This window comes from Adelges cooleyi, unplaced genomic scaffold (assembly GCF_023614345.1).
Source record: "Adelges cooleyi isolate 19-005CV unplaced genomic scaffold, UGA_ACOO_1.1 ACOO_flye_CR_arks_rails_tigmint_CR_PRNA_2, whole genome shotgun sequence".
Lineage (NCBI taxonomy): Eukaryota > Metazoa > Arthropoda > Insecta > Hemiptera > Adelgidae > Adelges > Adelges cooleyi.
Window position 1 is genome coordinate 4,112,154 of NW_026095860.1, and position 288,358 is coordinate 4,400,511.

Here is a 288,358-nt window from a genome sequence, read left to right on the forward strand (position 1 = left end):
AATAATATTGCAAAACGAGACATTTTGCACACGTCTGATTTCTTTTCTGTGCGTTACATAATTCGTTATTCGATAATTGTCGCGAAAGTCATCTTATCCGCACTAATTAATCGGTGTGAATAAATTCCAATGTGGGTAGTTTTGTACAGGAGATTGTTAAAAGTCGTTTATTGTTTAACGCCATTACCTATAGGCGTTAACCGCCGCCAACGATAAATTAAACGTTTGCGGATTCCTCTGCTCGTTTACTGTACACTTATGAGAATATACACTGCACATATTGGTTTGATGAATTTTAGAAATATATACATTTGTAAGTAACAATAGAGATTAATTAAGTGTTGAACGAAAATGACGCTGTGACCGCGTTATTTTTTTTTCCTTCTAATGTTCATGAAACCCCAAGTGCTGACCATCACGTGCGTCAGTGTACATGGTGGACGAATAGCAGTTTTTGCTATTTGTCATTTGTCTTGTAAGGTTTCCATGGACAATTCTTGGTATAAACAACGGCGACACGAGTTTGATTAAGATGGCCCGTGATTAATTGCTTCAGCGCTTGTAGCTTTCGACCGAAACCAATATTATTATGTATTTATTTTATGGCATAAAAAAAAAAGATGCACACGGTTAAAATAATATTACCGAAATAGTTAATGTTAATTCGCGGGTAACATAATTTTGAAGAAAAAAATAGCTTTCGCATCGATATCTAAAACATCAAGGGAAACGGAAAGCGCTATTTATTAAGGCGCAAAGGATAGGCAATATTTGACAAAAATCTCGTAACCATTTTTAAGTATGCCGACTAATTTTATATAAAAAAAAAAAATATTAAGTTTTTCTAGTTATACACCTTTTAAAGTAATTTATCTCCGAATTATGGCGAAAGTTTGATAAAGAATGATTTTTGTAGAAGTGATCATTTTCCGCGTAGCTATTGGACGGAATTCAATATTATTTTTTCTTATTTGAAGCTTACTATTTTCTCTATGGAGGCAAAAAGGCCGATTTTTGATTAAGCTATCAGAAATTTGGTTAGATTTCTTGGAAAATACCATAAAAAATCGCTTATAATAGAATTTTGTAGACAGAAATAAATAATTGGCTTTTTAACCCCCATACTGTTATGCTTTGTAGCAAAAAAATAATTTTGAAATCTGTTAGGCAATCATTTCAGAAAGTGACTTCTTGTTTTAGTCTTTATTTGTATACAATTTGGTGCATTCCGTTCCCCTTGATGCTTCTGACCAAACTGGGTTATTATTATTTTTTTAATATAAATAAAAGTACCAACTGTAGTTTTTACAGTTGTTTTAATTTTTATAAATTACAGATATACCGGATGTTTACACTGAACGTGAACCTTCAGTAAAAAAATTAATTAAATTTTATGGTCAACTAGGTAATAACATTTGATAATAATAATTTATATATATATATATATATATATATGAATAGGTGTATCACAATTTACATGGATATAACGTGCGAGGTTTACACACAACCCACGGGGCCACGTTGCCACGCATTGTCTATTGTGTTATATAAATATTCAATTGAATCATAAATTATAAAAAAATGTATTTCATTTTATCAAATAACAGACCACATGCCAAAAAACTAGACAGTTACAAAATTACATTTGTTTGTTACCTCTCCAAACGGCTTCCAACCTCTTAAATACGAAACGTGTAAGCAGGAAATAAAACTTCATTGTTTTTTTTTTTTTGAACTTATAAAAATTAAGTTAACTAAAATAATAATTAGCATATAAGCACAAGTCGCAATATTGAAAGATCAATAAATTATACTAGAGATCTTCTCGAAGAGATTTTTAAATTTCATAATTTTACAAAAAAGTTGTACAATGAATAATAAAAAAAAAAAACAATTTTTCAAATCCCAATTAATACACACATTTTATAATGTAATATTTTTACACGTCATATTATACATAAAATATATATTACTAGGTATATTATATTTTATGTAATATTTTAGCATTAAATTAAGTTTTTGCAAAAAATTGTCTATGTAAAATGTATGTTTTTAAACTTAATAATTATGGAAAAATATGAATATATTATTATCATGCTCGACTTAGTAAATCTTTTGATATTGATGTAATAAATTTTTTTTTTTTTAATTATAATTTATTATTTTTATAATAAAACTTAACGTTTACAAGCAATAATGCTTTTTGGATAACCATAATTTTAAATTAAATTTGTATTTCCTATTTGAATTTGTATTTAAACAATGGTCAGGTTTGAATGAATATTTACTGTTAGTTATTTAGAGTAGTTATAATAGTTATTTGTTAAGCATATTGTCATGGTAAAATTTAAAAAAAATAGAATACACAATTTGAATATCAATTTAATGTGTGTATATATATAACTTATCTTATTATTTTATTGTAGTTCAGTTTTATTTTTGTATTTTATAATTGAACTAAACTTTTTTTTTTATACAACAACATTAATAATAACATAAAATGTGAATAACATAAATATATTAGATAATAAGTATGTTGGTCATTATTTTATCTACATAGTTGTCAACCTTGAAATTAATTAGTATTACCTATACATAAAATAACAGCTATAACAATATATTCATCATTTAAACTTCAACAGCTTCATTTTTAGAAACGCTTAGCTAATAAATAAATAATTACAAGTTGTGCATTCAATAGTCGTCAAATAGGAATGAAATTGCTATTTACAAATGAAACCAATCTAATAGGAATTTAATGTGGACTAATTAAAATTTTGCAACAAATAATTTAAAGTTTATTTTTATGTTTTCTGTAAGTTGTTAGTAATAAAACGTTTAAACATGGGTAAAATTTCAAAACTATCAATGGTTAAGGTAATTGTTTGCCAAAGAATTATTATACAGATTGTTTCGTTGCAATAAATGACTTTAAAAACAGTTTATAAATTATTTTGCAGTATTATTAAAAAGCCAGTGAGAAGAGCACTTCGATAATTATATATCGTTAAAGTATTTCTAAATCACAGTGTCTTATTTCGGGGAACTTTGATCGCAATTGCCATTCTATCCTGTCGATCTCTCCACCGATCATATCGATAATGCTTTCGCTGTGTTTCAACAGGAACGCCTCGGCACAATCGGCATTTTCAATAGCTTTCACCTCGGCCATCAATGCTACCGGGTCCAACCGGTCAAGGTATTGTTTGGCTAGTTCCCTGCCATCAAAGTCCAGTTCGGCCTTGTATCTAATCAGACTGTTTCCCATGTCGATTCCTTTGACGTCGTGGATGGCTCGTATCATAATGTCCGATTCCAGTTCAGCGTTGATTTTGTTTAAATACTCTTGGCTGATGGAACGGCCAACCAATGCGGCTGTGTTAGTGTAAATAATGAACGAAGCCACTGTGCCCAAAATTCCACCAACAAGCAGCGATCCGATGGCGTCTGGCAATGGGGTGTTTAGGTAGGACGTCAGTGACATACAAACAGTGGCAACGCCTATGGACAAGACGGCGGCACAATCTTCCAGCAGCACCACATTGACGGTAGGGTCGTGACCTCGTAGAACGTACTGCAAAAAAGTTACTTTAGATTCTCGAGAACGTTTAATGATGTTATTAACGGCCACTGCCAACGTTGCTCCTTCTGTTATTAGCGAACCGCCCAGCACGAAATACGCCCAGAATAATGAATCCAATGGCTCGGCGTGAATAATTCCGGTTACGCCGTGGTATATGGAAAGACCGGAACCAATGCAAAATATGCCCACTCCGGATATTAACGAAGCGACATACTTCATATTAGAATATCCATACGGGTGATAAGAGTCGGCGATCTGGACGGATTTATAAATACCAAAAGCGAGAATCACTTGATTTATGGTGTCGGCCATTGAATGAACGCATTCGGAAAACATGCTGTGACTTCCGGTGTACAGCCACGCTAACGCCTTGAACACCGTGTTCATACCGTTTATGAAAACTGCAGTTAAAACAACACGGCCCGAATCACCAAAAAGACCAGACGACTTTTGCGTTTTGAGATCATTTTTGTTTAAAGTTTGTCGCCTGTTAGTCCTACGACTAGCTTTGATCGTGAACATTGTTTGTTGCTTCTTTTTCCTTTCTATTTCTCTTTTAATCAGTTGTGTTAAAACGCCTTCTTGAGAACCCCATACTTCAGCTGCTTTGGCAACGACATCTTTACGCCAATAAACATTAATCGGTGGTTCGTCTTCAAATGGAGATCTTCTTTTTATGGTTTTAAGACCTTCGAGATCAGTCGATTTCAACAAAAACTCTGTCATAGCGCGTCTGGCAGTGATGTAATTTCGATCGACTGATTTTTCCGGTCTCTGCACTCTGTCTAAATCTTTTTCGAGACTTACTTTATCCAAAACTTTTTTAACGGGTACAGTTTTGAACAGCGTTTCTTTTTCTTTCTCCTCTACTAGTGGTTTTTCTTGTTTTAAATTGTTGTCATTTGTATTGCAATTCTCATCATTTTTGTCCGTAGTATAACAACGAAATGGCTTGATCGAGTATCGTGCAACAGAAATTTTGTAAGTATGTTGTTGTGAAACATATTGGGAAAACTTGCGTATTATCATGCGATCTTTGTATAATGATGAGATACATTTACACGAACCACCGAGATGTTTATAGAGCAACGCCATTTCTGAAAAGAAAAGAAAAAGGAATATAAATTAACATATTTTAAAATAATAAACAAAACATTTGATATAAATTAGATCTTCCTCAAAAACAATAAAATAAACAACATTAGTGAGAAAATATATTAATTTAATTAAAACAACAATTTTTTTAAGCAAAATATATTTGATGATGGAACGTGCAAGTGTTCCGAAACGTTGGCAGACAAATCAAGCTACTCAAGTGGGAGTATCCGCAAATTGTGTAAATAGTATAAAAAATATATATTTATTTAATAAAAATTATGTTTAAGCTTTGAAATAAAAATAATATAATTTATAAAATACGTACATTTTTTGTAAGCAATTAACTGTTCATATTGATAATGCTAATATCATTTTATTACTTATAGTTTAATTATAGCCAAATGTTAATTTTTTGATAAGGTATTAAAGCTAATTCTTGTTAAGAAAATAACGTAATTTATTTAATTTGACATAAATAATAAACAATATCGGATTGTTCGCTCTCAAAATTCACATAAAATCTTCGACTATTTATTTTGACTTTATACTTATTATTTTGTGTTTTACTTTATATTTACTTTTTTATACTAATTTTATATCAAGTTAGTATATACAAAGCACTAATACATCTATTGTGTATTGCACAAATGTATTTTATTTTATTTCATTATGAAACTAAATGCATTGCATACGTACATAATTGCATAATAACGTAAATTATTTTTAGTTTGTTACCCAACGAAAACTGTGGTTATTTCCTAATGTTTATTAATTATTAAGACATTTAAAACTGCTTGAATATTGTATAATTGATAGCAAATTTTCAAAGAGTTTAATTTTTACAAAAATACATGATATATTATATAATACAAATATTAAAAAAAAATAATTTAGGCATTTTTTAATTTTGTTAGTTTAGGAGTTTAGGCTGTTACAAAATGTTGTAATCTTTTTTTTTTCTTCAAATTTTAATGTGTTTGTTGAATATTTGTATAAGTATACGAATAAGTATTTAAAAAAACAATAATTGTCGAGTTCCAGTTATAGTACTTTGGGTTAGTGGCTAGGTATTATAAGAAAAAAAAAATTTAACTATGGGAAATGTTTTTGTTTACCCAATAAACTAACAAAACACCTTTTATTTCAATATTCAACATTAATATTAAATTATCGTAGCTTTACTACAAATCTTAGCTATGATTCCAAGGAACGACCAAAATTTTAGCGGCATACTTTAAAACCGTAACACTCCATTCATTATTTGGTTTTACACACTAAGTTATAACAACAGTGTTAGATAATTTATTTCAAATAAAAATAACACAATTGTTTTTGAAACAACGGCAAAAATGTTACACTTTAAAACTTACTACAATTATTTGGCGATGCTTGTAAACACTCAGATGGTAGATCACTTGTGGTGGAAAAAGACTGAACAAACCGCTGAAATTTTGCCGTCAATGATCGTTGTCAAAGGTATAATTATTATTACTTATTACTACATTTATTTCTCATTGTTGGCATTGCGCCTATATTGTTTTTTGTTTACAATTAATACATACTATTGTTTATTTGTTACAAATCATCATTATTATCATCACACAATCAATAACAACAATATTGAGGAAACAAAATCATATTGTATTAAAATTGTATAATAATATTATATTGTTACGTTATGTGAAAAAAATAATGCATTCGTTCTTATCAGCTGAAATGGTTTTTATCATAGAATAAATTTAAATTATCATTAAATTTATTCTAAGGGTTTTATGCTTTCTTCTAAGCGCGCCGGTGATATTGCCTGATAAAACAACTCGAAGAGTAACCGCTAGGTAGCAGTGCATATTTAGGCTAGAAATAAGTAAACAAATATTAAATATTAAAAAACAAAAACGCTTAGTAAAAAATAAAACGGTAGAATGTATGCAGCAAAAATGGATTCGCATTTCAGTATTTCTCAGTTTACAATTTAAATAGGGTTTGTTTTACACAATTCTAGAATGTCACTCTTTTCACTAATGCAAAATATGTCGTAAAACTTTATGTTTTATTGGTAAATAAATTTGATTTTAAAATTTTGATAATAATTATAATCTAGTTCAAAACACATTTAAGTAAATGAAGCTAATAATTATTTTGATGTGGTCTACAGTGATAATACACCACTTTTCCCTGTTTTTCATAGCGTAAAACACGATCACGGTAAAAAATATAAGTCAGATTTGAGAGAAATGTACAAATTACATTAATTGAAATAAAATGATACATTTTTTAACTGTTTTTTTTTACTTTGAAACAGTTGTATAGTTTCATTTATTTACAATTACTTACAATTTGTATCGAAACAATTTGATATTGATACACGTGTCAAGTATCTGTATGTAACTCTACCTGATGTCCTGGTCCTTATAACATCCTTAATCATTTCCGTTCAGTTCCAATCATTACTGCTACTATTTCCTTCCTTTCGAGCGCTGGTTGCACTATTTAGGTCATTACTTTTTCTACTTTTTGCTTTTTTTTTTGTACTAAAATAGTCCACTTATATTACACTCGTTTGTACCTATTGTACAGCTTTTTTTTCTCTTTTCTTTGTGCATATACATTTTCATTGATTTGTTTATTTTGACATGTCTAGTTTGTAATAGTTGAGCCGTCATGTTTCATCATTAAAAGCTATTAAAAAAAAATTAAAAAAACAACTACCTGTATTTTTTAGTACTACATGTACCGTGTATAGATGTACTACTCAATTCGCATATTTTATTAACCTTTTTTACCATCCTACTTTTTTTAGTTGTGATGTTTTGTATTGCTCAACTGTAGCTGTTTGATTCGAACAAACCGGCAGTGGTACATAAGACGGTGCACGTATTAAATAACAACGTATACGGGGGCGGTGGTGACTTGTAAACAAAAATAGTACCCTAATTTACATTGCCATAATACCGAGACGACTGTGAAAGGGGAAGCCCAGTTGTTTGTCAAACGTATACAAGCCACCGAATGCACACAGAGAGACAGTCGTTTCTTTGTTCCTGCATTCCGTTTTTGGGCCGGAAATAATTTGCCAAAAATATTATACCTACACTTTGCCGAATTTAATCGCACGGTTTTTTTGATATTATGTATTGTCTTTTTGTGATGTTGGCAGTTTAAGTAAACCGATGGGTTAAGTCCCGTTTTCGCAGTAGTCTCTCGGTATTATGGCAATGCAAATTAGTCCACTACGACGTCCCTAGTAGAGTGCTTTAGTAGTTTTGAATTTCTTCATTATTCCAAGTATAACGCTCAATACATAGTTTAGAAGTAACGACTATTTTAACATTTTTAAACGACTGTAACTTTTCAAAAAATCATTTTTTTTTTTTAAAATCGCACCGCCTTGCCCTCCGGAATATTGTTCTCTTTAAATTTTATAATGGGTACTTTTACTCTAAAACCAAAATTAAACGAGTTATTTTCAGTCTGTTTAAACATGTTTTTACCACTGAAAATCACCGGTGCGACGCCCTCTTAATAAAAACATAAGCTTGGCCTACTGGTTAAGACATCAGTGATTAACACTTACACTAGCGGTGTACTAACGGCTCGTGCTATTACAGAGATTTACAAAAAAAAAACTAGCTGTTGCAGTATTCACCTATATAATATGTAGGTACTCGGTGGATCCTTTTTTCCACTTAATATTATGAACAAGCATAAGGGTAGAACGGTGTTGTCGCGATTAGTTTGCGCCTTTTATCTGACGTTACCTGCCCACAAAGCGCGAGCAATGTAGGAGAACATGTGTAGGTACCTTTAACGTCACGTTACGGTTGTATTTCATTTACATAATATATAATTCAATTAGTCTGAGTATTATTCGTAGCAGATTAAACTCAATATAATAACGCAATCCGTTGCCAATCACGATAATTGTGTTTGCATCCAACCCGAGTTATGACGAAAGGACCGACAACAACGATTCATGCATAATACTACAACATTTATAACACCTACATAAGTATCATACATAGGTACATAACACAATGAGTTTCCTTTTTTTTTTTTTTTTTGTACGATAGAGTTATACTCTATAGTATTAGAAGAAGGTGAATCGTTATTCGTTTTTATATTTTACATCAAACATTTTCCAATCACACTTTTTCATGCGCATTTCCATTTTATTCCGTTTTGTAACATTACATTCAATTTTTCATCTTCAACACATACAATATGTATGAATACATATACTAATAGTACAGTTACATGTTTCAAATACTTAATAATACGACGATACAACAGCTCGAGTCCTACTTATAGTAATAATAATATATAATATGTATGGATATAAACTCGATTCATATGAATGTATTATTTATCGACAGGTTGTACGTCATGGTTTTTATTAACAGAAAAAGACTGCAGCGCAAAAACATATAATGTTATATTTTCAAAATAAAAGCATGAGAAATATTCTAGTCCAGTCGATTGATTGTACAACAATTTCGAAACATTATAATCAATTGTGAAATTTTTAATTTTGTAATTTTATACAAGTTGTTGTGTATTCTAACACTTAACGAATATGAAATTAAACTGCGGTACACATGATAGAATTCCGACTTACAAAAGTCGTCTAACTAAAAATACTTATTACGTTTATAAATAATAATATAATATTATGTCAAATGTATATTTGTTCAATATTTACCGGTAGGTATCCGTTACTTACACATGATATAATATATTACCTATACTGAACGTTAAATATTTGAAATATCACTTTATTCTGATAAAAATATACATACTTGTACTATTTTAATGGTAATTGTTTTTTTTTATTAGGTACTATTTAGGTATATTTTAATAAATGTAAAGAAATTTAAAAAATACTGGCATTTTAACTCGCGTCACTACATTTTTATCAGAATAAATCGTCTTCTAGATAAATAACACACGCTCGTATCTATAATATAACTAATTACGATAAATATGTTGCCAAAGGTCTTAAAATAAATATCATAAGCGCCGAGTCTAATATTTCAAGTTGTATACAGAGACCCGTTGCAGTAATTGTCACACAAAATAAAAATAAAAATGAATTTCCTTCGCCCCCAAAAAAGCTTTAAACTACGTCAGTATAAGTTTTATTGATTATTATAATAATTTGTTCGATATATTAATTGTTACTTATAATATATTATATCCTATATTTTATACAAGTCAATAATTTACAGACAATTTTTACACAATTTTTTTTTCTCGCATTTTCAGAGGGAACAAGAGAACGTTTAAACCTAGAGTAGGTGGTACATTAAAAAAAAAAAAAAAGTCGCTGGTCGAAGAGCAAAATAATATTACCTATACATATAGAAATGATCGCTTTTACAGCTGTTGGAAAGGACAACATTGATTATTATAATATATATATATGTATATATAGACAACATCGAGGTCGGTGCTTGTGGATTACCACGTGTTGAAATGCGCCTGAGGACAGTCTCTTGCACTCCCACACCATTTGGTCTCCAACAAAGGCGGACACTGTCGACCGGCGCCCCTCGGATGTTTGATGACTTCTCGCCTCCTTTGCATTTCGCCGATGCCGCAAGAAACGCTGCAGCCACTCCACTCTGACCAATCGCTCACTCGACAATCGCGGTACCCTGTAAAACCGCGGTCACGGGGGGGTTGATTATTATAAAAATCAATTGACTAGCAAAACCGGAAACGTGTGTTAGTTGTTACACGGAGTCGAGAAAATCGACTTACTCGACTTCTTGTGTAGTTTCTTATGTTTTCGGACGGGATAACTGTTGATCATGATGCTGTCCAAAAGGGCGTCTTTGTTGGTTTTCGGTACGAGTTGCGGCGCCGTGACGTTGGCAACGGAGACTTGATTATCGCCAATACTAATAAAACAATGTAAATTGACAAATGAATATGGCGCAGGGTAAGGTTAATGAAAACGCACACATTGCTACCGATTTAATTAAGCTTTTACCGGAGTATAATCGACCTGCTTAACGTACATATAAATCGTTTAAATTTCCAATCTGTCTGAATTCTGAACTTTGATATATATATATATATATATATATTATTTTAACACAAAATCCGTTGATGAACATTATGATTTGAGTATATGATGACGCAAGCATCAGCCGCTTAAGCTCGGTAGTGTCATAAACAGATTTTAATTAAAAATAATCCTATACGTTGATGTCTGATGATAATAGTTTTAATCTGACCTTATATGGTGACTAACCCTTTGAAATAAAATGCAGCGATTAAAAATTGAACGAATTACATTTTGTTAATATTAAAATTAACTGTCAGGGTAGGTAAATAAGGCGAATAAAAAAAAACACGACAATAACTTCTTTAAAAATAAAAAATCTATTTCAATGAACTTTGGAATCAATAATTTGTTTATAAATATGTATATATTACATTTTTTTTTGTAAATAACTGTTCATTTATTAGAAAAACGCTTATGATAGTTTTGTTTAAATATAGTTGTTATGAATTTTAGGGATCTTAAAAATGGAATTTATACCTGTTTATTCATCAATTAGTGCCTTTTTTTTTTGTTCTAGATTTAAATACATACAATAAGAGAGCTCAGGGTTTTCGAATAACGTTAAGTAGATCAACCGCATGCGTAGTCTCGTTAAAACTTTATGAATACCTAATTATTAACCGATTAATGGGATCGTTGCTCATCTCATCAGTCATCTTTTGGCAATCCCGGCAACGTTTAAACACGCAGTAAAGTGATTGTATTATACTATTATGACATTGAGCTATAGAGACGACCGTTGCCAACAATAATAATATATTGTTACATGATTAAATTTAGGTCGACAACAATCATTTCTTACTACCTCTTATAGTTGTTGTATTCCTGTTCCCGTCTTTGTTGTTCCATTTCCAATTGAACTTCCCGGTCGCTGTCCGTGTCGCCGTTCAACACTTTGATCACGCTTTCCTCGATCTTCACCGTAGGATCAGACGCTTGTCCCCTGCCGCCCAACGATTGGTCGTATTCTTTAATCTGACCGCGTGAAGAAAACATTCATCGAATAATATAAATAATAATTGTAATTTGCAGTGTGCGCAGCGATTGTGCAATATTGATTCTCACTTTTATGAATTGGAACGTGGCTATGGTGGGCAGCCGGCTGAGTTGTGGATAGTAAAACGAGCTGGCCGGGTGCGAAGGGTAATTGCTCTTTATCCGGTAAATAATGCCCTGCGGGTCGGTTGGCCAATTAGGCGCTGTAAAAGTGAACCCGTTGTCGCATCCAGCGTCCATCGGATCAGCCTGAAACGTTGAAAATATTATCATTGTTGTGTACATTAGTACATTTTAATATGGGGAAAAAAACTGTTCAACGGCGAATCAACCCATTATACATTGTACAATAAAATATCGCCCTTTATTTTATATTCACGGTTTGAACTGTCTAGGTACATACAATTCTATCGCAAACATCCCAGGACGGTGTAAACTGTACAACTGACATGTCATAAATAATGTGAAAATTCCAAAAAACAAAACAAAAAATGTATTGGCTCTATACAGTCTATAACATTTTATCACAGTAATTTGTACTATAATTTAGTGTACTGTGTGGTATATAGTATATACTCGTACATTTTTAGTCCAGTCTTTCTACACAGCCCATTTCTAAGGAGTAAAGTATAGGCAACTTTTGGCAAAATCTTAATTTAGATCTTGACCTATAGTGTATACCTATTAATACAGTAATGAGGATTCTTAATTGATTGCCAATTTTTTTTGTCAAACTACCACAGTGATTTCTATAGAATAAATTACAATTTTTTTTCCATCAAAACTGCTTTGCGCGGGACATGTATGTAAGCATTATAGCAGTTGATTAATTAAAAATGTTCACAATGTATAGGCAAAATCTTTATCTATCGTTTTAATTTCTTTTGTTATCTATACTTGGTATTTTTTATAAACAAAAGAAAAAAAATTAATTTTAGGTTTTTTTTTTTATAGTGAAACACAAAAGGAGAAACCGACTAAGTGCTAAATATTTTTTGCCTTTGACTCGATAGGTTGAATATATTTTATTAGTTTATGTCCAAAATACAAAATGCGTTCGGTGAAGAAAAAAAAACAAGCTGACAAAAATGTTTTATGAATTTTTAACACAGTTAAGGCATTTTCATCAAAATTGCATATAATATGCAGGCCAGATAAAGTTTAGATGGTACAATACTCATTTGAAACAACTTGGGTCGTTCAGTAAAAACATGATTTTCTGGTTTTTTATGTTTCCGAGCCAATCTTTTTTTAAATATGTCATTTTCCACGGTTTCACGCATTTTACAGAAGATTGGCTGACATCCGAGTCTAAAATATACAGTGCACACTACATGTACACCCGTGAATGTACAGAAAACGAGGCGATGACAAATGAAATGGGCTTAAGATTTTCTTGTACACGTTAATATACAAAATACGACCTCGCCATACATATTTCTGTCACGATTTCACGTTCGGTTTCAACACATTTGTAAAAATTATTACTTTAATAAATACGAAATTAATTTATAATTAAAAATGTGTTAATGTCGTTAAAACGCTCATATGTTGTCGAGTTTTTTCTCGGTTCGGATTAACTACATGTACATTTAACACTTAAGAATATATTTTTGTATTCATCAGGCGCCTCTTAATATCGTTCCTACCCACATTTAAAGAGTCTAGACATGAAATTTATGGTTTTGGCCAATTAAGAATAATATTTTGATTTAATGTAAACGAGCAACTTTTTTTTTTTTTTAATTTTACAAATTCTAGCTAGCTTATAATGTATTTTTTTAAGTATAAATTGTACATAATATTTACTTTGTGAAATTCATTTTGGATGTTTTTTAAGATAACCTAAAAAGTTTATTCGCGAGGAAGTTTAAAATTTAAAAGCAAAGTACATATATGTACATAGCTTCAGCGCCGATTACTGCGTGTACTGTGTTATCGGAGCTATACTATAGGTAATAGTAACACATACAGATACTCACTTCTATTGTGATGCTGTCCAGCCAGTTTCCGTTCACGCACAGATCAAATGAATCAATTCCGACAAACCAATCGGGCGATGGAATCATACGAGACATCAGAGACACCTAAAAAATAGTAACATTAATTAACGATTATATTATATTTTTCCTTATCTGTAAGTATTTAAGGATCACCCTATCCTTAAAATATTTTTCACCGATGAAATTTCAAAAAATCTCGCTCAACTACCATTATAACTAAGGTGTTCAAACAAAAATATGTTTCTGTCCGTGATTTGAGACTGATTTGCAGGGCTTGCGTTGTAGTATAATATTGTCACGGCCGTGGCAAGACAGCTAGTCCAAATAAAGGCCCAGATGGTCTCAATACATAAAGACGCAGTGCAGGGTCTATACAACGAATATCAGACTTCAGAGTGAATAAACTTTAAAAGGGGGTAAGTCGTAACACTTTTGAAACGCAAAACATTTCCTAGCTGCTGTACTTTTTTCTGGGAATCTGAGCAATTTTAGCCCGCGCAAATGTACCCAGAAATAAAATTAAATATTAAGCGTTCGCAACTACATATTATTTACATGGTATATTCTCAGGATAAGGTATTTCCCAACAGAGATATAAGCGTCTGGATATTGCAATGCTTATGACTTCCGAGACTTGTAGAGGGTAAATAAAATAGCACAACAAAACGCTTGTCTGTTAGCGTTATAAATCTTTTAATAATGTCTTATACAAACATTTATCTTTGTTTTGTTAATATAACGTGGGTACGTATACAATGGTTTGTGTCAATAGTTTCGTCATAAAACTGCCTATAATTTACTGCTTAAAAAATAGGTATTCCTTAAATGGAATTTTCGACGGAGCCTGCACGGCGGTTAATAAAAAAAAAAAAAAAAATTCTCTATATTTTTGAGATTTTAATTTGAAACTTTTTGCTTCCCTGTTTGATCAATAGTTATAGCAAAAATGCAATAATGTACCCAACGATTTCGGTCACTCAATGTCTGCATTTCTTTTTTCTTTTTTTATATTAAAACTTGTACTGTTTCAACGGTAGTACTGTTACTCGTGAACTTATCAACGCTATATCAACTTTATGTATATAGCTATTGTGAAAACTTGGTTATTATTTTATCATGGTGTATTATCATTGATTGATGTCAAATGAAGTGCATCAGTAACTAGGTACTAGGAACGTTAGATGCCAATGCAAAGCCAAAATCTATCAGCCGTCTAAAACTAGTACTTCCGCTGCACGCAAGTACATATAGGGACACGGCCGATATGTCTTAACATACAAACATATTAGAACCCCTGGTACTTGATTGATGTATTTAAATGTAGATCCCCCCTCCCATTTGACGCCTTCCTAATTCGTACTAAATGTTTGCCACTAATTTAGAGTGTTACGCGAAAACAATTGTGCGGAAAACGATTATGTAACAAAATTGGATCCCGTTTTTCGTTTCGTAGGTGTTTTCGAGCGACACGTTTAAGTGGGTTTCGCCGGCAGGTAAACGGAACGAGCCGGTATTGCACTAGAATACCATATCATTCCATAGGCGCGTGATGTCGTTATCGCCTGACAGGAGATAGGGTACACAAAGTTGACTATATATATATATATATATATATATATATACCGGACGGCGATGTCAGCGGAAGAATTAAGCGGGACCAGAGAACACATTCACTTGGCGAACAACAACAGCTACTCGCCGGTTAGGACAGCACACACACAGTATACGTGTTTGCAATACGGCGTAAACGGCCGTAAGTAACTTTTACGATTTTTCGCGATGATTCTCTTGTGGATTTTTTCAATTATACCCGACCGCCCCCGCCCTCCCCACCGACACTGCTGCTATGAGACCGGGGACGTCGGGTAATCGGCGGAAAATTAATTCCCGTGTATCCTGCGGGTCCTGAAGGAAATAAACCGTGCAATTATTGCAGAGACCGTGTAAATGCCGGATGCTTGTATTTTTTTTCCCTCCTAAGTCTTGCTCGGCGTTGCCGTACTATATATTGTTATAATCAAATTGCCAGCGCAGCCGACGGATATACGGCCTGGACGAGGAGTAACGGTTTCAAACTGTTATTGTTATTAAAAGAAAAGAAGGGGAAAAAATGTTCGAAAAATAATTTATACAAACAGCGCGGCGCGATGTAAGTTTAAAACGCGAATAATTGAATTGTGTTCAATATGGGTTTATATGTATATGTATATAAAATCACTCTACTGTATAAAAGCGCTTCACGATTTACCCGAATAATTGTAGATATATCGGTAACCGCGTTTTTATGAAATGTTTGCGGAGGAATATTTATTGTGAGTAGTAAAAAAAAACACTTTTTTTTTTCAGTTAAAAAGTCACATTTGTCAAGAGGAATTATGACGGCGGCACCTTTTTTCGTTAATTAAGTTTGCCGAAAATTTCGTCGTTTATTCTTTACTCGTGGGGTCGGTTTGTATGTATATATATATAAATGCAGGATGCTTCTTCTCAATTATTATTAAGCTCAGCGTTAATAATGATAAAACCTTCACCCCTGCCATTCTACTCCCCGTTTGCCTTCTCCACCTCATCCCTTATTGTTGGCCGACTGGCTCGGGCCGACCGTTAACCGCAACCTCGCGAGCTCGGCGATTAATCAAATTAAAACAGAAGCAACTACACTGTGTTCCCCGTGGCAAAGCATTGCCGGTAGGGGGCACAAATAAAGTTACTATAAAAAGTCAACTATTGCCTACGTCTTGAAACCCTATTGCTATACAACATTGCCCGTTAAACGTTATAGCAATATATTATTTATAATTTGCTCAGTCCAAAATGATTTTTATACTAATTTATTTTAAATTATATTTAGTTATTTTTTTCGCGGTTGGTTATCGTCAAAATATAGTTAAACTTATCATTTTTTGAGCGTAAATTCTTTTATTTTTGTAGGCCTACTCGGAAATATTTAAAGTACGACCAAAGGTTTTGTCGCATAACTTTTCCATTTCTCCTACAGGAGTGGCTGCGGAAGTCTGACAAAAAAATACCACCAACAAAGAATCCTCATGACTGTATTAATAAATAAACACCATATAGTTAAAGGTTTAATTTAAGACTTTGCAGAAAATGCCCTTAAAAAATAAGTGGTGTGGCATCCTCTTAATGCACTCTATTCTACCTCGTAGTTACAATCATTCTGGTGTCCACACTAACATTATTACTTCCAAGTCCATCAGAGTACCGACAAATGTGTGAATTCGACTATGGCGTTCGGTTGTAAATACTTTTATAGTGAACCGACAATAAGTATATTTTTATTGAGAACGTTGATAAATTTTTCTTAAGAATAGAGTCTTATAAAATGTACAATAGAATAGCGACGAACAACGTTATCGTTGGAAATCATCATTGTATTGGAGCGTATGACTCGAGTAAAAGAAAAGTGTCAAGTTCTTTGAAAACTAAGTACGTTTTTGTTTAAATGTTTATATAGATAAAAGTCACCTTTTAAACACTGCTGGCTACACTTTTATCTTGTTTGTTGTTTTTTTTTTTTTTTATAGAAATATTCTATATTTATATATATTCTCATAAAAAAAATATGAAAATAATTCCGACTACTTTTCAAGTAGCTTTTCAATTATAGAAAGTTTTCAAAAATAATACTAATAAATATTATGTGTAAAATAAGTCTTTTAAACCTCGTCTGCCTTACAGTAAAGATCGACTGCCGCCTGAAGAAATACGATAAGCGAATAGTAGTGAAAGTTGGCGAATAGGCTTCTGATAGGGTCGTAGATACTCGGAATCTGCAAATCCTTGTGCAATGGACTATATTGCATACAGACCAAGGTGTAATACTAACAGAATGTCAACAAGATGGCTGCCCTCATTCGGGATTAGATAATAGGTAGGTAGACATTTATTCGATAAGATTTAGTCGCTTAAACTTTCTAAAAAACAATACAAATTGTTTAACCAAACGACGAACATAAAGAAAAACAAATTAAAAAATAAGATAAATTATGTAAAATAAAAATATCTAGGTAATTAATTATTAGACTTATGAATTTTGTATCAATTCTATAAAAAAGTAATAAATGAAATACAATATTGGTTATTTATAAGTAACATAAAAAACTCTATTAGCGCACAGAGCTAAAAAAAAAATGTTCTTGTCAATGAAATTGGCGTTGTTTGCTTTCTTACGACCAACGCGTGTGATACAAAAAAATATATTATATTAAACGCTTGCCAGAAAATCACAACAACTTCAGCTAATTGAAAAACAGCCGAGCTCCAAAAAAAAAAATATATATATATATTATATTATGTACTATTTGTCGCTTGTGCGGAAATTTCAATATTAAAAAAAATATTCTTAATAACCACAAGTGTCATTCCACGAATTGGTTAACCCAAAAGAATTATTTTGTATTCCGAGTGAGTTTCATAAGAAGTATTTTAAAAGTACTAATGCCAGCGTATAGTTGCTTTGCTTGTTTCCAACTTACAAAGTCATGACTAGAATTTGTAGCACACATTAAACTGAAAACAACCGAGGATCAAAGAAAATTTGAGTTTATCTTCAAACAAGCTCGTATAGAGCTAATTCGCTATATTTGCGTTACTCAGTGTACACACGCGGAAGTGACTTGGTCGATGTCGCAATGTTTGTGAAACTTTATTAAGATCATACACGATAGAATAGTTAACCGTGATTTATGTTGAAAACATTGCATGCGAGTGTGGGTGGTTGTGTTTCTCAAATAGAATACATCCGACATATAGAAAAAAAATTAATTTAAAACATCTCAAATGCACAATATATAAATGCTATAATATCTTATAACATTTAACATGAACGTACATAACAACCATTATACATAAAATACAATATCTAATATGAATCAGAATACTATTATTGTTTCAATGATAAAAATGCAGTGGATAATGGATATCTATACTTGAGATTACAGTTTTTGTCATTATTATTTCCAAGACAAATTTAAGATATTCTCTGTTTACATCTCTGTGGACATATTTTCCGTGCAAACATAATGTGGACTTTAATAAAAAGACGTATATGTTGAAAACTTAAGTAACGACTTTTGAAATAATAAAAAAAGAAACTCTGCGAGCGGATCCCGTCTTTTCAAAAAGCTAAGAAAATATTATCTATCAGAATTTCCGGTAAAGTGTATGTTTTTTTTAGAAAACCGTTATTAACGAAGACTGCGATAGTGCAATAAAAACATAATTACCAATAAAGCATTCTTCAATGATGTTCTGATAAATTTGCAAAACAGTTTTAGTTTTAAATAGAGTTTAAAAAAAAAATGGCTTACACCGAACGCTTTGTAAAGTAATATAATAATAATATGTCGTTGTTAATTATTTCATACGTCAACACCAATTAAGGGGATGCGGTCTGTTCTTAAGGAGTTTCGTATAGGCAATTTCGCTACATCTTAACTTGAACTATATCGTATACTTATTACATTAGTGAGGATTCTTAATTGTTTGTCATTTTTTTTTTTTGTCAAAATATCACAGTAATTTCTGTAGGATAAATTACAATTTATCATAACTGCTTAGCGCGGGACAAGTATGTGAGGTGAACTTCAACTATGCCGTAAAGTTTTTATTTTATTTTTTTTTGATATCTAAACTTGATAATTATTTATAAAAAAATGAATCTCTACTAATAAATATTTTTGATCGCGTTTGAGCTATTAAAAAATTAAAAACGGTACGGCATAGATATTAAACTTCTTCTCTGTCCGTTGTACGCATTTTATACGGTTACTATAAGTACTGCCCTGACGACATACTTGTGCTGCATGGGTGTGTACGCAAGTTGGTCTGACCGCCATGACATAATAATAATTAAATGGAAAGACCGTGTGGTTTTGCCGCCAGAAGTAAAGACAAGTGGACGACTTAAATGTAATTAATTTTGGCCGTAACTCACTCTGGAATGATTTCCATCGACAAAGAATTGCGCTTGTGTTCTGGCAGCTCCGGTTGGCACACTCGGCGCTACAAAAGTGTCGAAAATGATTTCTTCCCCTCCTCCGCCGTCGTCCAGTTTGTCGCTACGGCCCGTCTTGGCAAACATCCGGACTCCTTCGGATGCCGGAGATCCTTCCCGGAACATAACATATCCTTTGGAGTGTGATTTGCCTGCAAAAGACAAAACGGCCAAACGTGAATATGCGTGCACTGATCGTGAAATCTTTTTTTAAAACCGATTTGATCGGGTCGGGTTGTACCGTCGGCGATGTTGATTTTCATTATTATTCAACAACGTTGCTGTTTTGTTCAAACAACGGCACGCAGGTAACACCCTCGTTTGTTTTCCTCTTTCTGGTTTTTTTATTTATTTTTACCCTACCTGAATTGATTAAGTCAGAACCGATGTTGCAGGTCGTTGCGTTATATTTTTTAATTAGGACCCGAGCAGATAAAAAAAAAAGGTCGGACGGAAAAGTGATTTTTTTTTTTTTATCATTGTTAGTCTCGGCATTCGGAATTTAGTAGCATTAAAAGGGTCAGCTCCGCGTACTCGTGTATTGTTATTACTATTTTATTTGTATATATATATATATAGCGCGACGATCCTGCTAACGTATAGCATGTCGGAATAGACGTTTGCAGGACAAAAGGCACAAAGGATCTCGCCATCATTAACCTGTATAGTGATGTACGGTGCTGCGGTATCTCCTCATTTTGCGGGTATTATATTCAAACAAATTATTGCTCTTAATATCCAACAGTCCGAGTCCGGGTTGATTTAAAGCGTGCAACATTATCGTCATGATACAATAATTATTATACTACCGTAATTAAGTTTTCGGCGCGTTAGAAGACTTATTGTTGTACTAATTGCGAAATAACCAATCCAAATGGTTAGTTATCTTTTTACGACACCCTTAACATAGAACAGTCGAGTGATGACCAATATTTTAAAGGTATGTGTAGCTATGAAATGTTTGAATACAAAGTTAGGCCCGACTACGCGTAAACGATTAACTTCACTGTCGATCAACCCGTGACGGTCAATACGGTTCGTCTCTATACAAAATTGCGGTAAGTGATGAATCTTTTTATCTAATAAATAGTTTTTAAAGTTAGAAAATTACGCAGTTATTAAAAAAAAAACTTTTTTAGGATTTGTTTTAGTTGCAAAATTGTTGAGCGAGTTCAATAGCGAGTTCTATACTTGTGTAGAGTCCTAAAAGTTGTCTTTTTTTTAGAAACTTTTGAAAATGTTATCATGGTAACTCACAAGAACGGATTCGAGGCTTAATAGTATTTTTCTTTGTAGGGAAATAATGCGATTGGCTCAGTTAATCGATAAACCCCTGCAGTATTCTTAATATTTTTCAGTTTTAACGGGTTACAACATCGCTAATTCATTTCACTCAGTCGTTTTTATTTTTGGCTTGTTACACGGCAAAGCAATTATGACAAAAGTTCATTTGCAGTACAGCAAATCACTACTCAAAATAACTGTCAGGTACTCGAAGAACTAAAAATATAACAGAAATTTAGCAATGCTAACAAATTGAAAAGCAAATCCAACGTGAAGCCTTAAATCATGATAATTGTAAGCTATTTAAAAAACATTAAAAATATATTTGTTTTGTTATCGACGATCAATATCCTGTACTACATTGATTATATAACAATGGTAACAGAAATACATATTGTATTTCTTATTATATCAGTTTCGTTGAATGCTACTGCACTCCAATCGGTTCACACGAGCTTTAGATTTTTTTTCAACGGCGACACAACTAAAAATATAATATAAAAAACACGATTGCCCTTTGAACGATTAAAACCATAGTGACAGTTGTAACCAAAACACGTTTTTTCGTAGTAAATAAAATAAAATTCCCCATTAAATTGGTTTTTCATGACCTCGACATCAGACGACAGTCACTACGAAAGCTCACGCGACGGTAAGCTGAGCTTGGAAATTATCCATTTGATATCCAAAGCAGATGGTAAAAACGATCGACGCACGTTGAACTTAAACAGATCCGCCATAACGGAATACTTGCAAAATGACATACGCTGTTCGGATGTCGCCGAGGTGCTGCTGTACATTGTCAGGGCAAACAGGATTCGGCACTTGGACTTGAGTTACAACAGTGTCGGAGACGATGGATTCCGAGACATCGTCCGCTTTGTCACGGCGGCGGAAAATAATATTCAGACTCTGAACCTGATGAACAACGCCGTCACTGCGAACGGGATGAAATCGTTGTCCACCGTCGGACACCTTCTCCGGCTGCGCGAACTGCGGCTGAGCGGCAACAAGATTGGCCCTAACGGCGTTTTGTCCGTGCTAAGAATGTTGCAGTTCAACACTAGCCTGAAGCATTTGGACCTGGGCGAGACGGACATGTCTGTCGACTGTATGCCTTGCATCGACATTGCGCTGAACCCTAACAACAACGAGAACGCCAACACTGCGCTGCGGGCTTTGAACATGAACCGAATCGTGAACCCGCTGAACGGCCGAAACCGAGAGGAGGAAATCGTCCGGTCCCTGAGGAACATATTCGTGTACAACCACGGCTTATTGGAAATACATCTACAAAAAATCGGCATGACCGACGACGGATTCCAGCTGCTCGTCGAGTACATGGCCAAGGGTAACGCTATAAAATACTTGGACGTCGGATGCAATCGAATAAAGGACACGAGCATGGACGTCTTGAGCCGTTACATGGGGAACAGCCTTTTGCACACTCTAATCCTAGACCACAATCAGATAACCGACGGCGGGATTAGGTTAGTGGCAATCGTCATGGATTGGCTCATTAAAACCTCATTAATCGCAGTAAATACAAATTTTAAATGAATGTTGTCATACACTTTTGACCTGACCCCTTTTAAATGTCCATACTTTGAACAGTTTTCACAATAACTGCTGACAGACGTTCTTGGAGTGTAACACAAAAATAATATGTACATCATTTTTATTACGTTGGTCTGGTTACAGATTTTTGTCGCGTGGACTGACCGGCTCGTCGGTCGAGTTTCTCGACTTGTCACACAACCGAATAACCGACGCCGGCGCTATCGTTTTATTGCAGTCGCTCATCCGAAAGCCCGTTAAGATGGCCAATCTCTTTATCTGCGGCAATCCCATCACGGACGTGACGGCGCTGTGGTTAAGCTTTATGTTCACCATCGGGGCGCTCAACGAGAACATCGTGGACATGAGGGCCTACCACAAACCGGGAGAAAACGAAAAATGGTCTTTGGCCCCGAATCCGTCCATCAACAGTCGCAAAGCTCGCTACTACCGCGGTATACACGCCGTTAGTCGTTGAGTTCGTTTACGGCATGATAAGAAATACATTTATTTAAAAAAAAAAAATATATGTCGCCTATACTTGATTATAGTTTATAGTCACTGCCGAAGAGGGGACGGGGTGAGGTCTGATATCGATAACCGAGCCAAATGGGCAACGTTCTTCTGTATGGAGACGGCGAGTGTTTACTGGCTCGGGGCCAACGAAAATCGTAAACCCGATATAGCAAATCAATCCAATAGGCTAATTAAGCCCTCCAGACGGTGTATGTGTTGGTCCGGAGCCATTCAAACGCACGTTCTTTGTTCAAAGCAAAAAACATCCCTTCCGCCTTTATTCGGGCACTCGTTTAATTTCCCTTTATTGCCATCCCCCCCCCCCCAACATGTACTTTTATATCTGATGCCGGTATAAATTAGCGTCGAAAACTAAAACATTATAATGTTTTACTTGTACACTATGCACGTGCAATTAATTAACTGGCTAATTGGCCAAACAAAAATCTGCCGAATTACTCAAATTTAAAAGATCAGCACAAACATAAAGTCATCGACATCAATATGCTATGCCAGCATTTATTTATTTTAGATTGCAGACCTTGAGGGACATACATACACGTCTTAACATTTTTATAGTGTTTAGGTTAAATTGTAATTTAATTACTTATTAATGATTACAATCAGTAATCATAATGTTAAATTAATATAACTATTAATCAGCATAGTATATAGTCATATGGTATGATTACAATAATTTGAATTTTTAACTAGCGATAACTCTTACTATCAGTGTTTTAAAATATCTAGCTTCACCTAAGTACGTTAATTATATATCAAGCTATAAATTATGTACTACATAATTTGTAGTAGAGCCTTAAGATAGCATAAAACAAATACAATCATGATTACTGTTGTAAAAAATTATTAAACGATGATATAATTTAAACATATAATAAAGTAATCAATTACGTCCAACACTGATCTAGCTGGCTTCTTAAAAAAGACTCTATATTTTATCGAAACACATACATCTACAATATTATAATAGTTTTACATAAAAGCAACTGTTGACCCCATCGTTTGGGGACGACTAGCAAGACTGTAAAGTGTCACCACCGAACTTTGTTTCTTCTGGGTAATCTTTGTTTTTCTCAAAAATTCGACAAATCTATTTTTTATTTTTTAGCGAATAGAGCAAATTATTTAGCAGCTGTCGAAAAATACTTAACATTATTTGAAAATTGTACTGCCTATACTAATGTATTTTGCAATAATCTTAAATCCCAACACAATATGAAACCTACATTATAACATAAACATTTCATTTGGAATATAAAAGTCAAAAACACGTTTTATGTCGTATATGAATTTGAAAATAACGCTTCTCTGAAATCGTGCAATGTATTGAAATGTTTGCAGAACATTAAAATAAAAAATTGAATGCTTTGTACAGGTAGGTATAATGTATGTACACATTTCCATACGGCGTGTAGTTTGAATAATATTACATATTTGAACTAAACAAATACAAACTTCAAACGAAATGATGTAAGTCAAATCTGTTTGTATGTGAAATGAACTATATGCGGGTTCAATATAAATCGAATTTATATATACGAGTATATATATGTATAGTATATGTATACTGGTAAGTCCCACAATGTACAAAAATTCTTTCTTGCCGTAACTAAAATACAAATTGTTATATTTTGTTTTATGAATACTTTTATTGAGGATTTTTTGATTAATCTTTAATGAATTTCCACAAATGTGCATATAATGTATAAAATATTATAAAATTTATTGTTAAAATATTACATAAAAAATAAGTCATTCGTTTGTTTTGGCTTCGGCGCTAAGCTGAAAAGGTATTTTTAATCGCTAATGTGTTTTTGTAAATTTCATTTGTAGGTTACTATTAATTATAGGCGCACTGTATTGTGTACACATTAATCGTGCACGCAAACCGAATAATCCATAATAAAAAATTGAAATTTTGAATGTTTATTAGGTCAAATAGTATGGTTTTCTGAGAGCAGGAGGGGGAGGGGGCTATTAATACATATGCACTGTTTTATGTATACGATAATGTTGATAAATGAATAAAACAGACGGCCTTTGTGGTTGAAAACTGTCAGCAACATTCGTTGATTTATGGAGCCTCCAGGGCTAATATATTTTCAAACCCAACACACTCATAATATAATGTATACACACTGTGCTGCACGCGGTCTATGTTTTTATTAAACCTCCACAAATAATATCATCCACTCCAGTGTGTATTATTATTTTCCTACTCACCTACCGGCGGTACTTTATCGGTCCAAAGCCAACAGCGAACACAATAATACAGTTTCCAAATGTTAATACACATTCGGTTTAATAAACGCTACCCAATTAGAATAGGGTCCGCCAATGAGTTATGACACTGAATTTCCCAATACGGAATATTCCCCGCTCCCCACCCCCTCGGTAACGTCACCATGTAAAGTTTTAAAACGGGCATTTTAATACTTCATTGAATTATTGCAAATGGAGTAATAATAACGATTGTCTTGCACCGCGTACCGTCGTGAACCAAATCATTTCGCTTTATGCACAATCGGTGTTCATGAATTCAATCAATGTTTAAGTTGAACCAATAAATCATCGTCAAAGCGTTTTGTCCGTTTATTTTTAATAAATTACGAGGTCATCAGTTTTGGAGTAGACAATAAATTTCACACGGTATAACGCTATAATATGTTGGCCGATTGTGTATAATAAAACATAATTTATCGTCTTCGACTTAACTCTAAAAATTGTCGCAATCACGGACGGTACAAAAAGAGACAGCAGGACTTAAGTTGTTAAGTATAGTGGCGTATTATAGTAATGTGTAGACCAACAGTTGTATATGTAATATAATGCACTATATATTTTATACCTACTACGATATTATGTATGTAATTCTTCGATATCAGTTACAATAACAAACCGCGAAAATTTTAGCCTGTGCCGTGTATAATAGTAATAATAATATTAGTAATCACTAAAAACCCGTGAACGGTGTTCGGTTCTGCACACGGTCGGATGTCTACACGGGCTTTTAAGACGGTCGGCCAACCCGTTGTTTGGTAAAGTTTATCGACGTAAATCACCAGTCAAGTGTGTGGTTGCCGCCGGATGTAACCGCTGGATTCCGGAATGTTGCCAACCCAAAAGGGAAGTGCCGTTTTCTTTTGTCAGACAACTGCAGCTCTCCTACCAGAGAGAGGTCCGGGCCGGGCGGTTTCGCAGTAATAATATCTTATGGCGTGCCCACCGTGGCCGCAAGAAGGGAAAAACATCCATTGTTTGAGAAGTTTCAACTTTCAGTGTCTAAACGATGGCTCGAACGTACACGGCCGGCCGCCGGTTAGTGTATACTTTGTTTGAAACTTTTATTCACGTCGCCGTGGCTTCTCCGCCGAGGGTTTCGACTTGTGGGGAGGAGGTTGTGATGGGGGGAAAAAAATAGAGGTTTTATTAACTCTCTCTCTCTATCTCTCCGAGACAATGGAGTGATTGATAGACGCATTGACTTGAGTAAATTGACGTCTCATAAACCAAGTTGCCAAACGCCTAGTCTGGTATGCGCATAACAATATTTTTACTGTAAACCGCAGAGACGTATAGAGTAAACTTTTGCCAGGGGCGCGTATAACTTTTATTACTCTGTATAATAATAATAATAATAATATATTAATAATATGTCTAAAGTTACCGATACAGCTTAAAACCCACCCGCATTTAATTATTTCGCTACTATACATATAGCAATATATTATATAGCAAGAAATTGACGTAACAATATGCTATAAATAAAGCGTCTTACTAAATATAAATTATAATATACTATATTAAATTAAACTTCTTCTACAACGCCGACCAATACAAAATTAGAGGTTTATTATTTTGTTTAACACTGGTTATTTTCACTTCAATAAAACAATTATTCGGTTGTGCCAAGCGGAATAATAATCATCAATTATTCATGTTAATAGCGAGCGCGTCCATTATGCAAAAAAATGCAATCACTCGGTTGGTTCAGAATTCCAAGAACCATTATTATAATTTATTGGCATGCAAGTCGCGGCATCGGAACAAGACCCTTCATAGTTATTAGTAGGTAAAACCCGTTGACGAAAGTGGTCACGTGGCGTTGTATAGTCGAACTTCCGGTATTTGGTCTGAATATAATACATAATCATATTCTTCGAGTGTTAATAATTAAATATTTAAGATCTAGTAAAACACTAAAACGCCATTTGTGAGCAAACTGGGCCGGAATGCTCGTATAGGCCGGTTATATAAACGTTCTTGACTCAACTGTGTTTTATAGAAATATAGAAAAATATTGTTAGAAATCGATATAAAACTATTCAAATAATGTACTCGCTAATTGCTAGTCGTTGTACACGTGTTTAAAGTATAATATCCGGCGATCCGAATTTCTTTGCTACCCATATAATAATTGATTTATTTCCTTAGCACACTGATCAAGTATTCGGTATTTATTTTATTATATAGGTAGTCGATTAGATCGGATGTCGTTTTTTATAGCTGGTTGACTTGGCTTACTTGTGTAAAGGGGTACAGGTTTGCATATTTTACCCGCCATACGCGACATTCGGCCGGTTCGAATTTTTGTTTTCTACTTGGTATACATAAATTTAGTACACGCACACACACACACTCACTAGTATATATATATGCACGAGTAAGTCGAACGGAAAAAAAAACTGCGGAAGGGTTTTTATCCGTAGGGGAAATTTACGAGCTTCATAATAATAACATCACCCGGGGACTAAAGGGAAACGCTGCCCTTGTGTGTGTGTGTGTGTATAAAGCGATGGAAAACTGAGGGTAATATTTTTACCGTACACATACCCAATCGGATACACATAAATAAGGAAACGACGACGACGAAGCCGTCACAAGCCATCTCAAAGGGCGGCCCTTTGTGCAGGTATATAGGTATCTCTCGTGCCATGAATATATAGCCTATAGGTGATGTTATATTATTCCCCTGCCGTGCACCGGTCAACGACGACCGATCCGCGCTGCCTAGAGAGATTTTCACTGCATATTAGTATTTTTATTTTTTTTATTATTGTCCGACCTAATTATAAATATTTCACCGAGCGTGTATACTACCCCGGAGAATGTATCGCTGTCCTCCGGAAATGTTGTTTTTACCGGCATAACATAATATATATATATATATAAAAAATTAAAAAATATATAATCACAACGCGCGAGGTCAGAATTTGGCCGATATAATATATTGAGCGATAGTAACGTGGACGATAAGATAAAGGTTTCCACGGTACTGTTATCATCATAGACAAGTATACTGTTATCATCATAGACAAGTATACTGTTATGTTGGAGATCATACGAGATTATATTATAGAGTTGCCTCTTAAATCAATGTATAGACGTTAGCCGAAATTGCCGGTATTTTCATCTCGCCAAACGCGCCCCTATAAAATATATACATAAAAATGATATCTCCTCTCCGTTCGATTCTTTTCGTTTCCTTATCGTTTTCAATCTCGATTTATCACAATGAAAAGTAAACCGTGTACACGCCGTAGAATTTCCAATGCTGCGTGCAGAGGCTGATGCATTATCCCCCTTTTTTTATTTTATTTCGGGCGAGAACGGGGCAAAACGAGGCGTTAGAAAAAAAAATCACCGCAGTCAAGTCAAAAACGAAGCCGCCGCTCACGGTGTGATTGATGGTCTCTTCTTTCATCTTCAGCGAAACACTATAATAAACTTTTATCTTCCGCCGGATGGGACGTGAAAAAAAAAATAAAACTTTGCACACCCGGTAAACACATCCCTAATTACGTCATAATGACTTGAACGTTTCAACTCTAAACCTAATTAATTTTCGCTTGTTAACATCTCCCAGCAAGAGAAAAACGGTTTTTTTTTTACAATTATTCTTCAACGCTCATCTGTTAACGTCAATCTGTTACGTTGTACAAAAAAAAAAAAATACTTTCATATCAATCGTCACTCGACTTGCACGAAGACCGATTGTCTTGTTGAGAATACATTTGAACGCAAAATTAGACTTAAAATGTATACACAAGTGAGGTTGACGGATGCTGTGAAAATTTTCAGTTATAACTAAAGCTACACTGACGCAAATCGCAAAAGTATCTGAGAAAAAAAATACCAATCGACTGATTTATGTTATTATTCCATTAAGAACGAATAGACGACCAAAAACAGAATTTACAAAAGAAGAAGAATATTGTTGAGGGTTTTTATTTCGTAGAAATAAAAAGTTATTTAATTAGTAAAAAAAAAATTCTTAGTCTAACATTTCCAACTCGGGTACGTGTAGAGGAATTTTCGCATTAAAGTAAATCGAGTTTTTGTCGTTGGGTCAGCTTAAATACATACATAATATGTATAATAATGAGTATCTACTGTAATAGGTATTATCTACCTATTAGTAGTTGTTCACTAGATTGACTGCGAAGAGGCCAATGACAAGTCGGTATGGTAATATACAATCAATCGATCGGCAAACGCTATTTAAACGGTAAACAATAAATAATTTCTTTTTTGTTTTAATAAATTTGATCATAATATGTACAATATATCAAACTCGTCGCTAAAATTATAAACACCTACAGGCTAGTGCATTGCAATACAGTACTAGCAAAGTGCGCAGAAGGGTCGATAAAGTAATCGCATTTTATTTTTACGCTGACGACGGATTTCACCGTACTTACCGCAAAAAAATGTATTTTTGGGAAAAATAAAAGCTAATATCAAAATATACGAATACATCCGAATGCGCGGTGTGATTTAATTTTGTACGTACGGTTTTTTTGGGGGGAAGGGGGGAGTTTTTTTTTTGTAGGAAGTGCTGTCGTAAAAACACTTTTTAACGGTACGCCTAAAAAAAAAGTTTCAAACGGCCGGTTCGATAATTATGATTAATGGACGGAAAGCGTACACAGCGGCAAGGGCGGCCGGTTACATTATGCGAGCCGGACGAGTGGGAAAACACCGGCAAGGGTTCCGGGGTCGCAAACCGAGGGGAGGGGGGATTGGTTATAAAATTGAATTTAAGCTCCGTCGAAGAGAACCGGCGCAGAAAACATTATATCATTTACCGGATGAAATATTCATCAGCCCCGGTCGTGGTGTGTCCGCGGACATCGGATTAAGCCCGGCATCGCCCGTACACAGGTTTTCCGCGCAAATCTCTTTATTTTTCCAAACGACGTTCTACCTCTGCCCCCCCCCCCCGTTTTGTGCGCCTCGCCGTTCCCCGGGATAATATACATATACAGCACGACTACCACTGGCACTGGTCGGATATAATAATATACTCGCCGTCGCACTGGCAAAGTGGTTTTCCATTAACGGCGACGGCGATTGCGGTGGCATGGTGTAACAGCAGCAGCAGCAGCAGAAGGCGACGGGAGACCGCCAGTCATTGCCGGCGAAATACATGCAAATCCAATCCGTTTTCGGAATAGTTTGAATAATAAAACATCGGCCGTTTCGTATCCGGCCAAAGAACTCTCTCCCGCACCCCAACCACACCCCCTCTCCCAGGCCAAATGTGTCATTTATACAGTGGCTGCCTTCTCCCGGTTCCATATATAATATCCAACCGTACCTATAGTACAATTTTCACCCCCTCTCCTCCGTGTGCGTTTAAGCGCCATCCCTGTTAACCGACGTGGGCCCCGCAGGAGAAACGTTTCCCGGTACACGACAAAATTGAAAATAGTGTTCAAACCCCTATGGCAGCGAGGGACTTGAATATTATGTGATACACGGAAATCGAATCATTCAATAATGTCTCGCCATTACGACTTGCTGTTTTCTGTGGAAAAATAAGCTTTCCAACTGTCATATACTGAAATATATCAACTCGAGTCGTAAACCGTGGATGCGCGAATCTTTTTCTTCTTCTTTTTGGCGAACGGCCTTCTTCAAGACCAGGCGAGACTGAACATATGCCGTACCATCTCTCTGTCTATGCATAGCCGAGCTCGTCGAGTTCCACCAGTTCTACATCTTTCTCGACCCGGTCTTCCACGTTAACCGACGACGTTCTAATGGACTTTTACTTATCAGAGTGTTGCGCTGTACCAATAGACCATCTTTCCGTCTTGCATGACCAGCCCAAAGGAGTCGTATCCATCTTAGTTCGTCCATAATGCCGGTTTTCGATAAACATCTTTAACCTTCTTGTTGTTTCGGAAGCCCCAATCGCTTAAATTAGCATACAAATATTGGTCCAATATTTTTACATCTAGAAGCGTTCCTATATGTTCTTCTGATTGAACGCATTTGTACCTGAGACGCGTTCATAAACCAAACTCCGGGTTGAATAGAACTTTGGTAAATATGATCGAAATTTGTTTAATTGGCAAGATCACATTTAGTCTTTCCCCTTAGTAATTATGTATGTGCTAGTCATTATGTTAAATTGGCTCTTACCTACTATAGTCGACAAACAATTCTGGTCTGTTATGAAAAACAATTCTGTTTGAATCTTCAAAAGTTGAAAGCAATGTTCATAGTTTTTCTTTACTTACTGTAGTCTTTAAACTTTAAAGAGTATTCAACCACCAGAACTTCTGTATAGTTATGGATATTTTAATTTCATATAATGTTATAATGTAGTCTAATGTGTAGAGGGTGTATGATGGGAACAAAACGAGAGTTAAGGATATTGGATGGGTTGGGGTTGATGATATCCAATGTGGAAAAAAAATTAAAACGATTATTTCTGTTAAATGAAAGAGCAGAACAACGAAAAAGATGAGAAAAATTACATCTAGGTAGGTTCTTCGTGTAAGGTTCAGTATAGTGAAGAATTGAGAGAAATGAGAAAAGAGAAGGCAGGAAGGAACAATTCAAGTGTTAAATGTTAATATTGTATTTTAGTTTATTCGATAAGGGCGCAACTAGAATTACACTATAAAACAGCGATTGTTTATAAGATGTACATTTTTGGCCTAATGAAAAACACACAATTAAAATTTAAACATCAACAGCTGTATTGTTTTTTACTGGACAATGTCTTTCAATGTGGAGTTTTATAGTTTATGTGGTTTGTTTTACTCTTTTCGACAGACTTGTGCGAGTGCTTGCGGGCGTATTAAAACGTAACGTTGTGTACTTCACACGGCTATAAAATATGTGTAATTATCATCGTAAACTATAAAAATGATGTATTTCCGTAACATAGTAAACCCGTCAAGTGAAATGCACGAATATCTTCTCCCTAGTACTAATAAATTGTCGTTGACCGTACATCCACACCAGTGACTTGATGCGATTTTTATCGATATACTTGCAACCATCTTAGTTCGCTTCTGTGAAAATATCATTATGCACTCCCGTTTAGGATCATTATTATTTCACCGGCATTAAAACGTTATAAACCTTTTCGGCCATATATATATATATATATTTACTTGGAAATTGTTTGTCTTACGGGCGCCCGCGTTGGTACGCGTGGATACGTTTAATACTTTAATGCGACAACTTTGGGATATGTGTGTGTACCGTTCAAGGGCAATACCGCGTATAGCAGTAGATAAATATACACCATAAAACAGAACGTTGGTTTTACACTGGAATTCTGTTGAAATTGACACGAGTTTTCGAGAGTTTGGGTCCCGGGTCAAGTTAAAAAGTTGGCGTCAGTGAAAGTCGCAGAGGGTAAAAAAGGAGAGGGCGGATAATTAATAATGGAATTTGCCCGTTAAACTGCGCGGAAACCTATAGTGCTCTCCGAAAACGGATGGCGCGGGTAAAACTTCTAACTCGGAGATTATGTCTGGCTGTCTGCTATATATGTACTGTTCTTTTGCGGATTTTAGATACTCCAACCATATAATACCTATCTAAACAAGTACACGCGCAACAAATACATAGGCCGCCGTGCCGGCGGGGGTATGACGGCAGGGAAAGGCCAACGTCTAACCTGACCCTCTTCGTCGCTATGGCGCAAACACCGGTAGAGTTACTTACCACGTATACTCGGTCAAAGTTGGTTTCTGTGCCGACTGTTTTATAGAAGCACAGCTCCCGGCTGATTTGGTCGTTGTACATATTATTATAATATACCTACATAAATTAGTAAAAGTTCTCTCCCAAGCGGTGGAACATCCAATTTCCTTGAGTATCTCTGTATTGGCATCTAGGGACGACCGCCAATCTAGAAGTGTAACGGATTTCCGGCGACTGCCGAGACAAATTACACATTATAATACCTATATAGTTTGATAATCAAACCGTATTCTTAATACACACGTTACAGCCGTCAGTATCGTTTCTCTTGTATATAGAGTTTTCCATACAAAGTTTATACTATATAATATATATATATATAGATACAGTAACTGTTGTTGAACCGCATACCCTTGTGTTATATAATTTAATGTTGCTTCAATGAATATTCAGTTTAATCAACGTTCATCGCGATTCGTTTGTGCCCTCGGCGGTCTGGCGCGCAGCCGAGGGTGAAATTTAAAAACCCGCACCGAAAGGTAATGGCTCGTCTTTTAACAATAATATATTATTATTTATTTTCTATTATATTCGAGTTCCGCCTTCGCGTATCTCCTCCACAAGTGTTAGTAACAAATGCAAATCGCGAATCTAATTTAACAACAGCTACATTGGCAGGTGAGGTTAAGTTAGACAGCGAATTCGGATTATTGATATATTATTAAATTCGCAATATGTAAAACCGTACACGCATTAGCACAACGCATTAGTTGATGTGTTGCATATTTATCTTGTTTTTAATATAATCGCACGATTATACGATTGGTTATTTTTATATATAAACCTTCGACAAAGTGGAGAAGTGAAAAAATAGTATATTATAATATAGAGTTGAGTGAAAAATCTCACCCGCCGCGCCGAACTACCGAGAAAATGATTTAACTCTCGCATAGTCATGATGTTGAATAATTGACTACATAATTCACACAAATCGGGTTATTCAAAAACAAAAAAATATATAAAAAATCAAACGCGAGTAAAAAATTACATATTTAACGAGCTTAACCTTTAAGAAAACATTTCAGAGAGCTTAAAAAATGTATTTTTGCCACTTCTCGATTGCGCCAGTGTTTTAATGGATATCAAAATAAAATATACACAACGACGGAGTATAAAATAAAAATAATAATTTACATTATAATAAAAACAAACCCTCAAGGCTATCGTGTGCTCGGTATTATATTAACGACGCAAGCATGTTACAATATAAACAATCCGTTATAAAAAGTATTTTAATAACTGTGTAGTGCGCTTTAATGCATAAGTTTAAAAATAAAAATTGAATATTTCAAAACTTATGTTCCAAAAGTTTTGCCCCCGGAGTTTTATTATAATACACCGTCGCGGCGATGAACATGCATAAAAATTACCACTTGGCGTTATACTCGAGTGAAAATAGCATTATACATTTTTGTATAATGCAAGAAATTGCAGAAAGCAAAGCTTAGCTATACTCAGCGACCCTCAATGTTGTGTGTACAATTATTATTACCGCAGTCGGCAGACAACAACTGCTGAGAATATTATTGCGAACGGGAAAAAAACTTAAACTTACTTTGGTACGGTCAAAAAACGCGCCCCTTGTTTTACCCGCGTTGACTTCTTGTACGAGCACAATCAACAACGTAGGTAAAACCTATAACCGGATTACTTTTGCCGAGCACATCAAGACCCTCTCCCCACTCCCCTCACCAGCACGTCGGATTCGTAAAAACGGAGGGAAAATATTTTTTTCCCTTGCACCCGGGTGACTCCGGTGTGTTTCCGTTTAGAAAAGAGAAAAGAGGCCACCGAAGAGGGGGCCAGCCAACCCGGCGGAAAGGTTAAGCGTAAGTAGTTTTAAAACTAATTTGGGATTCAGATCCAGTTGTAGCATAATAATATAGAAAGAATAAAAGCGACAAAGCCGGACGAGGACGGCAAGGATGAAAGCTGTTCATAACGGACGATTAACTTTGGGCAAAAAAGTTTTGACCGCTTAAACGGAAATTCCGAATAGTATGAGGAGAGGATACGCAGAAATTTCGGTTACAGATTAAATTAAACCGACCGTCTGGTTTCTTACGAAAGTACCAATAGATATGTATATGAGTATTTACATTAACATGATGATCATATTTTGTTTGCTCGAACGACATGGCAGTTGGCTGTTGTAGTGTGGAGCTCATCTCAAACTTTTCCCAGATGGTCTGGATCGCAAAATATTGTTTGGTGGCTTAATTAAAATCGAAATAATATGTAATCGAATGTTGATTATGATGTTTTCTTATAATCTTATCTCATAATTGAAATCAGAATTTTCCTATTTTCTCAAACTTTTACCGAATATACGTATAGGTATATTCAACTCGCTGTTCAAAATTTAACGCCCAATTCCGATTTTGCAAGAGAAATTCAAGAAACTCCAATGTATGTTCTTTCGACAAATCCGGTTTAAGTAATTTAACCTAGTATGATATTATAGTGTGTGTGTTTTTTAGTACTATAGTTAGTTTTGCAGATTTTGTTATAAATAAAACATTGCTAAGGAAATACCAATATTGTTTATGTACAACAAATGATGGAAATATTTAAATTGTTCCATTTCAAGTTTTTAAATGACTAATAAATGTAAAAAACTAAAATACAAACCACCGGGGAAATAAATACAAAATTTAACTAGTTAAAACATATTTTTCAGTGGCCCAAACGAAATGTAATTTACCGATCTGAGTTTAGAGCTGTTCCCAATCCGTTCTAATAGTACGTACAGTGGTACGTTCCAACCCTGTCGACACGAGAAAGATTATTTAATTTAAAAATCGTTGCCTAATCCGTTTGACGTTATTATAATGTACTTTCGAAAACCTCACGATATAATTCCTTTGCATAATCGCATTACAACAAAAACTAGTAGACACAATAATTGGAATCCGTGAATCATATTATATGAGAATGTACTGTATATATTGAAGTATAAAACCTTTGTTCGGTTTGGTTCAGCGAACTCGAAGCCCGCAAACAAAAGTATAAGTACTTGTTAACAGTGCATGTATGTGTGTACATACCTATATATATATTGTATGCTTCACGTTGGGAAATAACGAATCCGAAATACATCCAAAAGCCGTACACGCACCTACGTCATATGTATGAGAAACGAAAATACTCGACTTCGAGGGTTTTTCGATGCTTTCTCTTTTTTTATTTTTTTCTAATCCCAAATTCGTTAAATTGATTTTTGACACGGCCGACCTTTTGCGGTGCCAGAAGAGATAGTGCTCAGATTATTGTCGAAAACAAAAAAAGCGTTATGTCTTCATAATATTGTCCTAAACGTCGAGGCGCAACAAAAATATTATATTTTTTTATAACGGAACGACGTCTCAATAGGAAACTTTCGGGCCTCGATGAAGTTTTACATTTTCTTCGGAGTGCGCCTCAAAAGCAGATCACTCCGTACCGCGTTGGCCGCCAAAGTTGTTAATAAGTTTTAACCGGGTTACATAACTTTTGACATACATTATATTATATGTTCAAACCTCGGTGTACGGTGTACGGTCTAAATTGCGACGGTCTGCGAGGAGTTTTCGCCCAACAGACGTGGTAAACAAAAAAAAAAAATAGTAATAATATCGACAATCAAACTTCCTTAGAGCAATTCTTGTTCGATTCAAATCTAATTACACATGTCTTCCGGGAAACTCGTCTGTTGAAGTGTATGAAAGAGTACGAGCAGTAGACCTCCTTAAACCTAAATACACCTAAAGTCAATCACCCTGTACATTGTAGACTATATTTATATACATATACGTCCACACGTCTTTGGTCTTTGTCGGTCATTGACATAATATTATAATGATATATTGCTTATTCGTTCAATAAAATCAAACAAAAATACTTACCATTGAAAAACCGTGTTTTTCTCAAATTCCACGACGAAACGTCAAAATGTTATTTTGTTTTGCGATTGGGGTGTACAAATGCAAACAGGTCCACCTTAAAGAACAGGTATTCCCCTAAAGAATTTATATTAAAATAAAAAGTAGAAAAGCAAGTAAAACGCGTCCGACGAGTCAAAATATTAATATTATTATTATTTTGTTTACAACAAACATGTTTCGGAAACGGCCCAGTAATGGATTTAATAACAGTTTCTTGTATAAATTCTCATCGTGTTTTCAATTTTCACAGACATTCTCTCGATTCCTGTACATTATTATTGTGCATAAAAAAAAAGAATAAAAATAAATTATATAATATATAGGGATCCATAAAAAGTCAATTTTTCCTCGACGCCCCACAAAAGTTTCTAAATATGATAAAAACGAGCCTTAAAAAGACAAATTTCAAAATATTAATTCTAACTTCTAACCCATTGTCAACAAGGGTTGAAGTTGAATCAACGCATAAGTTTTCTTCTACTCCATAACTCGAAACTTTTTGTGTCGAACCCCTAAAAGTCGGTGACAAATTAATAGGAAAAAAAATACTCTTAATTTTTGGGAATTTCAATTAGAATCCGTTTATCTTCCTGTTTTAGTAAGGTGTTTAACATAAAATGCATTTGTGTTGCCAAACGATTGTCCCCTCTTAATGTATTTCTATAGCTTAAAAGCATTGTTAAAGTCAGATTTAGTCGGTCAAACTACAAAATTTTAATTTATTTAATTGTAAAAAAATGGTAAAAGGACTTCGTAAAAATTAATTTTTGTGTTTTTTAACAAAACTGTTATAATGGAAAATACATAATATCATACTTAGTATTTATATTAGAAGCATAAACCTAATTTCTATATAATATTATGTGTAAATGGAATAATTGCTAAAAATGAGTACTTGAACATTTATTTTTTGTAAATTAATTATTCATTCCGATGCTTTTAGTGAAGAAAATGCTTACTCAATATAGATATTTTGCTTTTTTAGTTAATATTTTCATAGTTTAGTTATTCTCAAAAAAAAAAAAACTGGTGTAGGCCTATACAATTATATTAAATTAATTATAACGCCTACAAGAAATCCAGTAGGAAAATTGATTTAAAATGATAATTAATTGTTACAATTTATGAAATGTTGCGAAAACATGCACAATCAAACAGGGATATAAATAGGGCTAAAGGGGAATATATTGAAGGATTCCAATAAAAAGATATCATTCTGTAAAAAAAAAAAATTAATAAAAACGATTTTATAACAATAGTAATGTATTAAAATATGGTAGTCAAATGTATTGTAATTTATGTAAATATAATTTAATGTAAATTTAATAATAATATAATAAAATAAGTATAATTTAATAAAAAAAAAAATATATGGTAAAAAAACATGCGAAAAAATGTATATTAACATGGATTTATATTTTAGATTACTAGTTTGAACTTTGATAATTTATTTTGGTTATAAAAACGTGGGCGCTTGTATTGTATGACTCAAATTGTGCTATCAACCGACGCCTGTATTTAATTTGAAAGTAAGTAAAATATTTGAGAATTACTACACTTTTTAGTCATTCGTCATTAAATTACAGCGCCCACGATTTTGTAACCAAAATAAATGATCAAACTAGTAGTCTAAAATATGAATCCATGTTAATACACATTTCTTTCCTATGTTTTTTTTACCTTATTTTTATATTGGTATAAAATCGTTATTTTTAAAAAAAATTGTATTAATAATTTCATTTTTCACTTTTTAGTTGACTTGGACCCCCGTTCAGCATTGCGTAGTTCCTGGGTTTTTTTTAATTTGTATTAAATGGTACCATAATATTGCATTGTCATCGGGTTTATCAATGTGTACCAAATTTCAACTTGATCGGATAATCAATCGGAAGCGAGTTAAAATTTGACTTCGGATTGTTGTACCAAAATATGTACCTAATAAAAATAATAGAAAAGCATTTTATTGAAAATAATAATTAAGACCTTGGAATCAGGGATTGTATCCATTCTCCCTCGTAATATTATTGCCGGCTTAACGACGAGACGTCGACGGACCTCTTTACAGTCTCGGTATATACATATAGACAGCATAATAATTAACAGTGAATTCGTTCTCGTTGCTTAGTTTGTTTTAGTATGCTAAACGCAATAAGCTTTTAATTAAAATTAAAGTCATCCGAATAAATTAGCTGAGGGTCGCGCACATTTATAAGTATACATATATAAATGACTTTTCACGCTCATGTTGATCGGCCATATATTAAACACATATGCCCGTAAGACGTTAGAAAATCAAATTGCACGACGGTAATTGATCCGCATGGAAAATACTACTCGAGCTAGTATGCCATCAGATATTATTATCTACCATGTAGAATTTTTAAAACAACTTTCATACCAAACGAGCTTTGACGTTTACATTTCCCAAAAGGGACCGCCGCGCCGTATCATGTCAACTGATCATAAGCGCAACTGTTTTCTATGCCAATTATAAAAATGGAATTTTTTTTGGGGGGGAGGGGGAAATAATAAGGACAATGTTAATTATAACCGTTATAGCTAGTTATATTTTATTTAACCCAGTCAACTTTTCTAACAGTAATTGTATTGAATATTTTTCTTTTTGTAGATTTTCTGACATAAAATCATCTGAATTTCAAATCTAACTGATTATTGTCATTATATATTTTGTTTTTAAAATAATAACTTTTATGTTTAAACATTTTTATAGGTAATAAAATAACCAATATGACCACCTCAATTCTGAAAACCTTTCGTCGTGAGAAATAATAATTCAGAAGCGGTTCTCGGTCAGACATTATTTGTGTTATGTTTGACACATTATAATCTTGGATAAATAAAACTATTGAACACTAGGCTATCCTTTTTTGATTATCAAAAGTTAAAGGCTAATGAGTATTGGTGAGTTGTCAAATTTTATACCCACATCGATGAAAATGTACAAAAATCAAACGGTCTACTACACCATTGACGATGTGCATAATATACTTTTATAAAGTTTAACTGTGACAAACGTTCAATAATAGATTTTCATATTAATATTGTGTTTTGTAGAAAATGTACCGAGTATATGTTACTGTCGGGTAGTCTAAAACCTGTTTCATCGTCTAAAAAGGTTAAAAGACACGTCGGACATTATCGTGACAGTATTTTTGACGAACGTGAATAAATAATTTACTGATATCGAAAGGCTTTCCCCTGTTTTTTTTTTGTCGGACGCCGCTACCGTTACGGCCAACAGAGTGGACTGCGTGGGCGCGTGTAAAATGTTTTATGAAAGGAAAAAAGCAAGTGGCAAAAAACTTTCGGCCAAAGTTTACTCCGATTCTCTGGGGTGTTCAAGGGCGACGTGATACGGCAACACATCGGTGAAATAAAGACATTTTTTTTTTTTTTTTAGGGAAAAAAATAAGGTAGCAGTAATAAAATAACGCGCGTTTTGACTACACGTGTTTTACGACGGTAAATAATTGTAAACAATATTTTGTCGGCGAAATTGCAACGCTGTAAATAAAAAAACAAAACACGGCCATTTAATAGTATAATATTATTATTATTATGCCCAAGTACATGCCCGGTGGCACAACAATAACCGCTGTACGTGAAAGCCGGCAAAGCACACCGACGATAATAGTGGGCGATTTGTAAGTTTCCAACCCCGGCAAACGAATCGTGTTTGAAACAACGAGGCCGGCCTATGTTTTTTATATAAATCACGAACCGCGTAAAAAACCAGGCCTAATCTGAGCCGCAGGGATACATTTTTGTTATTTGTTATTTTTCCTACATTGAGACCAAAAATATATAAATATATAATAGCTATATGTAAGAGCTGTCGGGACAAGTCAAAAGTTTTATTATATTACCACTATTCACTGTTAGTTCACCTCTAGTCTCGGACAAAAAAATATTTTATTAACCTACGATTTAATTCTACATTATATTACAATACGACAATTTTTCAGGACAGCAGTTTAAAAAAAACACACAACCACATTGGTACAATTTTCATTTTTAACCAGTCATCAAACTTAATAAACCAAAATAAAGTTAGAAAATATAAAAGATCAAAATTTAGTCAAATTAGTTGTTGAGTATTTACATGTTTTCCCTATTTCTTTGTCATTTATAAAAAAAAATGCTTTCTTATAATATAACATAGTTTATTTACAGTTATCACACATTGACAAATACAAAATATTCAAAATTCCAACCATCACTTATTGTCGAAAACCTCTACGACACTTATCGCGTTGGAAACTTATCAAGTACAATGCTAGTTAATTTATTCAAAAATTTACCAAAACTCTGTCATTTCGACACTCACAAACACTAGTTGCAAAAACAAACCTGTGCAAATCCCAAGAACCTGTATGATTAAGGCGCTCCTTTTCTAAACCAATTAAGAATCGCTAAATTTTGAAAATCTATCGTTTTGCCATAAAGCGCACTATCTGGTTTTTATTTATCCGGGCTATTATTATAGTGTCGTTGTTGCGGCGTCGGTACATAATTACTTCAGGTAATACTATTATTTTTCTGTTGCTGTCCGAAATTCCCCCCTCACCCCCCTACAAAAAAAAACACGTGTTTACCCTAAAAACGCAGATTAGTTAAAATAAATTACAAGAGCGTGCAGTGACGTCGTACACGAGTGTGCAACGCAACATCTGTTCATTTAATGGTATTTTATGTTTCCATTATAATTTATAGAAACATATTATGTAGCTACGCCGAAAAGAAGGTCCCGCACGAAAACCACGAGGTTAATTTCTCAAGGATCACATCTATTTTTTTAATGGAATTCAGTGCACGTGCACCGCGGGAAAGAGATATGGCTTTTCGTGCGCTGATTAGATTTTAGGATCGTGCTTTGGACTCCACAGGGTTGAAATGAGTCTATAGTGTAATACACGTGTCGCATGTGCTACGTAGGTGACGAAACACATTTTTTTTAGAACGCCGTAAAATAGAATTTAAAATAAAGCTCTAGTTTAATAAAAAAAATAAAAAGCAATTTTGATAAGCAATTTTTTAAAATTGTTCACAAAAATCTAGAACAAGGTTAAGACTTTGAAATCTAAGCTTCGAAGTACATCAGTGTCCATCACGACCTATACAACATACATATTTTCATTTAACTGTGAAACAACATGACCATAACACGGTTTAACTTACGGTCTCGAGCTACCTCAGAATGAGTATATACTTCAACCCTCGGCTGTAAATGTACGTACCTGCAAACAAAAAAAGTAATATTAAAATTTATACATGATTCTTAATGTATAAGAACACCATAAATCATCATACGCTGAACGTTGACGACCAACGAGACATATTTTTTACTTTTTACAAACATTAAGTTGCGTTTATCGAATCGTCTTTCAACAACGAAAACGTTAAGCCAATTTAACAGGAATACGTCCATAGCAAAAAAAAAAAAAACTAATTTGATTCGGTTTATTCAGTATGAGAAAAAATATTATACCGATAAGCATTAATCGAGTTAGCAACACTTCGTTTGAACAATTTTATTGGATACTAGTAGGATGATATAATATTCACTCGAAATGCTGTCAAAAGAATAACAGTGAACTTTCCATAAAATAATTAAACACAAAAATGATTGCTAACGGCGACAAAACGAACAGTTAACTTAATTTTCTCAGAACTATACACCTCGCTATTGTTTTACGCCCTAAGAGTAACAAAATAAGAACATTTTTCTAGGCTCACGGCCAAAAACTTCTGAATATCTTATCGCTCCAAGAGGTTCATTAACCATCTCTCTCTCTCTCTCTTCCTCATTAATTTCTCTTTTTTCTTTATCTTTCTAGTATAATATAATAATATATTATACTCGTTGGTATTTAATATATTGCCAATAAAGTTTTTACCCTAACGATAACGGAATTAAAGAAAACTTTTTTTCCGCCCTCTTCAAGTACACAGTAATATACATTCTAATTAACGGGCAAATGCGCTCGGAGATAAAAAAAGAAAAAAATATGTGCCTGACGCCCGTCCCATTTTCCGTCTTGCTTACCGAGTATAATAGTTATATAATATATTATAATAATACACAGTGCTCTGATAAAGATCAGTAAATTAAATCATCAACCCTTAAAAAAAAAAAATAATAATAATAACAATAAACATGGCCTGGTGGAACTAATGCGATTTTCAATTTGCCAATGAACTTTGCACCAACTCGGTAAGTTCACCGTCAACCAAACGTCAGCCGCAGCAAAACTAAGTTTTTGTTCCACATTTACTAACAGAATCACTTGATAATGGAAACGTAGTTTGCACAACATAATTATGCACGCTTCATAATTATATGAAATTAAAGTCGACGCAATCGTTTTTAAAATAGTTAATTCGATTCGAGTAGAAAAATCGTGCCGTCACTTTATTGTAAATAATATAAATTTCCCTCCTCCCTAACTTTCCCCCTTGGCGTGGTTTCGTGGTCTCCATCTTTCGCGTTAAGACATCTTCTTCCTTTGTCCGTTTAAGATTTGGACACAACTTTTTTGCCGCTTTCTCTTTCCTCGACTCTATATCAACATCCTATCCACACTGCAAGTTACCATCCACTTGTGATGTTCCTCATATCGAAATACAATATAATAATTAAATCGGTGTGTGTGTGTGAAGTGTTTGAAAATCTGTGGCCGATAGTAAACCAAAATACAACTATAAATATAAAAATCTCAATCATATTTAGTTTAACAGTTATTGCACTGGTCGCCGGAAGCGATTTTATTATATACACATAGCCATTTATTCATGATGTGTAACACACATTTTATTAATGCGTCCACCTACGCCGAAGTGAGGCATTAAAAAAAAAACCGAGCAGTGAACACTAATTTCGTTTAGATCGTTTAACCTAATTGTGTAACCACCGTGTTTCCGAATTGTTGGTATTTTTGCACGAAATGTGATGGTTTATTATTTTATAATGGTAAACGAGTTGTTGAGCGTTTATTTTTTTTTTTTTTATAAAACAGTATTTTATTTTACAATCACAATCGCCAAGTCAAACGAACATGGTATATTTGAAGGATGGCCGGATAAATCATAATGTACAGTTGGAATGTGTGCTTGCGCTTTTTTCCCCATAGAAACTTTACTAATTCTCCGTGAATAAATATGCTTTTTTTTTATTATTATTATTATTTCTAACACTGGAAATCCATGAGAGAGAGAGAGAGAGAGAGAGAGAGAGCGAGAGCGGAGAGAGGAGAAAATACTGGCGAGGAATAAAGAAAACTTTTACCCGCACAAAATCCATTTCCTGTAGGCGCCATATCGAAATGAACGGTCGGATATTAAAAACGGCGCAGTGACTTTTATTGTCACAGCATCTGTCACTAGCGTTCGACTGCGGAATTGAATTATATTTTAATATTTAATTTGTCAATATTAAAATCGAATGACGGACAGCTGGAGAACGTCGAAAAAGAGGAATACTATTCGTTTGAACGCTAATGCATACCTAACCGCCACCAGGCGGATTTCGATCGTTAAAAATTCCATTAGCCGCCAATACTACGGTAATATAAGCCGTCTTCTTCTAAAACTACTCGTCCCGGCCGAATGATGTACAAAATCGGAATATTATTTTAAAATACTGTCTTAAAACGATCAAACGAAGATGATCGTTCAAAAAATACCAATTAAATTTTCTTACAAAAATCGTTTAAATGATTATTACTCTAACAAAACAATAGTATGCGTACATACGCTGTATATGTACAATTTTTATTAATTTATAAAAAATAATTTTTGTATGAGCCATATACCTTAAAAATTATATTATTTTAAACACGAATAACTTCCTTCTGGAAGTTTTAATTATGTATAACGATCACATCAATGGACTTTCAGGAGGATTTTAAACCCATAACTCTATTGGTAAGAAACGTACATAATATGTATGTCATGTACTGTATTCCACTATTGGGTATGTGTTCATTATTCGGAGATATAAGTGCAGCTAGACCTATGTATTTGATTGTGATAATAAAAAACTTTCATTTACAAATTTGTAATGTTAACTTTTATTACAAAATTTGTATTTAATTTTACATAAAACATTAAAACTTAAAATAAAGTAAACAAGAGTGATTCAAAGTTTTTAACATAAACATTTATACCTGTTGTGAAATTTAAGTTAAAAATAATAAAAACTAATACTTTTTTGAAATATAAGTTAAAAGGTATTAGATTTGACCATAACAAAACCAATTTAACTGGATTATTTTAAAAGGACATTACGTGCCGTTACGGCAGTTATAAACTGATGAGTTAAATCCATGTTTTAAATTTAGACAAACTTTGTGACCACAGTACAAATATGATATGCCAACTATTAACGTGATAATCTCAAAACTGAAAAACAGACTTAACACTTGCTGCCATAACGTGCCGTAGATATTAACAAAGTAATAACAATTTCTTTTCGGAGTACAATTTTTTTTTTTTTTGTTGGACCGCCACAGCTGCGGTTGTTTACAGTGTATTTTCGAGAAAACTAACAGCTGTCTTTCGCTCTTCAAGTACACTTTAACCGCAGATTAAAGACTTACATAGTAGAGAATACTATATATAGCTTGGTTCACAAGGATTTGACAGATTTAAAAAAAAACAAAATGTTTGTAAAACTGACAAATCCTCCGTCCTCGCAACTTGCACTGTTCACATAGTATTTTAGAATTCCAATTTAATTTTTTAAAAAGCAAAATATCTTCCCCAACAGTGTTTTCCTCGATAATTTCAGTATTAAAAGAAAAAAATGATAAACATAATATATAACATAATCTATTCTGTGATAATATGATACGCTATTGATTATGGCCAATGGGTTTTATTTTATGTCTTTTAGTATCGTTTAGAATTGTTATTGTTATTTTTGTTTTGTATGTACACATTTTCTTACTATTAGTCTTACTCACTGTTTTCTTTAAGGTCAACCCTCGGGACCGATTTGCCGGTTTACGGTGTACGTTATCCTTCATCGGACTACCGTTGTGAACGTCTATCAATTTACAAAACTGCTATACAGCAAAGTCCACTGTCTTCTATACATACATTGTGGCATTTCCCCCGTAGGACATTCTAGTTCAAATGTTAAATAAGAACAGTCCCAAAACACATACACAAAACGGTGGTGTTATTATTATGTGTTATAAAACTTAATCGTAGCTTCGACGCATAGGCGATTGGTTTTACAAGATGTGTTTTTATTTTTGTATTTAACCAACATATTATCTTTGACAACTCGACCGATTTCAGTAAAGTATTCTCAACGTGAATATTTTATAAAATACATACTGTAGGTACCATACGTTTATGGAAAAAAAGTCACACATTTTTTTTATCGAGGAAAACCCAAACAATCAACTAACATGTTTCTAAACACGTTTATTGTCTATAAAATATGATGTGTGTATATCTTTAACATTTTTTTGATCATCTACAGTACCGCACCAAAGCATTTTCATGACGGTTAACTTTCAGTGATAACAATACCTTTTTTGTTTTTACATTTTTTTTATCAATATCTCTTTTGCACACAAAGCGAGTTTAATCTCCGACGCGGATTTGCTTCGACGAAGTCCAAAAAAACTCACAGTCGATGGCGGTGGGCGTTTAAATCGAACCGTTCCACCGGCGATGACGTCGTTACCGCAAGAGTAGTTTATGAACAAAAATATTAAAATATAATTGAATATATATATAAGGTAGGTATAATGATATTATGATCATTCGCCACACCCCGAAACGGTTTTCGTGTACGGTTCGCTTGCCGGCTGGGAAACCGCCTACTCTTTCGGTACACGGTTGAGGTTGTCAGTGGCAGATCCGGAAAAAGAAAATATCGTTAACGTTATCCGCGCGGAGAAAAATAAGATAAATTTACAAAGAATCCGCCTAACGGAATTCCGAGAAAAAACGCGCTCGAAGTGCGTTTGTGTATTTTTTTTAAAAAAGAACAGAATCGTTACCAAAATCATCAAAGCTTAGGGATTTTTTTTTTATATTGTGTGCGCAAGTTCCCACCGTGAATACAAAACAGTTCCGTCGATTATTGCTATTATTTTTCGCCAGCCTCGGCTGCTTATATTTTCACCCTCCCCGACCCTCTAAAGAGTGTATTTGCAAAGGTGGTTTATGTGAACTAACTTACAAATTAGATTTTACAGTTGTCGCCGCGGTAATACGATCTTGATTTCCCCGTGGTCGCGGTTATTTTTTATTATTATTACTATCATTACCTATTGTGTTTTGCACGAATCGTCTCCGCGCGTTTCCGGCCCAGCAGTTTTTCCCGTCTCCTGTTCGCCTCTGGCCGATAGCTATTGGAATACCGCACTTACCTCGGCGGCAAACAATCACAACCGGTGGCCGTCATTTCAATGTTTGAAAGGGGGAAAACAAACGTTTTGACCGGCCCGTTTTATGGAGAGAATATTGACCGAAAAACGACGCGGGGCAATTTGTATTACGCATAAATGTATTTACAAAAAAAGAAACAAAACATTAAAATTATATAACATTATACTTAAAACTAAAGGAATATAGAAGAAGGAAAGGCGGAACGAGTTCAAAATAATGACAAACGCCATGGCTAGGCGATAAAATCACTTTTAAACGAACGCTTCGATGCGAACTGTAAATAATAAAAATATTAAAAAAAGGTAAATTGATAAGAGACGTTGTAAAGATTATGTGCATAAAATCGAAGACTATGGGTATTATGTTGTAACCATACTCTTGATAGCGTTTAAATGGCTGCTATCGATATGGGTAAGGTAGGTTTGGTTACTAACCTGACACCGGCAAATGCTCCCCCAAAACGACGCCACTGATCACAACCACTCGGTAGACAGCAAAGGCCGTACATATACATATTATATATATATATATATAGGTACTATTGCTGGAAAAAACTACCCTCGGCGCCTCGGTCTCCGATTTTCCTTAAGAATCCAATTACTTGGTAATTTATCGGCAGTCGGAGAAAAGGAGAACAATAAACGAGCAATCCGGGACGACAGGTTTTTAATGATTTTCCAAAATGGTCGACGGCGACGGTGGACTAATTTGCGCGGCTAGCACGTAATTTATGGCGAACGAGGATGGAATATTTTTTGGGTTTCCGAAACTTTTCTCCACGGTATTTGTTGTTGCATTATGTTTCGGATCGACGGTATTCGTTCCTCCCTCGTACCTACCCCCACCGTCGCCCTGCCTCGAAGGCGGCTGACTGACGAGTACAGTATCCGCAGTGGGTCAGGTAAAAGGTTATACTTATAATAATAGCAATAATATGCAATAAGTACTAACGATACTATAATTTATAATGGTAAAACTTGCGGCCACGACGGTGATGATGCGCGATGAAAACATTCCCAAACCAAAAACTATTTACATTTTACCCAAAACAACGTTCCAACTTTTTCGATTTTAATTCCAACGTCTTGTCGTAACATATTATATTTACCGGCAGTGGGTACCTACAGTGCTGTACATAAACATGGGCGGATTGGGGTACAAGATGTCAAAATACATTTTCGGTACTAGTTAAAAGAAAAACATTTTTAATCAATATTCTAGCAGTGCATTAATAAACGTTTTGTTAATTCCTCGGATGATGAGATACTAAACAAACGCTTCTATGCAAAATGTAGACGGTAAAAAATGTTAAATATCATTACAAAATCTTGAGTTTTCCTCGATTAAAAAAATGTGAATGCAGAATTTTGAATCTTTATATATTTTACATATTGTACATGCTACTATAGATGTACACCAGACCTGAAATATTCAGACACCAAGTCTTTGAATTATTTATTGATGTTTTCTTAAGTTTTCACTGAATAACGGTACTACTAATTTGCTAAAAAATCCCACACAGGTTGGAAAGTAATTAGACTATTTTTCAAAGGAAAAAAATATGTCAATTTTTTAGTGTTTTCCGGTTCTATAGGGAAAGAGTAAAACCTTTTTTAATTTTGGACTTATTAAATACCTTTTAGGTATAATTTCTGATCTATAGACACGCTACACGAAGAAATCGGTCCAGTGCGGTGTGGTTAAAAATAAGGTTCAGAAAAAAATTGGGAAAAAAATCACAGAAACACGTCACTGTAAATATTTTTCGGCCTGCCACTAAAGCTTAAATGATAATACTAATTAAGTTAATAGTAATGAAAATATAATATAGGTAAAATTAACTATAATAATTTGGCCACGAAAAATATTTGAACACATGCATTTTTCACACTAGATTAAAAATTAGTGTTGGGTTTTGTGGGAAAAATAACGTGTTCTTAATTACTAATTAAAATCCTTGAACTATGTTTATCTATTTCGATGAGTTTTGTATAGATGCTAACCTAAGACAATAAAGGCTTATCTTCGATTCCATGCGCATCTGTATTGAATATTATATAAATATCTGTACAAAAATGTAAACTTAATATTTTTTCATGCATCATTTATATACTTTGACTGTGAAATTAATTTTACCAGAAAAAATTATGTTCTCTGCGGGTATAATTGCCCATAACAAAAACCCATATTGTTCTTCAGCCACAACGGGTAAATTAGATATGAATAATTAACGAGCAAAGCCGACAACATTCGTTTGTGGTAATAATGTCCTTCACCTACGTACGAATTCAATGTTTTTTTAATTTTTTTAAATCTTTCTCGTTCAAATAGCAAACAAAAAACAGACTCTGTACAAGACAACAGAGAAAATCTAACAGACAAAATCTTACTCTGCGAGGTATTGTTGTTTTTCTTGTTAGGCAGGCTGTTACTGAGAGCAGAAAAATAACCAACCCCTGATGATGTGTAATAATAATCTAATGGAGAGTTCTGGGAAATCAATTTTGAAATTGCTACACTCTCCAAATATGTCATGTGTCAAACGCATTAAATTGATGGGAAAAAATTATTATTTACCGAAATAAAAACAAACAATTGCATCGTCTGTGAATGTGTCGACCGACTTTGAAAACGTCACAATACTTTTACAGTTTTTAGCCAATATTTATTTTATGGTTAACGTGCCCCGAATAAAACACTTTTTATTTCTTTTAGCAACGATAAAACAAATTCGGTTAGTCGCTGAACTCCGTGTAAAGGCAAATTTATGTTTGGTCGTAAAAAATATTTAAATACAATATCCCAGGAACAAACAATTTTCAAACGTAGAAAATAATATAATATATATATATATATATCATTTTCAAGTAACTTTTATAAAGTAAATCTTTTAGGAGGTATGTATAACATTTGTGCTTATTTTCGTTTAAGCAATACAAATACCAACACCGTGGAATGGTATAGCGCTAGTCTAAATTCGGAAGAGTAAGGCCTTTAAAATAACTCAATAATTATTATAATGTACAGATCACGGTTATCTATCAGTTATACTATTTTGATCTGAGTTTGCTGTCCTGTGAAGTAAAGTTTTACGCGAACCATATTGATTAGAACTCGATAAAATAAATTAAATTCACAATAGAGTATAGACGGTGTTATTTTATTTTGTTAACTTTAATATTTTTTTATAGTAATAATTTTACTGGCATTTTATTAACGCTGTACATTTATTTTATTGGATTTCAGTAATAATAATAACAGTAAAACATATAACACATTATATTAGAAATGGTTCCTGTCTCAATATGCATATTCATGCAAGGACTTGGCAATTTCTTTGATGCGTGTATGTAGCTTACTATTTCAACTGTGAAGAGACAATTATGAATTTTAAATTGGATGATTTAAATAAACAACAAGCGAGAGACAATCAAATGTTTTCCTTAAACACACATGTGAACAGTTGTTTATGTTTATTTTTAATTAAATTTATATAGTATTTTATTTAACTCTATGATAATTAAATTTATCAAGTACAAGGTACTTAAACGTTGACAAATAACATACATAAAATAAATAAATGAGAATGTTGAAATTAAAAAAAACTCAATAAAAACGTTTATAAAATTATTACTAAATTATTCCTCACATTGGGTTCATAATGCAATATATTACAGTAACAGTATTTACTAAGAAGCCTTGTTTCTATACAAAGCAGGGTAAATCTCGACCGGGTTTACATATCAAACGGAAATTGATAAATCCTAGTATAACTAATGTTAAACCGATTAATCGAATACCTACAGTAACTAAAAGGATTATTTGCTATTACGGCAACCCTATGTTGGATAATTGAAACGTTTAATTAGGAACTGGGTCATTTAAATGGAATTATATCCCTAAGGCCAATACCGAACTAGTCTAAGACTACGCAATATAAATAATAACATTACCTATCCCATTCAGCAAAATTAATGTAAATCGTTTTAAAATATTGTCAACCATGTTTCTAAAAAGGCTGTGTTTGTAATAATTAAATCTTAAACTGATTTACTAAATTTTCACAAAAATTTTTTTTAGAATATTATTGATGCAAAAGTGTAGCAATTCTTCGATAGATCAAATCATTTTTGTCCATACATTTAATAGAAAGTAGGTTTTTTTAGTATTTTTTACTAACTTAAATATATATATATATATATGTTTTTGTTCGCAAAGTGTTTTTGTTGGTATAAAACTTACAAGACCCAAATAAGTAAACAATGTACTGATTTTCGGCAATGATTAAGATATCGAAGTTTTAACAATTACTCGCAGAAGTCGAAATGATCCTTATAATCCTTATGATTGATGCAAGGTACAAAATCTTGATAAATTCAAGTTTTGAACATAAGGTTTGATACATTCACAAATTATAATGCTCCAATAAAGTTACTTCCCGTTACATTTAATGACATCATAAATAATACATATTACAATGATAATAATATGTATTAATTATTAGGATTACATAGATCAATGTATTATTACTTATAATATTAGATTGAGACGTCAGACAAGTATTAATTAATGCTTTTTGACCGTCACTGCTTATACAACGTCCTTTTATCGTAAAATACTTAAATTTAATTCTAAGCCACCGCGGCTAATAAGTATTAAACGCATTTAATTACATTAAAAGTTCGCGCAATTAGTGGGATGGCTTTGGAAATCAACTGGCATCGTTTTAATATAATGAGATCACAGCCGTACAGCGGTGGTAGTACGTTAATCTTTATAGCTGGCATATACTCCATTGCAGTAAAATAAAGGATAGACGCATTAGGACATAAGGTCAAGAAAGCCCGGCCCGGCCGGGTAGTTTGACTATACTTATGAGGGTTTACACTTTACACACATAAACGTCATGTTTTATACCTTCAGGTTTTAGTAGAATAGTATAATTACCCATCTCGGGGCCGGGGCAGTGCGCAACTGTGTAGTTTATGAGCGAAAACATGGCGGACAAGACATACAGGCGTTATCTCTGATGAATAATTAACGTATCGGGCAACAGATACACCGGGGCAGAATTACTTAAGCTCCACTGCCGCCAGTGACTTTTAAAGCGAGCAAGACGTAAGAAAGTGCTCGCATTATATTATTCTCGTGTCCATCAAAAAACATGTGAAACTCTCATTGCCGTAAAGGGGAAAGTTTTTGGTGACAATAATAAATGCGAGAAAAAAAAATACTATGTTCTAAACCATAAAAGTATTGAAAAGAAGAAGCTGTATGACTTTGATTTTTCTAAAACGCTCTTTTCCTTTTCGATAGATAATAACGGCGAACATGCCTAATATTTACTTATTCGGTTTGTATGTACCTCTTTAATGAAGACAAAAACTCTACCTTAAGGTCGAATTCACTATTGTAATTACATACATAAAAATTGTTTCTTTGTTGGAGAACATTGTTAGGTACCTTATACTTTGCGCCCAGTAGTCAGATGTACTTGGGATTTCACGCATTTTGTGCTGTGTACAATGTTTTTTTATCGGATCGATCGATTCGGTAAATAAATATATAGGGAGAGGATTTTGTCCATGATGTTTTTTTTTTTTATTAAATAAATAAAGAAAAACAAACAAACAAACATTACGATCAAACAACAATCAAATACAATTGCAATAACAACATTGATGATTGAATGAAATATGATAAACAAAATTAATTGAAACACGTGGCGTTTTTTCAATTAATTCAAGTTCCATCGTCTATGATTAATAACAAGTTACGCTGTTTTATATTGTAATTAAATATATATGTACACCGTATATACATATATAAATAATTATAATATTAATATGACACTAACAACAAGTTTATTAACGGTCAAATGCATTAGTTCGAAAATCAAGCATCAACATTTTAAAATAAATCAACATTTTACATAGATATATGCAACAGAGGCGCATATAAGGTTGCTTTGAAAGTCAATAAATATGCAAATCATTTTTCTCTTCAATCTTCAAGAAAATTTTTCCATCCAACTATCTTATTACTGTTGTTATTTTTTTTTCCTTAATTCACCCGAGAGGGAAACTCATTTCAGAATAGACTACGTATAATAAAAGTTTGTTTTATTTAGAATAAGAAACAACTGCTCGAGATGTGATGTAAGTGTTTATTTGGAGTTACCCGCATCTTTACGTAAAAATATGATCATTAACTCTCAATTGGGTCCTCAGTTATTATCTTCGGGAAACTAAAAATATAATCTAATAATTTTTAGAACAATTTTTTTTTACTTTTTCGATAAAATATACCCTTAGAGCTAATTGACTTTTGTTTTTTTTGTTTTTTTAATCTGAGTTAGTTTATGAAAATAATATATTTAAACATTCGTCCGCAAAGTGTGCGGTTATGAATATTTTATGCTAAACCGTTGTATTTTATTGCCGTATACTATAACAGACAATTTTTTTTTTTGTAGTCTGTTTAGTAGTTCACTATTGATCGCTGGATAACTTTCACTGTACTTTATCCGAAGCGATCCATTATTGTGTATTTCAAATCGTAGAAATAAAATATATATATATATATATATCGTACGCTGCACGGCTTAACGGCTTCAGATACTATTAAGGATCTTCGTTATCTCCGCCGTTTCCTATCTGGCATTTTTTTAACCGTTCCTTTGCCGGTTTCGGCTAATGCGCATCCGGTACTCCGCGGCCGACAATACCTTAACCCTAATGATGCATTATTATACAGCGGGCTTTAACTTCTACTACTACTACTACTACTGCAGGCTGTACATAATATGCACTATATTATCCCGACTGCCACGTTTCAGCCCCAGCATAGACACGCATAGCCATATACCCAGTATAGTTGAGTGTGTGGCAGACGGCAGTGATGAAAAGGCATACAAAATTCTATATTATAACATGTACTCCGACTTTGCAAAATACTGTATAAAGTATAATATAGTTTGATATTATATGTTCAACGAGAACGGGAGAGAGTTATAGTAGGAACATGATGTAATAGGGAAAAAGGTCGCCATTGACATGTGTGCTCAAATTTGAATAGCATAATATAATATAGCCGCCGATAACGCGTTTCCGAAATAGTACACAGACATAATATTATAATATCGGTTCGCCTATAGTTCCATATATATATATATATATATATACAGCGTTTTTCTCGCACCGCGGCCATTGTGTAAAAAGTTATGAGTCGAGCTAGGTATGTATGCGTTTAAAGGGGTGGAGGCAAACACTAGAGCTGTGTGCAAACCCTTCATAATAGTATGGTGCAAACACACACAAACAGAAATATTACAGCAGTAAAAGTTCGGACAACATAATAACGCGCACATGTTGCCCGCCAATACTTTCCTTATGCTAACCTATAAACACGTGACTTACGATATGTACACACAGTATGACACCTCAGTGTATATTATATGTGTTTTGGACTGTTTCGCCGTGTAAACCGATCACGTGTATAATAACGGGCTATACCTACCTACACACGGTTGTTGAACAAAGTTCTCGAAAAGAGTTTAATAATTAGAAAAAACGACACTGACTAATAATATAATTACACGTTACAGTCAATTAGCGGCGTTGTGCATATTGTTAATTCCTAGATAAATATTGTTGTTTTATTTTTTATATTAAAATAAAAATACAATCTGTATGAAATGTACAATAAGTATTTGAGATAAAATAATATATACATAACTTGAATAACTTGTGGAGAGACCGCCCAGTGGCGGAACTCCTATTGACACGAGTAACTTAAACTAAATTACAATTACAATCATACTAACACTTATTGTTTATTGTTGAAGAAGGTCTCTTCTACACCAGTATCTTTTTAGGCGACGAGGAGGGTTATCTGGGATTGTGTGGGAGGACAGATTTTTAATACGATGGTTTGGATGATTTTGGAGACGGTTGTGAAAGAGTTTATATCGAGAGATAGCGGTTTGTTTTACAGTAGGGGAAGGCGAAGGTCGTTATAAATTGTTTCGTAAAAAAAAATAAGGTGGGGGCGTTAGGAATTCGGCGAAGGCACTTTGATTGGAGAACTTGAATTTTTTTAATGTTTGATTTTTTTGCTCCACCCCCAAATATTGTTTAGATTATTTTTTATTATTTTCTACTTTAATCCTAATAAAAACAATTTTTGCATATTTTACCAATTTAAACCAATACTGTTTGGGAATAGATATTTTCAATTTTTACACGCCTTATAAGTTGTCAAAGTTTTTTTACTAGTTATATAATTCATTAATTCTTAGGTAAATTACTGGTTATAAGTACTATAACTCATCACAAAAATAATTAAATTGATCGTTTCGTCTATTTGATTTTGCAGATTTGTCTATTACTAACCAGAGTCTACGGCGATCGCCCTTTGCCCTCCCCCCCCCCTTGGATCCGCACCTATCGCTCCTCTCTCTATTTACGTCTTGTACTGTCTTCATTTGTAATACTCCCAAGGGCCGCTTTACAGTTAGATTGTCATCAATTACTCATCTTATATTAACGACTCTTGCCACCACCGGGCCCACATACCCCAAATCTTATGTAGTTTAAACAAAATAATCTCTCAACTATTATCAGTATAATATAATTATTTAGATCTGAACTATTATTTCATAATTAAAATTATTAGGCTATATCTATATCAATCGAAAATAAGAGAGCTCTGCAATGAAAATATATTATTAGAATAATTGTTTATTATTTAATCGAACCTATTGTGTAATACCACACAAATACAGTATATGTTATAATAATATACAACTATCTCGTAGTATGATTTCCTTGAACACCAATATCGTATACAGGGTTAAGAGCTTTAAAAGTTTAGGCGAATAAAACGGCGTGGTCGGAAAGTTCACTGTGCAGATATATATATATATATATATTATGTATAAACGCATCACTTTGCCGCGCCTTGAAATTTAAATGCCCTGTATAACTTGCAGAATAATAATTAGCTACAAGTATACCATTCAGTATATTCAGTTCATTATTATATTTTGTCGTTTTAATGAGCGTTAAAACGATAAACACACAAACGCGGTTATATAGGTAAAGTTGAAACGTTTGTAATATAGTTTTGAACTATTTCGTTTGCCAAATGACAAAATCCGTGCGATTTTTACCGTATGAGTCAGCAAAAACAGTAGTGCCCATTATTTTTGAATTACACGTCATACAAAACTGTGTGTTGTAGCTGAACTATTGTACAACTTTAGGCCTGCTAAACGCGAAACATCTGCATGAAACTTACAGTTGCACACACGTACGCACTCTTTCAAAGTAAATTCCTGCTGCAAAGTTCCCAAGTAATTTAATACTGATAAAAGCCACTGTAGAAATAAATAGTAACTTTACACACTTCGTGATAGACACTACATAATATGTCGGCGGCCGCCCAATCTCTTTCAAAAGTTCTGAAAGCACATTAGAGAATCGGAGAAAAAACCTGCACGCAACTTGAAATTATTTATTATGTACTGTTCCATAACGTCACGTGGACCACGAACGATTCCGTACTCTTTTGGTGTTTCACATGGGACACGTCATGCCCTTCTAAAAATAGAACCATAATTATTGTCAATATGGATAGGGTCTCGTCCTGGATATCCAATGTCATTTGCCCCAAATTATAATACTGCGAGATAATCCGAACATTGTGACAGTGGCGCCGACAAGCATTTTTCATTGGTGGGGGCAATGAGCTGACAAATAATATATTTTATCGAAGGGGCACAATACACACAGTAAAAATTAAATTTTTTGAACCACAAGTGGGGTAAAACTAAATTTTTGTAGGGCTAATGCCGACCGAACCTGGTCGTTATTTAAATAGAAATTTGTGTAGTATAATCTTCTTCTTGTAAATAAAGTTGAGCCTCTGTGTGTTTGTTCTAACTTGGTGTAAGAACGGCTACACCGATTTTGATAGCGATTACTAAGTAATCGCTGTGACGTCCGGCTTGGGTTACAGGTTATATGACACATTCGCTAACTCCCGCTTAACAACTACAATATTAAACTACAAGTTTGCTAGCGCCTACGAATATCTATATAACAACCCCCTCCATTGGCGCAACTAGAGGAAGGCTATGGAAGTTCTAAACTCGTTCGTGCTCTGAGAAAATGTCAGCATGCAATCAGGCACAATCCCCAAGTAAGGTTTATAGTTTTTACTTTGTAACTCTAAGGGTGCTTTCAGAGTATTTACACTTCCTTAGGCCCTCCTTTAGTTGCGCCAATGACCCCCTCTCCCACATAGACCTAAAAAAAAAAAATACAATAAAAATGTCTATTTAATAATGTGGTTTTCTCGTTATTATACAGGGTTTCCTAAAATGTTTGACCCTTCCGTTTTTCATGGGTTTGTTTTTTTCATATTCATCTACACTTTTTCGGTTTATGCCGTTTATGCCGTACAATGTGATGAGCCGTGGGCTCTAGATCCGGAGATAACACTGATCGTCAGTGACGATGGGAGGGGAGAACGGTATAATATAACGCGGGACATATTTTTTTTTCTTTTTTTTTAATTTACCACTCGGTAAATATATGCACAACGCGTGTGTAATATAGCGTAGGTTTAATTTGGCAGGTCATTATCGTCGTATATGTTGCGAGGATGATAACGCGACAGACAAGGGGTGCTCTCGCCCCGGCCGACTGCAGTGTCATTTAAACGGCAACTGAGTTATTAATGAGTGTAACCGCAGCAGCAGCAGCAGACGAGGAATGGTCGCTATATAGGTGAGGGGGCGTACTCTGTGGCAGAGGGTAAAGTGGATTGGGAATTTTCCACCGGCTCCACTGTTGCGTTTTAGGCCCGAGCGCTCTACCCTTCAGCCGCACGCATTACAATATATACATATATATATATATATATATATATATATATATATTATATAATAATAATAATAGTACAATATAATACACCGAAAGTTCGATAGCGCCGCCACTATTCACTTGGATACCTGGGTCGTAAATTTCACAGAACGAGACTCAAAGTTCTACATTAATGTGTGTGTGTGTGTGTGTAGTGTATAATATTGTATATCTCAAACACACACACACACACATTACCTACACTTAGTTAAAGCATAAGTTCGGCGGAGACCAAAGCTGATAATGTTGTAGCACGACCGCCAGATTGTAATCGGCCGTGCCCGCCAACGGTTTATAGAGTATTTCAGTCACGTAGGTTGCACAGTAGTGCAATATTATATCGAAACCACGGTCAAATAATAGTAATAAGAATATCAATAACAATATTGATAATAATAGTACAAATCTCGGCCGTTACTATTTGCGCAGACCACGCTTTGGCTTTGTTATAATGTATAGTACACAAAAAAGACATAGGCACAATTTCAGAGCAGGTGCTGTAATTAAAAATAAAAATTGACTATCTGAAATTAAGAGTTAACATTTTCCCTCCGACACTAATTGAGATATAATTTCACAATACTAGCCTATAAAAAAAACCAATAGGAAAAACTAAAACAACATATACCTTTCAACTAAAAATAAAAATACCTAATAATACTTATTGTAACTTTATTACAAACTATAACACAATAGTGAAAACAAATAATTGGTCAAACTAACGCGAACATTTTAATACAAAATAACTCTTGATAGACTAACAATTTAGTAAATATTTTTTAAAAATAAATATTTAATGAACGAACTTAAACGAAGTTAAAAAAGTACTAAATAGGTTATTTTTGAGTTTTTTTTATAATATATACATTAGGCTGTATTTTTGAAATCTTAAAACAATTTAAACACAGGTTTTGAATTTTTCTCGGTTCATCGAATCAAATATTTTTTAAGAAATATAATAAAAAAACTTCCAAAGTATAAAGTTATAATTCTAGGCAAATTTGATATGATACGAATTGAAGTCCGTGACTTAGCAATGACGGAGATCAAACGGAGATTCTAAGAACCTTAAAACTTAAAATTAGCGCTACTTATATTTTTTTCAACAAATCTCTTACTAAAAAATAAATGTAGCTATTTTGAAAAACGCTAATTTTAAGTTTTAAGGGTTTTCGTATCTCAAGCCCCCCCCCCAGATCTTCGCCAATGCCATTTAGACCACAAAGATAGCACACAAAAAAAAAGCCTGCACATAATTGGAAAGCTTATTATCATAGTTTGCCTCGGCGCAGGTGTGCGTAGGTCAGCCAGCACGAATGGACTATATTATTACTATATTATTCAACACAAACGATGACAAAAGAGCTTTCGCCGAGTTATTTGCGTTATGTAAGGCTGTCGATAAAGATCCCTTTTGATTTGGGCTTACATTATTTTCGCCCCTTGCTCTTTTTACACACCGTCTAGCCATTTTTTTTTCACCGAAATAAAAAAGGGAAAACACATTTCCAGCCGTACCAGAGTATACCTAATATTATTATATACTCTTCATATTGTTATAGTACGCTTCAAAGTCACCTTGATATACTGCGTAACCCACCAGAAACAATTTCATTGCTGGCGCACGCAAAGAAAATCAAGCCGAAGTAAAAAAAAAGAAAAAAAAGAACCGCATAACCGTCTCAACGTCAAATTTAAACTAACTCGCAAATCGGCGGAAAATTAAATATTTCATATATTTTCATATGCTTTTATGCGTTTGTATTACATTTTTTTTTCTGCACACATCAGGTACAGGTATTAAAATAGATCCGCCTATACGAGTAATATAAGTTTCGAAACAAGCGGGTTGATGTGGAATTAACATTGTAAGCCCAGCTTAACCGAACACCACGTTGGAAAAATTCAAAATTATTTATAACTTTTCGTATATTATTATAATACTATTAGGGATTCGTTCATTTTTTTTAGTTTTACTCATAATTCAGTCTTCGTTCACGGTTATACATATTATGTAGTTGTAGACCAGTGACGCCTTTTTTAATATCTATATGTATATATATAATATTTATTTTACATCCGATATGAAAATCCGTTCTGTGCTTTTTTTTTACAAACCTTTATTTTTTACGAATACAGGTTTGTGTACACTATAAACGGTTATCAAAGTTGCCACATTTTATTTTTCGATTAAATTATTTCAAAACATTTTTTCTTTTCTTTTCTCCGACCGATCCATAAAGAATGCTAAGTGTTAAACTTTATTGGTTGTTCTCGAGTAATTTAATGTATACAGTGTACACTTTGCTATTCAAATTTATTATTATTTATTGGAAACGGCCACCATTTTTACAGTATATAAAGTATGTATTAATGTGAATGTTTAGTGGACTGACATTGCCCATTTTACACTCAAGATATAGAAATAATAATAGGTAGATTTATATTTCACGTTATTCATTTATTTAATCGTTTGTATCAATATATTTTTTTATAAATTATAAAGAAAGTTTAAACCATAACATGTGTTTTTTTTTTACCTTGATTTTTCTATTATCAAGACTTCGCACACAAAAATAATACTACTTAAAAATAAAAACGGTAGTCGGCTGATAAAAACGTGTAGGAAATGATTTAAAGTTAATTTTTATCGTTTGCAATTTCTGATTAGTCAATATGCACTATTTAAAGAAATTTTCCAGTAAAAACAAAATTACCCAACTTCATATTACGTTAAAATTAATTTTGTTGGTTTTGTATTGTTGTGCAACATTTTATTTTCGCCGAATTATGCAAATTGTTTATACTTTTTTTGTTTCCTAACAAGTTGCTATAGCAAGAAGAGAAATCACTAAACATTTTTTTTTAATACGTTATTCTGAAAACCCAACATTTAAATCGGATCATAATATGATTTAACGTTAAATAAAATAACGCGCATTTACTTTGCTCATAACACATTTATAATATATAGTATGCTCTGTTCATATTGTATTATATAATTTTTATCATTGTAGTCTTAAAAGTTTGTTTTAAACTGATTTAGTATTAACTTAACACTATATTTTGATTGGTTTATGAAAGCTTTTCACAGTACATAACAATAAACGTTGATTCCCATAATTTTAGTGTATTTTATAAATATTTAATGTAAATTTAATAATAAAAGCTAAACGTAATCGATTATAAGGCAAAAGTTAATCTCACTAAAATAATATTGTGTGAACATCTGTTGCTCTTTATACATTCTGTTAGAAGAAAATCCATATCATATTTAAATTTTAATATTTAACATACTGTCCTGCTATATTTACACTACATGTTTCAAACATTTGTTATAACTAGTAACAATATTATTATTATTCCGACATCTAAATTAGCATTTTACAAAAAACCGTTTCTACATTAAAATTAATCATAATTTTGGCTGTTTTAATTTTAAATTATATTTAATTGATTCCGAATAAATTAATGTTTGCATATGGCATTGCCAGTTTAATTTAATATAATATTACTCTTAAAAAGTAAACATTTTTTTAATGTTTTTTCAATAGTAAAATGGTTAACTTAAGTTTAGAAAAATGAATAACAAAAGCCTGTGGAGGGGGTGGTTAAGAGGCAGAAGTCGAAGGGAGCAATCACCTCTGTTGAAAGAGGGGTGTGAGGCAATTGAATATAATGAGTTGTGTACATTTTGTGCACGTTTGGCCAAGCAAACCATTTTAATAGTACAGTCGAACACCTTGACATGTGATTATTTCAAGCGCATTGAAAGGGTGCCAGGTACAGGTTGTTTCCAATTAAAATGTGAATCATTTATTACGCTGTACGCAGTCACTCGGCTATAAGCGACTGATGAAACAAAATTACAAATAAAAAATAAAGATTAACTTTTATGCCTAATTTTTGCAATGCGTTACCCTTTAAATGTGTTTGGACAACATTGTTATAAATTATAATAAAGCTATTCAACGGACATCTTTACACACTTTCTTTAGTGTTTACACCGCCAACGGTTCATTTACAATGTACCTACCAGACGTTTTATTACCTCTAAAATACAATTGTTATTAAGTTTTAAGACGCTAATTAAAATTATAACAAATGGTAGTTGTACGAATACACTTTATAATTTAATGTAAAAAAGTTATGGCAGTCGTTCAAAAAACAACTAAATCTTTAATTTAATTTTTTGTTACTTAAGTTGAAAATTAATTATATTTTTTTTTTCAAGCCAACACTGTCAGCATACAAATTAAAAAGTACAAAACTGAATAAAATAACTGCTATAAAGTACAATAATAGTACACACAAATGTTTATTTAGCCAAACGACTTGCAAAAGTACATTTTTAATGACAAAAAGTGAATACTTAAAGAAATAAAATTGCTCCAAGAGAATAATAAATAACTAATGTGGGTATTATGGTTCAAATATTATACAACGAATCTCTAGTTGCGAGTGTGCGTGAATCGGTTTGGTCTACAAAAATATAATTAAACTAATACATTTAAGAAGCAAACCATTTATCTTATTACATCGTTTAAAAAAAAATCTGGCTTTTTTAAACGGAAATCCAAACACATTTTTCCGTCTGAATCTGACCCCACCATTTTTCTAGAATATTTTGCAAATTTGTTTAATCGTCTCCAGAGGTTGTAAAAATTACCGCTTTGTAGTATTTTTATCGTTTTCTGTACGTTTGAATAATATTCGAAAAACTATTTCGAATAGATTTTGATAAATACATTTTTTTAATTGTTTTTCTAAATTCAAAATTTGTTTCAGAATTAATTTATAATTTGTATTTTTTTCATATACAAAAAGAAAATTAGAAAATTTTAATTTTTGTTTTTAGGATGCTTACAATTTGTGTTCGCACCGAAGAGAAACAAGTATATTTTGATACTTGCTTCTGGAAAAAAAGTCAAATTGTATTGTACGATGTAACTATCAACCTTTAAGGGGAATAGAGAATGTCAATTTTTTTACGAATGAAGACTTAAAAGCGTAGTCACTTTCTGAAGCGTCTACCGAACCGATTTCAACATTTTTTTTTGTTACATAGTTTAAGAGGACGCCACACCGCACCGCCCATTTTTAAGGAGTAAAGTATAGGCAATTTTTACAAAATCTTAACTTAAAGGTTTAACTGTATAATTATTATTTCAGTAGTTAGGACACTTTTTTTGGTAGTTAAATTATTTTTCGGACTATCTAATTCTGTTGAGTTGAGTTTTACGCGGATTAATTTTTCTGAGGCTTCGTATATAGTTAAGAAAAGAAATTCATACATATTATATATGACAAAATTATCTGTGCTTCAGCATCCGTATTATTTCGATACCTATACCTAATACAGCCGACGCTAAATCATTTTTAAAAAAGTCCTTTCTTATAATTCTTAATTAATGAATTATTCATTAACTGGTTGAAATATTAAAAAAGGGCAATGATTGAGCACAGATAGTGTTGTTGTCTATATTATGTGAACATTTGGTTTCTTAGTTTTGATTACAGCTTTTGTAAAATTAATCCGCGCAAGGTGGGTTATTCGAAGAAATGAACTGGTGTGTGACGTCCTATTAATGATTTTAATGTTGAATTTTGTTCCTGTTATATTTCATATTAAAAATTATAATTATTAAAACGCAGGTTATTTTATTTATTTTAATGTGATTTTTTCCATTTCAGTAAATTATTTTCTATCATTTTGTGCTCTTTTGTTAATATTCTAGGGCCGTCAAGTAGGAAAATTGCGCCCTGGTTTTCCCCCAAGACCTACAGGCTACATACGCCTATGCTCAGGTATATTATATAATTTCTCCTATAAAGTGCCCCGACCGTAAATAAATACTGAATCCGCCCTTGATAGCATTACTTACAGGTTAATTTTGTACATAATGTTCGGTGTAATTCAACTGTCAGGTTGGCCGAGCGGTCTAAGGCGCCAGATTTAAGCTCTGGTTCCCAAACGGGAGCGTGGGTTCGAACCCCACACCTGACAAAAAAAAATATGGTTTTTTTTTTTTTTTTAATTGCAATAAATTGGTTATCACTATATTATTATTATGCTCGTTCAACAAATTTTTTTTTTCCAATGTACAAAAGTTATATATATATTATATCGAATTTTGTTAGTATAATGGAAAATAGCGAATGTTCATTGCGCTCGATAGGGTGTAAAGGGGCGAACGAATAATGTAGAAACTGATCGTCCCTAGGTCTTGGGGCCTTCGGCGGTATTTGCAACCGGAATGTAGGCGCATTCCACTTTGGATAAGACTCAAGAGCACCCGGTCGGACGTCGAACGGGCAACGACAGCTGCGCGGCAAACGCACTTTATTGCCGTCTCTCTTTACATTTATACACTGGAGGGGGTCTTCCTTTAATCGAGTGAACCGTAAAGCCAATTTCGCGTAATCCAATATATAAATTACGCTGTACAAACAACCCGGCCGGGGCAGGGTAAGGCGGCGGCGGCGGCGGCGGTTCGTATATACATGGGGGACCTCAGGCCAAAACGACTTGGCACCGTTAACCCCGTAGCGACTATACACTCTCCGCAGAGACGTCGGTCGGCCGGTCTGCCGGGCTCCGCAGTTCCTGTGCGCGAGCAGCATCCGGACACTTTAGACGTCTCAACAATAAACAAACCGGGTTCGTGATTAGTAGTCTAGTAAGTTGTACACGTGTGCACAGTGTCGCGGTTTAGACCGTCTCGAAATTAGCTAACCATCACTCTCCGAGACGGATCACAATCAACTTAGACCCGTCCTCTGCGGTAATCCCGGTCGAGACTCCTCGGAAATTCCTATAAAACACTTGCGTTTTGGGTGTTGTTTCAAAACACTGTTGTACAGTGTTGTTATGATCAAACATGTTTAAGGGGGCTCCATACAGACCATTTTTAAGGAGTTTTGTATAGGCAATATTTATGAAAAAATTGGTTTAAATAAATTTACCGGTTAATTTGTATAAGCATCAAGGTATTATTTTTAATTTAAATCATTTTATCTATGAGTAAAAGCCATTTTAGTTAATATAACGTACATTTTTTGTGTTCCATCGCACAGGCTCAACCAGTGATCCGATAAGTAATATAAAAACAGATTTGTATTTGTCATGAAATTTACTTGAGATCGGTCAACGTACTTTTTTGATATCTTATTCCTACTATGTATAAAACACGTTTGAACATTTTATAAAATTTCAACATTTTAAAATAAAATTTAGAAAGGGTTAAAATTAAAAATTGAAAAAAGTACCTCGACCGATCCTAAGTAAACTTCATGACGAATTCAAATCTGTTTTTAGATTGCTTATCGGATCACTGGTGGTTAGGCCTGTGCGATGGAATGAAAATGATGTGTTTTGACTGAAAAAAATGGTCTGTATGGCGCCCCCTTAGTATAATAATTTACATTTTTTTTTGTACTTTCTACTGTTTAGATATATATATATTTTATATATATAAACTAGAATATTATTTTGTTAGTGCCGGCCTTTTGGCCGAATATTTTGGTCTGCTGTTTCCAGAGAAATTCTTTACAACCCTTTCGGGGTTTACTCATTTTTCACAGCTGTATCGAATGGGCGACAGCGACAAACGAGAAATAAAAAGCTTTGCGACGGCTCTGCGTGTATCGAAGAGAGCTATCGATGCACGCGTGACACGATGGCGGTCGCTGTGTGTGTTTCGGTTCTCGGCTGGAGTTGTTTTAAAGATTCTAAAATTTATAGCGTTTCCCCTATGCTGTGCTGTGCCGGCGCTCCCGGGGAACGGCACCCCGGAGAGACGATCCTGTGCGTTCACGGCCCATTTGTTCGGCCGTAGGTTTTCCTTATTAAGAAAAGCCAAAAAACGATTCACTCACTGCAACCGCCGCAACGATGCAGAGCCGATAAACCTCACACTGTATACAGTAGCTATACTCTATAACAGCTCGGGAGAGCGAGGCGGCATAATTATATTTAAAAAAAAAATTAAAATATAAAAAAAGAAGTAGTAACGAAAAATTAATACCGGTATTAGCGCGCATCTTTGTTTGCCGACAAAAACGCGTCCCACGACCACATAAGGGCGGTAACAGTCTCGGCGGTTTAACGACCCGTTAAGATAATATTACACTATTATATTATCTCTTCTGCTGCTGTATATACTTTTGGCCTCTCCTCGTGCCCGAATAAATTATTGTAATTGTTTAAAAATTACTCCGGTTTCTGTATAGTCCATAATATAACCGTATAAACTGGCCACTTTGAATTTAGCATATTATTATTACACAACGGTATGAGCACTTCATAGTTGTGCCCATTATGTTGCCATTATTGGGTTTTTAATTGCGGACAAGTCAATCAATTATTCGGATACGCAGTTAGGTTCGCTAAAACAGTCGAGCAATCAAATGTAGACAGAATTACTCGTTTTATACGTCTATTATAAAATATACTAGTAATGGGAATCCGATAATCCGGATTTTCACAAAAAACCTATTTAAGCTACTTAAAAATCATATAAGTGTTAAATAATTTTACAATATAAAGCTATGTACCTAAGTAAAAGTTGTTTGATAAATTTTTAAAAATAAACAAAACACCAAAAAGATAAACTGCTTTTGGATTTTGGATTTGTTGAAATACGAAAATACGGAATCCGAAAGCATTTTATAGACAAGTTTTTTGTTTAATTTTTTATCAACAAATTTTACTTAGGTACACATCTTTATATTGTAACAGTATTTAATATTTATAAGATTTTCAAGTGACTTAAATAGCGTTTTTTTTAATAATCCGGATTTTCGGATTTCCATCGCTCATATATACACTAAGCAAACCAATTACATTATCTTTAGGTGTACGGTCCACATTACACCTACCTTGCTTCCGGTTTTCATAGTAGGCGAGTTCTTGGCAGGGCTATAGGTGGATCATTAACTTTTATCTTGTGTCTTTTCCACTATAACCACGACCTCTGCGCATTATAGATTTTATACCTTTAAACTCACATACATATAGTCAACCGCCCCGAGACGTTTATACGTCTATAAAAATGGCTTACCGTCTTTATTACGTTTGCAGATCGTTGGCTCTGCCGTTTTAGATTTGATGCCGAACTATTGTGTGAACTGAGAGCATTGCACTAGTTTAGGTTCCTTAGTACGCTACCGTGACATGATCCAGTTGCTCGAGAAGTAGGTATAAAGGGTTTAAAAAAAACTTTATTACACCAAAACAACGCTAAAATGTACGATTTCAATCTACTCTATTCTCAATTACCGGTAAACATTTTTTAAACCATTTTGCTTGCCAATAAGTCAACATTATCACCAGCTTTACTTCAAAAAACATTTCCTATTTGATTTTATTGAATATTTTATTTTTAATTAACAATCTGGAATTTTATGATTCTCTCAACTGCAATAAAGTCAAACGCTATGAAATCAATTTTTATTTGTGGGGCTTCGTTTGAATCAGTTAGTTGTAAAATTGTTACTCAAATCATAGGTCAGGTTGTACACCTACAATGTAATTTAATTTCTTCTTTTATCGCGAAAGTAATCACTTATTTATTAGTTTTAGAGCTAAACAATCATTTCAACCGGGACGAAATTATATGAATCATAATAATTGTTTAAAAATACATTATTGACATTTTAAATTTATTAGGATTTAGGTCAACACTTTATTGAACTATATACTTTGCAATACCGTTAAGTTAAATTCGCTGGACGCCAAATCGATTCTTAATTAATAAGAAAGGTAAATCTACACGTCTAATAAATGTAGTTTATAGATGAGATTTCCAAAGATATGCGCATTGCTCTGTGTTCGTATTCATTTTGATAGTTAATTTACAAAAATACTATAAAATGTAATTATAAATATATTTTTACTGCATTACACACTATAAACAATTTCGACGCTTAGATGTAGCAGCATATAATGTACGTTGCTTAGAACTTGGATTTTTGTTAATAATTATTGTAATAAATTATAACTGTACAAGTATTGTTATTTTCAAGCTTCGAGTATCGAAACCGATACACAATTATTACTGAGCACTTCGAATGTACATTTTTAATTACTTTTTCATAGTGAATGTAATTGCAATTTTCGAAACTGTATGATGATGTTGAGCCGTCGACTGACAAACATTTCTATAGTCGGTCGTAGTAAACAGTGTTTGCGTTATTATTGGGACACATATTACATCTATGTAGCCGTTTCTGTTGTGGCAAAGTTCTTATTCAATTTATGTCTAGCTGCTACTCTTTACGTTTGTAGAAAGAAAAAAAAATCAATCGACCATTCGACTTCTTTTTTTTTTCTTTTCCGTTGCTTGTCCGCCCCTTTGTCTTTGCATCGCCACAGTAGACTATCCCGCCCGTCTTCCCGGGAACTTGGTTATCCGTCGGTTCCCCAAGGGAAATCAACCACGAAATTGTATTGGTCAATACATATTGGTAGGCGTGCAGGGGGGGGAGGGGGGAGGCAGCCACTTGGACGAGCGGACAAAGCCAACTGGGATAGAGAGCGTATCGCCGACTCCTAACCCGGTAATAATGTCTAATAATAATATAATATGTGTCGTCGAAGGCGCCTTGTTTTCAACTAACACGATTACGTTTATTTGCCGTTGCATTGGACCCATAAATCTTTGCGCGCCGCCGTGGTAATTGTACACTCGGCAGCACTTTAATGAAATCCAATAAAGAGTTGAAAATAATAATGCGATACCATAACCGGTAGAATTGTCGTTGTTTTCGGGCCTCATCAATCACACGTGCGGCTTTCTGACACGAGAAAATGATTGCGCGGTGCAGTTATCAGCAGTGCTCGAAACGAGGGGTGGAGTCGCCCTTTGTTTGTTCCTTAAGGTTGAGTGTCTTAATTTAATTATGGCCAACTCGTAAGGTTGTCACGTTTAGAGGGCGCTGGCTCCTAAAACTAAAACATGTCGAAGAGGAGTGCAGTTTATACGTCTTAGACAACGCCTAAATTAATTTTGTTCATTTTATCTACAGCTTGTGCTCTCGGTTTGTCTGTAGCTGAACTATTTTTAGTGATTCGTGTGTTTTCGCAAAAACAAATAATAAAAAACACTAGTTATTTGGTTAATATAAGTACACATTAATTATATATCTTTCTCAATGGGTCAGTTTAATTTTTATAAATAAAACAGCATCGATAAGAGAAAATTCCCTGGAAATTGTGGTTAGAACCGTTTTCCTAAATTTTGTTTATTGTATAAAAAATAAATTCGATATTCTACATGAAGGGCGATGACTTTTGGCTTGTGATATACATACATGCAACGCCTGTTAGGCTAAGTTCTTATTGGTAATAACCGCATAGATTAAATTTTAGCATGGCCAAAAAACATGAGCAGAAATAACGCTCTTCGTGAATCACTTGACACGCTATTCAAAATTGTATTTTTCCTTTTGATGAGGAAAGGGATAACTGTTTTGTATATTTATTCCACCCACGGCCCACCAGCCAACATAAATATAATTACTCGTTTTACAATAATCGCAACGAGAAAAGTATAATATTATAATAAGCGATCAAAGTTTACCATACAAGAATAACCGTCCTCGAATAGTGAATTAAGAGGCAGTTAACAAAAACGTTAGCTCTATTTTTTTTTTATGGTACACATACATAAACGAATTTATGTATTTTTAACAGTCTGAGTTGACATGTAAAAATTATGTAGTACATGCGTATACCTAGACCGTGTAACTTTACGGTTTAAAATATTATTAAACCCGTGTTACGTGTAACGTTCATTTTTTGTTTTTGTTATATTATGTTTTCGTAAAGTACATAAAACCGAATTAAGCGCATTATTAATGTGCGTTGAACATATTTTTTTTTTTTGTTCAAACGACTACAGTGGTTAACTTTCGCAAATGCGCATATTTTACGATGTTAGCGAAAGAATAATAATAATAATTCGTACATTTATTCATTTAGCGCGACAACTTTAAAAGCGCACCAAGACATTTATTATTAAATTAGGACGGGACGCGCACGTTTTGTAGACTGATATTTTATTCGTGTTATTATGCCAGTCGCACGGTACAACAAGTATTTGGTCATTGTTATTCGATTCGTGTGCCCGGTTAGGTCTGTGCTGGCAAAATCTGTTTCAGGGTTGGGAAAAATTCGTCGCTAATGACTCGACGCCGAACGATTAAACGGCGATTTCCCGCATTTATCATTTACCGACCCACTTCTGCCGCAAGTCATACTCGACTTATAATCCCATCGGTGCGCTTTTTACATAGCATTATACACGTCTGAGCATCCGTTCGAATTTATTTAACAACCGACGTGTCCGTCGGTGTTAGCGTCGCAGTGTAATAGTGATCAGTGTGCATATAATTTGTATTGCACTAGCAGCATACATTACCATAGTCTCGAGTGGTTTCCTAATACAACAGACGCAGAGACACGTTGATTTTCAAACAAATGACAGCCCACGTTGTGGGAACGGCTGATGTAGTTATTAAACGGATAAATAATGTACCGGCGATTGTAATGGTTTTCCGGGGGGACGACGATATCGATTATAAACACATTTCCGTATCGTCTCGCCCGCATGCATTTGTATATCTGCGACGATAATTTGAGAGCAAATGAGTTTAATCTTCGTACAGCCGTTATCGACAGGAACTGGACAGCAATTAAGTGTTGAGGGTGTGCGGCGTGCGCGGTGAAACGGAATAATAATTTCAATTTACTGTAAGATTTCATCAGGAGTCAGACCATACTTGTCTTGTTCCTTAATAACGGATGAACTGCCTTTATTGTTTGCCGATAAAGTTGGTTTAGCGTATGATAGTACAAAAGGAATTAAACTTAGGGAGGCGTTGGAGAAAAATGGCTTGAAAATGAACAAGTCTAAAATAAAACACTTAGAGTTTAACTTCGATAAAGAGAAGATTTCAGCAAGTGAAACAAGTGGTAAACGGAGTAGAGAAATTAAAGTATATTTGGCATTATTGTATGCAAGAGAACGATGGAATTGAAGAAGATTGTGGTGTGTAGAATTAAGTGTGGTTGGATGGGGTGGAAAGAGGACACAAGGGTGTTGTGTGACAGAAAGGTGGCATTTTAGAGTGAAAGGATAATTTTATAAAACGGCAGTAAGACCAGCAATGACGCGTATGAATGTGAGTGTAGGCATTGAATGTGAAAGATAAAAGGCAAATGGATGTAGCTGAATTGAGAATGTTGAGATGGATGTGTATAGAGACTAGTATGAGGGTAGCCGGGGTAATTGAACGAGATGTAGGAGTTCGAGCTATATGAAGGTGTAATACTAGGATTGGCGACCCCTATGTAATTGGGAGTGTACGGCGAAGATGAAAAAGAAGAAGATTTTGATTTTTGACCTAGAATAAAGGTACGCTACCAGCTCGCGTCTGGCTCTTGGACTTTTTTCTGAATTATAAATTATCAGTTATTATCAGTACCGTCAGAGAGTAGTAACTGTTGCCAATACATGTGTGTAATGTATGCCAATACATGTATAATAGACACGTAATAAAACAATCCATCGTATGGGATGCGAGAAAAAAAATTTTAATTTTTTTTTTAACGTTTATTGAGAATATTTACAATCTATACTATATGAGTAAATTTAGATAATTCAACGAGAAAATTAACATGACAAGGCAACGAGGAGGAAGCTCACATTAGAGCCACCTGTACTAAAATGTTTTTTACACAACATATTATTGTACACGGCAAGATTTTAAAGAAGAAAAAAAAACAGCCCTGAATCGTGTGTTGAACAAACTTATCTGCACGTCCCGTTTTCCCTGTAGGCCAATCATGGACGACATTTTATCACTGTCAGTAAACGCTGTTCAAATGGATGTAAATCATTTATTGTTGAAGGTCGCACTCTGCCGTTAAATGGGGTAATCGCAATCTGCTTGACATTTGATTGATCAACGCGGTCTTGTGAAAAATAGCACAAGACCCGCGACGCATGACAGTATCACCAAACTTATACTGTGCAATATGGTACTCAAGTTATATGACGAAAAAAAATCTGTTTGTACACACGTCATCGTTATGAACAATTGTCATCGTTATAATGTTTACCCGGAAAGTTGAAAGCTTATGAATTATTACAAAACTCAACGAGAGAGTTGTCGTGGATTTTATCTGCACGCAAAATGAAATGTTAAGTATAGTATTATATTTTAACTAGACAAATGATTGAACTGCGATACAATTGAGTAATCATTTTCGAAAAAACTATGATCTTTTTGTGACGTTGTGTTATGATTTAGAAATAGTAGTTTGTTAAATTTTACTTTTGAGCTGTAAACGCGTTTGTTTTAAATAGATGAAATTTGATTAAAAAAAAAATGATTATGTTAATTGTAGCTGTTATACTTGCAACATTTCAAACTATATTAAGAACGTATTGATTGATTACCGAATGGTTTTTTGTATGATCGGTTTAAATTTGTGCTAAGAATAAAAAAAAATTAAAAATAGGAGTAAAACAAAAGGGAAACCCGAAGTCGATTGAAAACTGTACATTATACAGGAATTGCGATTATAACGATTGACTGTCCAGTCGGGTTTACTCGATTAAATTAACATTTTGCACCGTCGTTTTAAGTACGTAATATAGTGTGAATATTTTGTACCCATCTGTCACAGAGGGGAGGATAAAAAAAAAGTATAACGTTTGAATAAATTTTTACCTCGGTAACGTGCCAGTTCAATCCCCTTGGGTCTCATATTTATGATGAAACGAAAACTACATTATTTCACAGAGTAGTCGAGTACATTAAATTTGTATTTATTATTCTTGAATAGGATATTATAAAAAATTAAAAAAATATAAAACAATAGGTGTATAGTAATTTTATAATACGTTATTCGGTTATTAAATACATTTTACCAAATTTTAATTGTAATATAAATCACCGAAAATCGATAGAAAAGAATAAGATTCTTCTCCGCGCCTTTATCCCAACTATTCGGGGCCTAAACTTCCACTTGACATGATCTCCCACATCATCCTCGCATACACCAGCAGTCCTCAGATCTTATCTTCATTACCATTCTTACTGCTTCCGATTCCTCTCTCCTAGTAACTTGCCTAAACCATCTCAGTCTAGTTCCCCTCGTTATGTCCGCTATCAAAACCACGTCTATGTTATCTCTAATGTAATCGTTCCTTATCCTATCTTCTTCCGTCACTCCACACATCATCTTACCTTTGCACATAAATCCCCTAACGCTTCTCTCCACTTGATCCAACCACACTTAATCCTATGTTTGACATTCTCATCAAAGCCACCAGTTATTTAGTACAAAAGATCCTGAATATTAAAAAATTCTCAACCTCGCCTACTACATCACCGGTAATTGTCTTATCCCGTCAACCTCTTGCCCTATACTCATGCGCTATATAATATTCTGTTTTACTTTTCAGGTCGAGTATTTTAAACATACATCGGATAGAAAATCTTTTATATCAACTCCAGCGCTCTTAAAATATTTTCCGAAAGCACACATCTAAAGAAATAAAAGCAAACCCATCTGAGTGTGAGTTTTGTTTTCACGTGTTTTAAAATAGATTTATAAAGAGCGCAGAAGAGCCGGAGAGCATAAGGACAAAAACCTAAGCCTTTAACGTTCCTTTTGACGGTGGTGACATGCCGGGTGGAAGGGAAACTTATAAGAAAAACCGCATCCCGGTGAAACCATAACGTACCGGTATTGTGCATGGTTTAACTTTTTTTCCCTGGTATATATTTTAGTTTCCTATTATAATATGTCACAAAATGGCGACCTAAACCGAAACTCTGCACGTTCGTGAGGATTTTATCAAAAGCTTGTGCAACTTAATCGCAGTAGCGTTTTCCGCATCGATATTCTGCACAAGACAATTTTTATCGTGTAATTTATCTTTACTCCATCGTGTGCCGCACTAATTAAGGGGGTTGCGTTTTCCTTTTTAACCCCAACGGACACGCAGCGCGGCCAGGTACGTACGTATACGGTCCATTATTCAAAATCATTCGGCGGCGGGTCAAACAAAAGGTATACACTATATACGGTCCCGGACGGTCTACACCGGAGAATTCAAATTATGTAAATAAAAATATGTATGCCCACACCAGCTAAAGTATACAGTTTGCACGGTATAAACGTGCACGTATATAATATTGGCCGTGCGTTTGACTCTAATATTTCATCTCTCGCGGGGCCCCGCCGGCAGACCAATACGGAATGGTAATGAAAAACTTTTCTGCGCCTCGGCTTTTCGGGATCTCAATTTTCCCGACGGCCGCCGGAAACGGTTGATTTAAAAAAGAAACAATAATAATAATAATAAAAACGTATACACAATATTTACGGCTAGAAAGATGCAAAGAAAAACGACTATGAGGTAGCGCACGTGCAGGTATAGGACAAAGACGCGGCAATTATGAAAATTAATTTTCACCTGCTTGGAGCGTCGCATAGACATTTGCCATCGGCATGTATACATACAGCTAGAGAAAGCAGTACAAGGGATGTTTCATTGTGTTTTTGTCAGACCACAAACTCTCCCTCGATTTGTGCCTACGTCAAGGAAAAAGATTCATTTAGTAAATTGCATTTTCGCAAGCCCGTTACCGCTGTTACGCCGAAGTTATAAGGGCGCACGTTAATGTGACAAAAACGTCTTACCGCTTTATGAAAGTGTATAGAAAGAAAAAAAAATGCACTACATTTTAAGAAAACTAATAACTACAGTTTACAAAAGCACATCAGCTGGCGGGTTTCCTTCAGAACACATCCCACATACTACTTTTTAAGGCTTTTGAGTTTTGATAAAGGAAACATTATGCAAAACCTTTACATTTAAAAGTAAAATTATTTCCTATTACTATCAGAATAGAATCGCGGAGACTTATTTGGCTAGTTATTTTTTATCAGACTGTTACAGCTTTCATTAATAACGATTTTCGAGGGAAAAAAACAGTCTCTCGCTTCTCCAGTACAGCTTTTTCAAAACTACAGAGAGGAAATATTTTCTTAGCTTTTATACAAGACAAGAACTTAAAAGAGGACCAAAAAGTAATTATTTCGGTTTTTTAACTTTTTTGTAAACAAAAAGATAACCATGAAATTTACACATAGGTCTTAATTTTTGTACTAATGCCGACATCGTGTTAACTCTTGTTTTTGCACCACACAACTGCATCTGTAGCGAACTCTTAACGATTTATAAATTATAACTGCAACCCTACTTAAGTCGGCCAGTGTTGGGCAAAGAAAAACAAGATTAACCGATTAGTCTATACATATCTATAGATAAGTGTATAAGTATAATTTCATAAATTTATGATGATTGAACTTCAATTTTGATAGGAGCTTATGCGTTGCTGTGAAAAATTAAACTTAACTGAAACAATGATGCTCATTGATGAATTCATAGTTACATTTTAATGATGTCAACATATTTACAACACATATCTTATTATTTATAAGGTAACTCGACAAACGGCTGTTGGTAGATTTATTTTGTTATTGATGAAAATTGGAATTATAATTTTCCAGTAGAAACGACGTTAAATGGCACGAGTAACCGGGTAAGTATTCGAATTATACGGAATAGAGAACGACGTATACTTGAACGATGCCAAGTAAGTATTGCAAATCGCCATAACTATGTCACTGTCGAGCACACGCGTGCGGCACCTGCTCGAAACTCGGTTATTCCTCTCGTTTATTATGTTTTGAACGTATATAACTCATCGTTTCGCCCAAGTCCAAGTACAATAACTTGATTTGAACTTGAACGCCACACGACACCCGACCGTGTTAGGACTTGGAGAACGCGCACACCATCTCTTCCAGGTCTTGCAGCGTCTTGAACTGTTTTATACGACATGTAAAACTATTATATTACACGTCGATTGTATATAGGTATATTATAATTATGGAAAATTAATTTTGCAATAACGTGTACACCCTTCAATTTCCTTGCGCGGTATAGTCGCTAAATTATTAATACACTAAACGCATTGTAGAACTGAACAACAATATTATAATATAATGGGTTGTACGCAAACATAGGTATTATGTGTGTGTGTGTAAAATACAATAATGTACATGTGTATTATAACGGCCATGTTCGAAAACAAAAGCGGCAGGAAGAATGGGTATTAGCCGTTAAAATCGAAACCAACGGCAATTTAACACGGTGGCGATTAACAAACCAAAAACAAACAACAAAATAAACTTGCAATTTTAATCTTAGGCAACTGCAAAATCGGCCACGCCAAAATCAATTTGTATGTTATACTTTCAATTATAACTGTATCCATCGAAATTTTACATAATATTAATTCACAGAAGGTGTGAATTGCCTGTAATATTCCGTGGGCGGTTGATCTTTAAAAAAACTACTCATATCTATTCACTATCTAGTATCAGCCATTATCGATACACGAATCGAAGTAACAACAACAAATATTGATATATTCTATCTTGTATCTGTATTAAAGAGAAAAAAAATCAATGCTCACCACTCTTTGTAACAAAAACTGAAAACTATTTTTTTAAAACAATCACAATTCCATTTTACGCTCTAGTTTACAATTACAATTATGCCATTATTAGTTTTTCGTTTTAAATTTATTTTTTGCTTCGAGCAAGTGGCACGTCTTAGAGATTAACATTAGGTACGGACGATGGCAATAATAATATAATAAGCCCGACAGCTTTAAACGTGCAACGGGATAGTGGAGATATTTAATCATTGATCTTTTACAGGGATGACTTATCCCAAAGAGTGGACAGTGAACCGTGTGGATTAATCCAATTTTCGGCCGAGATTGATTTCTCGGACGTCGCACGAGGGTGAGTTGGGTCACTTGCGTTAGACAAGGATGAACAACAACAGTTTCTGTAAAGTTCCAAAATGTACTTATTTCACCGGGATTCCTCCACGGCTCGGCTTTCTGACCTATACAGCAATAATAACAATAATAATGTAGTGGCGCGTTTTCGGAAATAATAAACAGACCTGCGATCCGATCGATAATAATTGAACTATCTTGGCCGTTTACACATTCCGCCGGCGACGGGGTCTCCTTATTCGGATCACGTTTATCGAGGGCCTATTTATTCGTATAGCCGTCGCCGGGTTTCGGTGCGGAAGAATAGGAAAAAATAAAATAAAATAGAACCTCGCCTTACAAAATTGTTCGACTGGGACCGGAGAGAGATCCAGGCGAAGGAGGCCACATAAATCAGCACTGTATACCCTTTTTTTTTATTTATTTACAAACAACCGACAGTTTTGTCGGTATAACATGTGCGTAGGGGAGGTCAAAGCGAACGCGGAATAGCCGAAGAAAATTTGTTGTGTCCGAAACAATATACACTGTATTGTATTATTAGGTATGTAAAGCCGAACGGGGGGGGGGGGTCGGGGTTAGTTAATGGGCTACGATGATCTCTCGAACGGCCGCGGAACCTTTAAACCGAGTGGTCTCTTTATAAACGTAAACGGGCCATTATATTATTATATATATATATATATATATATATAATATTATTAGTGTTGGATCACGAACGATAAACAGCTGGTTGGTTAGAGGTACGCATTTGCATAATGTAATCCCGGTGTATAACGTGTAACGCGCCTATCTCTCTGTATGTATATTATGTAAAACGCGACCGCCGCCGAAAAAAAGGATAGGTTTTTTTGGGACAAAATAAACGGTACGGATTCACAGTGATTGCACAACAACGTTTGTTTGGTCGCTTTTATTATACAAACCGGGTACAGCGAACACAGCAATTACGGTGTTGTTTTCACGATCATTATCGCCCTGATAATAGTGATATGGTTTTTTTTTTTTCGGTCCGGACGGAAATCTCGAGAATCCGAAAGTACAGAGAGAGAAAGAGAAAAAAGGCATTGAAAAAAAGTTCTACGTGACCGTTTTTACAAGAAACCGCCGTCCACACGGGCTGAATATCATAAACGGGCTAGTAAAAAAACCTATTGACGATGGGTTGTACGGTATTTCACACCGGCGGCTTTTTTGTATTATTCAGTCTGGTCCCAGACATATTTTGTTTATGTCCAAATTCGTGCTTGGCCCGTTTAAACGGACCTTATTTTTTTCTACACTCAGCGATTTTAATAACCGCACAATAAGCGTATCGTCACGTTAACGTAGTATAATATTTTGTAGTTACCGTTCGGTTTGTGTCTTAGCTGGTCACTCTCAGCGCCAATTTCTAATCGGTCACTTACCTGAAAAAAAAAGTTATATATACATATTTTAAGTTTCCGGGTAATTTTTTTAACGCCCTACACAAGTTTACTCTTAAAATAATTGCAACGATTGTAGTGTTTATTTTTGGAAACATCTTTATTTATCTTATATTACCTACAATATTAGATAATGTTCAAAAGTTTATCTTTTTTAATATTTGCTAGAGTTCTATTAGCTTATAAAACTTTAATGGCAACGTATATATTATTTAATTAGCTTTTTAAATTAAGAATAATTTACTGAAAAATGTAACTGGTCGATAACCACATTAGCCATTAAACTATAAAAGGTACTATATTTTCGTTATCGTAAAAATGTATTATTAGCCCATATTTTATATGTAAAATCGTTAAACGTGATATCTCCCAAAACAATTAATTGACTTTTGAGACTACACCAGTAAAAGCCAACGAGACCGACGAACTTGTGCGCCATTTAGAACATGTTCTAATTAATTATTATAATTGAAAAATGAGTATTTTGTATGGTTACAAAAAATACACGAGTAGTATAATATTTCTTAGCAATTTAATCGCGACTCGATCAAAGGTGAGCTTCGAAAATTATTCATATTTTACTATGTACATAACAAAACGTATACCCAAATCGAATATTCTTGTGGTCCGGAAATTCCACAAAAGCAATAACGTAATAATAATAATATAGAGAGCGAAATATTATAACGATCTGTACTTATACAAAATGCGTAAAAGGGAGAAAAGGTTATTCGCCGCGGCCTTTAAAACTAGCTTTGGTAGTTATTTATCCTTGAATATTCTACCCGAAGTCGATAGGTACCGGGTAATGTCATATATATTTTAAAACTTGAAAGTGGTCGGTATTCATTAGTACGATTCGTTTATTATTTCATTTTTATCTGTGTTTCCTACACGGAATAAAATAGATAAAAGCAGAAGAGTCACTTAAATGTAAACAAAACAAGTGACGGCCACTTTGTAACGACCTTACAATGGCCTTACCTTAACTTTTCTTATCTATTTAGTACTATCAGTTCAAAATAATAATATTACGGTTTGTATTTTCTAATGTTTAAATTAGTTGATAGTCTAATGTTATAACTCTTAAATTTGCTAATTGCCAATATATATTTGTTTAAAATTAGTAACAATATTTTGTATAAATACATATTTTATACATATAGTTTCTTGAAAATGGCCACACTGCGACCATGGCCGTCGCGTTTTTGTGTGATAAGTATCTTTCCCGTGTTCATTTTTATCAGTGTCCGCGGGGCCTGCGCCTAAGGATACATAGATAATAATATTAAAGTAATTTTATGACGACCGTCTCACACGATTCGGTTTTCTTAGGAAAAATGAGTTGACCCGGAAAAATATATTTGCGCCGTCTTCAGCTTCTAAATATTGAATAGTGTTTACTTTTTTTTTTTTTAAACGTACACTGTTATCGGCTACCCTTTTTCAGAGGTTCTCTCTGGTGGTATTGTATAATTTGCTCATGCCGAATGGCTGAAAATTGTCAGTCGATGTAAAAGCTCAGTGAACCATTTTCGAGAATACATTTACAAGGTACACGAGAACCGTTTTCGGTAGGAACTCAATAAAGATGCCGGATACGTGTCTCGAGAATGGATATTTACTCAATGTTTTATATTTACATACACACACATATATATATATATATATATACATGAAACAACACACCCGGAGTTACATGAAAATCATAGTCACACACGTACTGAGTAATATGTGCGAGATGTTTCGTTGGCGAAGGATAACCAACAGACTTAACGGCGAAATTCTTAGATCAGACACGTGTCGTCTCCTGCCGTTCCATCCGAATGACGGTAAACCAAGCCGAGTAAACAGTCAAAATATTACCTCCAATGGAATACCGCCAAAAGACGCGGCGCATGAAACCTATACCCATTTTATTTACTTTTTTTTTTTTTTTATGTCACCCTCGCACTCATACCGTCACACGGCGTTCACCGCGGATTCGTTATCTTGGGTTTCACCTCAACCGTGCTTTGGCAAAAAAAAATATACAACACAGGGGATGGCGCGAAAATTCAATGTTATAATGTATAAAATATATTATATCACGACGGTTATGCTTTTTTTCTTATCACCACCCACCGGGGCCATCCATCGCGCGCCCAAAGCAACCGCCATATATTTTATGACAGTTGGGGCGGGGGAGAGCGAAATAAAGAAGAAGAAAAATCTATCATATCTGTCATCCTGCAGTTCGCCGAGCTCTCGTAGGTTTATCCTATGCAAAAAATGCACGTTGAACTTTATGGCCAAGCCAAAGAACAATGACGTCGCGCAACGAACCGTTTATAAATCAAATCGTCTACCGTCGTCGAATTTGGAAAATGTATAATCAAGTACGAGTGACGTTATGCCGAACAGCGGAACGCAGTAAAATTGGTCATCTTTTTTAGATATTCAACTTTGTGTATCGCGTGTCCGTCCAACACTGTACCGCTGAAGCTTTGGAAAATAACAGGCCGGAAACGTCAATAAAATAAATAAATAATATCGAGGGAAAATTATTTTTTTTTTTTTTGGAAAATACAATATACACACGAGCAATAATATGTCAATTTCAATTTATTTTCCCTTTATTTCACTCGTATCGGACGACCAACGAAGCGAGAATATACTCTACAAAAAAAAAAATGTGTTCCGGGTATTTATATTACAACTCAACCTACAACCAACTGCATACCAATGATCCGGACGCTGTATGTATATCACACTAATATTAATATATTGTACTGTGCTCTGATCAAAAGAGTCTGACATAATAAAACGTTACCGTTAATGTGGCCTGATGCATATTGCTCATGTCGTTGTTTACGGTGTACATCCGAACAAAGTGAACGAATTCGCCGCCCAATAAGACAAGTCGATACCTTAAGTGTAGAAAAAAAAGCTACGGTGAGGTGTGCAACTTGCGTTACATATAAGGATGACCGGTTTCTTCTGGTTCCAAAATCTACTTGAATCACTAGAATTGCTTCACGGTTCTGTTCACGAAAATGATAATCGCACCTCAGCCAGGCTGATCCGATGGATAGCTGTTATTGTGGACTTGTATCTTTATTCTTTACCGTTTACACATACTATACAGATAATGCAGATAATCTGCACCAAAACCAAAGATCAGTGTTCCCACCTCGGGTTGCGGGTACTACATACCATATTATATACTATATCGGTCTGGACAACGCGTGTACACCTGTAGTCTATGCGATTGTATGTACAATATATTGTATAGGATCATTGAATAGTAGTTTGTGGAGCTGCGGGAGAAAATAAGACGGTAAATCGTTAATTTTTCTTCCGGGCCCACGCCAGTTGTCTATGGCACGCTACGGCCGCCGTCGACGACGCACAAATGTGAAATATTTCCTCTCAGAAAATTGTCACAGCGTTTACTCTAAAAACCACTGGAGAAGTAGCACGTTAATCGTTTTTTCCCCCTCGCTGTCCGTACTTACACACCCGGCGCGCACCACTCGAATGGTCTTGGCTTCATTTGGCCCCTCTGCGCCTCCGGTTAGGAGATAGGCTCGGGATTTATTAAACCGCAATCTTCAGTCGAGTGCCGGCCGAGACCCCGAGGCCGGGTTAATCCCTCCTAGGGCCGCCGGCAAAATAATAATAAAAAGAAAAAAACTTTTTACCTGCCCGGCGAGTCAACCGTAAAGTTTATATCATTCCCGAGCGCAAACATTAATCTTATCGTTTTCGCCAATTGTTTTCGCGCGGTGGCAAAATGAAGAAATGCGAAAATCTATACCTACCCAAAACAATGTCGTTTTGAAAGTTAAAGAAAAACGACGATCGGCTTATTTTCCGGTAGAGGCTACATTATAGCACTATACGTTTGAAGAGTTAGCAACGACTATAAAAAAACAAAACACTTGGCTGATGTTAGACGAGAGCAAACGTGTATCTATGATAGCATATATATGTATATATTTAATGGTTGCGGTACAAAAATAAGTATTCGGTTTTTTGACTTTTAGTATAAATATTGTAACGTTTTTTTTCCAGACTGATTTTCATAAAATGTATTTTGAATTTACAAAATATAAAATGTATAATATGATTGGAGTTTTATAATCTTCAACACCGGTAGTATGTTTTTATAGTCTACAATATAGACTGCATAATATTATCCAACTCGAAGTATACAACCATAAAATAGTTTGTAACAACACCAACTTTCATTTCCATTATTCATATTATCCCGAACATCAAAATCATATTAATATATTGTATTTCCCGTAAGACTAATTGGACGACGTTCATTATTAAACAATCCGTGTAGATATATAAGCACATCAAAAGTTTACAACTTTGGTGGAACCCAGCCGGGATCAAAATGTCATAATCGCACAGATCTAAAAAGTGATGACGTTTACCATTAATCAGTGGAATTATGGAACCCACCGACTTATGATGGCCATCGTGACATAATAAAATTAATTAAAATCAATTCATAAGGTTATTCGTTTGAAACAATTACAATTTTACTAATCGTTATACACTATATTGACAGTAATTAACGCGTATATCAGGACATAATCATTATTAGCACGGGACAAAATATGTACAACATTTTTAATAACCTATAATAATACAATATAAGTCACAAGTGAATATCGTGAAAAAAAATAGCTGCCAAAAAATTGGCACATAATTTCTCAAAGTCGAATTCTACTTATACTAGAAATTAAATCACAATAAAGCAAAAATGATCATAACTTATAGAGCTTTATGCATTATTATTCATCGTGCATTATTATATTGTAACTGAGGGTTAACTGTAGTCATATTGTGTTATCTGCAAGTGAATAAGTGTTTCAATCCATTTGGCAAAATGCAAGTATTTAGTACAACATACAACACATATATGTATGATATAACTTGTATTATCTGTAAAGAATCACGATTTGGCGATAAATTTGATTTTTGAGTAAAACTGTGGTCCTTAAATAATAAATAGGATTTTCGTGTAGCGTTGTAACGATTTAGATTGTGTACGGTTAAATAAGTTTTATACCTCGAGTTTTTCAAAATACTGATGAAAAATCTACTAAATCGACTGTAAACCAGTAGAATAAAGACTGATCGCTCTTCGATTCCTTAGCTCGTGTCTCGTGACCAAATAGAGTTTATAATAAAGCGAAGATAAGACTTTCTTTTGTGTAAGTTAACTACAAAGCATTTCGACCGATTGATGCCATGACATTAAGCTTCTTCAAACTTTTTTTCTCTAACCGAAAATATATATATATATATTATATTATATAACAATCCTGAAATAATTTCTATAATAAATGATGGTAAGTATTACAAATTTAGTCAAGTACCAGTTACTACAATTTGTAATAATTTATACATTACATGTGGACTCGGTCTAGCAGGAGGTAAAATTTTTTAAAAAATGTAAGCAAGTTAAAAAGTTTAAGATATTATTATCATGATAATATTATGTATTACCCGACAAAACTAACCTATATCACGTTTTGTTCGGGTTATTGTACCTACCCCTAAACGTCATTCTTAACTCCAGCTCCTACTCCTCCATGAAATATCTTGTTTTCTCATTTGAAACGTTTATATTATTAATAATTGCATGCTTAAAATTAGTTGATTGTGTAGTATAATAGTTGTTCTGTAATGTGTTTCAGTACAAAAAAAAAGTTGACAACAATTTACTAAATAACTTAAAGTCACGGATGATTAATCTTACTCATTGTAAAGTGATTATTTATAAATCGCAACTTAAATAGTCGACATCAGATCCCGTTCGAATTTTCATCAAAGTATTATAATATGTTCAAACTAGATGTCGCCTCCCCGCTATGCTAAATCTTATCCAACGGGTATCAATCTTTAAAATAGACAACTTCTGGTCTGCACAGAACGTCTCCGGTTGCGCGCGTTCTAGTAGTTATTCAATGAGCAAATAGGAAATTGCCCGTCCGCCTGACCGTCTACGCAATTTCCGGAAAACGTAGTGTATTCGGGTCAACGCTTTATGCTAAACGGACGGACACGGGTTTATGTCTTGACATAAACCTCAAAATAATAACGCAACTTTGGCGAAACGCACACTTGAACTTATATATGCCCGTGTAGTCCTGTCAAAAGACAGTGTATGCCTGTGTGGGCGATGCGGTGGGGTATACTTACAAAAAACACCGTTTAACTTGGAGACAGGTTTTTGTTTTTGAGAAAACACACTTTTGCAATGGCAATACCTCGGCAACAGTCATAAATCCGTTGTTTGGCCCGTTTATTAAGTTAATGGAAATTACGGCGGTGGTTGTACCGATAAATTATCGCCAGACTCTATCGCCTCAAGAGCTTAAGTCCGATAAAACTGTTTTTACTATTTTTTCCTTCAATAACGTTCATCCGTTCTCGCGTTGCTTTCCTCCGTCGATGCTTAGCTGCTCCTTACACTGCCACATTTTGTAAACTAAAGAGTTGCCAATATAAAGTGCGTATAAGCCCACCGCCAACAACAACAGTAAATAACCGCAGACGCCTGCCGTGCGCACCCGGCAACAGATTAGGTATGTGTACCTATAGATATTTTTTTTAATTTCGTTAATGTTTTCGTTGCGCACAAAAACAGTAACATTATAATATTGTAATATATACTTAAGGTATATATTATATATACTGTCGGTACTGTACCGACAACGGCAATATTCTAGGTAAAAAACGCGATAAATACATGTATACGTATACGTTAAAGGTGAAGGTAACAAGGGTGCAGAACAATGTATAGTGTAGTGTTTTCAACAGTACCGTTGATCTAGGTTAGGTTGCTTAAAAGTATAGTACACGGTAATTGATTTTTTAAGACACGCGATGCCCACTCAATAATAATACATTTATCGACATTATAATCATTTTTAATATTATAATTTATAATATTTCAGCTCGTTAACCATCAACTATAGTCTCACTTAATCGGATTATATTTTAAATTTTAATTATATTCTGTATTGGCGGTGGGTATGGAGAAGTATGGGTGAGTATGCGGAAGTTTAGAGTATATCGGTTGGGAAAGCCTAAAAAAAAAGATTTTTTTTTATGTATATGCTTTTATGTTCAAGCATAACAGCTCTGAAAAGTCTGGAACTGTTTCAACCAAACTTGGTACACATATGACTTACAAACGGACACCCTTTGGGGGCGGTGGGAAGGAGTGAATGTAAAAATAATCGAAAACGACCAACATTAGCGTGTCAAGTCCATAGTTTTCGGTATAGATAAATGACATTAACTCAAAGCGAATTAAGTTCAATTATTATTCGAATGAAACTTAAGTTGTATAATTTGTTTGGTTCAGATTTCCAAACTTATCTATATGACTTGATCTACTGCTTGTTGACATTCCTGTACTAGATTTTTCGTTTCTTAAACTTTTTCGAAATTAACTCGTCATGGTCTATACCTATTACTTGTCTCTGGTATGTATTGTGTTCTATCAACATATATGTTTACCGTTATTGCTCTGCACCGTTATAGGGTCACGTCTGATCGTCTCGCGTTATCATGTAAATCGCATAGTGGACAATATAAATACTCGTGGGCGGCGATGAGAGAAGACCCGTAAACGTTGGAAAATGCAATAAAATAAAATATAAAGGCTATTTGTTTTTACCGCGGAAACACAGTGATCTCGGTCCCTATACTTCGTTAACTTAAGATATCCCAACGTGATGAAAAAAAAAAACAATGTATAAGTGTACAACATCGTACCCTCATAAAAATAAACTGTTAATTCGTTTGTGTATATACATATACCAACTATCTACACACAGGCCGTATTTTTGCGGTAAAGGCTTGTTTGAGTAAAACAGAGTCAGCACGTTTCAGCGTTGGTCGAATAATATCAGCTCGGGGATTTAAGACCGTACGTTTAATTGTAATTTATTCAGATTTTTTTTTTGAAAAAAAACCTTTTTGGTGAACAAACTAGAGAAAAAAACAAAATCGTCTACTGCAGATTTTCTAGTATTCAGGCGACGTTTATATTGTACTCTGCATAACAGGAAAAAAAACACACAGGCGACCGAGAGAAACAACACTTTGCACACTGCCTAAGGTTATAAATAATATATATATATATATATATATATATATACCATCGCGTACTGTCTATGGGAAACGTCTGGTATTCTTTTATTCTGGTGACCTAAATGTGTACGATCTCCGATTGGTAAAATTAAAAGGGGAAAGAAACTTTTCCACGCCACCGGCATGATATTATCTTGTATATAGGTTTTTATTCCCATCTACTATATTTCACAATAGAGACAGCATGAGAACAACGGCCGGCATGCCTTTGGCCAGGATATAATCACCGAAAACGAACGGTTCGAAAAAAGTACACTTGCTGTCTGGGAAAATAAATAACAAATTAAATCAATACGTTAAATTTGTATCGTTAATTAATAAGTAGTATTGTTTATAGTAATAGTAGGTAGTAGGTTATATAGAAAATAGATTTTTGATTTTTTGCTTTTTTTATGCAAACAAAAATGCGTTTTAGTATTGAACAAATTGGAAATTTTATTTTATTAACTACAGCAAACTGAAATTTTTAAATGAAAATTTACTTCCTATTTAACATGATAAAGTAGCCAAAGAACTCGAATCTCTTTACAGAATTTAAATCGGACCATCATATGCTGTCGAAATTTTGTCTATAGCTTTTTGGTCTAAAATAAACAAAAATGACTGTTACTCGTAATTAAATTAAAAATAATACCTAGAAGCTTATACAAAAATAACCGGTAAACTAATATTGACATGGTCGAAATTTATTATAACTACTTTTTTTGTTAAATATTGCCTATACAAAACTCCTTAAAAAAATGACCGCATACTGCCGACATTGGAAGTATAAATAAACACAATGTGTTAAAGGTATTACTGGAAATTATACGGTATTAGATAGAATTATATTTTTCATATTAATAGAAAATAACATTTATGTATAATAGCTATTAGTTACACGACGTAACATATGTATTATTTATTAACACTTTCGGAATAGTATAATTAATTTTATAGTGCAATGTAAACAATATATATTTTTTTGAGTAGTATAATATGACAAGTCGGCTGTGTAATAACGACACGGCATTTGTAAATAATTTATACTTGTATACTTTTCACAATTTCAGCATTATCAAAAATTCATAACACTCATAAAAATACACAATAAATAAAAAATGGAAAGTAAAATATTAAAACCATACAAATTGTACTGCTCGAGGTTTAGATTATTATAAGCGGTTAAACGTGAAATAAGTTTAAAAAAATATCATAGGCTTTTGTATTCCAACCATGTTTTCTATGAGGGGCAAATAATGTGCAATATTTATCTATGTAATATGAGCTTACACGAGTTGTGTTGGAGTGAAAAAAAAAGGCATTTAGAAGTGAAATAACTATCAACTCTTATAGATACAATATCTGCTGTTATTGTCCAGGGTTTTAGGTCAGTTTAACTGTAACCGATATAATAAAGAAAGTAATAACAAAATAACAACTGATACATTGCCGCAATAACGAATAACAATAAGCTTAACCACTGTCGACATTTGTCTATCCGGTAACGTACCCTATTTTTTTTTTTTTTTTATCGTATTTCATCCAAGCGATTTTAATCCAATTATCGAATTAATTAAAATTAAAAATCGCCTTTGCCGTTTGTCCGCATTTGTGTAGTCCACCGTATACTACCGGCTAATCATGAGTTACAACGGATAAACTCTAACCCCGATTGTAATAAATTAAAGCTCCACTGGAAAATAATAATTAACGAGGGTTTGCGCATTATTATCTCCACAGCTGGACCCAGTGTGTCACAGTAAGTTACTATAAGCGATGATAATAATAATAAACGGTTTCCCGGCAAAATATCAATTTATGTACATTCTTACTGGTAGCTTAACTCGTCGTGTGTAGATTACAATGATATATGCAATATTAAATCCGACAGAGGGAAGATTTAAATACGAACACGTCAAAACGATAATGTCCTTTAATGTATTTATTGATTAAAAAGACAATTAATATTAAACGTGGAAATTATTTGGAGTATTTGTTGTTAAAAGTTATTGCCATTAAAAAGTCAATATATTTGTATTTATCTGCAAAAGTTCATTTTAAGTAGGTATATTTTGACATAGAGTCGGGTTGGCACAAATTAAACGAACAACACCACAGCATGTTAGGAATAAACTAAATGGTAGTGATTAAGCTATTTTTTATAACCATATTCACCCTTGAAGCCAATAAATAATTAAACGTATTTTGGGATTGGGTTCTTAAACAATTAAGAAGGCGTCGCACCGCCCATTTTTAAGGAGTAAAGTATAGGCAATTTTTAAAAAAATCTTAATTTAAAGGTTAAACTGTGATGTGTAATTATTAGTTCAATAACTAGGACTCTATTTTGGTAGTTAATTTATTTTTTGGACTATCACGGCATCCTTGAAAGCGATTTAAAAATGTTTTTCATCTCTATATGTTTAAGCAGACTGAAAATAACTCGCTTAATTTTGGTTTTAGAGTAAAAACACCCATTATAAAATTAAAAGAGACAATTCGGAGGGCAAGACGGTGGGTTTTTTTCATTATTCCAAGTATAACGCTCAATACATAGTTTAGAAATAACGACTATTTTAACATTTTTAAATGACTATAACTTTTCAAAAAATAATTTTTTTTAAAAACGGACCGTCTTGGCCTCCGGAATATTGTTCCCTTATAATTTTATAATGGGTGCTTTTACCTAAAACCAAAATTAAGCGAGTTATTTTCAGTCTGCTTAAACATGTTTTTACCACTGAAAATCACCGGTGCGACGCCCTCTTAAATGACATTCTATAGTATTGCCAATAACCCCTTTTCTTTATTATATATTTTTCGTTATTGTCTTAAGTTATTTTTGTCCTAATAACTTACAACATTTTGCTTATAAATTTTTTTTTTCGCAATAACAATAACCAATTTCAGTTTGTTGATTTTTTTTAACAAAGAGTAAAAAAAAAAAAAGTAAAGTGGTTATATTAAACCACTAATTTCAAATAAAAACACTTGATATAAAAATAAAAACATTTATTATTGTTTTAATTGATTGATTTTTCATGTTTGTAACGGAAAACTAAATTCACATTTTAATTAAAAATGTGTATGCTTTTGGCCAAAACATATTTTTACTATATTTTGCTGTATGACTTCGTTTGCCTGATTTTTTGATGATTTGATTTTAGTTAAATGATTTTTTTAGTGGAGTTAATAAAACGTTTGACAGTACCACGTTTGGAGTGTCGCCATTCAATTGATAACAATAATAGCTGTGCCCTTGTAACGGGTCGAAAATTATTTAGCCCCTCTCCCTCATAAATGCCGCGTACGCCACTGACCCTCGGGGCAGGGACATAAATAAAAGCTGCACTATCAATCAGTCCGGGCGGACGTCAGTGGGTTTTGTTTTATTTCCCCCCCCCCCGCTGTCCATCGCGTCGTTGTCGGTGGTGTCCACACTCCGCGACGTCCGTATCGATTTGCGTGCGTGTCCACTGTCCACGCGGCTCGTCATACACGTCTTAGGCCCTTCCGCGACGAAGGCCAAACAGACGCCGTGATTGATCGCCAATGGGATCTTCTCGTGTTCGGTAAATTAATCGAGAGCTGGGCCCGTTCCGATCGGTGGAGATATAGGGACGGGAGAAATTGATGCGCAATATAAAAAAAAAGGACGAGCGTCAACAGGCGCGCCTTTGCGGACGGCACCGCTCGCGCCAAACGGTAATCCAGAGTTGCAGGCAACACAGCAAGCACGTGCGACTGGCCCGCGGTCGCGGTGCAACAGTGCTTTGGCACGGCAACAAACACCGCACCGGTGCGTCGCGTCGGCGGTCGGTCACCGTGCGCGCGGTATAGCCACCGGTATTTTTAGACGGCCGTTTGCGGATGTGACCGACACCCAAAATTAGAGAGAGAAAGAGAGACAAACCACATGCACACTATTTTGTCGCTGCCGAACTCAATGAATTCTGAGTACGACCGCGCAGTGTTGGGCAAATTGTAATCTGATTAATGATTAAGGGCATTGAAAGCGATAGGTATTTAAGGAACTTAATATAGACAATAATTAAGACAAAAGTGGTTTTAATTAATTTCGACCATGTCAATTTATTGTAAGGTTAATTTGTATAAGCTTCGAGGTATTATTTTTAACCGTTTTGGTGGTAAACAATTCGTTTGCTTTGATTAGACTTTGGCTAGTCCAACTCTGTAAAAAGAAAAGTGTTTGTTAGAGTCTTTACTGGGTTATGCTAAAACCCTATTTTCATTTAATAAATTAATTATTTTTGTAATTTAATTTAAATATGTTTAAACAATTTCCAATATTAAAACGCAATTCTTTTACACAAAAAAGCAAAAAAAAAGGTACAAAATCCGTTTCCAGCATTCCAGCATAACCTAGTAAAGTAGCCAAAGAACTGAATTAAAATCGGACCATTCTAAGTGAACAGAATTTTGTCAAGGTATTTGGTCTAAAACGTCCAAAAAAACAGACCGCTTCCATTTCCCTTATAATAATAACGATTTATAATGCGGTGCAATAAAATTGAATAATAGAATAAATAAATTGTAATAAAACAAACAAAAAAAATATATTTTTTTTTTCGCCAAATCAGAATTTGTTAAGTGTTTTTAGTTATTTTTAAAATCGCCAACAAAGTTGTAAAAAAACACTGACTTGTGGTATTTGCAACGTTTCAAAAACAAATCGAGGTGCTAGATATCTAATTCTAAGACCATAATCGGATTTTAAAAAAAATGTGTTGTACAATGCAATCAATTGAGCACAAACTAACACATTTATATAAATAGTACTTAAAGAAGTTAAAATCGAAAATGTCGCTTTTTTTTGGAACAACACCATATAGACCCTTATGGACGGTTAACGAAAATTTTAACAATTCGTTGATTAATGATTATTTTAAATGCATTACCAAAACACTGCGATTGCGCTACGCCGTCGGTCAGTAAACCCCAAAACCGTACAGCTGATGTATTGTCTGTGTTTATTTTCTTGGTGGACCATGGCCGAGGTGGTCGGTGGTAAATGGCTAATGCTCAAGCCAAAAGGTGTATAGCACCTATATAATATTTTCTTAAGTCACAGAGTACCGGCGTGGGAGGAAATTGTATATATTTAGAACAACAAGCGCGCGGTGACGCGACGGCATATCGGATAACGCTAGACGGCACTATTACATTATGTGTTCTTGCTGTGAAAAAAACGACCACGCGGTAGAATAATAGTTTTGGGTTTTTTAATTAACAAATAAAAAAAAACTTTAAAATAATTTGAAAACGGAACTGGAAACACACCACGGTAATTTCAAGAAGTTTATGATCAAATTTGCATGTTAATTCGTACAGACCCGATTTTGTGCAATAAACGTTCATTAAAAATTATATTACCCGATTTCCTAGGACGCCAGTATTCAATTATCCGTTTAAAATTCAATAAACGTATAATTGATTTGCACAATACACGAGCAATGTTAAAACTTTTCCAGAAACACTCGGCGATGAATATTATAAAAAATTATTTCGTCGAAATGTGTTCAAACAATTCCATTAAAAAACACAAATAGCTCCTTAAATCCGACGAAATGTATAAGCTAAGGCGTGGCCGGCGAATACCAACGGGTTTGGCCTGTGCTGCGCCTTTGTGCGTGGTTTCTTTTAAGAAAGTACCGAAAAAAAGTTACTCGGGTTCGACCGTTTGGAAAAAGCTAAAACGATTAAAAAAAAATAACCTCATTTTTTTTTGTATAAAATCCACAAGAAATACTGACTACCCAACAACAATTTGTCAAAGTTGTAAAAAAGCGCAATGAAGATGTCATTACTGTATAATTTATTAACACCTTCGTTTTTGCAACCAACGGTATACGGTGTCGTTGTGAGTCACTAAACCGTTGAGTTGAGTCATAATATATTTAAATATAAATTCTTATTAAAAAAAAAATAATGATAATAAAGTAGCCGAACTACAAAGACCTTAAAAAAAAAAAAATTAACGCAAAGCCTTTTAAAACCAAACTCCAGAAGCTACGCCGAGTCCATCGTTAAAGCGGTTAAACGTCTCGTATGTATATCAGTGTTATGGCGGTTTTTTTACGACATAAACATGGCAAAATGTTTACAAGAATCATTTTCATTAGCGTTTCGGCGTCGGCGTGGCAAATAAATTCCGGTTATTTCACTTTTATTATGCTAATTTGACAAAAATGTCGGCAATAATAACAACAACAACAACGGGTAATCATCGTGCCTGCGCCACTCCTCGTCGGTCGTCTTGTTCGGTGCGACCGGCCATTATCAAATTAAATTCCTTCGCCCAAGACGATATTTGCGGCGTCTCGCCAAAATCATGTTATCTTATCGTCTCTCACTCTCATATTATTATTATTGCCACCGCCGTTGTTCACCTACACCGCGCCGACCGTCAATCCGGCTTATGCGTTTGACAAATGAACCGCAAGTCCCTTTGCAGACGACGGAGGGGCGGAAACAGAGGGCCGCCTCCTCGGCGTGTGTGTGTGCATCGGATGAGGGCGGCATGGCATAGGTTAATTGAGCCGAAAAGATAACAAAAGCTGCGGGATCTCCGAACGGCTTTGGCCCGGCCGCGAGGGCGACGGGGCATAGTGATTTGTTGTGGGGGAAACGTGCACCAGACAACGCACACGGCGTATCTGCCTGCGCAGGTGAGAGGGGAACATTGCAAGTTGCGGTGAAAACGTTGGCCAGAAAACGACGACAATAGAGGAGCCTCTTGATCGTAAATTTCTCAACACAAACATTTTTCTCTCTTCTGCCTCAAACACCTCTGCGGTGGTTAACTTATTGCCGCTTTATATTGCCGTTCGATTCACAACAGCCGTGTGTGTAATATCACGTTATGTGTATTATACGCGGCGTGCTATTGTTGGTACTTTTTTCCCCAGAATCTTTTTTATTTTTCTTGTAAGACTGATTATACATAAAATAATAATAGTACATAACTTCCACGGAGCATCTGTAAATATATATATAGGTAGGCCACGGTCGAAACTGATCAAACGTTGAACTATTGTTTCAGAGTTCTTGCACAACGTGTGACAAAAACTACTATCTAAGCTTATACATTATACGTAGGTATATTATGCTCCTAAGCACAACTATAAACTTCCCCGAATTGCTGACGTAACTTTTCTTCTCTAAAAAAATTAAAACTCAATTACAAAACCCTTCTTTAGAAGTAAGATAAAAATATAGCATTATTTATACAATATGTTTTTTAAATTATTTATTTGAAATTATGGTCAAAATAACCATTGTGTGTTAATAAAATATAATAAATATGACTATTTTAATGTATTGGCATAAAAACGTCGAAATATTTAGATCATATAGATATGGTTTAATTAATCATGTACCTAACTTAAAAAAGTAAATAGGGATGTGGAGGGCGTATCCTTCACGGTTCAGTTTTGACATTATGTTCAAAAAGAGAATACATTTTTAATGTTAATAGAGAGAAAGAGAGAGGGAGAAACGTGCTGATAAATTTGGTTAGAAAAATGTAGCTAAAATTCAATTTTACTTGGTTAAAAAATGATTATTTAAAACTAATAAAACTCAGTAAATCGGTTTACTTTTTAGAAACTCAGCTGTACTGGCAAAAAAATTACAATGCATTAAACTACACTTGGCGGTGCTATGCTGGTATATGTATAGACCTCCGGCGTGGCGCTTAATTGCATTTATGCTTTAACTACGGACGGATGGAATAAGGGATTTCCGGTTCCTTTTGTCCGCCCTTGGAATCGCAGACCACTCTAGGAACACATTATTGTGTGTAGGTATGTAAGTGCCGCGATGATAATATAACACCATAAGAACATTACTACGGCGTTTCCGCGTAGTCGCAGAAGAAATCCGGTTAAGACTAAATTTATAATACAAACGAGGTTTTTATTTTCTCAAAGTCGGAACACGTTTCAAACGAATAGATATAATAATTTTTTTTTTTAATTTAACACAAAAGAATTTCAATAGAGCGTTACTTGGTTGAATTTTAACAAGACGCCGTTAATAGAAAAAAAAAAACGACCATATTCCAATGATTTCCTAGATAAAAAAAAATCCGACAATCGTAAAAAACAAAAAAATGACTGAAATTTATTTGGAATTAATATATTTTTTTTTTTTGGTTTACACTTATAATACAAAACATATTATAAGTGGCTTGACGCGAAAATCATATTGTAATTGTGTAATAATTAATGGCCGTTTACCGTGTAATATCGCAATAATAGTGTACATCAGATTGAATTATTTATGTTGTAGTTAGTAGACCTATAATGCAGCGTCGACTATTAATTAAATCGAAGTTACCGCGTTCATTAAGTAAGCCGAAGCAAACATCTCGACGAGCGGTAAAGTACAAAGTGGAAAACCCGTTTTAAACATAGTACTGGAACTTACCGTAGACATTCTAGCGTGTACTTAGCATAACGTTATGTGACTTTTCCGTTAGCGTAACGATAATTGCTATCCAATATTGTATTTCCCGGCCAATATAATTAAGTATTCTAGCATAGCTGTAGAGTCCCACCGAAGTTTAAACCATTCGCATCTGTATTACTTACATACTACTTTCAGCGTATACTTTTAAGATGTACACCCGATTGCAAGAGAACCCAGATAATGTACCCACTTTTATCACTGCGTCGAGTTGAGCTGCTGGCGGCGGTATAGGTTGACCAAACATATGTTGCGTTTTCGAATTTAAAAAATCATTATTAAAATAAACCGTTTTTATATGCGAGTACGGAGTGTGCAACTAGAATCGACAAAATGGGCCATTTCCAATGTCCGTAGTACAAAGACAATATTATTATTAATTTTCAAATTTGTTTAGTACGCTTTTTACTGATTTTGTCAGAACAAACGTGTATATATGTGTATATATATGTGATACATATATATCTAGGTATGACGAAATAGAAGAAAATTGTAAAAAAAAGGTACTACCGATATGAAAACAGTGGCTTTTCTTTTATTTCGTTCATATTGCAACGCTTGTATCCTGTTCATCCCGTCTTTGTCCGTCGATGGATTTCAAACGCCAAGGCAATTTCGACGGGTCGCGTGCAAGCTTTTCAAAACTTACTCCCTCGCACATTCCACGTTATAATAATGCCCGTCCCCGCTGGTCCGTCGAAAAACCCCTTATCTTCCAGATCCCCTGCCCCTCTCCCCACTGTCACTTGTGGCATTTGATTGACCTCGTCCCTGTGCGGCATACGTGCGACGGTACACTGCGGCAAAGGACGGGAGAGGCAAAAGGTTCGAAACATTTTTGAGCTATCAGACGTTAATTAAAACGCACCTTCTCCGTTGCACGCTGTACAAACTCCAATCTTATGTTATGTACATTATTCCAACAAGATTCGAAACGCCGCCGTTCAAACGCTGAATACATATTACATATAGATCAATCGGTTCAGTTGTGTTCGACAAGTATTGCTTACAGCAAATATTGTTCTCACAAATTTTTACCGGTCAATTTGTCGTTTTTAATGTACTTCTTCAACGGAATTACAGAAATCTTCTTAAAAACATTTGTTATTAACAAAAATACTTAAGTGTTTTTTTTTTATAGTTAGCACAATATGACATATGTCGAACTCGTTGTTTGAAAATTAGATTAAAAAATAAATAAATAGTATTAAAAAATTATTGAAACTTGAGTAGGGTATTATATTTACACTATTTACTTGAGGTTACTCCCACTTGGATGTCTTGACTAGTTCACCAACGTTGTAAATAGTGTAAATAAATAGTATTAATTAATTTTTGGTATATTTGAACTTGTCGTAGGCACAAAGTATATGTCAAAGGTACATATTGACATAGTTGTAAATGACGATGGTTTATGTTAAAACTAGACTTTTTTAAAACGTGAAATCTTAATGTGACAATATATAACAATAATAAATATAATGTATATTGTAATAGTTACTGCTGTATTATGTGTTTGGACAATATTAGTTTTTAATTAGGAAAAAAATATATACAATTTCGAATGAACAATAAACTTAATTATTATTGTGCGCGTGCAACAAATAGCTGAAAAACTCAATTCCATTCAATTTTATTTTAGATAATTTCAATGCGGACTCGAAAATATTTAAATATATTTCTTATAAACAACTGTAACCCTAATCGTTAGTATCTATGTAGTACACAGGCATGTCTGGTATACGATGTATGGTGTGTGCAAATTAAAGTACCTTTACAAAGGGAAGATGTGACGGTTTTTGAAATTGAGTTTTCGTGCTTCTCAGAAACATCGGAATGGCCCAAGGGAGAAAAAGGTCTTGTTTTGAAAGAACTACTGTTGCCCTGTGCATTATGACACAACACCGCACGCGACACACCAAAGGGCGTAATCTGTTCGTTAACATGAAACAGCGGTAAGTTAATTATTATTGCTCGGAGACTCCCAAGTAAATAAAACGTGTGATAAATAAAACGCAACATGTGTGAGCAGTAAAAATAAAAGGTTACGCAAAAGTCGTTTTTTAGTTATCCAATTAATTTAAAGTGCACGTCGTATCATTTATATTTCTTGATCACTTCAAGTTGTTTTTATCTAAAAGTTCTAATTTCCGACTATTTGGAAGAGATGTATACATAACGGCAATACCTTTTATTCAAATAAATTTAAAGCTTTTACATGTCCGCATAATTTTGCTTATTGGTAATACAGTACTCTTAACTACAAATTAGTGCATTTGTTAAATGTTAAAATTCCAAAAAAAAAAAATTATAAAATTTCAATGTTTCAGTTACTAATTACGTTACAGAATCATATTTTATTGCGTAAAAACTAAAGTACAAGCGCTGTAAGACAGCTATGATACGTTAACCTAACGTATCATCGTTCAACGCGTATCGAAGTTTCATCGTTCACACATATTAGTTTAGGTTATTAACGAGCGTGTAAGAGTAGTTTATGGATGGCCAACACGGAAGAGTTACTTGGGATGTTCTGTGCCCTGAATTGGGCCGTAATCCCGGAAATCCCCAGTAACGGCAATAATGCTTAGCCTATATATAATGCTTAGCCTAATAGTGTTACCTATGACTTTACTCCACTGCGCTTGGGGTCTCCATTCCGGGAAGTGCTTGGGGAATCGGTCCCGGGTCCAGAAGGTGCGCACGGACACCCGGTACCTGGCCAGTTTGTCGGGCGAGCAGGACGGCGTTGCGCCGGAACACCGGCACACGGCGGCCGCGACGGCCAAAATGCACACCAACAACAACCGGCGGGTGGACTGCATAACGGTGGCGGCGGCTGCGGCTGCTGCGACGACGACGACGGCGATCACGTATTTTTCGTGGACGGACGATAACGGGCGGCGTGCCGTTCGGACCGCGGGCAAAAGTTTACTAACCGTCGCCGGCGGTACCGCGGGATGGCCCGTCGCCACCGCGCCGCCGTGATAACGCTTCCAACGTGTTGATTTTAAAACCTACCCCTCTTCGTCTCACAAGCCGAATGCAGCTGTCCAGGTGCACCACGACGGCGGCCAATCAAAACGCGTTTCCTTCTAGTCGCGGACAACAGCTCAAAATAGCGTCCGTCACAAGAACCCGAGGACAATGTTTTCGTTCATCAGCAATTATTGTGGTTTTCGGCGGCAAAGCCATACGATATAGCCTATAGGTGTCAAGCGGCCAGCATTGGTTGTGTAACAAAATTCAAATAATAACATTATACCCATACTTTTAAATTATACAGAGTGATAATTTTATCGTTAACCACTCTATATTTCATAGGGCACAATAAGAAATAAAATTGTTTTTTTCATATTGTTTTTTTTACAATGTGATCTCAATTTTTGAAAATTTTTATTTTGTTTTTACCCTCTCACAACTTAGTTTTTTTATGGCAAATTTTAAAATCCAAACGGTAACGCATACATTGCATTAAACCCTATAAGATATTGAGTGGTTCACGATAAAATGATCACCCTGTATTATATCACCAAAACTATCATGGTATATTTTACTTGGCTATTAATCGGAAAGGCATTGAATAATTATGTTCGTGGCTATTTATTGACAGACAAAATATAGACACTTAAATTAAAAAAAAATTGGTTATAATCAGGGTCGAGTCGGCCAAGGCCCGCGAACGCTGCCGGGGCCCGGGTATTTGTGACAATATGTGGGATTTTCTAGGGTAAAACAACTGTGTAATTGGTTAAAATAGATAAAACGTACAAGTAAACTTGTTTTTGGGAGGCCCTTTAGGTTTTTAGAATCCTAGGCCCTTTAGGTGCCAGGCTGACCCGGGTTATAACACATTTCGTGTTACAGCTTTTTCAACCATGTGTTTTTGTTATTTTGGGTAATGAAATCAATAATTAAGATCTATTAGGACTGTAGGAAGTCTTTTAAACGACAGCAAAAAGATGGCAAACATCTTAATAAAATAATGTACGATTTGTCATCGTATTTCCATTAAGGCATAATTTTGAGCAAAAAACGGGCGGCGGCGGCCGAGCCTTTTAAAGTAAAGAAAAATAATTTCTATACCAACCGGTAATTATTTCTAGTGGTGAGTTAGGCTAGTTACAGTTTTCTTTTAATAAATACTTCTATAAAATATATATTTACAAATAATTATTGATTGCAAAAATGTTTGGTTCAAATCCGGATTTCGTTTTTTTTAAATCCAAGTTAAATAATAAATCTACTGATACAAAAAAAGTCTTTAAAACTTAAATTAAAATTAAAAATCTGGACAATCCGTCAAATACAGTCTTCAGTTGATTCTATTACTAATAATAACTTATGTACTATTATGTTCTCCTTACATATAGGTCCACATAATTGATGACTTAATTCGTAAATTCAACCAATGAACACCCACTGAAATCGGAATAAGGTTTTTCCGTTTTCAACAAATCATTGTAAATTATATTACCTCTAATGTAGAAAATATTTTACACAATTGTGTTTCTAAATATTTTATCTTTATTGATCACAACATCATTAAGATTAAGAAGAAATAAATAGCTTAAACCTTTAAAATAACTCTTTGAACTTATCTTTATTTTTAAGTTTCGTGAAAATACAAAAAAATGAATAGATAAATGAAGTCTCAACCTTGAATCCAAGCTAAAATTTTAAACAATTTACCAACAAGTTGTTTTTCCCAAGAGTACTTTAATAAGGCAATTTATATTTAAATACATTTTAAACATTGATTGTATTACAACTACAGTATTTGAAAACCGCAACGGAAACAGTGATTTTAAATGAATAATTAGTCGGCATTATCACAAAACTAAGTTGGATATATTTCATTTTTAATAAGTTATAACATTTAAATTTCAATACACGACGAGACGGACAAATATAAACGGCGATTATCGCAATCGATTAATACACACCATCAAAATAATAACAATATAGTAGATATAATATTCTATAAATTATAAAGAACACTTTCAAGTATAATATTTTTCTATGAAGCGCTATTCTAGTTATTAGGATACATATATTTTTACAAAGAATTTGATACTTTTTTTTTTCCTTTGGTCGCGTGCCAAATAGTCATAAAGACACTAAAACCGCCGTATCTCGAACGCTGGAGATATGAGGACCTTGAAGCCTAAACGAAAATGTCTCCACTATTTTTCTAATCAATACATTTTTATGGGGAAAAGTAGTAAGTATAAAAATAGCGCAACACGTCATAGTTTGGAGTGCATGAAGGTGTATAAAATGAATAGAGACGGGGAGGATACCATCAGTATTATACGTACACCCTAGGCTTGGCGTATAATACTTGCAACCACGAAAACAGTTAATCTTTGATTGACAACTTAGGAGTTAGAATTCGTGCAACAAGACGGGGGTAAAGGAGCTAAGGAAGTTCAAAATCTTTCTAAATTTCCTTAGGCTCTCGAAAAATGTCAACAACTAATCGTGCATACAGCATCTAAGTAAAGTTTTCAATTTTTATTGGAAATTCTGAGGGAGTTTTTAAAAGGTCTAAACTATTGCCCAACCCCAAAACTAGTTCAACCAATCGTAGTTTGCGGATATCACAGAGCGTCGGATTCAGCCAATAGGACAGTTCATTAATTCGAAAATCATTTCAGGGTCTACAAACAAATCGAGAAACATTTTTACTTTTCTAGAAGGACAATTTTTTTTGCAGTCGAATTGCTAATCAATAGTTTATCAATGACTATTGTTTCTATTATTCTAAAAACGCGCAGAAATTAAAAGGCATTATTCCGACATCGGCTTAAATTTAAGCGATTAACCAACATAAACGTATTACTTAATAGTTTCCGGTTGTATTGTTATTTTGTTAAACAAACAGCGACGCTAAATCCCTACAAATTACCCGTACCGACGTGTCCTTACACATAAGCAAGTGCGATTATGATTCAACAAGGTTTATTGGTAAAAATTCAATTTCAACACACAGAACAATAGGAACAATTTTACGAAAACGGAATAGATATTAGTCGATGTCTAGACAATCGTCATACATGGGAATTAGCTATAGTGACACAGTAACATTATAAAAATTAAGAAATAATTAAATGTTAAAACAATTCTGCTCGCACATCATTTTTATAAGTATTGTCAAATTAAATATTATTAAAAATGATACATAAAACCTTTACTGCCCACTGGAATGTAAAAAATATAGTAATATTATAAATTAAAAAAAAAAAAAAGCATTAACATATTTCTTATAAATCACAACAACAATTAAAAAAAAGAATACAATATGTTTTCCAGCAAAATAGTAATATTACTAATCGGACCAGTGATGAAGTGCTTAAAATATCTACAGTTATTAAGTACCATTTTATTGTCACAAGTGTTCTATAGAACATAAGATAAGCATTTATTATAAATTTCAATGGAACTAATATTTTACAATGTTTTGAGTATGTTTACGCCAACACAACATTTAGAATTGATTTTCGAACTTTCCTACATTAAAGTAAATGCCATATCAACTTCGTCCCTTATTTTCTGAAAGAGCATTAATAAGAGAAAGGGAAGAGTGGTATTTTCACTATAGCAACGCCGAAAACCACACCATCATGCGGTATAAGAGGCTACCCATCAAACTAATATACTGCACTTAAACTTTAAATAGCGTACCTATTCTCTTCGTATTAATTCGGCGTAGAGTTACACATGGCGAAGATGAGGCTTTGTTTTGTCTTAATGACTTTGCCCTGTTACACCCAAAACATAAGATAGCGATTTTCCTAAAACACCATCCTCGTATAACCGTTTATTTGTAACTACGTTTACTTTAAGTAGGTAAACTTGAAAAAGCGTTGAATATGTTTCTTCCGCAAACTCCTAAACTGCCTAAACATACAAATATTAAATTACTACTGAAACACTAATGGCAAAAATAAACTCACATGTATGGTAAAAATGTATTTGTAATAAATTATAAAATACTAACACTGAAAAAAACAAAAAATAAGGAGAAACTAGCTTAGTAATAACTAATGTATTTCAAAAAAATCTTCTTGTATTATAAAATTTACCTTGGAAACATGCCAAAGGACTTTTTTTAATTAAAATAATTATTATCTACTTACATATTATATTTATGTATTTATTATTATCTATTTACACCTATGACCAACCAGCTCTTATACTAATAGTAGTACAATTTTGATAATCTATAATAATCTGCGTGAAAGGTTTGTTCTTGTCGTTTATTTTTTTAACAATGTATCAAGGGTTACTTAAGTATAATCTCGTTGTCTACCTTCTACGTTTCATGCCACTCGTCATAGATATGACTTATAAAAAATAAATAACAGATAACTATAAATTAATACATAGAATTAATAGGCTTACCAAATCTGCTATATTTTTAATCAAATAATTATTTATGGACTTTGATGTACTTATATAACAGTGCTGTAAAATAGTTTTATTAAAAATACATATTGTTCACACTTCACGTATAACGTACTCAGTAACGAAAATTAAAGTAATTAATTGAATTTAATTGAATTCAGAATGCATGTATGTTTATTTTTATATTATAATAATTTATTTTATACGTAATCCCATGGACGCATTACAATTTTATATAAATAAAAAACCAATGTGGTGTAACCGGAAGTTGTATAAGGTCACGGATAAGGCACGGATGATTCATTATGATATGATATGAATGTCATCACTCCAATATATATTTTGGCAAACAAAATACAAATAAATTTATATTTTTTACCAAAATACATGTTTATGTAGGTTTTACAAGTAATAAAAGTTAAAACATTTATTTTTCCATTGTGGAGTTTATGAGGAACTGTAAATTTTATGAAAATATACGAATAAGAGAAATTAATTAATAAATTACTCAAAAAAACTTTCGTGATTGATCCTATAGTGTTTTATGAAAAGTAAAGAATTACTCGAGCAATCCTATTGCAGATAAATAGGTGCCAAATTTAGCATGTTTTAGCGCAAATTCTCAGGAATCTCGATTTGAGCTAATGGATATGTTTGCTGCAAATAAATAAAGAAAACACAAAACTTGAAACATAAATACTTTTCATTTTATTGTTAATGATTTTGAATGACGAATTTTGTTCCTATTATATTTCATTTAAAAAATTATAATTATTAAAACTTAGGTAGTTTTATTTATTTCAATGTGATTTTTTTCTATATCAGTAAATTATTTTCTATTATAATGTGCTCTTTTGTTAATAGTCTAGGTCCATCAAATAGGAAAATTTAGCTCTAATTTTAGAATGTAGTTACTATAATATTGTTAGTACATACAACATATTTTATACTCTATAGCACTACTGACAGGTTAATTTTGTACATAATATTCAGATGACTTCAACTGTCAGGTTGGCCGAGCGGTCTAAGGCGCCAGATTTAAGCTCTGGTTCCCAAACGGGAGCGTGGGTTCGAACCCCACACCTGACAAAAATATGTATTTTTTTTATTGCAATAAATTGGTGATATCACTATAATATTATTATTATGCTCGTTCAAATGATTTTTTTCCAATGTACAAAAGTTAAATATATATATATATTGTACCTCATAATATACTCAACGTACAAATGTTAATTTTTTTTTTCATTTTACCGTAAATCATTTTGTTCTAAAAAAAAAAATATATATTTAAAAAAAATCTATTAATCTGTTAAGTTTTTGCTTGATCAGAACATGAAACATAATTTATTTCTCAACACGATACATACCTACCGACGACGTATTATTTATTAAAATTTTGTTAACGTGTTATATATTTGTCAAATTAATGGTAAGACATAATAAAAATTAATATATAATCGGCCGTCAACTGACAAATTCAGATAATTTCATTTATAAATCCCATCTCTAATACTGATATCTAAATCTAGGTTTCAATCAAATTAAAAACCGGTGTTTTCGGTCTTCGAAGTAATATAATTTTGTGCTTTTTCATACATATTCATTATTAGTGGAATAGAATTTGATGTATCATTCAAAGAAAAGTATGTACTAGGTACCAGATAACTGATTATGAGTAGTAATTGTAATTGGTAATTCCGGATACAAAAAATAATAAATGTTTCTATGTTTAAGTCTTGAAAAAATGCTATACTAATAATTAATAAACAATGTCTAAGTAGAAATATATAGTACATACGAACAACATTTGTTCAAAAACATTACTGAAGGGTGAACAAGAGGAACCAGAATAAAAAATATGAAATTCGAACTACCGATTTTAAATGTGCGTTATTTAATTATTTGTAATTATTAGACGTGTGACTTCTTCAGTACCCATAAGCTCATTTTTTTATTTTATTATTATTATTTTGTTTTACCTGGTGATAACATTTGTATAAATTTAAAACTAGTAGTGTGAATACAATTTACCATAACTATCAAGGCTTTGTTCTTCATTAAAAAAAATGTATGATATTATATTTTACTTCATGATATAAAATTATTGTTTTTGATTATTACTATTTACTAATAATGTGTTATCATTTACCAACATTCTTACAAATTCTAAAATCTATTGTTGTTATTTAAAATTCTGTTATTTTTTTTACTGACAATATTTAATTTGTATTGACTAGATAATATGGAATATTGATATTTTAAACAACATACCGTAACTTATTATGTTATATGATTCAAAATAAAAACGAAAAATTTACTTTGACAAATTAATAAATAAAAAAAAGTTGTCAGGTGTGGGGTTCGAACCCACGCTCCCGTTTGGGAACCAGAGCTTAAATCTGGCGCCTTAGACCGCTCGGCCAACCTGACAGCTTGCTATTCTCATGTCAATTACATACATACTTAAAAGTACAAGTACTTTTTATAATAAAAGTTCATGTACCTTTAAGTAAATCGAATGCATACAAGTTTGCACATATATATAGATATAAATACAATCTATTTGTCCCCAGGAGAATAAATCAGTTCAAAAAAATTGTTTTTTTTTTAATAAGTAAAATGATTTTCTAATTAGGAAAAATGTAAATTTTACCCGAAAGTTTATCCGGACCCTATGTATTTAATCTATTTTTATCAACATTTTTTTTTTTACTAAACAATTTAAACAATATAAATAATAATTTTTGTAAATTAACATTATATTATAATATTACAGATTAGTGATTTGGTTATTCTTTGCCTTCGTTTGTCGCAGTACGTATCTACTTGAATACATTTAAGTAGGCGCCTAACATCATCAGTTTAATAAAATCGCTAAGTTCCGGTTTGGGTATGTAAAAGGCAAAAATGATTAATTGCTATAAAACTGGTCCATTTTTTTCTTTTGTCCGGGACCTCAAAAATTCTAAATCAGGCTCTGCCACAATTATTGTACTTTGTAATGTCTAAAAATGGATTTTTCATAAAAGCGTGTAAGAACTATAAGAAAATTTTTAATTTATGTGAGAAAAACTAAGAGAAAAAAAAATCAAGGTACTTTATCGTGGAAATAGAAATAAAAGTAAAAAATTAAATTGCAATACTTTGCTAAACCCACATTTGGAAGAAATTCGAGGTCCTCAGATCATATCGTAAATCGTAATGATGTATGATAAATAATAATACAGATCACTATTCAATGCACTACAAGGTTGTGACTTGTGATCTACGTTTTAGTATCAAGATATTAATTATGATTCACTTCCTTATCTTATCTCTATTCAAAGAACCCCAAAAAAAAACAAAAAAAATTGCAGTGCTCTGAGATTATTCAACGCTGTTGGGTCGCTTTTCTGTTCCATGTATTATAGAGGTTACATTTTTAAGCATTGTTTAAAATGTTAAATTTGGGATTTCATTGTATGAATTCCTTTTCCAAAGATACTGTTTCGGTTGAGTGACGAAGAATTGAAAATGTTTTAATTAATTGTATAAGGCACGTTTCGTTAATTTATTTATTTTTATAATTAATTTAATACCTAACGTAATGTTTTAAAAATATTTCCTCAACATTATCATTAAACAATATAAATATATAGGAACTATATGGTACACAAATAGTGTATTTGATTTTCTGTTAAAATTTGATTTGAAAATAATTTTACATTAAATTATAATACATATTTGATGTACATATTATATTTTTGCTTTTAGAGACTGTGCTTTAAATGGCAAACATATTGCAATTGGATTCCATCAGTCAGGTTGGCCGAGCGGTCTAAGGCGCCAGATTTAAGCTCTGGTTCCCAAACGGGAGCGTGGGTTCGAACCCCACACCTGACAAACCAACTTTTTAGTTTTTTTTAAACATGTTTAAATTGCTTAGAATAAACTATTATAATTATTTAGATATTTTCATCTTTAATTATTTTTTTCAACGACAATAAATTATTTTTTTCAACGACAATAAATTATTTTTCTACTTATAATAATCGTTATTCACAACACGTTCATTTTAGAAATATTTTACTCCGATTATTCTACTAAATTATTTTTTATGTAATATGTATTACCTTTTTAAAATGGCGTATAAATGTACATAAATATATTTTTGTGTGGTCCAGACATACTAGGTATTACGGCAAAATATACTATTCATAATAATTATTATTGTTCTACAATATTTTATCAAAATTTGCAAATTGTTTCATCCGCCTGTGATAATATTGTCCTTTTAAGTACTAACTGATATTGGAAAAATAGATAGTAGATACTAAAATTTAAATAAAATCGCGTTTGATTAATTACCGTTGAATCCATTTATAATAAATATATAGTTGTATTTATTATTATCTATGCATTGAATGGCAGCTATGGCAAACGATTTTTATGTAAAAGAAAAAACACCAGTTTTAAAACCTTCCGCTATTAATAACAATAACAATGCAAAATCATAGACCTATAAATAATAAGACCTTTATAGGTACATCGTCTACGTGCGAACAGCAGCACTTAACAGCTAAATACAAATAACACAGAGTAATAGAATATAGATACCCATGTGGTAAGTGGTAACTATAATCGTTGATAAACTACAACCATGATTGAACATTAAATGATAAGCGATAACATGAAGTCTGATATGATATTCGGAAACCGGAATTCGGTAATGTCAGTGTATATTATTACTTATTAGTGAAGGAAATAAATAAATTTGAAAAATTAATAGTGGTTTATCGTAAATTTATATAGTTGTGAGTGTTTTAGTATACTCAAAACCTAATACATAGTAAGTAAAATATTGTTGTTGTATTTAATTTCCTAATTACTGATGTTTTAGCACAGCATAACTGCATTTATATATTGACTCTGCTCACAATGAATAGCGTGTCTCACTTAATAAAACGTGTAATAAAATAAACATACTTTTTGAGGAGAAAATACGAAAAAAATTACGTGTTAATGTTTCATTATACATTCAAAGCGGTTTAGCTAAACTATACACAAATTTCGACTTCGATGAATTTCACTGTAGTCATAAACTATTTGTAGCTATTATATTTAATAATAATAGCTTTTAGCTAGCATTAGTAAGTAGATATATGATTAAACCATTGCTTATTACTTCTCTTAATTTTAATTTTTAGGGTGTGTAATTATGTTCAAATATAAAAAGAAAGCTATAATATCAAACTACTACTTTATATTATATAGCATACATTTTTTTAAATGTAATTTCAGCATTTACGCTAGTAGATCACATCAATAAGGGCTTAAAACAAAACAAAAATAAAATATTACTTTGTTTTCAATTTACTTATATCACTTACAAAATTGTTTTAATTTACAAAAATTAAATGTCTATACAATATGCTCTTGTACAACACTAGTTTGTGCTGTATAAAAACTGTTACAAATGATTTTTAAAATAAATATACTTCTTAAGACTGCAAACAGTATCAAACTAGAGTGTTATTTGTTTAAGGTTGTAAAAATGGAATCCAAATTAGCCAATGGACTTAAAATGCTGTATATACCAAACAAAACAAAAATTAATTCTGGTATCGGTGACCGTCTTCCAGAAGCATATAAAAAGTTTTATAAAGAATGGCGCCATCGTACTCCTGCTCCTGTTTACTACCAGCCAAAAACAGGAAAATGGACAAGAGATGAAAAATCTGGACAAGTCATTCCTGTCCAAAATGTACCAATTCCCTTAAAATATCCGCCATCCATGCACAAAGGTATTTGGGGTGGAGAAGCTATTGTTCAAGGCTTCAAGCAAAACGGCAAGTATAAAAGCCGTGTCCCGTATTTTTGGATACCGTCTCTCAAAAAAACTGTAGTTTATAGTGAGGTATTAGATACATATATGTCAGCAACAGTTACTGAACATGCTATTGATTTAATTAATAAGAACTATGGATTCGATAATTACCTTTTGAAAACAGCAGCATGTGATCTGAAATCTACGTTGAGTTTAAAATTAAAAAGGCGTATTTTAATAGCTCTAAGAGATAAAACATTGTATCCTGATGATCCTGCCAAGCAACAAATCATATACGATAAATACAAACATTATTTAAATGATTATTCACACGAAGAAATCGAGTGGTATGGACTTACATTCAGCCAAGCTTTACTCAAGCAACTGGAAAGAGAAGAAATCACTCTTCAGAACAGACAACCTTTAAAAGAAAAATTTAGAATGGAGTTGATAGAAGAGCTGAAAAATAATATTGACACTTCCGGAGAAGAGAACAAGACTTGGTTAACAAAACTTAATCCATTTAAATAGATAGCCCCCTCCCCTGAATGTAGTATTTGTTTAAAATAAAAACTTTATTTTCGTTCTGAATTTTGTTTTTTGAGTATTAGATCAACAAACAAAGAGATGTAAGTTTTGTATTAAAATATAGTTTATTTCCCAGTAAAAAATACATAATACAATTTAATTGATGGTAAAATGTAATAAAATTAAAATACAATGAACACAATAAATTAAACCCTAGATATATATTAAACCACATGAGGTGGTTTTATCAATTTATTTAAACCTTAAATATTATTTTTAGTAGATAATTAAATTGATAATGGAACTTGAGATTTTGATAGTTTTTGTAACAAATGATTGGTTATAACTAATAAAAGAATAATTCAGTACACTCTAAAGCTATTTAAGCACCACACATCGTACAAGCATCTCTATTTTCCAATGAACATATCAACTGCTTCATACTCAAAGCTTCATCTTTTTCAGTTTGACTGGCGACATTGTTAGATAAAGTACTTTTGTTTACTGTAAATTGAATTGGATCGGCTGCCGGTCTGGTTCGTAAATAATACATGCCTGTCTTAAGTCCCTAAAATAGTATTAAAAATATTAAATAACACTATTTTCGCTAGATAAGAAAACACAACAATACCTTTTTCCATCCATAAAAGTGCACCGATGATATTTTACCAATGGATGGCTGTTCGATGTGAATATTTAACGATTGTGATTGATCTATATATGCGGCTCTGTCAGCTGCCATATCCAAAATTATTTTTTGAGATAACTCCCAATTGGTCTTGTAAAGGTCTTTTATTTTATTTGGTATACTTTCTATTTTCTGTTAATTGTTTAAAAATTACATTTATGATATTAACTGTTACACACAATTTTATGTTGTTCTCGCATAAAAACATTTGAATGACAATTATTCATACCTGAACGGATCCTTTGTAATATATCAATTCGTTTCTCATATCTTCATTCCAAAGATTTAATTTGATTAGGTCATTCAATAAATGGCGATTAACCACCTACACATTGATGGAGATATAAATAACCTACACCTTATATATTCATAAGACCATTAGATAAAATTAAGCTTAAAATACTTACACTGAATTCTCCACAAAGGGTACGTCTATAGTATAAATTTGTGGTGTATGGTTCTATAGATTCGTTGTTACCAAGAATCTGAGCTGTAGAGGCAGTTGGCATTGGAGCTAACAACAATGAATTTCTTACTCCACATTTAGCAATTTTTGTTTTTAATGTATCCCAATTCCATAGATCAGTTGGTTCAACATCCCACATATCATACTGGAGAATCTAATACAAAACATAAACATACAATTGTAATTTTTTTACACTAGAAAATTTGATTACATTTTTTTCTATAATAAATAAGGCTTTAAACATATTTTTCCACCCTACTCCTCCTCCTTAACTTGGGTTTTTTAACACCTAAAACTGTTAGTCAGTCTGACAAGAGAAAACAATTTCTCTGATTTAGGTTCATTATTTAAGGAGTTAGGGTTTTTAAAAAAAATTGAAACTTCAAAATGTTGATAATCAATGTCAACAATCAATGATAACAAATATTAAATAATACGAGATATATATATAAGGAACTACATACTCCTTTACTTATAGGTGAACCTTCATAAGAAGTGTAAGTTCCTTGGACTTCAGCTAATTCACAACTAGCTTCCAAAGCGCCATAATACAAAGTTTCAAATATCTGAATATTGAGTTTTCGGGACTCAGGTGATCCAAACGGGTAGCGCATTAACAAAAACAAGTCAGCCAATCCTTGAACACCTATGCCAATAGGACGATGACGTTTGTTTGAAACTTCAGCCTACATATACATAAAAATGCTATTTATAAAGTCATTAGATAAAAACAAAATACACAATTAATACTTACTTCTACCACTGGATAAAAATTAACATCGATTACTTTGTTCAAATTTTTAGTGACTATTTTAGTAATTTTTAATAGCTTTTCAAAATCATATTCACCATTAGGTTTCACAAACATATTTACAGCAATTGAAGCAAGATTGCATACGGCTACCTAAGAAAAAAAAAAAATATAAATTCCTAATTTGCTCTTTAAAAATTAATTAATTTATATCAACTGTAAAAAAAAAAACTAAGAGCTAACTGGCCAATAACAAACTACTTTTATATAAATTGTATAAATTACATAATATTAATGTAAGCCAATAATTTAATGAACAATTTTCATTTTTTATTAATTTTTTTTTAATATTTCCACAATGTTACTCTGGTTTTTATTTATACATTTTTCTTTTGTTAATCATAAATTAATTATATTAATATTCATATTCTATAAAAAGAAAACGAAAGCCAAAATTGGTCAATATCACTTTATTTGGAACAGATCTTTAATTTAAATTATTATTATCAGTTATTAAGAGAAATTACTTTAATGAAGCCCAGTTGACCTACCCTAACCAAAGAACATATTTTAATAAAAAATACCTCTTCTGGTGAAGTATACTGAATAACTTCAGTACAAAGATTGCTACACTTAATCGTGCCAAGATTTTTTTGATTGCTTTTAGCATTACAGGCATCTTTATACAAGACATATGGCATTCCAGTTTCAATCTGTGAAGTTATTATACGAAACCATAATTCTCTAGCTGAAACCTGCCGATTATAAAGTTTTTCATCCTCGTATCTGAAATCAATAATAAAATTGTTGGCTTTTTTTCTTTTAAAGCTTTGGCAATAGATGCCATTAGGATTTTTGTTTATTCGAAACTCATTGGTCACCTATCTAAAATCAATCAGCAGTGGAAGGTGACCATCGTAGGCCGTTAGTTTTAGTGTAGACTGTATTACATAATAACGCTACATTTTTCAAAATTGGATTTGTATCTTACTTTTTGTAAAGTTTTACAAATTCTTCACCCCAGACATCTGCAAGGCCTGGACATTTACGAGGGCACATCAAACTCCATGTTTCATCTGCTTCTACGCGTCTCATAAATTCATCGGGTATCCATAGAGCCAAGAACAAATCTCTCGTCTTCTCTTCCTTGTCACCAGTATTTTTTCGTAATTCTGTGTATGTGTAAATATCTGCATGCCAAGGTTCGACGTAAACAGCAACAGCACCAGCTCTCTAATTATTTTAAACAGAATCCAAAATTATTTATTTTACATATTAATACAAATCAATATTATTATGAATAATTATAACTTACTCTACCGCCTTGATCAACATACTGAGCCAAATCATTTAAACACTTAAGCTGTTCAACGAGTCCGGGTGATTCTCGTTTAGGGTATGTTTCCCATGTTGTGCCAGCTGCGCTTGTATTATGAACGTGTATACCAATTCCACCAGCAGATTTTGAAATTTTGGCACAAGTCGTTATTGTTTTTGCCAAATCATCCAGAGAATCCGATTTGTTGGCTACCAAAAAACAACTAAACTATATGGTATTAGCTATTGGTACTTGTTATTTACTTAGAGTTTCAACAAAAACGGTTACCTTGAAAGCTGGGGTTTAGGTGTCGCTGCGTTAAACATTGTTGGAGAAGCATGAGTAAAATATTTTAACGACATCAAGTCGTAAGTTTCTATAGCTGAGTCAATATCTTCACCGTGAATACCAATTGAAACCCTCATCAACAAATGTTGTGGTCGTTCAGCAACTTTATTATTTATTTTAAGCAAATATGATTTTTCGAGTGTCTAAAATGTTTTAATCAAAAATGTAATACTTAACTCAAGCACAGAATTGATTTTTACCTACTTTAAAACCAAAGTAACTATAGGTGGAATCTCTATCGTGGTTTATAGCATTATTTAATCGATCAGCATTTTTCATGACTATGTTATAATGATATTCGGAAATAATAGGCATACGGCTCTGATTACGTTCGTTGGTCATGTTGTGTAAATCGTAAATAACATCTAAAATAATAATTACACAAAATAAAAAAAAGCACTAAGTTGCATTACACATGATATATACCACTAAATTTTTCCTTTGTTTCTTTATAAAGGTTAGAAATAGCAATACGAGCTGCAAGTAATGCATAATCTGGATGTTTAGTAGTTAAATAAGCAGCCGTTTCAGCTGCCAAATTATCAATCTGTACAGTGCTAATTCCTGGACATAAATCACTGATGACGTTAAGTGTTATCTCAGCCTAAAATTAAAAAAAAAAAAAAAATTATTTAGAAAGTAACATAAATAAATCAAATGATATATAATATGCTCCATAATTGTTACATGCGTTCTTAAGACGCATTATTTTCAAAACCTGTCCACAATACCTCTTTTGGCACTCGGCCACATTTTTCCAAGTCTATCAAAACCTATACTTCAATTTTTCATTTCTCTCTACATGTGTCAATTAATTTCTTAAAAAAATATAGGCTTTAGTGGTAATCCTTGTGGACCTTCTTGGCATAAATCTAAATATTAGAAATATTAAAAAACAAACTAGGTATTTGTTTTAATTTTAATTTTGATTTACAGTTTGGCAAATCGGTGGTTCTACCCTTTCGTCGATTGTTTGATGTTCATCATCATAAGTGTAATAATATACATTTAATGTACACAGAGTAAACAGTAGATTATTTTACTATACTTAAAAGTGACAGTCTAACGGCTGTGGATCTTCTGGCCTTATTGACATTAAGACATATTATGTTGGCATATTTGCCACTAACAAAGCCATACGCAAGAAGAAAATGTGGCATCAAATTTTAGGGAAAAACTCCTTATAATTTAATTAATATACCACAATAAAATAATAATTACTTTATATAATTTACCAATGATCTTAAATAGTTACTTAAAGACAGATTAAGTTATATTATGTACTGTTGGTAAATAAATTAATAATTTTAAAATAGAAATTGATAATGTTTTTAAGAGAAAATTCTAACCCTTGATTTGTATCTCAATTTCAAAGGTGCCTATTAATAAACTGTACCCAATCAAACAAGGAATAACTGTTACCCTAAGTTATGTTTTTTATCACTTTAAAAAAGTAACTTTTTAAAATAGAAATATTTAAATATATAAGCCAATTCAAAGCCGTTAAAAAAAAAAATAATAACCGGATCAATAAAGTTCATATCAAGTCCATCACAAAGTTTTTCTATTCTCGAGGTTATCTTATCCATCAACACCTCTTCCAGCTGACCGTCTAAAAGTAATTAAAACATTAATAAATTAATATGTATTTCAAATATCCAAAATATACAAGTACATACCACGTTTTTGGACGAAAAGCTTAGTTTTCGGTTTACTTGAACCGTTTGTCATCGCTTCCATGTTATTAAAATTAATTGTAATATCAATAAGAAAATTGTTTTGTTAAATCTGTGAAATAAAAAACAAAATAAACGTTATTTCAATACAGAAGGTACACTGTCCAACAAAATATGATGGAATGGACAAGAAATGTTGCAAAGTACGGTTAAGTCAATCCCCACATATCATAAACCGTAAATAAAACATTAAACACAATGCGTATTATGAGTTTCCCGCCTTTTTCACATAACGAGTAGTATAATATTTGAGTTATAAAATTTATAATACACCGACCCTATGCCAGCTGCCGCTGACTGTATAGGCTATAGATAAGTATATAAACCTAACCGCTATAGCCTATAGCAAGCAATATATAAGACTCTATATACCATATATACCTATACTCCTATATATATATATATTTCATGTTATACCACAGATTACTAAAACAAGTGTGTTATCAAGTAATCACAACATGTCTGCTGGCGTTCTCTCGTAAGGAATACACGGCCGCCCGAGAACACCGGCAGCCATTTGCGGTTACCATAAGTTGCTGACCTACCTATTATTTTTGGTCATGTGAGAAGTGATCAATCATCAAGGTATTCATTGCGTCCATTTTGCGATCATATTTTATATTATTACCGTAGATTATCAACGTATATACATTTGATCTATGATCATATTATGAAGTATGGTAGGCCGGAATAATATAAATACAACTCTCGAATGCGCTTAAGGCTTATAGTTGATCAATGTTAAGCGCCTTAAATAAGATTCATCAAGGAAAACTATTATAGACTTTTCCCCAAAGTTTACAACTGTCCTGATTTTTTTAAGTTTGGCCACCGTTTAATTATTTTATCGGTTGGGAATTTTAGGGTAACCCTTTACCCTACAATAACTGGTATAATGCGAACTTGGCTTAAATACTTGGAACCAAGTAGGAACTCCGTCATCCGTGTGACACTTGTTATCAAAGGCCGTAAGTGGGAGACGGATACGATCTTGTAACTGGGTCTAGGTCTGGTAACACATACACCGAAAAGCGTAGCCGTTTTACTCCTGTGTCGGGTACAAAAGTATATCAATCTGCCGACCCGTTTTTGACTATTCGAGCGTCAAACATTACTTTTGTGACCACAATATTGAAACAAAACGGCTACGCTTTTCGGTATAAGTAGTACCAGACGTCCTTCCTACGATCGTGATCAGAATCATGATAAGGCAGTCGCGGCCGATGTTTGTGGATAATAATATCTAGAAACCCTGGTTATTCACAGCATAGATGTAATAATAAGTCTATGATTTACAGGCACGATTATAGATAAATATTATACATCTATGAATTATGATATAATTCGTGTTTACAGGGGCACAGCTGCAGCTGATACAGGTGAAACCAGATAGTAGATCGCCAACACGCGGTGGTGCCGATAATGGCTAAACCTGCTATGATTGCCGAACAGTTGAAAACTTGAAACGCAGCAGATGTTGCTGATTGTTGTACTTGATATTTGGCGGGAAATAAACATTGTGTCATACATTTTAACATTTGCGACTTTTATAGTTTTATTTATTACCGTTTACTCGTTGAAACATGCCAGCTGGAGCTTAAACTGTTGTACCAGTACAGGAAACAACATTATAGGCATTAGTTCATGTGCTGTGCTTTCCCGCCAATACTAACTTTCATTGTGATTTATATGGCTACGCTATTATATTTACGCTAGTAACGAACAACCTACTTTACATGTTGTAAAATAAAATACACATAATTTCAACAATCGAAGTATAAGAAATGGCCGACATCAAGAAACATTTGTACGTTAAGAAACGAGGTAAGAAATCACTTATACAGCATAAATAATACATTCTATTGAGTTTTAATGAACGAATGTATTATCTGAAAATGTTATTACAATTAATACAATACGAATGCGGTTAAACTTATCTTTAACGATATTAAAATTGAATTTGAAAATTTGATTCCTGACAAACTAACTTAAATACAAAGCTGAGAAAGTATCGGTTTTACAAAGATGTTGTGACGTGTTTAGGTTTTTCTGAATAATCTGACATCTAAATAATATCGATAATCTTGATAATCAACTGTTTGGATAGCTTCAAACATTAAGAAATATTGATAATTGGCAATAAATTTTCAATCAAAAATAACAATATCTTATGGAATATAGAAAAGATTACAACACTTAAATCTTATTAATCATTTTTTAGCATTTTTTATAAACAATAATTGGTTTTTATAGATGGTAGCGTTGAAAGTGTTCATTATGATGCAATTATAGCACGTATCAAACAGTTATGTTATGGTCTAGATTCAGAAAACATTGATCCAGTAAGTTTTTTTAATTATTAATTTTTTACTTGACTAATATCAACTTTTAAATTATTACTAGGCAGCCATGGCTATTCATGTTATAAAAAAATGCCTATACCCTGGTATAACCACATCGCAACTTGATGATGCTGCTGCAGAAATGGCAATTACAATGACAACTATTCATCCTGATTATGGAAAACTAGCAGCTCGTATTGCAATTTCCAATTTACATAAACAAACCAAAGACAAATTTAGCGGTAAATGTTAAAAACTTATATGTAAAGTAATAACTAATATCTTTGTATATCTCAGTTGACTGTGTTTTAAATTTCCCTAGATGTTATGAGTGATATTTATCATAATAATGAATATTGGAACATTGGAATATCAGATGATGTGTATGAAATAATTATGAAACATAAGGATCGTTTAGACTTGGCTATTAACAATGAATATGATTATAATTTAGATTATTTTGGGTTTAAAGTAATTATACAGCTTTAAATTGTCTTTAGAACATCATTTGATTAATTAATGTTTATATTTTATTTTCCTAGAATTTTATGAAATATTTTTTAGCTAAAGCTAACAATCAAACAATCGAACGCCCTCAACATTTGCTTATGAAAATAGCTGTTGGCATTCATGGGGATAATATTGATTCTGCAATTGAAACTTATCAGATGCTATCGAATAAATTGTTCATATTTTCTCCAGTGGTATTACAGTTGCAAGCTGCTGCTAAAAAAATGAATACTCCCGTCATAAGGTATAAAAAATTATTATTGAGAAGTTCCATAAAAAAAAAAATTTACAGATCAACATTAAACAAAAAAATAAGGTCTATACAATTTGTATAAAATTATAAAAATGTGTTTAAATGTATTGTGAATTGCTTAAATTACAAACATACTTTACCCTATTACATTTTATGCAACTTGTTTGTTGTTAATTTCTCAAATTTGTTTATAGTCATTATTCTGTGGCAATGCTACATGACAGCATTGATGGTATTTACAACACGCTGAATCGTTTCTCCAAGTTTGTTTTACCTTATTCAACTACAGCTGTCCATGTTCACAAAATACGTGCTGCAGGAACATACATTCGTGGTAGTAACGGCAAGTCTAGTGGCCTACCTTTGATGCTGAAACAATACGATACTGTTGTTCATAAGTGCGAAACACTTGAAAGACCCAAGAGCATGAAAGGGTTAACAGTGTATTGTGAATTGTGGCACGCCGATATAATGAAAGTTTTGGATCAAACAAGAAAAACTGCTATTGCTGATTTAAAACTTAAAGATAGTTATATAGCTCTATGGGTACCAGATCTGTTTATGAAAAGAGTAATAAGTGATCAAGTGTGGAGTTTCATGAGTCCTGATCATTGTCCTGGTCTCATAGACGTTTATGGAGAAGAATTTGACAAATTATATCAAGAGTATTATACTAGTTCATTATTTAAAATAAGTGGCGTATTCGTAAAGTATGAAGTATTGACTGTGTGTAATAAAAATCATATACTCGCGAATAGTGTACGATTTTCATTGCGAGAACATGCATGAACATGATTACACACAGCAATGAATACCCTTACGACTCGCTACTGAATGGTATTATAATAATAATAATAATAATATATTCCATAATTAATATTTGTAGATACGAAGCCAAAGGAAATAGTTATGTATTAAAGCAAATTGAAGCGAAAAAACTATGGTCAATTATCATACAGTCTCAGATTGAAACTGGTTTTCCATTAATTGTCTATAAAGACGCGTGCAATTTAAAAAGCAATGAACAACATTTAGGCACAATTCAGTGTGCTGGTCGTAATGGTGACACTGTGCAATTTACTGCACCTCAAGAAGTAATTAATATAAAATTATAGCATTTTTAAATCTTTTGTGGGATGATTGTACTTAATGAAGTTTGTTTGACTACATGAAGAATCCTTTTAGGTACAAGCACCTAAATGCACATCATGTCAACTAACACAAATGTGTCTAAAAATAATTTTATTTACTACTTTTTAATCGAATACATTATTATAATTACATATTAATAACAATAATTATAATTACATTATTATTCTAATCTCAATCCCTTCCCCCCAAATAGAAAATTTTTTTTTTTTTAATTCATAAATTTAATGGATGTATACAATTTTGAAAAGGAAATTTCAGTGTTACTGATATTTTAATTTTGTTTAATAGATATAGGTTTATCCCCTTTTAGGGTTTTTTGAATATGTACAGGTTTGCCCAATAAATAACAATAACTTCTTAATATTAATCAAGTAAAAGTAGTGTGGTGTTCTAATAACATAATTAATTTTTAAAAATCATTATTTCCTCTCTTGACAAATATATGTTGCGTAGTAATAATAAAAGGGTTTGTTAACAGGTGGCTACAGCTACAACAGCTTCAATTTCTGTTGATAGATTTTTGACATCAGAAAATACTTATGACTTTAATAAACTCAAATATGTTGCAAAAAAAGTCTCTTATGATTTAAATCAAATTATTGAAAATAACGGAAAATTAATCAATGAAGTAGGTATTTAAAGTAAAAATAAATTGTATTCTTAGTGTTCATTTATTGACTTTCCGTATTTTATTTCAGGAAAAAAAAAATCTTCTAGGAATCAAAGAAAATCAGTTGTCAATCGGTATTGGCATTCAAGGACTTGCTGATTTATTTATAAAATTGAGGTATGCTTTTGACGACCAAGAAGCAATCGAGCTAAATAAAAAAATCCATGAAACCGTTTATTATGGGGCTTTAGAAGCTAGCTGTGAATTAGCTGTAAAGAAAGGTCCATACAAGACTTATGCTAACAGTCCTGCGAGTAAAGGGGTAAATCATTAAATAATCGTTGACAATTATTATTCCTAAATTGATGCATTGTATACAGTTATTACAATTTGACTTATGGAAAGTTACACCTACCAATTTATGGGATTGGAACAGTTTGAAGAAGAAAATTGCTGAACATGGACTGAGAAATTCTCTTTTAACTCTTTCTTCTATTACTGAAATTGAGTCTCAGTTACTTGGGAATGTTAATTCTGTTGAACCCTTGGACACTAACGTAAAATGTAGATATATTTCATTTGGAGAAAACAAACCCAAAGAGTTCCAGGTGCCTGTAATCTTTTATTCACAATTGCAATTCTAAATATCTGTGTAACCTATATTTTGAATATAATACTAATTATAATCTTAAACTTTAGGTTGTAAACCCGTTCCTACTAAAAGATCTATATGACCGCAATCTTTGGAATGAAAATATTATATCAGAACTAGTAAATAACATGGGTTCTGTTCAGGTGTGTTAACCATACATGTCTTATATTTTTATTATTGATGAAAATTTCAAATTTCTATAATGAAGTTGTGAGCACACACAGCGTGTACCCTTATGACATCACCACTACTTGTGGCTAATAAGATATAATTTGTTTAGGATATTAAAGACATTCCAGAGGATTTGAAAAAAATATACAAAACAAAATGGCAAGTCGATCAGACATCATTAGTACGTATGGCAGCTGATCGCGCTCCATTTATTGATCACTCGCAAGCACTTTCACTTTATATGATTAATGCCAACGAAGAAGATGTTTCTAATATACACATGCTATCGTGGAAACTTGTAAGTTAGTAAAATAACATTAAACTTTCAGTTTTTAATCATTCTTATTTTTTTGATAGGGTTTAAAAACTGGTTCGTACCAATTAAGAGTAAAGCAAAGCGATGAAGATATACAAGAGTAAAATCAACCTATATTGATTGCAGACTGAGATTATTATTATTTCAATTATATTATACCTAAATAAGCTTTTTTAATAAATTTTTTATATAAAATTGAAATTATCTTCATTGAAAAGGTGCTTCAGCAGTAATAAACTAGCAGTAAAGATACATTTTTAAGATGACTGGTGGCTTAGTAGTAATTAATGAATCTGTTGAAACTTATATCTAACGAAAATTCTTTCAGTAAACTATATGAACCTTATTTGCGTATAATATCCATTATTATGATAGTTACTAAGGTATTGCAAACCATTTATTTCTAACAATACCTACTAAATGATGTACAGCTTAATCAAACCCTTCAAAATCAGAAAAAAAACAGATAATATACATAATACATTTGATATATAAAAGCTCTATAAAATATACAAACATTAAAAAGATTTTGCATTGTATAATTTTGCTATTGCTGTCCAGAAATAATTTTTAGGGTGAAACCGTTGATTTTAAAGTATAGAGATAAGTCTAACATCAGTTCATCTGTAAAATATGACGAGAGTACCTCTGCAGCTTGCTCAAATTGATTTCTCTGATTTTATACAGCACCTATATTATAAAATCCATACTAAAACTATTAACAATAATTTACTGTTAAATTATTAAATAACTATTTTATATTTTGTTAAACGGTAAATGTTTTTAAATTCCACATGTTTTATTTTATTTACAAAAAAAAATTAGTTTAATTGCATCAATCTTTAAAACGTTTGACTTAACAGCTCTGGTCATCCATGAGACGATCCGCCACTTCATAAAGAATTTAATCGAGTTAGGTGTATCAATTCTCATTTGATTCTTTTGGAAACCTTCATGTGTCAAGAATACTGACTCGTCATACACTAAATCACCCAGCTGAACGTCAACTTCTAACGACGCTCTTTGGAAGAGATTCAGCTAAAATATAAGAATATTTCCAATTCATAAATTCAAAATAACTTGTAAATTAAAGAATAAGTTACATTACATCGCAGTTGCAAGTCAGTTAAGTTTAAAAACGTTTGTCATAAGCATCAAACGCCAAATAAAATGTCGTTCAGCAGCGAAGAATAAACTTTTCATTCAGAGATTCATCTAAAATATAAAAAACATTTCCAAAATGCACAATGTTTTCTTGTGGTTGCCATCCGCTTAGTTTCTTTGTATGTTGGAGAATCCTGATTAAAAGTATAATTTTAATTTTTGTTTTCAACATAGAACTTACAGTAAGTGTAGCGAGTTAGTCTTAACTTATTTTTATTTTTTTTCGTCGGTGATTCTTAAAAAAATATATTAAATTATTATTTTATTATTAGGTACTTCAACATTTTTTTAGAATTTTTAAAATTATTTGGTTTAAAACTAGAAAGAAAAAAAGCCAGTACAGTGGGGACGGAGAGGTCACAGGTCTACGGATTTTATTATAATTGAAAGTGATAAAATCACTTTTAAATAAACGCTTCGATGCGAATCTGCGGATAGTATGTTCAAACCAGTTATAGCGATTTAGAAGATATCGTGGGAACAGCAATAATGTACTTAAAATTTAATATTTAGTCTTGTGCAGGGTGGATACGATAAGGGTTGATCGTCTGTCTATAAAAATGTAGGTACTGTCATTGTTACCCATGTATCGTAATTAACAATATAATGAAAATACTTTCATTACCTGTTGACTGTTGATTCACTCACACATAGCAAGAAACTCACTCACTCACACTAGAAACTGACTACGGCCAAAGTGTAAATTTACCCTATGTTTGGCGTTTTTCCTTAATAAAATAAAAGTTTGAATACAGATTTTTGAGAAAATTGTATGTTATAGTTCTATTTTAGATCGATCTACCTTCGGTCTAATTTCCAGATCTAAATCTCTAAAACTTTGCTTGAAAAAGTGAAATAAAGAAAATAATTCTATCCCTTCTAGGGGAAAGGGTTTATGATATTATTTTGGTTCGTTATTGTTAATCGATAGTACTATACTTGAAGAACAATTCATATAAGTTTGGAATTTTTTCGACTATTTTTAAAAAAGTTATAGAGAATCGTAATTTTAAGTTGAAAAATTCGTACATTTTTTGGGTGTTTTTCTCGATTTTGATGGGGAAGGGGTGACTTTTTTTAATTTTTGGCCCAGTGTAGTACCTGAAGTACCTTCCAGGTATGATTTCTGATCTATAAAGTTATTACACAAAGAAATCGGTTCAGTGGTTTACGAGATATCGTGGGTTCAGACACAAAAAAAACACATCATAGTAAAACCAATACCTTCTTAGCTCTGCACCGAAGCTAAAAAGTGTTTTAATTTTTCATAATTTTACTGTGAATACTCTTATTTGTATATTAATTTACTAGTTAAGTTGTTATACTTACGAAAAAAGTTGATTCATCGCTACTGGACGACATTTTATTTTGCTTATGATGCTTATGCCAAGTGTTTTTAAATTTCACTGACTTGCAACTGCGCTGTAATTTTGTATTTATTTTGAATTTATGAATTTAAAGTATTCTTGTATTTTAGATGAATCTTTCCTATAGTGTCCTTAGAAACTGACGTTCAACTGGTACATTTAACGAACGACGAGCAGTATTTCTGACACATAAAGGTTCCCAAAAATATCAAACAAGAATTAATATATTTTACCCAGTTCAATATTTTTTTAAAACTACGGTCGGCTAGGCTGGCATTTGTTCTTATTTGCTCAAAAATCAAAATGACTTAATGTTTTAGTTTTCATTTAAAATGACGCACGTTAATTCAAACATTGTACGAAGCGACCGTGTTATTAAAAATAATGTAGGTCAATGCACAACATTTTGTTTCGTAGTAGTTAAATAATATTTTAATAAAATAACTATTACTAAATCGATGTATACCTTTTACTTAAGTGTTTATAATGAGTAAAGTTAACTATTTGTATTTTGATGATACCGTGATTAAATAATTTTCATAGTTATAAATCAATTTATTTTAGGAGGAAAAAAGTGAAAATGATTTTTATAGAATGCACAATACGTTTTCTGTAAGTATAATTTTCTATATTACACATAATTATTATAACACGCTTTTTCGATTAAACTTTTATATCTATTGCTAAATATTTAGTTATTGCTATTTATTTTTCACAGCTTTTATTATTATGATGATAATGGGAGCTCCTAAAACTCAATAATGATTTTATAATAATAAGATTTTTTATTTTGTATAATAATGATCGTTTGTGTTTGGCGTACACGTGTAGCTCCTTAGAATAATTTAATATTGGCAAAACCACATACACCAACGCCATGACACATTCTGTTATCGAAAATTGTTGCCTGTTTTATGGGCTAACTCTACACAAGTATTATTTTCAGTCGGTTATCAAATAGTTTGGAGAGGATACTGATAAAAAACCGCTTAGATTCTGTCAACCCGGTGATTATAGCCAATTTAATATTTAACAGTAAATTATTATTGTACATGTAAATTAATTGTAATAAGTTAACTTAAATGGACTGGTTGTTTGTTAAAAATAAAATTATGTAATCATTATTTGTGTCAGTTTTGGTTATTGACGTTGACTTTTAAAAAATATGTTTAATAAAATACTCGATTTTACATGCAACTGTTTTTAGAAAGCTTCAGAGTATTCCTTTGAAAAAATGAAGTATAAAAAGGTATCCCTTCCTTTTGACGAAGATTTTATAAGGTAAAAATTAAAAGTTAAAAAAACTGGTGATTTGTATTCTAAACATACTATTAATTAATCTTACATTTCACAGTTCAATTCAAGACCCTAACAAACCTACTGTAGTCGTTTCTATATTTGGAAAATCTTCAGTTATTTCAAAATCGTGTAAAGCTCAATTTGTTAACAATATCTACGACCGTGCTTTATTTAATTCATCTTTAGTAAAAAGCCCTACAGTAAATGTCAAAAATCAGGTAATTAATTATATATGGCTGTATTAATATAAATTAGCAATCATGTGTATTATGATAATTTATATAATCATTGTTGATAAAAATTATAAGGTAATTGAATTAATTGATTTTAATATGCATTTTTTTTTAAGACAACTATTGAATGTTTTTATGACGAACCTGGCAAAGTCGTTTACCTTCATCTAATTGGTATATTTGATACCCATGTACTTGTTCAGAATATCGAAGAGTTATCAACGGAAATTGAAGAAAAGGTAACATGAATTTTTCATTTATTTTGTATTTTATTGTATATAAAACTGTAACTAAGTATAAACCTCATTATTTGTAGTGTTGTTAATAGTTAATATTTATTGTAATGTTTTAGGGTTTTTTAAGAGTATGGTCTACACTTAAATACAATTATGCGTGTTCATTATTATTTTTATTCAGTATATCTCACATTCTTATACTTACACATCCAGTTCCTATATTCGACACTAGTTACTTAAGTTATTTTAAAGCTCTTGATTGTTCCAGGTATGATTTGTATTGTATTTATATTTGTAAATATATATATATATATATATGTGTGTGTTTCTTTTAATATTCCTTTAAAAATATAATTTTTTAGATTGAAGTTTCTCAGCATTATTAAATCTGTTCTATTAAAAGTACAAAATGTATCACCTAATTGGATTGAGAATACTAGATTTTGTTCACCAAGACTACTGTTTTATTATGAAACATGTCCAGCAGAATTTAAAAAAAACAAGTATATAGTACATATTAATGTTTATAAAATTTGTCAATTAATTAACTATGTTAAACAGACAAGATACAGGACCATGCCATCCAGGTTTAAAAAAAGCTGAACATTCCTTAGAAGACCAAATATATAGTATTCTTCGAAAAAAAAGGATCATTTCAAATATAAGGTGATATTTGAATTTGTTTTATTTAAATCAATATTTTTAAAATAAAAACCCCTTTACATAGCTTAGAAATCTAAATAATTTTCAAATTATCTGAAGTTTAAATTACTGACAATAATGTATTACTAATAAAGAATCCTTATTACTGTATTAATAAATATATGCTAATAGATGTGTGTGTATTTATGTATACACATTTTGTATATTTAAATATTACATTTTTTATTTTTTTTCTAGCACCAATTCATTGTTTGCCATTCCTGCTAACCAAGAATATGTGTTTATGAATGATTCGCCTGATAGTGTTTTAGATTGGAATGAATTTTTTACTAATTCATTGATAACTATTTGTAATAGTTCATCTGTTGGTAAGTTTATATTAACGATTAATCTTTAGCCTTGCAATGATAATAATAACCACTTTAAGAAATTATTGTTTTATTTTATAGTATAATATTTTATGTTTATAATAATTGATTTCTTGTTGAATAAGTTATTAAATTCAGTGGGATCATTTAAAATTGTATTTATATTTATATTTTTCTGATTTGTTAGTTTTTAAAACGATAGAATCTGACTCGGGATTCTGTGCTTAAACATAATATTTTGTCAAGATAACTTGGTAGTTATGTAATTATTTCTAAGGATTTATTTATATTAGTTAAATATTTAAATAGATTTTATATGGTGTTCACAAAAAAAAAATTAGATGTAATGAAAGCTATTATTATAGCTTATTTTGTTATAAACTGTTCAGCAAATATAATATTAAAGATATTAATTAAAATATCAAAATTAAAAGTTATACCACAGTACTGTAAAGTTATTAATTACAATATATTTCTTTTTATTATAGTAATTAAAGATAAATTTCAAGACTGTGAAATTGATGAAGTAATGGAACCAGATTTTTTTATCAAATGTTTGTAAACAATTATAACTAGGCTATAAAATATTCCATAAGTCATAATTAATTCAATTTTACTGTAATTTTGTAGCACACACTTTTAAAAAGTTTTTGTATGATCATATTGAAGTAGCATTTAAAAAAGGATTTGATGATAACATTGGCAGGCATGCTACAACGACAAACAATTATTTTGAGGTAAATAGTAGTACTTCTTATCTTTATGTGTACGAATACTTCAAATTAACCATGATTAGAAATAATTTGCATATTTAAATATTTGTTAAAACTTATGAGTATAACCAAAAATGTAAAAAATGTATTTGAACATCTTTCGAACTTGATGTTTGTTTGTTAGTTAATAGCTATAACAAAGCTGTCGACTTATAATGCAATATGTATTTAATTACTTTAGGCACCTGCTATTGGTATGTGGTGTGAAGTAGCAAATAAGATGTACAATTTATTTGTTTTGGGCGAGGATCTTGATGAGGATGCTAATATAGCATTTGAGTCCATGAAATCATTGTTAGATATTGATACTAATTTTAGCGAAAGACGATGTCAAAAGGTCCAACCTATTGCTATGGCAGCTTATCAAGACAATTTACCGTCACATTACAACAGAAATTATCACGATACCAAAGTACGTAATATTACAAATAATGAGTGAAGTTTTTGTTTTTAATTACTAGCTTTGATGCATAGCTATGAAGGTAAGTTCTACTGTTTTGCATCTAAGATTTTCTTTCAAAGCGATTTTATCACTTTCAGCTATAAAATCTAATCAGTTTTTTCTAAGACTTTTATATGTTTTGTATGTTTTATGTTTGCAGGTAGCCCAAGCACTTTCTGTGTTTGCTCTTCACGCTAGAGGACCACTGCTTGATGACTATATACAAATTCTAGTCCAAGATTGTGATAAAATATGGCAATCGGGTCGTCAGATGTGTGAAACATTGTCCTTAACAGGAAACCCTTGTACACAACCTTTACATAAAGGTGGTACTGTTGATGGACCAAATAAGGAACCAGAACAAGATGACAAGTAGATTTATAATTTAAACCTGGATGACTGAATGCATGCTATAGTTTTTACTCTTTAATGTTACCATACTCGCTTGATCGTATCGATTAATACATTATTTGTTTATTGTTTTTTGTATATAAAAAATATTTTTCATTAAAATTTTTTTCGGGATGAAATTAAAATATGTATCTTTACTTTTCTGGTAACCAGGGATTACTAATTTACAAAATACTTCACTACATTTTTTCATTACATACCTTTATTATTTGATATATTTTGAGTATAATAAAATAAAAGTACCATTGAAAAATCACAACATTGTATTAACATGTTATAATACCTATTTATAACGAAAAAAAACATAATGTTTAATATAAATTTGCGTATAGTAATTTTTTTATAAATACTTAATTAAATACTTGATTATTGATTTGCATGAAAAGTAGTTTAAATTAAAAAAAAAAAACAATTGCTAATATATAAAATTACGTATAGTTACAACTACTTTTCTTGTTTTTGTATGCTTTTCTTTAAAAATTATATTTGCATTTTCTTATAATGTATCACAATGTATTTATATTTTAATTAGTTTAAAAAGTGATCACATTTACATTTTGCTTTAATTAAAGAGAAAAAAACTAAATTCTTGTTCAGAGTAGTTTAAATAGTTTCTAGCAGCAAATATCAACTTTTAATGGGATTACAGCCCAATTAATCGAGACGAGTTATTCACTATGGAACACTCGAGCAGCGTCGTGTATTTGTCAGCATGTAACTGTGGTCATAAACAAGGCACGCGTGAAGATCCATTCACAATTAGAGCAGCCAACTACGATTTTTATCAGTTAATGGCTAATGACTGTGTTTGTGGCTGTTTGGATCAAATCAATTTCCCTGTATTTCAACCCAGCACCCAAGATTATAGGTAAAGCTAATAATAAGTTAATTTTAATCTAAGAAGGAATTTAATTATAAATCAATATTATTCAGAGCGGCACAATTATTTGCAAAACCTCCTGTAATTGCTGGCAGAAAAAACAGCGCAGGGTTGTTACATACACCTACCCAACTGGGTCATACAGAAGGGCTCAGCTTAGGAGGTAAAAAAAAACTGAACAACATTGTTTTTGTCTGGAAAATATGATATCGCATTTTATGCACTGGTGTAGTCTTAAGAGTATACGCTATGTGTATAATCTTTTACTCTTTTATGTTTGCGTGTACTCATAAAAAATATGAAGAATAGTACACACAATGTATACCCGCTGACTACATCACCGCTTATACGTTTAGGAGTTTTTACTAGTTGTCATTCTGTGGACCCAATCAACGATATTTTGGGCGAAGTGTCACGAAATAGGGATATTTCTGATAGACAAAGTCTTGTTCCAACGGAATTGACTAGTAGACCAAAAAACGAAGAAGCTGTAACCAGTAATCAGATAGTTATCCGAGTCACTGACACAGACAGCGATACAAGAGGTGCGTATGTTTTTCATCATAAATATGTCTTGAACGAAAAATCATATAATCTTTATACTTCATACGATGATAAAAACCTAACAAATTTTTTTTTTAATGCATCATTTTTTTATAAATAAATTTTAAATTGAAATCATTTTAATAACTAAGTCATTAAGACTGAAAAATATGCTTAGTACATTTTTTAAGTTACTAAAAAATAATTGACTAAAAATATATTAAATTTAAAAGTAGAATTGGTAAAAAAACTTGAAATTGTTTTAAAAAGAATTGTAAATATGGGGTTTTCCATAAAAAGTTTGAAGAGACATACGTTTGTAATAGATTAACATTTTAGTATAAATAATGCAAAAATATTTTATAAATTATATTTATTATAATGTTGTATTATATTTATTAATTATAGATTTTACTTATACAGATTATTTTTAATTGTATAGAAAAGTCATTGGTTCGACAACCAAGCACTACAGAATACCTCCCTGGGATGTTGCACACCGAGTCGCCTAACAGTCTTTTACCACAATATCCATCTTGGTCACTAGTTTGTTTAGGCTCATCGTGTTTGTACTCTCATAATATTGGGCTTCAAGAAACACAACACCCTGGATTTTTAAACTCGACAGCTTATCTTCTACCTTGGGATGTAACTGTTAGACTAGAACACCATCCCAGAGATCGTTATTGGAATACTGATAAAAATAAAATTAATTCATCGCCTATTCAACGAGGTCGTAAAGTCAAAGGTTCAAGAGGTACCTAATTATTTGATCATAAATATATTTATTTTTATAGACAAAAATGGCAAAATATTAATAACAAAATTATTGACAGTGAAAGATAAAACTTAATTGGCAATTTCTTATAACTTTTAAAATTTTAACTATTTAGTTAAATTTTTAACTTAATCAACTTTTAAAAATCAAATAGTTACTAATATTTTAGTTTGATAATCAAGTTTTGAATCATTATACTTGGAGCTGTTAGCATTTGAAAGAGTTTGTCAAACCAGTTACTGATCAATATTTTTTTTTAGAAGACGATTCTTAAAGTTATGTTTTTAAAATGTTTTTATGTTGCTATTTTCGCCAGATCTCATTTAAATTTATTGTCTATTACTAAAAAAATACTTATATTTCTACAGAATTTTCTGTTAAAATATTCATTGGGGTAGAATATGAATGCCCAAGAGGTCATCGGTTTATGTGCTCAGCTCCTGATAAAATATTGACTACAGCCAGTAATGGTATAGTTAAAGAAAATGGAAATAAAGTATCAAATTCAGACATGCCATTATACTTTCCATGTCCGTGCAGGTATAAATTCTATATCCGTAAAATATATTTTTTTTTCTATAATGATTACAGTTTATAAACAAACTATTAAACATAAAAATTTTATTTATTGAAGTAGTTCGGCTCCCTTAATGGCTCAACTCATGAGAATTCACATAGTTACTCCTAAAGCTCCAGTGCACGTGACTTTAAATCCTATGGTACAACCAGACGAGAATGGGCCGATATTTGTTACAGGATTTGACAAGCCAGTTGAGCTTACACAAAGCACTTACTGGGTTCTCCGATTGCCGTATCCTTTTATTTATACCAACTATATGAATATTATTGTCTAACAATTTCAATTGACGACTCAATTTTACAAATTTAAATTTGCTTAAACGGTACAATTTGTATTAAGTTGGATGAATACTAGTTAATATTTTTTTAACACCGAGAGTTTATTTGGAATGCTATATGGTTGGGTTAGTATCTTGTCCTTAGTTAAACTTGAAGGGAACAGAAAGGACCATTTTATACAAACTGAACCGATATTAAAACTTTTTGTTTTTGTTAAAATTAGTAAATAAGTTTTAGAATGAGAATTCATAAGTACTGGTGTATTTGCTATCGTTGGAGCATAAAAAAAAAGTTCTATTATGATTATATAACATAGATAGCATTTCTATTGTCAATTTAAATTTATTTTCACTAATAATTATATTTTTATTGTGGTTAGGGTTTATTCATAGTTGTAGCATTTCTATTTATACAGCTAACTTAACTATATAATAAACAGTTACATTTATGCTGGTGACCGTGGACCATATGTTCCACCTAAAGATCCTTCACAAAAAGTTGGAAAATTACTTAAAGGAGTATACAGTGTAGCAGAAGCAACAACAGACAACAACAAACTTAATGTTTAAATTAAATTATTTTATTTTATTTTTTAATTACAAATATTTATGTAATATTTGGCAGATATAATGGAAGGAATATATTCGTTACAATATTTGGCACACATCATAAAAAAAAACAAATTATATAATATATAAATTGGTAGTAAAATTAACTTAAATGTAAGCTTAAGGTTCACATTGTGCATGACTATATTTTTATTTGTACAAAGTTAAATTTGATCTATATTAAAAATTAATATTAGTGGTTTCCTGTACTTTAACATAATATAAACAAATGTATATAAATATAAATTTTGATAGGTATTTAAATTTTCATTGACAAGGCATTTAAAAACAAAATTGAATTTATATTCTTATGTACTCTTAGAAATATCAGTAATGCAATCACAAGTAGAACTTTTAGACAGACGAGGTTCTTTGTATACTAAGCGTAAATGCTTTGACAGTAAATCAGCATTGGCACTTTCCAACATAATCACTTTCTTTTGTAACACACTAAGATGTCTTGCCATATTACGTAATTCTTTTTCTGCCATCGCAAATCTGTACAAAATAGTTGGTAATTAAATACAAATTTTTTAAGTATTTTATATGCAATATATTTTACCGGAAATCAATATTACGCTTTTCATCTTGCAGTAGTCTGTAATCTGTTTCCACTTGCTTGCGAAATTCTTCTTCAGTTTTAAGCCTATGGTTCTGTATGTTTATTTGTGTTTTAAGAGATGACATTTGACATTGACTAGCTTCCAAATTACCTCTATTGCAATTAAATCAAAAACTAATATAAAACAATTTTAAGTAAAAATGTTTTGAATTTATAAGACAGTTGCCATCTGGGGCTCCCAAGACCTTAATAAAATATGTATTTAGGTAATTACAACTTAAAAATAGTCTAAAATGTTAAGCCTGTTTACCAGCCTAATATAAACAAAATCAACGGGCCCAATCTATCCTTTCGACTGACTTTGCACATTTTTTAGAACAAATAATTTATTATTGGTGGTCAATGTGGGTCCATAGGTGGCAACTTTATTCATTTTAATTTACATGAATACCAAATGTAATTAATATTCAATTTTAGTATATTTACCTTAAAGCTTCTATTTGCATTTTTCTTTTGGATTTATAATGTAAATGTTTGAGTGCGAGATTATTATATTTTTCTCCAAGAGAAGACATTAATGCTTTTTGCATTTCGTAATCGGCCTATAAAGGCAAATTTAATTTTAAACAGATGAATTAAATTGGCTTTATAGTTTCCCATTGTATTAACATGTAAATTGTAACATAATTATTACTGTTTGTTTAAAAATGTTTTATTACTTTATATTACAAGAAAAAACTATATTATTATTCTTTTCTAGTTTTTATATCAAACATTTATTTTTTCTTATAAATAAAATGAATAAGTAGGTTTTGTTTATCATGTGTTATTTTTATATTTTTAAGAAAAATGGAAAATGTATCAAATAATCTATCAATAAATACTATTTATGTAATTACTTGTAATTGTTTCAGTTCTTCTGATTTATTTTTTGAAGTTGCATCAATAAGTACAGTAGACAATTTTCGAGGAGTAGCTATATTACTAGACATGAGACTCGGTGGTGTTGATTCTGGACTATTAACAAACATTTTTCAAATCAACTAACTTTTTTAAAGTAAATTATTGTTATTTATCATTTCAAAATTACTTTATAAAAATAATAATTTATTCAAAGTCACAGTACTACTACTAAACAGTAGTAGTGCTAGTAGAAATTAGGTTATACAATTTTCAGCGAGTTATTATAACGCCTAAAGTGAAGCCCTAGCCACTTTAAACACCTTAATGCCGGGTTGTACAAAAATGTATTAGTTCTACGATTGGTCTAAATACAGTTTATAGAACTAATAAAGTTTTGTGCAACCTAACATGAATTCAAAAATAAAATCTTAATTTTTTTGTAAAATATTTCATTCTATTGGTATTGTACTTAAAAATAATTTTATTTTATAACAAATTTTACTAGATCAGTTTAAAAATTCAATAAAACAATAACAGATGCGTCAAGTTCAATTTTTTCAACAAGGTGAAATTTAGTTGTATCCAGTGGCGGACTTTGAATATAAGAAATTTAAAGCAATTTTAATTCTATTGTACAATACGCAAAATGTATATACTTACTCAAATACTCTAAACGCATCAATGGTACTTTGGTATTGATTATTTTTTATATCTTGAGATCTGTTATGTACATCAATTCCAAAATTACTTATCGATATAGTTTTTTCACTAAAAATTGTATGTAATTGAAAATAAGGTTACATTTATACATATATTTATGAGAAGCAGCGGATTTTAAAAAAGGGACAGGAGACAGTCATTTATTTTTAGTTACTTTTAAAATATATGTGTATATATTCAGAAATATACATACATTCTAAATAATTAAAGATAGTCTGCAATAAAAAATTATGGTATTATTCGATTTATATTAATATATATGAAAACAAACAGTATTAAATAAAATAGTACCTGAATAGCTGTATGCTCATACTTGATGTATCATCATTGGTAACATTTTTATTCCACGATGTTGAGTTATCTAAATAATAAACAATTTAAATTAATAGGCAAAAATACAACTTAGTAGGAATACTTTATTTTATGTTTTTTTACATTTATATTTTAGCATGCTAAATAGTTTTAACATAAAATAAAAAACCAGTATTACTACTTAATGAGTAACAAATAGGTTAAAAACAAACAAGCACATTCATGCAAAACTTTTAAAACTAATTTGAAATAATAAATATCATATGTTAAATATATTATAGAATTATAAAAACTAATTTTTAATTTCTAAATTGAACATAAAAAAATAATAAATAGTATATCTATTTCAGTATATTTTTAGTATACCTGTTCCAGTTCAAACAATTTTATACATAATAATAGTGTATTTATATCTTAAAATTGGCACATTAAAACAAAACATATACTCTTAGGCTAAATTTATTTTTAATTGCATAAAATGTTTGTTAAATGCTTTTAAAGCTAATATGCACAAAATTGATTTTTACCTAATACTCTATTAACAAAAAAAATATAATGTTTCATGCAACTTCTCTATTTAGAGCTTAAAATTATTTGTAAATTTATTGGGTACTTTTTATCAGATTTTTTTTTATTTTAAGATTTAAAGTTTTTTGAAAACAAATTATTTTTAGATATAAAAAATTATAAAGCCAAGATTTATATTTAAAAAAATGATTCTCTAGTATTTTTTTAATTTATTGTAAAAAAATTAAATAAACATGAAGTTTTTAAAATTGCTTTGAGAGAGAACATAGTACAAGTTGAAATATTTCTATTTATACGTATCCTTGTTTTTACATGGAAAAACAGTTTATATGGCCCCTTAATTATTATCATTTATACTACACTAATTTTATTTAACTAATATTACAATTTGTAGTCATAAAATATATAAAACACACAACTATAAAAGATACATATTACATTAATAAACCTAAAAATGCCGCCAGTAATTTATTTTAGTTTTTAGTAAATAAAAAATAAACAGCAATAGCCAAATACACTTAACAGAAGAAAAAACAACTATACATGTTTACCTAATAATGAATCTTTTCCATCAGGTTTGTTCAACACATCTGATAACTATGATTATATTAAAATAATGGAAGTAATATTAATGTTAGTCAAAGGTTAAATACAAACTGTAATAAGTTTTTTTTAAATTCTATAAACTTATTTTATTTAGATCATATTTATATAACAAACCTAAATATTTGTATAATTTTCAACAAAAAAAAACTTATTTTTAAATAATTTAATAAATTATATTACAGTAAGTACTATAGTTACCTCTTTTGATAATAAGTGTGTATTATCTTCTGTTTTATCTATGTCACAGCTGCTATATGCGTTTAAGCGATTCTCAAGTTCTTTCACTTGTTCTTCTAATAACTCTTTTTCAGCAGATACCTTAAATAAAAATTTGATTTTTTTACTTCTTATTAGTTCATGTACTTTTAAAAAATGCTTACTTTAATAATTTCTTCTAATAATTTTTCATTTTTTTCTATACCTTCTCCATTATCCTCTACACATTTAAACTTTTTTAGTATACAAACTTCATTCGTAAGTGTCTTATAATAAAAAATTAAATTTGAAACCTGTAAATAAGTTTAGTAATTAATAGTTATCTTAATTTATTGATATGATGCAATATATATTTAACTAACTTTATCACAAACATTATCACCATCTAACGATTCTAGCTGACTTAGTTCACATTCAAGTCTTGCAACTTGCTCTGCCAATACTGCCATTGTTTTTTCCATATCATCAATGCGTTTATCGGCAATTACTCTTATATGAACCATATAATTTTCCATATCCTGAATATAATTATTAATAATATATAGTACTGACTACTGAGCATTAAAAAATATTGAATATTCACTTCAAGCTCTTCATTTTGCTTTTGTCGAAGTTTATCAATCATTTTCCTAGCATTCTGCAAATTAATGTCAGCATCTACTAGCCACCTCCAAACATGAATCAATTTTTCATCGGCTTTAAGTCGATTGAAAACCATACCTTCTTTTTCAAATCGTTTCTCAATATCAGACCACTCGTCTTCACACTAAATTAATAAAAGTTTCTTTTAAACATGTTAAGTGATATACTGGCACATGTAATAATATTTTAATTAATTACCATAATTTAAGATCTTTAAAAACAATTTTAAAATGTAGTTATAATTATACTTTTAAAAATAAATTATATGGCAGGTAGGTAGCTTATACTTTATACACATAAGTTAATGTTAAAACTAAACGTAGTTTTAAACGACTTAAACAAATGATACAACTAATAAAATTTACATTAAAAATGGAATACTTTTCCATAAAATTACTAAAATATAAATTACAAAACAAAAGTTAATTTAACGAACGACGATCTAAATTTTAAGCACGACTAATAATTCTGGTTAAGTATTATGAACTGAGGTAACTCTCCGTACTCCGTTCCGAATCCAGTCTAGACTGTTGAGTGTTGGGTATTAAAACAGTTTAGTTCTAAGCTCTAAGTTCTAACTCCTATTATTATTACTCTGAGCTCCTATCACAGATTATATTATTAAAATCTGTGCTTCTATCAGAAATTTAAGATGATGTGTTATCATAAATAATCAAACGAAAATTTGTTTCTTCAATACTGAGCAGCTGTTTCAACCACAGATAATATATAAACACACTAGATAGCGGATGACATATATATATATAATAGTGTAAACATTGCCTTCTTAGCAAATAACCGCAATGACACATTAATTAATTAAATAAAAAGTTTATTTTTTAATGTGAACAATAACATTAATTGTTACCTTCCTTCTTTTTATGATTAATGTATAATATTATCTTGATCCGTCATAATTATTTTTTAAGGTTTTTAAGATTGATTATCGGCTATAGATAAGGTAGATAAATTATGAGATGACATTGGTTGAAATCACGGACTATAATAGTCCGTGGTTGAAATATTATACAGGTTACTGCACATCATAACAATTATTCGAGATCGAATAATTGCAGAAAGGATATTAATTTTACTATTTTATACCTTGTTATATTTTACTCATAGTCTATGATTTTACTATGTGTACTATGACACATTTGTTTTTATCATCGAATATTGCATAAAGAAGGGGTATTTGTGCAATAACCTTGTATATTTCAATCATTGAAATAACCCAATCACAGACCTAACCTTACCACTTTATCAAGTGGAATTACCTTATGACATTACACCCCGTTATTTTTTTCAAATTTAATATGGCGGTTAAATAACAAAAGTCAAAACATTCTCAACATTTACATTGTAATTTGTAGGCGCCGCGGCTACCCACGTATCTTAGAAAATTGATAACTTGGAACATATTTTTAAAAAATTTAATTTGATTTTGAATTTTAAAATGTTTTAAATTTATATTTAACATTGTTAATTGCACCATGTATATATTATATATTTGTTTGAGTAATTGTTAGTAATAGTTTGTTTGATTAACAAAAAATTCATCTATTTTTTCTAAACTTAATCCATCAAGATGACTACCAAGTCATTCAGAGTCATCAAGTTAGGTTTATTGGATTGCAATAAACTGCCCGAATTAGTGAAAGAAATCTTAAATACTTCAGTAAGTTAATAGTGTAATATAATTTTAATTAAATGTAAATAATTAATATAAGTATAATGTATTTTTGTTTAATGTTAAAAATTACCTGATTTTTTAAGAAAATTATATTTACCTAAACTATACTGTAAAGTATAGTTTTATTTTATAGTAATACACTGTTACTGATGCCTGTGAGCGAGGCATCAGTGTGTTTTGCACTGACTATCGTCGGTTTGAAACTCAGAATGTGCGTTCTGTTTGCTTGGCTAGAAATTATCTAATAAAAATGAGTCTCCATCTACCTCTCTGGTAACAGTCTGATGACCTGTCTTGGTTAGAGAACTTGTCAAGAAACCATCTCATGATCGGTAGCATTAAGCGAGTATAACATACATAAGATGGCCTAGGCGCCCAGAATCAACCTTCCTTTCACATCGTGCTGCTGGGGTTTCTAGTTTTTATCATGTTGTTTTGTAATCAAAATTTGCATTCATTCACTCTCCGTAGTCTTTTTTTTTTTTAAACAAATTTTTAATATCTATTAAAAATAAAACTGTAGTTCTTGCTGTAATAAAGTGCAAATGCTTCTATCACCCTACTAGTAAATTTAATATCTTTGCTCGTATTTATAAAACGGAAATCACCGGTTTGAAATCAAGACTAAAATTTACCTTACTGGACACTTTTTTTGTGGTTCTTATTTTGTCGTTTTGTAGTGTTTTTATATTGAAAACTGATTACGAATCTGTAGTCATAAATTGGAGGACTCCTTTAGTTAGGTTAGGTAAGACCCTATTATTTTTTGTTTTTTTAAAGGGTAGGTTAAGTTTGGTCTCATTAGACAGCTGACGCTTCCAGTGCAGTATCAGGTTAGTTTAGTCATTTAGGCAAGTTTTTTTTTCTCTGGGGGTTTGGAGGCGTGAGCCCCCATCTTGATGAAGAGTCCCCAACGTGCTCGAGTCGGCTCCCGGAGCTGGCAGGTATAGGTAGTCATTTTATATAATTTATATTGATATTCGTATTAATTTACAAATAACATTTTTTTTCAGAATGATTCATTGAAAGATCTAAATGAAAATGATTCAAAACAAATATGGACGATACTAAATAACTTTCTTCAAGAAACATCAGTTTTAGATGAAACATTTAATGACAATGATATGGTAAATTGTTACCATTTTATTTTAAACCTTACTCAACATGTCATCAACAATTCGGAAGACGCAGTCGATATTTATGAAAATAAAGACTTCCTAAAGACCATATTCATATTTCAAAATTTATACTCAAAAAATTATAAATATAAGGTGAATAGTATTTATTATTTATTTATATGATTTGGATCAGACCTTGTAAAATATAATTTATTTTCACAGCACAGAAGTTAAAATTATTTTTCATTCCTTTATAAATTATTTGGAGTGTAATATGTATTACTTAATGTGTTTTAAAATAATTGAATTTTGAATTTTAAATTTATTATTCTTTTTTAAATTTATTTACGTTTCTAAAACTATTTTTTTTTTTAAGTTTAAACTGGAAATAGTAAAAATGTGCTTAAGTTTCTGGAAATTGGCCACATCTTATACTCAAAATGACACAAATACAACAAAATGCAATGATGTATTAGATTTTGAAACAATTATGACAAAATATTGTACTCCTACGCTGTGTTATTTATTTGAAACTATTATGAAAACAACAAAGAAAAATGACTTGGTAAGTTTTAGAATTACAATAATAACTGCTGAGTAATATTAATTTGTTTACAGAAAACAATGTCAACATTGCTGTATGAATTCTGTAAAGGTGTATCAGCGTTATCTTTTAATAAAGAAATTTTAAGTTTAATTGTTATAAATCTTGAAAAATTGTTGAAAAATTCACTATTTTTGGAAACTGAAACTGGGAAATTGATTATTGGTGATATATTTACAATAAATTCACAACTATTTCAGGTAAAATAACAAAACATTATAATTATAATCCATTTGTATGAACACATTTATTTATTTTTTTCATATCTTTGGTTAAATATACAGACCACTAACATGTGAAATGAAATACCTTTATATTTAAAAGGAGAATGAGTCACTGTCACCGATGTAATAACAAAAATAGCATACTTATTGATTATTTTTTAAAAATTTTTTTAGAAGTATCATCAAACTATTAAAAGAAATTTACCTCAAGCAAAAAAGTTAGAAGCAGAAGCTTATGGAGAAATATATTTTATGGCATGGATTAACTCGAATTCATCAATGAAAGATGTAAGTAATTAAAGTCGTATCAAAAAAAATTGTACACCAAACTTTCATAAGTAACATTCATTTATCAAAAAGAAACTATTTATATAAATAGATAATCAAAATAAAATGCTAACCCATTGAGATCAGAGAGTTCACCTACCTTTAGGAAATAGTTTACTAGTTATTAAATTACTTAAGAAAAATGCACTTCAATAAGAATCTTGGTCACAAGAAAATTGTGTCGTATGTTTTTTGGTTTTTCAAAAATAAAGTCACTATAGATTTTACTTCATACAATTTTCGGAAGTAACTGTATTTCAAATTCATAATAGTCATATTAAATCAAAAAAATGTATACATTTTTAAGTGTTTTTTGTATTTTATTTCCATTTTGAAAAGGTAAACTTTTCAACTTGACCTTATAAAGAACCTTTTGTATAATATAATTTCAGAGATGCTACATTTCAAGGGGTTAAAAAAAATATCATAGGTCCTGTCAAAAACCAAGTATTAGAAAAACCTTTATTATTGTTATTCAGCTTTGCATTAAACTTAAAAATTGAACAAAAATTATATGCAAATTATAAACAATAATATTTATGTACATAATTTCTCATTGATATTTAAATTGAAATAGTTATTATAAATAAAAATACTACGTAGTTAAACGTTTTAATATTACACAAATATCTCTAGAATATCTAAAAATCCAAGAATTACGGTGTTTATATGTTCCTACTATCTTATATTGGTTAAATCTAAATGTCAGTCCAATCCTTATTTATTATTCATTTATCTTCTTACTGTGTATCGTTTGGCGTACTCTTATTCTTGAAATAGAATATTATAGAACCAGGTACACATTTGATCATTTCATTTTTTGGTTAGATCATTGAACAACAAGGAATATTTGATTTGATATCTAAAACAATTACATTAAAACGAGTTGGAAAATCATTCCGTACATACCATAATGCTTTATTATTGTTACAAAGCATGCAAAGTCATAGGAAGCATTTATTATTTAGCAAAGTCGTTACAAAATTATATGCGCCTATACTTTGGAGTCATTTGAGGGTAATTCAAAATTCTCAATAATTAACATTTTTAACATTTAATGTATTTCTAAGCGTAATATTTTGTTTTTGTTTTAAAACCAGAGTGAGTTTAATGTGGTTAGATGTAATGCTATAGAAATATTAGCCAGAGCTTATCCGCTAGAAAAAAGAGGTGAAGGCCGCGAGAATTCATCGAGATATTTAATTAAACAACAAGATGCATTTTTCGAGGCATTAGAAGATCCTTGTCCTCAAGTTCGAATTGCAGCCATAAAAGTATGTTATGTATAGATGTATCATATGTTACAAGTTTTGTTTCATGTAAATGAATTTCTCTTTGTAAAATAATTAGAGATGGGCATTATTCATTTTGAATACTTTTTTATCCTATGAAGCTATAAGTAAAAAATTATTTTTACTATAATTATTTATTTGGATGTCTAATTATTTAAAAAAAATTCTTTTATTACTCCGGAAATATCATTATGCAGCTTGTAAAAATATAATTTTGGGTCAAAATCAACCCCAATTTTACTGTATATCGTGATTTAATTTTTTTAATTAAAAAAGGTGATTTCAAATTCGTACATTTATAAATAATTAATCAATTTTAAACTATTTTTAATAAACAAAATAGTAAAATATTTAACTTTAAGTAAATCACTTTAAAATTAACCTAGATAATATATGTTGTTTTTTTAATGAATTATAAATAAACAGATTGCCTATTTTTTTAAAAATAATTTTATAGCATTAAAAGTTATATGACAAATTGTTTATTATTCAATTTAAATATTTACCCAACATTGTGTACTCTGTATTATCGTCACCAAAAAAAAAAAATTTTGCTTAACGTTTACTTCCAATTTTTAATTAAAAAATGATTGCAGGGAATATGTAGTTGTCTACGATATTTTTGGGATACCTTTGAAGATGATAGACTAAATAAATGCTTTAGCTTGTTTGCCCGATTAATCGAAGAAAGTGTTTATGAAGTACGACAAGTCATGTTTTATGGATTCTGTCAGATATTAGAAGAGAGTAAATGTTACGACTATTTCAAAACACCTACATTTATGGCTAAACTAAAGAAAGTGCTATATGACATAAATGAGAAAGTTAGACGCGCTTTTATATATTTCTTATTGAAGATAAAAAAAATTGATTCTATTCCTGAAAATAAAAACAAAATAAACTTTGCTCATATTGTCAATTTAAACGATATTGCTAAGGCACTTGCAGTAAGTCTATTGAATATTATTTATTTTGACAGAATTTGATGTTTTGTAAACTATTTTTATATACATTTTACAGTGTGAAGATAGGCAAAATGGAATTTTATTAGTTGATTTAATTTTTGACAATTTTATTGGGGATAAAGTCCCTGATCGTAATGCGACACTTACTCGAATTACCACTTTTTACAAAATCAATCCGAACGCTTGTCGAAAACTTATGATTTATTCTAAGAAAAAACTCGAATTTAGTAGTGCGTGCAAACTTATTTTGTCATTACTTAAAACTGTGTACGTGGCGCTTAAGAAAAAAGAAGAACAATTAAAAGATATAGACAAGGAAAATAATCTCCCGGCAAAGAAACGAAAAACAAATAATGAATCTGGTATGTAAAAGTGTTGTACTTAATATATTAAATAGAATATAAAAAAAATTGTACATAATATATAAAATGTCTCACATTATTGTGTCGATACATTTTAATATTATGTAAAATTGTCAAAACTGTATGAAATATTATGTATAATGTTGTCTTATAGTAATATTCATGTTAGGTTTTGAGATTTATTATCAATGTCATAATTTTATTTTTATTTTGCAGGTGACAGTAGTGCAAATGATTCGCATAATTCTTCATCTAGCTCTTCGACGAGTAATTCTTCAGAATTTGAACAAGTCGAACAAATCAAAGTATGTTGCATATTGGATTGTGTAAGCTGTTTGATGATGCTGCATCGTAATACTTTTATGGAAGAAACCAATCATAAACAAATGAATGAAATCCAAGATGCCTGTACATCGTGTTTAATTAAAGTCTTGAAAACGTATAAGGTATTATTATACTTACAGTATTAAAATATTCAACTTTAATTTAATTATGAAACTTTAGATGGTAAAAACTATTAAGAGGCCGCATAGTAGGCAAGGACGTATCATATTTTAATTTGACAGTTTCAACACATTTACAAATATTTTGGAAATTGAAAGAATTAATTTATTTTAAAAAAAATTCTAAAATATACAGCACATATAATTCTACAAAAGCTATATTATACATACACCTAAAACCCATTAAGTTTTAGTTCTACCTTTAGTCTATTTTTCAGACTTGAAAGTTCAAAAACAATGGCTACAAAAAACAAATTAAAAGTTACTATCTATTCTATAAGAAAGGGTTATGTGTTCTTCGTTCTTCAATGTATTTCTAAGGATTATACCACTGAAGTTAAAAACTAATTAAGACTATTTTCAAAAAGTTATAGGGAGCCCATAATATTATGTTGAAAAATGTGTAAAATTTTTAGGTGTTATCTTGTTTTTGAAAGGGAAGCAATAAACTTTCTTAATTTTTGGCCTTATATCTTTGTATCAGGTACGATTTCTGATCTGTAAACTTCCTACACTAAGAAAATGGTTAAGTGGTTTAAAAGTTATTGTGGATCTAGGAAAAAAAATAGAACATATCATTAAATTATTTATTACTTTTCCAGGATGGTGATGCATATTATAGTGCAGTTCATTTATCCAGTTTAGTACCAGTTTCCAAATTAGCTGCTCATGTATCTGTGGCAAGCGCTGCATTATCTACATTAAAACAATTACCTAACGACATGAACAACAGTGAAGAAGAGATTGACATGCGTAAAGTCAATTGTCTAGTGCATACATTGTGTATGTGGAAGCGAGGTTATGAAATATTGCAGTTTGTTACTATTTGGTTTGATGAAGCATTTAAGATGTTGGATCTCAATGAAACACAATACCCAGTATGATCAAAATAAAAAATATCTATTAAAGTAGATAATTCAATAATTTGTTTGATAATTTTTTAATAAATTTATAGGAACCAAAACCAAAAGAAAGTAGAAGGGTGAGATTTAAAATGGATATTGAAGAATGTAAGCCAAAGACTGGTTTACTTTTAATAAATTCAATGCTGAACAATTTACAAACTCAAAAATTGCTCATTGATTCAGATGTCAATAAAAAAAATACTTATGATCTTTTTCTATATTTGCAACGATCCAAGGTAAAGTTTAATTTTTAGTTGTAAAGTAGAAACTTGGGTATGATCAGTAATGGCTTTACTTAAATTTGTCATCAACAACATTTTAAAAAGCATAATACTAATTATAATGTAAAAATGTGATCAGTCGCATATTTACTGTTGCCAACAAATATCGTCATAATAAAAGCATTATACAGTCCGTCCTTACTTATTGGTAGTTGCATTAATAGGAAAGTACCAACATTATTTTGCAATAAACAACCATTTTTAATTTGATAAAATATATGTGGTAACTGGTAAATAATGTGCCTCAGCTTGTTTAGGATTTTCTTTTTCAGGGTGTGGGAAATGCCCCCATTTAAAATATATATAACCATAGGATCCACAAGCGTCTAGTTGAGCCACTAAGTCCTGTCTGTAACTATTTTATTGTTATATTATGTTTTATTTTTATTCACAGTTGGCCATTGAAAAAAGAATAGTGTCAAACAAAAAACTGGATAATCATTTGTTAACTGATGAATTATTAATTGAGTTATTTCAATTGCATTTACGTTTGCACGTAATCTATCAAAACAATGAAAAAAATATTAATGAAATTCTTCAATATCAAACTTCAATACATAATTGGGTTATGGAGTTAGTAAAGCTGTTATTTTAAAAAAAAATTATTAGGTCAGCAACAGCCCATTATATTATAAATATATATATATATGTATATATTTGTTTTACAGAAATTTACTTGTTCACAATTTTTATGAGAGGAATGAAAGCACTATAACATTTACAGTTAAAGTAATCGAAATTGTCAACTATGCTGTATTGAACTTGTGTTTAATAGCTATAGTAAATAATGAATTTTTAGATCATTATTTTACATTTTGTGCTACTATTTTAAACGGTAATATAGTATATACAATAATAATCTATAGATATGTATTTTCAATTAGTTATCATTAACTATGTTCCTTTTTTTTAGGTTATTTGGCACCACACATTTTAATATCGACAATGGGAGCATTAATAAGTATTTCAAAACATTTTAACTATTTGAAATGTATTGACACTTCATTTGTAAAAACTCAAAGTTTTATTAATTGCATATGCAGTGTTATATCAGCTTTGGGCGAATCTAAGTATACAGAAGAACGTTTTACTAGCATTATAGGAGTAAGTATAGCAAATTGATGTTAAATCATTTTTCTAGAATATAAACACCGCATAAAATTATGCTTGTCTACTATACTATACTTTTTTAGAGTCCAACTCATTTCCGCCACGAATTAAACATTTTAATGTTGAGTATTCATAGAACAAGTACTGTTGATTTTAAGCGAATATTTACTTTGCTCATTGAAACAATAATCCAAATAATCGCCATTCAAATTCGAGAAGTCAGTTATAATTTTATGGATATCGTACAATTAAATATAATGCTTTATAATTTTTTTATTAGATCGATCAATTGGACTTAAATGAAAGATTAACTGAATTACCATTTGCCGCCTATCAATTAGCTATAATTATTCTAAACAATACAATGTTGAGGAAATATTTTTCATTAAATGCTGTTGATATTTTTTCATCTAATATCTACAAGACAGTAATTATATATATTTGTCTTATATATTATTGTAACTATAATTAACTATATATTTAAATATTTTTTGTAGGATTGTGTTTTATTATTATCTGCAATTTCATTCATTTACACTTTGTCATTTCAATTAAATCAAGTAAAAAGTGTTGATCTTGAGCCGGTTGTACAATTACTTTACAAAACATTGACAGAACACAATATAACAACGCCGCTGGGTGTTGATTGCACTGTTGGTAACAAAAAAACAAATCAAGGGATTTCTTTTCTAGAAACATCGGACTTCAGTAATGAGTAAGTACACAAATTATAATATTTCGTACAGAGTTACTCTGATTTTTTATTTATAAACAAATTAGTTTCAATATGTTGAAATAAATAATTAATTTTACCTTCCAGAATAATGGACTTCAAACAAAAAGGACGTGAAGTCTTAATTGCTACAGCAAAACAACTACGTATCACCCTATGTTAGATATAAATTAACATTTTCATTCTAAGATTGATTATTGTTTACTGTTCTTGTGACTTTAATACTGCCGACTTCTTCCTTTTATAAATAAATTATAAATGATTTACATTTCATGATCATTTGTATGTATTAATATTTAAGATTGCCTTACTGTTTTGAGTATAAAGAAGATCAGGCAAAGGTTTAAGTAAAAAAAACAATTGAATTATTGGTTGTTACATTTTATGTAGAACTTAAATAATAGTAATTATTAACTTTTCTGTGTATATTTTATCTAATATACAATTTTTTATTATTATTCATTAAAACATTTTTATAAGTATTTTGTATGTCTAAGTTATTAATAATAGCTCCATTTAACCACCGAGATAAAAATGTACAAAACGATTTGTGAATGATTTGATCTACTATGGTGTATATACTATTTGAAAGTAAAGAGACTTGAACGGCCCAATATTTTATATTATACATTAAGATCATTTTCATCGGTGGACAGTGACAATCCACCAGTTAATAGGATTTTTTGAATTATTTGAGGTGTTTTCGATATGACTATTCGCTGCGAGACAACAATACGAGTCAAGATGTGGTGAAAAGGGGTATTTTTTTTACCAATCATCCCATATTTAAAACAAAATTACGGAGTAAACGACTTGGAAGTTCTATGGTTCAGCCTCACCCTTCATTCTCAGTTTCTTCAAAAAACAAATTCAAAAACATATATTTAGAAATAATGAATACACTGAACATAATGCATAGGCATTTAAATGCTTTATAATTTATTTAATTATTAGTGTTTTTTCCCCATTTCTAATATTTATCTATTAGACACACAATATATATTATAACATTAAATAATTTACTTAAACTATTCATATTATTATTTTTACTTTCTTTGTACAAGCAATTTTATTTATTTTTTAACCTAATTAATACTTGAAATGTACGTAATTTATGTCTGATCAAATTACTGTGTCATTGAGTATGACGGGCAGTCCACTTAGTCTTATGAATAAAAGTTATTCTCTCTATAGTTTTGTATTTGTTGCTGGTTTCAATATTTATAAAGAAGTCAGAGACCATGGGTGCTGGGATCGGGAACAATATAGCGTTCCGAGACAATGTAATGTTCTGATTCCCTGTTTAGAATAATTTTGTCAACAAAAATTAGGTAAGGTTAGGCTAGGCTTACTTGTTGCACATTTTTTTTCAATTAAAATTTAATCAATTAGGATTTCAAGTTACAATTAAAAACAGATAAATTATATTTAATTTAAAATCGTATACAATAATTGGATAATAAGATATTTTGTTCCAAGATAAGAATATTTATGTCTTTAAACATTCATTATTTTTGAAGTCATAATGTATTGTTGCAAGTCATAAATATTACATAAGTAACAGTAAAAAATGAATTTTAGATTATTAATACCTGTTTACCAATGTTTCTTAAATTAATTAAAATAAGATAAATCTTGTAATATTTTATTTTTGTATAGCGCTTCTAACTGGGACTTGGGAGTAAGGCCTGTATAGGCGAAATTCGATCGTCAGGTGGTAGGCCTTTCTATTAGTTTACACCATTTAATTATAACATAGCATAGCTGATGTACAAGACTTTAAAATAATTAATCCCAAAAGAAACCACGGATAATTTTTGTTATAAATCATAAGACTAAAATAAAAAAATAAAAAAATAACACTATTTAGTTCCAAAAAATTAATCTTTCCATTTTTTCTCAGATTACAACATACATGTAAAAATTCAAACTAGGATCACTCATCACAAAAAAAAATATATAATTTAATAGTTATCACGTTTATAATATGTATAATATGAAAGGTATATTTTTTAATACACAATTTTTTTATTATTAAATAATTAATAGTCTATTGCAGGCTTAACAAAATTGTAAAATAAAAAGTGCATAAACAAAAAATATATATTTGCATTTATAAAAACATTTAGTTTTAAAAATAGTTTCTGCAAAAAAATGTCAGGTAACCATATTAGTAGAAAAAATGAAAAATTGTCACAAGTTTACAATACAAATTATAGTGGCAAGTACAAAATATGACTATAAAGATATCTCATTTCTTGCTTTGAGTTAAAATATTAACATTTTATATCAAAAGAATAATCATATTAATTGCTTATAAAAACAGCAGCACAATTTTATTTTATTTGAAGCTTAAATTCAAAGGCTCATAGGACATTATATTCTTTGTTACAAAATATAAAATTAATATGAGCCTGAGGTAGTTAAAAAAGTGAGGTTCAATAAAATGCCCAAATTACATTAGTCTTATGTAATAATTCCATTAAGAGGAGGTAGGGTACATATTTAAATAATAAGTCTATATACTATTTTTACTAGTAAAATTACTTTTTTTAAATGTTTTATCAGTTATAAAGTTAAATTAAAATACTGGTATATTAAAAAGTAACAAGTAAAATTTAATCAAATATTTACACACAACAAAAGATTTAGGAGGGTATAAAACTACCTTTATTCTTTTCAAACAATAAAATAAACATAAAAAATAAAACAATAGTTCATTCAACTTAAATGAATAAATAAATGTATAAAAATAAAATAATTTCAATGGAATCTTCGTACTACCTAATGGTAAATATCAAAGATATAAATTAATATTTTTTAAGTGTCACTGTTAGACATCTTGGGTAAAAAATGATGATAAAACTACAAGCTGTAGTAATCATTATTAATCATTAAAACAGCTGAAACTAAACGGCTAATTTGTCAGACCTCCAGTAAATGAACATAATACCAAATTATTAGGTAAATGTAGCTAAAGAGTCAATTTTTTTTTAATTCAAACAAATTACCTCCTGTTAAAAAAAAAAATATATCTTACTACACTTGAATATCATAGTCTAGTTAAAAATTAAGCCCTTGATGGACCGTCAATTTGCATCGAGTGTAATACTTCGTCTAAAAGTTGCAATGCTCTATGTAAGTGTACCTAAAATATAGACGTTAGAATCATGTGAATTAAATATTTTATTAAAATAACATTATAGTTTAAAACTACAACCACTTCAAATAAATTTTTGTTTAACGTTGGTCTGTATAACGTTATATTTAATTTATAAACATGAAGAAAAGAAGTGATATTGATAATTTGATAATCTTAAAATATTGTGATGTAGTCTTAAATTGGACAATTTATGTATACAATATTTTTATTAATTGTAAATAGTTCATACTTCAATCCAACAAGGGGTTTCTTTTATGCTACTTCGTCGATAGTCTGGACCCCATCCTTTAACAAAACTAAGTCTCAATATACACAACCTTCTCAGATCGTCTACTCCAATACCAGCAGCAGCATTAAAACCTAATAAAAATTATATATTGTTGTTTAATACACTTGAAGATCATATATTTTATAACCCACATACTTATAGCTGGTGCAATACCGCCTACACTATGAGGTCCAGCCAAATGGCCTGCTACAGCAGCAGCTTGTGCCGCAGCTGCATTTTGAGCTGTTTCAGCTTGTTGGTGCATTTGTCTGTAGCATTGTCTTAAGTCAAACACCTATTAATCAACAAATAATCATAATGCAAAAAAATACATTTTATTACAATTTAGGTGGTGTTCAGCTAACATATAGCATTTGTTTAAGAATGGTTTTTTTTGGTAACAAGTATAAATCAAAAATTGTACCAAAAAGATACTTTTAAAAGTTGGCTTTTTACCATAAAAAGTATGTTTTGAGAATGTTTCTCCACTTTAATGGGAAATGTTAATACTATTTTTTAGTTTTAGGATTTATAATGCACCTTTAATAAACAATTTCTTAACAATAGACTGCGTGGCAAAATTAGTCCAAGAGTTAGTTATCGTTAATTGAATTAAATACAAAAACTCTTTTTACCTTACAAAATTTACAATGAAAGCTAAGAAATAAATGTAGTATGTAAATAATTGTGAAATATTTTAAACCTTAATTTATCTTAACTATAAATATATAGGAAAATGTAAAACTATTGTTCTCTACAGTGTGTATATTTGGTAAAAAAAGGCAAAAATTGTTGTAATACTATAAAATGAGGATACCTTAATGTATGCGTGCGGGTATATTTTATGCACTGCGTCACCAGGGGCTCGGCCAGCTTCTCTGTCTAAATAGTAAGATTGTACAAACACAGAATGATCACTTTGACATTTAAGCCAAACATCTCCTTCTCCTATCAAGTCGAGCTGGATGCCTTTACCAATGTGGAGCCTGTAATAAATAATGATTCATTTTTGAGAAAATTGTACTTTGATTATTTTTCATGGTCAAAAGCAAATATTACCTGGCTTTTTCACTCTGTTCAGTCCTATGAACATTACTCAGAGCACCTAAACAAAACCGATTACTTCCGGATGGATCGACATAACCATCAACTGTGACATGGGGACAAGTAGACGACACTTTGAATGTTTCACCAACTTGTGTATCTAGTTCAAAATAAGCAATCGAACACCAATATTCAGGAGCTGGTTGTGATGACAATAGTCCACTCAAACCCATTTCAGATACTCCCCCTGTCATATTAAAATAACAATAAAATACCATTACTACAAATCAATAAAATACAATTCTGAAAAAGTTGTTATACTTACAAAAAGTGGGATGCGGAGGTTGCATTGAATGTGTATAGGTGAGAGTGCTTTGAACGGTTCGGTTACCTGTAGTTGTACCAGGCATTGAGGCAGCCGGTCCCTGATAGTCATGAGGGGTTATTGTTTGGCTTGGTACTATAAATCAAATTGAATTCATTGTGTCTTAGTGAAATTAAAACTTAAATACAAATGTAATATAATTACACAAATTTTCATCTTCTTGTCCAGTAAACATACTTGAATTCTGCAAAGGCATATTAGGCGGTCCTACAGTAACAAATTTAAATATTAGTCGACTTGTAAATAATAGTATTATAAAATGTATAAAATTTCAATTGGAAACGTTAAGTACTTTAAAATACAATTTTATACTAATAATAAGCTATTAATTAAAATAAGAAATATAGTGCACTAATAATTACAAGAAAGAACGAAGTTTTCAATAGAATTGAATAGTAATAATTTTGAAAGTATTTCTTCTACTGTAAAAAAATTTGCTTAAAAAATAGTTATCAACAATTATAGTTACATTTTTCTTTAATTTCCAAAGTAGGCAATAACATGGATTTTTCTTAAAAAAATCTGGAAACGTTAGGGTTTTTCGATTAAATATTTTTGTTAGGTAATTAATTAAAATGTCCAAATTAGTTTTTTTTCAACTCATTAATTTCTCAATAATTGTTCTGTTTTTAATTGTCAGCGTTTATGTACATCGATAAAATTGCTATTATTTAAGTTAAATTAAGATATAAAAATCTCATAAAAGATTATTGCAAGATCAAATGGACACTTCTTATGAAATATAACATGTTTCAGTAGCCAAACAAAAAAGTCTTTTTCTATCCAAGCTTAAGTGTTATTCTTCGTTAGCAATTTGACATCATAGAAAAAATACTTTAAAAGTTGTTCACATTCAATTCCATGATTGATTAGTGATATTAGAACTAATAGTTATAATTACAAATATTAGTTACAGGACATTTAATGCCAAAATGGTGTTTGTGCAAAATGACACAAGTCAAAAATCATAGTTTTCCAGTAACCACAAAAAACATTATCATTTTATCATTTTAGTCTATAAATTAATATTTGTTTTACTTGAAATTGTTTATTAAAAATATAAAAGTGGTTAAATAAACCAATTCAAGTAAAAAATTATATAAATTTATAGATTAAAATGATGAAATAATATTTTTTGTATTGACTAAAAAACTATGATTTTTTACTTATGTCATTTCGCACAAACACCGTCCTAAATAGTATGACATTTATGAAATAAATATGATAAAATGCAGCATAAAGATCTACTAAATAGGCATAGACTATAATCAATATAATAGATATATTGTACAACAACATTGTAACTAATAGGGAGGGGGGGCCACATCAATAGGATCACCATTTTGATGAAACTTTTTACAGAGTACTGTCAAACTTGTTTAACTTTCGCGGAGAGTATATAATTTTTATGGTTAAGGGTTTTTATTATTATTTTATTTTATAACTGTGTATTTTGTCGTTTTACCCAATGATGTTAAGATAAATCTCTACGATGATCAGATCTTGTTGGTTATTTGAAGGGGTCAAATTTTAATATAGTTTTTCTTCCTCTATAATAGAAAGATAACTGCCGAAAAATTATTTAAGTTTAAAAGCACATAAAAGAAATAACTAACATCTTGAAAAAGAGGTGTACAATAGAATGACATTATATTTCAATATTCTTAAGTATGTCCATTATATATGTTATGTAATAACATTTTAGTTTTAAGCACTATACTTTATTTATATTTATAAATTAAAACAATTATTTTTAGGCACAAAAGATATAGTTGATTTAATATTTTATTTTTTATTAAAAAAAAAAAACGCTTGTTATTGTTTTAATTTATTTTGAAATAAAATAGCAATTGGACAAGTGCAAAGCGGGAAATTGGTAGTTTCGAAGCCTTTTAAATGTAGGATAGGCACTTTGTAAAACACAAGTTTAGGGTCCTCGTAGATCCATAGATTATATTTTTTAAATTTATGTTCAAGATTTCAATTATCATACTGAACAGAACTTACTATTTGGGGATATATGTGAAGGAGTACCAGGCATCCAATTGTTACACGATTCGGTCTTAATTTGCACTTGAGAGCTTATACCGATTTGATGACTAGGTCGTTGTTGCTGTGGTTGTGGTTGTGAAGATCGAAACATACCAATATCTCCTACAAATAACGACGTACTACTAATAACTACACATGCACTATATCAGAATTAAAGAATATAAATATCATTCTAAACTTCATTACAACTATGTTAAAAAACATGCATCAATTTAAAAATTAAATATATGTTAATTACATAAACAGGTAATCATTTTATCGTGAACCACACAATATCTCATAGGGTTAACTAGGTATTACATTTTTTTTTTTAACAATGTTATTATACAAGGTAATCTCAATTTTTTACATTTTGTTTTTAGTTTTTATCCCCTCCCAACTAAGTTTTTTTGATAGTAACTTTTTAAACTTAAATGGTATCGCATACATTTTATTAACTTTTTAAATTGATAATAAGGTACTTAAAATTTTGACTAGTTGATAACCAGTTTTGGATAACCATTTTTAAAGTTATTGAAGTTTTAAGTTTAGGGCAAGAGGAAAGGTGGAGTGTAGTATTATTTTTATCTATGTGCACTTTCCCTCCTGTCCTAATTTTTAAAATCTTATAACTTTAAAAATAGTTGTCCAAAACTGGTTATCAACCATTCAAAATTTTAAGTACATTATCATCAATTTAAAAAGTTAATAAAATTTTGTGTTACCGTTTAAGTTTCAAAATTTGCTATCAAAAAAACTAAGTTGGGAGGGAGTAAAAATAAAATAAAAATGTGAAAAATTGAGATAACTTTGTATAAAAATATTATAAAGAAAAAATATTATACCTAGTAAACCCTATGGGATATTGAGTGGTTCACGATAAAATTACCACCCTGTATATATATGTATTAATGTATTTATTCTATTTACCGGGTGGTTGGGATACAGTTGATTGAGATACGTCGGTGACTGGATTTTGTTGATGGTATATGGGTGGTAAGTGATGCTGCACAGTTACGGCTGGGCTATTCCCAGACACGTCACTATCCATATTGGAACTACTAACCTGACTAGAACCAGGTGGTGATGGAGACATTCCTCCTCCCCCAGCCGTATACTCATCTCTCAGACCTATTATTCTCCCAGAACCATTAGTCGATGTACCACTTTGAAGTGTAAGGCCACTTAAATCTTAAATGTAAAAAATGTATGAATATTTTTAAATGTGATAAAATGTTTTTTTTTAAATTAAATTAAAATATTAATTTACCTATACCGGGTGATACAACTCTTTCATAATGATACGGATTTACACATACTGAATCACATTTTAAATCAAAAGCATACTGGCAGTATTTTAAATGTTTGAGCTCATTTTTATGCAAATCTGGCCATCGCCATATCCTTGCATAAATAACATGTGGGAAACCTTTACGTCCAGCTACCTGTAAGTAAAATGAAAGACGTATTAATCAAGAAAAATATATAAAAGTTATTCAGCCACAAATAAAAATAATTAAAACACACAAAAACTATATGTAATATAAAATATACCTGTAATCTCCCATCTAATGTTCTTTGTATAGTAACACATTTACTTGGGTGAGAACCATTTGTGGTTATAGCCAAAATAAGGCTATCTAATTCATCTCTTTTTTCCTAAAGAAACACATTTCTGTATTGATAAACCCATTAAAAACAACTACTGGTAAACACTATCATAAAAATCTAACTAAATGTAAAAATTACATACCTTAAGCTTCTTAACTAAAGATTCTATAGCTCGTTTAGCAAAGCCTTCACTTTCCCATCCTTGTCGGTGGCACATCAAACTGTGAACAATACTTAAGCAAGCATCAGCTGAGGTTGGGGCACTGGTCTGTTGCATTTCTCTGGCTATAAGCGAATATATTTCATTAAACAAATATATTATATTATTTTATAATTAGAATAAATTTCAAATAAAATTATTACATTTTGAGGCAAATGGAAGGTATAAATACAATATTAAGAATGAATATACAACTTTTGAGTTAATTTATTGTAATTTTAGGAGTCCCCTTTGCAATTACTTCACAGGAGGCAGAAATCAAAATACCTATAATCTCCACTTAAATCTTAATTTGAATATTTATAGGTTAGGTATTTTTGACTTTAAATGCCAGTTAACATGTTTGACTGAACGCACAGACTAACTACTTTAATACTTAACACAATAATCATAAAACTCATAACACAAATCAAATTTCTAATTCTACTTGAGTTGACCGTGTGAGTATAGTTGTTTGTACTGTAATATCTATTTGAATTAATTTATCATACTTGGTTGAGGAGCTGGTGGATGCTGTATTTGTTGTGGCTGAGCTTGTGCGTACTGTTGAGACATCATATGTGCGTCTGTTTCCATAATAAACTTATTAAAATAAATAATTCGAAGTACAAATTGATTAATAATAAAAAAAAAACAAAGAAGCAATTTGATTGCCAAAAAATTACACCGCCGCCAACATTTGTTGTTGTAATCGTTTTTGTTTTGTTTTGAATGGGCGTGTTTTTGTCAAGGGCTTCCCAAAATTTTAACCCGCGAAAATTGAAAAAATGTATAATTTTATGAGCAGCTGTAGCTTGTAATCAGTGATTTTTCGTTTTTGCTTATACTGCGAAAAGCCAAATGGCAAATATTCTGAATTCAGTCTTATGACTTATATTCAGACCTCAGTATTCTTGTGTGTGTCAAGTCATTAGTTACAAAAAACTTCTCCAAACTTATTTCTTATTTTCTGTGTAGAATAATTTTATTAAGTTGACAATTTAGCTAGTAGTTTTTACAACACAAATCTATATTGACTACATTTTTTCAGACGAAGAGGAATTTTGCGTGTGAAAAAGATACAAATTTAGAAATAAATCGGTTAGAATTTTGCTATGTATCTCGAACATAATTATAGTATTATACGTATAAACAGTTTTATTAAATTTAAGTTGCCGAATGTATTGCTTGTCAAAGGACGCAGCATACTATTCTATTTCAATATTATTAGTGAAGAAAAAAATTTTAAATATTGATAAGACATATTTAATGCTTAGAAACGTTAAGTATACAGTATATTAGTTTAACCTTATTTCTTGATAAAAATGGATAGGGAATTTTCATAGACAAGCATGAAGCAACACTAGTTTTATGATAACAATATTAGTACAACATATTTACCAGTGCCCATACCTGAATAACTACACTAAATTTCCTTTTGTAAAAAGGCTCATTGGTACTTGTGGGGTTTATTGAGCCTATTATTATTCTTTAGTGAATTGAATAATTTCATTAGAGAACAATTACTTTATTACTTAAACTCATAAGATTTAGATATTCTTGTCTAGAACAACTAAAGAATTTAAGATAAATTTGTAAAATGTATTTTCACAATAACTATTAACTATAGTTTTATTATTATTATGAGGCTCTCGTAGTATTACAATATAATGTAGTGGCTACTAAACTCGTCTAGGGTATGTTCTATTGTACATAATCAACATGATATTTTTCACTTTTATAGACAGTCAACTGATGTAAAGAACAATAATTATGATTAGGACTGGATTCTCGATTATGTTTCTAACTAGTGTGGACTAATGCCAATTTAAATACACTTTTAATTAGAAGTTACCCTTAATTGATTATAATATATGCCTACAGGCTTTGTCCATCATGGCTAATGGCCATTTTATTTTGATTTACTAAATGTTAGTGTTAAAAGGTAAAAAGACTCAAAATGATCACCAGTTACTGTTCAGTCATTAAAAATTAAATGTTGACAAATTATATAATTTATAATTTTTGATTAATCATGGTAATCAATATAAATAATACAAATAAAATTGTATATTAAAGTGGCAATACTATTAAGTATACAACCAAAAGTTTTCATTATTTTATTAAACTATAAAATTATTAAAAATATAAAAAATTTGTTCCATTCATATAAAAGCAAATGTTAGTAATGTAAATCATTTGTACAACTTAAAATTACAGTTATTAATAAAAATGTGTATGCTGTAAATTGTGTATACAATAAAAAACAATTAATTCATTATAATCACACCTAATAGTAAGGTTAAAAAAAATTAAATTTAAGAGCAAATACATAGAATACATTACAAATTATAGGTATTAATTATTTACATACATTAAGTGCACTTTTAGTGATATTGTAATAAATAGAATGTCGATTTTATTTCCACTCAAATGTCTTAATTGTTTAATTTCGTTCTACTAATACTTTTCCCTCTCTTAACATTTTGTTTTGTTTTTTGTTTACTTTTTTCTGAAAAAATAAATATTATTAATACAAGCTATACATTTTATTTTATTCTTTTCTAATATTTATATATAGACTAAACAAAAAGTCGTAACCCAATTCCTTAATTTTTTTTTTTTTAAACTAAAGCCATATATTTTTATACTTTCATCAAAAAGGGCAGTATCACAATTATGTTATTTAGAATCTGTTTACTAGACTACAGTGCTGCCTTTTTTATCTCTAATAAAAATACACATGGTATCCGTTAAAAAAAAAATTAAGAAATTAATTATGATGTTTTTACTGCATCAGTTGATATGTTTGAACACTTAATAATTCAGGTTGTTTATAACCTGTTATATAACTAAAAACCTACCTTTATAACTTTAGGGCTATTTTCTTTTGAAGGTATATTTGAATCAGATCCATTTAATGATATAAGGCTAGAGCTCACAGACGTTGATGTAGAACTCACTACTAATTCACTGGTATCGACAAGAAAATTCTGTAAGATCTCTCGTCTCAATGTGGTGTTAACACAATCTGGATAATCAAATTGTTTCCTCTTTGGTGTTTCACCTGTAAAATAAATAGTGTTACATTGAAATTCACAATATGCTTGTACTGACTTTAATTGTACTATTACCTGATGGTTCACATTGCTTAGCTTCGTTTAAAAACATGTTTATATTAGTTTCTTGTCTGAAAAATTCTTCTTTGACACATAAGCTACCAGTACCAACGCTATCGACCTGTTTTTCATTTAATGCTGACAGTTTTGAATGAAACTCGTTAGTATTGTTCTCAGACTCTTTGAACAAAATGTTTGCTTCTTTAATGGTTTCGGACATATTATCAGTAATATTCTGTAAATAGAACAATACAATGTAACACAATTTTTTTTCTTTAAAAATTATGGCAATTAATGTACAATGTAAATCTCACCACAATGTTTTCTTCAACTCTTTCAATTTCTTTATTGATATTCTGTGTCAAACGTCCAAATTCGGATGATATGTTATTTTGTAGCTGTAATAATGTCTCTTGGTTTGACGCACATGTATGTGAGAGTTCATGGAATTGAGCTCCATTAGAAATTATATTTAAAGTTGATTGACTCTATACATAAAATATAAATAAAACAGTTAAATTAAGAGTTCTCAAAATATAAACTTGACAGAAAAAAAAATTTGATTTAAGTTTTTTGATAATGTAATCATGGTTGTCGTGTGAAAAATAATCTGTTGCTTGATACAAATAAATTGTTATATATTGTTTAAAACTAAATATGTTCTTTATATTTTGTTTTAATAAGTTAGAATAAGTATAGACAATATGACAATAATAAAATTATAATTTTTTTAAATTATTATTATTTACCTCATTAGTAAGATATTCTATTGGTTCTAATAAATCAGAGGTTTGCTTATGAATTCTTTCCAATGACGTTATACCCTGACTCATGTGTTCTTTTTCCTCGTTTTGTTTTGCAAACATTTCTGTCAATTTATCATTATGACTTACATAGTCTGCTTTTATAGCATTGAAGGGCTTTGTGTCACTGACAATATCAATGTCTTTTAAAAATAGTGACATATAACTGACAAAGTTATCCTTAATTTTATTAATTTTCTAAAAATAATAATAATAATAATAATGAACACTAGCTTTTAATAAGATTTCAGATTATTTTACCTCCAACGATTCCTGTTTTTCAATATCCATTTGTTCATAACACTTCTTCAAATGGTTCATAACATGTTCGATAGATTTATTAGATTTATTCTGAAGATTGAAACGATATTTAATCTCATTTAAAATTTCATTTATGTTTTTGTTATGCAATTTCGTCTGAAAACATTTTTTTTTTTTTTATTGATCAATGATGAACAAAGATGATCGGTGCATCAATATTAAAGCGATGTAAAAAAATGTGCCACCACAAGAATTATGTCATAGGTAAATATTATTAGGAACAAATACTAAGAAAAAAATGTTAAATAGTACAACTGTTTGTAAATTATTAACCTCGCTTATGTGTTTGATAATAGTATTATGATATGAATCCATAGAAGCAACAACATGACTTATAGTTTGTGATTTTTGTGTGATCGCAGATTTTAGTTGTTGCATTTCCATTAACAAATTTTTAACTCCTTGTTCTATCTCACCACTTCCATTTTGTCCGAGATCAAGTGCTTTAATTATCTACGTAAATAATTATTTTTTAGAAATATAATTGTTAATATTTGTGATTAGGCAATAATTGTATATTAATTATATCTTACCTCATTTTTCATACATGAAAAAACTTTATTAGTTGTATCAGTGTTGTCATTTACTTTGCCCACAACCGTTTTTAATTCATTTAATATACAATAATGCTGATTGTACATATCATCTACAATAATCATAATTGAACATATAATATGTAAAATGTCATAATTTAATACAAAACAAATATTTTACCATTAAGCTTATTTTGTGTGTCTAAATATTCTCTATTTTTGCTTTCAAACAATGCTAGAGTATTTGAGAATGATGCATTAGTTTCCGAAACACGGTTTTTCAATTTATCAATGGCCGACTCGTTGATTCTTTCAACATTACTAAATAAGTATAATTATAATTAATTATTGTTAGTAAAATAATCTTGGCTCAAACCTAGGCATTATTTGGATACAAAAAAACATACTTCCAAATAATGATTTCTTAGAACAATTTTATTATATTATTTATTTAAATAAAAAGGATTAACAACCGCCAGTAGCTGAGATTCGAATCGACCGTGCATTGTTACACTGCCACCTTATCTCATTCCGCCACACGCCTGCACTCAAATTGTAAAGGATATATAGTAAATAAAAATGTATTTAAAAATCATTTATTATTTTAAGAAAAAGTGTCCCGGTTTCTTTGTACAACATTAATTTCTACTTAAAAACAGGTAATATTTTATGAAAACTATAATATATTATTGAAACTCACATTGTACGTTCAATTTTATCGTGTAACTTTTTGTTATCATTTTCATAAACTTCTGCTAACGTTCTTAAATTTGTCGCTTCTCTATCAAGTTTAACAATAAGGCTGTCTCTTCTATCTTTCTCGTCCATCGTTCTAATCAAGTCCACTTTTAAATCTCTCATAATTTCCTAAAATTAAAAAAAAAAAGTAAATTATAAAGGTATAATTTAATAATAAAAAAATAATAATGTACTTCTTTTCTGTTTAATTCTTCATTTACAGCTCTTATTGTAGCAATTTTTTCACATATATCGGCTTCATTTTTTTCTAATCTTAATACCATGTCGTTATAGTTTTCCTCAGCAACATACACACCATTCTTATCTCTAGTTGCACATAAATCCCGTTTAAGTTTTTCAATCTCATCCGTATACTCCTATAAGAAAAAAAACAATAACAAAATAAATCACAGTTCATCAATATAGAGCAAGTAAAAAACAATATACTACTGTACTTTTATCAAAGCTTTTTTTGTAAATTTTTGATTGACTTCTGGTTTATTTTTAATGTTTTTAGCTCTGGAAGCATAATCCAAAGTGCTTAAGGTCTCTTCAACATTACAATGTGATGGTGACACAGTTGCAATAATTGATGTTTTTGTTTTACCCCCCAAGGAATCTTGTAGTAAACGAGTAAGTTTAGACTCTCTGCAATAATATTTTATTTGTTAGGTATTGATTTTATAACTTGATTTACTTTTGATTATCAAACAAATTTTTATACAATATTGTAATTGCCATTTTTTTATCAGCCATGATGATACATGACGATTAAATATTCGAGACACATAATATATATATTCTTATGAATCAAATTAACCTGTATGGAATATGAGGGGTTTGCTCTACTAGAGATGTAATGCAACGTCCAAGTGTTAATAATGATTTGTTAATATTTCCAGCTTCACAAGCACGCCTGTCAATAGCACCCGAACGTCCAATATTTTCGCTACCCGCCAAATCTACGAGATTTAACTTGCCAACTCTAACAATGTCTTCACTTTCAATTGTTGATTCTTTTATATGTACAGTTATAGTAAATATTGTATGCGATCGACTAAAAAAAAATATATTTTTTATACCTTATTCTAATACACATTTTTGATAATTAGTAAATTAGTACTTCTTAGAAGTCTCAAGGGTATTTACCTGGATTGAGCATTCATTAACGTTGCAGCTGTTTGTCGTCTCTTAGACCCTTTTTCAAGTAACTTGTACACTTCGTCTTTATTACCTACAATGACTTCTTCTAAACCGCGTACAATAACTGATCCTTTCTTTTCTTCAAAAATTCTAAATTGAAAAACCATAAATTACGTGATTGTTAATGAAACTCTTATAAAGGTAATATAATTAATTGTGATTTTAATTTTGCCATAGCCTAAAAATAGTATATTATGCAAGTTATCATAAGGGTTTCCCTCTATTATGAAACCAATTTCTATTTTGTTATGTGTAATTATAGAACTAATCAATTTTTACTTTGTATTATCAACTCTGTATTAAATTTTTAACTAAAAAAAAAAGGTTAAATAGATGATTATTAAATGATATTACCATGTGATTCTTTTAAAGCCCTACACTAGTTTACTCTTATAATAATTGCAATTTTAAAAAGTTTCTTTTTTAAAATATCTTTGTTTATGTTTTTTTTATACAGAACCAATGAAGGGAAACAACTGTTGACCACATGACTTCCCTTTCTAGGGATTTATCAACTTTTAAAACTTAAATGTTAACATATATATTTTCTTAACTTTTTAAATTAATAATAATTTGCTAAAAATATTGACTGGTCGACAACCAGTTTTGAATAAATAGTTTTAAAGATTAAAATGTAGAATGGGAGGAAGAGTGGAAAGTAGAGTTATTTTATCCACGCACATTTCTTAACTGCACTCCACCTACCGTCCTAAATTTTAAGCTTAAGTAACTTTAAAAATAATTATTTAAAACTGGTTATCAAAAGTCAATTTTTTCAATAAATTATTTTTAATTTAAAAAACTTATTTAAGTTTTTATAAGTTGATAAAGCTCTAGCAAATACTAAAATAGATATAAATTTGAATACTGTCTAATATTGTATTAGAACAAATGTACCTTAAAGATTTATGAATAACCTCTTCAGAAGTAGAAAGAAGGTCAAAGATTTCTTCATTGTACAGTTCTAAAAATGAGGCTCTCACTGTATGTTCAACTTGTAAAAGTCTTAGCTCATCAAACATATGGCTTAAAGCACGTGGAATAATACCAGACACTGGATCCTGAAATCATTTTTAATATTATGTTTACAATCAGAAGACAATATTCAATAGACCATTAATAGATTTTTTTGAAAAATCTTTTTTTTTATTCAATTCAAGAAATTTATTAATAAAATAAATAACATACTTTAGTTAGAAAATTTTGTTACAAAATTGTGGAGCTCTATTTTTAAAATATGTTAATGGCCATTTATAATTAAATTTGACAACAAACCTTATTCCAAGATACTTTTGAATGACCATTTAATCTTTCTCCTTCCATTGTAAATGTTTTTCCGGTTCCTGTTTGTCCATAAGCAAATACAGTACAATTGTATCCATCTAATACTTCTTTGATTAACGGATACACAACACAATTATACACATCAACCTAAATTACAAAATAATTTAAGTAATAACCTTTATTTAGGTAATTATTAAAATTATCATACTTGTTTTGAATTTTGTCCAAAAACTTTATCAAAATGAAATGTTTTTGTTCGGCGATCTGACATAATTGTCTTTTCTGTCACAACTACTTCCTTTTGGTTTTGTGACACTTCTACAACTGGCAAGCCTTTACTTTTATCAGCATCAGTCATGGGTCTTTATATTGGAAAAACAATAATTAAATAGTTCAATTTCATTGTAAAAACAAATATTTTAGAGTTTATGATTATCGGGTTATATATTAGATATATTTTTTCTCTAGCATTTAAAAGGGTATTAACAGCATATCAAATGGTAATAATCAATAGTTAAGAGACTTGAAATTGAATAAGATGTAGAATACCGAGCTCTATGGAGGTGTAGGACTAGGGTGGCTGAACCCATGTAGTTGAGTGTAAGGCAAAGATAAAGATGAAGATAGAAACTTGAAATATATGTTGAACTAACATTTTAAGTTTTAAGAAAAAATTATAATATTTGTTTTCTTATTTAGAAGATTGCAGTTACATTCAAAGCAAATTTATAATTTTCCTAATCTGACATAATTTTCAATATATTTCATAATTCAGTTTTAAAAATATGTTTAGGTACTTCAGCAGGGGTGGCCACTACGAGTTCCACGTGCCGCAATGCGGCTCTTGAAACCAAGCTTAGAGTAAAATTAAGAAGTCGTTATTATAGATTGACACGGCATTAGTGGCGCTTTTCAGTATGTTTAGCCCAAACTAGTAAATTTGCAGCTCCCAAACCTTGGCCACCCCTGTACTATAATATTCAACCAAAAGTAAATATGAAACCTATCTTTACATTGTAATATTATTAATAAATCATGGACTTCTTTCTAGACTGAATCTTTCAAACCCTAGATATTTTCATACTGTGGAGCGAGAAAATTCACAGCACATGTATTCGCCTATATCTTTTATTAATAACTAAAACAGACACTATACTGTGTTCGGTGAGAGAAGACTTTCTGCACTAACCAAAGTCGGTCAATACCTCATTGCTTATCTCACCTAAGACAAGTACATTAAGCCTTCTAAAGCTAAATGGAGAAAAAACATTTTTAAAGAGTACTTTTGAGAAAAAATAAATTACTATAGTAAAATTATTAAACTAAAAAAAAAAATTGGTTTATAACTACAAAAGTATTATATCCACGATGAATGAAATATAAAACGTAAATAACTAAAATATAAATCTAATAACAACAAAATTACCTGACTCTGACAAAAACTTCTATAGGTTTCTCAGGCGAGGAACCCTTTTTTTGGAAAAGATGGTCAGCCATAATTTGTAAAATATAAATAAAAACACCAAGTAAACACGGCAATTTAAAAGTAAGTTTATAGCACTCAGCAACGCACTGCGGAATGTGTTAAGCTTAAATAATTTTTTAGATATTAAATATTATTTGGTGAAACTTATGATTTGGTGGCAGGTGAACGCATAAAAGTATAAAACACAATAGAAAATACAAATAGTAACATAGCCTAAACCTGTTACCTGTCGTAATTTAAATTGTAATGACTGCTGACTGGTAGTGGTATAACCGTTAAAACTCAAATTCTTAGATCGAAACTGTTATCATCTTTATCTGTCATTGGACTACTACATCCATGGGGCGTGACCATTTTAATTTCCTCATGGCATGAATATAGAACGGTTACAATTCAAATAATTCATGGAAGAAAAGACTTTCACTTGTTATTTAATTCACAGATTAGATTAAATTTTAATTTTAAAAAATCAATTTATTCTATTCTGTGTTTAATTAATCTTAGCTTCTATGCGAAGCTGAGGAGGCACTTTTATTAATGGTTTTTTGTTTTATTTTTCTGTAACACACGGAAATTTGTAGTTGTAAATTATTTTTTGTTGACCGTTGAACAACAAATAAATAAATCTAAATCAATACTATGATCATATTATTGTGGAAGTATGCCGTATGCCCGTATGGTACTCAACTTAATTCAAACAATATAGAATAATTGTTGAATCATTTCCATCACTAGTTAATATATATTATAATTTGCATAATGCGCCTCTAGGCACTAGCATACGCCCAATATTTGGGGAAGCTTGGGTATGCTAGTATGCATCTCTAAATTTGATTACATGTCATATATCTTATACATCGTAGGAATAACATTTCATAACATTATCAAGTTTAATCAGCACCACTTTTTTCTTTAGATACCTTAAATTTAACATCACTTATTAAGGTGTACCATAATACAAAACATATATTATAATATTTTACATATTTTATTATAACACATGGATTTTCAGTTTACTTATTGGATCATCCGATATTATTTTTGTTTTTGAGCCCTGTATCGGAATCCGAAAGCAGTAAGCACCCGTTGACATGAGTACGCACAGCCCTTCGCCCCTCGGAATCTTTTATTTATAATGATGTAAATTATTTACTATTCCTATTTCCTAATAGGCCTAATAGACTGTTATGTTAGACCGTAGGAATTACATAATAAATTATATATCATATCCTGTAAGATAGAAGACGTTTATTTTATTATTTACTTGTCATGTTTCATAATATATTTAAATGGAAAATTATGGCTCATGAATTATTACTGTTATAAACTTATGAGCACATTGCACAAATAAGATTATCTTCAATGAAGATCATCAATTATCTTAAATCGTGGTTATAAGGTATGTCTGCAATTTGTGATAACGAAAAAATGGTTGCTAGTGTTCTTATTATTTTATTCTGTGATAATAATTATCTTTATTATCTACTATACTCTATGGTTATATAAATCATTACATACCATAACATAATTTTATAACTATGATGATTCTATTATAAACCATAGTAATTAGTAAATAAAATAGATAAAACTTTTAAATTACGTAACGTAAGGCTTACGTTTATCAAGTAGTGATTAATTAAGTATATAATTTAATAAGATTAATAAATATTATTTTATGTATACTATACAAACTCGAATGTTACATTTTAGATTAAAATTTTTACCTGTACCACCTTGCTAAGCACTGTAATAATTGTTGTATTTAATTTAAAATCATGCGGTGTTTAATAGTTTTCGACAGTTTAAATGATATTGTATTTATGAAATGTGATACAAAGTTTTGCTTACATATAAGAAAATTAGCAATTTTACAAAATCTTATTAAACCAACAGAGGTACCTAGTTATTATTCTTTATTATACATGTTTTAATGGTAATGTTCATTGTATAATGCCTTAATTTCGTTTAGAATGAAGAAGAAGAAAATCCAGGCATTGATCCTGATATAATTCTTCAAATTTTTTCACCTATGGTCACATCTCAAAGAGTTATGAATTGTCATTTTTCAAATCGCTATAGCTCTATGCAATGTTTGAATGGGACAAATATTGTTTTTGATGAGGTAATTAAGTTTTTTTTTTAAATAATTGATCAAATATTTTATTTAAACTATAAAATGATTTGTTTTAGTATTTAGGTCATTTGTTTGTTTATATTGGAGACAAGGAGGTGATTTGGCAGCAAAAAGTTCTAAGTGTTGCGATACTATTTATTAAAAGAATTTGTGGCGCTGATGTATCATTGTTAGTATTACTCATTTTGTTAATTCAAATATTATGGGTGCAAATTAAAATCATAAGACTTATATACAGTAGTGATAAAATCTATAATCATAAATATATAGTCAATAACTGTAAACTATAATATAAATGGAAATTATTTTTACAATTTATTATTAGAGTATATCAAATAACAACTGATTAGTTATCTATTAGTAATCTAATAGTCTGTTATAGTGCCAGCATGGTCTAGTAGAATTCTATTCAATAAAATTTGCACTCGTAATTAATATTACTATGATAAGTAATTAATAGTTAATCGATTTATTAATACTGAATATTACGTAGATTGAAGTATAGTCGTCGCCGTAGATATTTAGTATCGAAACTGTTAGATGTTTGGTTAAAACAATCAAATGAAGAGCAGTGTGTCTTAGTTGAAGCAATTGAACAGTTAACAGTCAGCAATGAACTTTCTTCAGCTGCATTGGCTGCTGCTAAATCTGCAGCAGAAAAAATGAAACATAAATCGGCATTTTCTCGAGTGCATATACTTATAATGGTTCGGCAAAAATTTTTAACATTGTATTCTAGGTAACTCATTATACCTTATGCAGTTTTATATTTTATCTAATTACTATTTAATTGATTTTAGTCGAAACGCAAGTGATTTAGCTGCTGGTGATACATTGTTTTTAGCTCTTTTAGCTGATGCATTGCAACTAAATGATCCAGAATCTAACGCCGAAACTGATCTTGATGTAATAATGATTGAAAAAGAAAATACTATTTTAAAGGAAAATGGTAACCACTTAATTTTATTATTATATTGATTTTTTTATTCATGGTTATCAAATTAATTTTACGTGTTTCAGTGACTCGTCAAAAGGTTAGTAGTTTATTAGTTCTTTTGGGATATCATAAATTACAATTAAATGCAGTACACGTATCATATGTTACTGATGGTGTTCCATTGTTTATCATTCATGAGGTAAATTATTTAATTTTATCATATACTATGTTATTACATTGGTATCAAGTATAAATATAAATGATGTATTATAAATTGTTATTTTAGATTGGAAATGAAGTATTTAATAATAGTGTAATCGATTCACTTTCATCATTTTCTACAATACAAGAAATTCAAAACCGAGGGGTTATAGATCGTAATGCTCTTAAAGTTGCTTATGACACTATCGATTGCTCTATGAAAAAAATTATTGATTTGTTCAAGAAAAAAAATGCTCCTTTTGCACCTAGTCGAAGCGTTATGACTATTATTACTACTTTAGCGAGTAGATGGGAACCATTAAAAAAGTTTGAAAAAACAATATGTTATCTCTTCAGAGCTAATATTTATTAATTATGTATTATTAATTTTTTTGTAGAAAATATCTTGAATTTCTTAAGTGTAATGAAAACTTAGCATTGACTGCCATAGAGTCAAGTAATATCAACATAGTATGCAGCTTAAAAGATCTTCAACACCATTGCATGCTAAACGAATCATTAATTGATAGTTATACAAAAGAAGCAGTATGTGAGGCATCGGCTTTAGTTGCGACAATGTTAAGAGATTACACTTCATTTTTTGAAGTCAAAGCGTTAAATAATTTTACAATGCGATCATATCCTTTTTAATATTCTTTACTCTCCATTTTCTTTGTGTAGAGGGAATATATTATACAATAGGCTTTACTGCATAAAGATATTTTATCTTATAACAACTTAAAGAAGGTAACGCTTCAAACACACCTCTTAATGGTAGTTTAGCATTCTAAGTAAAGAATTTTCATTTAGTTTATGCATTTTTATTTATTCATTTTTTTTTATTACTAAATATTTAAAAAAAAAAATGTGTTAGATTTTTTTGTATTTATTATTATTTTATTTAAATTTGATTGTTTGTCCAAATCCAGACTAGTCTCATTAAATAATTAACAATTTAATATAAACTTTATTTAAAGAAAGCCAATTAATACATACACGAACAAAATTTAAACAAAACCATAACCTCCTAAGTTTCTATTTGTATACTTTTTTCTAGTTAACAATTTATAGAATTAAAAAGAGAGTGAAAAATATTTAACAACAAATTAAAAAATAATAAATATACAATTTTTTTGCTAAGTATTAAAATGGGAATAATTTGATTTATTAGCCAAATAGTCTATGATTTGGTGTTAAAACTCCATATATATGCTTGGATTATAAAAAGGGTCAAGGTCGAAGTTTTGGCAAAAAAAGAGTCTTCTATAATGTACATTAAAATACACTTTATAGTTTAATCATTTATATTGGCTTATAAAAAGAACTTCTCCAAAAAAATTCAACATTTTAAATACGGTCGTAGAAAATAAATGTTTATTATTTTTATTTGACTAATGTAAGTAATCCACCTTCCAGAAAAAAAAGTTAATTAATAACTTAAACCTTACAATTTTTCTAGATCATTCTAGACAAAATTTAAAATCAGGCCTATATTTTATAATATTGTTGATATACTTATTTATCAAGTGCACATATTCATAAAATCAACTGCATATTTTTAATTTCTTGCTACATCTTAAAATAAAGCCTGTCATATTTAAAAAAAAACATATTTGATTAAATATTTGCCTAATGAATAACTTAAAATATTCTATATTACGGATTTTCTTTAACTAAAGGTTAATTACGAGATCATCATTGAACATAAATAAATACTTAGAAGAATTTCCAGGTCTTGTACATTTTATTTATGTAGACCGAATGACACATCGAATGATTGCTCCTGGTTTAGAGTTTGCATCACAAGAAACACTCGAACTGACTAAAAAAAAGGTTTTAACCTTAAATTATGCATTATTTTTAAACAGTTTTTTTCTGAAATAAATTATATTTTAATATTTTGTTAAGGTGTGGTCAATGGTAAACTTCAGTAGACATCATTTACAAAATGGGCACTTTATTGTACTTTGGAAGGATACAACTTTTACATATTCATATTTCATGTGGTTTGAAGATCAGTCGGTATGACAAATTATTTAAGATTGACCTGTATGATTTTATTTTTTATTTAATAATGTTATTAGGGTACTTCACTAAAACCGAAATTGCAAGTAGCTTCTTCTGATGCATATCCAGGGATATTAACGGGTGATTATTATGAGTAAGTATTATGCGTTTTAAAGAATTACATAATGTTTATTTTATCATCTTCGGATTATTTATAATAAATACTAGACGAGGTACTGAGATCTGAAAATATATATTATTGTTTCTATTATTTTTTTTTAGAAAATTGTTGGAAATGTGTTTTCCGCGGATGCCCCAAGGAAAAGTGAGGTGCTTTGAGCTATTTTGTGTTCATTTAGGATTGGCGACTGCTTCTTGTGTTTTAGAACATTCTCGTAGATTATCAGCTACTGTTTGGGAAGTAACTGGGCGACCTAGTAACTTGTTGGACTTATTTTAAAATACTAAATGTAGAATGTTTTTTTTAATTGCTGTATAATTAAAATTAGTATAAGGTACCTTGTTGATCTCAAAATTATAACCCCATATGGCTTATGATTTTAATTGGCTTTTTAATGATAAGGTGTGTACTAGCAATTGTTTAAATGACATTTTTTATAGTCATATTTGAATGATGTTTTTTATTATCATTTTTTAAAACAAATTTAAATATAGTAGCAAAACTGTGTGATTTATACCAATTATCCTTACCAACTATGATTATTGTTATGCACTATCTTATTGTTTTTTTAATAATTATTATTTAATGTTCCATTTTATTGTAAATGTATATTTTAGATAATTTCTAAATTTAAAATCAAGTATTTTAATTATGGCAATCTATTATTATTTTATTCATTTATTAAAAGAAAAATTTTATTTGTACTTTTATGTATAATATTTTATAAATGTAAATTATTTAGTGTCAATATAAAGTAAAATTATTTTTTTCGTTTAATATAAGGTAATATAATATATTTATGGTTTTTCTTATACTACTGTTGAATGTTTTGTTGTATTTTGTACAAATACATTTATGCACAGTATGCACAATGGCAATAATAAGGCAGTTCTGGAAGAGACAAGTTTGCCTAAACTAAATTCTCATCAAGTGAGTACAATGTCACTATCCGGAGAAAAAAAAGATCTAGCTCGACAATTAAAAGAATTTTGATAAAAAAAAAAAACGTTTGAAATTAGAGAAAACAAAATGTTGGGAATTTACAGCGCTATCGAATAATATCGATTAACGAATACATTAATGTTTTGCATATCTTGTATCAAATTCGTTTGAATAACAAGTAAAATTATTTTTATTTAGTATAATATATATAGATGTGTATATATACAGGGTGTTCAAAAATTTCGAAAACGGCAATTTTTAGAGCCGTTATTGTTTTATTTTTTTCCAAATTTTGACTTGGATGTTGGTAGGTGTTATTTTATGCAAATTTAAGGTTTAATGCCTTAACCGTTACTCTACCATTTTATTTCTGAAGATAACAATTTGAAACGATGTGCAATAACTGGTATATTTCAACCCCTTTGTGCATTTTTCTGTTATCTCTATACACTTATCAGTTAACAGACATTCAAATTTCAAAATATTTGCACAAAATGTAGCCGACAGCGGACAGACAAACAGTAATATAATATTATAAGTATTAAAATATAGTATAACATTATTAAAGTACATTAGTATTTTATTTTGAAAACACAAATAAGTGTACGTTTTAAAAAAATTTGCTTTTACTTTTATTTGTTTATTATATTTATGCGCCATGCCTGTTAAACAACTCTCATCTGCAACTATAAAATTAATTAGTAGTACTCAGGTAATTACATCAGCATCGTCAGTGGTCAAAGAGTTATTGGAAAACGCAATTGATGCCCAATCTACAGTCATCGATATACGTATAGTAAGTATATTGTTTTTATTGTTATTGTTTATTATGTTATTAAAAATAAATTACTATACATAATCACTCACATGTAGTACTTTATAAGTACTTTAGTATGTATTGTTATTCATTAATAACGTTTTCAGGAAAATTATGGATTGGACAAAATTGAAATTAGAGATAATGGTGTTGGAATTTCATGTGAAGATGTTCATGTTATGTGCTTAAGAGGGTATACGTCAAAAATATCAGATGTATCTGATTTAGGTATGATGTCCTATATATAAATATTAAGTACTTCATTGAAGATTGCCGTGTATATACTATCTAATTTACTATTGTTATTATATTATTTAGAAAAATTATCTTCATATGGATTTCGGGGTGAAGCTTTGAGTTCTATTTGCGCAGTAGCAGATGTAAGTGTGATAACAAAGACAGATCAAGACAAATATGCTAATCTGTATACTATGGATAAAAATGGTCATGTTATAAAAAGTTCAATAAGTCATCATCAAAAAGGTTGGTAAAAGTCATACCTACTTATAATTTGGTAGGTATTTTGTTTATAAATTGAGATGCTTTAAAGGTAAAGTTTGAACTAAATAATTTAAATATGTCTATCATATAACATTGTATATAAGAAAAACTAAACATTTTAATATTTTATTGTCAATAATAATTATTGTGTGATCAATATTTTTTAACTCAAATTAAAAAATAAACTGAAAAATTGAAAATTAAATATATTGTTTTAATATTCTATTCATTAATTTTACTAGTTCCGAATGTGTAATAATACACTTTTACAGCTAAAAAAATGGTAGGACAATTATTATAAAAAAAAAATATTGGTCTGTATCGTTATGCACGGCTGAAGTTCACTCTTTAATTAGCTGAATTACAGAAAACTTTGATTTTGTGTAGATAGATGTGAGGGAAGGGGGGGACTGACAATTAATTAATTAATTGATTTGTGAATATGTCAAAAAAATAAAAAAAAACATTAAAAAAAATGCAAAACGTAATGTTTACGCCTGGGGATCACACTGTGAACCGGTCGTGCTAAACAACCTAAACTCGTCCATTGAACGTCGCTTAACATTTCGGAGTCAGATAAAAAGTATTAAAAAAAAAAATGTCTTTATTACAATATATATATATTAATATATTAATTGAAATATTTATTTGTCAATTACTTAAATGTTGTAACATTTACTAGTTTTTTTTATTTTTTTCATCTCAACAGGAACAGTTATTAAAATAGTTGACCTTTTCAAAAAATTACCTGTTCGAAAACAGATGTATAGCTCAAAGAAACATTGCGTTAATGATTTACGTAAAATAGAAAATGTCGTTAAGGCATTGGCTGCAATACAACCAAATCTTCGTGTATCCTTGGTTCACAACAAATCGGTTTTGTGGCAAATGACAGCTGTCAATGATTTGATTCTAGCATTTGGGCAAATATGGTCATCCATAATGACTAAATGTTTTAAGCATTTAACATTTTTGAATAATAGAGTATGTATTAATTAATTTACATTTAAATTTCTTTAATATATTTTTTTAAACATTATAGATAAAAATCGAAATGATTCTACCTATTCAAAATATCGATGTTCAAAATACTTTTCTTACTACAACTCTTGCTGATGCAATCTATTTGTATGTCAATAAGAGACCTGTCAGAGATAATAAAATTGAAAAAGTAAGATAACTTTCTCACTCATATTATAATTGTTATTGATGCTTAAAAATAACAATTAATTGTTCAGCTAATCGTAGGTGAGCTGACCAATTATTTTGGTCATTATTTACCAACTGGAAAGTATTTACCTTGTCTTGTATCTATAAACGTGCCGGCTGAAGACATTGATGTCAATCTGGAACCCGATAAGTCAAGACTATTCTTTCATAATCAGGTATCTGTATACTAAACACAACTAGTGGCATAGTTGTAAGGGTCTATCCTATAACTACACCATTGAATACAGCATTAATATTGTTCACATAAATAACATAATATACTATTGTGTTGTTAGGAGGATATACTGATTAGTATAAAAAATTGTATTGTCCAGCATTACTATGATAACACGCCAGTAAACGACCCATCAGATCAAAATAAAAATATATTAAAATCAAATAAACGAAAAATTTCTTCTGATTCAGAGGATGTTGAAGTTAAAAAATCTACAGCGTATTACAATGAGCCTAATCAATTGAGTCTCGATTCCAGTCATAATAATAGTAGTATCAACCCTTGTACTTTTAAGGCTGCACAACTTGAACTCGATTCCTTAAATCAAATATCTCAGATCGACAAATCGCTTAAACCAAATGCGGAATCTACTAAAATTATGAATGATAATTTGTGTATATTTGACCCAGACATAGATAAATCAAATTATAAAATAAGTCGGGAATCTTCAACTAGAGAATTCTCCAAATCAACTTTAAAGTCAGAAATTGAAAACTCACAATTAGTAAAAGACTTAAGTTTAGAAGAAATTGATTTTGAAGAACCATTTACTTTGGTTGAAGAAAATGATAGTAAAATAACACATTCTGAAAGTAATGAATCTTTAATCAACAGTAACATTGATCAGTATAAACAAAGGATAATGAATATAGGAATAACTAAATCTCATCCAGCCATACAACAACATGATACTAGTGATTCAAGTGTTGATTTCCATGTGAAAAATGTAACATTATCACAATGGAGTAAAGGGAATGTATTATTTAATGGAAAACCGGTTAAGGTATATGAAAATTGTTTAAGTTCTATTATTAAAAATAAAATTTAGGGGTGGAATTTTTAAAATCTAGATTTACAAAAATAGGTAGATAGTATTATTGTTGTCTTGAAATAATTCAATATTAATAATCAAATTTCTATATCGAAATATTGTACAAAAAAAAAAAATGTTTTTGTTAGATTTTAGCATTTATTTTTAACTTTAAAAACTTTTTCTGAGAATATTTTAATTTTAATAATTTAAATATATTTCTACAAACTGTATTAAAAAATTGGTATTTTTTTAGTATCCTAAGACTTTCGTATGGCTTTTGTTCTTAAATTTGTACTTCTAATACAAATTCATATATTGTATTACTGTTGAGGGGTCTATAAAAAAAAATTAAAAATTTTATTATTTTTTCAGTGTGGAGTTTCTGTAATAACTGATACATTGCCATCTGACAAATCATTAGAGAATAAAAATGACATTTCATCATCGAATGTAGTTGAATGTACTCAGATTTCAAAAGAAATAAGTGGTATTTACATTAAATTTTATCACTATTGTTATATTATTATGTTTTATAATTAAGTTTAGTGTGAACTCTGGGCTATTTTTATTGAATTAACACGTTCACCTCCACTGCCGATCTCTAATTGGCAGCCGTAGTTGGGCACTGGTGGCCGCCGGCTGATCCATGATCATTACTAGGTACATATCTAGAAATACGTTTATAAATAATTTGGCCATCGGGGAATTTTTTTTACACTGGCTATGCAGTATGTGTTTATACTTAATTTTATGCGATTGGTTTAATTTTTTATTACGAGATCGCAGGACAGCGCAAGCAAAATTTTATCAGAAATCACGGCTACTGGCGCTTGTCAGGAGTTTTACATGCGGAGGTGAACGTGTTAATAAATAAGTTATTTGCAAAACTATTTTTATTTTCTGTAACAAATACATTTTTATTATACTATATGAACATGAATTTAGACGACTATTGCAAATTTATTTAAAAATTGTATGCATTGTAGAAACTGGACGTGAAAATCTTAGTGAAACAGTTCAAAGTGGTAGTCAAATGGGTCATAAGGAAATGTCTGGATTTACAATATTTGCCAAGAAAATGAGAATAAAAAGTAATTTTTTTTGTTTTTTAATAAATTTTTGTTATTGTTAGTATATTTTTTGATTATGTTAGTTCTCGAAGAAAACCCTGGTCTGGATTTTGTTAAAGTAAGTAAAGAACTTGCTAAATCATGGGCATCGTTGAGTGTTGAAGAGAAAGAAAATTATAAAACTTTTAGAAATAAACAAAAAGAGAAAGCTCTTGTAAATTGTATAAATAATTCAAATTTGGATTGTACAAAGCATAATTCAAACTACGACGAAGACAACAGCAGTATTAAAATTGCACCACTATTTCGTATGGTTGCTGTACCAGATGAACAAGTCCCAGGTCTTGACCACTTAGTGAGTCGACCACAATCATGGGTACCCCAACCTAGATCGAAACGACCAATACAAGGTATTACATGTTGTATATGAAAAGGACAGGTATGAAATACATGACAAACGTGTTGACAATAAATCATCTGCCAGTTAATGAATACTGAAATGAAAAAAAATGTAGTCAACTGTGCATAAACTAAACAATTGCTGGATATGTTCATTGACATTATACAGGGTGAGGCGAAGGCGACTGACAAGTTTTGAGGGGCTCTAAATAACGGACAGTAAAACTTAGAGAAAAGCGGTTCATTTTGTTAAAATGAGTAAGATATCCCGTTTTTTACGATATGTTTTGAAAATTATATCTCCAAGATGGCGGTTGTCAGCAGCAATACCTTGCTGTAGGCAATCTCTGAAGTTTTCATATGATTTTCGGCATGTTTCGATGAGTATGACCGCGATTTCTTCGATCTTCTTCAGGTATGGGGACAATGTCTGAAAACCTTATCCTTAATGAAGCCCCAGAGAAAAAATCAGGGGAGCGCGCCGGCTAGCCCACGTCATCCCTCTGAGAGACCAACTGCATAAGAATATTTGTCAAAAAAACTTTCGAGCTGAGTGCGCTGTAGCCCCATCTTGTGGAAACCATACATCCCCCAAGTCATATTCTTCAGCCATTTTCTCCAACCTGTACTACAGATAAGTTTCCAACATCAAAACATATCGAGTAGAAGTGACAGTGACGTATTCTTTTCCTCAAAAAAGTATGAGTCAATCACCCCAAATTGGGACACAGCATATCACACTGTCACTTTAAGGGATTGTAGTGGAGTTTCTGTTAAAAAACGAGATTTCTTATTGATTTTTAATAATACTAACCACTTTTCTTTAAGTTTTACTGTTTGTTATTTTAAAGCCCTTCAAAACTTGTCAGTCGGCTCCACCCTGACCTGTATAGGATTGTAGTAACATATTCATTACTTAAAATGTTAAACAAAAATAGAATGTGAATTTAGTTGACAGTTGCCAATTTATTTTAAAGTTTTATGTATTGTAGAAACTGCACGTGTAAATCTCAGTGAAACGATTCAAAGTGTTAGTAGTCAAATGGGAAATAGAGAAATGTCAGGATTTACACTATTTGCCAAGAAAATGAGATTAAAAAGTATTTTTTAAAAATATATTTTATATGCAAATAATTATTATTGTTAATTTATTTTTGTATTCTGTTAGTTCTCAATGAAAACCCTGGATTGGATTTTATTAAAGTAAGTAAAGAGCTTGCGAAATCATGGGCATCATTGAGTGTTGAAGAGAAAGAACATTATAAAACTAATGCAAATAAACAAAAAAAGAAAGCTCTTGTAAAAGTTGATGAAATAAAACCACAAAATAAAGACTTCAAATTCTTATTTAAAAATCTCAAAAGACATTCTACTTTAGTAAATGTAGAACTATCAGAAATTAAAGAACGCCTATTGAAAAAACCAAAAACACCGTGTGTGCATTTCTAACTGACATCAACATTTTTGTATACAGGTTCAGATGGTATAAATATGTTTATTTGTTTAAAATAGATTTTCCGATTATACCCTAATCGGTCAGATTGATGAAAATTGTTGGATATGCCGTATCCGCAACAAAATTGAAGCATTAAATATTTGTCGCCTTCAAGAAGCCGTTGTATTTAGGAAAAAATTGGCTATGGATTCGATACCGTTAAAAATGCTCGACCAACCTATTATAATTGATAAAAAGTAATTGAATGAGAAATTATCTTCTAATGGCTTTATTGAATATTTTAAATGGCTTTTCTATACCTTAGTTTTTTAGGAGAAAAAAATTATCAGTTTTTGATGGACTTGGATACATCTTATGAACCGTCTACCGACACATATACTGTGATTGATGATCGAATAACTAAAAATGGATTTGTTGTTGTTTCAAAATTTTATGGTTTGTATAAAATATATAATATTATTATTGGAGCTTAAGGGGAAAATCTGGTTTACAAAGCTTAAAAGGCAATCATTTTTTTTAAAGAGATTTTGGAAAATTGAATCCAAGACTTAAGTACACATGATACATAGGCATTGTATATAAAAAATAACCTTCTTTCCCTAAGTAGTGTGTACAATAGTATCATTGTGTAATAATTAAATTTTGATTGAAAAACTTAAATTAGTTGAAAAAATATTTTTTTTATGACTTACATTATTTTATTATGTTAACTATAAAAATAAATTTTTTTTTATAATATCAAAAATTAGCTTATATAAATAGATTTGGACAAGCAAAAACTGATATTTTTAAAAAAAATAAATTAAAATCATTATTTTTTAGTTTATCTATGCAGATTTTTGTACACTTTCAAATAATATCAAGTGCAAATTGATTGATCAATATATTTGTTATGCTTATACATACTTTTTGTGTAGGCAATAATATTTACATAGGTATTCCAAATTTCAATTTAAATCTTAATGAGTGTATTAATCATATTTTGATGATATGAAAAATGTTGATAATTTTAACTTTGTAAACCAAGTTTCCTTCTTCATACAATAAATAAAACAAATGCATGTTGTTTTAGGAGATAAAAAATATCCTATTTTAAAAATAACCGACGTTGCATTACACATATCGATATATGGTCTTGAAGAATTCAAACAGATTATAGAACTAATGCAAACACAACAATCAAATTGTCTACACATTTGTCGTCCGTTGAAAGTTGTCAACTATCTTAGGGTATTTTATAACTATCTTAAGTTAATGAAAAAAATATTTCTTTAAATATTAATGATAATTTTACTTTTAATTTTTTTTAGAGTGAAACCGTAAGATTTTGTAAAACATCTGGCCTCCCAAAATCCAATAAAGAAATCAATGATTTATTGGTTTTTTGGTTTAAACACGAAGAGTCATTTTCTCAAAATATTTGTGTTCATTATGATAATGTATTTACGTCGATACACAAACTAACAGAATTTTCTGATCTATCAGATGCAATTTTGTAATTTTTCTAACATGCTTGTATAATGTATTTTATGTTTCAATGAAAATTTAAAATAACGTTACAGTTGTACAGAATATTAAATTTTTATTTTAGAAAAATTACCGAATTAATTTATAATTTGATCCTATTAATTTTTTGATTTAGTTACATATATGATAATGTAATTTTTTTAATGCTGTACCGATTTGTATACAGTTTATAGAAAAGAAATTATGCACAAGGGTCAAGGTACACATTACTACATAATAGTTTTAATATGTAGTAAAATTACATATTTGTAGTATTTAATTCATCTCTTAACTCTAACTTGGAAAATATTTAAAATTTACTAATGTTTAATTATTACCTATTTTGTTCCAATTTCTAGAAAGTCCTCTAATCAATAATTTGTATAGCTTTTACGTTCCTGAACTTTCAATATGTTGACAAATACAGATTGTTTTTTTAGTCTGGCTTTTTCTAAGGATATCTAGTGTAGGATATAGGTTAAAATGTTAAATTGCCTACTTATTTTATATAGGAGAAGATAAAAATTGTATTACCGAATAAAACAATTTATTAGGTAACTTGCTTACTGCCAGTGAATACTGCCAGTTGCTTACAGCACAGTCATGATAAATCGGTCGAGCAAATCATAGTTACATTTTTTGTATCAGTCCCAATGAACATAAGTGTTTCTACAAACCCTCTACAGTTTTGGTACATAAAGAATTTAGTCGATTTACGATTACATTTTTTTACTACATTTAGTGCATGAATTAGGTAGGGGTAACTACTTCAAAGTCTTGAGAACAAAAAAACCTAGGTAACTGTTTTGGTCTTCGTTTTATACAATTACTTAATATTGTACTAAGCCATACACAGTTTTACTAGTGTGACATGTACTTTAGTGTGATATTACCTACGAAGAGAACAAAAAGAACAATTAGGCTAGTGACACACAGGAAAATTTGTTCATTACATTTATTTCATAAATGTATTACTGCCTACTGTTGTTTCTAACGTTTCGGAAACACTGTTATGTACTGGTTCATTTAATTACACGCGTTTTTAACTAACGGAACAAATTTTTCATAAATTTCATGTTATTAGTTGTCGATTCGAGCTACATTTTTTTTTATTCTACAGCTATAAGTTCAAGATATTGAGCACTTTATGCGGGTAAACGACCCCTGGCAACTTGAATCGATAAAAGAAATGACAAACGCCATGAGGAAACTGATGACATTTTAAAAAGATAGTAAAAAATCAACAATCTTTCCCTCGTTGAATTATTTTGGTCTTATACAGTAGACTGAATAGATTTTTGTTAAAACCATCTTATACTTTTTAAATTTTAGTCGAGTTTAAAGGTATTATTGCCCTTTTGTTGACACAATCATGGAGTGTCGGCTTGTACCTATGTACTTTGATTAATACACGGTGATATATTTTTTATGGCACGATTCAGAGAGAAGAAATATTAGTATTAATGCTTTATAAGTGTTTTTAATATTTTTTATTGAGAAATGAGAATCTACAAAGTTTAAATAGTGTTAAGTATGATATTAAAAAATAATATTTTAATTAAAACAAGAATACTTATACAAAAAGTTAAATATTTCGAAAATTGCAATCTATTATAATATAACTACTAGTTTATAAACTATTACTACCATACAATTTAATTTCGGTATTAGGTAATCTTTATATTTCTATACTGTTGTATCAACATGTCACCTTATGTTCGTGTTTCCGATTTCGGCTAAAGTTTTAAACTCCAGTAAATCGATGAAACTTTTAAATATATTTATCTAAACAAAACTATTACCCAACTATTAATACCATTGTTAATACATTGTTTATAAAAAGTATGTTATTTATTAATAAAATTAACATCAAGATGTTAATAAACTGGCGTTGATAACCCAGAAAAAAACATTGATTCATAGGAAAATACAAGTCTTGTCTCAAGTCTACAATAATAGTATATGATATCCTATTTTGAAGGGGTACCTACTACCTACCTTCGAACGTGGCTAATTCAAAGTTTGAACCAATTATAGTGTCAAAGGATAAGAAGTCTGCTATCATTGTGTAGATGTTTAAACGGTCCAATTAAAAATTCGTGTTGCTATTCCATTTGGTGTTAATGTGTAATTTACTATTTTCGTACGTGCCTAAGTAGGTATTCCCTGACTTTAAGCGTTATATCATAGGCGTGCTGCGTGTCTACATAGCGTCTTAGCTAGTATTATAGATACAAATCGACCCCTTGACCTAATTCGGGTGCATTTTAGAAACAAAAGTCGACCTTGGGATTAAAATGACGTTCGTAACCGCCAGTACAGTTAAATATATTATACTAGTTTGCGGAAAAATAAGAACCCTTATTTAGTGTTCGGTCGTCATCGTTGTTAGACATCCGCACCGCATTTACGTTATGTCCAGGTAAGACAGTTGATGCTGTGAGAAATTTGTTAATTATTATACACTAAAAAATACAAACAATATATTATTTTAATGCACTTTATAATATTTAATCACTTATCGTTTGATATAATCTCCATATAGGTCATACACGTCCATCGCAAATTGTACAACGCTTGAGCAGCTTATACTGTAATGTTGTAATTTGGATTCGAATACCTAATTTCTAAAGATTCGAATATTCAAATATTCCAATAATTATTCCAATTATTCAAATATTCGAATAGTTGAAAAAAAGTTTTTCAGCCGAGTCTGCAACCACGAAAGAGCATTTTCATGTCTCGTTGAAATACCGAATAAATTAAAATTAGTTGTGGAATTATAATTAAAAAAAAAAAATTACATGGAGCTTCCAGTTACAGCATAAGGCCAAGGAGATAAATAAATTATGTACAATCAAGTTTCTGGCTAAAATTGTAGTGTTTATTATCTGGCCAAAAGTAACTTAACATAGAGAATTAAGTTATTTTGAATTTATTATTTAGTTCTAATTTGAACGTTGAACGTACGACATATCTCTTATCTCATATCAGATAACAGCGCAACAGATTAACATTCGAAATGGATCCGAAATGGTCTTTCCGATAATTGTCTTTGAATTGTCGAATGATTTTTGGTACCTTGCGGCGCGTAACAGCGTAACGCTTTTTTTGGTAACACTTTTTTTCGGTTATTTACCGGCTAAATCTCACCCTTATCTCCTACCCCCTATTTCCCGTCCCCAACTCCGTCTCCGTGTGGTAACGCTTTTTTGGTAACGCTATTATGGTAACGCTTTTTTCGGATATTTGCCAGGGTTATGTGCCAGAGCTAAGACATGAAAATGTCAAAAAACTATTTGTAAATTAATTATTATTACTATTTGAATATTCGAAGGATTTGAATCCCGAGTATTAGAATATTCCAATACTTCCCATCACTAGCTTATAGCTGTTATTGTATAATATGTACATTTTAAATGTTATAATTTAGGATTTAATAACATTTAACTGTTATTTAAACTTAAATTAATTACTTATTCCACAATCATATCGTTAATATAATCGAGAAAAATTAATTCCACACACTTAAAATCGTTATGACGAAGGCTTATTCTTACACATAAAACAAAATATACAAAGTAAGACCGATTTACGTACATTTTATTAGGTAACCATTATGTTAGTTAATCAGTTTTAATTAGTATAACAAATACTAGGTAATATCTGTATATAGCTTTAATATTTACAGTTTTTTTTTCATTTCATTATTATTTTAATTATTATGAACAAAAAATGAGATGAAGGTACATACTGGTGATGGGAAATATTCGAATAGTTTGGATTCGAATATTCGGGATTCGAATCCTTTGAATAGTATTCGAATCCTTCGAATAATCAAATAGTAATAATAATTAATTTACAAACAGTTTTTTTTCAACTATTCTAATTAACAACTAATTTAAATTTTAATTATTATTATTATGTACGAATAAAATACGGTAGTTTGGATTTAGTGTGCATTTCTGGTCGGAAATGTGTTTTTTTACCCGTAGTTCGTCAGGAATGTATTTTAGACGTAATGTTTATAGGAGAATTTTTGTTTTACATTGCATCACCTACAAGATTATTTGTATTTTTTGGCGTCCAAAATAACATTGTATTTACACAGGTGAATACGAATATATTTGTAATTATACTCATTTCTGTAAATACAAACGTATTCGTTTTCATAGAGAATATTCTGTGTGAATATATTCGTATTCGTATCCATGAATATAAATATGCCCATCTCTGGTTATAAGTAAGTAATACAAGCACCACGATAGCGGTTGGATATTGCTATTTTAAATCAAGCCTATTAATGAAAAACATAATTAAGTAATTTAAATAAAAATTAATGGTTTACGTACTTTGACGAGCCAGTTTAATAATTGTGAGACAAAAATGTTGAAAAAAAAAATTATTCCCTAGACAAGTTTATGAGTTTATAAATCATTATTTTCAATTCAATTTTAAATCCAGTCGTTGCGGCAGTTGACGTTTATCTGAGAATAATGATTTATAATCGCCAAAAATTGTACGAGGAGTAATTCGATGTATACCCACGTATATTTTTGTATACAATTTCCAGTTATTGAAGTTTTGCAATAATTGAGCGACCAATTATGTGAGGCTTTTTAAACGAGGAAAATCGCTGTAGGTAATTTCAGCGTGCTAAAAAGTGGCTAAAATCGATCGTTTTCAAAGGAGTTTGTTCATTTCGTCCGAAGTGACATTAGGCTATTAATAACGATGCCATATTGTTTGCTAATAATAACAAAATAGTGTACAATAATATGTTAGGCATATCCGTCGTCCTGCAGTACGTTTTACCTTTAAGATACACCAACGGCACCGACGATTAATTATTATTGTCATGTCTATGCGTTCCGTTGGGGTTCAAGGAATCGTCGGTAGGTGTACACCCAAAGAGCTTCGGGGGAAAAAAATGTAAAAACGCAAAAGTCATTTGTTACGCGGGTTTTCCGCTATTATCAGCAAATGTCATGGGCGTACGATGATACCAATGATGGGGTTTTTTTTTCTTTACCAGTTTATTTCGGGAGTCCATAATATGTTAATGTTTGATATAAAAAGCACCGCGTTCCTGCCAACGGACGGCATTCGCTTTGGCCGCACAAAATTCGGCGGGCGCGAAGGTGAGTACAACACAATACGTTCCACGTCTATTTCTGTGGCTTGGGTCTAATAGGGCCAATGTCACTTTTTGTAACTTTCGGAAAATTTATTGGCTTCAGAGTGTCATTTTCATCACAGTAAGGGATGTATCAATTTTTCCGTTCAGCAGACTAACTCGTTTATGTCCATAATAATTATTGACATTGTCCCTTTTTAGACCCAAGCCACAGATATAAGCAATACTGTCGCAAGTGTACCTACACAATAAATATTATTTACTATAAGGGCGTTAGGTCCCGATCGCTCGGGTTTTCTATAAAATTAGAATTTTTGCTAACAGACCGAATTCCCCCCCCCGTTGTATTGTTGGATTAAATTAAATGCGGAAAACTTGTTTTTACTTTTTCTGGCGATTCCGTGAAAACTTTTAACGTTATAAACGCCCGCCCCAAAACGGGACTGCCGCCGAGACTTTATAGTATGTATAATTGTATATTATAATAATATTATTATTGAAAGATATTTTTTCGGGGGAAAAAACCAACTACTCGGAATCAATTAAACGTTTCGCATTCGGGTATAATAGAATCCCCAGTCCAATTTAAATAATTGTAATCACGTACAAAATGTTATCAAAACTGCCAACTCATTTTTATACATACACCTACATAAAAGGGTTGATATTTTTATAAGAAAAATAAATAATTAAGAAATCTCTTAGCAGAATTTACCCCAAATGTTTATTTCTGGAACGGGGGTTCCCCCTTAATTTATGTGTAATAGTTGTATTTTATGGTAATTACTAATTTATGTTAACAATCTGGTCTTTAAGTTAATTAAAACTATAAGTTGGAATTACTTCATTTTGATTTTGAACTAAAAAAATAGTTCAAATAAAAAATTAATTATATTTAAAAATAATTAATTTAATTTTTTTGGATTTATTATTATATAATACCTTATTTTTTTCTTAAAAATACATTAATAGCAAAACACATTTTTCCCTATTTTATTTAGATTCTTTTAAAAAGGTAATTTAATTATAGCTAACAGAGCAGTTATAACTATTATTTTGTAGGGTATGATTTCTGATGTATGTATAGACTTGGTAAATGAAGAAATGGATCCAGCAGTTTAAGATAAACATCGTGACTAAAAAAAAACACATCATTGTAAACCCAATACATTCTCGCTCCGAATCGCAGCTAAAAAATGCGCAAAACAAAACAAACATGTTTGCGCAAATCAACTGATTATGATTATGTCAGCCCATCGCGTGTGTCATTGTTTCAGCGTTGTAATAAATTGTTGAATCCAGGTATCGCAGGAGCAAACGTCAGCGTCAAGACCGACCGGCTTCGGCGGTGCATCATCAACAACCATCGGCCCGGCTCTGGCACTGGTACAACCACAAGCCGTTTCCGCCGTTCGTTACCGTCGACCAATTGCATAGGTACCGCCGTAAGGAGTTCGGCGAAGTTGCATTTCCGTCGACGACATCGCCGCTATTGCCGTTCGGTACGTCAGACAGCCCGTGCTCGTTCGACACCGAGTACAAATTCCGTTTCGAGGTGCCGTACAAGACGGCGGAGGAGATGAGCGTGAACAGGCGGCACGCGACAGTACCCAAGGACGAACTGCAGGTGGAGGGCGACGTCGAGTACAGTGCGGAGTACGCGGAGAACTTCAAGGACCAGCCGAGGGAGAGGAACATAGCGGCGCGACAAGGCAGTCACATAGGGCCGTTTGAATGCCCCGACCAGTACTCGGTCATGACGTCCGAACAGCACGACCAGTATGTCACTCCTGTGGGGGGCCGTCGGGCCAGCAACGCGCGGCCTTCCACCGGACTGAAAATGGAGGGCGACATGGAAATGGACACGGAACAGGGGCACAGCTACGTGCCGCACCCGGACGGTCATCGGGCGGCCAACTTGCGGCCCAGCACCGGACTGAGGTTGGACGAGGGGATCATGGACGGCGAGTCGGAACAAACGGCCAGCTACCGCAAGTATCCGACCACGCCTCATCCGTTGGCCGAAGATCAAGGTAATTATTATTTTTTTTTTTTTGTTACTTAGTAGTAAAGCTACAATAATTATGACGTGCAGAAAAACGTATGATTACCGAAAAACACATTTTTCAGAAAACCGTTGTTTCACGTTGCTATTAATGTGCATCCATTAATGTACAACGAAAATGTTATTAATATTGTGTAAAATGACATAAAGAAATAATTTTTTAAGTCAAATTCAATCGGAAATATAAATTAAAATTAAGAAATATTCAGACTAATTAAGCTCAAAATTATATATTTTTGCAAAACGTTGCTATTCCGAAATTATAACAATTTTTTTTTTATATTTATTATAATTCCATAAAACAATAATTTTTACACAATATTATGTTTTCATAAAAAATTATACGGTACATATTTAAATAAATTAATAACATAAAACTTTAAACTTAATTGTAAAAAAAAAAAAAAAATGTTAGGGGCCGTTCAGATAAAATCCGTAAGACTGTGAAAACCATAAGTAATGTTGAATTGACATATTATTCCAAATATTCTTTTGAAATTATAAAATTACACAGTTTGGCGAACATCATTTTTTCTACGAGCGAAAGCCATTTTGGTTTATTTTAGACCAAAAAGCCAGACAAAATGTTACCTACATAGGTAGGTCCAAATTAAATTCTGTAAAGAGATTCGAGTTCTTTGGCTACTTCACTAAGTTTGGCACGCAGGAAGCTGGTTTTCATTTTAAAATTTCAGTTGCTTGTAATTAAATAAATTTTTTCAATATTAAAACCCAATTTTTTTTACATAAAAATATCAAAAATCTGTTTTCTACATAGCCTAGTGCAAAGTTGCCAAAGAACTCGCATGCCTTTACAAAATTGAAATTGTACCATCCTGAGTAGTAGATATGTTGTCTGACTTTTTGGTTTACAACGTCAAAAAACAGACCGTGCGCAAGATTTAGGATCTTATCGATTTTTAACTATTATTATTAAAACGTTTTCCTCCGTTCATAAGCAAAGCGGTTAGGTCTTTAGCGGCGTGTAGTTGAATTTTATTTCGACGAGTTACGATAATAATTAAAATATTATTTTTGCGTTATACATTGTTTATATCGCACACAATAATGGTCCGATAACGAACGAGGGTGTCTCTTGAATTAATATATATTTCCATCTACGCCAAAAGCGGTTTTTGAAGTTTAACCATGTTAATGCGGTCGCGCTGGACCCTTTTTATGGCGAGAGTGGTTTTTGCGTCGAAGGCTTTGTCGAACTTTCAATTGGCAAAAACGTGTCGGCCAACAGATAAAGCTAATTAGATAAAGCTTTTATCTAATGGCGTGTCGACAAGCCGAGCAAAACGTGGTTAACACTAATGGCAATACACTACCACGTGGTAGCGTGTCCTTGGCGTGTACAATGGTTCCGTTCCGGACAGGTACTCATACAAACTGACAATAGTAAAGCGCACCGACAAAGAAGCGCCAATTGGGTTTACTGCATAATCATAATTGTGTTATCGGTCGCTTTTACTTTGCTTGTGCCGCCCCGAACAAAGGAGCGGTTTTAGCTCAACACGAAGTAGTCCTGTCTGCGGCTCGTGTGTACATTATATATATATATATATAATAAATACGATGTACCAGTGTTTGGTCGACGCTTATTTGTGTTGTTGTGTGTGTGTACTTGGAACGGTGGCGAAGGTCATCATCGCCGCCTGGGCGTCAGCGTTGCCGGCAATCCGTCGGACCGGGGCGCCGAGGAAATGATCTTGGCCAGAGACAGCGGCATGTTACTGCGACCTGCCCGGTCGTCGTTCACCGTCTTCGGCGCATCCGGACACGAGTAATGATTGATAACAAGCACAAGACGTCACGTCGTCTGCTATCGGTTTTGGCCGCATACGCGTTTGTGGCTGCGACGTGCTTGCATGTTAGAAATAAACGCTTTTCGATAGCTGCGATCGCTGCTCTAACGCACTACTGTGTTTTGCGCACAGTACTGCGGAAAGGATTAGCCGTAGGCAGTGTCATATTTACCCCGAGGGCACGTGATGCACGAGCCCAGGGCCCCCGGCCTGAAGGGAGCCCCGAATGATACAATTTACTTACATAGCCCCTACATAGCCTGCTATAGGCTGGTCTAAGACGGCCCTGGCCATAGGACATCTGTCGAAGACGTGACAGCTATAAATCGATATCCATTGAATCCAGTGTACCCCAGTCAATGTTAGCTGACTAACTATAGTTTACCAAGCTTTTGCGATATTCTGCTTATTTTTTTTTGTGCGTTTCTGTCGCTTGTGTTCTGCACGGTGTTTTGTTTGTTGTTTCGTAGAACCACAGTTTATTGGCGGAAATTCAAAGGGGGTGGGGGAGCTGGGATACTGCTGTTACCTGTTTTTTAATGCTTACGTTTTGAGGTTTGTATTTTTTTTACCGAGAGACTCGATGAAAATACCAATTTAACGATATTAATTTATTATTGAAGCTCGAGTGGGCTATTGCATTTACACGTCTCGCGGTTATTCCCACTCGAGTAGCTCGACTGGTATGCCAACAGTTTGGAATACTTGCGCAACATCGAACCGTAGCCACTGAAGATTGAATGTGCAAGTATTCCGAATCGTTGGCAGACCAGTCAATCTACTCGAGTGGGAGTAACCGCAAGACGTGTAAATATAAATTTAAACATGAAGTGTTTTTAACTATACCTAGCCCCTCTAAATTTCCGGCAACGTCACAGTTTGGTGTGTGATACGTCACGGTTTTATTTTTATGTAAACTGATGCATTGATGCAACTAGAGGAGTTTGAAAATTTCATAAAGCACCCTCAGATTTCAAAAAATTTTAAACGTTACCCGAGGCTTTGTCTCAGTGGTTGCTGACATAGTTTGAGAGGAGTCTTAAAGCGAATCTCCTGCATGCGACCCAATACGGCGATAGCGATAAAAGGAACTCGTGCTCAACCCTTTCTGATAATCGCTTGAGTGTATGAATTCCCAAAGTTTTCGCAATAAGTTGCCGAGAATATAAAATCACAAATACACGAGGTATATTATTACTGAAACACGCGTAGCATCCTTAAAACTTTTGTAAACTTTCATAATTAATTCGCAAGAGAACCCCGGGATAAATAATAAACGTCTGCGGGTCGTTTGAGCATTTTTTTTTTTTAGAGCTACGATTACAAGTTATGATTAAAAATTCAAACTACTAACTTTAACCGAATAATTTTTAATTGGACGGAAGTAATTTTTTTTAATCCCGTTTGCCTTCTTTTTTAATTTCATAAAAAGGCAATGCTAAGGGGAAAACAGAGGGTGCAAGGTGGTCTAGAACAGCATAATTCACAGAGTTCCGAATGAAATATGAACTTATATGCCGGTATATATTTTGCTTAGAATTATAAATTAAATTTAAAAAAATGTATTTTCGTTGACGTAACATATGTTTACTTAATTTGTATGCTCAAAACAATTTAGAATCTGAGTGGTGATATAAATCGGTTACTACCTACTTCTAACGGTTAACACGACCTTATGTATAAGTACATTTCATGGATAGGGTTCAAATTCTCAAGGTATTAATTTGGTGGAAAATAATGTTAACCTAACACAGTCACATCCTACTACAGTGTTAATATAGAAAGCTATAAAAGGAACAATCGAAACGCTTACCATCCCGTTGTGTTATTAAATCGTAGACAACACACCATATAGGAAAAAAAATTACTTAAGGTAATTGTAGTCCAAGTTTCAACACTAACAATCTGACTTAATCCTTACTTTTTGTTATTTTTTGTCTTCTCTCTGCATACAAAATATGTGCTACGCTATAGTTAACAAGTTGAGTGCTTGAAATATTAAATATGGTACTTAAAGCGTTAGATATTAAATAGATAAATCGATAGAACTAAATTGTTCTGGCAATCAACTTGTTAATTTTAGGCAAGTACAGTAATTCATTAATTTTACTTTTCGACTTTTGAATTAGACAAATATTGTTTATCATTTTTCATCAATTGATCAATACTCAAAAATAAATGGGGAAAGGCTTATGTGACATTTTTCTTGGCTGTACAATTACATTAAATAAACCAACATACCTACAAGTATTCTCGCTTTTATATATTTTGAAATATAATAAAGAGGTATAATTCTCAGTAATATACTGAGAAAAACTTTCTGCTCAAACAGGGAATCGAAGAGATTCGATTAAAAATCTCAAACACCTCAGATACATTTTTTACTCATTTAGAACCTATTTACAGGGATTCAACGTATAGTCAAAAATAACGACCACCCCTAATATATACGTATACCTTTTAATAAATTGGTATTTTGTAATCATGATTACAATTAAATTGTTATAGTAATCATACCATATGACAGTGTTGGCCAAACTGCAATCTGATTAATATGTAGTTTAATCATAAAGTAATCAATGCCCGCCCAACACTGCCATATAATTACTTTGCTAATTGACGATCTCATTTGCTTAGCATTATGATTATAATTTGCTCAACATTTGCTGTTGGTCGAAAACGGTTAGGCAAGTATGTGTAAAAAGGGCCTTACGGAGTTTTCCGTGGGTTTTGCACGGTTTTTGGCGAACGTTTGTGGTGTGTGCAATGTTGTCGTAGGCGTGCGAATGGCCTTTGTTTATTTGGGCGAACTTGGTGAAAAAACCTCGTGGCCCTGCGAACGAGCTGCTTGGCCTTTGTTTATTTGGGCGTTGTTTTTAGAAAAATCAAATAAAACGTAACGCTCTTTGTTTGTAGACGGTGCCGTTCCGGAACCGTGAAAATTCCGTCGTATCGTCTGGAAGTAGTGGATTGCAGCGTAGGCGGCAAAGGGTCACCCAAGTCGGCGACAGTGGCGGACAGCCCAGCGCCGGTAGCGGTTTCCCCGGCAGACAAGGCGTTTGTGGTGCTCGAGAGGACAGCCTGGTCGTCTGTGGAAACTGGCGGCAACCGGTGGGTGAAGAGGAGACAACGGAAAATGGGAACGGTGCGGTTTTTCGACGACAAGCGTTCGCGCAACGCCACCTTTGCCGGGGGCAAGACCATCCAGTAATACTATACTATAATATTACTATAGTCGAGTGGACTGCCTCCAGATAGACATCAGCTATTAACTGTAATAGTGATAATACTTTTAACTTACCACTTCCGGGACATACTTCCGTCGAACGTCTTGCACTGATAATTCAACGAACATTATAATATGTACTATTTACTATCAACTACTTGTTATAATAATACATACACTGTTAACCAATAATCCATTTCGAATGATATTATATAACATAGCATGATATATTTTAAAAATCTTTTTTTTTTTGCTTGACCACAACGGTTACTGCAGCGAGTGTTGACAATTTGATCTAAGACTTTTGCCTCCCAAATAATACAATTACAAAATTCACTACAATATATTTTAGAAAAAAAATATATTATGCGTACTCCCCGAGTTCAGAAATGTGTGCAAATATTTGTTTGCAAATAATATATTTATATTTGTTTGTTTAATAATATATTTCATATACTACATATACCTTTATACATTTATTTATTATTAAATAACCAAGGGGTTTTACTTTTGATTAAAAAAGCGCGGAAGCTATGTATTTACTAGGACTTACAATTTTTGTTATCAATAGTCGAACAATATTGATCACTACCCTTCATATAAAATCAATGCTCCACGACATTTTTACTCATTAAACGGATTTAAACCTTATTGATATGTTATAATTGCATTTTTTTTTTTTATTAAAAAAACATTTTCAAGTACCTAATTTTATATTATGCGCGTTTGGGTCATAAAACAAGCGTCAGTCGAGGTCAAAAGTGCAATAACTTTAGTTAGTTTTGACGCGAAATAAAACTATTACAAAATATATTTATCTAAAATCTACATATTAATAACGAGACATAGTTGGTAATAATGGTAATTTAGAGAATTCTCATTAATTAAGTTGACACATGGTGGTTCACCTATAAGGAGTGTGAAACAATACAAGGTAACGGCTTAAATCTATACAAAACAGTTCTCATTACTACTTTCAAGGGAAATATACAACTATATTTTGAAAGTACGGTTATGTATTTTATAACTCTAATGAACGCCTTCTTACTTAAATGCCAAGTGCACGCAATCACGCACATAATATTATAACATATATTACATTTTTAACATATAGTACATTTTTAATTTGAAACTAATTAATGCGATTTGTATAAACAAGAAATAACCCCGCCAACACGTACCTATTGCAGTTGACAGGACAATGAATTCTAATTTAACTGAAAAAAATACCGTAACAGTAATAGTATCAGATTCCTTAATTAAAATAAAATATAATTGTAAGTAATTATAGGTCCAAAAGGCAGTAATTTATAATACAAAACTTACTGTTGAATATTGTGAGCTCTAAATGATCTTAAATTTAAACATTAGCATACAATTTTGTACCTTGGGTCTAAGCTGACCTTTTTCACCCCAGGGTACAGAATTCTATTTATGTGCAACACTATAATAATTGTTGTAGGAAAATTAATTTGAGGTATTTTAATAATTATATAATACTTTACTGTTAGATATAAGTTGAATTAAATTCACTCTAAGTAATTTATAATAAACTTTATTTGTAATAATGGCTATAAAATTACTTTCAGCACGTCACCGCGATACTTACCATCGGTACATTAAAAATAAAAACTTTAGTAATAGAAAAAAAACATAACAGTAATTTAAGGTGTACTTACTTTCAAAATGTATTTTTAGTGAGGCAATATAGCGTTGTTTTTTTGCTCGGTCTTCCTTTGAAATAAAAATAACTTTGATATTTTGACTGGCCAAAAAAAACTACATTCCCCTACGTATACCTAATTTGTTGGCTAACTTCGATTTTTCGTCGTTTCTTTTACAGTCATTTGATCCAAATGAGATAAACACAAGATTGGAAAAATTATGTAAAATAATATAATAGATCTTCTGCTTGGACGTCAGCGATTTTTAAACGCTTATTTTTAAAAATTTTAACTGTATTTATTAACGAAAAAATTAATAAGAATTCCCACTAATCATCTTTCTACCACAATTTAAGAGTTTATTTCAGCCGACACATACAAATTAGTCTACCTAGTCTTTAAAATCTGTTATGTCCCTAGGCACTAGATTGCTTTGCTCCGACGTTATGGACTTGTTAACAACATCTTAATGCAATATCATTTCTTTTTCGTGATGTAATTAGTGATAATGGCGAAGAATAATATAAAATCGCACGAGACCAGTAAACAAGGTTGATTCGAAAACATATTGTATAAGGTTGTTCTAAAATCCACCATGTGAGAGCTATGCAGTGTATTCTAATTTTCAAGAAGTCCACGCACGAAGCGTAATTAAAGTTATTACAATATAAGTGTACATTTTAAAATTTGGATTGACATTTAAAAAAGCAAACGTGTCTACACAAATAAAATGCAATCTAAAAGTGTTTTTGTGTTTTGTTAGAATAATTAAATTATTAAGATTAAGATTTAATTTACGTTGCTCAAATTGTGTATTTTGGTTTTAATTGTTTTAGTAATTTATTTGTTTATTGCATGTTCAAATGCAACAAAAGTAATAACTGTATGTATTCGAAAAAATCAATACAACCAGCAAATGAACATATTTATAGCTTCTACACGTGTTCAGAGTTATAGACCCATAAACAAATGCAGTCTGTTATTATATATATTTTTACTATGCATTATTTAAAAACCTTTGTATTATAAAATAATTACTGGGAAATATTTGTAATAAATAAAAAGTCACCAAAAATACTGACACTGTTTTAATTTTTTTATTACTAAAAACTTTTGTGATCAAATCGTTATTATAGTAAAAAATTTAAAATAATTTTATTTATTATGCAATGAAAATATTATTACTTCCATACGCTAACTTTTGAAAATTCATTAGGTAAAAGGTAAAAAATTTATATAAAATGTTGACACATTTAAAACCGATTAAAAATATTTCAGTACTTAAGACTTGTATACTTCTTAAATTACCAACGGCCAGACGTTATTTCATCGAGTTGTTTGTAGTTTAGGCTTTCTAACCTTCTCTGTCTGAATTTGTATTTTAGATAGATGGTATTTGATTTGCCTCTGTCTACCGATGTAGTCATCAATCAGCATTTCACTAGGAACTATCAGCTTTGAAATACTATTAAGGCTTGCTGTTATTCTGTATATACACACAAGTAACGTTGTCTTTGTAAAATAATTAATGAATGTATTAATTGAAAGTTAATTAAAGTTCAAACGAGGGCAAAAAATGATACTTTGACTTTATTCTTTTTTCAGAAAACAACAATGGTATTTAACTTTTTAAAAATCTTGATCAGCTTCTTATCTAAGTTTAAAACGAAAATACTTTAAAAACAAACCATTTTTTAACTCAATTAATGTCGATGGCACAATGTCAGAGTTATACGCGAATGAACGATTTGAGATTTATTGTTATAAATTCACAATAATTATTTCATAATAAATTATTCATAGCTTAATTGCTAATAAACAGTGGGGTTGTCTTTACTTAAACGGAAAATCAATACTCATCGAATCCACAAGATAATCCTTATAGAATGCAAACCGGCATTAGGTATATTGAACTTATCTAAGAAATGAAATTAATTTAATATTATTGTTTAACATGTCTCAACAAGTAATAAATGGAATATAAATTATAATAATACATTTCAATAAATTCGATAAACCTTTGAGATTTATAGTTTAAGTGCCATACGTATAAGTTAGCTGGTCCGACAGGTTAAACAGAGAACAAATTAGTGACTGCTTTGATCCTACATTGCGCTACCTTTATAATATATTGTACCAAGTTTGAATGCTTACTACAATGGTTGCTTACCATTTTTTTGAAGGTATGGAAATAAATACGTTACTGGAAAAGATTATTACAATTTACATTTATAGAGAAATACACCTTTATTTCGATAAGGATTAAGGAAAGAGTGAACTTTTTATCTTTTTATATAGAACCTACTTTTAATAAACACTTTTTGTCTCTATATATATACATATAAGTTTATGAAGTATACACATATGCAGTTCAGCGGTTAAAAAGTTATCAGCAATCCAGAACTTGGAAAAACTTATTAATGTAAAATCAATACATTTTCAGCCACTCATCAAATCCATCTCGTGTATGTAGTAAGGAATTAGGCATAAAAGGTATACTCTACGCGTAAAGTAATGGGTATATATTATTATGTATTTGAAACAAAATTATTTATATGCAGTTAATATTTATACATTAATGAATTTTTAATAAAAACCGTTTTACAATAAAACTTAATGTATATAGAATATACGTATAGTTTATAAATTTAATAATATATTCAACCAAAGTTTTCGGTGCATGATATGACATACTTGTTTTGGGATCTAAACTAATCTAAACAATAATATTGTTTTTATTATATTATAATATATTTTGTTTACAGTAGATCATAATAATATTGTTATAATATAAAAGTCTTACAATTTAATTGTGTATTACTATCATCACATACATTGTATAATAATAATATTATATAAATTATTTAAAAACTTTATACAATCGGGTGATTCTTAATCGAGTACCTAAACTTTTACGGCACCCTGTACAAAATCTTGTTTTAGTAAAAAAAAAATTTTGGGCGGCTGTAAAGGTTATATGTTGGGTATTTAAGCGATTCTGGATATGTTAATAATTTAGTCGCACACTTGAAAATATTATGTTTCCTAATATCAAAACAAAATGAAATAAATTGGTAAATCGCTTAATAATGCGTTATAATTTGTACAAAGAATTTATATTATTAGTATAATTAATCGTAAACATACCGTTTGTGACAAGAATATTCACATTTATATTGAAATCCTATCACATTTCGTGGTGTCATATTTTATTAGTTGTACTTTTAAACAGTTCCAACGTTAGTATTTAATTTTTGCTGCACAGGGCAAATAATTATTTAGAAAAAAAAATTAATTTAATTTATTGCCCCTAGCATAAAACAGTAAACACTATAAGTAGAGTAATTTTACAAGAGTGCAAGATAAGTAAGAATTTTATTTGCATAAATATGTATTTTCATGATAATAATATGTATGTAGATTGATGCAAAAGTTTTAAAGACAAACATTTAATTAATATAAATTGTTAGAAAATTCCGACAAACGCTTTAGGTTATTGTATATAAAATTGAAAAAAAAAGTCTTTGTGTAAAAACACAAATTATAATTAAATGTCTATGTATATATATTGTATTAGGAAGTAAATACAAATTGTTTTAATATTATACACACTGTCACGGGGTTAATAGTTTTTAGTTAGCAATATTTTTTGTGCTTTAAAAAAATGTTTAAATTACTTTATTTTAATAGTTGTAATTATTATTTTACATTTTGATGAAACAATTTGACCGTGTCAAATTATCAAAAAAATGTGAGCAAAATTAAGTATCGTAAATAAAACTAATATCTTTTTTATACAAATTAACATACTATGGAAACAAACATTATGTTAAAACGTGTTATATTATAGATTTTGTATGATGTAAGTATTTTGTTATTATTTTCAATATTAATTTACTATTTGATCGCCACTAACATACATACAAATTAATTCAAACAGATATCATAACGACAACTTAAAAATATAGATAAACCGACATGAGATAGACAATTTTCTTGACATTGATATTATGAATCACATTTTTTTATTCATAATGTACAATCATAATGAGCGTATTAATCTTCTAAGATGATACATTAAGTAAACTCTAAAAAAATTATATTTTTATTATGGTATTTAACAGTTGATAATAATAATTATTTTTTTTATTAAAAAATGGTAGGCAAAATAAGGAACATTTATAGCTACCTCGGCTTTATAATTGCCTTTATAGGTATATATACAAGGTTATGGAATTCTAATACTCATACTTGATTTGCTGTTTTTCGTGCACATAAATATTTTCATATTGGTCGACCTGTTCATTTCTTAGAGTTGCACAGTACTTTGGCAAAATCGAATTACAAAATTTTAAATGGTAGATTATGTTTAATTTCCCAAAAGTTGACAACTCATTAAACATAAATTATTATGAGTAAACATATTAATTAAGTATATTAATACTATAATACTTAATATGTATGTATAAGTATATTAACAATTAGGAAAACTCACAAGATAATGTAAAAAACATGGTAAATGTAAAAAAAAATATTAAAAAAAGCGAATAAAGAAATTGTTATTTGTACACCAATTAGGATTATGTATAAATATTAGATCATTTACATATGTATTACTTAAGAATAATATATTAGGAGTTGTAAAATGTAATTTTATAAACACCCTCGAAAGTGGTGACAAAGACGACAATATAAAAATGTAATAGTTATTTTATTTCTTTACAACCGTTTAATAAATCACATTTAACATAGTGAGATAATAATATATGCTTTTACATTAATAGCATGCGTTATATTGTTAAAATGTACGTAGTTATAAGTAGGTACACTTTAACGGTTAGTGCTGAAGTCGGTATCGCCCAAACCGAATAGGATTTTTTCAAAAATACGCTGTGAAATGTAATATGAAGTATTATTATTATGGAAACAAGAATAAAAAACCGTTATTGGTCCTCCTGATCCGATAAAATATAATAATACAACGCCTACAGGCGATATTGCTTACACTTACTATGTTAAGAATTTGGTTTGTATACTTGGATGGACAGAGGGTGAACGGCGGTGGCCGGCTCGATTCATATTTCGATTCCATTCGTTTTTGGCCTTTTTCAATTCATACGTTTAGTATTTCCAGTTAGCAAACCTAACACACCCGCCCCATCCTAACTTGGGCTCAAGTAATAATGCGGGGGTGCAAACAATAACGTTAAACGGGTCGAATTCGAAAATACATTTTTGTGTGTAGAAAACACTTTTGAAATCTGTGATAAACGTCACTTCTTCGGCACACGTAGAACCGGTTTAGGGTTTACAAAACCGTAACTCAAACTTAAAAGTAACTATTTGTTGGAGCAGCAAAGTAAGTTAATTGTTCACTTGTTGGGTTATAGATTTTAATTTGTTCGTGATACAGATTTTGGTTTGTACAATACCATTAAATAATATAGGCATAAAATATCGGTTTCGGTTATTTGTTGGGTTTATTGACGAATAAAACAAATTCGGGGTAGGGCAAAATGTAGTCTAGTTAGTTTTTCAGTGGCAAGTACTAATACCGAGTGTGTACCGGAAAGCCGGACATCAGACAGCCTTAAGCGATTTAAGGTTGAAATAATTGTTATCGATAAGTAATCGAGTCGAGGGAGGGTAAATAAAATACGGGCAATCTTTCAGTGTCTTTTGTACCGTTTAGCTGACGTTGCAGTCGTCTACGCCGCCGCTGTCTCTGATCTGCTGCTTGGTCTTGCGGCTGCATCTTCTGATCAGGCTGCGACTGCGGGGCTTGGGCCTCTCCTGCGCCTTGTAAACTTGGTCGCCGTGGCTCTTGGGCGAAGCTGGCGACTGCGCTACCGAAGTGGCCGCGGTCACCGACAGCGTGACCGGGCTCTCGGTCCGTCTAGACGCCTTGGTGTGGCTGACGTAAGCGCTGGACCTGCGCTTCAACGGGCCGGCAGACATGTCCTCCGTCGCAGACAGGATCCTGGAGAGCCCGAGGAAACACTTGAACACGTCCCGGATGTTAACGTTGTCTTTAGCCGAACACTCCAACAGCTTCACCCTGTCGAAAGCAAAACAAAACAGATAAATTAATAGACGCCAGACGGAGCTTCTACTTTGTAACGTTATTTACATGTAGATAACAAGGTTAAGGTCGACGAAATTGTGAAACCTAATATGGGTTAAAATCACCCTACACAGCAAAAATGTATTTTAAAATAGTGGTGGGACTATTCGAAAAACAAATATTCGAATTTTTTATTCGAATATTCGATCTGATTTTTCGAATATTCGAATATTTGATCATTTTCTTTGCAGGATTAATTAGATTAAAAAAAAAAATAATTAAGAGACAACTAAGGTGTCCTTGATCTATTTTTAATAATTTTTAACAAAATAAATATAATTATAACGAATTATTCTTTTGAAAAAATAAATATTATTACTTATTACAACAAATAAGATTTTAACAATTTATATAGATATATAATTACAGTTTGGTATTTCTAACTAAAATGATGTAGTAGGCGCAGCCATATTATAGTAGATCAAACAAGAATATTTCCAAACATTTACTATAACCAAATTATTTTTTTCCGTGTAAAAAAACATAACTAAAAAACCTCTTAGATTAAGAAGTTCTTTTTAGTTTTTTCGTGCGAAAATTTGAATAATAGAAAAATTCGATTCGAGGTCTCAGCTTTATTTTAAAGTATAATTTTTATAACTGTACAAATATTTTGAAACAATATCAACATTGTTTTATTTATAGTAAGGCAATGTTTTTAAAACGTCTGTATCATTAACATTTGATTTCCTCCCATTTTAAAATACTTTTACAATATTAAAAAAATAATTATAGTAATTATTAATTAAATCTTTTCCTATTAAAATGTAGTAACTAATTACTTACGGGCAATAACGCAAAAAAAAAAATGTTGTGTAATTTATGTATTCTTTACTCTGTAGAATGTTCCTAATGGTCTCCTTTTTTTTAATGCTGAGGAATTCCCGATAGGATTCTTCTAGGAGACGACATTCGGAGATACCAGTTAGGAGTTAAAAAGGAACTTTCGGAGTCATTTGTCTCTCACCTTGGACACCTCTGAAGCTGCGAGAAAAATGCGAACGCGCATTATAACTTTGAGTGATCGTCCTAATAAAATAAAGTCCAAGTTGTTATTATTATAATTTGTTTTAAAGATACAAATATTCTGTTTTATATTTTGCGATGAGTATTGAGTTATTAAAAAAATAATAATAAGAGGCATAAACAATTATTTACCGCCCTCCTGCCATTGTTTTTTTTCGAAAAAAACAAATGTAATATTAACTTTTTATAATATTAATAATAAAACGTCACACTAGTAAAAATGGCCTTGTAAATATTAAGTTTAGTTTTTTACAATTTGCATGCCAATTGTATATTCCAAGTGTGACAGGTTATAATTTGAATTATTTATAATATTTTCAATTCAATTATGGTCCTTGCTTCCGTTTTATGACGGGTGGACCCATAAAAACGTTTTAGGGACTTTGTACATAAATTTAAAATCTTTTCACTTTCTATAACAGATTTGGAATTACAATTAAGTTAATTGTGGTCTCTCCGAGAATGCAATCCTATAAAATCATCAAATAATAGCTACTTGTCAGTTAAGTAGTTAGTTTAGTACACAAAACATACTAACAAAACATTTTAAAAATTAGATTCAGTGCAATTTTTTTCACATATCAACACATTTTGAACTGGCAAACTGTATATTTATACTTGCATTGATTTTTATTACATTTTTGAATCTTTTAAAAAACATTTTTCTAAAAAAATTTACTGTCTCCTGTAAATTTCACTTTTATGTTTTTTTTTGTAATTTGATATATCGTTTATTATTTTGTTAATTGACTTAATTTTAATTAATATTGTTATTTTTAAATACGGTTTTAGCTCCTTAACGATTTAATAATGTAATCGGTAAGTGTTGACTGCAAACTGTTGTCTTTTTTAACGGATTTTAAAAACGGAGGAGGTTTTTTATGACCAATGTAAAGTAGGGTAATGCTTATTAACTGTATTGTCAGAACTCATAAGTAGATCCTTAAGTTAGTAGATATATTCGTCAAATGAACCCTAATTTATTAGGTTTTAGCTAATTGACAATAGGATAAGAGAAAAAAGCTCACGATAATTAAAATATTGGCCAGTACAGAAATTTGCTCAAATTAATCGTCAAACTGAAATGTAATATTTGTGAACGCAGCATTTCAATTAGTATGTTGTGCGATATTGTAAATTGCACCAGAAACAGAAGAGCTTTATCTTATGTAGAACACTATATATATATATATATATATATTTAGGACTAGTTGGCTTGTAGACATGTTGAGAGAGTACCTAAGAGTTTTGGAATCTTGTTTGAATTATATTCGAAAGGGAGGGGGTTGAAGTTTAGTATTTTGAAGGCAAAGCAGGATTAATGAAATTAAGCTGTCGGTATTGAACCTACGGCAAAGCACTTAGCCGTAGCACATCCACCTATGGAAAGTTTAGTTAAACAATAACAAGTGGCGGACCAGTGGCCGACGCAATAACGCTGCTCAGTGGGTTGGCTAAGTCAAGGAACTATGATAGAGGATATTTTAGTTACATAATAACGCGGTGAGTGTGTGTAGTATTTATTTAACCGAGTCGAGTCTAGACCTTACATTTTATAAAACGAGTCGATGGATTTAAAGAAAAGAAAAAAAAAACGGGTATTTTTTTAGTATGAATTAAAAATAGGTTGATTTTTTTCCCCCTATAAATCTGACGGGGCCTAACCCCCAAGCACCTGGCTATTTATCGTAGTGGTGTGGGAGAGAGTGACGATTTGTGGGTAGCTACCGAATGGTTTGATCAGCCCATAAAAACCGTCGGCTGGCTGTCGATACATTTTTTTACTCGGGAGCGTAAAACGAAATCACTTTAGTTTTATCGGCTCCCAAGTTATTCGGTTTAATAGCTCACCATAACCGCCGGCCCTTATGGTCGAAACGGTTCTTTTTTAATAATAAAAAAATATCCAGACAGGAAACCCCGGCCGGCATGATAAAACGGTTAGGTTATAGGTACCTACCACGCCTGTAAAATGTTTTATAATTTGTTACGGGCCAGGTCTTAAGCGCAAACAACCAAAAGACAGGCGTCGCCTGGAACGGGTTGATGAAAATAATTTTTCTTTTTTGGCAGTCGCTCCGGGTAGAGCCCGGACGTCCGGACCGGGACGAGCACTTGCCGGAAGTCGGGTTGCAAACGAACGCAGCGGCGTTGATATAAAAATTTTCGAGAAAAAAAAATCTAAAGGTCGATACATTTTTTTTTCTTCCGGCCAGACATTATAACTACACTGACTTGTGTGTGTGTGTGTGTGCGATGTGCCGTCTTTCAAGGCGAACGTTGACTTCTGTCCATCGGCATGTCGCGAATCGACAGCATAATATGTATAGTCTATATTGCACATCGGAAATCTCAAATCTATATAAAGTATACATACATAGAGACATTTTCATATACGCCCCAATCGCAGTTTGTTTCCAAACCAACGGATTAATGGTTATTTTTTCATTCGACAGTGCGCCTTGCTTTGCTCCTCCGGCATGCCAGTTATGATTAGTGGATTCCGGGACGATCCTATGCGCATATTTTCCGCAGAAGTCCAATAATTTAAATCACATACGGACATCGCAGAAACTTACAACGGGAAGCATATAATATAATCGAATTTCGAGAACTCGCCGACCGCCAGCTCTGATGATGACACAGCGTATAGTACGTATATAACACGGTTCACGTCACTTTGTCGTAAAGTTATACTTATAGTAAGTAGTCGCCCAAAGTCATTGGAATTTTTGACATGGCGATATAAAATAAAACACACTCATTCGAACCATAATATAATATAGTTAGGGCGACGCGGAGTAAGCAAATGGAAATGAAATGTAATTTCTTATGTAAACTTGTAATCATTTATGTAGATGTACTGGGCGATTGAAATCGAAATACAAAAATTGTTGGATTTTTCATACATAAAAAATTGCATTTACACGTGTCTCGTTTGTATACTGTTGGTCCACTCGACTGTGTTAAGTCGACTTGTCAACAAAAGTGTCGTTAACCATGATAATTCGGCGTTACTCACCTCATCTTGGGAAGCTCGCAGTACAACCATTCGGACGCGTCCTCCACGGTGACCCGCCTATAGTCCGGGGCCAAGTCCAGCTTGTTGCCGGCCACTACGATTGGCAACACCTGGTAGTCTTCTCGTTGTTCGCGCACCTCTTCGAAGTTTTGTTTTACCACGTCGAAAGACCGTTCGCACCCGACCGAGTAGACAAACAGGAAGGCGTGCGCCGTGGCAATGCTCAGCCGCCGCATGGCCGGGAATTGTTGGTCTCCACACGTGTCCAGGATGTCCACCTGTTTTGTCGACAAAACGATATAATATAACGCTTTAAAAAAACAATTATCAAACTCGTTTAAACTCGAATGGGGTATTGCATTTTTACACCAGATCTTCTTCCTTGATCCTTACCTGACTCCTTACTCCTTCTATGATATTTTACCAGTCAAACCACTCACGTGGGAGTAACCGCAAGTTGTGTAAACAGTGTAAATGATAAAACTATCAATTTTTATACTTTTGGTAGACACGGTAAAAACTATATTCACCAATCTTTGTCAATCATAGGTCGTAAAGGTTGTGAAATAAGTACAAATTGTCTTTAAAACCTTCATGAAAAACAGTTGTAACGAGTTTCTAATTTTTTTTTTTTTAACAGAAAAATAAAGACTAAACTTCAAAGGAAAATTTAGTATACACTAAACTTCAAAGGAAAATGTAGTATACAGCTGTAGAATAATATCGGCATAACTTCAAGTAGTGTTAGTATATAACTTTATCTATTTTATATTTTTGTAAAATAAGCCAGTAGTTGGCCAGAAGATGAACTACGAGTACATTATTATGATTAATGTCTAGTTCTATTTACTCAAAAGTAGTCAACGATTAATTTAATTACAAACTGTTACTATTATATTGTTATAAGTTAATTTAAATGAGAAAGATAAATTGAAAAGTCTAACTTCTTAAGCTTCTTAATAAAACATTTTTTTTTTCAAATTAAAATCTTAATCTTATTATTTCGAAAACTTTTAAAACAATTGTTTTAGTAAGAAAACTGTTTCAATTCTCTTCGAACTGCAATTATGTAAAGTTAATTTTAGCAATGAAAACTTTAACCGCAGTGTTTACGCTTTTCGGTTAAAAGCTGTTTTCTTTTAAAATACCGAAAAATATGTGCGAGTAATATTTTTATTTTGCCGTTTTTTATTTGCTGTTTTTTGCAGTTTTTAACAATTACCGGGGCCACGGAAAAGTTTTCACCGTTATCTTATATAACATATTGCACCTTAAACGAAATTTAAAATAATTGTACAACAAAAACACCAACAAGTTAATTAATTGCGTTTAAATATTATGCAGTTCGAACCTAGGTCAAGAGTTTAAAACACCACATATTCAACTGTCTTTAAGTTTTAATTTGTCTTGTGCACAAATTATTTACAGAAAATGTTGATTACACTATGTGTACTGTTCAACGGTCTAAATGTATAAACTATAATGGAAATGTGGAATAGCAGAAAAATATTTTTCTACATAATGTCATTTAATCATTTAATCGTCTCCTGTCTTTCGGCTGTATATCACACTCACTATTACACAATGACGCTTTGTGTTCCAATATGACAACACGAAATGGATTTAAGCCCCTCCGAATTGCACTGATGGATTAAAAGGGTCCACTATCTATAGGGTCCGACAGTTTTGTTAATATTGTACAGTGTATATATGCTGTTCTACAGGTATATTTGTTTGACCAAGACGGAAAAGGGTGTTTTGTCTTAGGCGTGTACGTTTTGACGATAATGTCTGTTTGTAATACGACTATGATCCTAATTAATAACCCAGTAAAGACGCCCCAGGCAGATATAATATACCCAGCTTCAAAAGATGATTGGGCTTGCGTCGCAATTCACAGTAGTTGTAGATTATTGTGTACCTACATTATAGTGGACAGTTGTTGTCAAAATTTGTCTTATTAAAACAATTGTGTTTACATTTTGGTCCAAAACATTATTGAACGGATAATATCGAGATACTGGGTATCCGGTAATATAATTTTTATCATTTGTATACTTGCAGCAAAATTATTCGTTTTTCATTTCAAGTAGTAAAATGAAGACTCCTCTCTAGGAAATCGACCCAGTAGTTCTAGAAGTATTGCACATATATATATAGAGAGAGAAATATCTTGAAAAACGTATTGCAGCTTCCCATTGAAACTTATATTTCATTTAATTAGATCATAAATTTGTACACAAATTAATAATAATATTAAATATGTCTCGAAAATTGAGAAAAGGCGCGGTGAGAATATTCTGGTAGTACGGTTAGGTTCTCTTTATTAATCATAGGACAGCAGTATTATAATGCTATTATACCCCCCCCCCCCATGTTATGTTAAGTAATTTGCGTGCAACCGTTTAAGGGGACGTATTATTTATTAAGGAGCTGGGTATAGGCAATTTTTTGCAAAATCTTAATTTATAGCTTAATTTGTAATGTGTACTTATTAGATTAGTAATAAGAATTATTTTTAGTCAGTTAATTTATTTTTCGGACTATTGCAGCATCTTTGTCAGTGATTTTAAATATTTTTTTCATCTCAACATAGTTTTCTAATTTCAAAAACACGGCCCACTGGGTGGTTTTAGAGAAAAAAATCCTATTATAAAAGTTTTAGGTGAGAACTTTTTCTATGGTTTTTTTGAAACTCAATTTTCGATAGTTGGTTTGGAGATGGAACAATATGGCATAAAGAAAGGGCATATTTTTTATTATTTAAATATATATATCTTAAAACTAAAATGTATTTTTTTAAATCTAACTCCAACAAGACACACCTAAATTTCTCATCTTTCAAACAATTTATACTTTATATCCCTGCTTGTATTGTAGACTTCAGACTATTGGAAATACAAAAGTTCTATTTTGGTGCTATTATTTTGGTTATGACGTCCCCTTAAGGAGCCCTTTTGTAATTCCTCGATTACGACCGTCGTTATAACAGTTTTGAAATGATAGCTTTAGATTTAAACATTGGTTTATATTGCCAGGTCGAATAAAAGATCACTAATTAAAGTTATAGGCGAAGTAATAATGGAAAATAAATATTCAAAGAGACAGAGCTCGCTTGGTAATGTACTTAAATTATTTATTTTATACTTGGATGTATTTCCGAATAAATGTAGATTGCAAGGAATTCGTCAAAATAACTTATATTTGAACCTAATGGTTTAGAAATCATTAAACTTGTATAGGAAATATTTAGAAGTATGTTAATCTATTTTTTTTGTTGTACAATTTTGAGTATTTTAGTATTTAAATGAGACGTTGATATGTTCAATTGTTTTACTTACGGGTTATACGTTATTAAATTAATTTTTTTCGAGCTTTCAATGATTTTTTTTTTTTGGGGGTGGGCATTTATTAAGGTTTCTGTCATGCCCCGGAGAAAGATGATAGCCTCATACTCAAGACAATCGTCTACAACATAGAGAAAGAGACAACCCGAAAAAGCAATCATTAAGATAATAATTTTTCTACCTGAAGAAGTATAAAATAACTAATGAACTTTTTTAGCAATGAGTTTTTTCAATAGGTACAATTATTACACATTTATAAAACTACGAGTAACATTATAATTAATGCGTAAATAATTATTGTCTAATATTTGTTCATAATTAAATGTTAAATTTTAAGAAATAGAAAAAAAATATTCGGGTTATTAAAACAAATTTCTTGTTAAATAAGATTCTTGATACGCAGCTACTGTCGTCTATATAAACGTGTAAGAAACTTGATATGTTTTAATTAACTTAATCACTGTCACAATAATAAATAATAATATTATTTTAAACGGTTAATAATTTATTTTTAATAGGAGGTATAAATAGGTTAATATTTTTCATAATAATGAAAATTATTATTATTATTATTTCAAATGTCAATATAAGTAATTTGCGAACTTACTTTGAATGTAGTTGATCCCACATGGAATTCTTTACTGTAAAGGTCTTCCACGGTTGTTCTGTATTTGGGGGAAAATGTGTTGAGTATAAACCGCTTACAAATGGCACTTTTGCCCACGCCAGCGCCGCCAAGCACAACCAACCTTATTCTTTCTTGGTCGACCATGTCCACTAACCCGTCAAATGCACGAGGATTACTTCATAGTGAAGCATCCATAAACATCTATATAAAAACAACAAACAACAGATATATATGTAAGAGAAGAGATAGTGCAAGTTATGTAGAGGGAAAGAGAGTAAGAGGAAGACCGAAGAAAGGATGGATAGACCGTTATTATTGTACTTAGTTATTGTTTGGTGGAATCATAACCAACACCCTTATCGTTAATTTAGATTTTAATATACTTGTTTTTCTAGTCAATTGGGATATTTATACCTAATGAATACGTAGGCCAGCTAGGAGCTTTTGACATTTTTAAGGATCTGACGTGTAAATGTAATGCAACTTTAAAGTGTTCTTTGACTTTGACACGTGAAGATGGTTTAAGTATTCATCATACACATGTGTATTATTATAAATAGAATTAAACAAATTAGAATTTTTTATTTACCTTTATTTTAGTTTAATTTCTTGATTTAAAAAAGGAATATAATTCATATTTTTATTGTTATATCTTAAGCATTGAGATAACATAATTAATAATGCATGCTATTATGCAACGTTTTATTAAAACTTAATTTAAACATTTTATAGGGCTTCCTTATATTTACATCATAGCATTAAGTTTACTAATACAATATTGTTTTCTACAATTAAATGGACTTTTATTTTTTCGACGAACCGAGCGAAGGAATGCTGTTCTTATCTAAAGATTGATTACTGAACTGGATAAAATGGATCCAAAAGAAACATATGTGACAGAACTCCTTTTTTAGCGAAGGAGAAAAAAAAGGTTCAAATGTCAACGTGTATAGAATATGGTTCGGTTGCCGATTACTTTATACCATTGTGACGGTTGTCATTAAACACTGGCGAACTACTTCCGTTTTGGTCCATTTGCGTGGATAAATTGATTCTGAAGGAAAGAAAGTGGAACGGGTGCGGTTAGATTGAAGTACGAGCAGCGCTGTTTTTTATTATACCCCTCTTTTTTTCAACAGTCATCTCATACATTTCTTCAGTAAAATGTAGTAAAAAAAGAAAGATCTTCTGATTCGCCCAAACATTCTATTACTTAGATTAATCTTAAAACTGAGGTTTTTTTTTTGTAAAACGTCGAACATTTTGTTTAAATATTTTATCATATCACCAACTCGATCTATGTAATTAAAATTATGTTCCAAATGTTTGTTATGGGATATTTACGGAACTACTAAATTAACATAAGTTTGATTAGGTTTTAATTAAAAACATATTTTTAGACATTTTTGTTTACGCCAGATAACTAAATTATCAACAGTTTATGGTTTTAATGCGATTTAATCCTGGTTGAGCATAAACCACAATCACTGTTTTGTTTAACTCGCGCTTAAGCATGGGATTCATTAAAACTCTGATAAACTTTAATATAAAATTAAAGTTTAAGAACCAATGGTACAAAAGGTTTGAGGGCATGGTTATTGTTTATGTCTGTACTTAAATTAGTTTTTAAACTTCTTAACTAAGTAAAAAAAATATAACATCGTTTAATCATTCAAAATCAAAATTATAATAAAGAAATATATAATCATTTTTGGCTGAAGAAAACGTTAAAGGAAATCTGTCAATTTAATATAGTAAATACCAAATGAATATCGTTGAGTTTTTCCAACTATATTAATAAATATATATACATATATATTCTTCACAAAATAAACTACCAAGTAGTAAATGACTTTTTTAAATCTTGTCGCTTCGTTGAATTTTTCCGGACAATATTAATAATAAAAGAATTAACTTTAATGTGGTATTCAGAGTATAAAAGATGAGAAATTTGGGTCTTCATGAAGAAAATAAAATACCTACTTGAGAATGCGAAACTGAAATCATTTTAATAACGGTTTTCGATTAATATACATTATTACTTTCATTTTATTAAATATTACACACCTAATAATATAATTTATTTGAAATTTCATTATATTTCAATGTAAATTGTTCACCATAAACAATTTTCGACAAATGACAAAACGCATTTATATGAGCTAAAATATAAAAAATAAAGTGAACCTGTAGGTATACAGATATAAAAAAAAATATTTCATGCCGCAATTCTGTATCCGAAAAAGAGAAAGATCATTTTTTCTTCAAATTACAATAATGGAGTTTTCTTATGTAAACATACAATGTCACGCGACTTTTTACTTTTCCTTATTTTAACCAATATAATTTGGACTTAAAAGTCTTAACTTTTTTCAGTAGGAAATCAAATAGCAATAAGCCAAGTGTTTGAATAATAATTCTTTGAGTTATTAAAACTGTTTCATAGTTTTAAACAAATATTTTTAATGATATGATTTTAAAATTGAGCATTTAATTAAGTCAACTTTAATTTGGTTCGCCTAATTTAATCACTTGCACGTCCCTTGCTGACTACAAGCCGAATGGTTTTTTTTAGCTAATTAATGCACATTGTAGACAATTTGATTTGAAATTAAAAACTGATTTAACAGCTGATAAAATACAATTGTTAAAAATATCCGACGTGTATAATGAATCGTGTAACCTTTGGCTGTAATGAAAAACCTTGACTGATACTGCCCAAGCGTGTTGCTATTGCTATATATGTCACTGGGTAATTGTGCATGAACTTAAGTAGTTTAAAAATCACTTCCCGTAACATTGGTGTATCGTGTGTAATTTTTGTAATATATACGGAGTATATGAACCGCGACACACATGTAGTTAGACTTTTATTCGGACTTTTATAGTAAGATTATTTTATTTTGGATGGTTAGACGAAAATAAGCCTTGAATATGTCTCAACTCGTTTGATATTGGCTTGCCACAAGCAACCGCTGTCACAAAATGCCAGACTCTTAATAATATATTGAGCTAATTATTGTAATTAAATTAATCACAAAAATTATAGTTATATATTGTGTACAACAATTTGCTATTTGCTTACATTTGATATTATTTTAACAATTATTGTGGTCAAAGATAAGTGTGAAATGTGATATGTGAATTTTCTGTACAGATAATATTATACAAAGAAACAAACTAATTAAATCTATTCGGTTGTTTGCCTTAAGGTCAGCAAGTTTTGTTGGGCACCGTATTATTGTTATTTTCTATAGACTAGGTAAACGCGATTACAGTTCAACTCATTCTTAGTGATACAATTCGGCTATATGGTTCATTCATACATACTTAATAGCTATTTGCCATATAGATAATTAACGATTTTTTTTTTAAATTTCAATAATATAGTTTATGGTAAATGTTTTGAGTTTTAAGTATTGCCGTAGTGTATTGAGTGTTTTTTTTTTTTTAATTGCGTATTTACTTAAACTTATTGAAAAATAATCTAAAACGTTACGATGATTTGTAGTTTGAGTATACTGATGGTATTTCATTTTTCAATTTTCGGTAATTTATTTAACTTTTTAAAATTTATTCTACAAAACAATAACTAAACAAATTACAGATAAATTAGAAGCTCGACCAATGATCTCGGAGGAAATCGGAATGCGTTTCATGTTTTTTAAAAACGAGTAATATATAATTTTTTTTTATTAGCTATTTAATTGTAGAATATGACAGCTTATAATGGAATTTTAATTTCTTTTTAATTAATTGACAATATTTTTAAATGTTATTTAATAAAAATAATATTTTTTTAAATGGTTTTTATAATATGATACTACAGATTAAAACAAAAAATATTTATAAAAATTATGTGAACTATTTATATTCGTGTATATTAGTTTACTCAAATTGAAATGTTTGAACTTTGAACTAAAAAATTTTTTACAAACAATCATCTAAATTCTATTGATTTGTTTAGCTTTGTAACAATACATTATGTACTATTGGTTATTATTTATGGAGACATTTAAACAAAAAATTAACCTAATTAAATTGATTTAATAGAATAGTTAAAAATCATTAATACGAAAATAACCTGTTAATTCGATATTCGAAGTAAAACATTAAATTACTAGTTCTTATGTATATTACATAATTTAAAACAATTTTTCTAGGCACAATAAAATCTACAATATAAAAAAATATATCATAAATTAAATAAAAAACATATTTTTTCACTGTTATTTTGTATTTTTTCAGCTCTCGTTTGTTAGAACGGTATAACATAAGTGTTTTAGCTGATAAACCATTTGTAGTATTTGTTCATGGATTCCAATCGAGTCCCGAGATTTGGCGCACAGCGGAAGTACGACAAAGTAATCATTTAATTATGAATGACTTAACTTTATATTTTTAAGATTTTTTTCGCAAGACTTTGGTAATTTTATCTGAGCGCTTAAAACGAAAGGCTCAGCTTTTACCCGTGGGCTGATCTAACGGCATGACTAAAAAATGACATACAGGTTAGTGTAGTTTACTAGAGAAATATAACATGAGGATAAAGATAAAGAGCTTGAAAAACGTATTTACTGATTAGTATTCACGAGCTTATACAATAATTAAAAGCATGTGTCCACGTTTTTTGTGTTACTATGGCGTTCTGATTTTTTTAGTTTACAATTAGATAAACGAGAACGATGAAAAAGTCCTTGTTGCTCTAAAGCTCGAATGAAGGTATAACTGTTTTTTTTTCTGTAGTTTTATACAGAGATGAATAATATTTCAAGACGTGGATTTTATTTTGCAAATACAAATTTTATTAAAAAAATACATTAACGTTGAATGTTTCAAAATCTTTTAAATGCATTCTGACAGGTAATTTTTCCAAAAATTATGTAATATTATGTGAAACATCAGCTTCAATGAACTTGTCAGGTGTTATTACGATAAAAATATTTCTGTTTACAACAATATTTTGTTTTTAATTTTTCGAATTTGTTTACAGCGTTGGTGGAAAGAATGGACGTTAATGTTATTTTGGTCGACTGGTCCAAGTGGTCCCAGGTAAATAATTACGAAATCGCAGTAATTCGTTCACACATTGTGGCCGCTTATCTGGCCAATTGGTTAAGTACTTTGCACGACCAACGTGTGATTAAAGACTACGATAACGTGACGTTGATTGGTCATAGTTTGGGTGCTCACATAGTCGGAATCGCAGGACGTATGTTAGACAGTCGAATCAAACGGATTATAGGTAGGTGTATACCGTCTTCGTTATGAAAAACTAATATTGAATGCAAAGATTTCAGAAAAATAGTGTTACTTTTAATATTATTATTAATTTGATGTAGCTAATGTTAAAAGTAAACATTAATTCTTTTAAAAAAAATAATGCGTAAAAAAGACAACACATTTGATCGCATTTCCTACCAGTTTTTTTTTATACTAAATTATAAATCACAAGAAAGTTCATATTTAAGAAAGTATATATTTTTAACTAATTACAACTGACAAAAATTCTACTGAATAAATTCTAAATTATGTTTAGGAAAATGAGTATTTTTGTAGTCAACGAAACATACAAGATACTGGCCATCGACCAATTATTGTTTATTGGGGCAGAATAATACTATGAGCAGATAGCAGTTTTTTAAGAGACTACCATAAGCCCTGTTTAGCCCTGTATTATCGATTATAGATAATACGATTATGTACATTTATCTTATCTTCGATTGAAAAAATGCAATGTACTGTAGAAACTAATACATTTAATAAATCGAGTACTACTAATACTAGTACAGAAATTACAATAAATGTGGCTTATTGAACAACATCTAAAAGAATACAAGTAGCATAAGAAATATTCGTGGTAAGAAGAGCTCCATACACTCTCTAAAAAATATTTAAATGCAAAAACAAAGATACCCATTATCAACAAACGCTCAATATCACACTCCTTATATACAATTATACTTACAAATGCAAAGTCATAATTCATAATTCAACAAATTTGGCAGCGTACTCAAACTAAAGATAGAAACATGTAAAATAGGTGTACTGGTATCATAAAAAAATTAGCTGCATATTAAATTAAACTATTATTACTTTATTATGCTTTTACTATCGGTCCACCTATCCCCACAAATAAGTGTGGCAACTGACATATCTAATAGATAGGTTTGGCGCCACTGCATAAGAAATACTATAATAGGCAAGGAGACGAATTACCCATGTTATTCAATTTCGCATCAGAAACGTTTTCTGTAAAATCAAATTAAAAGATGGAAGGTCATTTTTTTGTCAGTTATGATCTTAAAGGTCGAATATGAAAAAGAAAACGATTTCTGGTTGGACTATAATATATGTTTGCATCATTAATAATTTCGTTATATTCAGAAAGTAATAAGTGTTTGATAAGGTAGTTAACAATGTTCATAGAGTTGTTATGTATGTACTAAAGGGTTTTTTGATGTCAATAAATCATTTTGGTATTGCAGTAGTTTCGTTATAGGGTTGACCCAAAACATTTTTAAATTAAGAATATGTTTGCTCTATTGTGTGCCCTTATAAAAATAGTCGAAGTGAGTAAAAATAAAGTATGTTAAACGTTTAATTGAGTGACCTAATTTAACTAAAACGGCGGAAATATCTTATGTGGGCGTGGAGTGTTGGACATTTCTAAAAACTACATGAAATGGGTGTATACCGTACCACACACACACGTTCAGATCACAATATTTTATTCTTTGGAAAACTCGCTGTAAAAGTATAGTGTTTGGGTTTTACTTTTGCCGCAGATGATTTTGACACCAGCGAAAAAATCGAGGTTACATTTTGGTAATATTTTTTGTAGTCTTTGGTGTATAATATATAGTATTTTTGTAAATGATTGTTATTACTAATTATATATACCATATTTGGTCTATAATATTAATGTTCTAACTTAACTTTGGTTTACCAACTCTTCTTTCTTTTCGGCGAAGGCACCATCACATAGTGTTATAAGTTACTTGTATCTTCGACAAGAAACTGAGAAGGCGGATTAATTTTACAAGAAAATATTTTTTATAAAAAAAATCGGTGTCCGACCGAGTATTACGAATTGATATCCCAAGAACCGCTGGACCGAATACTATAGAAAATACCATTGCAGCCTGTCGATCAACCCGAATAGATGCTTTGGAGGGTTAAACGTCGTGGAAAGGTTTATCCAATTTCGTTAACTTTTTGATATATCACACGTCATATTATACATTTGAAAACATGTTTGAATAAATCTAACTTAGAATAAAATAGTATTTAATTCAACGGTCGGCGCGTTTCCGAACTGTATCGTTATTTTACAGTTTTAGATTTTTGAACAATTTATCCCATAATATAGGTATGAAATCGAATTAAAATAGTGCCCAATATGATTAGTGTTGCCATAAATTTGAAATGACTGTAAAAACTTAAGTTTTCAACATTTATCATACAACGTTTGAAGATATTCGAAAGTTCATCGAACTAAACGACCTGCTTCGTGATTTATCGACGCATTGTAAGTATGCTATTTTTAAAACGTATTAACTGCTTATTGAACAACCTCATAGTTTACACTTTAGAGGATGAAAGGGAAAAACTCAATCTGATAGTATAATGTCTTCGAACGAAATGTTCGATTGAAAAATAAGAAAACGAGTTAAAACAATTTTTTTACTATATAGTTTCTGATATCGTTTAAAACTTATGCTAGCTAATATTAATGCCTATTTCTGTGTATCTTTTAACCATTTTAAAAAATCTTAAATTGTATAAGTCGCTTTTTATAATTTGGATAACATTATTATAAAACGTCAATGCCAATTTAGCTATATCGGGATAGGAAATAATTATTAAGAAAATATTTAATACAATTAGATTACTGTTGTTTTAAGTATAAAATGATAATATTTGAGTTAGGGTTTCTGCCCGGATTGAAAAATTAAACTGAAATAAAATAAATTCAACAATAAGGTTCTGAAATAATCGAACGTACATTATATTTTTTACCCTTTAAAAAGTGTACATTGTTTTTGATATCCTTTATACACTTCATATAATATAATAAAGTCATTTGAAAAGTCAAAGGCATAATTATTATTTTAACGATGATGAAACGCTATACGCCAGGTATGCTGACACACCCCATTTTTGTGTAAATAGTAAATACACGGGAATTTCGAGCAACGTGTTTGCTTTTGTAACATTGTATAAGTCCGGTCGTTAATTGCTATTTTGATTCCGAAATCGTGAATGAATGGATTTATAAAGGTTTGCGTAAATCCGGAGGGACGTTTCGCGTTAAAACAAAATAAGTTTGCATTCGTGAACATTTGATTATACATTGTTTCATGTAATCTCAGTGTATGACTCCTTAGGAAGTTGTTACATAAATGGAAATTAAACGACAAAGAAATAATCTTAGCCTGAACGGATATAGTCGGGCATATTTGCTCATGGCTAATATACTTGAAATTATTTATGTGGCATAATAAGAAGAAGAGCTACGAGTTCGTATCATGTGGTTTTGGACAACAAGTCGACAATATGAACAGAATCACTTGCAACGTGAGTAATTCCCATTTTACAACCTTTGCAAAGCGTCGAGACAGGACTTTCGTGATCGAATTTAGTTTAGTGGGAAACAAACGGTTTATCGAACCACAAACGGAAATGTAAATAAGTGTACTGTGGATATGAAATAATATAGTTATTATTTTGTCTATTGAACCGGCACGGCGTCTTAAGTGAATTCTGCAGCATAATGTGGTGCTCTAGTGTGATTGGCTGTAAGAATTGTATTCATAATTGGCCGGATAGACTTTGGCAGTGTGGGATATGTCCAACAATGTTCAGCAGCATTCTTTGGAATTCCGTCGTGGATTCTTGACGACAATTTATTATATTATATATGCTATTTGCCGGCACTTGGTGTCACCAGTTGGCCGTTAAGATAGATACGTGCCGTCAGTTAATGTGCGACACGTACTATATAGCGTGACACAAGTCACAAACTAAAGGCCGGGATACTTCACGGACCCGTCGACCGGGTTTGTTACCGCCGTTTTACAGTGCTGGTCATAAAGTAGGTATTTCGCTGCTGCGTTAGTCGGATATTATTTCCGGTTTCCTGTTGGCACCGCCGTGTTCCGCTGTTTTCGACAATTTCTCGCAAGATTAATTATTGTGTATTGTAACCAGAGATGGGCGAAAAGTATCAGATTCCCAATGTGTCTCAATCGGTTAGGTTCATCGGTTATCAAAATAATCAATACATACACCCGTCGCAAATGTAATTTATAACAAATTTAGCAACTCGAGAAAATTATGTACTTTTGGGTAGACTTTATGCAAACCGTTGATTATAGTGTACTGTATTAAACCCGCGTTGGTCTACCGGTTTGTGCAAAATGTGTTAGTGCTTTAATTCGAGCTGCGATCGGTAATCTTTGTCACGAACCATCGCAAACGGTCATTATTGCTTTTGACTAATAGTCGTTATAAAACGCAGAGAAAATGAGATAGTTTATAATATTTCGTGCAGTCATTTCCATCATTGTCCAATGAGTATTGTACGCTAATAGCATGCCATGCGTTCAGTCGTTACACTACGTTTAACAGAAGCACTACAACCCGAACGTAGCCTTATACTCGGCATCATGTATGTTTATGACCGAGATGTATATAGTATATGTATAAATATAATTTGAAAAAAAATATTTTCCATCTAATTTTTTTATTTGTAAATATGTACACAACTCAAGTGAGCATCACGCGAGATGTTTTCTCATAGCTTTTATCACAGCTTTTTAATATTTTTTATCGTGGACCAATTTCTTTCCCGTCATAACGCGTATCCATGTTTACTCTCCTGCATAAGGATTTTATCGCCACTATGTTTTTCATTATTTATATTTTTCCGTTTACCAACCGGACTTTCGTCAAATGCAGGTGACTCATATTATACTTGTGTATTCTTATTCGCATGAGTGCATCAAGAGCGTTTTAACGTTCGCTCAGATATGTCAAAAACATACAAAAATGGTAGACTTGTTATGCATTTTATAAGCATAGTTGTTCACAAAAATAAATGTGTATATATATATATATATATATATATATATATATATATATATAGATATAAGTGTTGTGAAAATTGAACATCACACCCTAGATTTGTTTGCCCCTTGCTACATGTATTAGTGTTTACACATTTTTGTTATTTAAGTGAAATGTACAAATTTGTATTCAAGTATTTTGTAAATAAATAACAATATACAAATGCTTGTGAGTGACATCATATTTTTATATAATGTGATTATAATTTAATATACCTAACTTCGTCTATAACGTCATCTTGCATGTCAAAAGTTTGCCTGATAATAATTAATTTTACTAGCAAGCTTTATACATAAATAATAGATAAGGTTATTTAAAAAGTTTCAAAATTCTAATATAACACAGATAAGAAAAATATTTTTTGAAAATGCCAGACGAAAGTAAATTGCGAGGATGTATTGATAGATGAATCATCTTTTATTTTAACGCAGTAAAAAAAATTTAATATTGATTCAAAATTGTGTCGTTCGTCATTTGTAGGGAAAATATAAATTTCAGATTTTGTATTTAAATTATTAAGTTTGATTATTGCATAATGATTTAAACATTAAATTTTTACGTTTAGCTCTTGATCCAGCTATGCCGGGTTTTGGAAATGATTCTGGAAACAATGGAGTTAACGTTGATAGTGGACAGTTCGTGATGGTACTCCACACAGCAACCATGCTTTTGGGTTTAAAGGAACCTATAGGTCATGTAGACTTTTATTTCAATGGTGGAATGCTGCAACCGTCATGCGACTACAAGTCTACTTTTGATAAGCTAAGTAAGTAGTATAAGAGGCTTAAGTACATTCTTGTTTGAGTTCGGTCAAACATTACACAACTCGTATAGTAAAAGTTTATTTCTCAAAGTTTAACGGGAAAGAGCTAATAACACTGATTAATTATTGGTAATACGGGTAGGTAGTGAAGGTAGAATAAAACTGGTTATCCCGGATGCGGAAAACAAAATAATGCTATCAAAATAATATAAGTTATAAATACCTTTAAGATATTCGGATTTCGGTTTGGGTTATTAGCTATATATATATTATTATTATACGATAGACGCTGGTATATCTGAGATATTTATGAAATTCAGATTATTAAAAAATAAAGAAATAAATAATTTTAAAATTTTAAAATTTATTATGTATAAAGCTTATAATTTATAATGAGTAAGCGACATAATTAAAACAATTAAAATGTGGAGAAACCTTACTGCATGTATGTTGTTGTGTTAATGAATAAACAATAAAACTATTATGGTAGTTACAGGTTATCATTACATATCTTTTAAGTTTAAAAACGTTTTTAACTAAAATAGTTATTTAATATAACAAATTATGCAACTATGCCAGATGGCAAAGAAATAATTTTACTACTGCAGAATGAGGGTGATAAAACTGAATGTAGTAAATACAGAGGGATTTTGCTTTGGAATTCAGCACATAAGGTATATCTTAAGTGTTATTAAACCGCTTGACACTTTACGCGGAAAAACGTTTAGGAGAATACCGTTGTGGTTTTCGCAAGGAAAGATATCGAATAGTTACTGTCAATAGGACGCTGAATAAAGGAACATATGAATATCACTAGAACATCTGGCAGTTGTTAGTGGACTTTAGAAAGACATAAAATAGCGTTTATAGAGATAGTCTTCACAACACAACGGACGAGTTCGGATTTCCAAAGAGGCTTGTGAACCTAATCTGAACGTGTATGGAAGGAAGAAAACACCAAGTTAGTGTAGACAGTATAAAATTTGAAGCTTTCAGTGTTGAAACGGGCCTGAAACAAGGCAAATGCATTGCTATTTAATACATCTCTAGAGAGGGTGATTAGAACTATGCAATATGCAGCTCGAAGAATATACAACGAGAGTAACCATGACACTAAAACGAACAGCCAGACAAATAGGTCAACAAATTAACTCAGATAAAATAAAGTTAATGGAGCTGTTGTACAATGAAACACTCTCAAAGGGTATGGAAGAGTAGGAGAACGGGCCAGTAACAAAAAAAGTCAACGGAGAAAATTACAAGAGAAATAATAATGGCAGCAGATAATGATTTCTTAAAAGTCATAGGCCATACAATGGCTGGGGCTTGTATGCATTGGAGTACGAATGCCGAGTAATGATCGACTGAAGGCCGGAAGTGAAATGACCACGGGTTTGCCCTCAAAAGAGAGACTTAGGAATACAGAATTGGGACAGGGGGGGGGATATAGTAGAATATCGGTAGAAGTGGAGGGATTTATTGATGGCGGCGAAAACTCTAGGAAGGTAATAGAAACCGAAAGAAGACGAAGAAGTATAGCAAAAATGAGTGGTTTGCGAAATTTTGAACAAGCTGCATAATATTAAACGATTATTTCTCTCTCTTTTTTCAGAATGAGAATCAAATTTCGCTTTTCCAAAATCGTTCGAATTAAGCAGTTGTAGGAATTTGTTCGCATGAAACGCTCGCATCAAATAAACGAAATCATAAAGGTAATAGTTCTTTACATTTCAAATTGTATGTTGTGCGCACAGTATAGAAATCGTACAGTGAATAAAGTGAAGTGACGTTTAAATTAAATTTTCCCAATTTTCCAATTCAAGGAACAGTCTGGCAAACTCTAAATAATTACTATAAAATATACCTGGTATCGGTGTTTGTGCAATAGTTAACGTGTGGATGAATTTCCTGAAAACAGACAACAAACGACTTTGTGAGTTCAATAGTACATTTTCCGCTTCGGATATTATTTACCGTCTGGATTTATAATTTATTATGATGATTATTATAACGCGGTGCACGAGAATCGTTTTAAGTGTATAATATACCATTATTATGCAGAATATTATGTACCCGCGGATTTAAAAAAAAACGAGGATAAGTGTGCGATGGTAATATCAATTCGTTTAGCGAGCATTCATTTTCTACTTTTTTTTTGGCATCTTTGCCGAATTATGCATGTTTTTTTTTACATTCAAATACAATTTACTGTTTTAATTAAATCGCTAATGTTGAGTTTGAAGTTATTTAATTTGCAGTTTTTTTAACCGCCAATTGCTGTTGTCTAAATGGTTTTTTTTTTTTTGGTGCGGTTTTATTACCTATGTAGGGAGGAATAACTGAAAAAATAATTGGATTAAGATGTCGCGCTACAGTAAAGATTGGGTCCCGAAAACGAGAGAAGGCCATTGCCGATGTTAACGATTTGGTACGCCAAAGGAAGCAATGAAAGTGAAAGAGAAGTGTGATTTTTTTTTTATTTGGTACTTTATTGATTCGACCTGAACGGACATCGTTGTCGCGCAGCAATTTTGACTGTTTTCAGAAAACGTGCGATATTTCTTGCTGGTTGCTATCAAAATATATCTCTTGGGTCGGGTCAATGGTTATTTACTCGACATCCTGGTCGATCATATTGTAGAGCAGTTGATGATTGGATCACACAAAAGTCAAATGTGATCGATGAGAGCTCTATTCGGATAAGTACGTCAATATGAACCCATCTTGTCCTGAACGATGTTGCCTTATGTTACAGCGTTCGCGGCTTTACACCTTTTTTTTTTTTCAAATCATTTTTCTTCACTTGAACGACTAATCATATAATATTCTACTCTATGCGCTGTGGAGTGTTCGCGGTTCGCACAGAGATAGTCTAAAATTATGTTTTATGCGTAGGTTTCACTGTTAAAAAGTTACTCTCTAAAACTATCTTTTAAACAAAAATGTTCAACAATACAATTTCATTTTTAGGCATTTAATATTACATACATTGAATATAAACTACAGCATTTGGTCCATAGACATTAAATTCTGAAGAAATGTCTTCATATTATACGTATTATAGAAATTTAAATAAGTAAATTGATTTTTTTTTTTTAATCCAATTTATACAATAATTTATAAACATATGCTACGGATTTGTTTTATATATTACATAACATAAACACATTTAGTCAGCACGCATAAAATGGCTTCGAAAGGATTTAAAATTAGGTTCCATCTCAAAGTTGTTTTCTTTTGATTTTGAAAGTCTTTTGTAATCGAATTGTATATCCGGACATCCGGATGTATGTATCTGTGTATTATTTATTAGTGGTAATGCCGGTCAATTTATTCTAAAATATATGTCTTGTACCACCAATATATTTCATCTTAGCCGTATTTCGCATTATTAAAAATATAATATAACCTACTATTGAGTTGAATTAATAAAATGTATTCAGTCAGATCTAGGCTCGCTAGAATACTTACTTAGAATACAACTGTGAATTGATATAACTTCTAAGTGTTTTTTTAGGAATGTATTTTATTTGAAATATTTTTTAATAAATTTTACCATTTTTACAACGATATTAAATTAAGAAGTTATACTGGAATACTGATATTATGTAATGTATGTAAGTTGTTAAAATGGCATATTTTAATCAATAAAAACGTGACCGCGATACTTAATATCAATCGAATTGTGACTGACCGAACGGTGAAGGGTCCGGCCGATGGTTTTGAATAATTTAAAGTTATTAACCTGACAGCGGTTAATAGCAACGGATACGGGGAACCCGTAGTGTCTAACGAGTATTATTATTTTTTATTGTCTTTAATACGAACCGACATTTTCCCAATAGAAAAACTTTATGTAATGTTATTTTTCAAAACAACAGTAAACTCTTTAACGCTGTGTTCCAATTTATAAATGACCTTTTATTATCTCAGCGTTTCCAACTTATAACATATTTTGCGCACGACGGTTCCGTTTTACTTTCATTTTTTATCTTTTTTTTTACCATCTTTTTTAATATTTAAGGTCCGTGGAGTACAATTTCGGAGACGCAATTTTAAACCGAATACTCCATCAGCGACTTGATAACTTTCAAACATTATCTTTACAAATATATACACCAAGGGTCGAGTGATGTGTTATAAAAAATAACCATAAAAAATGTAATGCCTATTGTTAAAGCTGCTGTGGTAAAAACTTGGGCCGACCGAAACAAACGTTGTTACGGCCGAGCAATACATGACCGAAGTCAATTTATCCTATATAGCATTAATATATATAATATATATAATTAATATATATAGTTTTTGGACCGCTGTTTCGAGTGAAGGTCACGTTTGTCTTATTATATACCGGTTTTGATGATATTAAAGCAGTTTGTTTTTCTATACGCAATAATATAACTCGTATTAAAGTGTTTAGTATTTTATCATCGTAGTGTATACTCCGGGATTATATTTTTGTTATCAGAAATAGAGGTCTGAATCAATTAAGTTGTGATTTTTATTTTAGTATATAAGATTAAATTTTATTCGAAAATCTACGCATGCTTAAGTCATAGTTGAAACGTTTAACAAACAATCGTATTCATCTGGGGTATTGTCAGTTTGTACATACACATGTAAGTACAATACAATGTAAGTAATTAAATCGAGACGGTCAAGTATATAATAGACTCAATGAAAATGTGATTGCGTACTGGACGATATAATTTAGAGTTAGGACTAGACTTGAATCGTTTAGTTCCAGCTTTTTTTTCAAGATATCTATTAGCATATAACATGTTGGGTTGATAAAAGGAACACGCAAGGCCTTAACCGACATTGACTATTACTCAAAGCGCTTTTTGAATCTCACAGCGGGACGTTAGTATTTTTGTCTAGCACTCTAAATTGCACAATTAAGTGATGAATACCAAAGGCGTACAAGTGACCATTTTAAATTAAAAACGTGTTCTTGCTCATGCGTTATTTATGAACATTACCTTTTTCTATCTGTATAATTTTTTTTTTTTTGTCAAGTGATTTTATTACTTGCGGTTATAATAATATCTGAAATGCTGTGACCTTTCCAATCCCAAATATGCACTTACCCGTTAAAGAGGCATATTACCCTTTTACACTGTGATCACTTTTTCCTTTGAATCAAAGTGAACTTTTAGGCGTTTGTTGATTTGATGGCCGGCAATTCTTCAGAAAAGTCATTTAATATTTAATAGTTGTGTGATGGCGGCGCCTCTCGCTTTGATAAATTGTCAAGAGTGTTTGTCAGTTGCAGAGAAGTCGGGGTTACGGATTGGTACGCGGTTTAGTATGTTTTATTGACATTTTTGACATAATCAAAGCTCATATATTTTTTTTTGCACGTTTGACAATCCTAAATGACAAAACTGTGTTGATAACATGGCTAGATCCAAAAATGATCAAAAATAGTTTAAATCCATGAACGTTTTTTGAACACATTGGCGAATAAATGTGTTTATAAAATAATATGATTTTCTCATCATTCGAACCAGGGTTTTGAGAACGGTTTGTCAAAAATATCATAGGACATTCGGTCTGCGGTCGTCGGGGGTTTGGTAGGCCTATAAAGTGTTTTTTCAAGTTAACGCGAACCGTAGTAGTTTATCGACATGTGCTTAGATTGTGATCGTGACACATAAAAGCTGAGCGCTACGACCTATAAAAAGTTTAACACGTTTGTTTCTAGACCGACTAAACTCGAGAGGACGCGTAAAAACTAAAAAACCTGATAACGCTATAACGAACGGGCGAAACAACCCTGCAAAGATCCGTTTTTAGTCTAACAGTTTTTGGCATTTGTCGTCAACTGCGTTGATAGTATTTACGCTTAATTTTAATTGTGAAATAGTCAAGTGTATTTTAAGGTACCTACTACTATCATAAATGTCTTTCAAACTCACTTGTTCGCTATTAAGTTAGCTATATAACAAACGACCCATACATATTATATTGAATTATAGTGTAAATTAGAAAATTAGAAAATAAGTCCAAAGTATTCGATTTTTGCGTAGTATTGAAATGCATTCTGCTTAGGTCGATAAAAAAATTATTATGACAGTTACGGTGTTGAATTGTAATTAACTTTATTAATTAGTACTGTACTCGAGAAAAAAATATGTAGCAAACGATTATGTTTGGTTTTGTTTGTAGTGGACATTTTTATTCGAATAAAAAATTGTCTTCCTATATTTATATATTATTATTTTAAAAATGTTATAAATATAGCATATATGTATTATGTTAATACAAAATTTTGTTTTCAAATATAATTACTAAAAAAAAAAACACATACAAAATGTGTTTGAAAATTATTCTAATAAAAAAAATTGTTCGAATAACTTTTACTTGAGTAATATTTTATCTAGATGATTATTTAGATAACGTTTTATTCGAATGATGCACAACTCTGGTTGTGGTCATACAAGTCAGCATACGTGCGTGGGTGTTATTCATCTATTTCACAATTGTCTTGTGTTTAACGGTACGTAAAAGGTGTTTGTTTTTGCTCAAGAGAACGTGCTTGCTATTTTTGGTATTGAAAGATGCCAATCGCATTTGTTCAGCCTTTCGAATTGTACTCAACTATGTTGTATTACAAAATCGAATTGTTTTCCAAATAATATGCTGTTGTTTTTCAAAAGATGAATGGTTTAATGATTCGACTTAAAATTTGAATATTGTTGATGTATTTTTGTACAACAATAAACTATAATTATACCAGCCGGCGTGCCGTATAGGCAATTTTGATACATCCGAGTCTACAATACAAACCAGATAGCGCCCGATAGTAAAATATTAGGTATTATTTTGGTTTTTTATTTTTTGGTAACTATTTGTAAAGTAACAATGCTTTTCCGGTTACTCAATAAGATACATAAAGGTACATTTAAACGAAAAAACGGGCATAATAAAAAAAACGGGTTACCTTCTTATTATTAAGGGAAACAATATTAAAGTGTGAAAATCGAGAAGTGGGTTAGAAATACTTGTTGTTTTCACAAATAGTGCTAAAGAATTTTCGTTTTTTTTTTTAAGTACAAGTATCTCGTATATTGTTAATTGTTTACCGTTTGAAACGATATTAACCTTCAAATAATACAACAAACTAACTATTCAAAAACAATTTTTTTCGATTTGAGAGCAATATATCTCACATGTGCTACAAAAGTAATAAACAGCTAAAAAAGGATTGTGTGTTTATCGGAGAAGCTGAAAATTTACGGTTTATGGACTTGTCAAAATGTTATTTATTCAAGTAATCACAATAACCTTTTTTTTGTTGCAAAACTTTTGAATACGTGTACGATATAAGTAGCAACTTAGGTGTCTGTTTACTTATACATTTGCACGTATATTTTTAAAGCCAATAAATACTATGGATAACAATATATAGTCTCGGTCCATATATATATAATTATATTATAAATCAATGTTTATCAATCACGTGTACTTATTTTAATTTTATTTAGTTTGCAGTCATAGTAAAGCCACTGAATATTTAATCAAATCTCTCAAAAATCCAACTAAATATCTAGCCTACAAATGTCACACGCTTGAAAATTGTGAAAATATGATTAATGACCTTAACGAACCTACAATCTATATGAATATTACTATACCAATCACGTAAGTAACTATGTGCTATAAACATATCATATACAGCGTTTCAAAAATATAAATATACAGTTTTTTTCCCAACCCAATTTTTTAAATCTACACTCACCGTACGCTGTTGAATAGTAAAATATTCAAGATTTAAAAGGTACTGTGGAATCGAGACTGTTAAAATGGTATAATCATGATAAAAAATAATAATTTCTGTACATATTTCTGTTTTTAGGACCAGAGGACTGTACTCGGTGGTAACATGAAATAAACCAATTTTCAACAAGTAATTTAATAAAATGACAACCTTATTGAAAAGTTATCATACAATAGTTATTAATAGCTTTTCGATGTGTTTATTATTACCAGCGGCCTAAATGTGTCACCGTCATATATTGATTACCTACCAATGTATTAAAAACTTTGTAAGTCTCTCCGACATATTTTAATCAAATAACGCATACATGTGTATATAGTTATGCATTTATAATTTGTTTGACAGTATATTATTATTAAAAATATATGCTATCAAATATTTGATTTGAGATAACTATCAATCATGACTACAAAAAAACAATTTTTTGTATATTTCAACGAACAATAAACATAATATACAAACTTGGTTGTGTGTTTGTGTATTCTTTACAAGCTATCATCTGAATTTAAATAACTAAATTGTGATTAAACCCCACTGTCCTATACAATCCATACTTCATAGTAAAATTATTGTGATTAATATTTGTACTTTAAATCGGCTATTTAACGTGTCTACACATGTGGAATTGAACAATAATGATAAAAGAAGGGATGCTAGAAAATAAATCAAGTTGTACCAGTTTAACGGTTTCAGTTGACTGTTGTAATCAGTGCATTGCAGCAGAGTCAATGTAAAATGTGCATGGTTCAACGCTTTTCATTATACGTTTATATGACCAATAGATTGTGCCTAGTAAATTAATATAAATTATGTCATTATAGCATAGTGTGATTTATTGTAAACCGCATACACTATTTGATACTTAATTAATAATGTATGATTGATGAAAATTATAGAATCTTACAGACACGGCGATCATTATCCAGTAGTTGGTTTATTCAGAAAATCATATTATCATCAAAAAATTATATTTTGATTGAATTGTTTTTTTTATTTTTATTATATTTACATTTTATGTTATTTACATAACAAACAACAAAAACTATCTATTTACCTTTTAAAATAATTGTTTTACAAACTATGTTTGAATTTTTACGAAAAATGTATTCTATTCAAATCAATAACTATTATTTTGATTAATTATATAATGTTATTAAAATTTATAAAGATATAATTCCATAAGTTCAATCAGCCGTTCTTCAATATAATATTATTTTTGATTTAAGTAATCTCAAGTAATACAATATATAGGTATAATAATGAGCGTCGTGTTTATCTCTTCTTTTCTTAACAGTGAGTTTTGTGCAGATCCAGCTTCTTTACTTTAAGTTCTTCGTAATATCGTTGTACAATTTATCTTCGTTAATGGTTATTTATTTTTGGTTTTTGGGGTACCAAAATCAAACAAATACAAGTGCTTTTCATTCGACGTCGCTAAACTAGTAGCTATCTTTATATAGTTATCTTTATAAAAACCCAAAGGGAAAAGTGACAGGCGATATCTAAGGGTAATAGTAATCTTAAACTTTTGGAAATCATAAAATAAACTCAAACATGAAAATTCAACCCTTCCTTTATATTTTTTTAAAATATTTTTGTCAACTCGTTTTATCCGTATTTTTTTGCGTTATAATATCTCTGCGCTTTAATTTCTTTTAATATATTGGTTTTTAGTTAATTTTTAAAATAGGTAATGAAGTTTAGTATTTATTGTAGTGTTTTGTAATACTATAGAATTTCTACTTAAATGCTACTAAAAGCCTTTTAAAAGTTCTTATAAAAATGTTCAGCTAAATAAAATTAAAATATGTTTCATTATGTCATGTCCGTTCCTGCAACTCTTTCATTCGTATCACACCGACTAGTTTTGTTTAATTTTAATCTATTCAGACAACAGTTCCTCGGAAGTTGCATTACATTTTAATAGAATATATAATACAATTATGTTTTTGTTATAATCGCCGTTATGCGAAACGGTCATTGTGTGATAAATCCCCTGAAAACGTCTTTTGATTTATCTAAGTTGCGTCTAAAGCCATTATTGCAGGTGAAGGTTAAGTGGAACAAAAATGTTCACAAAGGTTTCGTGCTGAATTCTTAATTAAATATTTAGTTATTAAATTTTCATAGTAGTATTAGGGAAAAATTGCACTAAGCAAAACAAAAATGATTAAACTATGGGTTGAGCACCAAAATTGAATAATAAATAATTTTATGTTTGCACTTTTGACATCAAATATAATTATTATCATTACAATAGATTCAGACGGGGTAACTGTAAATTAATGAGGAAAACATTCTTTTAATTATTTTATATATATATATATATATATAAACAATAATGTTTATGTTTTATTGAATTGTAAACTACATTATTTTCTTACAATTATAGTTATCTCGTTAGATGCTTCTGTTTTATTACATTTTAATTACTCTGCATTAAATTACACCAAATGTATATAATTATCTTTTTTCTTATTGCTGACATTGTAGATTACGTAATTCTCAGAAAAAAAAACCCGTCTAAGGAAATGTTGGACACAAATTTATTCTTTATGAATTGTAATATATTTTTAAGTACTCTTAGTTTCATTTTTATTAAAAATATATATAAATTTTAACTATCATTTATTGCTACTACGCCAGAATAAAATAACGATGCTACAAATACCTATTTGTTTATGGAAATATTGTAACGACAAAAATGTTTTTGATTTAATACTCAAATTTAGTTTCCTCCTAAATATCATTTAATTTACACTTTAATTCGTTCATTTCTGTGTCAACGATAATTTTTTTTTTGTTTCTCGAAACTCTTAGTTCTGGAAATTCGTCTTGGAAAATTCAAAATCTTAGTTGGTATTTTTTAATCAGTACAGAACGGTACTAAGTATTGTTCGCGTTCATTGCCGGCAGCATTACACGCACCATTGGTAGTTATTGGAAGGCGAGTTAATGTATTCAGGCCTATGCTTATTAAACGCTATCGTTAATATAATAATATTATTGCAGCGTAGTAGTTCTCAGCTGCAGAGTAATTTATATTTTCGAGTATTCCGTTTTAGTGTGTACACTCACACAGCTGTTGTTTGTTATTTTAAAGGAGAGCCCATTTTAAGAATAAAACCATTTTTCGATTGTCGTCAAACAAACGCGATTTTCTTGTTAGCTGTATTTTTCGATTTCAATCAATTCCCCGGCCAAGGACTGTCTTTGGACCGTCATTGTGCTGACTGACACGATGGATCCACACAGTTATCGGTGCTATACTCTCCATAGTCTGAGACGAAGAATAAGCTATGATCGTTTTAATAGGCTATTGCCCGGCTTACGAGTCGTTGGTCTCAGACCTCAGTTGTGCTGTATAATATTATATTGTGATAAAGGAGCTAAGCTTAACGGCCACGGTCTGTGAAAGAGTAACACCCTCTTTGCACCGTGATTTGCCGCCTGTGGTTAATGTCGACGACAATGTGGTTGGTGACATCAGCAAACGTCAGTTGTTTATTCGCATTTTACTGTCATGCCACTACGTTATCCATTCAGCTGTCTCGATGATTGCCTCCGTGTCATCGATCATATTTTTGAACATTTATCTTATAACTTGGCTTGCCCCACGTCGTTAACTTGGAAACCTTATTAAAATATTTTCTTAGTCCTTTTTTTTTATGCTTAAAGGTATGCTCAACTTTTACTAACCAAAATAATTCGTATCTTTTTAATTTGCACCATTTTGAATACGAATTTTATTTAAAAAAAAATAACAATAACAATTAAACTGTGATATTTTATTGACAGTTATAGGAATAATAAATCGTCGAACGGCATTTGTTGACTTGGTGGCCGGCAATTCCGCAGCAAAATCATTAAATATTTAAATTGTGTGACGACACAATTTTTTAAGAAACGGTTCAACATTCTTATGTTTATTAATTGCAAATAGCCTATATTATGTATGTAGATAGCCCGAGTTCCGGTTAATAATTCCATATTGACACATTTGTCGTGATCAAAGCATATACAAAATAAACGTTATCCTGAAATTATTGTACAGCACTTCAATAATGGCTACATTGCAAACATAAATCATAGGAGATTACAAAATTAAGTGGTTAGCTATATTTAAATAAAATAAAAGCAATATGTTTATACAAGTTTTTTGATTTTTCGATCATTCAATTTTGTTTGTTATCTATACTCTATGTGTACTTGTATATTAAATTATTAGAGGATTGATAAATGCTATAGTGTCCACATAGTGCAAGTAGCTTTTGGTACATTTATGCATTAGACTCGATCGCTTTTGATTACTAAACTTATGCTCCCGGGTAAATTTAATGGTGCCAGCAAACTTCTAGTATGTTTGAGTTTAACCATACAACCAAGAGTTGAGGGATAAAATAAAAATCGATAATAACCGCTTTAAATCTATGAAATTCTGAGCCAAAAAGTGTCAAACGTACAGCCGATGTGCTTAACGTCGCTACTTATACCCTACTTACTGCAAATGCCTGAGCTTGAAATACCCTATGGCAAACGTTGCCAACACTTTAGTCAGTTACACTATGGTCACGGTGAAAAGGCCGTTGTGTAATGTGATAAAACAAACAAAATTTAAATAAATATTAATACAATTGCATGTACAGCAATGTTTTCAAGCAATTATCGGCAACTAAATTAAAATGCAACCAATAATAGTGATTTTATGTAGATACAACAGTAGGAATTACACAGATACACATAAGAACACCTCGTACACACACACGGACTGAATGCCAAGTTCTATTTTCTAAGGTCCCTTTTTGCAATTAACAAATCAAATATATTAATTACGTGCATTGGAATATATAGAAGAATACATAAGTGTGCTTTATTTTGATATGTACTTTTAGATTTGTTTCAAAAACAGGTGTTAGGTGTGTAATATAATTGGATTTATTAAATAAGAAAAAAATGTACATCTATACGTCACTACTATTATAGAAATACTTTTGTAGTAACAAAAATAAACAAACAAATTAAATTCACTTAAACATCTAACGACGACTTTGTTATCTGAGTTTACCAACATGTATAAAAAACAGATTCATAGTCGTATGTCTGTATCAACCGACTAGAATACCTGTTGTTTTAATAAAGAACTGAATTGTGTATTTGTTTGTTTTTGGTCTGTATACAATTTATAAAGGTCAAAAAACTAGAAAACCCGTAAATAATGTTATTATCCGCTTAACTATGGCACTTGAACTTTGTAAACTTTTTAAATAATGAAATTAAAGCTATTTTTTATCGCGAGAGTGAGATCGGAAAATGTATTAGATAAAGTGTTTGCAAAGTAAAAACCCATTTGGAGGAAAACCCTAAAAAAACAATAATGTAGACAGAAAAAAAGAAGCGTCAGTCAGCTGTTTCCGAAATCAATCAATCAAAGAGTAACCATTGTGTTCTGATGATAGCTGTTAACTTGATTCCAGTTAATTTAACAGGATATTTTATTGTAGTGTGTAATAACATGACAGTATACTATTACCGGTATAGTTTAGAAGGCCTCGCGTCTTGCTTTGGGGTAAACGGCCAATCGAAGTCAAGACATCTTACCCAGACGATATAGAATACACAGGGCGTATAAATGTAATATTCATAACGGTTGCATTAAATCTAAACTTTACAGTGACATATCCTACCGAGTGTTAGTATTTTCAAACAATTTCGTGGAACTACAGGCAAATTTTACATTGTGTGGGCATAACCCGTCAGCTTTTGTTATCCGTCTTTTAAAAAGGGCAACACACACATTTTTGTTTGCATGTGTAACATGTTTCAGGAAACACATTATTACCTACTCTGCTGCTGTAAAGCACTAAATATTTTACTATGTCACACGACCAAAAGCAAGAATGTCTGTTTTACGCCACCGCACCGATAAAATGCTTTCTCTATCTCCGTAAATAAATTGCAGTGTACATACATGCATACTTGTTGAATTTATATATGTCAGCAGAACCGGGCAAAGATTTATGTATGTTTATTGTTTTTATCGCGAAAAATTCCAAAAAAGCGAATTGTCCAATACAATGCAAAACTTTCGTTAATTACACAACTAAGTTGATTCGAATTGAACCTTAAAAGGCTCTTTGTTTTTAAATTTTTTTTACATTCGTTCACTCAACCGAACACAGACAAGTTTCAAACATACTGAAACCTACGCAGAGAATTACTTCTAGTGTGAATGTATAGTACCTAATAGTCATCTCAAGTTATTTATAGCTATGACTCGGTAAGAGTTTTTGTTTGTCAATCTTGTGAAAAATACGGTGATCCGAGCAATATTTGCTTGAAGCGCCCACTCTGGCGGCTTTAATGGCCGATTTTTGTCATTTTGGAATATCTTCTTAATCGCGTTGGGCAAAGTATATTTACTAAGATTGCAAATTTTGAACCATTGTAAAAAGACCTCAAGTTCAAAAAAATGTAATAAAAAATTGCGACAGTGATTACTTTTTAACTGTTCCTTCTTAACAACAATACAACAAACAAATAATATCTAAAAAAACTCACATGTCAGTATGACTTGCAAACGACGGCTTGATTTCTCCAGTATTGACTAAAAGCGAGATTTATCAGAACGGGCAGTGGTGGATTAAAAGTTTTCGACTGACAGAAATATAATCAAAACACGTTTTATACGAAACTGTATAGCAATATTGTATAATTGCTTTTGCATATAATACGAATACGAATATATTATTACATATTATCCAGTACATATATCCAAAGTTCCGCGACAAACGCGTCTTTGGCAAACTTTTAGCTTTTATTCGAATGTCTTCGCTACGAATAATATGTTATTATTTTATAAACAAAAATACAGACACACTCACACATACACACATTCACTCAAACTACGAGTACATGTCTATATGTTGTTATGAAATGTTAGTAAAAGAAGTAAAATTTCCAGGCAGAACTCCGGTAAAGAGTCAACCAGCCGTGTAAATACGCCTAAAGCATCCTTTGGTGTTCGTACAGACACGGGTAACGAGAATATACGGTACCGCGTTTCCTTCTTCTTCGGCAGATGTAACCAAGACTATTACACAACACCGCCGGCTTCTTCGACGTTGCCTTAATGATGACAATAATGTGTCTGTGTCGGATCGCATCCTCGTTCAGCCCAGGGGTTGAATTAACCGGTGTGCTACGCCTCGGTCCACCGGTCTCGTATCAAATAATAAATAGGTATTCACTCGTGAAGTTTATTTACCAAACTACACTAGCCTCGAGTGTTTAGTCACATATCGCCAAAAGACTTGTGGAAGAACGTTGCCCGCGCTAAATAATAAAAGAAATAATACAATAATAGAGAATTCGATAAAGTTCAGGGTACAGTACCCGCATAGATGTCTCCTGTAAGGGTTGAAATACTCCAAGCATGAGTTTTGCGGGCACCATATTCTGAATTCCACATTGTTACAACTCATATTTACAGGGTGATCAATTTAGGGGGCAAGATATTAAATTTCTTTTATAATAATTTGTAGTTTTTCTTTTTGAAACCGATTTTGTTCATTTTTTTTTACAGTTATACGCAAGACATAAAGTTATCAAATATATGTATATTACCATTTTTAGTATTCAACCAGAACTCTTTTCAAATTTTGAAACTTAAACGGTAACGTATATATATATATATATATATATATATATATATATATATTAAATTCTCGTGTCACAGTGTTTGTAACAAAACTTTTTATAATATTACATGGCCACTTGTTATACCTATGCAAATAGACAATAAGAGAGTATAGAGAAAAATTGGGAAGGAGCTCCATTAAAAATGTAGCTTGATTTTGGCAAATTTTTATAGACAAATGCAAACCGATTGTTTCTCTTTATCCACTCTAGATGATTTGGAATAACTCAAAGCTATAGAAATTTTATTTGTTACAACATTTTTTGTTATTTAAATTTCGAACATGTTACATAAACGGTGCTACACTCGAAACGTTTATTGGTAGGCATGAAATATGATATTAAATGGTTATCTGAAACATAATATAGTTTGATTGTCGACTAAATGTAAGCGGTAAGCCGAAGTAACCAGCTAAAGTAGCCGTGACTATTTGAAATCTATTTGGTGGGGTTTGACATAAAAGTTATACGACGGCTTCCGGATATAGTGTTTAACAGTACTGCGTTGCAAGCAAAATTAGCTATCAAACCGTATAAAATAGTAAAATATCTAGTAGACACAATAAGCTGGCAATTTCCGCTCTGGCAGTCTGACATAATAACAAATTTAGGCGTAATGTATATTTTTACGACAGCTGAGAGAAAGTACAATAAAATATACTTGAATTTTTGCTATGTATTTTTTATTATATAAACCGCCTTTTGCACATTTTATTGCTGTTTAGAGTGGGCGTATTACTGTTATCATAAAACACAACCATGTTATATTATGTTGTTCGGATATTTGACGTTTAGCAATTTTATTATATTTCTTATTTTTTTTTTTTACGGCGCTACAAAATTAAATATAAGATAGTACGACATAGCATAACATGTCTCCATTAAAATAATTACAAGTCGGTCTAGTTTTATCATTTTTCGCCTTGAAATTATTATTTGTATATTTATTTTTCAAACAATCTATTAAGCCATTACCATATTATTATTGTGTCTAATTTATAATACTTTGCACGGTTATATACTTAATTTAATTATCGAATTAAACAGTTAAATCCGAATGTTATTAAAATAAAAATATATTTTACGCCTAACATAATCGTTTTTAATAAGCATAAATCCGCGTATGACACACGACGTGTCATACCTAACTCACTGTATTTCACAATTTAATTAAAATGTATCACAAAATATGTACAATATACAATCAACCGTAAACCTACCGCAAAACTAAGAAAGCCAGGTTAAAGCACATGTTTTTTTTCCACAAAAATTACTATGAAAAACCTTAAATAAACTATCAAGACATTAAATAGACTAATAACTAAAATGTTTTTTTTGGAAAAATGTAAAATGACAAAAACAACAAAACATGACTAATGAAAATAATCTAAAGTTGTACTTCTGCTGTGTTCTGTTTTGTTTGAAATATATTTTTCTTTTGTTCAACAAGTAATTATCTGAGCCTTTCCTTAGAAATGTAGCGTTTCTTTTGAGATATATAATGGTTTTTCATGTTTATGAATGTTTATTTTAATCTTTATAATCTATTATTTTCAATTCTGTTGAAAAGCAATTTAGTTACTGTTAACAATTATTATTGAAATTAAGATTAACAAAAAAAAACAACAAAATGTATTCAAACATTACTACAGCGAAGTTTAGAGAGTATTTCAACATATAAAATAATAAATTAAGTTACAATCGTTAGGTAGTAGATTAAATTTCATTTTCATTGAAAACATTAATTTAATTTGGCGGATAAATATTTTTTAATTATATTCCTGTCAACGAAAATTACAAATATTTCTTATTAACCCTGTAAACAAAAAAACTTAAAGAATCGTAAAAGAAACCTTTTTTTCGTATTTTATTTTTAATTAAGAATAGTAAATATTCATAATTTACTTTTGATTGTTCGCGTAGCTTTTGTTTTATATTTACTTTGATATTTCTTTAAATAAAATATAAAAGAAGCGTGATCAATTTATATCTTTTTTACAACATCTTGTATATAAATATATATACAATAATATACCATTCATTGTCCAATGTCGTTATTGTAACAATTAAAATGATTTAACAGTTGGATAAAACATTTTTTTTCAGACGGTTATTTATAATTGGTCATGGATTTTTCGTGAAATTGTTTTTTTTAAGAAACGCTAACAAAAGCATTTATTATTTTGAAATGTAATAAAAAAAATTTCTGAGAATTTTCCTGTTTATAACAGAATGAAATATTTCTATAGGAATATAGTTCCGCGCCAGCAAAATATAATATTATGAAAATGGTTCTCAATAAAACGAGCATAAAGGTTTATTCTAATTATATAGTCATTTAAAACGTCATTGTCCACAATTTTAGGTGTAAAATAATTACATTAAAAAAAGCGATGACAATATTTTTACAAGATTAAATTGTCATAATCTGTTTTTGCATTGTTTTTTTCTGAGAAATCCTAAATTGTTTTTTGCGGCTAGAATGTCTTTTACCAGCGTTTCTTGAAGATGTGTCGTTATATTGAATAAACGCAGTTGGTCAGTTTTGTTTCAGTACTATCGAAGAGTCATATATTTTTCCAATAATTATTTTCAAAAATCTAATCAGTTGTGGAGGAATAAAATTTCAAATACTGAAAATCAAATATTTATACTTAAGGAAGACAAAGTTGAATTCTATTTCGAGTAACATGTAATATGTCGCTGATGTATCAGAATGAGTGTAGATAATACATTTTTACAAATGTAGATAGTTTTATTACTACCAGTTTTACCGGTATACTGAATATACATTTAATAATTGTTTTCCAACTTGAACTTTGAAGTAATTTAATAAGACAACTGGCGGAGGTGCTTATAACTTCGGTGTAAATAAATGTTAATTAAGAACGCCGAGAAGGGTAATAATGTATCCTATTAGGATGGGGAAATAATTAAGAGCCGTCGTGTGTAAACGAATTTGTGAAAAGCTGTTGATGCAATTGCGAATCCGTTTATTCTTGGTGTTAGTTTCAGACGGACAAAGCAGAAAGGTAGAAGACATCGTGCCGGTGATATGGCAGGGAAGGCGGGGGCAGTTGAAAGACGGGACAAAAACTCGAGAAACAGGTGTTCGTGAGAAAATTATGCGAAACTTTTCATTACATTGCTAATGAATTAAACGTGCACAAACGATAAATAATTCGAATAATATATTTTCAGCAACTCGTACCAAACACACGCACGTCTTACTATTGTATTTATTTCAGTAATTCTCTTCTTTTTGGTTTTTGTATACAACTTGGATTAAAGTTACACGTGTGTTTTTAGAAAAAAAGTCGAGCCCTAGTTTCGACAACAGTATAAATAGTGTTCACGACTAATAATAAAAAAAAAAAAATACTTACTTAAAACTAAAAATAAATGTAAAAAATAATTTTGCATTGTAATCAAGCGCGGAATATTCAGCTAAAAGTTAAAACACATCGTTTTTCGAGTTGGATGCTCGAAAGGGGTTAAAAATTATAAAAAGTAAAACCTTTTGATAGGTAAGAATTTCGCACAAACCAGTTTCACTGTAAGTTATTTTTTGGTTATTATATATTTTTTTTTTTTTTTGGTGATCAGTCAAGTTTTTAATTTTTTGTATAATGGTCGAGTTGTCAACAATACGTGTAACATAATAGTGTGTAACATAGTAACTGTGTTATAATAATTATATTATAATGGAGTGATACTTCATGACGGGATAACATGAAGCTTTGAGAACCAAATAGGTTCAACACAGAATACTATACATAGTTGGAATAACTTAATAAATAGTAACTGAACTTCTAGTTGTCAGAACTGTTTATTTAGTTATTTCATCGATAAATTTATTGTGTTTATCAATATTAATGATAATTTTAGTTAATCCAACTATATTTAACTATAACATATAATGTATTAAATGTATTATATACATATAATGTAGATTTATACCCAAAACGTTTAAATAGATTACCATTTCCCCTCCAAAATCGAGAAAAAGCCCTAAAAATCAACACATTTTGGATCTTAAAACTAATTCCAAAATTGTATGGAATATTTAAGAAATATAGTATCGATAAACGTCAATATTTATATATACATATATATCATTTTGTATTAATAATAGGATAGGGGAGGGTGTGTCCAAGATTGACCACAATAATTGGAGCCTGTCAATAATCGTTCCTAACTTAAATTTTCTCTAAAGAATCAATATTAATTTAACATCGGAAACTATCCTAAATATGGGAGTTTTACTAATGTACTTGTAAGACTTGAGCCCAACCCAGCTACGCTACAACATGCCACTGTATATCTATATCTATTTTAGAGATATGTTTTATGGAATGCTATGTGAACTCTTCTACACGAGCCGCCGTTATTCATTATTTAACAATGACTTTTGAACTATAGTTTATGCATAATGTAATATATCAAATGCAACATAACGTACACACGAGTGGGAATATAATAAATGCTAACGGATGGCACGGCTCGACACTTATTTTTTTTTTTTTTACTTCAACAACTGCCAATATAATATACTTTTTTTTTATGTGCAATCATTCTCAATTCATTAAACTCGAGAGATTTTTAAAATAGTGGCTTTATTTTTACCGCCAAGAACAATAGCAATGTTAACGTCTTATGTTTACGGATATATTTTATTGTTTTTGTGTCGCGACTGCCGTTGGAATAACAAACTGGTCTAACAATATTGCGAACCGACCGAATTAAAAAATAATTAAGTCTTTTATTTCCACAATGGCCGAATAACAACAAAAGCAACCGCTCGACAATCTCGGTGAAACTAATTGATATATTTTGTTCAATAGGTGCGCGTGATGTAGAGTGACAAATAATTGAACCGCATAAAGGACGCGCCCCAGAACAGTTTTGTATGCTACACTTGTGTGTGTGTGTGTGGGGGGGTATTTTTTTATTTTCGTTTTTATTACTCTCTCGTTTTAACGGTTCGCCCTTATATTGGCTAACGGCACGTGAATTGAATAGATTATTATTGTCCGGCTACAGCGGTCGTCCAAGTACGGTCGGGTCCGGGGTTAGACGAAGGAGCCGGTTATTGCGGACGATTTTTATAAACGGACAAGTTAAATAAAATGTAGTATTATCGAGGTACACTGTGTTCCGTTCGGTCAAAACCAAATTGTCTACCGTAAGGCAATTTCATTATAACATAAATTTCATAATAAATACACAATGTGTATAGAACCTCGTGTACAACAAATACGGACTTTGATGTTGCCTAGAAGTTCTGCTACCGCACGTACAGGGTATCCAATCAACGTGATACACCCTGTATGAATCCATATGGCATGACATGCAATAATAATATCGTATTCGTTTGCTTTGGAGTCCTTCAAACCGTTATTATTATTATTAATAATATTTCCATATTATTTTTGTCAACGACCGTATCATTTAGAGCGTTCTGGCTGATCTTTCCCGTATACTTCCCCATAGAACGACAAAGATAAACCGGATTACATGTAGACATATGAACAATATATATAGAAGTTTAATAAACGAATTCCTGAGATAATTTTGAGCATGTATCCAAACATAAAAGAGATTTCGGTAGAAATGTGAGATAAATTGTAAAAGGAGCGCAAGCACTTTTATTTAATTAATTTAAAAAAGGGTATCGTGTTAATATTTGAATACGTTTAAAAATTGTATTTTTATTGTTAAATTCGTACTTTGAAAAAAAACCTAGCGCAATTTTGTTCACAAAATTCACATTGTACGCGTGCACAGAATTACAAATATATCAATTAAAAACGACTTTTAAAAAATATATTTTGGTCGGTATAAATTAAAAAAAATATATATTTAGTACGTTTTTGGTAAGCGTTTAATCACTGCTTTTAATTTGAATATTAGTCCTTGTATGTCACAAAACTGAGCTAAATAAATATTAATTAATTTCCCGCTTCGTCTCGGGGAAGGGATTCCCAAATTGTATTTACTATCAATAAATTGATATTACCTACTGCGGTAACAAGACTTACAAGCATTTTACATACCCATTTAATGATTAATGTGTAACTTTTTTTTTAGAGCATTATAAACATAATTAAATACTTGCGATCGAATTGTTCAACTATTAAGACAAATTTAAAATTACAAGAGCGAAAATATACTTGCATTACTTGTTGAAATTGTTTAACGAACGGATAATATGTTTCTACTTGATATATTAAAATAAATGTGTGTAAATTAATTGTATCTACTCCAAACGTTATCTAACAAAACACCCAACAAACATAAAAAAGATTGCAATTTGTAAAGTTGTGTCAGAGTGTAGAGGCAATTATATGAACCACTAAAAAAGCTATTGGTGCATGTATATATTTTAAACTTGAGCAATTGGGCCTTAACGAATTAACAAGTTTGATTTAAGGTTCATTTTTGTCTTACAAGATATGATTTGTATTTATTTATATAATATCTAATTAACATAATACATTACAAAAGTAACTATTTAGTTTGTAAAGTAACTTAAAAACTATCAAATCAATTTTTAAAATGGAGTGAAACGGGTTTTTTTTTTATCTTAACATTAAACTACTCCAGTTAATTAATTATTCAGTATTATTTTTAAACTGAACTAAGTTAAAACTCAAATCTTCATACTTGAATTGAATGTATAAGTTCTATACCATTAAGCATTATTTGAAAATATCGTTAAAAAGAGTTCTCTTTAAAATTCCATACAAATTATTTTGACCCATTCAACCATGACCACAACTTATAATATAAATGAAATATCAGTTATTTCAATACACGAGTTCTTTGTGAGAAAAAATCAATTTTTAATGAAATTTTCAATGAGTGAAAAAGCATAAATTCTATATATTATTTATGATTAATACCTATGAATAAGCAATTGCAATTAATTAACTGGACTACAAGGTTGGGCGTGTACAAATTCATACATTTTCTTAATAATAATAAATATATAGGTAACATTATTCGCTATGTTTGCTAGAGCTGATTTTACGGTGCCGTTTCATATCTTGTAATGTTTATTATACAGATATATCTACGCGTATTGTTGCGCTTTTTGTTTTTTTTAGCAAGTTCTATTTAAAGGGTTCGTTTGGGAGAGAACTCGATCTCCGGTCTACGTACACCTTTGTCCGTCAACAACGAAGTCCATGACAAAAAAAAAAAAAAGAGACCATTCTTTTTTTATCCGGCTTCATTATTAAAATGGCGTTTCCTTTAGTTATAAATTTGAAACCTTTTGTGTTAGAACGGTATCATTATTATTTTTTACGAAATCACAATTATTATAATAATAATAATTAATTTTTTTATAATTAATAGTCTGTTCGACGATACGGAGCACTTATTAAGAGAAAAACTCAATTTAGTATTAATTTTTTTTGGAAGAAAACAAGAATAATTATACATCTCTACATCTACCTGTACGGGGACTCTGTGAGAGTTATTCATATGCCTTGTAATAAATCATTGTACAACTGAATTTCCGGTTTTCAGATGTCGTGTACACTTCACCCACGAATAAAAACGATACACGGGTCAGCTACCGTTTGCCCTTAACATACATTAGGTACTTAAAGGCAAATAGTAGCGTGACATAATCTATGTATATATGTTATATACATTAGATACTTAGAAGTATGTCGGAGCAGGTTCATAGAGGATCTGTGTGTACATGATAATTATCGGTACAGTCGAATTCGGTATGATTAACTACAGCTTCATTAGCACCGCCGCTCAGACCTTTAGCAAAGCTAATACCGTAGGTATTAATTGCCGTACGTTTTAGGGCCATTGATCACACTTTGAACTACTTAACCGAGACGGAACGGTCTATTGGCCTAATCGTGTGGATGCGTTTGGTGACCGAAACCAGAAAAAAACCGAAAATTAAAAAACTAAAGTTAGAGATCGAAAGCCGATTACGTTATATATAAATATTTCTCACACAACTTTCCAACTGTTAACCAAAAAATTACGGTTCAATTAGTATATGATTTATGTTATAACTGTAGTCCTTACTGTCATTGAGCTTTGATCAATGATAAGAGGGTTTTCATTGCTTAAATATATATTTGACTCGACTTATTTTGACAACGATCTTGAGACATTTTTAATATTATTCCGTTTGAGATATTATTTGGTTTATTTCATTTTGAAGTGTTATTAACAAAAAATATAAACCATAATACTTGACTTGTTGACATGTGTGTGAGTAAACGCTCAACTCGAGTCTGAAGCAGCTCGGGTGTGATGCTACAAAAAAGAAAGGACGGTGGGCGATATGAAGAACTGAAAAATTTATTACATCATTGACATTCTCGCGAATGCTCGTAATAAAAATTACAACATCTTCCAAAGAATCCTAGCGCGTGATGTGCTTCTATTGAAAACGTATTAACTCCACTATACTTGCCTGTGGGTTATACATTTAATGTGTCGTTGGTATTTGACCGGTCAACGGAGCAAGCGCAACGGAATAGGTGGACGTCAAATGATAATATGTTGTGGAAAAATATCAAATAAGTTTTAGAAAACCATTAGGCGTTAAAATTAAAAACAAGCAATGGTTGAAGACAGCGTACAGCATAAGTGCAAGCATAAAAGGAAAAAAATATAGACCATTGTTTTTCGATTGGGTTTTCTGGAACACACGCGGTATTGTGGAAATGCTAACAGGCAATTAGATCCATTGCCGTACAGCTTCAACAAATACTGCTGCCAAATGTGTTCAGAAAGAAGAATTAACTTGCCCAAATGTGTTTACTGTCTTATTTTAGTATATCGTTTTCTAATTAAATGTAGTTTGTCCAAAAATGTTGAACATCCAATTTTCCTGCGACAAAATAAATACCGAATATAGCATAATGTTTTATCATTAAAATCATCAGAATCCTGACCTGTACTTAAAAATGTTTAATGCTAAAAATTAAAATTGGATGGATTTACAAAAAAATAATTAAAAAAAAAGTAAAACCAAAACTTGAACCAAATACCGGTGAAGGAATGGTAGTTTAATTCTATCACTTTGTGTTCATTGACCACTATAAGCTTAAATTTCATGTCACCATTTTTACTATCTCTTTTTTTGTTTATAACAATAAAAATATTTTATTTTATTATCAAACGAAAACGATTTTGTTTCTATTATTTGTTAATTTCTTCAATATAAGACTATAATGACGCTACTATCTTACGAGTTGTACGTTGAGAATAATTAATCCGGGGTAGTTACGGTTCACCGGTAATGAAAAACCGACTCTTAATAAATTATTCCATTTCATTTAGGTTTAAACGGCACTTAACCAATGGCAGGCAATCTTGTAACTGCTCGGGCCGTAGTCAGGGGGATCCGTTAAATAAGTAATGCGATCTAGATGCTCTGCCCTCCCTCTACTTGTACATTTGTTTACGTGTAACCCAAAACCCAATTTATATATATATATATATACAATATATTGGATTTTGCAGCGCTCTTATTGAAAGTAAATAGCTACTTATTAAAAAGCCCAGAAGTCGTTATTAATAACTAAAATAGCGGAACAAATTTCATAATATACATATATATATATATATATTTTTTTTTTTTTAACGGTTGAATGTGTTTAAAACTCGAATAAAGAAAATAATATGCTTCATTTTCATTTAACTTGTACGATTGTGGGTAACCAATAAAAAAACTTTGAAAACATACCCTTTTTATCGACGTCGAACACTGTGGTGTCAGGTGTGTTTCTGACACTTTAATTGTCGCTTGCGTTCAACTGTAAAAAACATAAAATGTTGCTTAACAATCCATTGAACGTCAATACATTGTAATATGCATGTTATAATATATATTTTATTATACATGTATATCGCACAAAATAACTTTGTCAATCAAAGTTAAATCATACACATTTCCAAAAAAAAAAAAATTAACATATTATTCGTTTAATGTAAATAACATAAACAAATTACATTCGAAATTTCACCAATAAACAATAATTGCTTACGCAATCTCAAGGAACATGTTTTTTTTAAATTATATGTACACTTACAATAGTTTAATATACAAGCCGCCAAATGTGTCGCATTTATTAATTATTTTAGTATAAAATTATATACATTTAATTTCTACTGTATAATTCTGTTATAACCCGATCTCGGTAGAAGTTTAAAATACAATTTTAATGAGTTAAGTTATTAAACTATACACAGCAAGTGAAACTAGACTTTCGAAGCCATATAGAATGTGTTATAATTAATTTCAACTATTCGGGCGATGGAAAATATACTTGACAACATTTAAAACAACGTCAAAGAAACTTTAGTAATATAACAAACTAAGTTATGCCAACGATAAACGACCTATGAAATTTTTTCTTATAGTTGCATTTTCTTTACGGTTAATATTATTATATTTTAAGATAAGTACTCTGTTCTACTAAGTAATCATTAAAACATAGATTCATTGTTTATTCACGGTTTGCTAAAAGGGGTAAACGTTTGTTTAGAGTTTTTATTTTAAATTTAATATTTACTATAATACTGTTGATAAGGTTATTTCATAAAATTATAAAAATAGTTTTAAAAAAACCTATGAAAATGATACTTGACTAGTTTAATTTTTTATATTACCAGAAAAAATTATATTTTTACTTTTGCTCTATCTGAGAAAAAAAATAATGTGATTCGAAAGTATTTTGCTCTGTGAATATTACAGTTTTAACTTTGGGGTGGGGAATACGGTTGTATTAAAACAAAGACATTGCGGCGATACAAAACAAGGGACAAGTGTTTTTCATGTAAAAAATATGGCCACCGCATTTAAGTGTGACGTTTAGCGCTCAATTTAAAAGCTCCAGATATAAAATATGTTTTATTTTTTTATGTTTTACCAGAGGCCATTTCACGTTTTCCACGCACGACTGAAGTGTTAAAACGCGTTAAGTATTTTTTTAAAGTATTTTAAGTAAACCGGGATTATCCCATTACGTATAATTGGATTGTAAATATATCTCGGTAAATTTATTTTAGTCATATTTTTAATTTTTTCCTTAATACGTTTTGCATGTTATTCACATTAATATGGTAAATAGGCTTCCTATAAAGGAAATTTTCGGGAAAACGAAATGGTTCTTTGTCAGAAACCATAATCGTTTCTTGCAAAAATGTGAGTTTTTAAGCATGGTACTACATACAATTTCAACTATTTTATAATTTGTTTACTAGATATTACAACACTTATTGAAATGTTATTACCATCACTACCACAATAATTTAATTTTGCTGTTTAGTATTATTCTGTTTTTTTAACAAATTGTTAATAATAATGTATTGTTAAGAAAAATACACTCATTATATTATATCAATATAAGTTGGGCTGAAGTTTACTTGGAAATATTATCTTAAAGTAATGATTAAAATAATATTTGCATTATATTACAACAAGGTTCAGCTGCTTTCAACGTTGGTTAGTTACTTACAGTAAGGGTACACGTATACTTTTGTTAAACTGCAATAAACATTTTTTCAATGTGCTAACTGAAACAATTGGAAATTTTATATAATAATAAAATGTTATATATTTCTATTTGGTTGGTAGCGGATATTACTATAGATCTAATTTTGCCAAAATATGAAAAATGATCACTCTGAACCCTTAGAAAAGGTAGTTTTGACCTATATTTTGCTGCTTATAATTAAAGAACTGCAGGTAATGAACAATAATATGTTGTGTGTTTTAATTTAATTGGCGAAGTTTAAGAGTCAAATGTTAAACAGGAGGATTAAGTTATGTCTAAAACATATTCATTAGCAAAACACTGTGTTGACTCATTGTTGAGTCTATTTTTGAGAGTTTTTTAGTAAGGAACGGAAAAAAAATAACAGCAATATTTGAAAAATTGTATTACAAACAAATTGTAATACACTATATCGGTAAAATAACTCAGTAGTTAATGAATTTCTACTGATTAAATACTAAGGCGGGCTAATTTAAGCATAAAATGGGACAGTTTCTTTGTTTTATGGGAGTAGGCGAGTTAAAAATGTTATTACATTACAAAGTTCGACCATTAATTTAGTGCGTTCATTTTTAATGAACACACTGTATTTTTCATTGAAAAAACAAGTTTTTTCTACTGTCGGAAGTATTTTGGTTTTTCATTACCTATTAATATTATCACTGCGTCGAAACCGTCGCGTCGTTAAGTGTTTTAACAAAACGTACTGCATTAAAAGTACCAGTTTACTTAAATTATTTTACTATGTCAATGTAAGTGTGTGATTTAATAATGATTGAAATATATCGTTTTCCTCTTTATACTAGTATTAAGACTTTCCAGATTTGCTAGATGGCAAGAAAATACAAAATACTTGCATTTATAAAATAACAATTAATCGTATTTACTTTAAAAAAATGTAGACTGCTGTTTTTAAACTTTTAAATCTCAATTTCCAATAAAATAAACGAAAAACTCTCAAACCATAATACAACGTTTGTGTGCTTGAGTATGAAAATAATCTATAGATCGTTTGTTTGTTTTCCATTAATTTTTTCATCCGCTATTCGTTTTTATTTCCAGGCCTAAGTTACTTTAAGATTTAAAGCTTGTCCATGCTTCCGATTGATCACTACGTATTAAATGGATAATGCCGTTAAATGAAAACGATGAAAATTTTAATCATTCTGCAGCTCCCTCTTATTTAAATATACACACAGCTATTATACCTTTGAGCTTGACCAAAAATAATCACCTACCATAGGGAAAAATGCCTATAAGAGTTTTAATAAAGTCGTTTAAAAATGCAATATATATATTATTATAGAACTTGGATAGTACAGAAGGTTATAATATTGTCTCGTGGTAAAGTTTGATTAAAACTTTGACGTTAAATTTATAGATTAAAATTCATCAATTTTGTATCCTTCGGGAGGGTCGTTAAAATGATGTAATCGCTCTCTACCTCTTGTATGGTTTTCAAAGTTCTTAGGATAGTAAAACATGGTAACAATGATTTTTTATTGTTACAAATCTCTTAACTGTAATTAGATAATTTGGTCAAGAGTTAGTGGGATAGGAGAACAAAAAACCGCGTACGGCCAAAATGGGTGGGTGTGGATAAAAATAGAAACAAATCGAATAAAAATAAAACAATTAGTCAGTGTAATAACATAGGAGGTAAGAACACACGGAATAACCTTTTTAAGGCTGTGGGTAGAAGCCTAGTAAACTCGAACTTAAAAAAAGAAGAGAACTACTTTCTCGTTGACTTATTTATAGTAAAGGCGAACTTGGTAATGTTTTTACAACTAAAAGGTCTCCACTTAAGACACATTCAGTATTTTTAATTAACAATTTTTTGCTTCTTTATTGATCCTTTTTGCGTTTTTTTTATCATTTTTGTGTTTTAAAACACAGAGGAAACCGTATAAACGGAAAACTTTCCTATGTTGTTTTCAATTACTATAGTACTAAAAACTGTTAACTGTAAAAAAAATAGATTAAAAATATTTATGGAAAATATTCAATTTTAAGACTTTTCCGCACACTGTGCAATGTGCATGAATAGCATTGTTAGTAGTTTTCTTATCGTTAAATTAGATTAGATTATACTTATTGCGTTTATAATCTGAATTGGACAATTAGCAACAAAATGTACAAATTTGTATAGATAATAAGGAATTATGTACTATAGCTTTCAAATGCGTCGAGGGCGAACGAAATCGTCTCCTTGCTTATCTGGCTAATCAAATAATTGAGAGCTGTACTAATTATGTTCTTTCTTACAAAACTTATGCTGCTTGTCGGGCTAATGACGTCAACAATATTAGTTTGTCTTCTCAACGGCTTTCTTCTCTAAAAAAACCCGGACTTGAGGGTTGCAGAGTTGGATAAAATTTCAAATATAAATAATCTATAAAATAGAACACTGAAATTTTATGCCTATTTTTTAGCCTAAAAATTATTTTTTTGAATCCTAAAAATCCCGGATTTTGCCCAAATGTACAGAGTATATTTACCATTATGGCTAATTTGGCAGAGGTAACACTTTAGCCTAGTCTCCCAGTTTCGCTCTGACACCTTATATACAACTTATATTTTATAATTTTTACAATACATGTGTAAGTAGTTGAAAAACATTGATCGCAAAAGTGATAAAAAATAACAATTTATTTTTCAAAGACATTATAGCCTTATATACGTTTGAGGCTCACATAAGAGTACACGGCTGTGCTTGTGTTTTCACGTATGTTTCAGTTACCATAGAAACAAGTATCTCCTGGATGTTGAGATATGAATATCCTTTAACGATAATTTATAGACGTGAGCCGGGAGCGACGAATGTCCTAGACGTCTACGGTTAAACTTAACGATTGAGTTACGGAATAAGTTAAGCTTGTTAAACCGCAGTTGTTGATACATATAATATATGTTTGTATGTGCTTGCAAAATTCCCATATTTCATAATATGATTGTTCCGTATGAACGAATGGACGAATTTTCTGTCTATGGTGTTCCGAAAGATAAATATAAGTTTATGGTATTTTTGCTACTGTATAATACTGTAAAATTCCATATATTTATGATTTTCAGTATTTTCCAGGGCGCAATCACTTCTCGAAACTTAAATGGAAACGGATAAAAAATCAATAATTTTTCTGAAAATGATGTCTGGTTGATAATCAGTTTTGAATAATTAATTTTAAAGTTTAAATGCAATTATTCATAACTGGTCACTGACTAGTCAACAATTTTAGTCAGCATTTCAAAAGTTATCTGACGGTTTGTAATATGTTCAATTTAGTACAAATACTTATAAAAAATTACATTATTAATAACACAAATATTTCAATAATAATTTACAATTATTTAAATCGTTTTACAAAGTCAATATTATGCAGATTTCACACGGTAAAACTGACAAGAATCTAGATGAGCATTTGATTTTTGGCCAATAACGCAAATAACGGTTAGTATACATGAAAAAGATAACATCAAAGTAAGCGATTGCGTGATTTGTCTTACGCCGGACCAAGGCCGGTAATAAAATGTACTTGTCGCGTTAAGGAGTTGTCATTACTTTCAGGACAATGTTGTTGGTCAAACGTTTTCGTTTGTATATTTTGTTTTAAACGTTCATTATAATAATATCCGGTCCCAACACGGTTTGGCACCATCATATATACTACAGCTGCAACGTTAACGGCCGCCGAATGTGATAAAAAATTCTGCTGCTTGGGCCTATATATTCTAAAGTGCTGTGAATCTGAAAACGGCTGCCATCGCATTTTTATTATCGTCGCACCCCGCACTATTTTGGAACTTTTCCAATAAATGACAAGCCGTAGCAAATTTTTTTATCTGGTCGAGCAACCGTGTTACCGGGTATAACACAAGAACTTAAAGGGGAACTCTCGGCTACCATGGGCTGAAACGATTTTCTTATGGGCATGATCAAGGCAAAAAACTGTTACAATAATCTAAAACCATTGAGACGTCAATGTTCAAGTTCTCAAAATAACAAAATACGGAACTTATCCGTCGGGGCAAAAACTAGAAACTCATATAGGTAATTGGCAATTTCAAACTCAAATCCTGACTCTCCGAACATAATTTTACACAAGCAAAACATTTGAAAAAAAAAATTAATAAAGCTTTTATATTATTACACTAAAACCTTTTACAGGTAACCGTTTGCAATGAAACGATAAAAAAACAATATTTTTAAATTATCCATAAAAAACCTAATCATACCCAACTAGTGTCATATCTTACTATATAATCGAACAGGCTAAAGCTGTAATAACTGAAAATGACTTTACGCTAAAGCACAGAACGTTTAACAATCATAATGTAATGTCCAAAAACGAAAAATCTACTCAAAACAAAAAAAACCCTAAATAATAGAAAAAGTTCCCGTTAGAATAAGAAAACGATTGTTTCTGACATTTAAGACAATATTGAAAAAAATATTTGGATTTATTTAGGCTCAACCTTGTAATTTACATTTATATCTGAAATATTTGGCTATTAATTAAGTACACTGTTCTCGCTTATTTTATTCTTAAGTATTTACTATTTACTCGATTTTAAAAATCTTCACAATACATAGGGGAAAATATAGTTAAGTTCAACTAAGTTCAATGATCTTGGAACGCATATTGACAATCATCGCATCGGTTGAATGCACAATCTCCAATCTTGTGGATTGATTTTAGTTTCACCAATGACCTTATAGCTACTTTTTACGTTTGCCCAACTGATTTATACATTGAATACCGTACAAAGCTTTTGGAATACGTTAGACAACCTTTAATATGATATAATAAAATAAAATATATAAACAAAAGTGCGGTATAATATCTATAACGTCTTGTATGAAAAATAAAATATGAAAAAAGCAATATTGTTCATTGTTCAAGCCATACTGAGCGAGAAAGAAATAAGAAAATAGAAGCTTTTTTTATTGAAAATGACAAACATATTTATCAATAATTACAAGGTGATTGATCGGTATAATGCCAAAAAAAAAGTACATACTTGTTTTTATTACAACTGAACGCATTTCGTTTATTTTCCGCTGGCGGGGTGGAAAAACGCGATATTTTCTCTATTGATTTTTTGGGAGAAAAATTATTACATTCGTTATCTTTATAAAATATAAAACGACTAACCTTTATCATCGCCAATTTTTCGGGTTGACGAACAATGACTTTGTGCGCGTCCCAACTGACCCTCTAAACTAATATACAACTCCTCTACACGCGATGCGCTACTACAATACCTTAGCTATGGCAAACACGCTGTATACTTTTTATTTATGAAAGTTTAAGCATTTTATGTTTGTTTCGGTTTTTTTATCGATTTCGAAAATACCTCTGCGACCGTAACCGAACAACTGCACCGTTCATCAAATTTGTATTCATTTTTATAGTTTTAGTTTTAGTCCGAGTGCTAGTCGCTATGTTGGTACACCGATTGTGCTTTTCGAGAAAAATCTTTTATTAATTATCTTTGTTTTTGTGGTTAAATGACGTGTGAAACACCTTTAAAGAAAATGAACGTGAGAGAAACGAGAGAAGAGGAAGAAAAAAACAATTTGGTTAAAAACCTTTTAAAAGCCAAGCCGGACATTACCGCGTTAATACGTTTAAGTTAAGTAAATAACAAAATGAAAAATAACTTAGTTATTTTCTTGGTATAAATAATTGAATCTTTATCTTAACTTTTTATAAATAATTCGATAATTCATTTTTCGATTTTTGTATTAGCAAAAATGATATATTATTACTCTAAATTCAAAGACAGACTAAAAACACACACTTCCTGCTGTCCAAACTACTAACGAATGATAATTCGGAGCCAGACTCAAGGTAAGTGAACGGCTGAAACTGTACGTCTTATAACCGCTTGTCCGCTCTACTATATCAACAGAGGAGCCAAGCAGAATTAATAGTTGTCTTCTAAACATGGGTGGTAGGTAGGTGGTAGGTAAATAGAATAGAACACGGGCCGTTGTGGAAAGCGACATGAACACTGATCGATCCACGTGTATCCGAATAGTCGCGGCCGTACTGGAAGCCACTTACACACAGGAAACCCGTGCAAAACAAATAAATGTGAATGTGTCAAAAAGAGTAATGAAATGCCAATAAATTCAACGTAATAGCTATTGTTTTGTAAACACACTAATCCGATTGTTTATCGCCAATGCGAATATGTATGGGTTTTGTATTCCTATATTTATAATATAATACTTGTTATTTCGGATGTAAGTTTTCGCTTAAGTTTTAACAACGTGTTTGTGTTATTTGTATATATATATGTTTAAATATAGAAATACAATAAATTGATACACCGCATCATAATTTTCGGTAAAATAATAGGTAATGTTATCATGATGATATTATAATCCCGGTCGTATATGCTTCAACGCGACCATTAATCGTAGTGGTCAACCCGTTTTGTCAATATTATTATCTATCTCTTACGGCTGAAATAATTTCGGGCCTTTCACGCGAATGAACACTGAGCACCTGAGTGTCTGTATAAACCTATCTATCCACATGCCGATGAATTTAAATTATAATTAAACACTTAATTTTTATTCGTAAACGATTGCACCATTTTATGTTGTAACGATAAATTAAGATCAAACCGGCAGTGGAAAAAAAATACATCATTATAAAACCAATACATTTTTTCAGCTATCGCATCGAAGTTAGAAAACATCTAAAATAGAGGAGATTATAAGCGTATATAGCTTATGAAAATTTCTTATATAGATTAGAAAACTGTTTACTTTGTTATACTTTAAAAAATAAACAATAAAACTTATGATACAACCAATTTATGAGTTACCAAACAATATATTATACTGTCGCTACAATATTGCTAATTTCCAAAAGCATTGTCCTGGTGGCATAAGATTTATTAGATCGCAAATGGATATTTTATTAATCCATAAATATAGACCTTTATTGGTCATTATTATGGTGAACTACCGATGAGAAAGGTTTAAGTCCAAAAATATGTTTTTTTTTTTAAAATCATAGATCTTGATATATGAACATTCCTTTATGATCATTTGCGCATATATATCAATATAAACTATACAATATTACTTTTGTGGAAATTCAGCGAAAAATGCATTATAATATATTGCGTTAAATAAAATAAAACGCCATTTTTTTCATGTCTTCTTTAGGTTTATAAAAATTTCTTTAGACATATTTCTGTACTTATGAATGGAAATAACTTGATAACAATGTGTTTTTTAAGTAGTTACTAAATGTAAAACTGGATCATCAAATTTACACTTCTATTGTCTATATTGCTATACAATTTTTAATTTTTACAGAACGTATAATATACTTAACTGTACTGGCTATAATTATTGTTTTCAAAAATAAAAAATAGATGATAACTTAAGTATGAACTCTAACAACCAACAATTATTGTTCAAATCGTCCCGTTGCTTAACCCTTTACGTCCGAAGTTAATTTTGTTTTTTTTCATAATTTCTAATGTTAACTACTTTCTATCCCAGTGTTACCACTTGGTACCATCAAATCTCTTGTCAGTATATATTGGTAACGCTAGGGCATAATTTTGAAGATTTTCGTAGTCCTAGTTTTCTTTCGTTCAACTACACGGGACGCATTTCATAAGCTTGCAGGTAAAATGATGTAACAAAGTGTGTGTCTTCATCTATATCTATTAGCACTACCTTTACGTTATATATATATATATATATATATATTGCACCATTCTATGTCGTGGTGATGCTCTACTGTCGCATCGCCATCTGCTAATCGATATGATTTTTTTTTTTTTTTTTTAATGAAAATGAATATAGACATAGTGTTTTTGACAATATCACGCTGTTCAACTAAAAATTATTTATACTATGTAAATACACCAGAACAGCGTGTGGCGCTCTGTTTTTGCGACCAGGAGCTTAATAAACAAACCGTCGGTAAAACGAGAGAAGAGAGAAATGCGCCTGTCGTCTAATCAATCGACCTTGGAAAACATTACTTCACTTTTTTTTTAATGTATTTACTTTTTTTTATTATTAACCGTCGGCGCCGCCACTGTAATCAAAGGCGGTTTAAAGGTTTTCGAGTTCGACCGTTGTGTAGTTGTAGGTTTTTCGCACGTACTTTACCGTCAATCAATCATCCGAAAACAGGTATGCAGTTGGGTACCAAACGGACGTGTCTTCTATAGTTGTATTTGGAATTACAAAAGCGACATTCGTTTTGGACTACCCAGCGGATCACGATCGTTTTGGCCGACCGAACTGAACGGACACACGTAAAACAGCAGAAATTTGACCTATAACGCTTCGATTTTCTATACATATAATTAATGGTACCGATGACTGTTTAATGGCGAAACGTTTGTTAGGCTGGCGTCAGCGGGGTCGAACGCAGTGTGTTCCATTTAATAAAACGGTGCGCATTGTCTATTGGCCGAAATACAAATATTTCAGGAGGTAGATTGTTGGACATTATACAATTTTATCACAGTAACCTCGTGCCAACCCGACAACGATAATATATATTTTTAAAGATATTATGTAATAATATTCCATTGAAAAAATCATAATAATCGTCGCAAATCAACACAAATTGTTCGATAACATTTCCCAATAAACGTCCGAAAAACTTTAATAAAAACTAACATTTTTATTTTCCTAAATGTATGTGCGGCGTGGGCTAAAGGTTACCCCAACCCCAACTGGTAACTTGTAAACATGGTGATTTTTATTTAATTTTCATAATTAAAATAGTTCGCTGAAAATTATACCATAGTGTTTAAAAATAGTTTAATGACAAGTTCATACGCTTCACCGTTTTACACTTTTAATAGCTGAGAAAAAAAGTTGAGTAATTGAATGTTTTTCTTTTGTAAACATTTTACAATTCCATTATCCATACTGTGCTGTGGTGGTAGGTACACAAAAAAAAATGTGGTGGCGTGACAACTATATACCCTATACATCCCATTTTCCTACGCATAACCGCTTCTGACAGTGTATATAGCATTCCTTTCGGCCTATAGTACGGTTATCGATGAATTTTGAAACGAAAGGTCTTGTTGACATAAACCCTTTAATGATAGTACAGTCGTTGTAGGCGCTGCGGTTGCTTCCATTAGAAATTATTCTGGCGGGGCTTAACAGATACGGCCATAAAAGTCGAAATATATTTATATCTTCTTTGCCTTTACCTGCCAATAATCCCAGATGACTAACTCCCACATATTATATTTAAAACAAGTGTACAACTTGATCAGAACCCCGGTTGAAACAAAATAGTTCTCCGACATTTCGCATCCAATTGATTAATTAACTTGACATTCATTTAATGGCGACAAAAGTAATGGGTTTCCTATTCCAAGTAGCCGAGTACAAGTTATAAAGCAAATTCAACGCGTTTTTCTTTAAATTTTAAATTATATATTTATTTAAATTATTAAATATATATATCATTAGATTGCCGTTTATCGTGATCAAGGCGATTTGTCAAATCGTCGCGCAAACCGAATTTCAAGCAAAATATAATATGTAGGTATATTTTTTTAACACTGAAAACCATGCAATAATCTCATTTGGACACTCGGGTGCCGACAATCGACAAAAGTATTTTTAAAAGCTCAATCACGAACCGTGAAATTGTTTATTATAATAGTGTAGGGTCGATTTTTGTGAACTTTTTTGTCGACAGATAAACCGCGTGTATAAAAAATATATTTTTAATTAACAGCTCAATCAATATGATTTTTATTATTCGTTTAACCGATATAAATATTATTTTAAATAATGCGTGTAACGCGATGTTATTGTTTTAATGTTACTGTATTAACAAGCCCATATTATGACTTGGCCTATTTTTTTTACCGTCCCTACGACCCAATGGATAAATGTTGAGAATATCGAGAGTTAACCCTTTGAAGCATGGTGGTATAAGTAATTTACCACTTTTTCAAAAATTGCCTACTCTTGCACGGTGGTATATATTTATTACCACCTTCATAATCATGTTCAGGGAAAATCAGAGAAAAAAAATGCTGTGCTTCTAAGGGTCAAACGATTGGCAGCTAGCACCATAGTCCCTATAATATCTACTAACGTCGATTCCTTGAAATTTGTTTTCCATTTTCGTAAGCATAGAATAAACATTTTTGGGTAACGCTGTATGAGTTTTTTCAAAACGATAGCTCCCTAATAAATACGATTTTAGCTCACAGTTCACTTCATGTATGAAATGAACTGTTACAGCATCAAAACTATCATTATTTAACGACGTCCCCGCGTCTGTTGTAAAAGGAATACATTTTGATTGATCCAAGTTGGTTTTTACAATTTCTTTAGTTTTTTTCATATTTCCTTCTTCCTTTGATGATTGGTTCTATTTCGAACGTCGTGACCGTTTAAGCAAGCGTATAATTATTATAATTAATATTTCTCCAAACTTCCCGGATACGTACAGCCCATCGATTTACTACTGATTCTTTCTTTCGGTAGCCCGTCTCATCTCGCGATATTAAATTTATTATGAGCCAAACGAATATTTTGATTTTGTTTTTCATTCTGGAAACTGATTAGTTTCGGTGTGCGTTTTGTTTGCGCCAGTCGCCGAAGCGAGAATCCGAGGGAATGACTCAAGGGGGAACAAAGCTAATTTAGTTGTATAATTTCATCTTATACTAACGCCTTTGTGCTCAGTGCCGTGCTAACCACCGTGAGTACCCTCTGGCGACCGGTTATTGTCGCCTTTTTCTAAAACTACATTTTCTCCTTGCCACGTCATCTTTATTGCAAAATTGACATCCCCGTTAATTCAGCCCTTTTAGTCGCTCTAGGGTACTCGCTTCATTTACCTCTGCCCTCTCCCTGTAGCCTTTGATAGTTTTTTCGGTGAATGACACGTTTTTTAATAAGCCATTAGAGGTGAAATAGAGAGGAGATGTTTTCATGTAATTCTACTCCGGCCGAGACAATTTTGTAACCACGCTCTCCTACCAATAATATTACAATACAACCGTTTACACATAATGACGCACACCGATCGCATTATATGTGTAAGCCAATCGTACTGTACTGTAAGACTATAACAGCAACAATATTATTATTATGATGTTTACAATCACGCTTTCCACGCTGCGTCTAAAATACAAAACATGAGATAGCTAATGCACCGAGCTAAAGTGATTCATCTTGTGTGTATTGCATACAAGAGTAGAGGGCAACGGCTATGCTGTAATTGTTTGAATTCAAAGCTCAACGGCGCAAATATTTTGCAATCTGAGACTTTGTATGCGAAATTAATCACAAGTGCTGCTGACCTATATTGTGTTTGATTCGCTCTACCGTTAAACAACCAATGCAATGATTGTGTTTTGCGGCTGCTGTTTGAATAACGATGATATGTGCGGCGCGATTTAAGCGTCGATCTATGCATCTACTGACGACGAACCGACAACATATTATGTTGTGTAGGTAGTGTAAAATGAAAACGTCAATCGCATACATGGTTAATGGTTATAGATATCTATATATATTATATATCAACATCTCCAGGACTGAAACTGTACCGCGTTATCGCCCCACTTGTCTCGTGTGAGTTGTAGGTGATGCCGCCGCCGCCGCCGTCGTCTCTATTTCAGTCACGTGTGTGCCTTCTTCGTTTGCTCGAGACACTCTTGAGTACCATCGAAAAAGTTGTATCATTTTATATACACGGAAAATTAACAGACAGACAGACAAGCGCACCGTTGCCGCTGCCAACGTTTTTATTATTATTTTATTTGTCTCCCCATCCCTCTCCGTCGTCGCACACTCTCGTGTTTGGTTTGAAATATGACGGACATTTTTCTCATAAAAAGCCCATTCCATCGCCAAATTTTGCCCGTGGTCCCGCAGTTACACGGTAGTGGGAAAATTCTATCAAGTCCGACTTGGCAAGAGAAATATATAAGCACGTGTACACTTACATATCGACTTGCATTCACCGTGCGGCATCGAAACGTCCAATGATGTATTCGACCGCTTCACAAAACATTAACACTTTGCATTTTGTTTGTCTTAATATTTTCTTAGTCGATTTGCAACCTACTCGAACTATTAGAAACACATAAATTAACGAAATGGCAGAACGATTCTTGGACACAAGTAACAAAGCCCTCCACCGTTCCTAAATTCGGTTTTTATATAATATTTATTTGGTAATAAACCGATGTAATATAAAAGCATGAGGAGTCAGTTTAACATTCAATTGCGTAAAACTTTTTTTTTTTTTAAAAAAAAGGCTACATTAAGTTAACAGAAGTATGCACATAAAAATGGTACCTAGATTAAGAGGAATGGAGGACTATTTATATACTGTTCATATTGGTTGTGGTTAGAAGTAATTTAATATAATTTCAAGTATCTTCGCCGTTAACGATGGCCGAGTACGCGGGCATTATTGTACACACTATCAATATAAATTACAAGACAAACGGTTGATATTTTCATACACTCGATTCTATCACAACGGATGGCAATTGTTTTTGGGAAGGCGATTGTTCTCAGAGCTAAGAAATCAGACAATCGAGCCCCCAAGTAATTGGGTCAGAGCCGAAAGGATAATAATTGAAATAATATCTTCTCAGCCCGCCGCATGGAAACTCAACAAAGGTTTTCGCAATGCTTTTCTCGATTGACAGTCGTTATTGTTATTCTGTCGTTGTTTGCACTCGGATAACCAATGCAATGGCGACAAACCGAGAAAAAAAATATATTATGTACCTCTTTTATTGACAAAGGTTTTCCGACGGTAACTGATTAAATTATTAATTCAAGAAATCGCGTACCATGTTACCGAATCCGGTAGCTCTCATGTGTTAGGCATTTACATTAATATTGTGTATACACAATATGCGTGTTTAAACACCCCGGCCATAGCAGTACACCACGGCATAGAGAAGATGGTGTCATAATATTATTCAGTAAGTACCGTGCAGTGCCATGCGCTCAATTTTTAACTAAAAATACATTTAAACGTTTTTGTGTAAAGTGAAACGATTTAAACACTTCACGGTGCGCATATAACATTAAATAAACTTAAACTTTTCTCATCTTTGTCTCGCGGATAACGGATGCTCACAAAAAACCCAAACTAACCTGACCAAAAAAATATTAACAATTTTATCTAATCTAACAATTTTTTTTTTTGTCCCACACAAAGGTCTATGTTTGACTTTGATCTTCCGACAGTTGATAAATCCCTCGGCACGCCTTTCAACGTGGTTAGCAGTGACGCGACGAGTTTTATATGAATTACCCGCCAAAGATCACCGCACCCCCCCCCCCCACACCAGCGTTTCAAATTCCGACTCAAAGTATGCCCAACTTAAAGCGATAAGTATAAAATATGTTCAAAGTTTAAATTGCCTATAGCCTGCCGTGCATTTCGCTGTTGTAATTCACTATACACACACTAATCACTCACTATACACGTGCGCGTTTTCAATCTCATTAAATAGCAAATATATTCCAGGTCATCGGACCCGGGATTTAGTATAGGCTCGTTTAAATCATGTATTCGACGGCAATAGCGTGCCACAATTATCATTATAGAACAATTAAAATATAAAATGATTACGTCGGATAGAAATCCACGCCAACTATAATTTATACAAACGGGTTATTTCATCAGAAGTGGGGGTTGTGAGTGGACAAAGCTGTTCGACTAAGTTAATCGAATCCGGCCGTTGATTTACTTACAGTAATTGGAATAACTGTTAAGTACAATCAATTCTGAAACAAAAAATTTAAAACGCCATTAGTTAAAATAATTTTCGTAAAGAACTGATTTATTTAAAACTGACTTCAGCCAGGTCATAGTATAGTAATTGTAAAGTATATAATATACTGTAAAACTCAGCACCAAGTCGCCCCTGAATTTTTGTACTTAAGCGTATACGAGACGGTGTCGTGTGCCAACCAACACAATATAGAGGCGTTCATGTTAGGCACACAATATACACGCATGAACTTTGTGTATTAATTTATATTACCCTGTAAAGACATAAATAATTTTAATTATACCCGCGCGCCGTGTAATCCTATTATGAGCGCTTAACCCGATAAGTTCGACGACGGAATGAAAAAAAAAAAAAAACATTTTAAACTTTGCTGGGGATTTGACGGTGACAGGTACAATATTCCTGCGTCCAAGGTACCTACCGTCAGTATTATATAATAAACGGGCAGTATTTAATATACATACACACATAGATATATATTTTTAGTGACTCGTTTTATTCCGTTTAAATATGTTATAATTTGTTTTTTTTTTTTAATGAACCTCTAGTAATAAAAACTACATATCAAAATACAATTTTAGACTTGATTACACAGCTCGATTTTTAAATTTAATTGCTCCGGAAATTAGACCAGCTTTTATTTGAGTATCATTGGGACTTTTTGAAAAAGTTTGTTTTTTATCGGCTCTAGTTTTGTATTTCCCATGCTCAGTATAGCAACTTTTTGCACAATATTCCTATTTAGGTATCGTTAGTATATTGCATTAATTTAAGATTTACAACAAAACCATTTATCATTTTATGTTATTCTAATTTTTGAAACTTCCATCCATCAATTTGATTAAAAGTAACTCACTTGTGGGGAGGTTCAAATTCTTATTTAATTTAGTATCAAACAATTCGTAGTATGTACAATAAGAACTATGAATTAAGTAAAAACATAAAAGGCCATAACTTAATTTTAAAAACAGATAATATAAATCGGCCTTTTACCTATCTTAGAAGAGATTTTAAGGTTTTATAACATAAAAACAATTTGTTGGAAGTTTTTGTATTTTTTTGTTTTTGATAGAAATAAATGTATTAAATTTTGCTCTTTTCATTATTATTTGTATTATTGAGATTTCTGGAATCCGGATATTCTCATCTTTACTTCAAACCTAATATTAGCGAATCTAGTAAAAGCCGAAGGTTTCAAGAGTAACAAACTGTGTCTGAATTGATTGGGGTCAGTTTTCGTTTGTATTAATTCAGCACATGAGTCGAAACGCAGCGCACGTCCAGGACTGAAGAGGAAAGGAGTTATAGAAAGAGAAGAGATACCGCCCAATAAACGGCGGTGATGTCTTGTGACTATTGAGTAGATAAATTGAAGAGTTGGAATAACAACCAGACAAGTCCGGGTTTCAAAACTGTTCTAGGCAATGAAAATAAAATTCTTTATCCCATTTACTAGCTCTAGCGTTGGTGGGGGGAAAAATGCGTTTTGTATTATGTTTGTAGATGGTAATAGGTAGTCTAATTTTACTGTTTGTTCCAACAAAATGTAGATAATTTTTCTATGAAAAAATAAATTAATTTGATGAAAATAACGGACTTGCCAAATCAAAACGTGACCCTGAGTGAATAATTCGCATATAAAACGGCCTATATGTGACTGTTTTGAAAATTTGTCGGCCAAAAAAAAATTAATGAAATGTATTCCAATTGTGAGCGCAGAGATTTTTGGTAAATTATGCACCGTGAAGAAACGCACCGGTAAAAAGGGGTGTATGAATAAGAATGATTTGTGGTAGTCACCACAAAGTTTCCGGTTCCATAAATAACACGGTTTGCCCGCACGTGTGCAGCGAATGAAGTCTAGAAAGTTTGAGTGGAACCCCTTTTGACGTATCCACCACTTTGGCGTTTAGACTAATTACCATAAGCGATCCGGCGTGGGCCGACTGTTACACCGTCTTAACGCATACCACCGTACATGCGCAAACCCACAATGTCGTTTTATTGTTTGCAGCAATACTTGATAATACCTACGTGCCCGTGAGGTAGTAAACGGCGTTTAACAACTTGTAACCGTGCCATTTTGTGTGCGATAAAAGCCCACGAGAAACACTATAAACGTTTATAAGTGACGTAAACGGCATAACTTTCCACGCAACGCGCGTCTTTCCGCTAAAGTATTATGACGACACACCGTGTACCGCATCTCGCCCGTAGTTCTTAAACTATGTCGTCGGAACAACAGACAACAAGACGTGTGGAATTGAATCAACGTAAGTAAGTGATAACAAGTAACAACAGAAAAAGAGCTAGCACATTAGGGTTGGGGAGGTTACAGCTCTTAGAAATTATTGTAACTGAAAAAGTGATAATTTCGCTTTCAATAAAAGTCTTTCGACGAGAATCTGCAAATGAAAAAAAACTATTAAATATAAACAGTACATTCGTTTATTTCAATGTGTTTTGAATCGGTCCAAAAAAAAAGTACCATAACCAATACCATCTAATCTTCGCATCCCAACTAAAACATATTAAGTATTTCGGATTGTGATACGATTGTATTAGACGTTGAATTGAGGCGAATCTTTGCGACTTTCTTTTGTTATGAAATATTAATAATAGTAATTGGTTTTCTGTAAGGCTGGAAGATATAGGAGAAGTATTGGTTTGGATAATACACAAAATTAAAGTTTTTAATTGTAATTCTTTGTTTTTATTTAACCTATTTGTTGATTGACTTATCTAATTCCGGTTTAAGTAGACAGACAGACAAGTAGACAAATAATAGCATTATAGTAATAAATGGAAATTGTACTGTCGCACAATCAACTTTTTAAGGGGCAAGGATAATTTCTAACCGGATGTTGAAGTAAAGAAGTTTTTTTTTTAATTTCAATCAATATATAGTTGAAAATATTAAATTCTAAGGTCGCCGTTGTAATAAGTCATGTTTTTAAGTTGTTATTTTAAAATCTTTATTAATCTTTATTAATCTTCACATATATATTTTGTCTCACACAACTCACGGAGTTAGATCTAATGCAAACTTGTCTAAGTTTACTCGAATGTTATGACTTTCATTCCGGACTCTGCGAACTTATCTACCGGGCTGTCCAGAGTTTAAAAACATTTCCCATAAATCTTCCTCGTTTTGTTGGCCTGTTGACTTGAATCAAACTTTTGCTACTTGTATGACATCCGGCCAACAATTACCGTCAATTAACTTTATATTATATAACTATTTAATTATCATAATTAAAACTTTAATATTTTCAAAGAGCCTGTACAACGATGATTTTATGTCGAATACTGTAATAAACACATTTTCCAACAAAAATATAAATATTAGCACTGCTAATTGAAAATTAAATTCATTAATCGAAATATAAGAACAGCGGGGGTAATTTATGTTTTTGGTATTACGCGAAAGCTACAAGTAAATCTTAACATGTTACACAACGAGAGATGTTATTATGGCCAAAATAATTCTATTGCGTTTCATCATCGATTACAATCTGAATACAGATATTGCGATGCTATGAAAAACGATGAGCTCGAAAAAACTCATTATCATTATTGACTGCAGCTTTTGAATTATTATTTTAATATAAAACCACTATCATTGAGCATGTTGTTTGTACAGAGTTTTTATACAAAGAAACGCGATACTATGAACACTAATAACGTTTGAGCACGCTACAAGAAGATCAAACTTCCGAATTCATAAAAATAAAAAATATTTTCTTTTGTATTTGAGCGTTTAATATATTTTTTAATACTGTTCAATAGATAACAAATTATTCGTTTGCAATAAGAACGTGAAAAACAAGAAACCACTTCATCGTCTTCGGCTGTCCAACGAGCTTTGTTCATTATTCTGTAGTTCTGATAGTATATATATTCATAACGCTTGAATTCGAACTAAGATACTACATTTTTTATCCCATAACTTGACATTGTATCTTTAAATGTACACATATATATATACATATATATTTTTATCTATAACTTTCCACGACCAACATAAAAAGTAGTATTATTTTAACCATTGTTGATATTTTAAAATTAGCCATTTCCAAGTCAGTATAATATTATCTTTCAAATATAAATACAAACCATTGTGTATCAATCAACGCGCCCTATTGAACAGTTGTTAAGTCTCTCAACAGTCGTTTCAGGCTATTTAAACGGACATCCTGCAATTTCGAATACTCTTTTCACATAAATAATAGTTATTCCAACAAAACAAACTATTTAACTTTAGACGATCGGTAAATTGATGTTGATGACGTCAACAGCATTGCTGAAAACTTTTCCAATTTATAACACGTAGATATATATTTAAATGGCTATAAACCTCTTCTCACAATCATCACAATCGAGTCAACCGTATCATTGAAACTAAACTCGAATAATCAATTTATATTCCGTCCACGCTATATTAATTGTTTTTCTAAGAACTCAATTTGACTAAAACTAATTAATATTTGGCAAGTCGTGTTGCTTACTGTTTTCAAGGAATATATACAACTCACAGAAACGTTTTACACGTATAAAATAGTTAGTCTGCACTCTTTGATTAGACATCTCCAAAAACTAATTTAAAACAATTCGCCAACACTAATAACCTAACCGATCGTTGACATTGTGTACTGTTCAAAGGTGCTGTACAGTAAATTTGAACAATATGCAAAATCCAGAACAGTATGATATTTTTTCTCAGCCGAGTTCGTTCGAAAAATGTTATCATAAGACATTTAGATTGTCTTCTCCGTTTATTTTTTATATTATATTATATAATGAAAAAAGGCGAATGATGCCTGTAATAGCAATAATAATAAAGCAATAAGTAATAAAAAAAGGCGCTTTTTTTAATTACGTTGAATTATTTTTTTCTTCAAAATATTAATGTCTTTCGTCTCGTTATATTATATTCCAAAAAGTTTTCCGCGAAATATTTATAACTTATTTATTTTAAAATTGTATTTGTATTCTTTATTTCTATTACTTAAAAACAATTTTAAACAAAGCGGAATCTTGTTTGTGTGCTACACTATGATGTATACTACATCATATCATCAATTTCAAACAGCAATAAACCATTTTTGTTATACCATTTATATTATTATAATAGTAGGTATTTGATATAAGCGGTATGCCCTATGTTTTTGCATTCACGTCCGTTTGTTTCATTGTTATTTACTTCAGCAAGGCTCATAAAGTTAAAACGTTTTTGGTTTGAATTCCGTAAAAAAGTAAAACAAGTCAGTAAATACGAACAGATCAATGAAAGTTTACAGCTTAGGCATACTTTTACTAAATACACGTAGTTGGAAAAGTAAAAATATGTGGTGGTCTCGTTAAATAAATAATTATCACATATTAGTGCAGAGTAACCTTTAAAAAGCCGAGTCTGCCGTTTTCAGCCGTTTCCAGCCGAGTCTGCAACCACGAAAGAGCATTTTCATGTCCCGTTGAAGTACCGAATAAATATAGATTAGTTGTGGAATTATAATTAAAAAAAAAAAAATTACATGGAGCTTCCAGTTACAGCATAAGCCAAGGAGATTAAAAAATTATGTACAATCATGTTTCTGGCTAAAATTGTAGTGTTTATTATCTGGCCAAAAGTAACTTAACATAGTTTAATATATAAAGAATTAAACTGTTTTGAATTTATTATTTAGTTCTAATTTGAACGTTGAACGTACATCATATCTCTTATCTCCTATATCTTACCCCTATCACTCACCCCTATCCCCTACCCCTATATCCCACCCCTATCACTCACCCCTATCTCCTGTCCCCCCCTTATCTCCTACCTCTATTTCCACCTCCAACCCATCTTCGTGTGGTAACGCTCTTTTGGTAACGCTTTTTTTCGGTTATTTGCCATAGCTAATTCCACCCCTTTCCCATACCCACCTCATCTTCAACCCTTTCGCTTTTTTTGTTACGCTCTTTTGGTAACGCTTTTATGGTAACGCTTTTTTCGGTTATGTGCCAGAGCTAAGACATGAAAATGTCAAAAATAATGTACTGTATTGTATTTTTTCTTTTTAACATATTGATTTATGACTATTAAGTTTATGTTTAATTTAATATTAATTTCATACGCCAAAAAGTTCTTCGATGAACTAAAAACAAATTATAATAAAATCTGTATTTTATCAAATAGTTAGATATAGGTGACATAAAGTGTGATATAGGTGACATGAGTATTAACGTGACAATTATTAATACTCATGATTCGACATTTTTTGGATAAAATTTGAGAATTATTGGTTTTAGCCAGTTTTATTTTTATTTTTGAACACTGTGCGTTTGATCACCACCTCGTGCTTTCTGAACTCGTTTTACCCGAGGGTGCTATTTTCACACGGTAATCAGGACAATGCGAGTTGAAGACCTTTTACAATTAAAGCACAGCAGGCCAGGACCGGGAGGGATGCAATTACCTGTTCCCCCAAAAACCCTAGGGACGCGTTTTGCGCGGTATTATTCCACAATCGTCGTCACTTGGCTGCCGACCTAACCGTTTGTAATATTATATTATCACTGTTATTATTATTATTTATCGACCACGTTCGTTCAGACACAAAAACTACACCGCCGGTCGTGGGTATAAGTATAACAATAATAATATTACCCAAATTCGCTGTTATATCTTCGGTCACGTCCGACGAAAGTCGTTTGAACGATTCTGTAATGATTGAAAACCCGCCAAAATATAAAACATTAATTTATTTTACATTCATACCGCGTGTGCTGTACATATTATGTATGTACAACGACACCGGTGCTACCTATACACTATTGACATACGTTTGCTATTTGCTACGTTTTTTAACCAATTCATTTGTGTATAAATTTCGAATTTTCAATATGTATACATTTTTTATTCGACGTCGGTTCGTTTGCGCGCGTTAACCGAAATTTGATTTTCAAACGATTCGAAAAAAATGATTCCACGAATCGATATATATATATTTGAAGTTAGGAGTTGATTCAAAAGAAATACACACAGCGCGGAATACATAATGAATCCAATTGAGGAAATAAACGATGTTAATAAAAAAAAAAAAATACGTGGATTTTCTTCCCGCGAAATCAGTGTACAGGGATACCCATTGATGCATATATATTTTTTTTATTTGCTATTCTCGAAATATTGTAAAAGACCCAAGTATAATATTATTAAAGACCTCGGGAGCAAAAAAAAAAAGTAAACTGCGAAAAAAGTTATTTTTTTGACTTTCATTGACAGAACAACTTAAAAAAATAGACATCATGATTTTTTTTGTTTCTCTGTAGCTTTGTCGTTTATGTAATAATCACGTTTGTTCAGCGATTTGGTGATCTAAAATTCTGATTATCCTAGGCGCATTTTTGAAAAATTGTTTGTCGAAAAAACCATGTTACATCGTTTGACATTATACTATTTCTCTATCTCTTTAGTCTGCAAGTACTATGCCAGTTATGATTAAAATAAAATACATATAATATTCACAGTAAATAAATCATGGAGTTGGATAGTTTTTCAACCGAATTCGACGGACTTCCGTTAACGAACTGTTTTTTGTTTACACGTACTCGTGACTTTTTAGTTTCTACTGAGCGTCATTGCAAGTTGTAACCGCCAAAGGAATCAAATAAAAAAAAAAACAGGACACCGAAGAGGAAGTACGATGCAGAGTTCAACAACCACTGGTTCGGAAATATTCGTACGATTTGCGCAGTAATCATACTAAAAAAAATGTATAATAATAATAATTTGAGTTTATTTTCGACAATTTTAACTTGGATTAATTTTTACCGTATAGTGTTAAAGAACTGCTCTCTTAAAAGATGCAATATTGAATAGGTTAGACCAAAATATTTATCAGGTATATAATTATTGCTTATATAAAATCAAATATGGCTCAGCTGATTTACATGTATTATGGCGGGTCAGAAATAGAATCAAATGTAACCTTTCTTGTTGAAAATTAACAAATTAAGAAACCTAATCACAGTATAAGATAATTGTTTGGTGTCAAAATTAAGGATAGTTCAAGATTCTGTTGCACTTGCAAGTACAACATTGGTCCAGGCCATACCGAAAGTAATTCACAAGCTGTGTGTGTAGGTGGATATGGGGTAGATTTGAATAACGCTGATAGATTTCAAATCTACCCCCTTTTATATTCGATTGTACCCCATATTTGTCGGGGTAGACTTAAATAAAAATAAAGCCTTATTTAAATATTGATAGATTATAACTTGAAATTTACCATAAAATAAATGTATGAAAAATAAATAATATGATTTTCATTCAAATCTATACCCCCGTCTTCCCCTTTTAAAGCACATCAAATAATATATTATTGTTCGTGTATATTTATAGAAATAATATTGCCTCGTGAGTTGAATACACGTGTGCACGGTAACATGTGATAAGTAAATGAGCATTAGTTTGCGGACGCCCCATAAACCTCTCTGTAATCTCCTTGCTGTGAGGGTTATGTCGCTATCGTATTCGCACGCACGAGTCAATTTACCGGGGCACAGTCTTCTTCATAAGCAGAGCACGTTATTATTTTTCCTCGCATGGTGAACCTTCAAAGCACAAACAGCACCTACACGGCGGTATCACAACATAATATTATATTATATAATATACCTAAGGTGTGTGAGTGTGTGTGTGTGCATTTTAAATGTGAGTATAGATGCAGACATTTACAAAAAACGGGGTTAAACTGTTAAAATGACCATCAAACACGGTATATGCATACTCCAATAATAACGATTACCGCGATGGTTCCTAGAGCATGTTATTTATAATATATAATATATAATATCTGTAACATTCTTATCAAAATTTACTCACTTATATAGTTCTTGGTACTAAAAAACATGCTGATTTTTTATGTATTATCCTCACTTTGAAAACACACAATTATTTCAGGAGTTATAGTACACGGTTACACGGGACTGAATCGTTGTACACAAATGGTTCTCCTGTAAAATTATGATAAATACTGTGTTTTGACGTTGTACAACCAGAGTCGTCGGTCGTCATTGAACTCACTCGAGGACTATCGCATTACATTGAATTGCCCAAAAAATAAAACGGTTGAAACTCAATGGTACACTTACAGTACACGCTAAGTTTATCGATGGGGAAAGGTGTCAACTTCCTTCCTCGTGAGAGTTTGACGAACTCATTGACGCGTAAATTAAATATGATGACTAAAGCTGATATTCGAAGGCTCTACGAAAGAACTAATTGATAAGCTTCGGTACATCATTATTTTGTATCTCTATTGCATTGATATAAACAGTTTGTGTATAAATACACATAGCCATGTAGGTACATATTATTTAATGTTATTATATTAATATCTGCTGTATGCAATACGGACAACACAGTAAATAACACGGTCGCTTTGCTTAGAATGGACCGTATAATCTAATATTGATTCGTCCGGCTCTCATCTTGCATAGAGTTTTTTTTCGCGGAAAAAATGTTTAAAAAGGTACACTGTACACAGAATACAAATGACATTTTCTATTCATCCCTCTCTCTCTCTTCTTTCAGCCAACGGGACAACGTACACCGATGCCTCGAATCCGCGGGAAACGGAAACATAAACTGCCGTCGTAGAATTTATATGTATCTTTGGAAATCCGTCGACCGACAACGTTATTGTACTCAACGTTTAAGTTTTTGTTTTTAAATGGGCTTTTGTTCGAACTAGGGTCGGTAGAATCTATTGACATAGACATCGAATCTGATGTTCTCTGTCGGCAGTGTTCTTTTCTTTTTTCCATCCACAGTTCAATAATCAATGGTGTGTGTGTATGCAATATACCATTTGCCCGACGGTAAGACAGTGTGTACACTATATATATATATATATATATATATATATATATATATATATATATATATATATATATATGTACACTGTGCAGCTCGATAGGGACGTTTAAGTGTATACACACACGGAGGACGATATGTTCGTTTGTGTGGTTACTTTAAATCCGAATTCAATATCGGTCCAAAATATTCCATGAAAATAAACCGCCCGATACATTTTACGGAAACGCAATGGAATAAAAAATGGAAATTCGTTAAAACTTGTGTTTCGGCGAGTTTTCACTTTCTACTTATATACATTTATTCCACCTCTTTATCAACATTTTGGCAGACTGTCAGATAAGTGTGTTGCTTAAAAAAAAAAAATGCGATTTCATTGAATTTAATTTAAACGGTATAATTTGCACGTAAACTTGCAACAACTGTTTTTCAAAGTAGTTCTACCATTCAAAAGTGTACGAACGAATAACAACAAACGAAATCTTAAATTCACCGGTTCACGACAAATCGTATAATACAAATTACTATACAGTAATTTTGAACAACACAATATTCAGGTATTGAGTCGATTAATTCCGAATGTACTTTGTTTACCAAATATCACTCTAAAAAGACCCCCCTTCTCTAAAAAAAAAAATAATAATAATACAATTTACTAACAAATGTTATTTTTAGATCTAAAATATTCAATAAATGATTTATCTAAAACTATTCAAAGACCATTTGAAAATTACGAGAAATAAAGTTCTCATCCAAATGTTCTATTAAAAAAAAAAAACAAATTCAAAATCGAGATTAAAATGATAAGAAACAAGTATTCAAAAACTCCGTTCGAAAATAAACGACTTGTTTTTTTTTTTTTAATAAATCAGTATTGTTTTAGCCATCAAAAAATACAATTATCAATGTGGGATTTCCTTTCAAACTGCTATTTTATTAAACGGTCCGCGGTTTACCTGATTTCAGTAGTAACCTTATGATTTTAGAGGTACCTCGTGTAGCTTTAACATGAATTGAACACGCGTAATCCACCAAGCGAACAAAGCTTATTGTTTTTCCGAAAGCGCCAACAATGATTTGGTGTTTTTCTGCACTCGCCGACGATTCGTATAGAAAATGAATTAAGCTATTGTTTAGTACAAGCTTAAACGCTATTCAAATGCGCACACAATAGGCACAATGAAATTTAATAATTTCCCCGTTTATTTTATTATTATTGAAGTCTGCCAGTGCAACAAAAATTCGAATGGTTTACAAAATAGAGATACGTGTGTGTTCCATAGCCAGAAATAAGTCTGCTCCCTAGGAAAAAAAAAATTATTAAAGCGAAAATCACTTGCATTAGTATTTATTGGTAAAGTTGCAAAAAAAAACTATACCTACATAATATGTATACATAAAGTTTAAAAAAATCTATAGTATGTTATTATTATTGAATGTAAATTATATAATATTATGGGTTTGAAAATATCGAAAATCCACATTTTATTTAGTGGCTTTCTTTATGCGTAGAGATTATAAATAAACTTACCATAAAAAAAAAGGAGCACATGGTCTCGACGATGGACTTGGACAATTTTTTTTTCCTTTACTACCGAGCCAAATTTAATAAACTCCAGGTTTCTTCAAAACCAATTTAGTTGAGTACACTATAAAGTGAAAACAATGTGTGCGCTTATCCCCTTGAAATAATATTATTCTGGGTTCTATTGCACTTGAGCTTAAATACCCCTTTGTTAATTTAGGCCGTTGGTGCCGGCAAAGCGTATCCGCCACCGCGGATTAGAGAATAAATTATTATCACAGCTGGTCAAATAGCCAAATACAAGCCAAAAAATTACTTTTTGCAATCAATCCGTCACATCGCGTGCACCGTTTGCCACATATATTATGTGTGTATGTAATATGTATATTATATGTGTAGAGGCGATTGCGCTATCCGACATAATATTATCAAAGCGTTTAGATCATTCGAATTGGTTGGGTTGAACGTTTTTTTTTTTATATATATACAAGACTAGAAGTACAAAAACGGTTAGTTACTTCAATTTAACCCCGTTTAAACGTTCTGTATTGTCGGTGTTATCTAATATAAAAAATAAAATCGCCATTAGGTAGACAGTTTTACGGCCAACTTAAACGTTTACTCCTAATATATTATAGCCCACTGTGTTTATGATTAGAATTTAGACGAACGCACACATACTTTTTGTCACTGCCGTATCCCACGCGTGAAATATAAACGTCAGATAAGAATAAGGTCTATGTTTAGAAGTTTACATTATTAACTACAGCTGTGGCATGAACTCGTAGTACAAAAATTATCGTTCGTCGCTGTACAGAGTGGTATTAAATTTATATATCTTCTCCTTGCTATAATTTTTTTTTACATACATGTAATCTGACTAAATCCAACTACCCGACCGTTTTATACATTTCTGTAAGTAGTGTATGTTTAATATACTTCGATATTGTTTTTCAATAATGGGCAGATAAAATATATCCCTCTCGAACAGATGCGAGAGTTGATACAACACAGTGGCGTACACACGCGAGTCCCAAGAAGAAAGGGTGGTCGAAGCAACCGAGTGTGATAACATTGCACGAGCCCAACTGCTGCGACATTCAACAGGTCCTCCGTACGAGACAATGGCGCTATTTTTTAGTTCTGTATTAGGTAAAATTATTTTTAGGTTCTTCTTCTTGGGAAGGAGTGAAAATAAAATAGTAAAAGTGGTATGACTTAAAAATAATTAATTGGAACTCAAAGATGGATCAAAAAGGGGATATTTGACTGCTCAACTTCATTGGGATAAGTGATGGGAGATATGGAATAACTGAAAAGAATAACGTTTTTGTCGGTGGTTATGAAAATAATTAATTACACCACAGTCTGTTCTATTGTATCAATCAGTATTAAACATTTATCTTTCAATGGCTGTCAGGATAATCAATTTTAACCCCTTTGACCGTAGACCGTCACCACTGATGAGGCAGTTTTTGGTCGTAATATGAAAAACAGAAATTTCTTCTTAACATATTACTATAACTATTGTTTATAATTACCGTGTCTGTACTAGTCAGTTCACACAGTATAAGTACAAAAAGTACATTTCGTTTGCTTCGCCGCAAAAGTATTTTTCAAATCCTTTTCCGCTGTATTCATGCTTAGGCGGTAGTCCAGGTTAACGATTATTTTTAATAACTTTCCGAAAGCTCAAGCCGGTCAAACGGTTTTCGGTTCATGCGTCTCTGACGGTATTAATATTGTTATTGTTTGTCTAAATAAACGTCGCCTGATCCGCAACCACAATCGGACACGCTATTTAATTATAAAAGCATTACATAATATATATTATATTCGAACCCGTCGTTTCCTTCAAGAGCGACTCGGTCCGAGGCATAAAAAAAAAGACCTTCCCAGATGGATCTTGCTTGTATACATGTGTGTGTGTGTGTGACATACTACATGAGCCATTTCTCTTTTGCCCCCCCCCCCCAGCCGGGGAAAACACTCGTGGGCGTGCTGGTAATTCGCTAAAATCCAAAGGCTCGATGCACCGTTGCTATCGGCCTTTGCACGAGTAGGTACATAATATCTGCCCTTAATTGATTGCTATTCCGCGCACTCGTGCCGGTTTAACGAGACGACGCCTTGAGCGCGAACGTGAAAACAAACCGAAAGTTTGAGCTTATAAAAGCTATTCTTATGCTGTACCTCGGCCGTTCAATCGCTCATGACTTAATGAAATTCTACTCTGCGAAACGGCCGGAGGGACCGGGAAATGTATTTTTTCTTCCTGTCTAGTCCGGCGAATGATAAATCGCGAGTGCTTGAATTGTATACCGCCGATTCATAAGCGGAGTCTTATAATGATAATAATTATTATTATTAACGTTAGGTTAAGTCCGGGTTTGTTTGTCCCGAAAGCAACCACGGTGAATAATTACACGTTTTTCCCGAATAGACGATTCTCCATACAACGTCCGGCCACTGCGTTGTTGTCACTTATAAAAGTATATAAATTATATGATATAACAATATATTATGATCATGTATATTCATCCAGCCCAATGTCGCAGTGAAAAACACAGGAAAATGTTGATCAATTTTTCTTAGTAATTGCATAAATACAGAATACATATATAGGGTCTAAGTACTGTACCGGATTTTAACACGTGGTTATATGATCCGAATTTTTTTTTTTGTAGTATTTAAAGTCTTCTTTGATCCGTCTCCGCCTAATGTCATTTGTTCGACTTACAAGTTGTAGTTCATGTCCTTATTTTTATTAACAATTGTACATCAATATTAATTTTAATCGTTTTATTTTCTTAAAAAAAGTAATGCAATTAACAAATGTTTCACACGTTTACTGCCCTCTTTCTTTTCTAAAAAAAAATAATTACATTTTATTATTTTATCCAACTACTACTAAAAAAAAGTTTTCTTTAAAACTTCTACAAGAAAATTCAATGTACTCAGTGTGTATTTGAATAGATATAATTCGATTTTATAATATTGTTATATTATAATATTATTGCTATTAAGTACTATAATGAGTAAATAAATTTGTTTTTGTTTTATAATTGTTTGTTGATACCAAAACAATACGAACATATACATTTAAGATTATTATTCGAATGGAGTGTTAGGTCGGGTCGTTAAGAGTTCTCCTAAATCGAGTTAACAATATTTTTACAAGCCGCGTTCGCAAACAGCTCTCACAATTTTCCCATGGATAACAACCGCCGTTGTAGACGTTAGAAATTTGTTATTTTCCCCCTTTCTTTTTTTTTTTTGTGGCATTTTCACGCCTTAAACTGACAAGTAACATATACACCTCATTTATAAGTTTAAAAACCTAATAAGTAAATGGTGTACACCGACCGACCGTTGGCCGCGTTCACCCCACCATGCCCGGTGAGTAATATTCTGTCGGCTAAACTAAAGAAGGATATACACAAAGAAAACCAAAACGATTCCTGAACATCAGCATCGAACGCGGTTTCGAATAAAATTCCATTATTTTTCTTTTGTAATTCCGTTAAAAATAAAACGGATTCGTTCAGCATATCCCGTACGCGCTTTAGCGTTTTGGCAACGACTTAGAACTTATTTTTTTTAAGTTTATTTATTTGGCCGTAAACGGACGGAGATAGCGGATACTTGCGTCTATTGGCACGGTACAATTTATTGCCACCCTAAAGTTTTCAAATACAATATAAAAGAATCACGATCTGAGTCGGCCGCTTTTTGTCACTCGTTCGTTCTACCAAAAAAAAAAAAAAGGTTTAAACTAGCAGGATTACGGACAGCGCCAACTCCTAAGCCTCGGATGCGGCGACCTATCGGATTACACGATAAAAACACATATTTCGTACATAGCATAGATCTCGACCAGTTTTAATGGACGATAATAGAAAAGTACACATGCAGTTGTATGCACTCGATTCATATATATATATATATCCAATAATATAATATGAAAAACTTGATGGATTTATGTATTATAGAAGGTTATGGAGCGTGACCCATAAACTGGCGAAGCACGGCCGAATCAAAATAAAACCATATCGAGTATAAAACAGCTTCGGTTACGCAAAAAAAAAAAAAGGGTTTTTGTTTAATAAAAAAAGGATTAAGTATTTTAATTGCGGTTATGCTTGTGCGCGTTAGGCGAGATTACCGCGGTACAGTAGCTCAGGTAATTGGAGGAAGAAAATGAGACGAAGATGGGAAACGGTCGAGGGTCTAGTAAATGTCGGCCGAAGACTTTAAAGCCGATTGGCGTCAACGGAGATAGGCAATCAATCACATATTGGAAAGGATTTCGGGTGGGAAACAAAGTGGTCGTGGGGCATCTGCCGAGGCTGTCAAGATTGATCAGCGACCCATGGTTGAATAGCAGATGTCGTTTATTTGTCTATTTAAAAGCGAGTAAAAATAAAACATATTATTACATTTCAATTGTTTTTTTGTTCTGTTATGAACTGATTTGTCGACCGTTTCCGGACGAGAGAAGTATAATCGGACGGACGAGCTTAAACTACTTAAATACTTTTCTCTTGCCACTTTAAAAACAAAAAAAAAACAACCGACCACCTACGTTGTTAAGTATGCTCGTACTTTCGACGACGGTCATTTAACCCGACACAGGTGCCAGAGCTGATCGTACTCGAAACAGACACAACACTCATACGTAATAAATAGGTATACTGAAAATATTATTATTCGGCTGCAGTATTGGGTTCACTTGCTTTGGATGTTCAAAAAAAAATTGCACGGTATGCGCGTGGCTATCCAAAAACGATGATACAATAAAGTTATGTGCAAACCTTTGTTATGAGTGGGTAGATGGGTATACCTCTGATTGCACGAAAAACATATACCGCTGTCACCACCACACCCATCACCCCGTCTATTGTCAATTAGGCACAAACCAACGGCAATTGGGAAGAAATCGAATAATATCTACAACGTAGAATGAACCACTAATAACTATAATATCTCATTATCAAAGTGACAAAATAAAACTTAACATAAATCGTTTTCATGTTAGTATACAAGTATTGATTTCAGTGCACGCTGCAATTCTACATTATAACAAACCAATCTTCTTTGAAATATCTGAGATAATGATTGTCAGCAGGCAAATAATGTTCTGTTATGAGTATATTAGAATTGTTTTACTAAACTCCGGTTGTTAATCAATTGTCATTCGAGCTATGGTGATTTTTGGAGGACTAATTGTTAACATTGGTAATTGTAAAAAAAAAAAAACAATGATAGATATGTTGTTAGCGTTACGGGTCTGCGCCTAACCACCACGATTAAATGTTGTATCACAACAGCTGTTATGATATGTACAATATGATACATGTGGTGATGTTAATGTAATGTATCATTTATTTTCAGCGCGAAAAAACATAAATACAATACAACACTTGACAAAACGACACCGTGTAAACGAGTAAACAAATCGAATAAATATAACAGTAATAATTATAACCAGGTTACATAACAAAAGTAACAGATTTCATGTTACTGGCAATGTTTAGACTGACCCACTACCCGTAAGTCAAAAACAGTCCTCGATAAAAAATTAAGCATTTAATCAAGAAGAGAATTATATTTTTAACTAACCGATTGTCCACTCAGTGCCTAAATGATTTTGAATTTTTCAATGGTCAACTGATTGAAAATTTAGTTGATTGTGGTGTTTGCATAATTATTTAACCTTTCAAACCATCTCGGACTTATCCAACCAATTGGTTGTATTTCTAAATTTGATTTATAGTGTATATTTTGTATTGAGCTTATATTATTGTATTCATCCACGCACAAATTAAAAAAAAAATAACTTTGGTCTTTTATTTTAAAAATAAAAATAAGCAAACCTCACTTCCAAACTGATCCCAAAGGTGAATTGTTTAACTCCACCTAACAAGTTATTAATGTTGATTAAACTATTGAAACATTAGTAATCATACAGTATACACACAAATATAACACAACTAGAACAATGTTAGTTTCTTATTCGCGTCTACATAATGCTCACAATCTTAATTCAATTCAGTATTTTGTCTACTTCCGCCTGTGTCTTAATTCGCGTCTTGTTACCGAGCACTTGAAACCGAGTGCAATGAACGGCTTAAACTTTTTGACTGGCCTCCTATTTCACATACAAACGTCTCTTCCGCAGGGATCACTTAACGGTAGCGGTGCTAGTATCTCGTTTAATTTTCACGAACCTTATATAGTTCTGCTATCGAACAAATAACAACAGTGTTATTGCGAAATGTGATTTTTAAATAAATAAATATTCGTGTGATTACGGTTAACATACAAAAAACACTTGGTCCATTTTTGTAATAAGTAATTTCGGATTGATAGTTTCGCTCAAGTTATTATTGTGACACGACGGTCTACCGTGGCGTACATTGTTGATCCGGCAGACAAAAACAACACTTTAATATTTCGACCTTTTTTACTGTTATTATAGTTTTGTTTCGAAATTCCTCGGTCAAAGGAAATGTCCGGTAGAAAAACTTTGGTCGCGTCAAAAACACACAACCGTACACAGCCTCTATTACTTCGTCCGGGGTTTACTTTGTATTGCTGGTACGTTTTAAAACGCGTTTAGTGTATATTCAGTCTTTTATACACACAATATACTTTAGGTACACTGCGTGTGATCTGACTTTTAGCCATACAGCAGCATTTCATTGCAGACAAATACAAGCGCGCGCACTAAGCACACGCTCGTTAATTCGGATTGCGTTGGCGAGGGGGAAAAAATGTGTTATTATACTTTAATTGTGTAATATCTTGTAAGCGGGTGCGTTTAAACTGTTAACGTCGGTAACATTAAATAATAATCCAGACGTTGCGAAAAAGGTATGCGTTCAGCAAATTGTGATTGGATCGCCGCGCAGCAAAAAAAAAAAAATAAAATTCCCAACAGTTATTATTTTCATTTAACTTAACGCTTGCTCAGAAAAATCGCCTTCGTCCTGTCCGGCGTAAAAAGATCAAATACGAATAATATCGATACAAGGCATGTACGAAACGGTAAAGAAGGAAATAGTAGTCAGGTTAGGTTAGACACAAAAAAGTAAATAATTTATCTATAAGGCTTAAGGTTACCGAGAAATCGGGTAACGAAGTGTTCGACAATATATTTTGTTAAAACCAAAGCGTATCAGAACAGATAAATATTTGGTCGATCGATTCGCAGAGTGATTATTTTAAGTAAATAAATAAGACGAATAAAACGATAGACAATACAATACTGTTTTAGTAAAAATGTTTGCCGATAAAGAAAATCAGTTTTTAATTTAAATATAAAATTAATTTCGAATAAATACTCGGATTTTAAGCGTCGAAAAGGATTAACGAGCTAAACTATAAAATCGTTTAAATAAAAAATGTAAAACGCATCGTTAAGTGTTTTAATAATTATTTTATTTAACCATTTATTTTAGTTATCATAAATGATATACAAATTGCAAACATTCATTGATACCGTTTTTTGACAACTATTTTTTTTTGATAAAACTTTCGCCTTCACCTTTATTCATTCTCCATTCTTGTCTCTATTTATATTCGCTCATCAAGCATAACAACTACTGGTAAGAAGTATCTTTGGCATATTCTATCTGCTGTGTGTTGGACTCAATTTTTTTAGGACAATACTAAATGTAAGATAAGAGTAGCTGGTACCATTAATGCTATACGGCTGTTATTACAAACGCATATTATTTGTAAAGAACTGTTTTTTTCCACAAAAATTAACGGTAAAAACCAGTGTAAACATTTATGTTTAAAAATTATCTCAAGCGGATTATACTTACCAAAGAGTATAGATTACATTTCAGGCATAATGCGTTCATTACCGACACTATACCGAGCACACTGTATAGGCAACACCGATTGCTTATACACGTAGGAGTATCAATTTTGCCCGACCGGTTTGCCGTGTTAGCAATATTATAATAATATGTAGATTAAACAAGATAGGAAATATTACTATGTCGTTGTTGTTGGGCTAAAAAAATCGTTTCGCCGTTTAAACTCTACACGAGGCTGTTGCTGAGTTGGCTGCTCTTGCTGTTGTTTTACTACTAAAGAGAAGGAACGTTTAAGATTTTTGCCACGGTGTGTTGATGATGCCGGAGACGATTACAGAACGCTTTTGATTTTAAATTTCGCACGTGTAAACATATTATTATTATAATAACCGTTTGTGTCGTTATCGGAAACAAGCACCTGAATTTCGCGCGTTCGGCGGAAGAAAAATTAATCGCTTATGCTTCCCAGAAGCACAAAGCGAGGCACGCACACGTGTGACTCCTCGGCGTTAAATTATATATTTTGTTACAATAATTATGTTACTAAATGCGAAAGTGTGTGTGCCCCATAATATTATAAAACCCGGTATTTACCACCAGCGTCAGCAGCCCGTGTAAGATATAAGCTCATTGATAACAATATTATGTACAAAGGTAAACCGTCAACGCGTTTAAGACGTTGTAACCTCATATTCATTTGTACCTCATTATTAGTTTTTTTTTTTAAATTTGTTTAGCCTTTGTATTTTTATTAGTGCCGAATTTGAAGAGGACTCCGGCTGATTACCTTGTAGCCCGTGTATAGGTCAGCCGACGGATGCCTCGGGCCAATTGAATTCGTGTACCTATAATTCGATATTGCTTCTCGTGCGGGAAAAATAAATCATACCGTTTCATATTTAACGGAACTGATGTTTTTTCCATCGATATAATATAATATAATATAATATTGTGTGAATCGAAACATGTGCGAGACGCACGACGGTACCAACAGACGTTTGTTATTGCACACTTGTATTGTGTTGTGTTACTGTACATTAATATCATCCTTCTATACGGTTTGCCGGGTATTGTATTACAAGCGAGTGAACGAACCGTCACCGCTGCCTCCCCCGACTTTGAAAAAACACCGAATTAACCGTAATATACTTATGAACCGAGCAGGAAATTAGGCGGCTTGGGAGAACCGATCATCAGATTCAGATTTCATCCTCGCGACCGGCCAAAAGGAACCAAACGTGACTAACCTCAACCCACCTGCCGACCGAATCGAATACACTGTTAATCCGATAATTTTGATAGATACCCGTCAAAGATTAAATATAAACTGTCGGTGTCAGAAATTATGTCAAGTCCGACGAGCAAACGAAACGGTGTGCCATTTTACCTTTTCTAACGTCATTCTTGTAAATGTATATATATATAAAAAAAATGCACTCGTGACATCTGCGCACACAACGCCAAATCATCAATTTATAATACATTTCATTCCTCGACTTACATTCCAACGTAATATCGGTGTATTAGCGTTTTTTTTTATTTTTATGAATTACCTCGGTGTGTACAATACAGCGCTGGAACCGTCTTTTAATATTTATGTTCATAACGAATTCAAAGGCTGTCGCTGTATAGATGTATGTATATACCACCCCAAACACCGATGTTGTCATAATGTTGATTTCAATTATGTAAATACTATTAACGGGACAGACGTGTCGAATAGTTAATATATTACTTTTCCTCCGGCGATATTTATATTGGAAAACGACCGTCTATGTTTTTTATTAATGGAATTCCAAATGGTTTTTTTTTTTTTTTTATACATTTCGTACCAAATCGGAATATCCATCGCGGTTTTCGATCCTTTTATTGAAAATAAAATAAATAAATAAATAATAATAACATCCGGAAAGCGCATTACTCGGTGCTTTCGCGCCGCCATTATACGGCTTGCCGCATTATTATTTATGTGCTCACCTCTGATGCTCCAAACGACCGCAACATCATCAACCACTTTTGATACGGTTTTATTATTACCGTATAAATTATAGAAAATACATTTGAACGGAATAATAATTATTGCGCTATCACAACGTACCTAGACGTTTGGTAAAAAACCCGGCGCACACGGCAAGAAGCGAAAAGTCCACTTCCCCTCGGGGCGGTAAAAATACAATTTACTATTGAAATTAACGTCTATGCGCGATTACAGCAAAAACATTACAAGCATTTTACATATAATAATATTTATGTACATACATAAACAATATAAAGATTCCTAAACTCGTACCGTTTAACACTAAAGATATTGTTATCTGCTTTGTTCTGGTACTTGACATTTTTCGTGCAATTTAACGTAACATAAACATATTATTCCGGTAATGTATTTTGTTGGCTAGTCTGCGTTGGAATTTAATCGCCCGGGGTATATTAACGGTATTATTCCAGAGGGGTCCCTTTGATATCCGGGGCCCCGTCTCTCGGTGAATTCAATCGAATCGCTGGTTCTCGGACACAAAGGATTCGCCCTAGGCGCGTTTGACGCTTGGAATTATGTTTCATACCCACAAACCAAAATACAACCTCGTTAACATTAATTACCGATTAATACGCAAAGATCTTAGGAAATGTCAGTTGTTGCTGTTTTCGAGAGTACACGCAGAGCAATAAGTGTTTCGGTAGAACGTCTGTTCAACTATTACTACAATATGGCACATTAATATAATTATTGCGCCTGTTCCCCCCAACGTGTGTGTCTAAACCGTCGGCGGGTGTGAGTCGTGCTTGAATGGATTACACGCGGTTAATTAATCACCAGCCGGTTAATGCACACACACGCACTTACTTAACACAAGCGGCATTGAACATTTTTACTTGGCCGTTAATCCGTCACAGCCAACAACGTGTGCCACTAAAACCAAACTGTTTATCGAACGACTATAGGAACCGACGACAACCGCGTCCAACATTAAACCAACTACTAACCTACACCACGTCTGACCACAGTCAAAACTTTTCCACGCAACGTCTGAAATGTCCACCGAAAATCGCAACACATATTTCAGTCTGTTCGGCTCAAGTACCGCAATAAATAAATTGAGCAAAATACATTTCGGCAATTGTTATTATTTTATGAGTTTTCATTCGAGTGCCGTACTTATGGAAAACGCCGCAATTGTTTAAAAGCTTTCCTCCTCGTCGCGCCGAAAAAATAATAATAAAAGTATTCAAATTTGTCAATGTTTATTTTTAGAGAAAATAACAATTATAATGGCAATAAAAAAAAAAACCCAATCATTGTTTCGTTTTTAGTTGTTTACTTTCTACAAATCGAGTAGACAAAAATAAAATGTTTAACATAAACGCTTTATTATTGTACTGATACAAATTTTCTTTTACAAAATTAAATAGGTTATGCAAACTTCCGAAATAGATTTTTATTTTTAATCAAACGAATCCGTTAACGCTGTAATTATGACGTTCCGACGGGCATAGCGTTTAAATTATTTACCAAGCGACATTAATTATTCAAACGGCGTTTAGCTTGGACAGACACGTCTAAGCGTATTACTTTACCCGTCGGTTTTACTAATCAAATTTTTTGTATACAACATTAATTTTCAACAAAACAAAAAAACACCTAATTTGCTATGATAGGCCTATATTATACTCTGTAGCTTTCCCAAAGTACACATATGGGACACCTCCTAGCCCGGGTCTGTCCATTGACTGTCCACTGCCCTTTAATTTCACCTATCTAATGCCGAATTTATCGAACAGTTCCTTAAAATGCTGACCCGAGCAGACATTTTGCACTGTCATTAGTGTTGTATATATTCGTGGATATGCGTTTCACTTCTCAACCATTATTCTACTTACCGCGACATAAGCAAACTTGAATCGAGCATAAAGCACCAACCGTCATGTACATTCATGTAAACATCAATTAAATGAGCTTTGTCGGTTGTTGGTTTTTCTGGCATAATTACATCCGCTTGATACAGTAGGTGGTGGTTTCTTAATTATACATGTATGCTTTTTGTTTTTTTTTTTTATAATCGGATGTCTGATGTAATACATTGTATACAAGTATACAATATTACGGCGTGAACACCGGATCTCCCGGTTTACTTAGCAACCTTTTAATTTTTGTCATCTCTTCTAATTGTATAAAAGCCTGAGTACGCCTTTGTAAGTACGCGTTTGAATTCTTGTATGACGACATGTATTTTCCACGTGGCATGTTATTATCCTAGCGATATATTAGGAGAGATGATATTAGCTTACAAAAACAAGTTATGGTAGTATTATAATTTCAAAAAAAAAAAAAATAAATAAAATTCCAAAGGAGATGTTTTTCAAGCCGCTCGTTTTCTATAATGTAGTACCATAGGCGTAATTAGCGAAAATAAACCATTTGGCAAAGCGACGTTAATTAAAAAAGAGAAGAGTAAAAACATTTGATTGCTCTTTTGTCGATTTAATTACAAGCGTTAAGAATTTTTTCGCGACTCGACACCGGTTTGAAAATTATAAATCTTTTTTTGTTTTCTCCGTTTGTTAAACGAATTATATACATATATATATATATAAATATAACCTAACCATAGTGAAAAAATGACAACTAATCGGATATTAAATAGTAATGTATACAGACACACACACACACACATATCGACCGATTATTTCCCATAAAAGCAACCAGGGTGGTGGATTTACTGAAAACAACAACCAGCCAAGTGTGCAAAGCCGAATATGCTAAACGGGACATCGTTTTTATGATTATTATAATATCACACGTTCCGAAGTTCAACGGTAGTACGTGCTTTTGAAATCCAATCCACCATCATCGTGGTTATATATGTCTCTTTTGATTTGAAAATAAATGTTATGCGTTATTCGCATATTGTGGTTAAACCGCAAAATCACACAATATCAACGTTAATACACATTATTATTTTTAATAGTTATTAGTAGGTTCTTTGGCATTATCCTAATTTAAAAAAAAAAAAATTGGATATTTTCGGGAGCTCCCACGCTTTGTTTCTGATTGACAGAAGTTCTAATTAAAAGAAACGGTCCAGCGGGTTCTATAAGAAACGCGTACAAAGCCCGACAAAAAATGTAATTGGAAAACCAATACACATCAAAGCTAAATTCGACACATTTCAACTTTGAAGTATTGCTGACAACATATTGGTTTGTTGGCAACAATGAGAATTTATTTATATAAAACACTGAGCAAAATGTTATTTGTATCAAGCAAACCTGGGCATTTTTTTTTTTTTTTGTAACAAATAACAAGTTTGGAATATATTTTTATTGTATCAAATTGATGCATTTTTAATTTATAACAGACTAATTATTTATATATATATGCCCAGGTTTGGTATTATTGGTTATGCTATTTTCTTGATTATTGCAAAATTAATTTATAACAGTATTTTAATAATAATTTTAAGTGATTCTACTATGTATGCTTAATGATAATTGCACCTTTAATATGATACCGTCGATTTTTCATAAAGCAACAATAATTCTTAAAATCATATAATGTATACTGTTGTAACCTATTCTAACCCAATTCGTTGACGGTCTGTGAAGCTCGAACAAGTCAAACCAAACAAAACCACCACGAGGTTATCCCCTCGTGGAATATTTTTAGAGTAAGAAATTCTTTAGTTACCCTTACTTAGTTATACAATTTAATTTACCGCCCTACAGACCAGGAGACACAATGGAAACTCTTACAGATTAGTATCCGGGTTATTGAAATACAAAAAGGTATCTAGGTTAAAAGGCTGTGTGTGACGTTAAGAGTGTGCTTATGTCCCTTGAGTATTAGGCATTAGCGTCAGCTCGTTTACATACCAAATTAGTGTTATGTACTATGTACATATTATGTTAAAACGCATTCGATTTGTTCGTCACGTTTCGTAATTAAATTTAATTCCAGTTGATTCGAGTAGTATTGTCATATTTTATTATAAATTGTTGATGTTTGGCGTAGGGGAGGAATGACATAAATAACGTAGTTGTAATATTAGTGATGACAAGTTATTATCGACACAAATACATAGCAGGCTGGGTTTTCAATGAAAAAAACGTAGCTGTCCAAAAGAAGAATGTCACTCTCGCTGTTATTGTTGTATCGCAATAATATCGAAAATTATTGTCTATCATCATTATTTTGATCAACGGTAATCGGCCTGTCTGTCGATACAAAATTGCTCTTGCTTCCTTTCCGGTTGGTTTTTAATTGATTTCCTCGGTTAATTTCCGAAACGCCTTCCGCAAAAAAAAAAACTCATTGGGAAAATCCCGGACCAAGCAAAGAGAACCTAACCGTGCCGTATTGGCGGCATGTAAACGCCGAACCTCACAACCACCGTTGGATCCCGGCGTCCCACCGCCCATTTTTAAGGAGTAAAGTACAGGCACATTTTTTAGAAAATCTTAATTTTGAAAGGTTAAACTGTGATGTGTAATTATTAGTTCAATAACTAGGACTCTATTTTGGTAGTTAATTTATTTTTTCGACTATCACAGCATCCTTGAAAGCGATTTAAAAATGTTTTTTCATCTCAACTTGTTTAAGCAGACTGAAAATAACTCGCTTAATTTTGGATTTAGAGTAAAAGCACCCATTATAAAATTAAAAGAGAACAATATTTCGGAGGGCAGGACGGTGCGTTTTTTTCATTATTCCAAGTATAACGCTCAATACATAGTTTAGAAATAACGACTTTTTTAACATTTTTAAATGACTGTAACTTTCCAAAAAATTAATTTTTTTAAAAAAACACACCGCACCGTCTTGCCTTTTGGAATATTGTTTTCTTTTAATTTTATAATAGGTGCTTTTACTCTAAAACCAAAATTAAGCAAGTTATTTTCAGTCTGCTTAAACATATTTTTACCACTGAAAATCACCGGTGCGACGCTCTCTTAAAACCAATACCAATGTATTTTTTTCATTCATCGTTATTGTTATAATATTATGTTCACTGTGATACTTTATGCATTGTCATTGTTGTAGAAGCGAACCGTTGTCGTGTCGAAATGAACAAACAAAATAATATAGTCTATGCTACGCATACCTGACACTGTTTTGATTTATATATATATATGTACCGTATGTATGAGCGGCAGGTAGGGGTTTTCCGGCGAGAAATCAAGTCTCGGGTAAGCTGATAATATATGTGCGTATACAAAATAATAAATTTTAATGAAATAATAATTGTTTTACACGCGGTGGATGTTTCCTACTAATAATATTATCGTGTGACCGCCGAGAGGTACTGTTGTTGTTATTATGTTACTTAGTCAACGTTCTAACGTAGAGCTCAAGCTATAGTTTAGTTCTGACTCGCCAGCCACGAGGAAGTGTATAAAATAACACCTTCGAACTAATGAACAACCCTTATGTGTGCCGTTTTGTTCGATAAGATATGCACGTGCCATCCGAGCAGAAAGTATGACTTAATAGTGACAGACACGATGTTACATTACTAGTTTCTATCTAAAGGTATTCGCGCGAGATGTATACATGTAGTTATCTTGATCATTGTATAAACAATTCACCGTCTTGATGCTAATGTTCACTTTACGTTGTTATCATAGTATTCTATTTTGGCCCTTAGGGCGAAATATTCATTAGTCACACGTTCTGTTTGTTTGTTTGGCAGATTTTAGCGGACGAAATTTCCATATAATAGCAAAGTATATACGAATTACACGTGTGAAACAATAGTGGAAGGTAGTTCATTATCGCAATAACTTATATTGTATTTACCTAATTGGTTTCGGTTACACCAGTTACACAGTTATTCCAACTTCAAATACAATGGTTTACAGTATCGAAGGCTTTAGACAGATCGAAATAAATAATGTCTACTCGATAACCAGAGTGTATTGCGCCGTGTTATAATATGTATTGCAGATTGCTCATAAGTTACTAAATTTAAATAGGAATTATACTTCAATTAGATTTAGGTATGTTTATAGCAACTAATTATTCAAAAAATCGTTGGTATATTAGATAACTCTAAACAGGTATTTCTCAACATCAGTTGACATGGGATCTAATATTTACAAACAAATTTCCCTCTCTAATCACTTTCTTTCATGACCTACATAATATGTATTACCGTCAACAGCTCATAACGCACTAATCTCGATTGAGTTTTAAGCCCTGCAGGGATACTCGACCTAAACTCGACCCGTCGGCACGATTAACCTTACATTTTGAATAGTTTTTCAGGCGCGGGATGTGTAAATGCAAAAGCCTCGCGATGACGCGGATTGATTGACCTGATCTAATATAAATGTCTACTAGTTTCGCGCTTATGGATGTACTCGATTACCTACACTAACACGCCCCACGAGTTCACACGTCCAGAGAGGGAAATTACAATTTAATTACCCGAGCGTTATTCAATAAAACAGTAAGTGAATGGACGAATTTCACAATCCGAACGGTTACCGTTTGCGAATAATTAGCACCGAATCAAACACATAATATTGATAATGTGCGTTATGGTTTTTATTGGCGTTGGCGGTGAATCATTATTTTTTTCAGTCTCGTCAGTGACGGTGTTTGATTGCTGAATTTCCTAAGACGTTCGAGATGTCAAAAGGATGTCTTACACGTAGTTTGTTTGTATGGAATTTGTACAAATGCATTATTATTACAATGATCGATGACATATTATTGTGTATTGTGTGCGTGTGATACAGTGCCGACCCGGCTGGGCTAACACTACTATGTTTTATGTACGTTTTGATTAACAAATAACAGCAAAAAAAAAAGAAAATTGTTCATCATTTCAAATCTGCCGACTTGAAAGTAAATTAAAATCTAGACTGTGACAAATGTACGAGTACCGTTGATTAATTACACGAATTAGCCGTTACGGTAAACTCGGTCGAGTACGAATTAATTTCCCGTTTAAGATGTATGGAAAAAAAAAGTCCACAAAATTGAACTCATTTCGAGCGGTACATAAATAAATCCAACAGCTTTTTACCGTCGCGGGAAAGTTAGATGTATAGAGGTACTTAGAGTTGACCGAATTAAAGGTTTATTTACCGTCACAATTGGTTGGCTATTGTCGCCTAACCGCGCTTTAAGTACCCCGACAGGATTATAATATTGTATCATACTTCTAGGCGCGCTTTAACGTGTATGCTCAGTGAACTGGCCTGTAATATTTCCATTGCAAAAGTCTTGAATCTCCGACGAAAGGCGCGTACTTATGCTAATATAGGTAAAATATATAAATGGTAAAAATGATTAAGGCAACAAACGCCGTGTTAACGTTATTCTACTTATATCCATCGAATAGCCGGTTGTCGGTAACTGATATCCTACATGTATGTATTTGTTTTTTTTCATCACATCACATTAAATGAATATTGTAATCGAGCACCGTGCGAGTATAATATATTTAATAAGACGAGTTGACGACTTCGAGTGTTTCGTTTAAAATAAATGCCTTACAGCGGCTAATATCGTCTCAAATAGCTAATAATGGTTCTTATTTCAAACGGTAGAAGGTGTAGGCAAAATTTGGCCGGGACTTTCTGTCAAATTTTCAGGGTGGATTTTACTTGGTGTCGGAACAAAGTGTTTTAGAATATGTCTGTTTTTTTATCGAAATCACAATCTTTCCACTTTTCTGAATCCGAAACCTAACCTAACCGTTTGTTTTCTCGAAATAACAAAAACGGTTAACGGTTTGAAAACGGTCTGTTTTTTGACGTTTTAGATAAAAAAAAACACCTGACACAATTTCCACCACTTTGGATGGTCCGATTTCTATTCTGTAAAGATGTACGAGTTGCTTGGCTACTACACTTCATGCCACGTGCTTTTTTAATGTTGAAAAATGTTCAAATTAAATTTTTTTTAATTACAAGATACTGCATTTTTTTAACAGATTAAAATAGGACCATCCCGGGTTGGCGTAATTTTTTAGTACGCTTTTTAGGTCTAATTGCGTTTACAAATTGATCTGTAGCAAATAAATCGACACGGTTGAAATTTATTACAACCCTCAATTGTTCTAAAACACTGCCTATATACAACTCAAACTTAATACCCGTCTGCTGGCAATCCCCCCATGTTAAACAACATAGGTACTCACGATACGTTGGACGGAGTTGGTCGACGACTCTGCGCGGTGTGTATCAGTATTTTGTTTGTCGTTTCCGTGTCGAACGTTGTGGTTTAACGGAAGGTATCTTTTTTTTTTTTTTTTGAATTTATTTTTGACGTTCACCCGGTTTAACCGCCAAAAGCACGCCGTGCGGACAGTCGAGACTTTCACAGACTATCGTTCGCCCCGACCACACCGGACACTTTAAAAGGTGCGTTGCCGTCGACTCCGCCTCGACGCCACCGGCCGCGGTGCGCACGCGATAAATACCGTTAACAGAGCTGCCGGCAAAACGCCATACGTAAAGGTCCCAAAGGCTAATAATTTGGCTCAAAACTACTTGCCAAAGTACACGGGAGATTTTGAAATATATATATATATATATATATATATATATATATAAAAATCCAGTATTCGTAAATATAAACGTACATTGTTAGAAATAATATAATAAAATTTAACATATAATTATAGAATTTTATTTTATTAGTTAATTTGTTACTACAAAATGATGACAATATATATGTATTTAATGCACAAAATTATTATTACAACTATTATGGTTTACTTCAACAGGGCGGTTGATGTTAACACATATTTGGACGCCTGCTGAAAGGTTAATAATGATTCATTCCAATTTTTTTTTATAAAGGGAGATTTTCTTCGCGTACCACCCATGAGCTTTCCTAATACCACTAGTGTTACGAATACCACAGGTTGAGAAGCGCTGTGTTAAATAATTAATATTTCATACGGACGATTGATGCGTATAATATAAAGACAAACTCAAAAAATAACAATAACTATATTATAGTTATTGTTAATAAGGTAAAAAAGGTTTTCAGTAGAGGTTAGATACAGCCAGGCCCGCCTGGTTGACTGTTCCTTACAAAAAGGTATATCCAAAAAATATTACCTTTAATAAAACTTTT

General features: G+C 31.7%; 14 protein-coding genes and 4 non-coding genes across 30 annotated transcripts; 11 read left to right on the forward strand and 7 right to left on the reverse strand.

The window, feature by feature from the left end:
* Positions 1-2,530: 2,530 nt before the first annotated feature.
* On the reverse strand, positions 2,531-6,368 carry LOC126833394 (zinc transporter 9). Its single transcript, XM_050564697.1, has 2 exons — positions 6,052-6,368; positions 2,531-4,680 (listed from the first exon to the last, which is right to left on the reverse strand). The coding sequence occupies exon 2, from the start codon at positions 4,676-4,678 to the stop codon at positions 3,008-3,010; it is 1,671 nt and encodes a 556-aa protein (XP_050420654.1). The 5' UTR covers positions 4,679-4,680; positions 6,052-6,368; the 3' UTR covers positions 2,531-3,007.
* Positions 6,369-8,824: 2,456 nt separating this feature from the next.
* Positions 8,825-98,312, reverse strand: LOC126833431 (spondin-2). The gene is made up of 7 exons (XM_050564765.1): positions 98,020-98,312; positions 19,707-19,918; positions 13,730-13,834; positions 11,817-11,996; positions 11,557-11,726; positions 10,442-10,581; positions 8,825-10,335 (listed from the first exon to the last, which is right to left on the reverse strand). Exons 1-7 carry the CDS (start codon positions 98,219-98,221, stop codon positions 10,139-10,141), a joined length of 1,206 nt encoding a protein of 401 aa, XP_050420722.1. The 5' UTR covers positions 98,222-98,312; the 3' UTR covers positions 8,825-10,138.
* Trnal-uaa (transfer RNA leucine (anticodon UAA)) lies at positions 64,358-64,441 on the forward strand. The gene has a single exon. It is a non-coding gene; the product is annotated as a tRNA-Leu (tRNA).
* A 5,499-nt stretch (positions 98,313-103,811) lies between the features above and the next one.
* Trnal-uaa (transfer RNA leucine (anticodon UAA)) lies at positions 103,812-103,895 on the forward strand. The gene has a single exon. It is a non-coding gene; the product is annotated as a tRNA-Leu (tRNA).
* Positions 103,896-105,155: 1,260 nt separating this feature from the next.
* On the reverse strand, positions 105,156-105,239 carry Trnal-uaa (transfer RNA leucine (anticodon UAA)). The gene has a single exon. It is a non-coding gene; the product is annotated as a tRNA-Leu (tRNA).
* A 1,368-nt stretch (positions 105,240-106,607) lies between these two features.
* Positions 106,608-106,691, forward strand: Trnal-uaa (transfer RNA leucine (anticodon UAA)). Its single transcript has one exon. It is a non-coding gene; the product is annotated as a tRNA-Leu (tRNA).
* A 784-nt stretch (positions 106,692-107,475) lies between these two features.
* On the forward strand, positions 107,476-109,206 carry LOC126833959 (39S ribosomal protein L28, mitochondrial). Its single transcript, XM_050565568.1, has 2 exons — positions 107,476-107,637; positions 108,334-109,206. The coding sequence occupies exon 2, from the start codon at positions 108,343-108,345 to the stop codon at positions 109,144-109,146; it is 804 nt and encodes a 267-aa protein (XP_050421525.1). The 5' UTR covers positions 107,476-107,637; positions 108,334-108,342; the 3' UTR covers positions 109,147-109,206.
* A 43-nt stretch (positions 109,207-109,249) lies between these two features.
* On the reverse strand, positions 109,250-114,761 carry LOC126833958 (ribonucleoside-diphosphate reductase large subunit). Its single transcript, XM_050565567.1, has 14 exons — positions 114,394-114,761; positions 114,238-114,326; positions 113,141-113,318; positions 112,919-113,079; positions 112,655-112,857; positions 112,364-112,589; positions 112,040-112,281; positions 111,633-111,834; positions 111,052-111,201; positions 110,762-110,983; positions 110,239-110,451; positions 110,061-110,156; positions 109,775-109,963; positions 109,250-109,711 (listed from the first exon to the last, which is right to left on the reverse strand). The coding sequence occupies exons 1-14, from the start codon at positions 114,452-114,454 to the stop codon at positions 109,526-109,528; spliced, it is 2,418 nt and encodes an 805-aa protein (XP_050421524.1). The 5' UTR covers positions 114,455-114,761; the 3' UTR covers positions 109,250-109,525.
* An 834-nt stretch (positions 114,762-115,595) lies between these two features.
* Positions 115,596-120,802, forward strand: LOC126833305 (ribonucleoside-diphosphate reductase large subunit-like). The gene is made up of 14 exons (XM_050564559.1): positions 115,596-115,723; positions 115,807-116,274; positions 116,704-116,792; positions 116,854-117,034; positions 117,115-117,263; positions 117,335-117,546; positions 117,750-118,220; positions 118,442-118,649; positions 119,186-119,335; positions 119,406-119,639; positions 119,698-119,925; positions 120,017-120,112; positions 120,250-120,438; positions 120,498-120,802. The coding sequence occupies exons 2-14, from the start codon at positions 116,235-116,237 to the stop codon at positions 120,558-120,560; spliced, it is 2,310 nt and encodes a 769-aa protein (XP_050420516.1). The 5' UTR covers positions 115,596-115,723; positions 115,807-116,234; the 3' UTR covers positions 120,561-120,802.
* Positions 120,803-123,566: 2,764 nt separating this feature from the next.
* Positions 123,567-132,324, forward strand: LOC126833414 (nonsense-mediated mRNA decay factor SMG8). Of its 3 annotated transcripts, none has more exons than XM_050564738.1 (19): positions 123,567-123,599; positions 124,195-124,268; positions 124,342-124,504; positions 124,636-124,758; positions 124,872-125,023; positions 125,118-125,258; positions 125,317-125,421; positions 125,656-125,786; positions 126,275-126,340; positions 126,417-126,523; positions 126,741-126,971; positions 127,162-127,373; positions 128,062-128,280; positions 128,346-128,455; positions 128,649-128,837; positions 129,278-129,592; positions 129,982-130,153; positions 130,248-130,424; positions 130,911-132,324. In XM_050564738.1, exons 1-19 carry the CDS (start codon positions 123,582-123,584, stop codon positions 131,038-131,040), a joined length of 2,835 nt encoding a protein of 944 aa, XP_050420695.1. In that variant the 5' UTR covers positions 123,567-123,581; the 3' UTR covers positions 131,041-132,324. The 3 variants fall into 3 exon arrangements, with proteins under 3 accessions (XP_050420695.1, XP_050420697.1, XP_050420698.1); XM_050564740.1 differs by having other exon boundaries at positions 130,251-130,424; XM_050564741.1 differs by lacking the exon at positions 123,567-123,599 and adding an exon at positions 123,884-123,994 and having other exon boundaries at positions 130,911-132,323.
* LOC126833415 (uncharacterized) lies at positions 131,107-136,288 on the reverse strand. 2 transcript variants are annotated; one of them, XM_050564743.1, is made up of 12 exons: positions 135,767-136,288; positions 135,510-135,692; positions 135,289-135,444; positions 135,091-135,219; positions 134,909-135,028; positions 134,656-134,701; positions 133,556-133,625; positions 133,205-133,264; positions 132,541-132,658; positions 132,128-132,243; positions 131,642-131,794; positions 131,107-131,577 (listed from the first exon to the last, which is right to left on the reverse strand). In XM_050564743.1, the coding sequence occupies exons 1-12, from the start codon at positions 135,767-135,769 to the stop codon at positions 131,388-131,390; spliced, it is 1,344 nt and encodes a 447-aa protein (XP_050420700.1). In that variant the 5' UTR covers positions 135,770-136,288; the 3' UTR covers positions 131,107-131,387. The 2 variants fall into 2 exon arrangements, with proteins under 2 accessions (XP_050420700.1, XP_050420699.1); XM_050564742.1 differs by having other exon boundaries at positions 131,108-131,577; positions 133,205-133,312; positions 135,767-136,287.
* A 643-nt stretch (positions 136,289-136,931) lies between these two features.
* Positions 136,932-146,044, forward strand: LOC126833326 (condensin-2 complex subunit G2-like). Its single transcript, XM_050564592.1, has 19 exons — positions 136,932-137,246; positions 138,275-138,532; positions 138,756-138,944; positions 138,998-139,183; positions 139,382-139,495; positions 140,363-140,551; positions 140,635-140,808; positions 141,423-141,773; positions 141,847-142,153; positions 142,370-142,599; positions 143,259-143,534; positions 143,612-143,797; positions 144,237-144,415; positions 144,511-144,677; positions 144,756-144,946; positions 145,036-145,170; positions 145,233-145,379; positions 145,450-145,667; positions 145,773-146,044. Exons 1-19 carry the CDS (start codon positions 137,157-137,159, stop codon positions 145,846-145,848), a joined length of 3,663 nt encoding a protein of 1,220 aa, XP_050420549.1. The 5' UTR covers positions 136,932-137,156; the 3' UTR covers positions 145,849-146,044.
* Positions 146,045-147,886: 1,842 nt separating this feature from the next.
* On the reverse strand, positions 147,887-164,133 carry LOC126833835 (kinesin-like protein KIF11). The gene is made up of 30 exons (XM_050565397.1): positions 163,814-164,133; positions 162,596-162,749; positions 162,379-162,534; positions 162,001-162,164; positions 161,050-161,193; positions 160,721-160,957; positions 160,356-160,548; positions 160,095-160,277; positions 159,863-160,029; positions 159,344-159,483; positions 159,163-159,275; positions 158,903-159,082; positions 158,570-158,725; positions 158,255-158,506; positions 157,820-157,993; positions 157,521-157,740; positions 157,251-157,453; positions 154,899-155,130; positions 154,330-154,472; positions 154,131-154,235; positions 153,847-154,021; positions 153,507-153,767; positions 152,553-152,699; positions 150,690-150,752; positions 150,486-150,620; positions 150,176-150,407; positions 149,934-150,102; positions 149,273-149,411; positions 149,078-149,208; positions 147,887-148,833 (listed from the first exon to the last, which is right to left on the reverse strand). Exons 1-30 carry the CDS (start codon positions 163,882-163,884, stop codon positions 148,756-148,758), a joined length of 4,917 nt encoding a protein of 1,638 aa, XP_050421354.1. The 5' UTR covers positions 163,885-164,133; the 3' UTR covers positions 147,887-148,755.
* A 1,371-nt stretch (positions 164,134-165,504) lies between these two features.
* On the forward strand, positions 165,505-169,930 carry LOC126833377 (uncharacterized). The gene is made up of 12 exons (XM_050564674.1): positions 165,505-165,768; positions 165,843-165,995; positions 166,064-166,176; positions 166,501-166,746; positions 166,808-166,956; positions 167,028-167,143; positions 167,231-167,472; positions 167,544-167,782; positions 168,833-168,978; positions 169,054-169,167; positions 169,230-169,306; positions 169,435-169,930. The coding sequence occupies exons 1-12, from the start codon at positions 165,649-165,651 to the stop codon at positions 169,610-169,612; spliced, it is 1,893 nt and encodes a 630-aa protein (XP_050420631.1). The 5' UTR covers positions 165,505-165,648; the 3' UTR covers positions 169,613-169,930.
* Positions 169,931-170,760: 830 nt separating this feature from the next.
* Positions 170,761-178,294, forward strand: LOC126833344 (PMS1 protein homolog 1-like). 2 transcript variants are annotated; one of them, XM_050564615.1, is made up of 16 exons: positions 170,761-171,071; positions 171,200-171,320; positions 171,411-171,575; positions 172,303-172,577; positions 172,636-172,764; positions 172,832-172,978; positions 173,099-173,821; positions 174,224-174,338; positions 174,838-174,942; positions 175,005-175,331; positions 176,313-176,420; positions 176,489-176,753; positions 176,833-177,012; positions 177,081-177,211; positions 177,849-178,006; positions 178,087-178,294. In XM_050564615.1, the coding sequence occupies exons 1-16, from the start codon at positions 170,934-170,936 to the stop codon at positions 178,273-178,275; spliced, it is 3,276 nt and encodes a 1,091-aa protein (XP_050420572.1). In that variant the 5' UTR covers positions 170,761-170,933; the 3' UTR covers positions 178,276-178,294. The 2 variants fall into 2 exon arrangements, 1 of the variants encoding a protein (XP_050420572.1); XR_007684938.1 differs by lacking the exon at positions 178,087-178,294 and having other exon boundaries at positions 177,089-177,211; positions 177,849-177,968.
* A 2,376-nt stretch (positions 178,295-180,670) lies between these two features.
* Positions 180,671-190,826, forward strand: LOC126833836 (uncharacterized). The gene is made up of 4 exons (XM_050565398.1): positions 180,671-180,704; positions 184,722-185,452; positions 187,132-187,273; positions 190,212-190,826. Exons 1-4 carry the CDS (start codon positions 180,697-180,699, stop codon positions 190,504-190,506), a joined length of 1,176 nt encoding a protein of 391 aa, XP_050421355.1. The 5' UTR covers positions 180,671-180,696; the 3' UTR covers positions 190,507-190,826.
* Positions 190,827-196,029: 5,203 nt separating this feature from the next.
* Positions 196,030-287,611, reverse strand: LOC126833707 (ras-related protein Rap-2c). 6 transcript variants are annotated; one of them, XM_050565197.1, is made up of 6 exons: positions 287,415-287,611; positions 242,438-242,507; positions 219,091-219,134; positions 206,312-206,533; positions 202,358-202,635; positions 196,030-198,243 (listed from the first exon to the last, which is right to left on the reverse strand). In XM_050565197.1, the coding sequence occupies exons 4-6, from the start codon at positions 206,474-206,476 to the stop codon at positions 197,874-197,876; spliced, it is 813 nt and encodes a 270-aa protein (XP_050421154.1). In that variant the 5' UTR covers positions 206,477-206,533; positions 219,091-219,134; positions 242,438-242,507; positions 287,415-287,611; the 3' UTR covers positions 196,030-197,873. The 6 variants fall into 6 exon arrangements, with proteins under 6 accessions (XP_050421154.1, XP_050421155.1, XP_050421152.1 ...); XM_050565198.1 differs by lacking the exon at positions 287,415-287,611 and adding an exon at positions 258,010-258,039; XM_050565195.1 differs by lacking the exon at positions 219,091-219,134.
* Positions 209,529-225,471, forward strand: LOC126833706 (lipase member H-like). Of its 4 annotated transcripts, XM_050565192.1 has the most exons (8): positions 209,530-209,881; positions 209,940-210,006; positions 210,581-210,696; positions 211,326-211,577; positions 217,029-217,229; positions 224,717-224,873; positions 225,088-225,138; positions 225,222-225,471. In XM_050565192.1, the coding sequence occupies exons 1-7, from the start codon at positions 209,833-209,835 to the stop codon at positions 225,116-225,118; spliced, it is 873 nt and encodes a 290-aa protein (XP_050421149.1). In that variant the 5' UTR covers positions 209,530-209,832; the 3' UTR covers positions 225,119-225,138; positions 225,222-225,471. The 4 variants fall into 4 exon arrangements, with proteins under 4 accessions (XP_050421150.1, XP_050421149.1, XP_050421147.1 ...); XM_050565193.1 differs by having other exon boundaries at positions 209,529-209,881; positions 209,949-210,006; positions 225,088-225,471; XM_050565190.1 differs by having other exon boundaries at positions 225,088-225,471.
* Positions 287,612-288,358: the final 747 nt, after the last annotated feature.

Bases quoted from the DNA above. Each gene is read 5' to 3' on its own strand.
- LOC126833394 (XM_050564697.1), bottom strand. From the start codon at position 4,678: ATGGCGTTGCTCTATAAACATCTCGGTGGTTCGTGTAAATGTATCTCA.
- LOC126833431 (XM_050564765.1), bottom strand. From the start codon at position 98,221: ATGCAGTCCACCCGCCGGTTGTTGTTGGTGTGCATTTTGGCCGTCGCG. The intron at 19,919-98,019 runs GTAACACTATTA...TGTCTTTTGCAG, and splicing joins GCAGTGGAGTAAAGTCATAG to GCAAATCACACTCCAAAGGA. The intron at 11,727-11,816 runs GTGAGAATCAAT...TCACGCGGTCAG, and splicing joins CCACGTTCCAATTCATAAAA to ATTAAAGAATACGACCAATC.
- LOC126833959 (XM_050565568.1), top strand. From the start codon at position 108,343: ATGGAATCCAAATTAGCCAATGGACTTAAAATGCTGTATATACCAAAC.
- LOC126833958 (XM_050565567.1), bottom strand. From the start codon at position 114,454: ATGGAAGCGATGACAAACGGTTCAAGTAAACCGAAAACTAAGCTTTTC. The intron at 112,590-112,654 runs GTAACCGTTTTT...CATATAGTTTAG, and splicing joins CCTAAACCCCAGCTTTCAAG to TTGTTTTTTGGTAGCCAACA. The intron at 111,835-112,039 runs GTAAGATACAAA...TATTGATTTCAG, and splicing joins TTTGTAAAACTTTACAAAAA to ATACGAGGATGAAAAACTTT.
- LOC126833305 (XM_050564559.1), top strand. From the start codon at position 116,235: ATGGCCGACATCAAGAAACATTTGTACGTTAAGAAACGAG. The intron at 118,221-118,441 runs GTATTATACTAG...TAATATTTGTAG, and splicing joins TTTGACAAATTATATCAAGA to ATACGAAGCCAAAGGAAATA. The intron at 119,926-120,016 runs GTGCCTGTAATC...CTTAAACTTTAG, and splicing joins ACAAACCCAAAGAGTTCCAG to GTTGTAAACCCGTTCCTACT.
- LOC126833414 (XM_050564738.1), top strand. The intron at 128,281-128,345 runs GTAAAGCTAATA...AATATTATTCAG, and splicing joins CCCAGCACCCAAGATTATAG to AGCGGCACAATTATTTGCAA. The intron at 130,425-130,910 runs GTATCCTTTTAT...TATAATAAACAG, and splicing joins TACTGGGTTCTCCGATTGCC to TTACATTTATGCTGGTGACC.
- LOC126833415 (XM_050564742.1), bottom strand. The intron at 134,702-134,908 runs GTAACTATAGTA...ATATAATCATAG, and splicing joins CACACTTATTATCAAAAGAG to TTATCAGATGTGTTGAACAA. The intron at 131,578-131,641 runs GTAAAATATATT...TATTTTGTACAG, and splicing joins AAGCGTAATATTGATTTCCG to ATTTGCGATGGCAGAAAAAG.
- LOC126833326 (XM_050564592.1), top strand. From the start codon at position 137,157: ATGACTACCAAGTCATTCAGAGTCATCAAGTTAGGTTTATTGGATTGC. The intron at 145,171-145,232 runs GTCAGTTATAAT...TTTTTTTATTAG, and splicing joins TCGCCATTCAAATTCGAGAA to ATCGATCAATTGGACTTAAA. The intron at 145,380-145,449 runs GTAATTATATAT...TATTTTTTGTAG, and splicing joins CATCTAATATCTACAAGACA to GATTGTGTTTTATTATTATC.
- LOC126833835 (XM_050565397.1), bottom strand. From the start codon at position 163,884: ATGGCTGACCATCTTTTCCAAAAAAAGGGTTCCTCGCCTGAGAAACCT. The intron at 162,535-162,595 runs GTATGATAATTT...TTTGTAATTTAG, and splicing joins TTGGACAAAATTCAAAACAA to GTTGATGTGTATAATTGTGT. The intron at 150,753-152,552 runs GTAAGTTCTGTT...TTGTTACTGTAG, and splicing joins TTCACATATATCCCCAAATA to GACCGCCTAATATGCCTTTG.
- LOC126833377 (XM_050564674.1), top strand. From the start codon at position 165,649: ATGCGGTGTTTAATAGTTTTCGACAGTTTAAATGATATTGTATTTATG. The intron at 165,769-165,842 runs GTACCTAGTTAT...AATTTCGTTTAG, and splicing joins ATCTTATTAAACCAACAGAG to AATGAAGAAGAAGAAAATCC. The intron at 165,996-166,063 runs GTAATTAAGTTT...GATTTGTTTTAG, and splicing joins CAAATATTGTTTTTGATGAG to TATTTAGGTCATTTGTTTGT.
- LOC126833344 (XM_050564615.1), top strand. From the start codon at position 170,934: ATGCCTGTTAAACAACTCTCATCTGCAACTATAAAATTAATTAGTAGT. The intron at 174,339-174,837 runs GTATTTACATTA...TATGCATTGTAG, and splicing joins GATTTCAAAAGAAATAAGTG to AAACTGGACGTGAAAATCTT. The intron at 176,421-176,488 runs GTATTTTTTAAA...GTATTCTGTTAG, and splicing joins CAAGAAAATGAGATTAAAAA to TTCTCAATGAAAACCCTGGA.
- LOC126833836 (XM_050565398.1), top strand. The intron at 185,453-187,131 runs GTAATTATTATT...ACGGTGGCGAAG, and splicing joins TCCGTTGGCCGAAGATCAAG to GTCATCATCGCCGCCTGGGC. The intron at 187,274-190,211 runs GTAATGATTGAT...CTTTGTTTGTAG, and splicing joins TTCGGCGCATCCGGACACGA to ACGGTGCCGTTCCGGAACCG.
- LOC126833707 (XM_050565200.1), bottom strand. From the start codon at position 206,476: ATGGTCGACCAAGAAAGAATAAGGTTGGTTGTGCTTGGCGGCGCTGGC. The intron at 202,636-206,311 runs GTAAGTTCGCAA...TCGACAAAACAG, and splicing joins TGGGATCAACTACATTCAAA to GTGGACATCCTGGACACGTG. The intron at 198,244-202,357 runs GTGAGTAACGCC...TGCTTTCGACAG, and splicing joins TGCGAGCTTCCCAAGATGAG to GGTGAAGCTGTTGGAGTGTT.
- LOC126833706 (XM_050565190.1), top strand. From the start codon at position 209,833: ATGATTTGTAGTTTGAGTATACTGATGGTATTTCATTTTTCAATTTTC. The intron at 210,697-211,325 runs GTAATCATTTAA...ATTTGTTTACAG, and splicing joins CACAGCGGAAGTACGACAAA to CGTTGGTGGAAAGAATGGAC. The intron at 224,874-225,087 runs GTAAGTAACTAT...TTCTGTTTTTAG, and splicing joins AATATTACTATACCAATCAC to GACCAGAGGACTGTACTCGG.